The sequence below is a fragment of the Pholcus phalangioides genome, unplaced genomic scaffold, assembly GCF_987345545.1.
Source record: "Pholcus phalangioides strain wild (caught in Gottingen) unplaced genomic scaffold, Ppha-v1.0 ptg000018l_1, whole genome shotgun sequence".
Classification (NCBI taxonomy): domain Eukaryota; kingdom Metazoa; phylum Arthropoda; class Arachnida; order Araneae; family Pholcidae; genus Pholcus; species Pholcus phalangioides.
Genome location: NW_028301611.1, coordinates 16,725,793 through 17,014,150, shown reverse-complemented (window position 1 = coordinate 17,014,150; position 288,358 = coordinate 16,725,793). Strand labels below are relative to the sequence as shown.

The 288,358-nt window shown below is 35.2% G+C and overlaps 1 protein-coding gene across 1 annotated transcript; it reads left to right on the top strand.

The window, feature by feature from the left end:
• Positions 1 to 50,193: 50,193 nt before the first annotated feature.
• LOC149071777 (zwei Ig domain protein zig-8-like) lies at positions 50,194 to 283,214 on the top strand. Its single transcript, XM_089247846.1, has 6 exons — positions 50,194 to 50,970; positions 177,073 to 177,293; positions 255,094 to 255,304; positions 268,174 to 268,470; positions 282,745 to 282,966; positions 283,160 to 283,214. The coding sequence occupies exons 1-5, from the start codon at positions 50,838 to 50,840 to the stop codon at positions 282,885 to 282,887; spliced, it is 1,005 nt and encodes a 334-aa protein (XP_089103972.1). The 5' UTR covers positions 50,194 to 50,837; the 3' UTR covers positions 282,888 to 282,966; positions 283,160 to 283,214.
• Positions 283,215 to 288,358: the final 5,144 nt, after the last annotated feature.

Here is a 288,358-nt window from a genome sequence, read left to right as displayed (position 1 = left end):
GGTTCGTTCCCTATCATTCCCTGATGTGAAATACAACACAACATATACTCACGAGTAACATATTAATAAGAAAAAATAATAATGTGATTTGTTTCATCACGTTACCGGACAATCTAAAACGTATATTTGGCAGGGACAGTATATATCCACAATCAAAACATTATACCTTATTAAACTGTAGCCTCCGTTATCAAATATGAGGAAATTTTTTTTCTGATCATTCACCTGGCAAGTTCAGTTTTTGTTTTGATTTGACATTTCATAACTCGTCATGCTACTTCCATTTGCTTTGAAAGCTTCCTAGGAAACAGGTTCAGTCACAGTGTGTAGAAATGGCTTTTAGGAAAAAGGATGCATTAGAACAAAATAGTCTAGTTTTATCAGTGCTGAATGATATTTCGGACAAAAAATATGAGGCTGAGCAGACTTAAGATGCAAACTCTGACAACGAAGATAATGATTTTCTGCTACATCTACCTGGAAGAAAAAGTAGTAATTCCGGAAGTGACTGTTCCCTGAATCAGAGGATACTGATGAAAAATTTATGACAAAGATGTATTTTTTTAATTGTATATTTCCATAAGTTAATTTGTAGTATGAAATTTTAATAGTGCCTAGTTTCTGTAAGGTATGCAAATTTACAGTGACATAATAATATATGTTATCCATAGCGTGCACCAACAACTAAATAGTGTGCATAAAAAGACCGTTCTCTGCCCAGTTTGTCTTTACGGGCTTTTGCTTCTCTGAGAAAAATGATACACTCATAGCGAAAATATTTCTTCTTTCTTTCAGTTTCTTCAATTTGAAATTCTCTTACATAACATCAGACACGCGTCTTCGCTCATCAGCATAATACTGTGGGCTTAGTATTGAAATTACCAAATTGCAGAAAATAACTGGAATACCAATTTTTGCGAAAAATCCCCTCATTATCCACGTTCTCTCAGCCAGTAACTTATATAACTTTTGCTTTAATGATCAGGGACGTAATATTGCGTCCAAAGGGTAGTGGGATAGATTCACTCCAGCTGATTGTCTCTTCAACCTCTTTTTTCCTCATCGCAAAGGTTTATTTTAACCCTATGAAACAAAGTTGTGTGCGGTTCTCCTCAGCTTTCCCCTCTTCCTCCATGACATCCCCATCCTTTCTGCTTTTTCTTGACATTCAACTGTAATTTTCAAAAATTTTGTTTCGTAAATAAATGAATACACTGTCAAACGATATTCAACTTCAATAAGCTCAACTTCATGTTGATCCCGTTGCAACGGCACCATCCGTCCCAAATAATTTTGTCGATATAACGAGTTATTGAAGAAAATTCATTCATTTATCGGAAAAATTCATTTACTCATCTGTTAGTTGTTTTTTTTTCTGGAAGCCCGGGACACTCTCCGAACTGTCCCATGACTCATGGCTATTTAGCATGGGGTCTTCAACCCATGACTCGCGGGTCATATGGGGCCCTCCGGGCTTTTTGCCACGCCCACCAACCATTTTGAGAAAATAACTATTTAACATAGACAAAAATTAAATTCGAAAGGAAACAATATCCATAAAAGAGCTCTGCGCCACTTAAATCTGTACTTAGAACTGTGAGATACTTTCCAGATTTATAATATAATAGTAATGCTGTGCATTTTGATACATTAAAAGGGCCGTCGCAACAAGTTCGGGAGACCATGGTGCAAAGCAGTTTTTGAGGAATAATATTTCATATAAGCCACATGTTTCGAGAGACCAAATTCGTCATACAAATGATATACATAATTACAGAAGTTAACAGAAATGCTAAAAAACTCTTAAATGAAAGAAATTTTTGATTTATTGAGAAAAAACAATAATTTTAGATTTACTGAGAAAAACAAATTCATACTGAAAATTTATAATTGATGGAAAAATACTTACAGATTTACTGAAAGAAATAATTGCAGAACTACTGATATTCCAGCATTAGGAAATGCAATTTCAGAATTGCTAAAAGTAATAATTTTAATGAAAAAATTGAGAAATTTTATATTTGATATATTTAAAAATAATGAAAAAATAATTTCAGAATTGTCGATACAACTTTTAGATTTAATTGGAAAGAAATAATTTATTTAAAAAAATGAATTATTTAATTAATAAAGGAATTTACTTAAAAATAAATGAAAATTCAAATTTAATTTAAGAAACAAATTCATAGTTTAAAAAAGTGTTCAATATATTTCGAGAGACCTACTTAATACCCGAGGATACCACGCTGTGAGTTGTTGTCCCGCGGGCTTCGTGGAAAGTTTTACTAAGCCCACGATGGAGCTGGAAGGTTGAAGACCCTCGACTATGTAGTGTAGATAGGGCTGGATGATCTCGAAAATCTACTGAAATTGTTATACACGGACGAGACTTTTCACTTATAGGATACATGAGTCTTCACAATATCCTAGTTACCTAGTCCTACAGATGATTGGATGAGCCATTGCGAGGATCTGGGCCCAAACCCCACCGTCGCAGAAGTCGGTTTTCTGCGTTTCCTAAATTCGAGGCGCGAATGCGAGCCGATCTTCCCGTTAAAAAGTCTCGCCGCAGACAGAAACAGGGGCCTATACAACGGTATAATTATTAATTCATTACACTTCAATCAATATGAGTTGAGAGAAACCCATAGTTTAAAAAAACGAATTGTAGATGGCAGTACTACACATAAGAAACATTACAGAACAAACTTCATGAAACGTTCACTGTACTTACACACACATTCCAACATGTACCAATTCGTTAGAAGTTCCGGAGAGGAATATGGACGAGGTGTGCACATGTCTGTTTAGTAGAAATAGTAGATGATCGGAAGGGGAGAAAAAGGAATACAAACACTCTTCGCAGCACATAAAAAACAAAACCCCATAAAAATCTGTTATTACGGCATTAGCAGTGCGTTAAACACGAATGTGAAGAAATATCACCCATGTTCAGAAGAGTAACTAGAACCACTCACACACAGAATGTCAAACGAGCTTCATGTTGTCGGAAGATTCTGGATCAGTCACTGCAAATAACAGAGATACTGCTCATTTACATCATTAGAAATACCCAATTCGATGCTACAAATGACTGACATATTTCACCCTCTTCTAAGGAAAAAACGTTAATAAAATATTTATGGTGAGTTATATATATATATATATAATAATAATTATTATAATATATAATTATTATATTATTATTTCATTTTATTATTATATAATATTATATAAAAATTATATATAAAATATAAATAAATAAAATATAAAATAAAATTAACGCTCACGTATTCTTGGGCAGATAGGAAAATATAGAGAATGTAGGTAAAATTGGGTAAAACTAACGTCGATAAATTTGATAGCTAGTGAAACAGATTGTAACAGAGAATATAGTGTAACAAAATATCTGAAAGTGCATAGACGTGGCAGTTACTGTCATTTCTATTTTAAAAGTTTCCATCATTTTATATTTAAAATCTAAAATAAATAAAAACATAAATAGAGGAAAGAAAGATTTTTCAGAAAAAATAAAAATAATAATAAGGAAAACATTTTATCGCCAGGAAATTTATTTTCTCCACTAAATGCACAAAACGTGTCGAAAGAAATTTTTACAAGATATAAATTTTTTTCCCTCTCTCCTGCATTTTGATTTCTAGCTCTAGAGAAATGGAATTTATCTTATCGAAATCAAATTATGAGACATTCACAATAATATTTATCCATTGAATTCGATAACCATTTAGCATTTATTTTTGGAAATTATTACTTATTTTGTTATCATGCTGCGTATATCTGAATATTTTCTATAAACGGCGTGATCAAATTACGTGTGGTCGTAAATATAATTCTCAAATTTAATACTCTCAAACAGTATCTATTTAGGGAAATGAATTTTATCGTTTTTAGACCAATGAAATGTGTGTTCATCTATATCCGAGAAGAGAAAAGTGAACACACATACAGACGAATGAATATACAGTGTTAACGAGCCGAACATTGTTTATTTATTTTCACGTTGTCGCAACTGAGCTGATGGTTTTTCGCTTTCGTCCACACACGTGCTGTGAAATTGTACATGATATTCTCCCCTAAAGTCTCCGGTCAGCGTGCTTAACTCGAAAAAATGAACTCCAGTACGAATGTCACTGTTTACGATATGAAACTAGATGTAGCATCGTAACCACGCGTATGTGCACCTAAAGCATTTTTTAATTGTGCTTGGAGAAAACTGTTTGCTGATTGCACTATTCAACGTGACTTTGAGGGGGGAGGGGCTAGCACATGAACAAGGAGAGATTGTGTCCTTCGGGAAGAGCATGGGACTGGAGGTTCATGAGCTCCTCATTCAAGAACTACTGGAAGAACATGGTCGTATCTACAGACGAACTGATGAATCTCCATTGCGTGGCACAGCAAGATTATGCACTGTTTATGCACGGCATCTCGTCTGAGGAAGACGAAGAGAGAAATGAGGAGCTCTTCACTTCAAATGAGATTAAGAGATGTGCTGAACGTGAAATTCTGTGCAAAACTTATTGAATTAGAATGAGAACCGACCCAAATAAAGCTGTAGCAGTTCGAGCAATAAATCTGTCCAACGGTAGGGCGATTTCTCATTTCCGAAATAACCACGGAAGAGAGATATAAGCATGTGACATAGATAGGGTTCCTTTTTAAAGTCACACAAAAAGGATACAGAAGAAGTGAGTCCCTAAGTCACCCTAAACGATAGTCTTTCTCTCTCTGTGTACTCAGAGTAAATTAAATTGCAGACATTATCATGTATGTTTACTTATGGCATTATTATATTTTATTTTGTTTTTTTTTGTATTTTTTATTACATTATTACAATGTTGCATTATTGAACGAATGACGTTTTTATTATTCATTTTCATGCGAATGAATAATTGTGAACGGATTATCCAAATTTCCATTATTTCCAAAGAAGAAGTTTGATTCGAATAGCTAGCCCGTTGGAGAAACGGATAAAGCTCGTTAACCGAAGTTCCACTGTATGTTTGTGTGTATCTGTGGGAGCACTATATATATTTAGTAGGGGGGAAAAGTTTTGTGTGAAAATCTAGAGATATGAAGATAGAGGAGGAAGAGCAACATGTTTTTTGATAAGGCTGGCGTCGGGGAATAAGGGTTGGTATTTTCAGTGCAATTAGGCATATAGCCACCCTTCAGAAACGCCTCTTATCGAACCATGCATAGGGCTTCCTCGATGACGGCCCCTACATAGGTTCTATTTCATTCTTACATAAATTCCATCATAATTATCAATTAATTCAAATAACTATCTTTTATGTGTGTGTGTGTGTGTGTGTGTGTGTGTATTTGTTTATTTATTTATACATTTGTGTGTTTATTACGCATATTGGAGAAATAACGAAAAAAATAATTTAATTTACCAAAAAAATTCAATGTACAGGATGTCCCAAAAGCCAACTAAATTAGTGCAACGGCGAAAAAATCGAACGTACCACAAGGTAATTTAAATAAAATTGCATATGTTGTGACATACTATATGGTGACATACATAAAATATAACTACATTTTGTTATTATTTAGAATTTGTTTTTTATTAGAATGAAAATATCATCGTTCCACAAAAATTACAAGACAGGATAAACTGTGCAAATGTTTTTTACTATATTATTATATACAGAGTGAACGTGACCTGTTCAACCAAACGAAAAGAGGTGATAGGCGAACCCATGTGAAACATGAAACACCGTATCAAGCCCGTCAAAGCTGTCTTATATCGAAACGTTTCCGAGTAATTGTGAATAATCGATTATGGAAAATAAATACATGAAGTCTGAAAATAAAACGCCCAAATTAAATTTAAATTATGCAAGACCTGCACACGAACTGAGCATATCTGAACCTAGTAACATATTTTCCATTAAAATTCCAAATGTTCCGTTCAATAAAAACATTATGTGCATAGTGGTTGATGTGTATTGACAGTTGAAGTGTGAAGCGAAAATATTGGATTTTATGCGGGAAAAAATCGTTGAAAAGGCATTTGGAACCGGAAACTTTAATATTGTCTCCATCGGAGCATTTTTGGTGATGTAGGATTTTATCCATTCAAGCGGAGTATCCGTCTATCCGTTATTAAATTGAGCGTGGTCTAGACTATGCATTTCTCAATCTGCTGTCAAAAAAGAACAGTTAGAATATGAAAGTTAAATTCCACCCTACAAATATGTGATGTCTATATCGACTTATTTCCGACGGTGGCACTTATATTAGTGCACGCTGATTCCAGTTATAAACAACAAGGAAATAATTTCGAAATCAACGAATTTATGAGAAAAATGATATCATATATTTTATATGAATATTCAGAATGTTTGAGTTAAGAATATTTCAATTTGAAAAATATCGATGCATGGATAAAAGAATTAAAACGAATGTGTTTGGGTGAAAAAGAATTTAAGGTTGGAAAACTTTGTGAAAAAATATACACACGAAAATCGAAAAACAAGAAAATCATTTCAAAACCGTGAAGAAAAATAAATATTCGTTTTTATTTCTTCTTCTTCTCAGTATAGTTAGAGAAATATAGATGTACATATATGTACATTTAAAATACGATAAAGGCAGTAAGATACAATTAGGGAAAAAGCGACAAGGAAATGTTGAAAACGAAGAATTACGAAAAGAAACTGCGAAAAATAGGAATAGGTAAAAAGTCGGAAAAACGTGTACAAATGCATACAAAATTAAGGATTAAAAAATATTATATATGTATATAAACATAATTTGGAAAATAAAGAAAATGAACGGAATATAAAGAAAAATATATAATCACGAGGAGTCGCTGCAACTTTAGAATATATTTTGTATGTGACGAAAATAAAATAGACATAACATCAAGTCGCAAACAAGAAGAAAAAGTAGGGAAAACCCGTGTTAGATGGCCAATTCTTCCCATCAGTTTGTTAATGACTGGAGGTCCGCGTTGAGCAGATGCTTTGAGTCCATCTTCTCTACAAAACGTGCGACATGTTAAGTATACAATGGTTTTTTTTGCAGCATTTTCACCGTTTCGTCGTTCGTTATCCCTTCATAACATAAAATTCCAACTTGGTTACATTATTCGCATTATTTTCTCAAGTTAAGGGAGGGCAAATCAGTTTGTGTGAAACAAATCCATTGAGGAATCATCATCTCCCTGTGTGATTTGCAATACGGATATGGTTCTCTCCCCCGAAAAAAAACACACACACATAAACTGATATGTAACTACGCCTTATTTCGAGTTTTAATGCTTCAAATAGTTTTTAAAATTGCACTCAACCGCATTATAATTTTAGAAATGGAAATCACTAAAGTTTGTGCAAAATGACACATCTTTCCCTTGTATTTTTTTTCCCTAGATTTGTGCAGCTGTGAGTCCTTCTGCAACCCCAACTCCTAGAATAATGATAAAAAAGATAGAACGAGCAAGGCAAATACTCTGGCTTTTCCTATGATTCATACTGTAAGCAAATTCCTCTACTACTCCGAAGAAAAAGGTAACAGTCGTCTGAATCCTTCTGCTATTAAACTATGAACAAAAGCTGACACCGCTCACAGGTTGGGGGGCGAGGGGGGCATTGAAAGATGCTTGACTAAAAAAAAAACACGCTCATTACCCAAATAAAGAGAGTTTTAAGAAAGAGAAATATCTCGTAATTGCCGAAATAAAAGGTATCAAGTTAGGCACAATACCTCGTTAATGCCATTGTGATTTTTAAGCTTGAAATCATTTTTTAACAGAGAAAAAATACTTCTTATTTATACTTAATCTCATCCCTGTGTCATTGACACAATGCTTCATGCTTATAAATGCTTATAACATCGATTGTTAGGAATAGGGAATAGGAATGGCCATTCTTACCCCGGGGATAGTTTATTTTGCCATATAAGGTGAATGAAGTTTTTGGTTTATGCTTCTATCGCAGACGCGAAATTTATACATTAACAAGCGTGGTGACAACCGTGAAGTGTGTACGCACGGTGATTTAGGAGAAGCAATGCAAGCATTGGCCTGATCCATGAAATAAATTGGGAGATACATCGGTATATAAGACTTCCAGCAGCATCTCTTAAGAGATCAAGATTATGATCATTTTGATCTTTGCTTATGGGGGGATCACTCTAATGAATGTGCAGGATGCGAAATGATTATAGCAGTGCAAAGATTAGTGTTTCTATTGCCATCACTCGTCGCATGAGACTTAATCTAACAAATGATGAAATATTTTCAGAAGAATAATATAAATATCTACAATATAATATATATATAAATAATATTCCAATATATTTTCATTAATTATTTATTATTAGGAAGTTTTTGGTGCACTTCAAACATTTTCTGGTAGCTGTATTTTCACTGTATATTATTATAAAATACAAATCCTTTTAGAAAAGAGTAAAATTATTACATGCAGTCAATAAAAAATTAGTTTTCAGTTAAACCTAATCTTATACCCAAGGTAATTCATAATTAATATACATATGACAATTCATCGCGAATATAAAGGAATAGAGAGATGGTCAACTTTATATTTTGTAAGTTTTGTAATTATTTGACATTCCATCACCAAAGTTTAAATGGACATAAAATAGCACTGTCTTGGAGACTACAATGTCTCTAACATTATCAGCGGCAACTACGGGTATTTCGCCTCCTTAAAATCATTTGACTCCGACAATGATGAGAGAGAGCCCAGATACTTTGCATAGCTGCTTCTCCTAAAAAACATATTTTTCATCCCCGACTTGTCTGTCAGATGAAATGCCAAGAGCGGAGTCACCTTATTTACAACACAACACAATTTGAATTTAAGAAAATTAAAAATTATCTGATTGTTGCTTTGAATTATCTGTTATTCAGTATTAAAAGAAATATCACCATTCTTTTTTATATATTTATTCATCATTTTCTCATTGCAGACACCCTCTAATAGTACTCTTTTTGTGGGAAGTTACTCTCACAGCTTTATTTTCACAAAGAACTCATTTTTCATTTAACACTAGAAAGACGAAGGGGGGTCTGTGTGACCTTGTGCGTCATTTCTGCTTCTATATCTCAAGTAAGAATGAATCAAAAGCTTAAAAATTTCTGAAATTTTCCTGAACTATTATATTCTTAGCGTGCACTAAAGTTGTTTTCATTATCTTTCTTAACAACGAAGATACGAATGGATATATATCTAAAAATATAGAAGGGGGTCACATTGACCTCTTACCATATATTAGAACACATTTTCCATATAATGCTACCGATATTGTTATAATTAATTTTGTAAGGTCGAAATTCTCTCCCTTTTTTAACCTCCATTCTTATCTGCAGATGCCGGCTAGCAGGTGTCTCAGATTTTGTTCTCAAGTATTCTTCTCATTTTGTCCAATAAATTGTTTGTTCTGGAAAGTAAGAATATTCACTTCCTATGATTCTTGTATAGATGACAAAAAAAATATACAGATTCACCGAAGATAAAATTTTGCAGAAGTGCGCAAACATTGTGTGCGAAAAAGCAGTAGTGCTGATGAGAATTCGGAGGAGAGAACTACCCGATGCATACCTGTGCGAAGTAAGCAACAGCATTAATGATAGATGTGCGAATCAGAATGAAATTACACCTGCAAAAATGCCTCAGCTGGTGCAAAATGAAATAATACTAGAAACAATTATTGCAAACCAGTGAAGCCACCAATTAAAACCTAGAACTACAACAAAATCTGAACTTAATCCCATAAATATCAGAGATCTCGAAAACTATCCAGTTTGTCGGTAGTGAAGAAACTTCTGCAGATGAAAGTGTAAAGAATGTCGTGGGAACTTCCTCGTCGATAGAAAACGTCAAGAAATCCAAAATATTTTACGAGAAACTCATTGCATCCAGATACTGATTCCACATCACTGGAAATATGTGCGTATTTTCAAATCTAAATCACAAAGCTTAGTTGAAACTCTTCGGAAAGATCATTTTCAGGTGATTTCAACCACGAAAAAATATAGCACAGACATTCGTTGATCATATTCACAACTATACAAGCGATGTTACACTGAAATCCTATCGGGAATATTATACAGATTCCCCAATTTCGAGTTTCCTCCACACTGACGCTCAAAACATTTAAATTTTTTCTAGCTGATTTTAGACGCTCATTTTTTTCTTTCAGCATTTTGGATTGCATGGTATAGTTGTTTAAAAAGAATTGAATTCAATGTTATGCATTTTTTTTCAAATATCGTGAAATTTTACCTATATTTCATGCCATTAAATTGCTTGAGAATTTTTAGAGGCAAATCCCGTGTTAGGGTATCCATTTGAAACCTAATTTTTGTAAGAAAATATCGATTGTATACTTTTTTATTTTTTATGAAAGTCCAATTCTTTGTAATTCCAAAACAGATCTTTTTTTGACCAAAATCTAAGGTCTATCACATATATTTCTTCGAATTACAGTGTTTTATAGACGAAATGTAGGATAAAATTGCAAAACATGCACGCGGACATTTTCATATTTCGGTGTAACTTAGGAGTATATCAACCAATCCTTTAATTTTTGGTACATAACTAGCAACATCACTATCTAAATGCACTGTGAAATTCACAAATAATTTCATTTACAAAAGTTTTTGCAATAATGTTTCGAATATTAGGAATTTTTTTCGAATTTTGCCTGAAATTCGACGTATATGTATAGAAATGACCTTTTCCTAGAAAATAACATAGGTAGACGATACTTTGATACTGTTTTCACCATTTCGAGACACTTTATATCAAAAAATGCTATTCAAGTTCACTTCCTGTACCATTTTTATAGAAAAGTGCTCTCGAACGTACTCGGATACCTTAAAGTATGTAATACTATATGGTCATGAGACATAAAAAATTTCAAAACATTTGAATAAGAAGTTTCTGAGAATAAAAAAACATACTTTTGAGAAAACTGCGTTTTTATGAAAACCTGGAAAATATTATTAATGCATGCCAGCACCATAGCTCAGGTCATCTGAATTATCTGCAAATTTATCGTGTAGTCTACGGTTTTCTTATCTTTTTTTAGCACTACCATCCTCAGTTTTTTTGCAAAATGGCATATTAAGCTTGCCCCTTTCTCGTCTGATCAGAGTAGGAAGTATAGAAACCAGGATTAATGGCTAAACCTGAAAGTACTTTGTCGGATTCTAACCGCACGAGCTTGAGTCATCTTTTAGGCATACGCCATGCCGTGGGTTTGCATCCATGGAAGCTTTGTGGAAATATGTCGCCCATACTGTTTTTTTTCATGAAATTTAAGTCCTTTGTGTTCTTTTAATTGAATTGCTAAGCTATAATAATGTTGCAGATTACCAATCTCTGCGTCAATTAGCCTTCCACGTCCACCTGGAGATTTGTTGTCAGACTTTCCCCCCTCATATTTTTTTTTTGAAAGCTCGAAGTTGAGTTCCCATTCTTTTTTCGACACGTCCAATAGATTCAACTTCTTCTATGCTCACATCACCATACGGTTTCACTTCCACTATGAATTTATCTGACCTTGAATCCCCATTACCCAGTAGTTTGGCGTATCGTAAACGGTGAAGGGATTGGGATCATCGAAAAATGTTTACTGCACCAGTCACTTCCATGTCAACACTGTTGCCAGAGTAGTTCACACTCCAATTCACAGAGTGACTCTGTGTGTTTTGCATTATGTTCTGTGTTTTCGAACACCTGCAATACCTGGATAAAATTTCTACTTCCAAAATCTTACCACTAGTAACACTTGTGAGCAGCAACAGCACCATTCAATTTGACATGACCACGTCTTTGAAATGTGTCATCAACAGTTGCAAGTACATCACGTGAACCATCATTCAAGAGCGTGGCTTCATCCTCAGCTGAACGCAATAGATTTAGCCACATGGTCAATTGCATCATTCATACCACTGAATGTTTTTTTTTTAATCTGCGTAGAGTTATGGTAGGTTCACTAAACCACGGAAGACGTGCTGATGTTTTGATCCTGCCAATGCATCTCAATGTTACTGAATCTAGTGTTTATATCATAAATATTGATATTCTGCCCATTGCAAACATTTTGGGAATACTTTGTGTTCAAAAGTGACTGGAAAAATGTACATGAATCACAGGATAAGGAAAATGCTGTTGCTAAACCCTGCACTAGAACTTGAATGAAATGCTTCCACGTTTGCAAATTTTGCAAACAACACTCTCTGAGGTTTTCAGCCAGCACACATCTACATCTATAATTTCGTTGCAAACACTACTACTGTTCAAAAATTCATCATAATCATGAGCATGAACACGAAATTTCATCTTCAATGCAGATGAATCTGGAACATTGATTTCAATTGATTCATCAATTTTATTTTCAGACACAGTTCGTTTGATGACCCGTTTCAGTCTTTTGAAGACACGCTTGTTGAAACGCGGCATGCATTTCGAAAAGAGATTCTATAAAGGATCGGACATTTGAAGTTTGTTTACAATTACTTAAAAATATATTAAAAATACTTCCAGCACACTTAACACAAAAATTTGAACGCAGTTAGACGAAGAAAAGTTCAAAGTATTCAAAAATATAAAAAATCGAAAAATGCGTTTGCTGATCAATTTGCGTGCACCAACCCCCTTAAATAATGATAAAATATATTAAAATGTCAATGGTTTACACACTAATTCTTTTTGGTGTAAATCTATTCTGCCATGGGAAATATTATACCCTGCTGTAAAATATTAAAATGTTCAAAAACATCCGGGAAAAACAATGGGGTCAAACGAAACCCTGCCTGTTTTTCTAGGTATAGTCCCTCGACCATAATTTAATAACATATATGTTAATATGAATAAAAAGTAATTTCAACGATTTTCTTTAAAGAAAGAATGAAAAAAACAAAATTTGTGTGTGTGTGAATTTAGAGGAATTAAAAATTCTTTGATTCTTGCTTTGAATTATTTGTTATGCAATAATAAAAGAAAGTTCATTATTTTTTTTAATATATATTTGTTTATCTTTATCTCATTACGGTCACCTTCTAACAGTATTCCTTGAAAAGTTACTCCCATGGCTTTGTTTTCACAAACAACTCACTTTTCATTTAAATTAATGAGATAACATTATCTTTCTCAAGCTCCTATATGATTTTTCACCAACATCTATTCATTTTTCTTTTCCTATTTTTTCAAAATTTATTTTCGTACACCTTGTTATATTCCCTGTTGCGCACAGTTGCATCTTTAACACTTTAATCTCTTTGGTGTTGCACCGGAATGACGTTAGTTATGCATATATCATGAATATAAATGTTTTAAATTAAACTTCTCTCATTCTGAATATCTTGTCTTTTTCGAATTGCATATCCATTATTCTAAGTTAATTATGTCCCATGCTCTGGGATTCAGGGAGGGTTCCAGTCACGTAAATATCATCGGGTTTGGAACATTTCTGCAGAACAAAGAAACAGAGGGCGGGCTTCGTGCTTTACCTTTTCGAATATCTCAGGCATGAATTAAAATCATTTTACGCATATTAAAGGCGTAAAAACCTCGTTAGGTTAAACGAGCTACTGTACTTCTACCAAGAAATGATGTATTTATTGATCTCTGCCCGTACGTGCTTTCCCACACATTTCTCTTTGGAATGCGCTGGATATTAAAACTGATTTAGATATCAATAGTAGGTGGATTCAGAATGTTGTTTTATGCATATTTTCATAGTACTTTTATGATTGCCCTACACGGCAAAAAAAATTAAATTTGCAAAAGTCATGTGGGGATATAATTACGTTATGTGAAATATTTTCTGTCGCGAATATATTAAATTATCTAGCATTTATCAAGTTGGCAACATCAACTTTGTCTGATATATTTTCATAATTAACAGTCTTAGAATGATATTCTGCCATTTCTATACCCCTCCGTATGTAAAGGGCATATCAATGTTAATATATGCTGCTGATGATATAAGCAATTATAACTTCGCCATATAGTAGTAGTCGAGGAATATTCATTTGCTTTGACACGTGAGTTTGAATACACACAGCTTAGCTAATGTGAACAAGCAGAGTGAGTTATAACATAAGCTAAATACTGCCAAACAAGCGGCTAGTTCATTACCGCAGTCGCTCAGTTCGATGTTTGTCCGATGACATCACGGAAAAATCATTAAAGGAACATCAACAAAGATCCAAATTCTACGACTCGGTTATGCTGCACTTGAACCATTCAATGTCTTTCGAATGCTGAATTTCATGGAAATGTAGAATAACACAAGTTTTGTTGAGTCCAAGTCATCCAAACGCAGCCGAGATCCATTTGCATTGGATTGGATGAAAGGCTTTCGACGTGTTACGGAACGCGTTTTGTGACAACTTACAGAATGAAAATAATGTGTGAATGCTTTACACACAGCAGACTAGTCATTATTACAGAATTATTACCTCCAGTGGAAGTGAATGCATTCAGAACTAGGTGGTTGAATAGACACTCGAATAAAGATGCAACTCAACACAATACAACCCGACAGCACGAACGTTGAAAGTCCCAACTCCAAGACACGCGATGGGCATATAAGACCCTCCAATGTAAAATTTGATGATGTTGAGTACAGGGGCATTGCCGTTACTATTGTTATTATTATTCAATTCAAAAGGTACTTATTTATTCAAAGTTTTCTTCGTTTACGATGAGTTCTTCGCTTTCTTCAGCTGCAATCAAAAACCCAATTTCTATGCATCGTAATGCATGGGGGATTTGGCGAATTTTATGCGCCAAAACGGGGGTCTGATTGGTCTGCGTGAAAGCCCGCACGGGAATATTTCGCAATGAAATGGCCGACAAACTTGCCAAACAAACTACAAAACTTCCACCTCAAGACGACCAACTTTGGCGAGGAGTTTGGTCCATCGGGTACTTAAAGAGGAATATATGTGCAGCAAAGAATGTCTAAAGTTACAACGACAACTCCAACGACATTTGAACGTAAGACTTAGAGAGAAAACAATCGCTATCACCGTGTATCTTCTGCGTTTTATACGTTCTAGTAACAGCGTACGCGTCTGCGATTCAAATGGTTCCTTGTGGCATTACATGACTACGTGTCTCCAGACGTAAGACTTCCACCATTGTGGCCAGAATGCTGGAATGGAAAATAAGAATCCTAGACAGCCCTCCGAACTTTCGACGTTTGCCGAAGTTGGTTCAATTTCTGGACCGTAACCAACAGGAACAAGTGGTCACTCTCAGAGGACCCGTCCTATGAGCCCACTAGAGAACTAGTACGGATACCTATTAGAAAGTACGGGCAACAAGACAAGCGTTGGCTATTTCCCCCGACACAATATAATTTACACGCATTAAGACAAGTGTCAGCTGCTACATCCACTACTGGTAGGTGTAAATGAATTGAAGGCACCGGCCATACGATTATAGACGACAATTTGTATCTAATTCCGGCGTGATTGCTTATACTGAAACAATGACACTGGTATAATCTAGATTTGTTAAATTCAATTGCAGATACTAGTATATACAAGACAAGATTATTCTGTGATTATCTGAATAAGCACAATTTTACGATTACGGACTGATTAACTGTGAACGATGTTATGGTCAAACAATTTTTACTCTAGATTCTTCATTGGATATATGCATATATGAAATACTGTTGTTTGTTATTTTCATATAAATTAATAAATTTCCCGATACACCCATGCTCCGGGAACTCTTCGATATCCCTCTGAGATAGGAACCAATGTTTTCAGACACAAAGCCAAGATTATTATTATTAAAACCAAGATTTTGCAGAAAAAACACGTAAACCCACCCTTCCCCTGGGAAGAAAAAAAATTTAAACCCTCCCTTGAGAAAATTCTGCGTGCACCTATAGATCATGGTATGTTCCAGAGTTTCCTGAAATAAAAAAAAATTCAATTTGTTCATTGGGGTGCATGTGTGATGTAGCAGTAGTAGGTAGGGCCTCCAGAAAATGACTCGAGGATCCATGATGTTCTTAAGTCAGCCACCTCGTTGGGCAATTTGCCTGTTGTGGCGTTGTATTTGTATTTGTATATGGAACGAAAGGAGTCCGGGATTGTCACTTTCACTCATTGGACTCTCTTCTCAAAGAGCAGGCATATCTTTTGCTCGACATTTGCGTAAAATTAAATTTAAGTCATTTCACATTTGACTTTTAAATATGGAAGGCAGATGGCAGCACAGTTATAACACGAAACCAGCATAATTCAGGCAATATAAATACATGAAGGTCATGAAATATACATACATACACTTAAAAAATACGTTCCTGCACAACGCGGATCCAGAACTGGGGCGATGTTGACGTTCGCCCCTCCCAAGTGCCGAGCAATACGGGAAAATTTGTCTGTCCTCTAGAAAACGGGATGATCCAATGCACTTACACGATAAGTCACTTCTCCGATTCATCACCCTGGATCCGCTTGCCTACGCTTCATTCGGAGCTGAAGTTGTCTGCCTCCGCTCCACTCAAAGCTAACGACGTCTGCCTTCGCTCCACTCAAAGCTAACGACGTCTGCCTTCGCTCCACTCAAAGCTAACGACGTCTGCCTTCGCTCCACTCAAAGCTAACGACGTCTGCCTTCGCTCGATTCGAAGCTAAATATTTCTGCCATCGCGTCAAACAAAGTTTAAGAAGTCTTCCTCCAGTCCATTCATAGCTGCAGATGTCTGCGTCCACTCTATTCATAGCTGCAGATGTCTGCGTCCACTCTATTCATAGCTGCAGATGTCTGCGTCTACTCTATTCATAGCTGCAGATGTCTGCGTCCACTCTATTCATAGCTGCAGATGTCTGCCTCCACTCTATTCATAGCTGCAGATGTCTGCCTACACTCTATTCATAGCTGCAGATGCCTGCTTTCACCCCCCCCCCCCATTTGAATCTGAAGATTGCAGTCTCCCCCCCCCCCCACTCACAGTTGTAGATTCCTGACTTTAATCCGGCACGGATCCAGGGGCGGGGACGATAGGAACGATCGCTCCTCCCAAGTTTCGAGCGATACGGGAAAATTTATCTCCCCCTTACCATGGGATAATCCAATTTACACAATCACCTGACATATCATCCTGATTCCGCGCATGTTCTGACATGTACTATTCGTTAGAAAAAATTCCACCAAGGAATGCATGCACGTGTAAGTAGTAGTAGAACAATAGACAATATCTCCTATGTCCATGTCATGTTAAAAAGCAGCATTTATTTTCATATAAATTCTTGCAGAAAGGAGAGAAAAATGTCTTACTTTGATTACAGAAACTAAACTTCAAAAAAAAGGTACAACTTATTTCTGGCTCAGAATTCATGGTGTGAAGAGTCTTTTATGGTTGAACAAAATATCGAGCAGCAGCTGTTTTCTCGTCTTTTTCGGATATTTCCCCGCGTGTGTTTGTTATGTGTACCATTTTCGTCCTTTTCTTTCCGACTTCTACACGATTTTTCACCGGAGCGGAAGTGACGAAGAAATGTTTTGACGTGTGAAGGCTCGTTCGGTGACGTGTCTTCCGGTTCATCGGTCAATGTCTCTGGCAACAGCCCATGGTTCAAGGCTCGTCCTCTGAAATTTACGCTAACACAAACTAAAGTAACAAAAAATTACTGTTCCGCTCTCGACTGTGTTTTCTTGGATGTTTTATATTTTCTTCTAGTTTTTTTTTTCACCCCGTTGATGACAACTAAAAGAAGTTCCAAATTTCCAGAGAAATAACCAATGTTGGAGAAATCAGGTTTGTGAAAGAATTTGATATTATTGGATGGGTTTCGTGGCAGAAATTTTCGTTTTCTTTTATACCTTTATTAAGTATGTGACATTTAGAGAATTGTTTCAATAGTTTTCTGAAAAGTTTTCATTCTGAAGAATCTTCTGTTTACGACGAAAAGTACGGAAATGAAACAGACATAATCACTTTAAGTTGAATTATATCTAACTATAAACAATTCAATTTTCTCAAAAAAACAACAACTGAATTCCTTAAATTCTTTATATTTTTTATTTTAAACATCCCTTCGATCGTATTTAGTTTGATTATTGTTCTTAAAAAGAATTTGGGTTTTAATGTTTCGAAAATTTTTTCGACATTCTTTTTCCAGCACATTATATGAAATATATATATATATATATATATATATATTTTTTTTTTAAACAATTTTGTTTCAGTATTATATGAAATATTTTTTTAACTATTTGCTTCAATTTATTCCATTAAATTATTTGTAAGTAAATAATTATGTTTTTTATTTGTTTTTTCTATTCCGTTTCGTCTTTTTTTCAGATTTAGCTCTTTTAAAATTAGTCATTTTCATTTTTTTCTTGTTTAGCTTTCAAAACTCTCATGCTATTTTATTTCCGATATTCTGGAAAGATATGTTATTGCTTTCCTTTTCAAAATTTAATTCCAATTTTTAAATATTTTTTTTTAAATTAAATGTAATTTTTTTATCTGTTGAAACTTATTTTCTTTTCAGTTATTTGTTTCAAAGATTCCATTTTATCCAACTTTTTGTGGCACTTGCATTCATTGTGAGGTTATTCGTTTTCACCAAATACGAATTTCGATTCATTCTGATTTTTCCCATCAAGTATTTATTTTCATTAATTTGTTAATTATTTTAGTTAATATCTCTTATAATTATAAAGTTTCATGAATTATTTTTGAACGGATATAAAATTGCTCTTTTCACAATAGTTGAACCATCGAATGAAGTTGTTCGTGCGTTTCTTTCCGTGATTTTCAGCGATTACCGAATTCAAATATTGAGCATTGCAGCAGTGCCGTCTTAAGGCATGGGACTTTCGGGCACGGGCCGGGGCCCTCGAAAGAAAATGGGGCCTCACAAAAATGGGATCTGGTTGAGATTTTCGAAAATTTACCTGGTAGGGGGGTCTCAGAAAAATCATTTGGCCCGCCCATGATGCTCTTAATACGACCCTGCATTGCAGTTAAAGCATGGAGAATTTTTATCTCTATTCATTGGGGGGAGGGGCTAAAAAGTGTCAGAGCAACAAGTTTCTAGTCGGGTTTTTTAGGGCAGGGTGACCAAATTAATTCTTTCAATTCATTTTGATAATTGTACATCCCCTTTGTATGACGTATCTGAGGTCTGCTGGTTATTTGGATATTTTTTGAAATTGGAAGTATGCTTCGGGAATCATAGTGAGTGATTACAGAGAAAAAGGGACTTTTCTATGCACCTTGTGCACACACATTCAACACGTCCTGCACGTACCAAATCATCGGAAATTCACCAGAGGAATATTTAAGAAGTGCATTTATATGTGGTTAAGTAGTGGTAGTAATAAGCAAATCCACGTTGTTTCCTCCTTTCTCCATGTTTAGTTTTATCGAATGTTTTGTTTGTTTCTTAACAAGTATAAACATAGAACAGTGAAACCAATATCGCAGCTGTCGCCCATATAATTATGATATATATTCCTATTGTTCTAAAGGTTATTTAGATTAAATTCACATTTTCTAATTAATAAAGATATTAAAGTGAAGTGGTAGGCCGTGATGAGAAGCGAGGGGGCACCATCAAAACTACCCAGGTTCATTGCAAAAGAAATTAACAAATCATATTAAATAAAAGGATGGCACAATAAGACCATACCAGACAATGGTTATTAAAGTATTTCACGTTAATTTAATCTTTCATACGAATTATTTAATTAAGGGCTCGACTGCTCATATTTTAAAACATATCATTCAAAATGAACATATTTAAAAATCACGTTATATTCGCTTAAATAAGTAAGGTAAAACCAAGGATAGGTAATATTCTAGATTGTATGTATGTTGGGGTTTCTTAGAAGTTCATGATATTCAACAGAGGTCGAGAGTCTTCTCTTTACATCTTTTCCTGCGGCACTTGAGTGCGATCACTTCACGAAAAATCAATATTTTCTACTGAATTTATGAGTAAAAAATTGAGAAAAATATTTTTATCAAAGCCCCCTACCGTTTAAATTTGTATTATTAGCATAGGCGGCAGGGTAGAAGTGGAAAATCCCCCCCCTCTCCGCTCGAACAGATTTATTTGTATAAATATTGGTTGGTTTCATTTTTTTTTTTTTTTTTTACATAAGAAACGTAATTATTGACACACAAAAATACAGCATAAAACATTTGGCACGATAAACTATGAAAATATTAACGGAACGGTACACAGAAAATAAACAAACAAATAAAACTTGTCAATTTTTTCACAGAAACATGCATGATGTTTAATTGAGACTACTCAAATACATTTTCCCACACACGGTGCATGATATATTAACTTAAAACTCAAAATATAAATATTATAAACTCAAAATATAAATATTATAAACTCAAAATATAAATATTATACACTCAAAATATAAATATTATAAACTCAAAACATAAATATTATAAACTCAAAATATAAATGATTTTCTGTTTGGTTAAGCACGTGCGCAGGAAAAAAGTTTGACGGGAAATGTATGAAAGTCATTCGGTACATGTTGTTTCCATTTGATCGTTCACACCATTTTGAAGTACGTGGAGAACTTAACATCAACGATTGTGGTGACATTTTTGACCTCACTACCCTTTTTTAACAACGGAAACAAGCCCTTCGACGACCATCTTGAAGCTGCACACAAGTGAGCAGAGCAGCGAAAACAAAATATTTTGAATTCGCTGCTATTATTGCCTGTCGTGGAATTCCTGCCCTGTTGCGGTGCGCGCCACTATACGCAGGTGTATTGGAATCAGTGTGTTCGATTTCGCTGCTCGGATGCCTTATCTCCTCATTGCTTTGCTCTCGTCTCACTATGTGTTCAGCCTTAGAAGAACACAGAGAGAGAAGAGGTAAGGACAACGCGCGTCAGTTTTTGTCTGCTTGTAGAATACCTCAGAATATATATTCATCTTCGTGAGCCTGAAAAAAGCCATAAAAATATATTTTTTTGTAAAATCATCCAAGTAGAACTCAGTGCTTCTCGTCATTCTGAAAATATCAGCGTTGCATATTGGGAGTACAGTCGAATCCCGTTTTAACGAATATCGTATTGCGGAAATCTCGTTTTAACGAACACTTTTCTAATTCCCCAGATAAGTTTACATAGGAACAATACAAAAAACCTGGAATTCCTTTACAATGAAGTTTCGTTATAACGAAGTGATTGCGGTTTCTTAGAGTTCGCTATAACGGGATTCGATTGTATATAATACAATATGAAAATTTTATGTATCGAACGAACATATATAGGGGAAACAAATGTATACATTCAAAAAAATAAATACTGGAAATAAATTACAGTGTTAATTAAGTTTTGATTTTAGTGGTTTTGGCTCATGAAAGCAGAAGAAACACCGTACTAACCGATATTTCTCTGTATCCGATTCCTTTATAAGTGAGCACAACTTAACAAAATAATGAATTATTTTGTAAATTATTGATACTGGTTTGTCCGATAAAATGAATGATAGAAACTCAAAAAAAAAAAAAAACGTGGAGAAAAATTCAAACGTGCAAAATTAGAAAATGATATTTAAAGTTAAAGATAGATGTCGCTAGAAAATTTATTTTACTTACGCACATAACCGAAACTTAAACTATTTTTGAAGGTTTATTTGCGATAACTAAATAAGATAAAAATAAATTAACTGATATATGATTTCATCAAATTCCGCTATAATTTATCTCAATTAAAATTATTTTTATCAAAATAATGAGTTGTATCATAATTTAACAAAACAATACTTATTTATATGATTTGCATCGATCCAAAAATTATTGCTCCAAATCAACGAAAGATGGCGCTAGTTCATTCTTCTAGTACATTCTTCTCTGACACGCATCAGTGGCTGTCTCTTGATCTCTCTTCCAATTTCATAACAACTTAACTTTAATTCCTCATAGTTTTTACATATGATTACTTCAATAAGGTTTAAGGAGTTTTAACCCCCCCCCCCCCTCATCACCTGAAGCAGGGTGGGGTCTTCAATAAATGCCTACGGACCGCATTTGAACCTCGGAGTTATTCTGTCTTACGGCGTCGTTGATTTTCAGAAAATGTTTGAAAACATTGTAAAACGAAAAATCAATGAAAGATATTATTTCAGAATTAATGAAAAATTTATAATTGAGAATGATTTAAAATGAAAGATATATAAATGAGAATGAAATAATGAAGTAAATAATTTCAGAATTGTGTATTAATTGATTATTTGAATTATAAATGTAATATTAATTAATTTAATTGGAATCTAGAACAATTTCAATATATGCAATTATTGGACCGGTTGAACAATGCAACCGGTGGATGCAACGAAAGACAACACCGGCAGGTGCAGCGTAGTCTTGTCATTCATCCCGGGATCCCGAGTATGAATCCTGGTACGGACAAAAAAAATGTGTATTTAAAAGGGTATCTGTGAAAGCTGTCAATGAAGCGCAGTTTAATGCTGATATTCGGATCGAGGATCCCGCCACCGTCGAAGAAGCGATGGAATCATCCGATGCAGAAATGTGGAAAGCAGCTATGAAGGAAGAAGTAGAACAAGTGGCTGTTGAAGATGCTGGCAAAGTGAGTGACGCTGTCGTTGAAGAGAAACCGGTAACCAGAAAACGTGGTCGGGCAGCTAAATCGGCTAAGAAGACGACTGATAACGACGATAACTCTAGTCGGAAAAGGCGCGAGAGACCCGCTTAAGCAGCTGCCAAGGAAAGCGACCAAGGCGACGACTCCGACAAGGATGGTACCGCCGAAGTGAAAGCCAGTCCGAAAAATCGCGAACGCAAGGCGACGATGACAAAAGCTAAAGATGACGAGCAAGAAGGTTCCGAACACGAGGAGGAGGACAGTTATGACGACACCGACTCAGAATCAGATTACGAATCAAAGTTACCGAAGCGAAAGGCCGTAGGCCGGCAGACAAAAAAGGACGAAGAAATGATATTGTAGAGAAAGAAGAGGATGAAGTTTTGTGCCGTCCAAGAAACACGGTGATGGTCACCAAGGTAAGAAATCGAAGAACTATGAGTCTGACGTCAATAACGGTGCCGAAGAAGACGAGAAGGAAGAGAATGAGCCAAAGACTCGCAAGTCCCGCAGCAGCAAACCAGCTGCAGGCAAGGAGGATGAAGCGCATGAACGTTATTTTTCCTTTCGCCATGCTTTGGCAAGGAGGAGTGTTACGATATAAAAGTGAAGCCTTTATAATGGCTGGTTATGCCAAAAGCATGAAGAGTATTGTGGTTCTTCCTTTGGCAACATGTTAAGTGGAATGTCTCTCGTAAATAAAGTGTGATGATGAAGGACGTGCGTTTCCTTGTGTGATTAGTGTATTTCACTTACACGATGTATCCAGTCCCCGCACCCCGTTGTTTCGCAACACAAACTACATGGCAATATGTAGAATTACTAAAAGAAGAAAATTTTGAAACAAATAATTCCAGAATTAGTGATAAAAATAACTTATAAGTCAATGAGAGAGAAATGATTTCGTAATTTCTGATAGAAATTATTTCACGATCAATGACATTAAAAGATATGATTTCAACATATATATATATATATATATATATATATATATATATATATATATATATATAATGTATCTCGGATGTGCTATCTGTAAAAATATCATATGTAAGCTTTCCGGTACATCTGTAATGGCCTGATATCTGCAAATATCATTTCTATCGAATATCATATCTATCGATCTGCCTATCTATTGAAGCTGTCGTAGGCAACATTATCTGAAGTCATTATTTTATCACGCTATTTTTTTTCATGAATTTATGAATTGAAGAAGATTCATACCAATATATAGTAAAATAGCATTGCATGAGTCACTTTCTTTGGACATTTTCAAACTAATCAACGTTCGGATTTCTATTATAAATATGTAATTCTGTAGTTTTTTGGATAATTATGAACTTGTTGTTTTATTTATTATTATGTATAAGAATAAATTGAAATGATATTATTGAATATCGATTCATAAGTATTTCTAGTATAAGATAATGGATATTCATTAAACATATAAAAATCAAATTGCATAAGTAAATATGATTCATGCAAATAATCTATTAAATATATTTGCCATTCGTGCAATATTTATTTATTTGTAAAAAACAGCTTGTGGAACCCAATTATAGATTGCAGTATCAGTAAAAATTGGCACAGAATACAAATAAACAATAAAATACAAGAATTCTTAAACAAAGATATATACATTGCAAGCACAACAAAAAATTTCTATAGTTGGTAACAGACAAATGAAAAATATCTGGATGTCGAGAAGTTCATTATAAAATTCAGAAAATCTGTTTTAAGCGCAGTATACAGATGCATATACCAATATTAGTATTGAATGACTTGACGGCAAATAAGCAATTTGATCTTGTATTGTGGAATCTAATGTTAAAATGTATTTTGTTAAGGGTGGATATGTAATCAATATGAATATTCGAAGGTTTCTTGAAGAAGAGTAATGAGCAAGTAATCTCTGCGTTTTTGTAAACTAATGTCATGAATCTGGTGCATAGATGAGTGGCAGGAAAAAATATTGTTATAAGAACCATGTTTTTTTGAAGTATAAACACCTTAGAAAATCATTGTGAAATATTTCAAGACTCATCATACGGCAAGTGTGAAATCGATTTCAGATAATTGAAGCGGTTTAGATCTTATAAGTTTATTTAAAAGGGATAATAAAATATAGAAAATATTCACAACGAGGGATGGGGACAAATAACAGTTTATAATGCACCGAGATATGTTTCGACACTCATGGGTGCCGTTATCAAGGTGGAAGACACGTTCTGTCCCAACGAAAAACGTGGCCAGACTGAAAGAGCGTCTGTGGTATATATAGGCATTGTTGTGTATATATCACTTCAATATTTTTATTATCAGTTTTGGCGTCATAGCTGTTGCTGGTTCAACTGCACTACTCAATACACTACGAGCGATATGTTAGGACATCTGTTTGGGAATTTGCTGAAAGGAAGGGAGCCTACTAAGTCTCTTCTTTTACGTGTCATTCTACTGTGCGTATTATAAGGAGAGCAAAGTGCTATACAAATTCACAAATGCTGACTATTTTCAGAACTGTTTTTTATACTGCAGTTGACATAATTCTTGGTGAAGGGTGAACATAAGAAATTACGATTGTGTAATACGATTAAGGATTTTCTCCCGTTGTTTAAACCCTTTAAGCGGTTAATAAAATTTTCCCCGATCCGTATTATAACTACAACAGTGGAAATCGCTAAATCCTCAGCAAAACGCCACTTGTTTTCAAAAAGTATATATTTTTTTTAGATCTAGTGCAGCTGATATAAATGTCTCCCCCACCCACAAACACCGAGAATAATAATAATAATATAAGGAAGACGAAAACTGCATCGTTTTTTTTTAAATTGGACAGAACACGTTACAAAATACAAAACAAAGACAGCTGACGACAAAAATTGCATAATAAATAAACAAAAATCGACATATATATACATCCACTTTGTGATCCGCAAGAGACTCTTTGTCCTTCCAGAAGGTCAAATAATTTGTAATACTATATTTCTATTTTTCAAGCAACCTTCATTATTGTTCTATTATCATAAACAATAAACGGTAATAATTTATGCTCGTGTGCATGCACAATGATTGGATTTTTATAACGTCACAAAAATATGCTGAAAAAGCATTGCAAATTAAACAATAATTATATCTTGTTCATAGTATTATATCTTCGAATTTTTATAAGTGTTCATGCAGATTGTTGAAAACATAGATATTTATGATATATATATCTATGTACAAAAATTAAACACATGTATTGTAAAAGTTGGAAAAAAATATTTTTCAATGTAAATATTACTATTGTGTATTAGTGTTTCAAAGACAATACTCTTCGCAAAATCAAAAAATTATATAATTCATCTTTTATTAGTATGATTAGCAGTTCGGTATTATATATATTATATTTATATAATACCGAATATATTTATATATATATATATATATATATTTCCATCTATTGCATTTTTAAGTCTATATAAAACCGCTGCAAAAGTTCGAATTCTTTTAGTTATTTTTTCACAATGCAAATTCCATTTTAGGTCGTCCTGTATTATTATGCCCAGATAATTGTAGTCGAAATTTATGTTTATTTCTAGGCACTTACAGTATGATATGCTATGACTAGGGGAATGGTTATGAATTTTTATATGTATATTATATTTTCAAAATTATTTGTTTTTTGTCTTTAAGCGAATATATTTAGTTTTTTGAATATTTATCTGCAGTTTGTTTTTACTTAGTCAACTATTTATTTTGAAAAGGTCTCCTACGTGTTTTAATAAATTTTCCATTTCCATCTCTTCTACACACAGAACTGTATCATCGGCAAAATATATTAAGTTTCCATTTAGTTCTAGTTTACAAAATTCGTTTATATATATATGAGGAAAAGTACAGGTCCAAGAACTGATCCTTGAGGTACGCCCTTTTTTACTTATAAAAATGTACTAATTTTTTCATTTATTTTAACTCTTTGTTCTCTATTGTAATAATATGTTTCAAACCATTTCAATATATTGCCACGTATGCCAGCTGAGTAAAGTTTCTTAGTTAGGATATTAAGGTTAACGTAATCAAAGGCTCGTTTAAGATCTAGGAATATGGTTATTGAGTATTTGTTTAAGTTATATTCATTATTTAAACCATTACATTAATCAATTATAGCCATTTTTGTATTTTTTTTTCTTTTGGAATCCGTATTGATTGGTGGCAAAAATTTTTTGTGATTTAAGAAATTTAGAAGTTTTTTTATACATTTTCCCATAACCTTTGAAAAAACAGGTATAATAGACATTGGTCTGTAATTTATTAAATCGGTTGCATCTCCTTTTTTGTAAATTGGATGTACCAGGGAATATTTGAGTTCTGGATAAAAAAAGTTCGTTTGATATTGATCAATTTATGCGATTTTTTACTACTTCTAAATGATATGTTGAAACAAGTTTAATCATTTTAATTATTATTAAATTTATTATTATTTTTTTATTATTTATTAAATTTTATCGTCTCCACTTGATTTGTTTTCTTTTATTTCTTTGATTATATCTTTTATTATTGCATCATCGGTTTCAAAATAAAACTGGGGGATTACTTGCGTTATTATTATTTGTTTGGGCTGTGCAAAAATAATGTTAATTTCCTTCTATATCCTCCAAATTTCTGTTTATGAAATCGTCATTGAATCTTTCAGCCATATCTGAAGTACATTGGAATTCTGGTAATATGTTATTCTTTACATTTTTGTTCAAAATGGTTTTATTTATACATTTCCATTGAAGTCTTTTATTATTCTCACAAGTTGTTAAAATTATTCTTAATGTATTTCAGTTTTATGGTTTTTATGAGTTTTTTTAATTCTTTGTCGTAGTTCTTGTATTCTATATCAAAGGATACTATGTTTGGATATTTTTTTGTATTTTTTGTACAACTTTTCTTTGTAGTTTATTCTGTCTATAATTTCCTTAGTAATCCATTTTTTCTTGGATTTTTTTTAACCGTTTAAGACCATAAACTCGAGTTCAATGTTATCACATCCATGCACCGTTTATATTTATTTTGAGTATTACTCTCTTCAATTACTCTCTCAATGTTTTCTGTCATTAATGCTGTACGCATTTAATTGTATACAACATCGAAGGGAAATGAAACACATCCTCTCTCTCTATCTCTCCCCCCCCCTCCTTCTGTTTTGCTGATTCCTGTCACTGGTAGTTGACCGACTGGTTGGTGAGGGATCGAAACATAGGCAATGACTGTTGTACGTTTCGCACAATAGCTTACCATATCAATAAGCTTGATATGGTAAGCTATACCATATCAAGCCTCACAGGGAACGTGTGTGCGCGCGCACGGTGTGTTTGTGTGTTTCAGAGAAAGAGAGGGGTTAACAGTAATATAACTAAACACTCATATATATAGTAGAAATTGAGCCATCGAATTGACATGTGAGAAACTATAAATTCTAAGATATAACTTTCTTTCAGTAAAAGAGAGATATCGTAGAGAAAGAATGGGTGTACTTGTTTCCTTGCGTTTGGGGAGGGGGTTGTACCAGGTAAGACTTCAAGTAATGTGGTGTTTCATGGAGTGTATTCTTTGGTGCTTCCCTCGTGTAATAAATCTTCTGCTCAATGATAAAAGTAAAACAGAAACGGATTAAATTTCTTCTAGAAAACGTCTGCTTTCATATCAGCGTATACGCCCCTGAAATTGCGTAACTTTTCTTTTTCTTCATATTTCGAACTGAAATGGTTTCCAGTGTCAGGGCAGTGTGATTGAGAGGTTTCATTCTGTGTTGTTTGATTTGAGTTTCTTAAGATTTTTATCCATTTCCAGTTTTGTACTAAGCAATCAAGTAGCTGGAATTTGAGTTTTCTTTTGGAATCTTTATTCTCTTTGACGCCCTTCGTTTTTGACGAACAGGAAGTGAGAATTATTGAACAGCACAATCTTTTTACGTGTAATTTACGGGCACTCAGCGCCATCTCAACACATGAGACTCGTCCAGGCACGGTAGGGGGACTTCAGTTGCATAGCGGCTTCCACGACAAGGTCCGGCACACCATGTTGTGTGTGCGATTTATTATTTTATTTTCATGCCAACAAATATATAAATTAAGAAGTGCAAACCGAGCCTTCTAAATTTTGCCCTGGGGTCATGATGTTGAGACGTCAGTACGGACACACTTATGTTTAGAAATATTCATAATTTTTGTGAGTTCCGTGAAACATCCTCACTATCATCAAGTGTTCCGTGAAACAGCAATATAGCTCTCTCTCTCTCTCTCTCTCTCTCTTGGTTGAATACTGAACTCACCTATCTCTGTCTGTTTCATCTATTGTGGTTTTATTTTCACCATGGCAACGTCCCCTAGAACGGGTGCTACAAAATACTGAGTGTTTAATGTCAATTTAATTATAAATACCTTGTACAATGAGTAATCTGTACCATAAACAGCGTGATGATTTCCACATATTTTTGAAATCTTTGTAGAGGTATTTTATATATAAGCGTATCCCAAATTATAACCTTCAACTAAGAAGCGTTTTGATGAAAAGAAAACAAATCTCCAATGTTTCTAACGTACTGCAGTACCTCAGACTCCCACACGTGATTTTCTAATTCTTCAAACCCGTATGTCCTGCCGGATTCGAACTATGAATTATTGTTCCGTGCTTGGCTTATTTATTAAGACCCACGCAGCATGAAACTCAAAGAGTTTATTATAATGGCATATAATAAAGACATATAATAAAGACATATAAAATGACATAATGACACTGCAGAGAATGAAAGCTGGTCGTGCGGGTAGAGAAAGTCTTTGTTAATCGGAAATTCTCAAAAGTTGTTACAACTCTTGCACAATTACTACCTACAGATATACCATTAGTTTGCCTAATATCTTACGGGATGCGGGGATTAAGTTTTCCCCATTCACAACTCTACTACTTTAAATTTTGGACATGCTGTCTTAATCTATTGGATTAGAGACTTTACGTAAAATTCACAAAAGATAAAAATCGAGGAAATACTTGAAAAATTCAATGTAGTTTAATATTATGATTAGTCTAATAGCACTGAACCTGGAGATAATATGGTCATATACCAAGTTCCCACTCAAGTAGTGTGAAAAATAACATCGTTTGAAACGGCTCGTTTGATTCAGCTTAGTGTGGTATATATATATATATATATGAACTGGAGCTCCAGAAAACCCCACGATGGATCATCCACCATATTTGCTGTGAAGTGTGACGTCAGTGTTATCGCTGCAGCCAATATATGTTCCCTATACCTCTTTCTTTTTAGGTTCAGCCGGGTTCACCTAGGAGCTGGTGTTATACGGTGCGTGCAGCGTTAAAACACTCATTAGTCAAAAAACCTGAATTTCAGGTTTTAACCAATCCGCGTTTTCACGCTGTACACGGTGCAGAAATTCTCCTCCTTGGAGAACCCGGCTTTAGACGGCACTTTGAACAAGAAACTTTATGCCGCTTTAACCCATTTTTGTGACTGATATATACGCACACACACACACGCACGCGTTGCATTCAATTTATTTTTTTTCAAATAGTTTTCATTCAAATTTTTGTATGAAATGAATATTTTTGAGAATAAAAAATAAATAAGTGTCGTAGTTTTTTTTAAATTCTGTTTTTCGAAAAAGAGATTTTCAGCAATTTTATTCCGATTTTCCATCTGAATTTGTTTTCCTGATCATGAACAGAAATAATTTTTTTTTAAATATGAAAAATATAATAATTATCCCCCTAAATATCTAAATAATTTTTTGACACATGGTACATGAGTTTACCCAAAATTATAATAATACGTTATTTTGATTGAACTAAAATAATTAGTTTACATTAATTAGAAAGTTTATTAATTGGAAATTTACAATAAATAAAAAGAAAAACATGATAAATGGATGTCAAATTTCTGAATCTTCGAAAATATTTAAGTTTGCCAGTCATCATATACTTTATATGAGCATATTGTGGGCTTTGGTCACGAATTTTAGGAGCTGTCAAAAATGGGCCAAATCCGGGTCCACACCGGCGGCGCTACTTGATTCGGCACCACGTAAAACCTGTGCTTTGGGGGGGGGGGGAATCTACCATCAAAATAGCCGACACTGTGCTAGCCACACCTCAAACCATCTCTCCCACGCCCCGTGTATTGTAGATGGGGTGCGCTGCGGGTGTGAATCCGGCTTAAGATTCCAAAATATTATTTTCAATGTGAGCTGGGGAAAAAAAGGAATGAAATTAGTTTGTATTACACCGCAGTGCTAGTGGCATTTTTTTACATTTGTGCTCGTCTGAGGCGTACTTAGGATCGTCTTTTTGAAAGGAGTGCATATGTTTTGGTATGGAGGAGAACGAGAACAAAGGAATTTCCTTTCAGAGAAATTGTCAACCGCATTAATTATTAACCATAGCATTTAAATTAACAGTAATCAATTAAAGTTTCATGTAAAAATTACTTTTTCTCTTTCAATATATTTGTTTAAAATTTTTTTGAACAATTAAATTTTTCGTCATCTTGAAAGGGAGATGAGCTCTCTATGGCCCTAGTGTACGTTATGATAATTCAGTTAAGTGACTATAAAAGAAAACAGACTCATCACATCCATAATTGAACAGAAAACTGTTTTTTCTGCTCCAAATGACGTCTAATGATTGAGAAGAAAAAAAAAACCAACAGGACGGGGAACAGATATTGGTATATTGATAATATTAACGTCACATCTGTGGTCAAAGAAGACAATGGGTGAGCCTGAGGTTTCAAGGACCCCTATTTTCTGTAGTGGGCTTTGCGATAGCAATTACTGAAACGTCTCAAAATTATGGAATATTTTTTACGGGCGGTGTCAAAGGAATTTTGCATTGCATAAAGGAATATAGAATTACAGTCGAATCTTCCTATCTAACTAAAGTCTATTCGTTCCCTTGAGGAACTTCGTTATAATGAAGATTTAATAAGTAGCAGTTTGTAGATTTATAAGGTAGTTACAAAAACTTGTAGTTACAAAAAAGGAGGCAATAAAAAAAAAATACTGAAACTTACCCATCCACTGCATCCACACATGCCCCAAATTGTAAAAACTTATGTAATCCTACCTGGTTTATCATTAGACAACAAACTTCACAGAATTCTGAAATTGTTTTCTTTGTATAACACAGAAACTGTAATGAAAAGACAGGAGAAGGAGATAAGGAGCTTTATTTTTTCTCTTTCAGCTTCCTATTAATATGTTACCGTAAATGTGATAAATCTGTTATTATATACATAATAATCCGTTATTATGCATACTTACCAATCGTATTGGCATGCTTGACAAATTTATCACTTTTATCACCGGCGAATATTCATAATACCCAACAGCATCGTTGGTAAGTATGATAAGTACTTGAAATTTCCTGACTTTATCTGTGATTATGCATAATATCCTAGTATAATTGTGAATTTGATAAATACGAGAAAAATGTCCGAATGAGTCTGGTATCTATAATGAGCATAGGGAGACTCCGATATAATGAAATAAATTTTATGATCCTGCCCCGATATAATGATACAATTCATGTATAAACTATCATGTACAGTACATAATATGCAGTAGTGTCTCGCTATTCCGGCACATATTAGACCATAGTGTGCCGGATTATCGAAATCACCGGAATACTGGAAGTCAATTGAAAATTCCCAATTAAATAATATAAACTTCGCATAAACATAAATAACATGTTCTCTCGAAGAAAACCCGTCTAAAAACACCGGATTACTGTATTAACCGGATTAACGAACGGAACCAGATTTATCACATTTTCTGTAACAAATACATTAGCTGGTTATCCAATCTTACTCTACGACTCTGTGGTTTATTTCGTTGAAATTTAATTTTATTGAAATTTATTTAATTTTGACAAATAAGTAGCCACGAAACGTTGCAAAAAAAATAGTCGGAAGAACTTTGTCATATAAAGAAGTTATCTTTCGTAATATAGAGATTGATAAATCAACATGTAAATGCCGTTCTACGTCAAGATTCTGTAGAAAATTTTGTTAATTAGAAAAATCCGATGAATGGGGACTGGATTGTAGCACAATAATGTCTTACACGAACTGAAAGATACACAACGCACAGTAATCTTTAACAAAATTTTTTTATCTGTGTCCCTACGCTCCATTGATCTATAAGAGTCTTGATTTATAAATACACCGAGCTTATTCATTTCAGCGATAGAATGTTTTATGTTTAGAAAAGTTAATAAGTTAAGTGCTTTGAACAATGATGCCATTGTTTTTCTGTTTTCTAATATACTCAAAAAACAATCCATTTCAATTAAATCGGAACAAGGTATCTCTATACCCCTTTTTCCCTCATTTTGACGGGATTTTCCAGCTTCATTTTTCTTGATTTACGATTTGATTCCCACTGCTCAGTGTTTTAAGATGCTTCCCGGATATACTAAATACTCATGAATCATCAAATACTGAAATCATAAATCCTGCTCAAATGTATGCTATCCAACGGAAAAAAAAAGATTCTTTATCAAATATTTATGAAGAAAAACGTTGATATTTTCATTTTTTTCACCATATTCTATTTTCGAAGTATTTTCAACTATATATGTAATTCCTTTTGTTTTCTACTAGTTTCACGATTATTCTAGTACGAATGAATAACTTATAAAACAAAATATTGTCCTCACACGTGCCTCTTCTTAACTGTTGGACATTGACACATACTCGCAATCACAAAAACAAATGATTTAAATGAGATAAATATAAATAGTATGTTAGAAATTTATTTTATATATATATACATATATATATTAATTAAACATAAATAAAAAAAATTGTATATATATATATATATATATATACAAATATATATATATATACAATGTATATACATATTATATTTTTTCGTATTTTCCTTTTTCTTTTAATCGAGCGCAACTCAGGTCTATCGCCATCTATGGGCAATTTGCTGTCTAGTGAATCGTGCCGGAAGTGTGTTGTCCACCTAACTGTCTGAGTGCGTATCTAGTGTTGTTTCTGTTTTTTTCAGTGTCGACATCTATATTTCAGAAGTGAAGTGAGTGAAGTGTAATGATTGAATAACATTTTGTACTGTTTGCAGGCTAGTTGCACTCTGTGGTGAGACATTTTATCGGGGGATGATCAGCTCGCATTCACGCCTCGAAGTTGTAAACCATACAAAACCAACTTCAGCCGACCTCTACTGTGGCGACGGAGGGGTTCAAGCCCGGGACATCGCAGCGATGAGAGTCCGTCACCCGGACCACTTGACCAATGCATAATTATGTGCTTAAGTAAATTCACTAAGAAGTTACCAAGGGTTGCAAAAATACAACCTACTTTGGCCAATCAAAATATTGGTCCAAATTAGGGTATATTTTTGTTAACCAGAGCAGAAGTTACCAGAGCAGAAATGTTCAATTTATGTTCTTGGAAAAAATGAAAGATTGAATATACTTTTCATCGTTCCACAGTTAAAAATATTAAATTGCGTTTTTAATAAGGCATCCAGCTAACTAAACAAAGCTAGATTCAAAGTTCTACAGGTGAAAGCATGAGAAATGAGAAAAAACCACATGCAATCACACTACACAAAACCACCATTGCTGCTGCTTTGAAGGCCATTCATGAACTACCCGATACATTCAGTAGAATAGTTCGGCGCCGCTACTTAGCAGAAACTACAAAAACTTGTTTCGAAAATATTTTATACAGTAATTTAAAAGTGATTTTTATCATTTTATCATTCTCTTTCTCTGTCAAAGAAACATTCCACGGACAAAGTTGCCTGCGTTGTTGACGGCAATTCAAAACATGTATCTTATATTAAAATATATTGAATCAAAGCGAACGAAATATTTAAAACTTAATTTTTCTGAAATGACAAATATTCGAGAATAAATAAATATAAAAATCTTTAAAATTCGAAAACGAAGAAAAAAAATTATCTGATGAAAGAAAACTTCAATATAAATACCCCATATCCAACTTTTATTCATCTTTACACTTTAATTTTCACTTATGTTTCGGTTTTATGCATGACTTCATCACAATTTTTGCGTCTGCCATCATTTTCGGCGATTATAATAGAAACAGGAAAAGAAAGTAAATGTATTCGTTCATCTTTTGGTGCGCGTTTTCCTTTTCTCTCAATCTTTACTCGTTTTTTTGTTTTCTTTCATGTTTTTCTTTTTTTCCCCCGTTGTTTCATCCGATCTTTACTCTCCCTCATGTATAAATATTTTTTTGCAGTTTATTTCATTTTTTTTGTTTTTCCCTTATTTTTCATTCCTACTCGCAACTCGTTCCTTTTCCTCCTTGTGAACCGCCACTTCATGGATCAGAGCAAGAGCTGCGCGAGTCTGCGCGATGAAAATCTTTTCCTCTTTCTCCTCCTCCTCCTCTTTGTACGAGGAAACCCCTTTTTCCCCCCCGATATCTTTCTCCTCTTACTACTGTATATACTCCAGCCTTTTTGCGAAAAATTCGAGCCCTTTTAGTTGTCCTATCGTGGCGACGTTTCATCCTTTTCTTGGCGACGATTGTGTGGAATGTGAAAAATGTGCTTTGGCGTGTATTCGATTTCGTATTTCTTGATTTTCCGAAAATGAATGAAGAATTACACTCGACAACGATTAAATTGCCTCCACCATGAAAATATATAATTCCGAATTATTTTGTCCTGCTGAATACGAATATCATCATGCAAAAAGTTTTTTTGGCTTAAGTTTTTGAGATATTACCATGTAGATTGTGGGAAAATACTGCTTTACGAACGGTATCTGTTGACAACAATGAAATTGCATTCGACTTAAAAATGCATGATTCTGAAAGGTCTTGACCTGCTGAACACGAATATCGCCGTGAAAAGTTATATTATAATTTTTGGAGATATTTTTAAGCAAAATATTGAAAAATTACGTTACGAGCGGTGATTGCGGAAAACAATGAAATTGCCGACATGAAAGTCCAACAATGAATGTCCGGCATGAAAAAAAAACCATGTTTGGCTATATGCAATCCCAAAAGGTTTTGAACTGCTGAACACGAATATCACCGTGAAAACATTTCATCGGATTTTTTATTGCATCACCATCGTCATGAGTAAATAAACATGAAATGAAGTCTTGTAAAATACTGTATTTGTGTTTCTCCGCCCTTGTGTTGTGTTTTTACGGTATTTATTCTATATTTGCGCGGTTTCTATAATATTTATGTAGTTGTTTTTTTTTTCCTGTTTCATTTCAATATATACAGGGTGCATGGGAACAAGGCAGGCCCATCACCTGGCTTTTGAAAATACACTGAAAATGGCATATATATATAGGCTATATGTATACACACATACATTGAGTGCATGTTCTTTGCCCCCCACCCCCGGAAAAAGTTGAAATGACGGCCCTTCTCTCAAAAAGGAAGTATGACATTTTACTGGCGGGCCGTTGATTCTAAAGGCATACTTCCAATTTTTAAAAAAAAATGATTTTTCATATAATATGCAGTACACAGGTATGTAATTCACCTTTTAAGGAGTTTTATGAAAAAAAACACATTAACTTTTTATACATTCCCCGTGTGCCCCAAAGCTCGATTAAAAAGTTGTGTCACTGTCTCTTCTGATGCAAATATCAAAGAAAAAATTATGTTTGAACGTCCAATATTCTATGAGTTATTTGAGTTATTTAAATTCTAAGAATGGAGAAATTTTTTGGGGGAAAAAAACAGCGTTAAATGTCCTTAAAACGGGGTTTCCTCATTTTTAACGCTGTTTTTTCCCCATTTCCCTCCGTTTTTTGAACGACGAGCATATTTATGTGGTGTTTCGTCAGAACATGACATCTCCAAAAAATTCCTTTTTCGATCTAGTAGTAATTCTTGCTAATTATGACTAATTAGAAGTGAGATAAATACACAAATGCGTGCGTACGGCTAAACAACATGCTGACGTATGATATATTCATTTGCGTGTAAGCTTTATTTCGGATTTTTAAATGACAATGAAAATGGTTATATCTCAAAAATGTCATTTTGAAGTTATCATGTGCTGACCAAACACCACAGACTTATAGTTAGCATCTGGAGAGACAAGGCAAAAACTTTCTAACTGTGTTAGTTAATTAGATTTTATTTTAATTACTCTACAACCCCTTTAAACATGAATGACATGTCTGAATACTAAACGCTATTTGAAAACTTTTTCAAATACCGTTGATTATTATCCAATTAATTCCTAATTGGAAGTATAACTCTAGGATGAACGGTTCGACAGTAAAATGTCATACCCTCTGTTTGTAATATAAACTTCACCCATACAAACTTCAGAAAAAATGATATTTCTAAATTGCATTTATGATATTTTTATCGGTACAATATGCTCTTTTTCTCGTCGATTCCTCACTAATGAGGTGTGGTTATTTCAGAAAAATAAAGAAAAAATTATAAACGTTTTCAAGAAAGACTGAATAAATGCTATGCAAAAAAAGAAAATATTTTAATTTTTTGGAAAATTTCCTTTTCCTTCGCGCGATATTTCCCCCAAATAAATATTTTCCTTATATTTATTTTTTTCCCCTTTAATAAAACCATCATTTTCTGGATTTACATTTTTATCCAATTAAATTCTTTCTCTCAAATTTTCAATCAACTTTTTCCTCATTATTTTAAGTTTTGTTCCAATAAGATATTTTTTTTTCAAATTAGTTTCAAGTGAATGTCTTTAAAACTTAATCCCATAATACATTGAAAATGAAATAACGCTGAGGGATACAAAATTACATATTTGTGTCCTGCTGACATAACTTAACGGATAAAATAATTTTTATTAAATAAATTCCTAAAGAATAATTCTCGAAGCTTGGAGTGAATATCAGAAACAATACACGTCATGAGATTCAATAAACAAATTAAAGCACGATGAATGAAAAGAAAATGCCGGAATTATAAATATTAAATGATGTGATGAATATTTTTGATCAATAACTACGAGTTAGAATTGATTTTCAAAATTTCAAGAGGCAAATAAGCATTTGAAACGCTTAATTGCTTGAAGTCATCGCGTATACATCCCATAGACCAGCGGTTCTCAACCTATTCTGACTCGCGGAGCCCTTTCGAACGTTTAATTTTTATGGCGGAGCCCCGAGTTTGGCTCGAGGAGCCTTTTTTAGTATATAACTTATATGGTGGAATCCTTAAGACCTTTTTGTCTATTTATTAATGAAATTTACTGATTTATTTTACCTTCCTCGAGCTGCTGCGGAGCCTCTGGGAAGTGCCCAAGGAGCCCCAATGCTCCACGGAGCACCGGTTGAGAACCGCTGCCGTAGACAATGCATCATTTTTCACATAGCACATCGCTAAACTGATCACTGATTATCCAACAGGTATTCATCATGTCAAGTTATAATGATAAACTGCAGTATGATGAGAGACGGAAGTTTACGCGCTGAAAATTGTGAAAACAGGCAGGAAAATTGCCCAAAAAATGAAAAAAAAAAAAAAAAAAAAAAGGCAGAAAATCGCTAAAAATTGCTAATTGAAATTGCTAAAATACTGCCAAAAATACCTAGAGTAGGTACTAAAAATGCTAAAATAGGCACTAAGAATGCCTAGAATAGGTGCTAAAAATTCTTAAAATCTGCACGAGAAGAATGCTTAAAATAGGTATTAAAAAGACATTTATAGTAATGGAAAAAAGAAAAATAACTAAGAGCTTAACGTTTCATTTATCGAGAACTGGCTAAAAATTGGTTGCACTTACTCCGTCTACTGCTTAAGTTATAGCATAACTTATAATAACTACGTTATTTTGAAATTATAATATTTACATTATACATATATTATTTAATGTATTATAATATTTACATTATACATATATTATTTAATGTATTATAATATTTACATTATACATATATTATTTAATGTATTATAATATTTACATTATACATATATTATTTAATGTATTATAATATTTACATTATACATATATTATTTAATGTATTATAATATTTACATTATACATATATTATTTAATGTATTATAATATTTACATTATACATATATTATTTAATGTATTATAATATTTACATTATACATATATTATTTAATGTATTATGATATTGAAATATTTCAATTTAATATATATAAATTATTCAATTCATGCAAGAAAATGCAGGGTGGGCAAAAAGTCCGTAGAATCTTTAAAAATGAATAAAAATCGGAAAAATAACCGAAATAAAAAAAAAAAACGGTTTGCAGGATTAGCATTGCTAGGTCACGGGAATTTTTTTGACAGGAAAAAAGAACTGACTAAACAGCCGAAAGGTGGCGATGATACGAGCGACCTCGATGGAAATATACAAATAAGACGGTTATAAGAACTTGCGCTGCCAATCCACAACCTGTTCATCGTTTTAAACCGTGTATGTGGACCTGCTGCACTCTGCCGTTGTGTGATTTGTGATTCGCCTGCAATGTGTTGTAACCTGTGGTAGTTGCCATTGGAGGCATTCCGTTCGTTATTTACAAATCTTTTCTTTGACTTGCGTACGTCAGCGCTACCTATCGGCTGTTTTTTTATTTATTTTTTCTTGTCTTAAAAAATTTCACGTGACCTAGCGATGCTAACCTTGCAAACCGTTTTTAATTTCGGTTATTTTTCCGATTTTTGTGGATTTTTAAAGTTTCCACTATTTGCCCACCCTGTAAATTTTCTCTGGTGCCTCAGAAATAGGTCGATTTCAGAGCTAGACGTGAAGCCAGTAAAACTAACTTTTTTTTTTTCATCATCTCACCATATATACGTCAAGATCAAGGTCCGGTGTTTTCGCGCTTGTCAACAATTTTAAGAGCACTTTTGGTCCACTGAATCTGATATTAAATCCATATAATAAATTGTTGTGCGCTGTATTTAAGGCGTCTAAAATTAAATTAAAGCAAAACAAAAGAACAAAAAAAAAAAACAGATCCCAGGGCAGAGCCCTGTGTGAGCAGTCACGTCAACTGATGAACTCTTGGGTCAATGATCGGTCAACTATACATATACAGTGCAGTCGAATGCATGAGAAAGACCTCATCCATATACGGAGAAACAAACTTCTAAGTTGTCTCATTTTACTCGTACATGGGCTGCCTTCACGTCTGAAGGTCCTACACTCTCTACTCTGAGCTGAGTAGTGTGTAGCACCAAGTTCCCTGTCCCCAGGCATTTGAGCCTATGCACGTTTAAATGGGGCTGGAGGAGGGCGGGGTTCTTCCTGAGATAATAATCATTACTAAGACCGGGATTACACTATATAAATAAACGTTTTATAATAGTTATTTTTTAAACAATCAATAAGCGTATCGGTGGTTGCATTCAAGCGAATGTAATCAATAGGATTGGTTGTTATCAATTATATTGGTTGTTTTCTTTTACAAGTTTTGTAAAAGATCGTTTATGAAACTTTTATAGCGTAATCCCGGTTTTAGAGATTTTTAGAGAAGAAATCAAGCCGTTTGAGTTCGTCATGCTCAAAATAAACAAGTTTTACGAAATATATGACTCTGAATTTCACGAACAAACTGTAAACAATGTTAAAATAGGTAATTATGGCTGGGAAAATACAAAAGGGGGGGGGGGTTTACACAGAAGTTCAGAAATCATTGAAAATATGCGGAAATACACATTTATTACATTTTGCCTGAACTTCGCTGCTGTAGTGATGACAATATTCAATAAAAAGATTTAAAAAAAAATTGGAAAAAGTATTGTTTTTCCAATTTTTCAATGCATTTCATATTTCCGCTTTACATGTTAAGTACAGTAGACCTATACAACGTGTCCACAGTACACGACAACCAGGTTTTTGCATCTCAACCATTGGACGTTAACAAAAACTTCCAGTTACAAAAAATTTCAAATAAACTGCACATTAATATTGCAACACTTTCGCATAAACAAATTAATTTGGAAAAATTGCAAAGTTTAACTTCATACTTCTCCATGGGCACTAAAAATCATAGAAACGAAAAGGTTCCCCTTCAAGTTCAATTTATTCCTTTGCGTCACATGCAACCAAACATACATACTCAAATGTGTGAAGGAAACGAACATGTATAACCTTATTGCGGAAAGTGCCCCGAATCTAAGGGTGACCGTTATACAGGTGTTCGAAATACATTATTTCAGTAGGCTTTTGCCGGGATATTTTGTCTAGTTTTTACCTTACATGCTATACGACAAAAATTAAATTGATGTACGACAGAACTTGATTGAGATATTTAATTTTGAAGTTTGCAAACTTTACGGTGTTTAGAAGTAATTTTTTAGCTGTCATTGAAAGGTCGGTGAGAACTTCAGTGGACTTTCGATGTAACGGCCCCTTCATTCCACGGAAAACGTTATATTGGGAGGTCATTATATCGAACCTTTTGGAAAAATCAAAGATTAGCTTCTCTGGAGAATTTTATGTTGAATTGACGAATAAAAAAAAAAATATTTTTAATTTTGTTACACTGTTACGAAGAAAATATATCTGGCTGAAAAAAGAAATGAAATGCATAATACAGTATGTAAATTTGACTTATGAAAATACTGTATATGTGGCCCAAATTTACATTTATTTCTTTACTACATGCAGCGAAATGTTAAGTTCACTTGCCTGTATATTCTACCACAAATTAATTAAAATTAATACCAATGAACAACCACGTGGGAAATCGGAGTTCACCAAAGTGTAAGATTATAGCAGGATGATAAGGGAACGTGGGAGTGGTAGAAACACCAACACCATCTATTCGACTCAAGTGACCGCAGTGCGTGTTTGGTTTGTCCCGTTTCCGGCGATGACACTAGTTAACCACAGTATTTTCTGTAGAAGTGGCAATGCTTTATCTTTTTAAATCATGCATGTTTCACACCCTTTCTTTTCAAGCATCAGAGGCAAAAGTCATCACAATAAACGATGTAGGCTATTTTAATTAATTTCTTGCAAAAAACAGCAGGGTACTGAGCTGCATTCGGTCACTATAATTGGTTTAATCATATTTAAAGGTTGTTACATTGGATATTTTTTTTTAATTTTTTTATTTTATTTTATTTTTTATAAAACAAAGCTACAGGTTTAAACCCAATTACAGCTTGCAGTAAAAATAAAAATTTGCACAGAATAGAAAAAACGACATCATAAAGTACACAAAAGACAAATAAAAAGTAACAAAGAATTACGCAAAATACAAAAATTCTATACAAAGATATATACAACGTAATCACAGCAAAAATCTTCTAAAGTCGGTAACAGACGAATGAAAAATATCCAGATGTTGAGGAAGCGCATTATAAAATTCAGAAAATATATCTGTTTACAGCACAGAAATTACCAACATTAGTATTATATGATTTGATGGCAAATAAACAATTAGATCTTGTATTGTGACACTTGATATTGAAACAGATTTCATTAAGAATTGGTATACAATCAATTTGGTTAATCAACAGTTTCTTGAAAAAAATAACGAGCAAGTACTCTCTGAGTTTTTGTAAGCTATTGACATTGAAACTGTTTCGTAGATGAGTGGCAGATAGAATATTGTAATAAGGACCATATTTTTTGAAATATAAATACCTTAGAAAATTGTTTTGAATAATTTGAAGACTCATAATATGGCAAGCGTGAAATGGGTTCCAGATAATTGAAGCATATTCAAGTTTAGATCTTATAAGCGTATTAAAAAGGGATATTAACGTATTACTATCCTTGAAATCTCTCGACATTCTTTTAAGCAAACCAAGTATTTTATATGACACAGAGCAAAGATTTTTAATGTGATCAGCAAAGTTAAAATTGGTACTATAAATAACTCCCAAATCGGTCGCAGAGGTTCTTCTAAGCAATTGGCTATTATTAATGTTATACGTAAAAAAGATTGGATTCTTTTTGTGAGTGAATGAAAGAACAAAACATTTATCAATATATGTAACATGGTGGAGAAATAGGAAAACATTTGGGACTTAATATACCGGTCGTTATAATGGAATGGTGGCTGTAACGGACGGTCGTTATAACGAGTTTCAACTGCATATAAATGAGAATTATTGGAGGAATTCCCTTTTTTTTCTGCTTCGATGTCACTCGTTGTAAATTGTTTGAAATTTGCACCAGTAAGTGAACAAGTTGGAAGTATGCCTCCAGAATCAATAATTCTCCAGTAATGTTTTAGATGATATGTTAGAACGTGTGTGTGCGTGCGTGTGAAGCATTTTAGCATTTTTAGCATTTATCATCGAAGCATTTTCTGCCATTGGAAATCAACTCAAAAACCAAGAATTTACGAATTTATGTCAGCATAACGGCAAGAGTGAATATGTAACATATGCCAATGCATATATTTGTCATATTATATGTAATAATGTTAATCACAGAAAAGACTTAGAAATTAAGAAAAACGATCTTTCTAAAAGATATTTATGCCGCTTTTAGCAGAAACTTCTTCGGAGATATATTCCACGCAAAACAAGAACTATATATTAGATACTTGTTTATGTTTCATTATTTTATATTTTCCTCCTATCTCCCAAGAAAACGAGGCAGTTTGTCTTCTTATGAGCTGGAGATCTTCCCATTTCCTGGAAAAAAATAAATAAATAAATTTTCTCCGTACAGAAAATCATCTTTCAAATGGCTAATGGCGCACTGGATAATTGGCTTCATGTTGAGTCCGAGGGAATAATAATTGTTTTAGGATAAAGTGTACGGAAGAGCATCGTTTTCTGTACTTTTGCTCTTTCCTTCCTCGATAAAGTCTATACACATTTAACAAACGTCAAATCCATCAAACGATGATGCATTTAATACAATCATAATCGTTAGAATTATATATAATGGTAGTCTGGAGAGTCAACTAAGCCACATTTTAATGGTGAACCGTTGATTCAAGAGGCATACCTCCAGTTAGATAAATCATCAAAATAATGTATAAACTTCAGATACGTCATTAATATTGGAAGAGGTTTTTCTTGTATGAAAACATTTTTATTCTATGAAATACAGGGTGGGCAAGAAGTCAATAGAAACTTTAAAAATGAGTAAAAACCGGAAAAAGAACCGAAATGGAAAACGGTTTGCAGGGTTAACATCGCTAAGCCACAGGAAGTTTTATGACAGGAAAAACTAACTCAAAAAAGCAGTCGACAGGTGGCGCTAGTACGAGTTTTTAAATCCCGGATGTATCGATCTGGTCCATCCAATTTGTCGGAACTGAAAGATGCGATCCATCTAGATGTGTCATGTATACATCCAGACCTGCTGCACTCTGGTCTTGCTGGATTTGTGACTCGCCTGCAATGTGTTAGCTCCTGTGGTGTTGGTCATGTGGAACACATACTGCTGTAATTAACGATTTGGAGGCATTCTGTTCGTTATTTGCGTATCTTTTTTTTTAATTGTCTACGTCAGTGCCATCTATCAGCTGTTTTTATACTTTTATTCTTGTTTTTAAAAAATTCCCGTCACCTAGCGATGCTAACCCTGCAAACCGTTTAATATTTCGGTTATTTTTTCGGTTTCTACGGATTATTTGCCCACCCTGTATACAAAATATGAACATGTAAGGAAAAACACACACACAACCAAGGAGATCAAGGATATCATACTGATTGTTACAAAAGTTTTACAATGTGTATTACATTAACTATTCAAAGTAAAAAATAACACGTCATACAATAACACGTCGTTTCATTTTATTAAAATGAAATGAGATCAAAATCATATATATGGCAGCCTCTAACAATAAATCAGATATTGATGAGGAAAAAAAAATAAAATTGAGATGTCGCCTGGCAGTCCAATGGTTAGGGAGCTACCTTCTGACTGTGCAGGTCTGGGTTCGAATCACGTTTCGGGAATGGATGTCTACTTACACACTAACAAATTCCTTCATAGGAATACGTGATGATCACATTGTTAAAGAAATTAAAAGTAAACACACAAAGAGAGAAATAAATGAAACAATAAGAGAAAAAAATTGCAAAATTTAAATTAAAAAAAAATGCGCGCGCAAGAATGGTAGGGTTGCTTTGGTAAGTAGAACAATTCAGATATAATCCACGGCAGGATAAAAAAATGTACAAGATGAACGTGACATGTTCTGCTAAACGGAAGGGGGTGATAGATGAGCCCAAGTGGAACATGAAGTACCTGATCAACCTTGTCCTATCGTGGTCCAGGAAAATATTACAAGCAAATGACTGCATTCTTTGCTTGTAATATTTTTCTTGACAGCATATATTTTTGGTTTTGATTACATTGGTGCAATAGCAGAACATAGGTTGTTCGAGCGCGTAATCGAAGGTTCGAGGCCTTTAAGGGTAAAATTGATCTCAGAATTTTTCTTCTTTAAGCCAATTTCGGGGTGCCTCACCCCCCCCCCCCCCGATGAGTTTTCTAGACATTGGTTTTGATTAATTTCATTTCTCATGTACTGCTTTCGAACTCCATATCTTCTCATCAACAGTGTTGTAGTTTTGTTTTAGATTTTCAATATATTGTCATAAATTTCAATATCAACAATGAATAATTTAGAATATATGTATATATATTTTTTTCGACAAATATTTTTATGGACAAAAAATGCGTGTCTTTATATATGCCCAGATTTTTGACGTTTCTGAGAGACCTACACACAAGGTAAGCTCATATTTGAAAAGCGCAGAAAACATTCTATGAGGAGACAGCAATTTCGTTGAAATATCTGGATTTGATGGCGAGCTATAGATGCTGAAAAATTGACAAAGTTCAAAATCAAATTGTCACTAAACATTTTAAAGTCAATTCCGCAAACACTCTTCTAGCTACAATCAGTCAAATTTCCCAAAGACTTATCAATTTCAGCAGCTTTCGAAAGAGCCTCAAATAAAACACATTGGTAATCTAGTTCACTAGAAATTCAGGCTTTTGTTTGCAATACATCATTGAAATATGTGTTTATCGCAGTCATTTTAGAAGATTTCACGACAAATTCGATTTTTCACTTCATCGATTTCTCTCAGCAATAGTATCTTACCATTAAATACGGATATACAAATACAAGGGCACAACTCCCAAAATGGCCAACGATGTGGCTGAGAAAAAGATTTCCATACAAGTATGGATGCCGTATATTACTAAAATACAGCATATACATATATACTTTATATACATGACAAAATATTATACAGTACCCATGAAGTGTAAGCTTCTCGATGTACTGCACCATGTTTATGGTATTTCTTTTCAAACGTGTCGATTGTGTTAGAATTTACTGCCTCCAGGGGTAAGGTATTCCATTTATTAACAACGGTATTAGAGGAAAATTCCCTGTTACACAATGACCTAGAATTGTCCCTTACCAATCGATACCGGTGCCCCCTTGTAAAAGCAGTTGATTGATGGTGAATTAATAAATCATGATCCATCCTATCCATGCAATTGGAAATTTTGAACACTTCGATCATATCTCCTCGACACCTGCGTTCATCCAATGTAAACATATACAAAAAATGAAGTATTTCTTCATAACTCAACCCCCTTGTGCCAATAAGGACACGCGTAGCTCTTCTCTGCACCCCTTCAACCAAGTCTATGTCCCTCTGTAGGTATGGTCTCCAAAACCTCACAGCATACTCCAGTCCAGGACGAACTAAGCCTCGAAAAAGCGGAAGAATGACTTTAGGAGAACGCGAAGAGACCTTTTTGAAAATGAGACCAAGCATTCTATTCAATTTTTTGACCACCGCTGAACAATCTTAAGAAAACCTAAACCGCTCGTCAATGAGAATTCCCAAATCGGTGACCCTAGTTGCATCCGGGATAGTGACACCATTCAACTCATAAGAGAGCCGTGGGTTGTTCGAACCAAAATGAGCGATCATGAACTTATCAACGCTAAACGTCATGCTCCATTCATTTGCCCATGCTGCAATCCTGTTTAAGTTGGTCTGGAGCAGCTCCCTATCGTTTTGATTCCCGATTACCCCTATTAGCTTCACATCATCTGTGAATTTGTTAGTAATCCCATCGATACCCTGATCGAGTTTGTCGATAAAAAGTGAAAAAAGTATGGGGCCAAGAACACTTCCTTGAAGAACTCCACTTGTGACGCCTGTCCAACCAGAGAATTCACCATAACTCGTTACGACCTATCTCTTAACCACGATTATATCCAATTCAGCAAGTTGTCCCCAATTCTAGTCTCGTGTAAACGCTTCAAGAGTTTACCATGTTGGACACGATCGAATGCCTTGTGGAAATCAAGGTAAACGCATCTAAATTTTTGTCCTTACCCAAAGCTTTCGTCACGTGATCATAGAAGCAAAGGAGGTTAGTTGCACATGACTTCCTCTTCCTGAACCCATGCTGATTATCCGACAATACATTATTCTCGTCTATGCCTTTTGATGATAATTTCCAAAATTTTCGAGAGCGAGCTCGTGAAACTCATTGGAGGATAATTGGGCACAGCTTCTCTACTACCCTTTTAAAATATCGGAACGACATTAGCAAGTTTCGAATTAAATGGGAGGATTACCTCAGCAACACTGCTCCTATATATCTGCGCGACTGACCTCAACAATTCATTAGAACATTCCCTGGGGACCCAAGGATAGATATTATGAGGTCGTGATGATTTGCTTGCACATGCATTTTTTACAAGATTTAGGACATCCACGTCTTCCACTTGAATATGATCAAGATTTCATTACTTCATGCAACACCCGTATATTGAAGCTCCAAGAACGTGATCCCGAGTGAGGAGCAAATGTCCTTCAGGCCTAAATTGGATTGGTGGATCCCACTCCTATACCCCTTCCTACCCCTTGGCAGTACTGTAATCACACTGACATCTGAACCCCCCCCCCCCCAGCGGATAATATTAAATCCCGGTACTCTGAGAGACTCACTAATATTCGCTCCTACCTGATTCGTTCCCACCCACAAGATTACCCGCAAGGGCAATTTTCGGCGATAAAAAAGTTTCGAACATATAAAATGCACAAAAGGCGTACAAAAATTGCCCTGCAGCAGTTTTGAAAGTAGATATACAGTGTTCCACAAAATAAAAAAAAAATCTAAATTTTTATACGGCCCTCGTGTTTTCAAGAACCCAATTACAAAGCTATTGTCCTGTCTCTCCTGATGACATCCAAAAAATTCCACGTCTCCAAGTTTAATAGTCACATCGATAATCTTATTCGAATAACAAAGGGGTTTGCCGTCAGTCTGACGAATGCAATGACAGATTTGAAATCAGAGCCTTAAAATCACTGTAATATCTGCAGCAATAAAATCGATGTTGAGTAATTCATGATTTCCATAGCAATCTTTTAAGTGAACTGAATGACCAACAAGTAGAAATAAATACATACTTATTCACATTATGTATTCCTTTTCGACATTTTAATGGCAAAGCATTAATTGATAATATTTATTAATTGAATAATAAGAAAAAGTAATTCTTGTAAATATTTTAAAACTATAAATATGTATATTTTTATTTGGTCCATACAGATTATTTGACGTTGCCTTTAAATACACGAAACTCGTGCCGTGATTTGTGATAAAACTGTTCGTGAAGGTATTTTTTAATTATTTTTTTGAATTTATAAGAATTCAAAAAAAAATTAAAAAAACACTAATTACACTAGTGCAGACAACAGTTTACACAAGTTTTCCTAACATGGAAAAATTTAGCTGTTCTTAATTAATTTTCGGGTGCTGATACCAAATCTGATCTCAAAAAATGGCCATCTCGTCTATTTTTTTTTTGTTATATGACATTTAATTTTGAGTAAAATATACATATGTGTACCATGCGTGTGTGTGAGAGAGAAATATAATACTAGAAATCATATTTCTATTCTTTTCTATCTGAAACTTGGAGAATGGAAACACTGATTTCATCTACATTTGTTTTAATTATTTCACAAATACAAACATATAATACAAGAGTGTAAGCATATAAGGCACAAATACCAATATATAGTGAACAAAAAAGCAAAACGCATACTACAAACATTTTGTAGCCAAAGTTGCAACGGGATTCTCAGGTTTCAGAGAAACACATTCTTCATATGTTTTTGTGCAACCCGTTCGCGGAAAGGAATCGCCGGAGGTAAGTCAATGTCGCAATAAATAAATAAGTCAAATAAATTTTGTAATAGGGTTTGCTGAAACCACTTCACAGTAAATTCAGATTGCTCAGAGGTGTACACAGGAAGGGGAAGGGTCCATGAGGTGTTTGTCCCCAATGAACTCGATAAAAAAACTAAAAATATATTTTAATATTTTTGTGAAAAATAAAATATCTAAAGATTAAATACGAAATATTAGTTGAATGCCTTTTAAGGTATTTTAATAAATGTATGTTAATTAAAATGTTTTTGATGGTTAATTATTTATTTGTAAGAAAATCCTTGTGAACCCTGCCCCCCCCCCCCAATTTTTTTATAACCCGCTCCTAATTCGATCTTGTGTACGTCCTCGGGGCTGATGGAAAAAATTATGAAGGCTATGGACAAATCTGTGTCTGTGTGTTTGTTTGTGTGCGCGCGTGCAGGCGTGTGTGACCCAGGTTTTTCGCACCTTCTTACACGGGTAAAGGGCTTACATCCCGTAAAGGAGAGACAGAGCCCGGGTCGTGTCTAATCTGACAGGTTTTCCCACCTAAAAAAAATGTTTTTTCCAATATTAAATGAAACAAAACTTAAAGAAGAAGCATTTGTAAAAAGTCCTCAAAAATAAGAAAACTATCAAGTGATTATGTTTTCACATAGAACTCGCTACATGACAATCATTCACATCTGTAATTAAGGAATTTTAGGGAATCCAGCCAATTAGGATCCTTCATTAATGAGTGATTACGGTTGGTTTTGTAAAAATAAGAAAACACGATGCATAAGAGAACAAAAACGAATTATTTTTATTAAGTACTTGAAAAATTAGTATGAATTTTGTTTTATGTTTGTGCATGTGCACTCTATGAAAATATTATATGTATGTTTAAGAGATGATTTTTTTTTTTTTTTTGCTATTTCATGTACAACGATGTATGAATATGATGAAATAACTATCGTAATGAATGTATCATACTCTGTTATTAATAATATGCCAGTTATATCAATTTTCAGGAAATTTCATCGTATTTTTGTATTTGAAAAAATGATCATGCATACAGAGAACACTGAACATTTTTGCATCCATATTTGAATCCAGAATTCCAAAGTTAGTCTAAACAAATTTATTTCGCTTAATTTATAAAAGAAAACAGTTAAAATTTTTTGACCAGTGCTCATCGCAGACCTAATGTAGAAAATATTTAACGCGAATAAATTTTCACAATTATAATTTCCTTCAAAAATAACGAAAGATCCTGAGAAAAAGAATAAATATTCCGGGGAAAAAAAAAATGGAATCAGCCAATATCCGAAAACGTCAGCGATTGGCGTGAAAAGTTGGCGGTCCATATTGGCGACCGTATGATCACAGTCGGACAGAACTAGAGCAGTAACCCCTGCATTGCTACTGCCCCGTCGGATGCTTGTGTTCAGCGCCGTTTTGACCGTGAATAACTAGCGCCGTATCTGCAGTGTGTGGTAGAAACAACTGCGAAAAAAGTATATTCTTAAAATCTTTATTCCCCCTCTTCGAGGAAACAAAAAACAAAAAGATCTTTCAGACCTTGATAACAATTCGAGCAGAACCCAAGACAAAAATCGGGAATTTTTTTTTTTTGTTTCTTTTCTGTTCATTTCCCTGAAGAAAAACCATTATTAAAATATTACTAATTCCAAAAATATAAAATCAATGTAGAAAAAAAAAATTTCCAACTGTATTAATTAAACTAACAACAAGGATGGAGATGTTTTCTAAACTAGAAAACATCGTAGCATCGATCAAGATCCACACGGTGTTAGAACTTTGCCGATCGCGTATCAATCGCAAGTGTTGAAGATAAAAAAAAACCCGAAAATATATATTATACCACGTTTATATTCTATGTACAAGCTTCGTACAGTGACAAATAACTTGGAATAGACGTTGGTGATATTCAGTGACGAATTCCGGAGAGAGAAAGGAGAATATCTTACGTATTTTATTGCAAGGAATATATACATATTATACTTAGTGAATATTGTGATTACGAAAATACGTACCCTACGCAACATGTATGGACATAACAAGCCGCATGTGTCAAATCTTAGAGTACAACTGCGGACTTTCTGTGTATATCTATTTGTGCTATTCGTCTTAGCTGTTATTATACAACATACCAAAGTAGATGGACAAGGCGAGAAAGGTAGGAAAATTACATAATGTGCAGGAATTATTATCACTTTTGTGGTAATTATTTAAATTATACATAATGGCAATTGAATATAACAGCATAATGTTCTTGAAATCTTGAATACATCTGAATCAGTGTTAAATTGATTTGTATTCGAATATATTTTTCGCCATATATATTGTGTTTTGAATGCATGCATTTCACTTTCAGAAGAGGCACCAGTAACAAAGTTAGGTATTGCATGCATGGAATTTTTGATTGAAAATATAATTTTTGATATAAAATTAATGTATTTTTCCATTATTTAGAAAAAAATAATCCGCGGAAATGAAATTATTTTGAATGTTTCTAATTCTAAAAATTCTCTGTATTTTTTCAATTTTTTTTTGAAATACTTATTTTATGTTTGAAATATAATATGAATTTTATGTTATAAGGGGTGTCCCGACCAACCACTGAAGTCAAAATGCTATAAAAAATAAAATTTTCATAATACTATAAGAAAAATATTTCTTTCAATCTCGAATAAAATGCAAAAACTTTCGTGTCAATCGACAGATTTTTTATTTAAAATTAAAAGGTAGAAATAGTAAATTATAGTGCAAAATGTATAAAAAGCGGAAAAAACACTAAACGCGATTTTTTCAGCTTTTTAGCTCATCCGTAAGATTGAAGAAACAAACTGCACACGATCAAAAATTTTGCAATTTTGCATAAATGCTTATTCGACATGTGTTAGTAAAACGAACCTCTGATTTTTTGCAATTGGCCAAAAATTATTCAAAAGAAAAACAGTTATTTCAGATTTTTGAAATTTGCGCATTGTCTTCAGTATTTGAATATTCATAAAAATCTAATGGATAGTTAGATACGTTAGCTCTCGAAGCTCATTTGTTTAAAATATGCCGAAAAAACATTTCTGTAAAATTTAAGAATTTTTGGTGCAGTTACTTTCTGTTAAATCTTACGGGTGAGCTCAAAAACTGAAATCTGAGAAAATCGAGTTCAAAGTGTTTTTATTTTATTTATTTATCTTTTTGTAACATATATTAAAGTAAAAGTGATAAAACGCTTATTATGATTACTGTTCTTCTCTGTAAGTTTGATAAATTTTGTTTATATTTATCATTTTTAGCGGTGATTGCTTACAATATATATAGTCTACGTTAATGTAAATGCGATAAATCAGTTATACTATGCATTCGTTTATTACGCATACTAGACAATCGTCTCGGTTTTTTTGATAAATACTAATAAAAATATCACATTTGCTGGTGAATATGCATAATACCCAAGTGTCGTTGACGAATTTGGTAAATGTTGAAAAAATTATACGTAGTGGTAATTTGAAAAATGATATGTAGAATCGTGGTACAATTAGGAAATTTGTTTAATAAGAGTTCGTTGCATCGGGGTGCGATCGCGAAATATGTTTAACCCTTTAAATGGCAAACATTGAAGTATACAGAAAAATTTTGAGCGTTTACATTAGACGAGGTAACCTGAATGATATTACGTGACAAAAAACCAATACTGTTACTATTACAAATTATGGGATGTTGAACATCGTGAAACACCCGCATTTATATGATTAACATAGATTTGAATAATTTGTAAATGCCATTTATTATTTGCCACCTTACTTTTCTATCATTGTTGAAGTACGCACAACAATATGACTACTCCACGTACATGATAGTTCCCTCCAAAATACAAGAGTCAAAAATCGTTCTTGCATGGCTTGTCAAGAAATACGAGACGTGTACCTGTGAGGCATTCTGCTGGTGATTATAGAGACTTCATGAACTGCTCACAAGTAAAAATCGAATGTTTAGAACTTGCTAAGAAGCATAAATATCGAAGCGAGCTCAACATATAAAATACCTTTATTTCAAAAATATAAGAAAACTGAGAGAAACATTGCCAAATATACGTTTGATAGCAGTTCGTTTTATCAGGGTCCGATTTTGGAATTCGTTAAATAGGAATTTGTTACACTGGGGTTTGTATATGCACAAAAACTTTAAAAAAAAAACACATCCGTAAAATCAGAGAATTTGTTAAATGAGAGTTCATTGTATCAGGTTGCGATCATAAAATTTGTTAAATAGGTGTTCGTTATATCAAAATACGATTTCTGAATTCATAAAATCGAATATATATGAGGCTATTCGTAAACATTCGTCAAATCAGAGTTCACTTTATCCGGTTTAAACTCTGCCTCACATGTGCGGTCATCCAAACAATAAATTTTATCACAGCATATAAGACCGATTTAACATAATTGCATTATGTTAAATCGGTCTAATTGTGATTCTAAATTGTGATGATGCACAATAATCATCAAACGTGATAAATTTAGTACGCTATATCAAGTTCATCCACGACGCTTGGGCATTATGAACAATCACCGGCAAAATTGATAAATTCAGAGAAATTTATCAAGCTTATTAAAATGGCCGGCGATTATACATATACATAATAACCTGACATATCACATTTACCGTAGCATATTTTATTCTATTCGTTCTTCTCTTCCATTCTGAATATCCGCGTCTGAAACCAACCAAATCGAAATAAACCACCTCAATCAGGGACTAAATGATTTATATTTTCTTCACGACCCCCAAAATTAATTGATATTTCATCAATGATTTTAGTAAGTTCGATCATTGTGACTCGATGTATTTTAATTTTTTTTAATAATTTCAATATTGTTATGAATGATAAACCTCCATCGAGTGTGGATGTCTGTTGTCAAATTCTGATCAGTCGGATATAAGAAAAAAATATTGAAAAAAAAATTAATGTAAATACGGTCAAAAATAATTCATTTGAATGAAGTTGTAGCTCGACTATAACGCCACCGCGAAATACGCGATTTTCATCTCGTTTCTGACTTTCGCTAAAAATCATGGGATTATTGCTGAAATAGTAGAGATTATTAACTGATAATCAAGTAAGGCATAATTTTATTCGATCGCAGGAATGAAACTGCACTCATTCTTGAGGGGTGATGATTCAGCATTGCGGCTCCCTCCTAATCAGATAACAGATAATAAACGGGTAAACTCCTCTTGGACGGATAAAATCCTCTGGCACCAAAATTTCTCCGATAGGGACAATGTTAAAGTTCGCCGATTATGATGATAATTTCAACGACTTTCCCAGCTTAATCCAATATTAAGCTTCACACGTTAACTGTTGATACAAATCAACCACTACACACATGATTCCTTTTATTGAACAGCATTTATAATTAATTGAAAGAATTAGAAAAAATGTATTTGGGCATAGGCATTGGCCTCCAAGTATTCGAGTTTTTTTACAAAACACAAATTTAATTATTTTATTTTTGTTGTCCACTGAGTCAATAGAGGGCGCTAACTTTCGTAATAAAAACTAAAGATCTCAAATATTGCGATCATTGTAATGAAATATGATTTTCATTTTTCATTTTTTCTTTACGTCTGATTTATTCGAGAAGTTTATTAATATTGTGCTCCTTCATTAATTTTCAATATCTGAAAATATTCTAACGTTGTAAAATGGCAATTCAATTGTTCCCCGCATAATTGGATACCCCATTTAATCGGATATTGTGTGCTGGAATAGTTGATATCTGAAAAGACGGGGCCGACAACATCTGTCATATTTGCGAAGAAGGCTACAATATAATACGTGAATTCCAACGCCAACTTTGATAACAGAAATAAGAATAAAAATATATTATTATTATTTTATTTTTTTTGTGGTATATTCATTGATGACAATCAACTTGGTCTGAAACTCTTCATTAATTCCCACCCACGGTGAAAGTTGTTTTCTTGCCTCCAAACACAAACAACTTATTTCTTTCTATGTTGGTATCACAACACGAATTCCAAATGCGATTTTACGGAATACGGCCGTATTTAAGAACCGGAAAGCAATCAAATGTGAAGATAAATTTTATGGAGTCATAGAAAAGTGCTAAGTGGCCCGGTACACCCATAATAAGAAGTTGGAGTGGGCTTGTCATCGACACGGCCGCAAGATTTGACGTGAATATAATATCTGTGCACTGAATCGCGAACATTATTAAATGGATATAATCGGATTTGTCTTTGGAATAGTTACCGTTGGTTTATATTTGCGTTGCGAATTTCCCGATATACAGCATAAAACAATTTCATTACGAATGCGGGCCGCGAGCCCGGTGCCCTCACCGGTAAAAGTATAAGCATCTGTAGTGTGTCAAACTGGGCTTGTCTCAAGAATATCTATCAGTCGACACAATTGCATTTTTATTTGCTTTGCGAACCTCTCGAAATATAATGTGAAACCATTCCCTTATGGATACGACCCACGGATCTGGTGCACAGACGAGACGAGAAATCAAAATTAAAGTGGTGTCATTAGAGGTATGTCTTATAGATGATATCATTGGCGTCTATTTGCGTCGCGAATCTCTTGAGATATAGCTTAAAACAATTCCGTTACGAATGCAACCCGCGAGCTTGGTCTCCAGAACAGAAGAGGTATCAACATTAGTGGGATGTCATTAGAGTAGTTGTAACGAGATGTTCTCGCGACAACATAAAAATACACTCTTGTATACTCGGAATATTCGTTACGAAACTTTTTCAGGATGCATCTAGTATTGTCCGATGATTTAAAAGACGTGTTTGTTCTTAATTTTAGTGCCGATTAACTAATATTCACTTGCAAAACCATGCTCTGACTAACGCGGTTATCGTCCGCTCCATCTATCGCTCAATGCGAGAATATTACTGCATAATAAAATCAATGTTATCCCGAACGTTAATATATTTCTACTAATATCTTGAATATTATCCGTGCTGAAATTGCAATAGACTAGAAAAGTGCAAGAAATTAAAGTTTTTTTTCAAGTACATTGATCAAAAGTTATTCACATTTTATATACTCGAATGCGATAATCGTAGAAGTGGCACATCCGGACGAATACCGAACATGCAAAGGTGCATTGCAACAAACATACAAGATGGACAACTTCCGTAATCGGGAATGTTCACTTTGAGCACTGGTTATGAATAGAAGTAAATTATGAAAATGGAAGCAAAACGTGTTGCGTTCTATAATTCTATAATCATTCGCTTCGAGGATCGAACTAACATACATACAAGAAGAGATATGTATATTTGGTGATTTCTAGTTCCCGTTGCCGTATTTTACTGGTGGACTGTTGATCCTAGATGCATATTTCGAATAAACTGTCCAAATAATGTGATTCGAATGATGAACTCAGATACGTCATTCATGTTGCAAGAAGTTTTAAAGTTATTAAAATAAAAATATAAAATTGTTTGTACGTACCCTGCTCTCAAAATCACACTCAGAAACTTCTCGCCCGACCACTGCTGAAGACAACAATACCAAGAAAAAAAATCCACGCTTTTAGTGTAATAACCGCTGCGATATTTGAGTTCAAAATTCTGAGGAAAAAATGGGGAAAAAAACAGATAAACTAACGCACAGTTAGTTGAGGTTTTTAGCACAGGGCATCCGTATGAAAAGTTAATTTTAATGTTTAAATAATCATAGCAACCTTTGCAACATAAATGGCGTATCTGAGCTCTAAACGTTATTTAGATACGTTTTCTAATTGGAGAAGAATGCCTCTAAGGCCAAGATCGCACTATAAAATTTTCATAAAGGTTCTTTTACAAAACTTGAAAAATTCCACCAATAAGCTTATTTGTTACATTTGAGCGAATGAATGTAATTGGTACGATTGTAGGTCGTTTTCCCTAAGTCTTATAAAAGGAACTTTATCGAACTATTAAAATGTAACCTCAGCCTAGGACTCGTGGTTCGCCAGTAAAATGCGGCAAACGGGATTAGAGAATCAACCTGCATGTAAAATTTCAGAAATCTAAATGTATATTTTTCAATTAACGAATACATAAATTTACGTATTTAACTGAAGAATTAGTTCTATTCCCTCGCTAGAAATTGACATATTGGATTGATCTTCATTCATTCCATTTTTAGTACAGACGTTCCGTGAATCCAATGACAACGTCGAATCAAAAATTAAAATTCGCATTTCAATTGGATCAAATTTAATTGGGAAATCATGAAAATAATAAGATATGTGGCCAACCCAATTTGGATATCTAAACCGTTGTATAAGAAAATCCTTTTTCACGAAATCCTGACCGACATAAAATAGCATTTCCTCGAAGAATTATACATTTAAAACTCAATTTTAAAAGAATGATATATTTCCGTGGGAAGGAAATAATACCGCAAATTTGATAACTCATTAAAAACTTTAGAAAAAAATCCATTTTTATTGAAAAATAAATGCGAAAAAACCCAAAAATTCATTTCAAGAATTTAAAAAAGATTAATGTCCGTGTTTTGTTAACAAACCGAGGAAAATAATCTCTCTTTTCATTTTTAAATTTATTCAAAAATATCATTAAATTCTTTGTAGGAAATGATAGATAGAATGAAGATCTCATTTTTTTTTCCCGGAGAACGTCATTCTCATAGGAGACAAAAAAAATAGAACAATTGCATTAAAAAAAAAGGAGTTAAAAGAACAATTGCTTTCTTCTTAAAAGACAGAAATAAGGATCAGAACAATGCAAAAAAAATTGGGAAAAAAAAACTAGAATATATGTTCCTAAGTCGATTCATCACATTCGTTTTCAGAGAAATGAAAAAAATGAAATATTTTTTGCATAAAAATTTACTGAAATATTTTTTAAAAACGGTTGTTTTTCTGCGAAGAAAAATAGAATATATATGTATGGTTTCTTTTATGATTGCTATCTGTAGAATGAAATAAATTATCGTGTTCTCAACACTGAAAATATATATTTTGTCCCGTTATTTCGTAAAATTGGTTCCCCTTTTTTTTCCGAAATGAAATAACGAATAAATTGTTGAATTTTCATGGAAATAATAAAGTAATTATATATCTTTCGAGGAAAATTAAATGAATAACTCGTCATTGTTCGTTGAGGAATGCGTTCGTCATTTTCCGTGTGGAATATGTGTGTGTATTCATGCATATTCCATTCGAAATTACCAAGTCGTTATAATTGGAAGAATGGAATGAATAATCATTTTCTTATTAAGGGAATGAAATGAATGATCGCATTCTTATTAAAAGGATAAGATGAATTATCGAATTTTTATTTAAAAAAATTAAATAATCGCAGTGTGTAAAATAATAATCGCAGTAATAGTCGTAATATCTCATTCATAGCCAGAAGATTTAAACGAGTGATCGTATTATTTGACTGAGAAACAAAATTGATAATAACCATATTCTGAGCGACAGAATATGCCGACAGTCATCCGTAGCATTCTTACCACTACTTAACCGAACTCGCACCTCGAACACATTGCAATACACGGCCCGACCTATTTATGTTATAATATATAAATTGTATGATTGCAATTATACACAAAAGTATTATATAATTACTATTATATATTACTTTTTTATCATCATTTTCCGTTGTTAAATTAATAAAAATCGCATAAACCACAAGATCTATTTAGGCGTACATGAAATTCGCATACATTCCTCTACGGAATACCTAATATTTTTGTATATTTGTGCATATTTTTCATTTTTGGGGAACTTTGACATTTTTGAATGCATATTTTTTAATTTCACGTATTAAAATATGTTTCAATTTTCATAGTATATCGGTATCATGTTGAAGGCATGTCTGCTCTTGTGTATGTTGAGAGATTTTTTTTTTTCAAATCGAGACCAGCTCACATTAATGAAACGAATTGTTTCGGAATCTCGAAAACCAAAATAAAAATTCTGAAAATCATTGTTGGGGCTTACGAATCATTGTTAACCTAGAGTTGTTTTTTTTTTTTGAAAATTTGGGGTATTTTTCAAGTTGCCTATCGTTCGAGTCGGGTCCTGTTTGCTATATATGCAAAATTGAGTGACAATCATTCTGAAATTGTAGATATGTATGAACATAGGCGTACGCAGAATTTCCTCAAGAGGGGGGTTTTAATTTTTTTCTTCTCAATGGGGGTTTACGTATTTTCCTGCAAAATAACACTATAATCTCGGCTTGGGGGGGGGGGGTTAAAGCCTCCCCCGTGTTCGCCAACGTGTATGAAGAACAGATATACAGACTGGCACACAGACACAAAATCAATTTTACAAATATAGATTATTTATCCTTCTAATTGAATACAAAACAGGAGCTAAGCTCACCTGATTAACTGTCTCATTAATTATTCATACTTCTTTTTATCACTCTTCATCTTCTCTTTTTCGAATAACCTACAAAATCGTGATAAATAAAATTATATTTTGCTCTTCATCATCAATATTTAAACACGGACTATTCGCAAGTCTTCTAACCTTATGAAATTATGTGCATTCCTGAGAAGAAGACCATCGTGGAAAGAGCGTTATAGATCCACCGTCCATTACCTTATTTCATCGTGAATTGCCCTCACGGCTCTTATAACAAATGGCGACGAGAACGTAATTCTGTTCAAACAGATGCCATCCATAGGCTTCGGTACAAACTTTCGACTCCGAGGAAGTGAAGCCACTTTATGCTAATCACAGCTCGTACTGGCTAAAAACAAAGACGGGAAAAATTAGTTTGCTTTAACTTCTCTTTAATAAACGGATTAATTGCCAACATTAATCAAGGCTTTCTTTTTCCCTGTTCCCCCTCCCTCCCTCCAGCCTTATCCTGATTCTTGTTTGCTTTCCCTTCTCGATCCAACATAATTAACTCTCCTCAATTCTCATCATCTGTAGAGCCAGCCTTCAAATATATGTTCTTGGTCTTCTTTTGTTTGGCGTCAATTTCCCGTGATAGACCAATCTTGTTGCTTATTGATGAATTTAACTTTGGTACATTAAGAGTATAATTAATTATCACTTTTTTTAATTGTCCGTATCCGTTGTTAGATTTACAACGATCAGATGAACCACAACAACTTCTTAACCGTACATACATACGCACACCTCGTACACATTACCCTACGGAATTTCTAACGAATTGATACATGTCGTAATGTTTGCTCTTTGCGCATGCGTGGCTTTCATGTATTTATATTGCCAGAATTGTGATTCTTTCGTGTTCTTGCTGGTGCTACAGTGTGGTTATCTATTCGTCTACCGATAGACGAGCACTATGTGTGAGATTTCTAGATTAATGAATGTTATTGGGCTCCGTTGCCCTAAATTTAGATTTAAATTTGGAAGTTTATGATATTGCTATACATATGGATGATTTTTGAAGCCAATATCAATTTATTTTTGCCTTTTTCGAAAGCCGTGCGTATTTTACTTGAATTTAATACAGTTTATAATAAATTTTGTTAATAAAATGTCTGTGATATTTTATTTAATGAAATTTCCGGACACACCCATCCTTCGGGCACAATTCAATATCTGTCTGAGAGATTTGAAGCTGTGGGTAGGGGTCCAATGTCAGATCTGTGGTGTCAACAACTCCTGCAATAATTACCCTTCGTCTACTTTCTGGCATTGAACTGTGCTGCACAGGCTGCATTTTAATCATGCTGTCACGTAAATGTTTTTTCCTTTTTTTTTTTTTTACTTATTTTCTACTGTACTGTATTTTGCAGTTACTGTATTTTGTACACCACAGGCTGTTTTGTGATCATGTTGTCAAATAATCGACTTAATATTGACCTTTTCGTGTCTACTCGACGCCATCCCCTTCCTTTAAACGTATTTTCGCTATTTTCCCCCACTAAGCATGGTTTGCGATATCATGTTCTATGGTAATTTTTATAATTAAGTAAATTCCACTTGACGCCTTATATTGCCCATCTGAGTATATCGCCACTTCAAGGCAACATGCTGCATATTGTAGTAGGAATCATTTTATTTGACTTGTGAAATTTAATCAAATCAAAAAAAAAATATTTTAATTACAAACACTACCAAGCCAGATAAAAACCTATGTTTGGATTCTGGTTTCCCGTTCCAAGTATGGAACCGGATCCGCTTTTCAACACGTGTAGCGTCCTGAAATTAGACTTTCTCATCTGAAAGGGCTCTGGAAGGTGTTCTAATTGTCACAATGACCAAATTGAGGCAATGGACATTTCGAATCACTTGCTTGTTACGTATTGAATAAATTGAACAAAAATTATCCAATAGGTTTCATGATTGCTTCAGAAATCTTTCGAATTTCGAATATTCTCCGGTGGTTTTAAATGGTTTTAAACAATGAATTTCCCTCAACCCTGCATACTTAAAATGAAATATTTATCATCACATTTCTTTCAACATAAAATTTACAACGAAAAATGTAAATCCAGTGAAAAGGTTTAGTGATATTTTTCTGGAATATGATACTGTATATACTGATTCGGGTAATGCATTATTCAAAGTCACGTGCCCGAAAGGGCATATAACTTTCTGGCGACTTGTCCAGCCCTGGTCTAATCATTAAAAATTAAAAGAACAGATGGGACAGCTCTTAGGTTGTGGCGATAATGCAGGCGTCGCAGTGCGCATTAATGATAAGTCAGCCTAGATTTATCCAGAGGTTATAGCTGTGATAAGTCACTGGTGGGGAAAGAATGTATTTAAATACGATATATAATCCGGAGTTAACAAAAGTAATTAATGACGCAAAAGAGTTTAGAAGTTTTCAATGAAGAATAATGGTGATATATGCCATTATATGTACATTCTTATAATTGGAATCACGAAGAATGTTCCGAATAGAACAATTTCTCTTTCCATCTAACATTTACCTGAGCAAAGTTCTCGTTAATACAACTCGTATTTCGATTACTCTCACTGAATACTAATGTGTGTGCAACAACGAAATAAAATAAAACTTTCTAATATTTCTTACAAATAGCGGATGTTCTCTCTCTACCTTGTCTTAACGTAAAAATGGCGCTTTTATACTAGACGAAAAGCGAATGTGATTTCCACCGTTTCTGTAGCATGGCACATGTTTCAGGATTGCATGCCTAACGCGCGCTATACGAAGAAAGCTGCAACCGCTACGAAATTCTCGCGTGTCTCGTTATCATTAAGAAGCACCATTTTGAAGAAGCGTTTCTTTATTTCTCCTCCTCCTCCTTCTCCTTTTTTCTCCCTTTATCCGATTTTTTTACGGTCAGTCACTCATGGAAAGGACGAGATTTTCTGAAACTAAGAAACATTACTCCGACATTAAACTTGGATGGGTGTCAAAAGTCACTTGGACACACTGTAATTTTTTTCTTACCCTCCTTCGAGAAATATCCTTTGGAATGGGAGTAAAGAGTTCCCGTACGTAGAATATAAATATAGGCATACATATATACGGGCTGTTCCTTAATCTCTATAGTAAATGTGTCTCCCGTTTTTCAAGCATTAGGGGTATTAGGTCCATAAGGCTATTAACTGAGACTTAGACAGACCAGAAGAGGTTTTATGCTGTAATTACACATTGAGAATTGATAGTAGGTCTGCGTACCGATTGAAATGCGTAGAAGACGTGGGTACCCCGGAAAAAACAGAGTAGAATGAATACTTACCTGTATTTATGCGTTGGAAGCTTGCGTATTTTTATCGTTATTTAATTTTTTTTCGGCATTTTTTTTACATTTTTTATCTTGATATCCAGAAGATATTCGATCGAGCCCAACGCTTAAAGCTTAAAGCGCTGTGGATCGGTATCATAATTATTGGTTTTTGGTCGTCTTGTAGTAAGCACGGACCTTACATGCTCCTACTGTGTACGCCTCTGCGATAACCTTTATTTCCAATTTACACTATTCGTGCAATTCTGTTTCACAGTTACAATTGGATACTCGAGCATCTTGAAACATTCGCGATTAACTTCATGGTTTGTTCCAGAAAAATAAAAACAAAACTTTCTTATACACATCGTCACTATGATTTCTAGGGAACTTCACTTCCTCTATAGTCATTCAATCACGAATTAACTGATGATACTGTAAGTCGCCCAAGCGTTTTCATTGACATACGCCTGGTTAGCTCCTAGTTTCATTGTCTATCGAACAAGAATGGTGTTTTCAGTCAACCATCTTGCCACAATGCGTTAGTGAGTGCATCGAGCTGGACTCTCATCATGAGGATCCAGTTTCAATCCCCGTTGGTGGCTCAGTCGTGGTTGACTGAAGTAGTTCTTCTGCTGTTTTCCAACTTTGAGGCGCGTATGCGAACCGGTCTCACATTTGAAAAAGTATCTTCGCATAGACTTGGCAGACCATCAACATGATACTTATATAACATGAATGTTCGAGTATTTACCATATTCACTTCAAAATATTTAAAAATTGCTATCATCACCACACCAGCAAGAACACAACATACACAGCTCTGACAACATAAATATGCTAGAACCACACAGGAAAATATTAGTGCATGTTAGCTAATAGTTGAGTTAGGTCAGACTGTCCATGCACGGCGTCGTTCACCTTTCTAGCATCACTTAGGTCTTCTTCTACTATCTGCTTATATTTCTGCCTTGAGACAGGGAGGTGGGCCATGACCTGGTAAGGAGGAGGAGATCTCATTCACGTCATTTAAGCTACAAGGGAATAAGCCCATTATTTCTGTAGCGTAGTTGTCTAACGCACTCAACCAGCATGCAGAGGACGTCTGTTTGATCCCTCGTAGAGGCAGACAAACATGACCGCTGACCATTCAGAGGGGCCATCTTGAATTAATTTGCGTTCTCATACAAAAGGGCAGTTGAATTTCCTCCTTGGATTAATCTTCGCATCAGCCAGCTATCAAAATCTTCGCTTGAATATCGGAAACTGATATCACATCTTCAGACAATTGCCGAATTGTTACAAAACATTAGTGCTTGGCAGACTCCACACTCTGGTCCTTGAAAATAAATTTCAACTTAGACAATGTCGGGTTGATTGGCTTTAAACGTGAGCCGCGCTGGATAGAGGCCGGATTCGCAACATATAAAATGTAATAATAAAAGGGCATATTGCTCCAAAATAAAAGAAAAAAAATTATACTCCAATGTGACGCTTTAATTTAAGGTCTAAATTCATTTACGGTTTTTCTGAACGTTTACATCTTACAATTTTCCCATTTACAAACATGATCTCGGCTCAAACATGACTACAATTTCTCAACTTATACTAATACTGAATAAAAATGTAAATAATAAATTATTGACCGTCACCATCAAGACCGTAGCCTTTTTAGGATTATATTTCAGAAATCTGCTCTATTAAGAGCCGGGGGAAGCCTTCTCCCCCGACTTTTGTTAAACAACCCACATGATGCTTACAAATAAATGGCCCAACGTGCCAAACACGACTAATTAGCCCCTATCTCACCCTAAACGCCTTAGTACGTTTTCTAAAGAATATTAAATTCTCATATTTTTGAAGAGGAGGACCCTCGAAGTGCCTTATCACTCTGATCTACACTCTACACACGACCACGTAATTGGAGTGACAGAGCGTTCACCAGGAAATCAAGAGAGTTAACCACTCTCCCCCTTTTTTGTCGAAAACCAGTGTGATTGGTTGAACAAAATCAACTGACGACCAGCAAACGGTTTCCATTGGTTCTAACAGGCACGTGTAGAGTGGCGTGATGTTCTTTTGTCTGTGTAAGGTGATGACAAAAAAATATATTGCAACAAACTGTACGCATCTATTAAGAAAACACAAAATGGTGAGCGTCTTATACACGATTCCTAAGAGTGGAAAAAGAAAGAAACCTAGACGTTTTATATCTGATTCTATATGTATGTAGTGGGATTTTTAGAATAATACTTCGGGATGAGGATGGAATTGCGATCATGGCAAAATCATCCTAGTCCCACTATTGGTTGCAATGAAATTGCTGCCGCTAAATGGACGGATAAAAAAAAAGACTCGCATAGAAGCAACACTCTCCGGAGAGTATCTGGCTTCCCGCTTGTGATCAATATAATTGTAGCTAGCGAGAAGGCTCTTTGGTAATTGATATATATACACACATACATATCATTCCTCCTCGATCCTCTATAATAAGTCCAAATGATAAGATGTGAAATGCCCCCGAAGCTCCGAGTGATGCGATCTGGGTTCCAAGGAGGAGGAATACGTAATAAAATCCGGCAATGGCCTCGCGATGGTCCAGTATTTATTAAGATACTAATGTCGATCCTATTTTAGGAGAAGTAACGTTGGTTTATCTTCATTGGACAGTAATTTGATTAGAAGCATCCGTCTCTCTCTCCTATATATATTTTTTGCCTGTAGGTATACCGATAAAAACTGTTACTCGCTGTAAAACTTCTACGATTCGACGGGTGCTTAATGGAAGGATACCGAAAAAAATAGCAACTGAAGTGAAACAGATGTTCCTATGAGACTGGTATGTTTCAGTTTAATCCAAATACCGAGTCCGAACTTTATTTTATTTGTGTTTCCTTTTTTCTTAGTGTTTTTTCCTTAACTTCATGCTTGCTAGAGGTTAATGAAACCTTGTCAAAATAAAACAACCGACAGCCAGATATATATACACAACGGTTGACGAAGGGCAAACATGGAGGCTTTGCCTCAAAGGCAAACATGTTGACATTTAGGTTATTGACAGAAAGGAAAAAAAAATTGAGTCATACTATGCAATTTACAGAGTATGTAGGATTGAGTTTGTGTGTGTTAGTGAAGTTCATATAGAAAGAAATATTAAAAAAATGATCATTTTTGTGTATTTGTATTGTCTAACAAAATTAGAACTGTTTGTTGGAGAATACCGTTTGTTTTACTGGAATTGGACGTGCCAAATAAGATGCGTTATTCAAACGATAGGCCTATATCCCATTCACACCTGAGCCGAAACTGACAATTAAAAAATGTTTTTTTTTGATTGAATTATGTTTATTGTGTGTTGAAATTCCATTAAAAAACTGATAATAATATCTTTACTAGGAGACCATTCAAGTTAGATACACATATGCAAGTCTCATATCTTAACTTGAAAGAAAAAAATCGGTCAAAACCATTTAAAACCTTTAAAAATTAGATAGACATATGCACCTCTTTTGAAGCTGATAGGTTATTAAAATATGAAATCAGGGACCCGGTATTTTTTACAATATTTCTACAGAAATATTCGTATAAATACGAATTCGATGTTATTTCAAATTCAGTTCCATTAAAGAAATATTTTTGTTTGTGTTCCATTAAAGAACAATTTTTCAAATTTCATCCAAAATCGCCTAGAAGCTAATATGCGTGGTTTAATACTTTTCATAGGATAATATTCGGCCAGTAGTTTTCAAAAAAAGTAACATTTCCAGCTATTTTTTTCATGGTTTCTTATTTCTGATGAAACTGAGTCATCGGAAAAGTTTTTTTTTTTAAACTTATTTGACACTATTTCAAAACAGAAATGAAATAATAAGCCTCAATTTTATCTCTATGCAGTGAACACTCCCCGTTAACGGACACCTTCCAATTCCCGGTCCCGTAGAATAGCGTTTTATGCACGTATTTGACTCCCCGTTAGCGGACACTCTCGATAGCTGACAGTGAAAGCAGGCAAACTAATTTTCCATATTCTAATTTATTAATTTTTGGTAATAAACCGATAATTTATCATATTTAACAAGCTTATGTCAAAAATTCGTGTTGGTAAATATGATAAATCGTCAATTAATTACTTAATTAACTGAGCATGTCTATAGTCTAGGATGGTGAATTCGAATTGTAATGTGTTGCGTTTGTTTGTTGATACAACGTGAAGATTAACGTTACAAGAGGATGCAACATAATAAGATTGATGATATTATTATCAATGTTTATACCTTATTCACATATTTTTTTTAATTTGGTTTTTGTTTCAAAATATGCGTGGTGCAATTATCATGTAATTGGTTTAGAGATGAAAGGTTTTAATAACATGCAAAGGTTAATTTTTTTTTCAATATTTAACAGACTTTCCAATTTTATTTGGGAATTATGCATAATCGCCGGTAAAAGTGATACATGTAGTGAAATTTAATCAAAAATTTTAGATGGAGACGATTGATGATTCTGCATAATCGCTTTGACAATAATTAAAATGTATAGGTACCAATTGTGACCGATGTCAAATGTCATATAAATGCAAAAGTCGTATAAACGAGATCACGGAGTGTGTAATACAAGTTTATCTTGCACTTTTAAGATTCACTAATTTCATCTACTGCTAACTTCAGAGACACAACAAACCATTCACGTATTTTAGAAGGAAAAAAACAAAAAAAAACACTAACGTACGCATTTCTGACTTCACTAATTTCTAAGGAAATACAAGCCACTGAATCTTAGTCGTTTTTTGGAGTACATACACGGAGTGAACACTTTATTATGACCACCTCGTCAGTATTCCATCGGGCTCTCTTTTGCCTTGAATACAGCGTTCATTCTTTTTGGTATGAACTTTACGAGATATTCGCATGTATTCTACGATGCACCCGGCTGAACTGTCATCGTTCCGTTGTCTTCCACAAGTCTGGAGCCGATCCATTCACCAGTCAGTGGCGACCACGACATGCACGTCGAGACCCGACAAACCAGTCGCGGCCCAGGCTCCGTCCCTCCAGGGATATAAGCCTTTTACCCTTGCGGGTTGGGTCGCGCTGGTGCACGTCGAGACCCAGTTTTTGCCGACAGTTCAGTGTTTTTCATTTTACATGCAGCTGTGTGTTTAGAACATTTTCGCAAATGTGGCGGCTTTGCTGATAGTTGTACCACGGCTCCGAGCTTCCACTTTCTCACGAACCATCTCACGTTCAATATGCGTGAAATGACGTTTTATCCTCAGCTCTTCACTATAAATTCACCTTAATTGACAGGTATAGTCTGGGGAACTATACCTTCTTTAATGCAAGCCTAGCCCTCTAGCGGCAACAGTGTGACACGACATCTAAAACTGTCAGGTGGTCATACTCACGATGTGGATATTAATATTCGTTTTTTTTTTTTTTTTTTTTTTTTTTCACTGTTGGGAAATACGATAAACATGTTGGGATAAATCGGGAAGCTATCCATACTTAGAATAAGACAATCATAAGTATTCTTTATGGGCATTGTATAATATTTTATCATGTGTATATATTGTTTATAATTTGTGTTAATTGCATTTTTAATTGGGTTGCTGTTTTTTTGAAATGTATGACATCCATATTTTCATGGGCATCTTTTTCTCAGCCACCTCGTTGGGCATTTTGCCTGTTGTGGCGTTGTATTTGTATTTGTATAATTTTTTTTGGTATTTTCAGGATGTTTTCACCATTTCAAATTTTTTGATAATGGGAAAGACTAAAAAAACTATATGTGTGTGCGAATACTGATTGCATTGAGTACTTATAAAAAAATGCTTGGATATTTCTTGGAAAATAAATAACAGATGCATTTTGTCTTCCTAATCTTAGATACATATAGGAATTTCCCGGGAGGGGGGGGGGGGGTTCATTTTTCGTTTTTTTTTACTGCAAAAAAAACCTACCTTTCTATAGTAGTTAAGTAACCCCCGTAATGCTGAAAGAGGGGTTAAATGGTTAAATGTGTTCCCTATTTCGAACTCCGCCCAGGGCACCAGACCTACTTGCTCTTCCTTAGTTGCGGCCTTGTTCACAGTTTATTGTATGGAATTCCAATGTCGATATAACATTTATAGCGGGCGCAACTTAAAATAAATAGATTGGTGCGATGAATTGGCCCTATCTCGAAAACGGCGTAACTCTGACGAGTGGTTTCACTGACATTTTTACTAGAAACGACAAGACTTTACCAATGATATTACTTTTGCCAAAATCAGCAACTGACACATCGCTCATTTCCCTAGGGGTTATTCAAGTATTACGTCAGCATCAAGGGGGGGGGTGGTTTCGGTATTTGCTGACTTTTGATGACGGTGGAGGGGGATTCGAAGGTTGCTTACGTCATCAACCACCCATTTTTGAAGATATGAAATATTCTAAGCTGCTGACGAAATTTTGCTGACTGGGGGAGCGGGGTCAGTCTTTTGCTGACAAGGAATGGGGTCAAAAGTGGCTGAAAAACTGCTTACGTAATACTTATTGACATGAATGGTTCAGACAGAGATATTGTAGTAAACAGTGATAAAGTGAGTGATGGGGGTTGATTTTCAATGACCAAGGTATTCGCTTACTCCATTTTACAAGGTTGCAGCTCCAGGGAAGAGAGTAAGGAAACAGTTTGAACGAAGGGAATATGTTCGATAAGGTGACCTAAAAAATAAAATAATTTTCTTATACTAGGAAAAGGACGACGGGAATTTCGGACAACCTAGAGCGACGAAAGCGGTCATTTTAAACGCAATAGGTTAAAAAAAATGAATATTTAGATTATTTTTCTTTACCGAGACTTAAAAACTGTAAGGATTCAGTCTCTTTGGCTATTTTTTTTGCAATAAACCCTTGTTATGAAAAAGAGTAACCCGTGTTTTGTTACTTTGAATGGAGGTTTGATTATGAATATTTTAGCTCTTGTAATTTGCTGCTTCAATCTCACTTTCAGTCCACTGACAAGATCCGAAGTATTGCAAGCTTGACAAATTTATGAAGAGATTTCATGTGCAGAATGAAAAACCGTGAATAAAATCACCAAATCCTGAGCAATGTGAAATGCATATGCAAAACTGCTATTCCATGTCGATCAGATTGTTCACTGAATGAGTTAATTTTGTCGAAAACCTCAACGACACTCATTAGTAGACCAAAAAAAATTCATAATTTTTGACAGAAATTTTCATTGTCCACTGTTTCAATTTTGCGTGTGCTTGGTGCTCAAAACCTAGATTTTCTCTGCTTACCAAATGTAGAATTATTCTTTTACTCAGTCGAAAGCCTGGCATGTGGTAAAATAATAGTTTCCCACATCATCCAGCAGGGACCCTAGTCTGGAATATTTGGTAAGGTCCCCGGGGCTCCCTTCTATAAGGAATTGATGGTGTGAAGAAACGGAAAATGATAAGAATTGCCTCAGCCTCTAGGCTGGAGCCGCGCCTATGAGTAGAATCATGCAAAATGAATATTATTTTCGTTGCGCAACATTTCACCAATGAATGCAATGCAGTAAAAGCGCAAAGCACCATATAAACCCTAAATGAACGGTACGCGTACGACGACGAACTTTTTTAAAATGTGTACCTTTGAAAGATACAGAATGGGAACTGGAGAAAAGCAAACACCATGATACAATATTTATTCACCCAATGTTAATGTTTGTATTGAAAGACTGTACATTTCAGCATGTTTGGCAATCACTTTCGTCAAATATATCTATTGCTACCGTTCTAGGTAGATTTTGTTTTAGCATCAACTAAGAAACATAAAACATTTATATTTTAGGAATTTAAGAGCCTTAATAAGATTAAAAAAGTCGTGCAATTTCAACAACACGAGATAAACCGTTCGAGTGTAATCGCAGATCGAAATGACTTTGCGGTAAAAATCACCGCTTCCGTCGTTCTAAATGAAATTAATATAATCGATATTAATATTAATTGGTGTTGCATGATATCACTAAAAACGAACATTAGGGTCCTTTTATAGCCACCACTTGCATAATTGAGTCTGGACTTTACTGCACGCACTGTTGGGCCATTATTTTAATAAGATAACATTTTCTGGACAATGAGAGTGCCGACTGAAAGTAATCGGGGAAAATTAAACACGACATTTTCATTTGTTTTTTTCCCGGAAGAACATGTCGAAAGCATTCATGCGAATTTACCTATAAATTGAGCAAACTTAATTCATCATCTCATTAGTGCGCGCTACTACTCGTTTTCTTGTTCTATCGCATCTGTCATTGTCATACCTAATTCTTTCAAATTGATTTATTTCGATCTGAAATGACGTCCTCACGCTTTTCATTCATTTCCCTAAGCTGCACGTCGTCTCTCCGATGTATAAGTGAAGGGTGCTCACATTTACTGAATAATCAGTTTTAACATCCAATATATATATATACATATTAATAAACGTTGAATATTTAATGATTCCAAATTTGGACGCCGAACATGTCAAAATGAAATTTACAAACCAACCAAAATATATATGTATATAACATGCGCTTTTCAAATTTACCGAAGCAAATTTGCCGTCGTTTTGACAAATCGAGACTAATATCCTATTCCATGCTCGTATTGTTAATATATTAAGTGGAACTAATTCCATAATATCGATCCATCTTAACATCGCCTTGCCGTGGGCGTGTTTCTGAAGCTATGAAATGGAGCCATTACTTATTTAATCACCAGAATTAAGTGTGCTGAAACAGAAACTGAAACCTTTTTTTGGCAGGAAAAGTCATATATATGATTTTTTTTTCTCCCCTTTCCGCTCGTTTTTCTTCTTGTTTCCATGTTTTCATGTCCAGGTTAATGGTTTGTGCAATTTCCGGATTTTATGTATTATGTGTTCGAATATCTTTTTTTTTTTTGTATGTGGTTTAGTTTGCCTTAATGTGGAAAACCAAGAACATAAATATGTTGACCTATTTTTAAAGATTACGTGGATATATATATTGTGCGTATAGGCCAATTAAAAATCAATTTTTGTTGGATACGGTATTACAGTTCTGGTGAACCCTGGGAATAAATTGGGAAAGAAGGAAAATAATTTTTAGAAAACCTCGCAAACTTGCATCTCCAAATAGAAAATATTCAATAAATATGGGTATATAAGTTGTGAATTTATTAACCAGCCACCACCGCGTTGAATGCATGCATCCTCCGTATTTCCAACGTACATAAATCGTACGGTAATTTCAGTCCGAGAACTTGCCAAAGTGTGAATCGCGGTTTTTTTCAACCACATAATTACGTGATTCGTAGTTTCGGGAGTCATAGTTATTGAAAAGTAAGCGTGTGCCACTTATTAGTATTAAACTATTTTTGTACATGAACTTCCCGATCAGGACAAGCATTATACGGCAAATTCAATCTCATACGCCAAATCCTTGATTTTGTATCAATTGTTTGACTATTCCGATAACTTCAGGCTCACCCTGTATTATTGAAAAATTTGCTTAACTAATATGTTATTTTTCACACAAAACTGTATTGAATAAATTTCTCAACAACGTGGATGCTTAGCTGTAGGAAATTTAATAAGTCTTCACGCGCACAAGCTCCAGGGCCGTCCATACAAGCGTCGATAACAATTCGTCGATACAAATTCACAGCGGTGATAGTCACAGTAAAAAAGTGAGTGTTGTCAGTTAATTTTACATTTGATGGATTCTCTGTCTATGAATCTTCCGTCGATAAATTCTGAAAGCGAATTGTTGGTGGTGAATTTTCTGTGAATCTCGATTGCAATCATTCTCGAACATCCACTTCACATTCTTCATCTATTTTATGTTAATAACTCAACAGATTTCTTCTCAGTATTTTTTTCATCAGAAGAAAGTGGATCGAGAGAAACTTTCACACTAGAGAAAAGTGAAAAAGGTGAAGAATTTGTGACAAGCTTTGGAAATAAAAGTTAGTGGTCTCTTCTGGGGGGGGGGATTTGAAGTTTTAAAGAAAGTAGAGAAGGTTTTATTTTCCTGGAAGCTGCCTCAGTGAACCCCGTACAGCTGAAATCACGTCAGCATCTTCAATGAATTTTTGCCACGGAATTTCACCTTCAACATCGGAAACAGTCAGGAATCACAATTTTCTGTAGTTCCAAAATTCGAGGCTTGAGAACAAGCCGATCTCCCCGTTAAAAAGTCTCGCCACAAAAAACAACATGCCCACGACGATACAATTATTCACTCATAGTTATAAAAAATGATGACCCACCAAGCCGCCGATGTTTGGCGAGAAACACACAATTTCGCTGGCAGTCACCGCGGAATTAGCACGCAATGACAACCGTCCTGAAAATTTTAAGTTTATAAATTTTATAGAAATAAATATATTATTTTAACTGGCATATAACCATGATTTTTCTCAACTCCTCCATTACTCACCATCAGAATAGAAGTGCCGCAGAGGAACGCGGACGAGGTGCAATTGTGGTTTAGTAGCAGTAGTAGTAGTCAGAAATCGCATGGTGCAGACTGTAAAAGGGTTGTGGCATGATTAAAATTGCATTTACTAAGTAGTTGCGGCATGTTGCCAGGTGTTATCGTGATGTAATATACAATTTCCTACCAGTTTCTAAAAAATTCTCAATAAGTGTCTACCGCAATTTTTTCAGTAGAATTTCGAACTTTTCTAATGAAATTTAATATTGTAAATAAAGTGATTGTAAAGTGATTGTAAAATAAAGATATGAGCCCGGAGCCCGAACGATGTGATTTCTGGCTCTTTTCGACGTTGAAGGAAAAGCTCCGAAGGCACAAAATTTAATGAAGATGCTGACGTTATTTCAGCTGTGTCTGAGTGCATGATGATGCCGATGAAGACGGATCTATAGGAATGATGGGAAACGGGCTCGAGGGTGTTCTGGCTGAGGGAAGAAGGGTCTCTATCGATTCAGTGAGTTTGAATATCGTTTCAATATTTCCTTTTCAATATAAATATTGTAAAGGTACTTTTCCGCAATATAGATCATATTCAGTCAGTAAAATTTCTTTCTTCAATGAAATGATATATGAAATTTTGAGATTATGGGTAAATAATTCCGATAGAGAGCTGCAATATGTATGGAATCTTAGAGCTTCTGTACTGAGATCAGCGGGAGGAAAGACGAAAAAAATTGCAAAACTCTCAGATATGAACATTTTGAAAATAACAGCTAAAATTATCTATCGTTTCTACGATCGAATAGAAATTAGCACCAGAAAATAAAGCAACCAGTTCTCTCAGGAAATGCGCGATTTGAATAAACAAAGAACTATTCAATGAAATAACTTTAGTCTTCCGAAAACGGGATACGTTTGTTTAAATCGGGATGTATAGTCACGATATACATATTGAACGTTAATGCTCCACGATGGTCTTTGCTTCTAAAAAGTGCTCAGTGACTTGAAAAGTTTGGAAACCACTGTTTTAGTGCATGGAAATAAATTGGGTTCGTGTTAGAATTCTCAAATTTCAAACTAGAAAAACTCGAGATAATTTCGACCTGTGAACAAACGTTATGCATTATCAAATTCTGACAACAGCCAAGCTATTTTTGTTACTTAATCTCTATTTCCAACAATGTAAGTAAATTTGGACTTAAATGCAAATACAAAGGCCACAACAGGCAAAATGAATAAGTGAGATGGCTGGAACAATATGCCCATAAGAAATATGAATGCCCAGGGTAAAAAATTACAGTAACTTAAAGTAAGAGCAATTAATACGGAAAAAAAAATTATGCGAATGCATAATAAACTGTTCATATAAAATGTTATGGCTGTTTGTCTAAGTATGGATAGTAGAATAGATCCAATAGTGTTAGAATTCACGACCCCCGGAGATGAATTATTCTATTTATTAACAACCTTATTAGTTAAAAATTCCCTACCCCACTACAACCTAGAGTTGCCTCTTACCAAACAATGCTGGTGTCTCTCCTGTCGAAGTTGTTGATTGTCGGTATATTAATAACTCACGTAATCCGTCCTGTCCAGCCCGTTGTAAATTTTAAACACTTTGATCATATCTCTCTAACACACGTATTCCTCTAATGTAAACATATTACAGAAATCCAATCTTTCTTCAACCAAATCGATGTATTTCTGTGGCAATGGTCTCTAAAACATAATTGTATCCAGGACAAACTAAGCCCGGGAAAACTGGAAGGGCCACTTTGAGCAACCAGGAAGAAAAGTTTTTAACGGTGAAACGCACCATTGGAGTTTTTGACTGTCGCTTAACAATGCTCAGAGAACTCAAGCTGCTCTTCAATGAGAATTCCCATGTCAATGATCCTAGTTACAACCGGAATAGTAATTCCTTTTAACTCGTATGTGAACCGGGGGGGTTGTTCGAACCAAAATGAACAATCATGCAGTTGTCAACGCTAAAAGCCATTCTCCATTCATTATCCCTGCTGCAATTATATTCAAGTTCATCTGGATCATCTCCCTATCACTTTGATTCCCAACTACCCCCATTAGCTTCACGTCATCTGCGAATTTGCCAACAATCCCATCTATACTCTGATCGAGTTTATCTAAAAAGTGAAAATGTATGAGACCAAGAAAGCTTCCTTGAGGGACTCCATTTGTCAAACCAATCTAATCAGAAATCTCCCCGTTCACCACAATTTGCTGTGACCTATCTCGCAACCACAATTGTATCCAGTTCAACAGGTTTCCCTTAATGCGAATCTCATGTAATCGTTTCAAGAGTTTACCATATTTGGAGGAACACACCCACGACAACAGATACGTCCGTACGTACTATAATAATTGTTTGATTTTATAGTATGCTAGCTGTGCACCATGCGCTACCTGTGTTTTCTCCATATAATTGGAGCACTGAATTAGGGGTAAATTATTGTAAATGTATAAACAAGCCTGAAAACGAATTTGTGAACCATCGTAACAAAAGTAAACATTCCAAAACTCATTTTTAACGCTTGCATACCACCATTGCCCGGCAGGCCTTTGCCATTTCGGGCATTTGCCCAACTCTGACGCAATTTTAAAGTAGCATACTGTTTAAGTCGGGCCTTGTTTGTGTATTTATGCAGAATTTGGCAGTGTTTGCACTGAATTTCCACTAATTCAGAATTTATGAACTGTTTGTCTTGCTTCATTTTCGAATTCTGAATTTTCCTGAATTCTGGATTTCTGAACGTTCATCACTTTCAGAATTGATAACATAAACCGTCGTAATAACTACAAACGAATTTCCCAACATCTTATGATATTAGTCCGTTCCATACTTTGCGAAGGTGATAACAATACTCGATTGATAACATTATCAATGATTCGAATAAATTGGTTATTGAAATATTATATTTGCATAGAAAGCATACGCAGACACACACAAGCAGGAAAATCAATTTCATATAGTGAGATAAAATTAAGGCTTGTGTTATTTCACTTTTGTGGAGAAGTAGCATCAAATAACTTTAAAAAAAATATATTTTTCAGATGAATCAGTTTCATCAGAAATATAATGGCCTCAGAAATAAGAAACCCTGAAAAAAAAAATAGCTCGAAATGTTAACATTTTGAATACTGCTGACCGAACATTTATCCTCTAAAGAGAATCCAGGTTCTGCTCAGATTCTCTAGAATCATGTCTGATAGAAACACACACATTACAAACACGAAAAAAAAGAAGATTGTCCAGCAGAGAAAAGCCATAATAAAATTATGCATCCGGACCTTATAATATGCTCCATGAAATTACATTAATAATCTCATATATATGCAATGTACTTCCATAATTATCTTCCACATAAGCATTCATTTCTTTTTTGTTACTTTACGCCATTTCTTTTCTGTTCCACTTTAATTTACACATGAGCGTCACGTCGCTGGAATAATTATGGAAATGACCCTATTTTTTTTCCTCCCCTTTACTAGTACCTTGCTCATCAGCAAACATTAAAGAAGAGGATTGCTCTAGCTGGATATAGAGCGGTATTGCTCCTGGACCTATTTCCATGTGTTAATGGGCTATGGGTCACAGATTAAAAATAAATATAGGGCTTTTACTTTTTATGAATTTTCTCACTTATAGCTTTGATAGAAACCATTATTTTTAATAAATTTTCTGAAACCAATTTAAACCCATGTGTGGGTGAACTCAAACAAAATAACATTTGGAGGGAAAGAGATGACCATTTGGGTGAAATAATTAACATAGGTGAAGAAAAGGGGATGTGTCACGGTAAAAGCCCGGAGATTAGTACCACCTAGCAAGTTTGCAATAGTACGAAAAACGCTTGTATACGTTTTCGTTTCGGACTTTTACCAACGGAAAGCCCGTCAGTAAACCATCATTTATAAGTTTACTACAATTGCCGTTAATTTTTTAAATTCTGGTGCGTATATATAAATTTATGTTCAATTTTTACTCAAGGCCGATACTTAGCGTCACGACAAAGTAAAAATCGCACCTAAATACTTACAATTATTGATAAATTAATAGCAGCAATTCATTAGTTTTTTTAACTAATTCTAAGAATTTATTTCTTTCATAAATACTGAATTTCCGCCAATTTAGAATTTATGAACTGTTTGAATTGCTTCATTTTCTCAAATTATGAATTTTCCTGAATTCTGGATTTCTGAACTTTCATCACTTTGAAAATCGATTACATAAACCATCGTGATAAATACAAACTAATTTCACATCATTCTATGATATTGGTCCGTTCCGTACATTACGAAGGTGGTAACAATACTCGATTGATAACATTATCAATGATTCGAATAAACGGCATATACTGTATTTTTCTCTTTTATAGTTTAGATATAAGAGAATATATCCTCTCAGAAAACAAAATTCTAGCATAAAACCCAATTGGACTTCGGTGAATCCTTGCTCATAAGTATAAATCAAGTTTAAGTAATCTGTAATCCCGCACTTACGATAATAATAGTCTGTTACTTTAAATATACGCTCTAGCGAAGGAAAATCTCTATCTCCTCTGTAGCTTAGTGGTCAGAGCACTCGTCCGGCAATCGAGGGACCCGGGTTCGACTCCCGATAGAGGTAGAGATGAGTTTTTTCCTTCCTTAAAAAAAAAAAAATAACACCTCAAATAATAAATATCTTCACAACATCCAGTCTTCCGTATATCTTGTATTAACAAGTGGAGAGCGACATTCATGTCAAATAGTCTGTTTGATAAATTCTGAATTTTCATCGATTCGGAAATTCTGAACTTTTCATCTGGAAATAAGTAATTCTGGAAGTGTTTCTCTATAATAAATTCCGAATTCTCACCAATTCTAGAATTATTCCTTTAATGAATTCTGAATTTCCACTAGTTCTGAAAGAGTTGTTTCTTCAATAAATTCCTAACTTCCACTGATTCCGGAATTGTTTATTCAATAAATTATGAATTTCCTCCAATTTTGGAAGTTTCCTTAAGGGTTTCCGAATTTTCCAGAATTACGGACTTCCATCACTTCGAATAACATAAACCACCATCCACTTTTAATAACATAAACCATCGATGTAACTACAAACGAATTTATCCCCCATGTTATGATATTGGTCCGTTTTGTACATTGCGAAAGTGATAACGACACCCCGAATGATAACATTATCTATGGTGTTTTGTAATAAGCGGCGTGTATTGTATTTTTCGAAGCATATTATTTCGGAATGTGCATCAAATTAATGAAATTATTTTCGGTCCAACATGTACACCGCACAAAAAAAAATGTAGGTGTCGGCTGTTTTGAATTTCCCCGGATCCAAGTAAATAATTCAAAAAACAAAATTTCTCTCAGAGAAAAGTCAAGCTTAAAACTCGATTGGACCTCAGCAAATTCTTGCTCACAAGCATAAATCATCGATCCTCTTTTGCGTTGCTCCTACTAGTGTAAAGGAAAGAGGCTTCCGCGAGAGAGAGGATATATATTCCGCGAGCACAGCTTCTCGAAAATCGCATTTTCGCGAATTGCACAGGAGGGGAAAATAAGTTCAGATGTTAGGCTTGTGGAATTCTTATGGCGCCTGCCGGATGCAGATAACGAGAGGCTACTTTTCCTGGCTATACCCGTGAGTGTGTGTGCGTGTGTGTGTGCTCACCTTATATATATATGTATAATACCTTTTCTTATATGGAATACGAATAGCTTATGGTCGTAATACCTTGATAGAAAATCCGTGTATAACGCATAACCGTATTATTTATGGTCGGTTATATGTAAAAAAGGAGGGTCTGTTTCGTTGCACGGGTTGGTATTATTTCGTGTGAATTGATTTATATATTTTTTTTTGCATTCAATATCGGTGATGATATGGTCAGAAATGCTCGTTTGGATCCACAGGTCCTGGATTTGTGCCATTTCTTTAGATATTTCGGAATGGGTTCTAAAGTCATTGAGGAATGATTCTGTATAGACCATTGTTTTGAATGGAAATATGCATCGATGATTGAATTTTTCTTTTAGGCATTTATCATAGTTTATATAACAGGGGATTTTGAATTTTCAGATCAAAGTACCCGCTGGAAATACATAGAATGAGTACAAGGCTTGGTACTACTTAAATGTGTATAAGAGGCTTGTGCAGCAAAAGTAATTCTTGGGAAGAGTGCATACTACCGATATTCGTTGCCCTAGAAATGAGCAAAAAGCGCGCCTACAATTGATCGATACCAGATACTTCTCACATGAATCATATGAATCGTATTTTCTCGAAACATTAATATTGGCCTTTCAGCCATTTTTAACACTATAACGACGAATATCCATAACTTTGACCGAAACAGAAAAAATTGACATGAGTTATATTTTTCTTTGCCGAAACTTTAAAACTAACTATTCAGTCTCTTCTTTTTTTGACAAATGGGTTTGTTATGACAAAGACTAATCCCGTGTTTCGTTAATTGGAAAATAAGTTTGATTATGTATGGCTTTTTTTAAGCCCTTGTAATCCGTCGCTTCATTTCCACTTGGCAGTCCACTGATAAGGTTTGAAGAGTAATGCGCTTTAGAAATTCGCGAAGAGATTGCATGTGCGGAATGGAAAAATCGTGAATATCGCCAAATCCCGAGCAATGTTACAACCATACGTAACTCAGTTTCTCGATGCCGACCGTATTGTAACCTGAGCAAATTCATTTTCTCTAAAACATCATCGACTCTCATTAGTAGAGCAATAAAATATAATAATTTCTGGCAAAAGTTTCCTTTGCCAATTTTGTGTGTATGGTTCTCAAGACCTAGATTTTCTCTGCTTACCAATTGTAGAGTTATGTTTTTGCTCGGACGAAAGCATGATATGCAATAAAATAATGGCAACCCACATCGTCAAGCAGAGCCCACTAATAGATTACTGTAGAGGCCTCCTCTATAGTGAATTTACAGTCCCTCCTCTATAGGGAATAGATAAAAAATGCTGATATCGTCTTGGCAGTCGGGCTGAGGACCCTGCCCATGAGTAAAATCGTAAAAAAATGAAGATTCGTTTCGTCGAGCAACATTGTACCAGCGAATGCAATGCAGTAAAAGCGTCCAGGTCCATAGAAACTCTAAATGAATTGAATAACCTACGGTGACGAGCTTCTTCAAAAGTGCACCTTTGAATGGTACAAAATGGGTACTAGATGCAAACACCATGACAGAATATGTGTCTTCTCTTTTAATAATAATGTTCGCGTGAGGAGACTGGTCATTTCAGCGTGATATGGAATGATATTAGTTAAATATATCGATAGCACTAAAAACAACCTAACAACGTCTTCCATCGTTGTAATGTTAACGTCCCGTTTTTTTCTTATTTTTTCTTAATTACGGAACCTAATTTTCTTTCTTGAAACCAAGGATAAGAGTTATTTTTATAACCTATATGCATTGTATTACGATAATTAATTGACTGTGACTACAATTACAATAATCACAATTATAGTCTCATTTACTTATTTCACACATTCATCGAGCAAAACATATAGTAAGGAAATTTCATTTCTATCGTGTTGTGAAAAAGCACCCAGTTTTCCCACCATTGACGATTATTCAGTGATAAATGACAATCTTCGACAACTTTTTATGGTGATAGTTGGTGATGTCCTGTCAGTTCCCATAAAGATCCCAATATATCGTATTTTTATTAAGGAAATATGACCCAGAACTCCTTCAAAAAGCCTATTTAATTTTGACACCATATTATCATCAGCATAAGTATACTATATCGTATTGTGTGAATTGATACATTTTTCCAGCGGAACACATTTCTCGGGCTGGATGGAAATCCTTTGCAGGCCGAATTAAACTTGTAGGTTTCATGCGATTAATATTAGCTTATTCTGCGTGTGAGTTTGATCGTGTGCGTTGCATCTACGAAATTCAAGATCTACTGCAGCGAAATGGTAAAAACAAAAACGAAAAATGATCGTAAGGCTACGAACATAGTGCATGCGGGTTTCTGATTCTGAGCTGGCGCCATTGCTGGTCCGTTAAAAAACCGCATTTTTCAGTTTCTTCAACCAATCCATAAAGGCACCGACTCGCAGAATCGACAACCCACGTGCACTATGTTTGCACGCTAAAGTGGGGGTGAGGGTGCACACGCATTTTAATCCACGGGGCAGGTATGATGTATTTCCCACTCACAAGCCAGATGTTTGAATGAATAGAGTGACCGTATTTTACGGGCTGTAACTCTGGCCCCGGCCAGCATATATTATAAAAAATGGCCCATTTTTTCAGTATTTTCAACGAAGCTGGAATTTTTATGCTTAGCTGAAATGACAAATGAATATAGAGACTATTTTCATAGCATATAAGTTATTTTACGATAATTATTATTCTGATTATCATAATTGATTATAGATTCTCTTTCTCCCCGTCGGCGATTTTTCCAGAATTTTTAGCGAAAGTTGGCAACTCTACTTGCGCTTGCCAGGTTGTTTTTTTTGTTTTTTTTTTGCAGTAATTGGTGATGTCGCATATGGATCCCGATTTTAGTATGAATGGTCAGTCTTTTACGTATTATATTATCCAATAAATTAATATTTTTCTACGGTAGCCCCTTTCGCGGGCCGCATGTGGCATGCCCGCAGGAAGTTGCACACCCCTGTTGTAAAGGGTCACATGTCTAACTTTTACCAAATCATTCCCCACCACTAAAAAATATAATTTGTTTCTATCAACCGATGACACTAACCAATTATTAAAACCATCAATTTAAATTATGATCAACTAATATTATTAATCATGTAACAAATTATAATTATATAATTCCTATTTAATGATAAATCTCGTGTACGATACATAGTTTCCATTTTACTCCGCAATTTATTATTAGCAATGCTCATTAAGTGTTTTTTTTCGCTCCATTAGATGAATCTTGTGCCTTACTAGTTCTCCTCAACATATGCAGTCGATTAATGAATGAAATTTGGAAAAAATATTGATTAAAAATCTTACTATATCTAATTATTGAAAGTAACGAGTTACGACTCCAAATGTACGATCATTTTCAATGACTGTTATTCCAGTGTTTTTGTTTCCTTAAAGTTTTCATCGAGATAGTGTTATCATATATAAATAAGGAGGATAATATCACCTATACCATGATTACAACCATCCCTTTTCATCAATTTAAGTTAAAATAAAAGCCATTAATGATTTTTCATTCGGTAATAATTGAAAATATTATCGCTCGCTCATCTCGATGTTTATTATTTATTCATTTTTATCTTCATATTAAATTCCATTACGATATAAAAGCTTCTGAAAATTAGATTGTATTACATTGAAAAAATATAATTAATATTCCTGTCGTCATTAGTTCGTATATAATCCTGAAAAAGCTTATCGTAATTAATACATACGTAAGCTGCAGATTATGAGTTCGATACGAAAAAATGGTTTTTTACTTATTCCGAATGTGAATGAACCGAATGCCCATAATTTAAAAAGATTTAATGATGTTAATGTATGGACTTGAATATTTTTTTTGCTTCGTTAATGATTGAAGAATGAGTCCCATCTCTAACTAATTAAAATTTGATATGTTTGTTTGTTTTGATTTTATCAATGTACAGAAAAGAACGGACATTGAGCACGACCTGGATCCATCGCTTTCTCGATATAAGCTCATTGCCCGGAAGGCTATGGTTATACCGGAGAAAATTCTAGGTCACAAGGATATAAAAAAATAATTGGGTCCCCTATCGTGAGCCCGAAAGGACCCCTAGCCATGTATGTGCATTCAGACACAATTAGAAAAAAAAACCATGTGGGAGATCAGACTTATATGTAAAGAATTAAGGGGACCTAGCGGATCCTTTGACAATATGCATTCAAACACGAGATTTAAAGCAACGTATAGAAGTATACATATATGAAAAAAGGTGCAAGATTATACAATAAAATCCTGGGGACCCGGCGTTGAACCTAAAGCAATGCGAGTAATGAAATAAACGCGAGATAAAATGAGATATCTAGACGTTTTGTTTTCACGTCCGATACATTATTCAAATTCCGAAAAATTATGAACTCAGTGAAACCTCGCTACAACTCGAGAAAACGATAAACGACCCTCTACAACGATATTTCTCTTGGTACGCAGAGCTCCGTTGTATGGAGGTTTCACTGCATTCTGAAATTAACCGTATCGTCAGTTACAAAAATTAGTCATAATGTTGATCTCTGCAAAATGTGTGAAGTGGTTGTTTCGCATTTGTTTTGTTTCGCACTTTTATTAGTTTCCTTGTTTTTATCAGCTATCGATAATAATTTATAGCATGCGGCTCCTGCATGGCATGTTACGTGACCACAGAAATGCGCAAATCACGGGTTCCGAGCTGCTGTTCTAAGGTAAAGATCATGCACGAAACATGTAATCTGAACATCCACAGCAATGTTAGAAATCCAATGTGACCTGATTACATGAACACGTACAAATACAGGTATACTTCATTCCAACGACTAATATCTTGCAGACATAAAAAATTCACGAGAAAATGTATAAATTATTAGGTGCGGTACAAAAAATATCGACTATTAATTATCGCAAAACAATGATGATAAAAAGATGAAACGAAAACATCAATCTAATATTTCTCGGAGTCATGATGCTAATTAAGAAGAGATAAAACTCCCAACATTCCACTTTATTACATGATATATTTCTTACATAATAAATATTTCCTCAACTCATGACCTCTATCCTCGAAAAACAAACATAATAACCAAGAGATAAACAAAACGTGACCTAAAACCAAGCAACGAGATAGATTAGGGCACGTCTTCGAAATATTTACATATCTAAATAAATCTAATTCCAGCAACACCCGCTTTTTTTTCGCCTTTAAGATGTTTACGTGCCAATTCTCGTAATTATCACATCAAATACATCTACATTTTTTTTTCCTCATCAAATGAGCAAGAACAAACTTCATACATGAAATTCTTTTGATATATAGTCTCATACACACACACATATATATAGTGCACATTTTTTCTTAATTTCTCGCGTTATAAGTACGAGGTGTGTAAGAATTCTTCTAACTTATTTCTTTTTCCACAAGTTGATGAGTTTCCCAATAAAAACCGGAAAAAAAGGAGTACTTTTTTTTTTTCCTCCGAGGAGTAGGAATTACCGATTCCACAGTATTAGTACACGTTACGTGTTATTTCTCCTTATTGCTCGAAGCAACAGCCTCATCTCATTAAAAGACCATGAAAATTTACTCCGAGAGGAAAAACTCATTCCAAAAGAAAAAAACAAACATAGAATGCGCTTAACAAGAAGAGAGTTGTTATTATGTGTGTTTTATTTTTCTCACTTTTGCATAAAATTCATTTTTTTTTCCTTGGAATGATTCGAAAAAATGAACCTGTATCGTATTTTAATTTAATAACTTTTTTCTCTAAAAAATTAAAGGAATAATGATATAATTTTTTTCCTCCACTCCGGGCGTATAATTAGTGAAACGACATCACGTCGTTCTCTTAAGGTATAATAATGATTGTTATAATGATTTTGGATGTCTTGGATGTTTCTGGAATCATCATTTCCCATGAAGTGGTTTATGGAATGTATCATTGTTTTAATGAGGAAATAATATTTTTAGGCAAATAGCTACGATAATTAATACCAATGTGCATGCATGTAGGGAATGTGAAAAGTTTGTTTGTAACAGATGAAATTGGATCGAATCATTTTTATTGTATTCAGTTGTTTTGAGAGTTTTAAAATCATTTATATTGGTTTTTTTTTCCGTAAAAGACTTGATGACAAACCTACATGAGAAATTTATTAAAATGTTCTAAACTTTTATTAAATATGTATGTTTGTTTTGGTAAAATATTCGTGTTGATTGGAATGGGTAGAAATCCATTATACTAATAAGAAAATTGTGATAATTATGAAAATTGTGTTGGAACTGCGCGAGAGATAGTGTTAGTGTATTATGATTTGAATTTAAATAAAAGATAAATTGTTCGCACGTACACTACACATGATTTTGAGAGATGTGACAGACACAAGCAGTATAATGCGAGTAATTCAAACACATTCTTTTTTGGCTCATTTCAATTTTCAGAACATCAGCATATATATAAATAATTTTGCGGAATTATTAGACTTGGATCTAATTATGAGGTCTATGAATTTCGAACCATCTTTATCCAGATTCTAGTAAACTGATCGCCACTCTGAATGCCTGTTTTCAAGTTCACGGATTTTTAACTATGTGTATATGAATTTAAGTAAACTGATCCTAACCATGCATGTCTAGATTCCTTCAGAAACGAATGTTTAGATCAAAATCTCTAGTTTGTATGTCTGGACCTTCAGCTATGTATGTGTGAAGATTCAGATCGGTATTTCTGGATTCTTGTATATCGTTTTCTAGTTCTATGCATGCCTTTATTTCTCCAGCTAAGTATGTCTTTCCACCATATAAAGGTTACAGTCGATCCGTGGAAAAAACACACATATTAAACATTTTCTACACCTATATATTTTCAATACCGAGTCTGGTGTGACCACCGATAGATGGCACCTTCATTTTCCACCAAATAGGAAATTTTATTAACCACTTCACGTAAAATTTGGGGGAAGGAATTTGGATTATCTCTATTTGATAAATCGGCGATAGATTCGGTAACCTTGTTCTAATCTAACTGCACGTTTGAAAAAGGAAGACTGGAGAAAGGAAAAAAAAATAGAAAAGGATAAATTATAGTAGATGTAGTAGGTAGAGAAGAAAATATCTTTACTCTCACCCTACGTGTCCTCTTTCGTTCTTACATGTATACAGTATAAAAAGACACATTATATGAGTAGAAAAAAAGTCAGAGGTGAAGGGAGGGGAAGAAAAAGTAAGGGTAACTATGAAGCTTCACGATGTTGAATAGAGAGAGAGAAGAAAACACAGAGAACTTGTTTGAGTTTATACAACAGGTGTTTGGAAGTAATATTATGCTGGTGATCGTAAAGATATTGAGGCGATATGACCGGAGTTGATGTGCGGTAAAAGAGTAGCTATGTATTTCTGGATTCCTCTTGGGATCCATGCCTGTATTTAAGTAAATTGATCTGTTGCTATAAATGTCTCGATTCAAGATCAAGTAAACTGATTTGCAGCTATGCATGTCTAGCTTCCTTTAACTAGAAATGTCTGGATTCCTACACATATGCATGCTTACTCCTGAGTGATGCAGTGCTAAGATGCTCGTTTCGTGTTCATGCTGCCATCTGACTTCTATTTTTTGAAGTAAAGATGGAAATGCTTGAATATTCATGTTTTCTCAGTATGAGTATCGCGTTGTAGGTCTGCCTGCTCTCTGCGGAGAGACTTTTTTCAAATCCGGCTCACATTCGTGCTCCGACGCGCAACTCGACAACATAAAGGACCACACATACACTCAGAACACACATTCCGGCATGTGCAGATTCATTTGAAATTCCGTAGAGGAATGTGTACGAGGTGCATGCTCGGTGAAGTAGTATTAGTAGTGCCAAGATGCTTGTGTACCAGTCTACAATTTGAAAAAGTCTTTCTGAAGAGAGCAGGTAGACCTTTAACATACCTGGTAGGGGAATTCAAGCACTTACAATCTCTACTTTAAAATATGGAAGCAAGATGGCGGCACTAGCAAGAACACAGGACAATCACAACTGACAACATAAATATGTTAGGACCATGCTTATAGTAGTTACACTTATACAATACGTTCCAACATGTAACACTTCGTTAGAAATTCCGCAGTGGAAAGTGTACGATGTGCATGTACGGTTTAGTAGTAGCGGTAAGGTGTTCGTTTTCTACCATGAATGATCTCATCAGGGCCACAAGGTCTTTGATCCGGGATAAGAACATATCAGACAAATTCTCTACTACCGGGCCTGGGACGATAATCGATAGATCGCGCCTTCATTTAAGGACCAACTCCATCTGCAGAACATAGTCGTATGGCGAAATGACCGGAATTGATATGCGGTAAAGTAGTACCTTTGCATGTCTGATTCAAGTAAAGTGATCTCCTGCTGTGCAAGCCCAAAGGTCTCAGCCTGTGAATAGCTGGATTCACGTAAACGATCTCCATCCACATAATTCTGGATTCAAATGAACTTACCGTCATATATAGCTTTGTTCAAATAACTATGAGTCAACACTTTTCCTCATCTAAGTTCAATCATACCAGTATTTAAATATTTACATTTGTCTTGATCCTTTTCTTCTTTAATTATATTTTACTTTGATTCAAAATTGGAATCCATTCACCCAGGTTCGAATAAGTGTTACAGGATCAAGACAAGGGGTTAAGCAATCCATAAGATGAAAGAAAACAACACAACACTTTCATGAACAAGTAAATCAGAGTCAAATTTTAAGGAAAAAGAAAATATTTAATTTTAACAATTAAAAAAATAATAGGAGTAGGTAGCTACCTTTCAACAATTAAAAGGATTATACAGATAAATGTAAACATCTACCAAATGAAGGTTAGATTTTCCGAGACAAAAAAAACACATCGCTTTACAATTATTTAAATAAAAAAACTTACATATTATCGTTCTATCTATTTATGCAGACTACGGTTGAAGCTCGAAGGAGGTAACATGGAGGTTTGTCCATAATGAAGACGGTGACCAGTCGATAGACGAATTTGGAGTGAATGTAGGATGAGATGGCAGCTGAGCGAGAATGAATTGCACATTTGTATGAAGCCCTCTGTCTTTACTCCGGTGATCGTTCACAGCGAATTCGTGGCGGGTCTCTATTAGAAGCCAGGGTGCTGGCCCGTGGACGAGCCCTCGGGAAGCTGTCAGCTGTCATGCGGTCGCCCCGCAACGTACACACTTCACCACTTTACGACATTTCACATCATATTTTTTTTCGCGACACCGGAGAGCGAAAACGTGTACATCGTACATTTCCGGTAGGCAAAAATAATCAACTAGCACATTTATAATTCGAATTATCAGCGAGCAAACATACAACTCGCTCATAGTATGAAAAGTAGTTCACATCAGTGATTACAAGCGAGAGCAAAAACTCTCCTCCGACAGTAGCGTAGAAATTATCTCAAGAGACTGCGAGCGAATTTTCCCAGAGGGTATGTAAAAAAGGCCCCTTGGCGATCCAAAACTATATGAAAATGTACTGAGTACAGGTCCTGAAGGGAATTATTCGGCGTTTTAATTTAGCGTTGGCGGAGAAGGGAGAGAGAGAGGGGGAATTGAGGTACAACAGATAAAGGGGAAAATCTTAAGGGGACCGTTAAGACCTTCGGAGAAATTCTTCTCGCCAAGGACCCTTAATCACACCCCCTGAAAAATAAACATTACCTTATATGGCTCGATGACCATCTCCTTCACTCTCTTACAACCCTTTGTAATTCGATCCGTGTTTCTCATCTGGGGCCCCAAGGCAGCAGTACCGTGTATAACTGTATCTTAAGGCCTAAACTTTTTATTGAGTAGATTTTGCTTTACACTATTATTATTATTATATGTACCATAATATATACAATTAAATATAGGTATAATCAAGTGATTAATTATGCAAGATTCCGTTGAACAAATAAAATATAAGGCAAAAATCTATTCAATATAATAATCTTTTCTTTTCTCTACAATTAAAACTATTTTAAGATTAAGTTGATGTAATGTTATGATGAATTTTGACAATTCAACATAACACATTCAATCCACTTCAATAGGTTTGTAAAGATCAATTCAAAGGTCAAATCATCTTAGAATGAAAAATATTTGGTAGATTCTGGTCAAAAGGCAGATGAGAAATCATAGAAATCTGAAATTCTAAACAAGAATCACACAAATTCCATATTTGATGATGGAATGGTAGTCCAACGCTTTTTCGCCTCTGCAAGTTTCAATTAACTGGGTAATCTGGATAAAACTGGTTTACGCAGTTAAGGAAAGTTATGCGTACGTAATATCCACATCCGTGTTTGAGCATACAAACTCACAACTATGTGCATGTCTATCTCATTAACCTCTCATGTAACGATAATTTTGTTTTTCTATTTGAAGTTGACTTGGGACGTTCAGACTTAATTAAACGTGTTTAAATGGCATAAAATAATGATGTGGCCACAGAAACTAATGAATTAGATGAATCAATATTGGTTGAAAAATTAGTTTTTTTTATCATTGACATTTACAAATGATCTAATTAGGTTCAGCGACTGAATATCAAAATAATTACAAATATTTGCTCCATTTTATGAAATGACATTCGATTAATAATTGATATTTGCTTTGGATAAAACCCTCACTACCACGATACCCGATACAACGATAAATTATTCTACAGCGATATTTTTATTTAATCTTGTTTGGAATTCGATATATTCTAGTGTGAACGTTCTTGATACAACGATATCCCTTACAGCAATAAACAACTCTGTACGGATTTTTATAGAAATCGCTCTGAAACAATATTATTTATACTATTTTACTCAAAATCGCATTCGATGCATTTTTAAATTTCTTATCAGCTTTTCAGCTGAAAAGGGTGTTTGTTAACATCGGAATATCGCGCTATCTACCATCCGAAAGTGGAAATGAAGTTGCCGTGAACTACAGAAAAATTTCTGTGTAAAACAGATAAGTAGTGCACAATAAATAACTTTACAGTGCGGAATAATTAAATGAATTTCATTAAATGAATCAAACAAATATTACTTTTGCTGCGAACAAATGCGGAACGAAATACTTTTTGGTTCGTAAATGCGGATTAGATGGCAACAACAGTACAAATTTGTTGGTGACTAATCATAATGCTACCTCTTGATATAACGCTTCGTGTGCCAGTCGGTGTAATGGTTAGAGTACGGGGTTTGTGTGTTGAAGGTTGTGGGTTCGGCTACACATAACAAGCATTACAGAGAAACAAAAAACTTCACGTCAGGTTTCACTACACGTACACGCACATTCCCGCATGTACCGATTCGTTGGGGGTTCCACGGGGGGGGGGGTTGTGGTGTAGCAGTAGTAGATAGGGCCTCCAAAAAATGCCTCGGGGATCCATGATGTTCTTAAGTCAGCCACCTCGTTGGGCAATTTGACTGTTGTGGCGTTGTATTTGCATTTGTATAATTTCTCTAGAACGATATTTTCTCTCGGCCCGCGGATTACCGTTATAGCGAGGTGTTTCACTACTGCAAAATATTGTCGATTGATCATCATATTACACTTTAAAAATTAGGAAATACGGGGGATAAAACGGAATAACGTTCGTCAACAAAGTAACATAATGTTTTCTTTCATATTATTTGGCATGTATTACAGCGTTTAACCCGTTGTTAAAACGGTTTGCTCGTTCTTCTTTTGTTCACGAGCAGTCAGTAGCTGTACTACAGCTACAACTACAACTATCGGAACAAAGCACGGAAAACTTCGCTCTCACGCAATCAGATCAGGTCAATTTAGAGGCATTAGTTGTGAGAAATGGCATCAACTTCTAACAGGGAAGAAAAAAGAAAATAGGAAAATTTACAGATGAAAATATAAAAACAGGAAAAAAAAATTGCATTCGTAAAGTAATCTAGTTAAAAGCATGTCTAAAAACAAAAGCCTCCGTATTTTAGCCACTTCTTTTTTATGTTTTATTTTCCTCCTTCATTCATTCCTATGTGTATGTCTTCAATTCTCACAAAGCCCTTGTGTGTATTTATATTTTATTCCTGTTTTTGAAACTCTTGTTTCCTCGTATGTTCTCGTCCATTAGGTTTGTTCTTCTTCTTATTCAACGGGAGTTCCAGTTCCGAGCCACGGGAAAAAAAACAACATAAAATAAAAAGGAAAACTAAAAGAGCCAACAACTTGACTCAACGAATTAGTTGCACCAAATTGTCTTATTTATGGGTCGTTATTGTGACGCTTAACAAAACCTGAGGGCGGGTAATAAACGATATCTGCTCCGAAATTGTATTGCGGCAGCTTGTACCAGATAATTACTGGTGAGGGGTAATTTCGCTGAAATTTCCGTCGACGGCTTGTGTGTGTGTGTGTTTTCTCTAGAACTTTCGAGAGACGTGTTTGCGTGTCCAACTCCTGCTCTAGGGATAAATACTTCTTTTCCCGTGTGTATGACGTTTTCTTGTTGTCGCTTAGTAAAATCCGGCGTTCTACCCTGTTTTCCCTCCATCCAGATGACATAAAACCGTTCATTTTACTTAATTGGTTACATCATACGTCCCTACAAGTTAGAAGAAAGCCAAGTCGCGTAGAATTCCGGTTGGCATCTTTCTTCTACGAAACAATTTGCATCGAATGTGACCGCATTTCTTGACATTTGTGAGTCGCTGACGGACCACCGGAAATATGGCCATTATTCAACCGCAAATTGTAATAAAGGACGTGAAACCATCATTACTGAATATATAGGCTTATGTCTCATGTTAGAAGAGGCATGTTACGGATGAAAACATTGGCAGCAGTTATATATGCCACTGTTCTACTATACAATATCCTACGTATATGGTATTAGTAACATTAGACAACAAATTTAGAACTTTTTCTGTGCGATGAATAAAAACAGCCCACAATTCCTATGTAATCCAGTGTGCTGAATACGAATCTGACCATAAGCTGGTTTGGCTTTTTTTTTTTTTTTGTAATTGCACATTATATGCATATATAGCAGTACGATACAAATACATCGTAAACGCAATACAAAATAATATATATGTTACAAAACAACTAACTATTGTAGAAACCTCGCAAATATATAGACACAATATTAATGCACAGCGCTATAGTTCATACATTCTTAACATGTGTTATCCCAAACGGAAAGGCCGATAGAATTTTTCAATGGTGACATTTGCAGCAGATCGAAACCATTCGGAATAGTGTATTTTCATGTCGGATTTCAATGTTACTTTTTCATGTCTACAACTAAATTGTTATCCACAGACACCATTCGTAAAGCACTTTAATACTTTGCATGGTAATATACATAATAGAAATACGGTAGAAATTTTTATGGTTATAAGCGTGTTCAGCACAGGTCAGCTTCTAGATCTGAATCCTACAGATTCGTGTATAGCATCTTTAAGATACACCTCCGAGACTGCAACAATAATTAATCGACATCATTCACATAAATTATAATTTATCTGATTGCTTAGAAAGCATACACGTTCGTTAAAAAAACTAGAAACCTCAGAAACTTGCTAGAGCAGCTCATAGAATGCCCAAATTAGGAAAGCTTAATTTTTCTATATGACTGCTTTTTTAGCTTATTCATGGTTCTTCTTAGGTAGAATGATAAAAAAAATGAATGGAACGAATGAAATTCTTCGCTCTTCACAATAAAAAAGAAAAAAAAAACCAAAATAAAATGATTCTGTAACTCGAATTGTCAAATTTCTGATAACAAATTAAATTGTCGTATCCAAGCATGTCTTAAATTTCCAGAATCGCAAACTCAAAATCAACATTCAGAGTAGTCCTTTGATTTTAATGAATATTTCTTTATGTTTTGGCTCCAGCAGTTCAAATGTTTGAATAGATATGACAAATGTGAATTTTCCCGTTGATAAAATTCGGTTTTCCCAGAGAGTACCACAGAGGGTTTCAACTTCCAGTGGTTCCTGATATCTGATGCTTGTCGATACGCATATCGAGGTATGATGGTGACATGCTAAAAAAGACGCCAGCGAAAGGCATGTCGGTCTGCTATATAGGATTTGCAAATGCGCAACTAAGAGTGTCATGGTGAAAGTTCGATAGCGTTTCAGTGAAAATCGTATATAACGATTCTCTGTGGACTGGAGGAAGAAACAAGAAACGTATCGTTACATAGGAGTTATCGTTACACGAGAGGAGAGATTACATTAACACTGTAAAAAATGCATTGAGACCAGCTAGTAGTATCTTTATGTAGGAAATTATCGTTATATTGGACGGCGTTGCATAGGATTTTCATTGTATATACCGGGTATACCCGGGAGGGACAGAGCCTAGGTCGTGTCTGGTCTGTCGGGAACCGGTATGGGAAGATCTACGATAAAAACCGAATGCGACCATATTATAGGATATTCTAAAGATATCAGCACTTTTTACCCATACTGTCACGTGTAGATGAATTTTTTATATCACAAGTAATGTAAATAACAAATATAAAAAATTAACACATTTCAAATATTTTAATAATGATAACAAAATATCACTAAACAAGCCTTCCTGTAAGCAAAACGTTTTCATGTTTTCATCCAACGCAGCGTTTGCCTTCGACATCCATCCACAGACGATAGCGTCTGCAATGGTGTAGAGTGCCCACACGGTAGTGCTTCCGCTACGCTACAGTGTGGGCATCCTGTTGAACTCTCATCGTGAGGATCCTGATTTGAGTCCCGTTCGCAGCACATTGATGGTCAGACTGACGAACCGACGGACCTGACGATTCAACATTGACCTTACACATTCCACTTTGCATCTATTAGAAGGATATCGAAGTGTTCCTTAAGGATGGATGTGTCCGGAAATTTTATTAAATAACAAGTAATATAGAACTGCTTTGGGGGTGGGGGTCAAAAGCAAAAAATTCAGACATTTCGGCTGACCGCCCAGAGAGACCATCTTGGGAATGGTTTACATTACTTGGAAAAGGTGACATCTGTGAGAAGACTAGGGAGGTGAAGATCCGGATCGGTGATACTAAGAAAATTCCAGTGGGACGGATGACTCCAGGCACGTCATACTTTTTCAGGAAGAAACCATGTACAGAGAGGCTCTTGTAGATCGTGGTCGAACCGTTGGGACATCATCTGCTCGGAAACAGTGGACGTACCGCATGGGTGCAGTCATCTCCTTCCATCGTGTCGGCGATGGGTTCTTCGTTCCACTCAACTTTATTTAGTCCATTAGGATCGGATGTTCACTACTTCCCATATCTTATTTCCTTCGTTTAAGGTAGCATTATCTTTGTTTTTACATTTTTATACTACAGTGTGGGATTCCCTTATCACTACATCATCTCCATTACCAGAGCCGAGGTAAAGACGACCTCGCTCGATCGGTGTTGGAACCAGAAGACCAAAAAACTTGTATTTTTCTCTTTTTCTTCCTGCTCGTTCTTCAGTACAAGTTTTTCTTTACGCCAAAACAGCCTCTTGGCGACGGCTGCAGGTTTGTTGGCGGAAAAGTTGTGTGACTTCACAAAAATATTCGATTTAAAGTTTAATATTACCTTTGAGCTTTGTGTTATTTATTTCTATGTAATATTTCGCAGCGGTACCTTTGATTTTGCATATTATTATTACTTATTTAGTGTGATTTTGTGATTTAGGTTTTGTTTATTTCTTTGCTAACTGTCTCACACACGAGTAATGATTTTTCCCCTCGTTTTCAAACGGCTTTATATTTTATTTTTTTGCTATCACACTGCATATGTCCATCACAGTTTCTCAGCGCGTAGTTTCTATTCAATTGCTTGTGTGTTTGCATTATTCTTTCTACTTCTATGTTCTACATTTTTCTTGCACTTGTTTTTTGGGGTTTTTCTTGTGGTTTCCTTCATTTTAGTGAGCGATCGGCCATTTGATGTCTTGAAGACGAACACCCAAATTGTGCATTTATATTTTGCTATACAACCCTTGAAGGCAGCGTATATAGTCTGAATAAAGATATGTTTTATGACTTTCTGCGGTTTACTAAAACTTCTAAGTTCATGTTGTTGTGATCTGACAACATCAACTGACTGTATGTGCAAATTTTTTCGATGCATTCGTTCCCTTGTCATGTGTCATGTAACCTTTAATCTCTTTTGTTAATGTAACTTGTTATGTTTCTATCGGTAGTTGTTTTTTGCGTCCTATATTCATAAACCCACCATTAAACACACAGGCTAGCCCATCTTCCATTCCAGAGAGTCTGGCAGCACCAATTGAACGCGAAATACGCACAACTCCAACAATGTAAATATGTTGGAGCTAATCATACTTACACACACAGATAACATGTTCCGGTATGTAGCAATTCGTTCGTGAGATTACCCAGAAAAAAAAATCTATACGTAGTGCATGTAATAATGAGCTGGTGCAAGATTGGATATCCAACACTTGAAAGATGTCTTTCGTAACACATGTTACTTTTGCCTGTGTCTGAATGATAATAGGCAGATGGTACGATAACTCTACGGGGAAAAAAATGACTGCACAACACTGTTTACGCTATCGGCATACGGGCCTACCACAATATTATGCTCATGTGAACATGCTCACTTGCTGCATATTTACATCTAATTAGTTTCCGCACGACATACTTGGCCTCTCTCGGCCTTGGATGATACATAACGACAGGAACATGAGCGCGAATTATCGGTAATGCTTGCATGTTGCAAGGTTTCAATCACGGGCACCCCAGCACGCACTGCACCCGGCAAAGTCTGCATATTCCATACGACGCTATGCTCGTATCACGTGAAAAACGAATGTCAATTTTATAGCAGAATTGATCATAAACTAATCGAATATCTGATTGATTGTACGAACTATACATAACAGTATCAGGCTGACATTTCGGCAGTAATACGTTGTTACCTGGAAATTAGCTCCTGTCTCTAATAGAAGTGTCATGCATGCTCGAGGTATTTGACATATTACAACGGGGAACGTTGGTAAGGTAGGTGGGATATCAGCACTTGATTGCGAGATCCCCTCAATCAAATCGACCGTGTGTGTGGAGACCGCTTTTCACGTTTGCATCCCGGCAACAGAGAACGATTCCCTTATGTATGTGCGGGATTCAGCGAAGCACTCGCGTGCAGTATGAGAATATGCGTTTATATTGTTTATACGCACCGTGACCATTTCCAGTGTAGCCCTTCCACGCACCTGCACCGCTAGAATTAACTGGGAAACTCGACAAACCAACCCTCTCAGAGGTTTATAGGCTCGTAATATCAAGCATTATAAGCTGTTGGTAATTGATGTATAGTATCGCCGTCCTCTATCTCGATATGGATTACGATATTCCACGATTTCCGTACTGCTCATCAGATATTTCACAGCCGCGTTGTGTGTAGTACAGAGGGGTATTCACCCCATGGAGCACATGCCAAATGTGCCTCCGGAGCATTTTGCCGTAGTCCACCGAACATTTTGAGAAAATCGATACTTTACATATAGTAAAACGATTAAATTACAAGAAAATAAATCGTTGAAGAGTGCTGGGCACTGAAATCTGAGAAGCTGTATTTAGAACTGTTGCATACTCTCCAGATTCAATAGTAATTTTGCGCTTTTGATCCATAAATTCGCAGTGCAACGAATTGAGGGGGGGGGGTGAAGTCAAAACCTTTTCTAAACCTATGATTTCATATAATGTTTCTGAAAGGCAAAGTTCCAAAATGAAAAGGTGCTCAGTGGTGCTCGCCTTACCCACCCGAAGGGTATAGAGGTTTCACATCGAAAATGTATACATAATTACAGAATTTACAGAAATACTGAAAAACAATCAGGTAGCCAAAATATATTTTTACCGCCTCATTCGTCTTCATAGAGGGGCTGTGAGCTAAACTTTTGCCCACATTCTGGAAATCATGTGAGATCTTGCATTGCGTTTTTTAGATACCAAATTTTTACCTTTACCGAGTCAAGAATTTTTGACCAAAATCTTCCGTATTTTTCATCATCACCACGAAGATAACGACCTTGAATTCAGCTACTGATGGAATGAAGAAGCTCACGTGCTTGATTCGAGAAGACGGGTTCCGTTTTTAATGAATGAGGCCAAACTAACTTCACACACACACACATCTATATAATATAGTCAAATTTCAAGGAAATCATATACTTTCAAATTACAGTAAATTTTCTCGATAACGGACACTCATGGGACCAAACCTTTTGTCCGCTAACGGGCAGTGTCCGCTATTGGGGAGGCACGATGAACAAAAACCTGCTTATGGAATTGGTTCCTATATGGTACGGTGTGTAAAAGTGATTGACTGGTAGTTATGCATAATCATCAACCATCTCGATCAAAAGAAGAAAAAGTTTGATTAAATCTCACTAAATTTATCACTTTTGCCGGTGGTTATGCATAATTACCAAGTAAAGTCTGATAAATATGGAAAATTTTATAACCTTTCTTCTCTTCATTAAACCCATTAATTATTTTTATACGTACATGGTACGTGCACTACACATATTTTGTAATAAAAAGTGTATTAAAATAAGTGTGAAGCAGAAAAAATTAACGTTCTTAACATTATCAATTATGTTGGGTTTCTCTTCACACGTATCAACATGCGCAAACTAAACCGACATTACCATTCGGAATCAGCAACCTGGACCATGGTAGTCACGTCAGTAAATCAAGTAATTAATTGACGGATTGTCATGTTTACCAATACGAGCTGTAGATTATAAATTATCACCATTGAGTATGATAAATTCTCAATTTATGAACAAAAATTCACAAATTAGAGTTTTGAAAAAAAAATGGTTAGTCTCATTTTACTGTCTGCTAAGGGGGAGTAGAATACATTAAAGCCTTTTTCCACGGGACAAGGTATTCAAAAAGTGTCCGTTAATGGGAGGTGTCCGCTAACGGGGAGTGCCCGTTAACGGAGGTTCTGCTGTAGTTTCATTCATATTACACATAATTCTGACAGTTTCCCACCATTCTTTATTACAAATGTTTTCCAATATAATCCAATCGGTGTTTCTCTCTCATTAGCGATAAATCAATATCGACATGAGAAAGTCAATGCCAAAATATACCTCGTCGCTATCAATTTTCTGTCATCTCCGCGTGTGTAAGTAATTTTCATTTATCACATATTATACAGGCTTTATTTATAAACATGACAGTTTTAAATTTATAGATATTGTCTTACCAACTACATGAATTTATTTGAGGAAACTTGAATGTTTTGTACATTTTTTCCTTGGGCTCCCTTCATGCTTCTCTGCCATAATAATCTTCAAACTCGGCGTAAATGGTACGTTATACCTCTTAGGTTTCCGGTATTTTGAGAGACTTATTACAATATTCCATCTCGAGCTGTCAACTGAATTTCCAAATTTCCGACTTACGTAATTTGTAATTGTCTCAGGGGAGTTTAGATGTCAAAATGCAAAGTGTACCCTCGTACGCATGGCATGGCCCTCATATCTAACTCACACGTAGTTGTTTCGAAGTTTGGTGTTTTCATTAAACTGGCTCAAACATTGCCGAAGCAAACCTTGGGATGCTATTTATGCACACACATACACAATTCACAACAAAACACACAAATTTCCATTTTCTCTCTCTTCATGGTGACATACACTCGCACGTAGTCCAAAGGGATATAAATTCAGAGCTTCTAAGTAACATTTATAGAAAAGATATGCTAATTCGCCCTTTTCACAGATGCTTTTACCTACTTAATACCGAACTCCGGAGTTTCGATGCTTTGGGAATAAAATGGAATCCCCGTTAAAATAACAGACAACGACGTCGAAAATTTAGGTTCCGTATACACTTGGATTATTCAAGGAAAAGTCATAGAAATCGTACATTAAATGAATTCCTCCTCCATTTTGGAAAATTTTTGAAATACCAGTTTTCGTTAAACATAAATTCATGCTGAATAGATGTCTTTGTGTGTGTACTCGTGGCATTTCAAGTAATACCGTTTGAGTTGCGTGTGATTAATTTCGAGGAAGATAATTGGAAATGACTATCTCGAAATATTTGAGAGAATGTGGTCGTATAAATATTTCGTCAACTTGATCTGATATTACTTTCCGATAAGGAGCTGAAAATAATGAATAATGAATTAAAAAATATTGTCGTTTGGAAAATTCTTGCGAAATAAATAAATTTGTTCTGAATATTTTTCCGAGGTGTACATGGAAAATTACGTTTGCTCTACACTGGGAATCAAACCACTGTAACTATGCAATCAGGGCAAGAGCTTCATCTACATACACATCGGGCGACACGCAGCCTTGCTTTCGTTATACATGGCACTGCGCTAAAGACAGTAAACTTAGTGAACATAGCCTCTTTGAACATCAGAAAATGACCCCAAAATAAAGATGCTAGTTACGCAAAAATCAAACTCATGTGAAGCTGTCAGTTATAAGCAATATATATATACATATATATGTATATCTATATATTATATATATTGTCAAAGACATGTAAAGTTGTTAGGGTTTGAACCCCAATGGCACCGCAGTGGTGGTCGGCTGAAGTTGGATTTTTGAAATTGCCATCTTCGAGGCGCGAATGCGAGCCGATCTCATAGTTAAATAAATGTCTCTTGCCACAAATATCAAGAAATAGCAACAAGAGCAACAACAACGGTGCAATTATTCAATCATCACACTTCACTCACAGTTTGAGTATTGAGTACTGTAGCACTGTATTACACAACAAAGGTTATTCACTAGTAATATTTTTCACTTTCGTCGACATTTGGCAACGTTTGGTGATCATCGTGATGTCTCGTAATAATTAACCTAATTTACCGTATTTTGCGCTCAAATATGACCAGCCTAAAGATAAAGAAATATAAACTCCTCATGCAAATTATCTGATTGATTCTGATCACGTACTTCGGGAAAAATGTCTCAAAAACGTCAACCTAGGATGTGAACGGCAAAATATTTCGTGGAATCGTGAAAACGAAAGTATCGTGGGTGTATATGAATACGAAAAGAATCGTCTTTTCCCTTCACATTACCTGTAGAAGTAACTCTATCCAATGCAAATTAATATTGAAAAGCTCGTAAGTGTCTCCTCCAATATTTCATATTGCATCTTCAGTGTAGTCGACATGTTATTGAACGAGAAAAATTCTCTCCGCCGAAAAATGATACGAAGTTATGAAAGACTCGCGTAATGTAAGATGAAACTAAGAAATACAATATTTTTCGACGAAAAACCTTAAAATATTTACAGAGATGTGCAGGGGACTTGGAAGTGAGAATGCGTTCAGAATATTCTATGGAATGCTTCTTATTCTCATTTCTAATACATGAGAAATTCAAAACAGTTTCCTCCCATTTCCTATTAACGTATGTGAAAAAGTACAATACGCATACGTGTATGTTTTTTTTCTTCTTTCATATGTATATAGAAGGAACAACGCAGGCAATAAGTGAGAACTTTCTAAAAGGCAAACATGGAAAAAAAACATATATGGAACGTTCGAGGGGAAGAAAAGCAAAAATGGTGCCAAAGCATTCTCACCTTATTCAGTAGGGAGCAAAACAGTAGTAGTAGTGTGTGTGTGTGGGAGTAAATAACAAAAAAACATTTTTTTTTTCGGGAGATATAAGAAAAGTAAACATACATAAAATCCCTTGTGGAATCAGAATATGGAACGGAGAAATATGTTTTCCTCTCTTACCCAAGAAATACATTAGCTAGAGTATGTGTCTCTCTGTATATGTTTTTAGTATTACAGAAGAAACAAAAACAGATATTGCTATATTTATTATTAATGTTACTTCAGTGGATACACAAAAGTAATAAGTTTTCTCTATTCTTCTCTCACAATATATCAATTCATCACATTTATGGAAAATTAAATCAAGATATATATATATATATATATCGTACTCTATCATATATTTGCACGAAAATATCTTCCTAATTTATTATTATCATGTTATTTCCTACAATGCCTGAATGTTGAATACATTTGCGTTCTTTTCTCTTGAATTGCAAATATTTCAAAACCGTCGAGGGCAGGAAATATGCAGCCTTACTCCAAGTAATCAAGGGTTTAAATGTATAGCCACAGAGAGCAACACCGCTGCAACGATACTATTATTCAATCATTACACTTTACTTATACTTAGGCAAATTGATGGCAGATGGCAGAACTACACATATCAAACGATAAACTGATACGGACTTCACGTTAGGTTCACAACTCGCACACGTCCATTCCGGCATGTATCAATTCGTTAGAAATTCTTGTAAAAGATACATGCTCGGTTAAGTAGTAGTAACGAATGGTACGTTTAGTAATATATACCTCCTTCAATGCGCAGGATGTTTTTGCATATTTTTGGAATTTGCAAGACACCTCGGAGATGTGCGTACTTCTGGAGAGCTTGCTAGTTTTGCACTTTTATACCGATTACACTCGTTTCAAGTAGTAAAATGATACTTTTTTTTCAGCCGTCAGTTCTGATGATTTTTCACGTACCACCGAATGGGATGTCATGTATTCCAAGAAATATAAGTACCTAAGGCCGGGGATCACTGCAATAGTTCAAACTCCAAATTACATTTTTACTGCCGATTTTTTGCTTAACAATCCACTGCAATGTTAGAAATTTGGAGCAAAGTTTGGAGCTGTGTGGTGAAATCTGTTAAGTGGTAAGGTTGAATTAAAATGAATTTGTCACCAGAGTGAAGAATATCTGAAAAAGGGCAAGAGTTGAAAATGGCAAGACAAAAAAATACCAACAAAAATTTCTGGCCGGAAACTCGGTGGGGTTAACGAAACGTAGAGAAAAACATTTATTTTAGCATTGCATAAGGGAGATTCTCGACACCTCTAAATATTCTTTGGTACTTCTGGCGAGTATCTTATAGATCTGGGCTGCCACGCCTGATTGTTGATGAGTTCAAAAAGGGGCGTATTAAATAGTAATAATTGCAATGATGAGCAATTCTATACCATGCACTTTAATAATGTCACTATAATCAACATATCAGTCCGATAGATTCCACGCGCGTCTGTGGGTCCGAATTTTATCTCGCCGAGTTGATTACAGACACCTGGTACTATGATTGCAGAATTATCTGAAAAAACATCGTATAATACTTCTACACATGAACGCTAAGCTCCATTCATCCTCATTCAAAATAATTTAAATTGCAAACCCTCTATTTTTTCTCATAGGCCCCGAAGCAAAACAAATAGTAATCTTCATCTTTTACGGCGCCCTTCCTTCTCTTTCTCATCAATTCATCTTATTAGAGTACTATACAGAGACAGAGAGAAACCGAGTAATTTATATTTAATAGTATTCACATACAGAGTATTTAAAGGATTTTTTTTCTGTGCTTTGGTGTGGTATCCTTGTATCCTTGTATTCATGCGCATCTGTATCAACATGCTTCTCCAGAAAATTGAATTGGCAACATTCCAAGAGCTGGTATAGGAAAAAGAAGAGAAAGGTAAAACCCTTAATTGGTTTGCAGCAATTTTTATGGTCAGGGATGAGCTTAATTACATGGCAGTACAATTCTTCAATGTCGATGCTAGAAGGACCTGACATGATTTCAGAAATAGTGGATAAACTTGGGAGAAAAAGCGAAAAAATACTGCATAAGATTGGGGGGGGGGGGAGGAAAAAAAGAGAGATTCCAGAATGATCCAGAAATTTCTACCGTGGATGGTTACTAATTGCAGCAATATATAAATACCGTGTAATCCCTCTAGTATAATTAAACAACATACGGTAATTTAATACTCTAACTATCCTCTTTTTTTTTCTTCTATGGAATGTCGAAGAGAAGATAGAAACAGTTACATGCTTGATAGAAATTAGTAATTAGATCAAGTCGATGCGTGTTCGCCTGATTTTATTTGCCTCTATTATGCATGTAACTGCATATATTAAATTAGTTTTACCCAATGCATAAATAAGTATGTGGTTGGTTTTTTTTTTACATTGTGAATGTCTGTAGTGCTTTACTTTCTTTTTTCGGGGTTCGGATTATATAGTTAATAGATTGGGTGACAGTATGAAATTAACTGATTTCAGCGTACTTAAACATAATCTTTAAACTTTATAAGTTAAATGCCTTATATAAACTATGCATTTGGTAAGTTATAGCGAAAAAAAATATATGATGTATGTAACGACATTAAGCAACGAAAAAGATTTCTGTCAGCCACCCCAATGTTTTTGGTTTCGCTCCTTCTTTCACTAAAATGTATTTTCCTCACTCTAATGCCAGAATCCATCGAAACTGAAAACCTGGGGTTATTTTGTGAAAAAACAGGGGAGAAAGAGATGTTATTCTAGTTAGATTATATTTTTATATATTGCAAAGTACGCAGCATTAGTTCCACAAACAGATTTTAGTGATTTAATAACAATAGACGATGTGGTGCACATTGAGATTGGGAGACTGATTGAGAGATTTGTTGATTGAATATTAGTTATTGCAGTAGGTAGCGATTTTCGGCAGAGGAACAATTGTTTATTATGATTTGTTTCTCGTTTTTAAACGAGCTCCGTTTTTTTTTTAATGAAGGATTTTAACGGAAGTTTAAATTTATTAAAACTTCCTCATTAGGGACTGTATATATAACTTCTTAGGACAACTATTGAGTCGAAACCATGGATGTTCAAGCACCGCAGTATTTTTTGCATGCTATCGAGTACACCAGAATTTATTCGAAATTCAAAATTTTTAATGAAGCTCAAGCATCATTATTCTTGGGCCGGGATCACACTATAAAAGTTTTATAAAATATTAATGTTTACAAGATGCATGAGTGGTTTAGTAGTATTATTTCCACCAGCAAAAGCTGATGTGTTTTTCCATCTGTAGGAGAAAAGAAACCAAAAAAGTTGGATGAGAAAAAATAAAGCATATTTCTTTTGTCTTTTTCCCCCTCTCTCTCTCCCCTTCTCTCCCTCCCTCCCCCCCTCTCTCTCCCCCTCTCCTCTCTCTCTCTCTCTCCCCGTCTCCTCTCTCTCTCTCTCTCTCCTCTCAAACCAAATCATGCTAATCTCCACATTCTACATTTTTACGGGGAAAAATGTTGAAAATGTAATTCTTAATGAAACAAAATGTGTCTGGAATGTCACAAATTGGCACGAGCAACTGAAACACAATTTTCTATTAGAATTTTCGTAATGGATCATGATTTTGCCCGTTATAGCGAAAATCCTGTTTGTAACAAATAATTATGATACGGGTGTAATGAAATAATTAAATCCAGTGAAAATATCTAGTTATACAGGGTGGGCAAAAAAGGCTTAGAAACTTTAAAAATTCGTAAGAAAAGTAGAGATAACCGAAATAAAATACGGTTTGCAGGGTTAGCACCGCTAGGTCGCCCGAAGTTTTTTAAGAGAGGAAAAAACTCAAATAACAGCCAATAGGTGGCACTGACGTACACAAATCCAACGAAAGATAAGCAAATAACGAACAGAATGCCTTCAAATCGTTTATTACACCAGTATGTGTGTTCCACGTGACTCCCACCACAGGGAATAACACATTGCAGGCGAGTCACAAATCCAGCAACAGCAAGTGCAGCAGATCCACATACACGGTTTACAACGGTGAACTGCTTGTGGATTAGGAACGCAAGTTTCTATGACTGTCTCATTTGCACGCTTCCACTGGAGTCTATCGTACCAGCGCCACCTATCGGCTGTTTTGTATGTTTTTTCTCCTGTCTTCAAAAAAATTCCCGCGACGTAGCGATGCTAACACTGCAAAAACCGTTTTCTATTTCGGTTATTTTTCCAGTTTTTATTCACTTTTAAAGTTTCTACGGACTATTTGCCCACCCTGTACTTTGATGACCCTTTTATTGATTCGGACGTGTATTATTTTATATCACATGCCTGGCAGGACATACATATTTTTAGGGGATTTGTTCAGATCTGGTGCGTGGGCCTTCTTGGTGTCCTCAAGGTTGGATGAAGAACAAAAATTATTATTCTCATATTCTTATGCGTTGAACATTATTTGGTAAATGGGTTCACGATCTTTACTTCTTGGCAAAAAGGATCTCCATTCCTCGTCTTATTGGCAGAAAAAAGTCTCCAGCCTTCGTCTTATTGGCACAAAGAGTCGGTAGAATGCAGAATGTTAAGAACCTCTATACGCATATACGTCTCTAAATGTATATATTTCATCTTTTTTATCACATAAAAAAGATTAAATATATACAGTTTTTTTATATTTTTAGTCCCTAGCAAATTCGTTCATTCAAATATAAAATCCAACACGTATAAAATAATTAGTTTTCCCACAATGTTCTCAATGCACAAACAAAATTGAATAGAAACGAATTTCACATAAAACCAGAATTTTTCCATCCGCACTGAATTTCACTGTAAACATAAAATATCTTCATATGATATATCTTCATATTACATCTCATATTCCACCAAATTCTATCAAATATCAGGTATGAATAAAAAATATATGTATATATATATACATAAGCAATTTCAATGATGTGAATCCTCATATTAAAAATACCATAAATTTCCATGAACATTTTTTTTCTCAATTGTTTCATATACTGTCTCCAATATATATGAAATAAAATTTCTCAACGTACATTCTCGAGGTGAAACACGTTCATAAATATGCAAATAATTCATCCCTTCATAGAAATTTCATACACACACAGAGAGTAATGAAAGGAAACGATATCTCGTGTCCTCCATTTCTCCAGTAAACGACACGTACATTTACGTAACACATCTGGGATGTTCTATTATAATAGTAAAATAAAATGAAAAAATTCTCGTATAAATGGGTTTAAGTTTCCTTTTATGCTTAGAAAATGGATGCTCCATCTTCATCAAGTTCATTCCGTTGCACAGGAGCCAGTATCAAAAGAATTCCACGTCTCCTTACCAAAGGATATTTCACAAGATTATTATTTAGTTATTCTTCATCAGCGTCGTGAAATAAATGCACGCATATTTCTCTCGGGAAAGATGAGTTCAAGGCATATTCCTATGCTTTATAAATTACTTCCTGAGAAACGAGAGAAATTGGTGTCTTTTTTATTTCCTTTCCCCTTCCCATTGTTATACTGAAAACATTTCAATTCAAAGTAATTTATTTTATAGCTCTAATGTTTTTCCTTGAAGTTTATTCATTATGATTTCTGATTTGCTGGGGATTTTACGTTCTATTCCTGTATCCATCCAACTGAATGGGAATTTATGCATTTATTCCTAAATGATTTTTGTCCGTATTTTGAATATTGGGAAGCTCGACTTTTGTTATTATTTTAATGATAAAATTTTAAACATTCGGTGTCTGTTTCATAAAATACTCATGACGTTCTGTATAATATGGATGTTTTTTCTCTCTCTCTAAATTTTCCGTATTTGAATTTAGTTTGAGACATACATTCGGTACAAATCGATTCAAAACTCAGTCCTTATCGATTTAAGAGGTGTAGTTTTTTCTACGTTCAACTGCAATAAATTTTCTATAACGATATTTCTGGATTTAAAAAGAGCCTTTGACTACGTAGATTTAGAGATACTCACAGGAAAATTGTCAACAGCTGGTATACGTGGAAACATATTGAGCTGGTTTAAATCATACTATTCTAATAAGAAACAATCAGTTAAAATAGGTGAAGAAATGAGTACATTCGTAGAAGTAAAAAAAGGTGTCCCCCAGGGATCTGTGCTTGGCCCGATATTGTTTCTCATTTACATAAATGATATATTCAAACTCAACATAAATTGTAAATTAATCTCATTCGGAGACGATACAGTACTGTATGTTGAAGACACTGAAATTACAAATTTAATAAAAAAAGTTGAAGAGGACCTATTTAAAATCAGTAACTGGCTCAAGAAAAATAAACTAAAACTAAACATACAGAAAACTAAATACATATGCTTAAAAACAAGAAACATAAATAGTTTGACAAATTTAAGTATAAAAATTCATGATCATTGTCCGTGTCAACATACTGTATATTACAATGTAACTGTCAAGAAATTGAAAGCGTACATGAATACAACTACCTAGGAATAATAATACAAGATGATTTAAAATGGAAATCGCAGTGTGAAAAAATAATAAAAAAATTAAGAATATATGCAGCAATTCTTTATAGACTAAGAGACACAGTAGACAATAACTTTCTAAAAGATTTATTTTATGCTTGGATATATTCAATAGTAACATATGGAATCACTGCTTGGGGAGGTGCATATCAAATAGATATACAAAAACTAGATAATATATATAACAAGATAATATCCCAAATAACAAGCACCACAATAAACACCAACAAAACAGAATGCCATAAGCTAACTATAAGACAAAACTATGTTTATAGACTAATAAAATTTTCATTCTTAAACAATAATTAGTTAGAAATGAAACAAAATATAACGTCATCTAGATAAAATAACATATATAAAGTGCCAAAAACAAATAAAACGTTATTTCAAAAGAGTTATAGATACACCGCTCCAAAAATAATGAATCTATACCATAAAATCAATCATACAAATAATTACATAAGATCTAATAACAATATATTCACGTTTTCTATGAATACCAGTCTAGAATATATATTACAATAATAATACAACCACATGATACAATCAATCAGTATGTAAAATTTCTTTGTAACATAAATACAAAAAAACCCAAAAAAACTGTATATTGAACAATTATAAACCGACCTAAACCATAATAGGCTGTTGCTAAGAAAAATAATCTACGGAAAAACCCTGTAGACCTACTGGAAGGACAGGCATGTCCCTTGAGGTCAAAAGTGTATGTTGAATGTGTTTCTGTATATGTTTGTATAAGATATACAGAAGACTGGATGTTGTGAAGATATTTATTATTTGAGATGTTAATTTTTTAAGGAAGGAAAAAACTCATCTCTGCCTCTACCGGGAGTCGAACCCGGGTCCCTCGATTGCCGGACGAGTGCTCTGACCACGAGTATATACGCTCTAGTGAAGTAAAATCTCTATCTCCTCTGTAGCTTAGTGGTCAGAGCACTCGTCCGGCAATCGAGGGACCCGGGTTCGACTCCCGGTAGAGGCAGAGATGAGTTTTTTCCTTCCTTAAAAAATTAACATCTCAAATAATAAATATCTTCACAACATCCAGTCTTCTGTATATCTTGTATTAACAAGTGTAGAGCGGCATTCATGTCATATGTTTGTATGTTATAATAAAAAAAATGGCTAATGACTTGGCTTCCTATTTTGGTGTGCTCATGTTAGATCCCAATAATTTCACAGAAGCAGTTGGAAAAATTCGGTTTTCCACGTCCCGGTGCAAATTTGATTCGACCACTCTATTAGGAAAATCTGCGTTTGTAATAGCGTACTTTCAATATAACAAGAAATGAGAAGTTCAAATTACTGAATACTAAGCGAGGATAAATTCCGGACTGCAAATTCGCATTCCTCTGGTGAAAATCATACCACCAATCTTTACCAGTGCGGGCATGTGCTCTACTATCAAGCTACAGAGGGCAGACATTGGCATTACCTTGGAGCCTGTGTTACGAGCAATTAGTTGAGTTAGGAGGCTGCCCACTGCGCAGTCTCGATCATTGTAAACATATGCTCTGAGGAGCGAAAATTTATGTCCACTGTAGGTTAATGATAGAACACTGACCCGGGCTGTCAGAGGTTGGTCGTTCGTTTTTCCCCACAGAGAATTTTGTTAAGTTGTGAAGAGTGGAGTTCTTCAAGGAAATGTCCTTGGGCCTATCCTTTTTCACCTTTTACCGGTAAACTCGATCAGGGTGCCGACGGGAGTGTGATCAAATTTGAAGATGGCGTGAAGATAAGGGGAGTAGTCCAATCCAAGTGAAAGGGAGATGCTCCAATCAAACTTGAATATGATTGCAGCATAGCCTAATGAATGGAGCCTGGCGTTTTGCGTTGATAACTGCATGATCACCCAGGGCTGTCATTTCAACTTTTACATTTACTCAATGTATGCATATATATACCATTTTTAGTGTATTTTCAAAAGCCGGGCCCTGCCCTCCCCCCAAATGACGGGCATGTGATCACCCATTTTTGATTGTACAACCCACGTTTCACTTACGAGTTGAATGGTATTACTGTCCCGGATGCAACTAGAGTGACCGATTTGAGAATTCTCATTGACGAGCGGCTTAGGTTTTCTGAACATTTTTCAGCGGTTGTCAAAAAATCGAATTAAATGTTTGGCTTCATTCTCAAAAAGGTATCCTCACGTTCTTCTAAAGTCATTCTTTCGCTTTTCCCAGGCTTGATTCGTCCTGAACATAAGTATGACGTGAGGTTTGGAAGACCATGCCTTCAGAGGGACATAGACCTTGTTGAAGGGGGTGCAAAGAACAGCTGCGCGTACTCTTGTTGCCACATAAAGTTTGAGCTATGTATAGGATTCAACAATGACTTTAAATTTATCCACTCCCACATTCAGAGAAATTTTCCAGAAAAGGGGAGCTCAAACAAAGCAAAAAATGCAGTTTAGAAAAAAATATCTATCTATCCATGCATCAAAATTCGAAAGAAAAATAATAAGTAAAGACGGATATAGAGGTTATTTTAAATATAAAAATGTCATCAAGGATGATTGAATTATCACTACGAGATGATAATCAAATTCCTTATGGAAATTGGTCTGAATTCACCGTCATCCAAACTGAAGCCAACTCGATTAGCCATCGTTAATGACTTTCCAGCCATTAGTTATTGGTGCAAATATTCAACCATCCTGTTAATTGGAACACAGCTTATCCATGAAAATTATTATTTTATATATATAAGGTACAACAATTATCTGATGCTATTTTACTTCTTTTCCCCCTAGATATAGTTTTAGTCATTATATTTCGCTTTCATTTTTCTTCTCAAAGCTTTTTTTCTTCTCTTCGCTTTCATTATTTTAATGGTGAAATATTTTACAAGGAGCAGGTGCTTTGGTTGTGTTCTATCAATAAAACGTTGTTTGATGCATGGGTTTTTCGAACGGTCGATGGCACACGAATATAGTCTAGAGCAGAGTCTGGACGATTTCATGGTTGGCAAAACATCCAAGTCTTTTTTTTTTCTCCCTCCCGATTAAAAGCAAGAAAAGGGACGAAATTGATCCATCTCTTCTCCTCCTCCTGTGGAAAGTATTAAATTGATATTACGCTAGATGCAAATTACCCGGAAATTGAACAATCGTGTTACACCATCTGAGCCCATTGAGACGTCTGAGACATACGCTTATGCTTGTGGAAAAAAGAAGAACCTACCATTTAAAAGGGGGTCTATCATTCATAGGGAGATGAAAAATCGTCAATTACTTTTGAGCCGGTATTAAATAAATTATATTTTCGCCTCATTTATTTTGATCTGGTCTTGGTTTTTATTTCTGATAAGGGTCACACCTGATACACATTATATATATGCTATTAATTACCATACTAGTTGATTCATATGCATTGTGCAGAAAAAGACCGTTGTGAGACAAAAACGATCAAATGATCAACCACAGGTTTATTCATTCAAATAGCGACCTCCGTTCCCCCTCAGCTGCTCTGTCAAGTTTTGAGCTGCGACTTAATGTCATGGCAGCTGATAAATACCTCATTGATTACATTACCGTTATTTTCTAGGAACTCTTCATCTGCATTAGCAGTCAAACTGATTATTCACCGCCACATTTCATCTTCAAGAGTACCAGGGATTGAAGTGAATCATTCGAAACACATTTTTAAATTCACTCGAAAACGTGCGTTGGATAACTAGACACCAGATCCATTATCAAAAATGATTTTATGACCAAAATGACACGGGCTCCTCAACAACAATATGAAGATGAGAATTTTAACTCAATACTTACTGAAAACATGTTGAAACACTTTTGCGTGGGTTGAGAGAACGAGTTCATTTTGTAAGAAATTGGGTCTGAATGACCCCTTTAACTCCTCGAAAGAAACGTGTGTTCCAATGCGCGTTAATTACCTTCAGGAAATCTCAATGAAGTGATGAGGATAACTTTCGAAGCCACTACCCCCGGAAAATACCTTTACAGCTTTTTTGTTGAGGAATCACAGTGTTCGTAAAAGAGTTTGAACCAGCAAAATAAGCTTTGGCAGTATGTTCACATGTCTACTACAGTTTCCATAACACCCTCTAGTGGTGAATGTCAGAACATGTTATAGTCTTTGCAATCGTTATCATCGTGGTCGGTGACAATCATTTTGTATTTTTGAGTTTGTTCGAACCATCAGGTAAAAATTTCTAAAGTAAATTTTATTAATGTGAGAGAAATGTTATTCTTCTGGATTAAATAACATCATTGTTACAGTTCTTCTAGTTCTCGTTCGTATAATTTCAAAGGGCCATCTAAAGTTCAATCATGTAAAACTATATATAAGTTATATATATTTTTCTTCAGAGATTTGACTAGGTCTAGATCTATATTGATGCCAAGCATGTGTGTGCAGTTTCTTATTATTCCCATTTACCTCTAATGGAATATGAACCCCCTCTTTTCATCATGAAGGTCGTTCAAGGTCACAGACTATCTTTCCGCGGACACACTATACTAATATTTAGTGTGAATTATTATAATAATAAAATTATATAATGGGGATAATTATTATCAAACATTATTAATTTAAAAATACTGAATTTTCGAAGGGGAAAAAACCGTTTATTTGATTTAGGCTCAAACTTTTTTTCAAGTTAACATTTTTCTTTTGTTGGGGAAAAAATTCCTAGTCTGATTTTTTTTTTTGCACGGAAATTAATAATCAATTAATCAATAACTTGCGAAAGTTTAAAAAATTTACTTTCAACAACACACACACACACACACTTCATGACAATGAACGAGTCGAGAGGAAAATGTGATTATGTGCCGTAAAAAGATTAAACGAGGAAAAAAAGGGTGGAATTAATTGAATATTTATTCAACGAATATTTCTCAAAATGAAAATTTAGTAATTTAAAAATTTCAGATAAAAAGAATAAATTTCATTAAAGTTTTTTTTTTTTGAAGTTTAAAATAAAATTGATGTGTTCGTAGTTCTAAAATAGAAAAAGAATTGGGTGTAATAGAAATGTGTATTAATTTATTCTTGTTTCGAAAGTATTTTTTGAAAGTATATCCTAGAAATCATTAGATATTTGATTAGATTATTAGTTTTTTTTCAGGGGAAAATATGAAAATCCAATTTTTTATACGGTTCTTTACCATCAAAAATTGTCAGGTAGTATAAATTTGACAATAAATTTCTCTACAATACGGAAAGGGATTTTTTTGCAATGTTAATGTCCTTTCGAAATTCTGAAAGTTTTTGTGACAGTATTTTTAGCATTCGAATAATAATTAATTTCCCCATTTTGAACGTTGACCCCCCCCCCGACTTTTGAAAATACACTAAAAATGGTTTATACATATATATATATATATATACATACATTGAGTACATGTGTTCCCCCCCCCCCCCGAAAAAGTTGAATGACGACGCTGGATATCGGTGATGGAAATTGGTGATTTTTATTCACATTTTACGTCACGGAATGTTTTGCGACGTATTTGAGCATGTGAAAAAGGCAAACGTCAATAACTTTAAGAACTTCAATCACTGGTATGTTTCTGAATTTTTATTCAACTTGTATGGGATAATAACAGGATCGTACAGCCAGGTGAGTAGTCCGAATACAATTTGTATCTCGTTGAATAGTTACAGTATGTTAATCGTTCAATGAATAAGTATAATTGAATTAGTTAGTACGTAGATATATATTGATTTAAATACATTACTTCAAAGTGGGTAAAATATTTTTATGCCATGAAAATGAGACACTTTAAAAAGTAAAGATATATTCGTCTGGATTTTCAAGTACAGGGTGAGCCTCCGTAGAAAGTTTAAAAATTAATAAAAACCGGAAAAATGACCGAAATATGAAGCGGTTTGCAGGGTTAGCATCACTAGGTCACGGGAATGTTTTAAGACAAAAAAAAACAAAAAAAAAAGAGCCGATAGGCGTGGCTGGTAGGAGCGACTTCGGTGGAAATATGCACATGAGAGGGTTATAAGAACTTGCTCTCCTAATCCACAATAAGCTCACCGTTGTATACCGTGTATGGGGACCTGCTGCACTCTGCCGTTGCTATACTTTTGACTCGCCGGCAATGTGCAATCCCCTTTGGTAGTGGTCATGCGAAACACATACTGCTGTAATAAACGATTTGGAGACATTCCGTTCGTTGTTTGCGTATCTTTTCTTTGACTTGTGTACGTCAGTGCCACCTATCGGTTGTTTTTTAGTTATTTTTTTTTTTCATCTCAAAAAAATTCCCGTGACATAGCGATGTAACAACCCTGTGAACGTTTTTATTTAGGTTATTTTTCCGGTTTTTATGAAGTTTTAAAGTTTCGACGGACTTTTTCCCCCCACCCTGTATATTGAAAACTATTAAGGACAAATGCGATTAACTCTTTCAGCGGCATTCCCGTTATAACTCGTCATAACTGATCTGCTTTATTTCAGCCACCCCAAAATATCTCGTCTTCTAAAAATGATTGTTGAAGCTGATTTAAAGAACACATGCTTTTCATTCTACCTGATCTGGAGGGAAGCAGTTTATCAACTCTCAATGGGGGGGGGGGAAAGAATAAAATTCTTTAAACAATTAATACACACTGACCCTAGTTTTTCTTCAAAAACTACGTCTCCGAAAAATCAGCCATAATTTTGGGATATCTTAATGAGACCAATGGGAAGAGAGATTTATGCAATAAAATAGTTCAATTTTCGACCACAATGTGAAAACGTTCGGATTTTTTTTCTTTTTTTTTGCACTTTCCCTCCTCCGCCCCATAGTCCGTATAACGCATATTCCAAGTTTCAATGTAGTGAGTCTACCAGAACGGGCGTTACATAAGTCTGAGTAGTGTTAGTATAATCATAACCACCCCAGGGTCTAGAACTATACTGCTATTACTGGCACACAAATTTATGCAACTGGTTGTTTTAATTATGTTTAATTGCAACACACAGAGTGTAAATAATTACACTGCCACTACTGAGACCTATGTAGCACCAGTTCTGGTAGACGTACCCTATGGTATAGCCTATGGTCACTGGAAGAACTACATTTTATAGATCAAGGGGAAAATGAAAATGCAATAAAAACGTCACTTTTACCACCTGGTAGATATTCTGAAAATTTTTGTGTATTCGGATTTTCCATTTTTTCAGAGAATATATTACTTAGACATGTGGAATTTCTTTTGTTGATCTCAGGCCTCAGGCAGGGTAACAACTTTCTATAATTGGGTTTTGAAAACAAAAAGTTATATTATTTTAATTTCAATTACTATGCAACCTCATACAATATGAATGGTGCATCTGACGTCCACACGTTATTTGGATACTTTTCTAATTGTAGGTATGTTTCTAGGATCAACAGTTCACTAATAATTTGCGGTTCGAGGAGTTAGCAATGCACCCTGTATATACACATACATGTAATAATGATAAAAACAAATAAATGAAAACCAAACAGGGCAATTTTTTTTTTTAAATAACTAACCCAACTTATGTCTCTAGTGCGAAAGCCGAAAAACACCATCTTTATGCCAATTTTCTCGTCTTCAAGTTTTCAAAATTTCCGAGGCGAAAATATTTCTGAGGTTAACGAACCATTTCTCCCATCCTAATAATATATTACATGCAAAAAAAAAAAGAAACGAGGTAACTTTATCGTTCAGCACATGCTCCAAATTGTAACCATATTTCATAAAACTTCAACGAAAATTTCACGATCGAGGAAAAGAGCAAAACGAGTGCAAAATTTATTGATCATCGTCGAAGCTGCCTTCTATATCCCAATTCTCAATTAACGAAAGAACGCCATTACCTCGGTATAACAACCCTAAAACGGGAAACCCACTCCTCATTTTCATGCCCGCGATCAACTCTTCATTCTCTCCCACTCCCTCCTTTAATTAAAGATTCCCCCTCACTCCACTCTACCAAACATATATGTACGTTCTTCAGAATGCACGAGTATGAGTTCTTACTGGACGCACCCGTGGTTCATGGAAATTCCAGATGCCGTAGCTCGTTTGTCTTCTACGAGAGAGAGAAAGAGAGAGAGAGAGAGAGCTATGAAGAGAGTTTCATCGAGAGAAGCAAGATCGCGATAACCACGAAAAGCCCTCAAGATTAATAAGACACTTCTAGAGAAGATGCATGAAGCAAGAGAGAAGAGAGAAATTTGCTCGCAATAAATAAGAACCTGTTCACTTTGGAGCCGAACCCTGCCCATGGGGAATTTTACGCAGGAACCGCTCTTCATTTACCTCGTAGCCATACGTGGACCGACATAGAGAGAACAAACGGTCTTCAGAAATACTGTCAACGTTTCAGAAGACTCTTTGGATACATTAGTCCTTTTTGAAGTGGGTCTTTACTTCAACGAGCATGCATACGATGAATCACCGTGTAACACGAAACGGCTATTCGGAAATTCATATTTATGCACGTACTAAACCACGTATTACTCTGGCCCCGCCCCCCCTTTCGGATATTTATCCCAGTTAGGTCGTATATAATTCATGGGCTATTTGATTGCGATTTGCAATTTGAATGGGATCCGTAAATCTTGTGAAAGAAAATAGGTAGAACTATATCAGAAATGGAAAGAATGGGAAATATCTCGTAACGAGTAAGAAGTTGGAATATTTTGAACATGTACTTCACATCATTGTAATCACCATTACCTGATATTTATTATAATTAGAGTCCGGATTATATGCAAAAGTGGCGAAATGTGTAAATATGCACTTAAAAATTCCAAAATTTGAATTAAAAACGAGTTCGATACCCGGATCGTTCTTGTCAGAAAACTTTCTTGACACAGGGTTACAACAAAAATTGTGGCACGACCACATAAGAAATTGCTACCGCAGGGAGTCCTCCCATCGTGGGGTTAGCGCACCAACCTCTCGATGAGTATGAAAAACAAGTTCGGAATCGGCAATAAATTGTAGGTCCCGGTCTAATTAGCCCTCGTGTGCAGAAAATGACCGTGGAACGAAAAAATTATTAATGATCAATGAATTAAAAAACACAAAAAATAAATTATACACCAAAAAATCCTCAAAAAGTTGAAAATTTCGTAATGTGCACCAAAAATGAATAAATATGGGTTAAGAAATCCCCACGGAATAAAAAAAGCAGATATGTTTGTAAAATGGATATTTTATATTCTCTTAGTGCATATTCATTTACAAAAAAATATCTCCACATATGTATATACTGTATATATGCACAAGTAACATCTACATATCTTTTTATTTATTTAGGGGTTCTCAATATCTAGTTTGTTGCAGCTGTTCAGTAACGAAGTACCAGTAACGAAAGAATTTCGACACTGAACAACAACAAATTGAACACCTTTGATATATCTTTAGAAATAGCGTTACAATAAAACGGTTGATATTTGCAACATACTGTATTACAAACATCTGTATTCACTAAATCTCATCTGCGGGAAAAAAATGATGTTATGAAAATGTACTATGAGTAATATTATATTTAAAAGGTTATAAAAAAAATTATTGATCCCTTGAACAAACCTTAAAAAATGTGCACTTATTCTTAAATTATTTGACCTTCATGTATTCATATGCATTAATGCTAAAGAAGGGTAAACTACGCAAATGCATATACAAATACAACGCCACAACAAGCAAATTGCCCAACGAGGTGGCTGACTTAAGAACATCATGGATCCCCGAGCCATTTTTTCGAGGTCCTACCTAGTACTGCTACACCACATATGAACCCCGCCCACACCCTCCCCCCGCGGAACCCCCCAACGAATCGGTACATGCGGGAATGTGCGTGTAGTGAAACCTGACGTGAAGATTTTTTTTTGTTGTTTTCTGTAATGCTTGTTGTGTGTAGTGCTGCCATCTGCCACCAGTTTTTCTAACTATGAGTGAAGTGTTATGCTTGAATGATTTATCGTTGTAGGACTGTTGCTCTCTGTGGCGAGACTTTTTAACGGGGAGATCGGCTCGCATTTGCGCCTTGAAGTTGGGAACCACAGAAAACCAACTTCAGCCGACTACCACTGTGGGGTTCGAACCCGGATCCTCGCATCGCGAGCCCGTCACTATAACCACTCGACCACCACAGCGACATATAATAAGGATTTTAATTACAACTGCCACAATATGCTGACTGAATCCGTCGTGACTATCAAAATAGCCGGGCACGGTAGCCCAGGTCGATAAGATACTCGCTTAACTCATTTCTACATATTCTACTCATTTCAGTATAGCGAGGATTTGGCTTTGTGTAAGGTTTTAGCCTTGCAGCTAGATTGTGTATGTGTTAGCACGTGGGGATGACAACCTTATTCAGAGATTGGCGTCGAAAAAAATTCTCGGAAAGCCATTTCTGCTTTAGAAATGTTGATGCATTTTTTACTCAGTGGACGGGTACTTTTGTGAGTACTTTTCGAAATTAAATTCAAAGTGCATCAAGGTGCGGGAATGAGCGGGTTAAAGTACTAACGGATTTTTAAAGGTGTTGCGAGTCGATGAGTTTGCACGGGCTCCTCCAATTGCTTCTCAAATGTACATTCATTCTTCTTAACGAAACCTCGGAATATTTTCTGCCAGCAACTCCCAACCCCATCTCGTCCGTTATAACAACAAAATATGTTAATCGCTACGTCAATACCCAACTGTCCGGGTAAAAATATATTGCAAAATTTTGTATGCTTGTTACTTTCATATTTTTGACACAAAATAAAGTGTTCCGGACTTCGACACGAAGTTGGGTTGGTAACGGGATCTCGGCAGCGGGATAACTCCAGTGGCAGAGCTATTTTAGGTTGCCGTCAGGCCCCATGCTCAAAGAGGGAGGGAGGGATGTAAATAACTAGAGCTTGGATTTTTATGCCCCTAAAGATGAAACGTCGTTGCTCATCGGGGTAAATTACCGATCACCGGTAGTTGGCACCTTCATTTCCAAACCTGACTAACGACAGTAAATTGCTTATAGTATATAGGCTGGAATTGGCGTGTGGAGAAATAGTGGCAGAGTTCTGGCGTTCATTCAGGTGGCGCGAGCTCGATACCCGATTCTTTCTCGTCAGAAACTTTCGTGACACGGAGATACAGCATGATCACAGAAAAAGGAGGGATCATAGGGAGTCCCACCCCGAAGAGTTAGCACACCAGCTTTATGGTGTGAGTGTAAAAATAATGAATTAATATAATAATTAAATAATGTTGAACGCTGCCGTTCGGAAAAGACGGTAACGCGTACGTACCGGTTTGTGGACGTACGTAACGGTTGCGACAAAAACGATCAAAATAGATGGTGGTAATTGGACAATGTCAAATAGTTCTCTGCATTTATAGTAGTTTTACCCAAACGGATATATGGCGTTTTGTTGATAAATGGCCTGGAATAACGTCGAATCCTTCGAACAGCTTGAACGGGGCTTGAAACTTGAAAATGAAGTATCGCTGTAACCATAGAGTATGATCTGAGACTATTATTCATCTTGAACTAACACAATTTCCGGATTCTTCGGTGATCTTTCCGAGTGAGAACTTTGAACTTGAGTGGATCTTAATTATAAGGGAATTTATTGATTACCCTTCATTCTGCTCTATACAGACACTCCAGCGTACATGAGCTATTGAATAACATCCAGACTTACGGTATATTTTCTACTAAGAATTATGTAAACCTTTGTCCAAATGCTCGTAATTGACTACTGTTGAACTTGGATAATACGGATATGTACGTAATTCGGATTTCAGTGATTTCCCCTTCAGTATCGCAATCAGTTCAATGTTGAGATTAGCTCTATAATTTGATTTTTCTCCTAATGTTTTAGATATTTCGAAGTTTGATTCAGAAATGGCATTTGTAAATTTTTTCTCTGAATTCCTGGCTAATTTTTAGTCATCTTATGCTTTATTCCGTGGTTTACTAACTTTTACCAGAGTTCAGCATGTAATAAACAACACAAAATGTGAATTTGTTTTGGCTGTAAGCAACAAGCAATGATTTCATTAGCAGTTCCACACACTGGCTTTTTGTCTTCATCTTTTACTGGGTCTCAGATGACTCGTTTAGAACCTGCCTATGGCAGATGCAATGAAGAAACACTACTCAGGAAATACGAAAGTCATTGGTGTATGTAATAATCCACTCCTCTACATACGGAATTTTTAGAAGTTGGAATACCAAAATCCTAGTTTAATGTCTAATTAAATACATTGAAGATTCTGTCTGTTTAACATTTTTAGTCTCGTTTATTTTGGAATATCAATATAGCCTAGAAGCATTTTTCACCATGTCCAAAAGAGGTTCATAGGCTTCTTCACCTCCATGAAAAAGAATTTTGTGGTTGACTTACGGATGCGAACATTGATGAAGAGTTTGAGAATAATGTCACATTGAAACTTCTCATGAAGATGAAGAAAATAAATTTAAGAAAGCAACAGAGATCTTGCAGAGGCAACGGGTATGTTAGAAAAATTAAGGCTGTTAATGCAATAACGAGGGAATGTGCACAGAAAATAGTAGCATTCAATACATTTTTATAATTATCAACGTTTCTGACTTTTCGCGAAAGTTTTCTTCTCCGACATTCATGTATCTGATAATTCGCACTTTTTACTGTCCTTCTGAGCTTTGGATTATCCAAATTCGACTGCACCATACAGAAAGTCAGATTTGTGTAATAACGTCTAATTTCCTACGGATAATTTAGTCAGAATTTGTTTCCTATAAATATAAAAAAGTCTAAAGGTAGAAAGTACTGGGGTTGGAGGGAAAGTCTCACACCGAATGCGCGGCTGTGGCCGAATATTTCATATTTTTGGAATATTGCCGTGCATTCATGCAATTTTTAAGCAATACATGCGTGATCAAGTGTTTTCATCTGTTTTTTTTCTAAATGATAAAATTACGCACACCAATTCTGGTCATTTCGCATACGGCGATTTTTACCACCACTGTCATTGGGTGGAAAATGAAGGTCCGTGGTCACCCTAGACTCGGTAGGTAAATAACTTGTTTTCAACGTTCTTTCTCCGGATACCAATCCGAGGATATTGACAGTAACCTCTGGCATCTTATGGTGGAATCTCATGGTGGAATGGCATCTTACCAATTCACCTCTCTGGTGCTAATGGCAAAACTGGCAATCACTTTACGATCTTATGAGTAGAACTTAAATGTTGTAAGGTGTGTTACTTGTTGTGGCAAAATTTTCGTAAAGTGGCTATCAGCTAGAACTTGTGGTGCGTCAAAGACTAAGATGGAAGTGTAGATCAACTTTGAACAAAAATATTAAGCAGTCACTAAATAAATTATTATTCATTGGTGACTTCTTAACAAAGACTGACATTTCACGGATTTGTTTTTAACAGTTTCAATCAGGAGACGTTTTGTTGAGGTGGATCTCCCCGTTAAAATGTCTAGCTACAGAGAGCAACAAGCTTACAACCGTACAAATGTGCAATTATTACACTTCACTCATAGTTAGAAAAATTGATGGTAGATGGCAACACTATAACAAGCATTACACAGAAAAAATCACTTATCATAGCATATGCGAGCAAGATTTCCAGCATGGCCTAGATGTTTTTCGACCACCTTCTAAAATTCATTCATTGACATAGAGCGGCGGGTCATGATCTGGTCAGAAGGAGAAGGTGTTCCAGATGAACTTTGTCTTCCGGTATGCTTACCGTCCTTTCCCCCAGCTTTTTTTTCTCCCCAGCTCGACCCAACCCGCAAGGGTAAAAGGCTTATATCCCTGGAGGGACAGAGCCTGGGCCGTGACTGGTTTGTCGGTATGCTTACCGTCATCTAGCATATCTCTTCCGTGTTTCTTATATCTTATCACCCGTCTTATCTCTTGCATCTAAAAAAATGTTTGTGCCACAGGTAACTTAACTCTTTCCTGCGCGTTGTCTGAAACAGAACTCGCCGTAAATTCATTTCATCAATTGGTACGTTTTCCAAGCACTTTTACCAAGTTTTCCGCCAAATTTTCAAAACAGTTCTTTGTGTTATCTTGATAGTCGAACATAAAAAAAATTACTTTTCTCTAATGAAAGTCCGTATCGTTTGAGTTATTTTAGAAAAACCGCAGAACTTCTGAGAGTGCTCTACCAGACTGTCAAGGTTTATCACACATGCGCGATTACACTGATGTCGCTAGTGTTGGCTAGGATCTAGCACACTAGTCTTAATACTTCTTTGACAACACAAACACACGCTGCGTATACTAAAACATCTTCATGTTTGGTCAGTGAAAAAATAGTGTCCTGTAGAACCTGATCGTCATGTAGGTCCTGTTGGCCTTTATCTCATCAATCGTTCGTCGTAGAGGTATTGTTTCAGTTTAAAAAATGCTCAAAATGTGTTCGAGAGTCACTCTGTACCAGTTTGTAAAATGAAAATACAGTGCGTCATAAAATAAAAAATTCAATTTTTCATACGGTAACCCTGTACTTTAACTTTCAGCTAGAAACATGCTGCATTGTCCGTCCTGAGGCCAACAAAAAGGTTCCGGGTTTCTAACGGGAGATTTTTTTAAACATAAAAATCTGAGAAAAGTTGGAGAAAAAACAGCATAAATGAGAGAAAGAAGCGTCACCCGTTAGCTTATGCTGTTCTCTCCCAAATTTTCTCCGAGTTTTTAATTCATATATCTCACAAAATATTGCACTTGGAAACATTTTGTTTTCTTGACCTCAGAAGAGACAGTGCAGCTTCTGCCTAACTGAGAGTTAGAGAACAGGGACCGTATAAAAATTTACATTTGTTTTATTCTGTGACTGTATTTTCACTCTCAAAACCGGTTCAGGGTAATTTCCGAACACATTTTGAGCATGTTTTAAGCTCGAACCACGCCCCTACGATGGCTGATGAGATATATGCAGAATTAAAACTTACAGGACACCCTGTATAAATTTTATAATGAAGCTCTCTCTTGTAGTGAATGAACCTATGAATAGATCAGACTATGATGTGGAGAATTCGCTCACGAACACATTTGGAAAACATTTTATAAATCATGGCATTTCTATGAAACGTGCATTTTTTTTATGCGTCGTATAAATTTAACAATGAATTTAGAGCAAGTAAATGAAGACGCATTGGAATCGGCCCTACCAATCAGAAATGGATGAGCGCGGGTACATACATTCCCTTGCTTCATTCCTCTTCTTTGACCAGTCATTCTTTCTTCATGGTTTTCCGATCCATCTAAGAGAGTTGGATCTTTTCCGGATATTGTATATATACTTATATTTAAGACAAGTCATCGATCTCCTTGCAGCTTTACTCAATTGAGGAAAAAGTCCGAGTCATTTCTGTCGCACACCCTCCTCCTTCTGTTCTCATCATTCACACACACGGGCACGTACATATCGGTTAAAGCATTTCGACCAGCCGTCTTTTTATGCAGTTCTTTCATCCTCTTGGGTTGAGTAAAAGTAAAGGAAGCATAAGGAGCGAAGACTTCTCTCTCTCTCTCTCTCCGGCAGCGATTACCGTCTCCCGGACAAAGAACTGCAGTCTTCTGCAGCTGTTGCATGAACTAACTTAGATGGACGATCAACGGATATATTGTGAAAGGCTCGAGTCCTTTTTTCCACTCATTTCCTTCCATCCACCCGAACACTTTTATGCTCAATTCACACACACACGCAGACTCTCCTATCTAAATCAATTCCGCCCTTTTCTCATATATATTACCCTCTGTGTAAAATATTTCCTTGGGCTATTAAGTATTGGGGGGGGGGGGCGATCGCGTCATTGTATGTTTGCTCAGCGAAAATTACACATGGATATATAAATTTGATAATGGAGTTCACTCGGGTAGTCTACAGACTATGATGTGGAATTCAGTCACGAACACTTGTGGGGAGAATTACGACAAGTTCTTTTTCCCCCTTGCATGGTAATTGCGATGTTGAATGTCTGTTTTGAAATTCGCCGAAACAAACAGAAATGAATTTGATGTATTCATTCGTATACAGTGCACCGCAAATGTATCGACACTTATGAAATGAATCTTGAAAATCGAAAAAATAAATTGAATAATAATGTGATTAATGGATTTTTTTTTTCTGTCTAAAAATATTGTTCGAACATTGTTAAAACCCTTTCAGACCAGAAAACTCGTTTTTGAATTTTCAAATTGTTTGCACATTTTTGCAAAATGTCCGAGACATTTTTTTTCGATTTTTCAGTTTTATTTTGTGAAGAAACAATTATTTCCTTTCAATTTCCTTGAGCCAAGATGATGCCGGGTATATCCATATTGAACTAAATTTTTCTCCAGAATTATGTTGCTAAATTTTATGTGATAAATCACACTTTTTCCGTAGAGAATTTTCCTAGACGCCATCTTAAAACACACACACACACACCGTGGAATTTAAACTCTCAATGCTGCTCTCAGATGAAAAGTTCATATTTGCCATGTTTCTAACTCATACCTGAAACAATCCTTCAAGTCAGGGATTAACTCCTTAAGGTCAAAAAGAAAAAAAAATCTAAAGTGAGAAAAAGCAACCCACACATTTTTGGCACCAGGGTCTAAAAGGGTTAATAAGCAATAAAAATAAGTTTTTCCCAAAAACAGTGAAATTCGTGTTTGCCAAAGTTTAGTTAGTGTTTGCCAAAAACACAATTAAGTATTTTCACGATTCGTTTGTCGAAATATGTAAAGTCGCCACCAATGACATCACCGCTGTTCACTATGCATTTATGTTCTCCATGTGATAGCATCAGTTATTTGAGATGCCGCGAGCTATAGCGAGCAGTTCTGAAATAGTAAACAGATTATTAAAGTTGAAATTGGAAGGGTTGGATGTTTTGGAAATTGCATTCTGTGGCAAAGTTCTAAAATGTTTAACTATCGAATATTATTTGGAGGTGATATATACATAGAGTGCCCAAAACCGACTAGGAAGGCCAATCGTTATAGGTAGAATAATCCAAAGAGACTGGTATCTACGCAAAAGATGACTGCACGGACAATCAAACGCCCCTCTGGACTCTTTGTAAATGGATACGAGTATCAAGTACGGTACAACTTCGAAAAATCATAAGAAAATCATCTTTTTGGTACTCTTATTACAACTTCAGCGCACAACACAAAGATGAAAGTGTGTGTGGGCTAGCAAATACTGTGCAGTTATTTTCAGCGAGGATAAGAAGTGGACCCTATATGGTTTAGATAGATGAGGGTAATATTTGCACAATCTGCGCAAGTACCATGGGCTCATTGCATTCATAGACAAGTTGGTGATGGTTTTCCCTGCATTCTGCTGCAATGGACAGATATAACAATTTTAGAAACCTTGATCAATACCCTATCTTAGATATCTCCGAGTCTGTTTGTGATACGTATTATCTGGTGAGCCCCTAACTAGTTTCCAATGTGAGTTTCAAAAGGTAATGAATGCAGGTTGTAGTAGCATCCGGCCGGGCACAAGGCAAGTCGTGCGAAAGCTTAGTTTAGCGCGTAAAATATTGAAGCTGGAGTGGAGTGGAAGCTTGTTTATAGGTTTGCGAAAATAATCGTAATATATATTCGTCTGCAAACGTACTTGGAGTCACCATTAAGAGTTATTGACATAATTTTGAGCCTCAAATAATGCAAGACCCAATTTCTTAGATGGAAACCTCTATTAACTTACTTATTGAGAAAAAGGAACAGCCAATCAGATTTTATAGTTCTTTTTTATTTCGCTGGAAATTTGACTTGGTCTAAACTTTTCCGTCGATTGTTTATATAATGTTCTGTGTAATTTGTCGCTACGTTGTCTATATAAAGTATACAGTCTAATGCTATTACTTTGAAAATATAGTACATGTTCACTCTATTAAGTGGCCATCAATTTGTCATTTCGCAACTAGTAGTTTCCAGATGCTGTGCAATCCTAAATTCTAACTAGTGTCTAAGCTTTTGCGGTGAACTGCATACATTCATGAGAGATTCACGTTATTTGAATACATTTGAGGCATTTGAGGTTTTATTTTTAAAAGAAATTAGAATGTGTGAGTTTGAGAACCTGTGCGACGTAATTTTATATTATTTATTTACGTCCCATTGCTTTTTTTAAAAAGTAAATTTAGTTAATTTTTCACGTTGTTTTTATTGCATTGAATTGCATTTCTAACAAGGTTCCCTCTGTTAGCCTGCATTACTAAATTTGATTGAATTTGATTTTTATCTCTCATGACAATATTTATCAATGTACTCACGTCGTCTCATACCTTCTAGCATCCTCAAAACGCATCAAATTTTCTACTCTAGCATAGCAGGAGTATCATAAAAAAAATCAAAATTATTTGACGATTGGAATTATTGTTAAATTTCATTTAAATTTAATATTTATTCTTTGTTAAAAATTTGATTCTCATATTTTGCTTTTTATGTACTGTGTGTGCATATGTTTAATATTTATATTTATTCCTTTTTTTTTCAAACATTAAGAAACAAATATTACTTTAAAACCGTGTTTAGTTCATTAGATGATGTGTAGGTGAAATATCTGAGAACCCTTACATAAATATTTCGTTTTTGGAATAAAAATAAATTTAATTATTAATTTTTAATTTGAATTTTTTCAAATAAGTGAGTGAATGAGATCTCATTATTTGATGAACTGAACACTTTAGTTTGAATCAATTAGTGTTGAATTGTATTCATCTTATGCTATTATATCTGCGAGCGATGTTATCAATATTACATTTGTTTACCGTTTCAAAATTCGCAAAAAAACATCAGAGATATGTGATATATTGTATCGACATAGCATCCAAAATCAAAAACGTGTTTACTAAATTTGAAATAAATTTAGAAATATGATGATATATGATATGATGATATATGATGAAATATGAGGATATATGATATATGATTCTAATAATCATTTTAAGGATTTTCACTAGAGCATAGTTTTGCTTTTTTGAACATGTTAAAACGTATAAAACGCCGTGATATTGACCTAAACTCTAAGATGCCAACTTGCGGTACAGTGTTTATCATCATCAACTATTTTCAATCTACTGCTAGATGAAGGTCTCCTCTAAAAAATTTTCCATTTTGCTCTGTCTCATGTTTTATCCATCCAGGTTACTCCAGCCACTATTCTGATCTCGTCGATCCATCAGTGGGGACGCCTTATACGTTTAACACGACGGGGGTACCAATCTAAAATACTCGTGGTCCTTCTATTGTCCTGTCTTTTTTCCAATATGCCCAGCCCATTTCCATTTTAGACTTTTAATTATTTCCATGATACCATATACCTTTGTGTGGTTACTTATCCAAGTGATTCGTTTTCTGTCTCTCCTTGTGATGCCTAGCATACATCTTTCCTTGCTCCTTTGTATTGTTCGCAGTCTATATATCGTCTTGCTTGCGAGTGTCCATGTTTCAGCTCCATAAGTCAGTGCTGGTAACCCACACTGGTTAAAAACATTTCTTTTCAGCATAATGGCATGTGGCTCTACATAATTATATAGTTTTTGACAAAAGTGCTCCATCCGCTCCTGATTTTTCTGTCTAATTTCATTGATGATTCGTTTGGCCACCTAAATATTTGCCTTCGCCAGTTCTTGTATCATTTCCTTCTAGTTCATGTATGATACTGCTGCCGTTCGCAAAACACAAATGGATGAGAAATTCTCTATTTATTTTAATTCTTTGGAGTGTTTGCATTACACATTTTTTTTTTATGTTTTCTCTTTCTGCAAGTTGTCTGAATATCAGTTAGCTTAGTTGCATAGATTTGTTTAAAACGTTAGTCAGTTTGTAATTTGAAAGGTATATTTTTCATAATATTTATCGTAAGAAAAAATTCTACTTTTAAAGATTTATGATGTGCTTTTTAAACCGAATGATTTCCATTTTGAAACTTTAGCATAAGGAAAAATATTTTATTATTTTCTACCAATTTCAGAAATGCTTCTTCAACAAACCAATCAAACAATTTCTATTTACTTTGAATTTCTAATTTTCTTTCCTTTTTTCAATAAGTTCCAAATATTATCTTACCTTTTCGAGTTATCAATTTCAAAACTCCACAGGTATTTCATCAAAATAATAATGTGCATATTAAAGTTTTCTTTCTTTCATCAAATTCTTTTCATCAAATTACGAAATTTAAACACAAAAGTAAGCCTAATCCAAGAAATGTATTAAAAAAAAAGAATATATTTGGATATTTTCAAAGTTAATTGAATTCTATGAAATCCACGTTTCCTTTTCAATATGCATTTATTTTATCCCGTGGCTATGTTTTTATTGCTGAATTATTTTCTTCTCATCCCTACTTTATTACAATACGATCCAGTCGGTATTTTCTTTTCTTCATCGACTCGAGATATGAAGAATTTATCATTTATTTAAAGTAACGGAACAAAAACCAATTTATCAAATCCAGAACTAGGAGCAATAATTAATTTTCTGGGAAAAAACTGAGATAATTGAAAATTTGAGAAAGATTATTAGGAAAAATGTTCACTTTCCTCATACGCGGTATGATTTGTAAGAAATTTCGTTGTTGACTCTTTATACTTTATTCTCCCGTGATAATTATGCTAAGTAGACTGGAGCTTAATTAATAATACTAGCATAAAAGTAATTGAAACGCTATATCCATTATCATTGCATTAAGATTATTTTTTTAATAGCGAATAATTCAATATTAGACTGAATTTAAAATTGTACAGGGTGTGGTTATAATAAAAACGACATACTTACTCATATATAGCGCCCATTCTGATGGATGTATTCCGTTGAATATTGATATATGGGTTATATAGACCAGCGATCCCCGAAAGTTTTTATTCGTAGAAAGCAACCCTCCCTCGGAAATTTTGTTGTCCGCAACTGGCCCCCAATTAAAGCAGCAGTAACTACAGCCATCTTATTAGAGAGAATTCCCGAAGGATGGAGGACGCTCTATCCAATACAACTATGATGTGATAGCACTGCCATCTATCGAACTGCAAAAGAACCAGAGGATCTAAAAGAATGTTTCATACTCCTATCGAGAGATGCCACCACAAGTAAAAGTTTTGTTGAATTATAATAATATTACTACTGCAGTCTACCAACGTTACAGCACTGTTTTGACACGTTAATCCAATTAAAACTTTTGTCTTTTAGTTATTTGCTTTTTTTTCAACACATCATTTTTCTTTTTAATTTTTCAAATATTAGATTGTGGGCCCCTAATAACTAGGCCGTAAAATTCTGTGAGTCCAGCAATCTCCCATTTGCGAGCCGCTAATATAGACCACGGGGGAAAAAACTGCAATTTAAAAAGCGTCACATTTTCACTAGGTGGTCGAAAATTTAACTATTTTTTATTGATGTTTCCCTCTTTTGCTTAGATGGCCCTTACAACCTATATACCAAGTTTCAACGTATGTCAATCAGAGCAGTCGCTACGTCGATCTTGAATAGCAATCCTGCATTTGGGTAAGGAGGTTTGGATGGACGGAATTCTTATAACACCTGATGCCTAGGAAGGGAACCATAGGAGTTGGCTTCATCATCCCAGTGTGGACTTGTTCCAGAATCAAATTCCGCTGCCTGGTGCGGAACAATGCTCATCGAATGAAGCTATTAGTATATTCACGGACGGCTCAAAAACAGAGACATCCACGGCCTGTGCATACGTAGTTATGAATGCAGAAGGATCTGTTGAAGATGCTTGGAGTCGACGGTTGCGTCAAGGGAACAGCATCTTCCAGGCAGAGGTTCTGGCCATACTAGCTGCAGTAGAATGGGCGATTAAGCAACATCAGCAGACGACGATATATACTGACAGCGCGTCTAGTATTAATGCGATTCGTGATCATGAAAATACTCGGTGAATACGCAAGCATTTATACAACCATCCGTCTGCCAGTATCAAATGGGTCATAAGCCATGCAGGAATAGCGGGGAATGAAATTGCGGACAGATTGACCAAAGATGCTCTTAATCTCCCAACGGAAGAACAACTCTTGCTACCACGCAGTCACATCAAACAGGCACTAAAAAGTGACCTGTTACAAAAGTGGCAACAGCTATGGGACAACAATGCACATAAACATGCCTATAAGATACCGAAACGCGTCCGCTGGAATAGTAAACTTGGTCTAGAGAGAAAGTGATTATGATAACTGAGCACAGCCCATTACCGACTTATCTAGAACGTTTCAAGAAGTCGGACAACGTCATGTGTGTTTGTGGTGAGATTGGATCTTTATGGTATTACCTGACATCTTGACAAAAAAACAATCATTTTGGTTCTATTCCCGAAAACGGGCGACTGTGTTTCAAAAAAAGCGTTTTCAAGAGCCCTATGAGCCTTGCTCGGAAGCGGTGGATTATATTGTTCCTCGATAACAACATACACCGCATACATACTAAGAAGACTGGAAGTGTGCGTATGAGCGTTGGGAGCGATAACGAGTTCGAACCGGCAAGAGCCCCAGTGATGGATCTTAAGAGGAAATATGATCTTCGACCACGTCGGTGTCAACAAAAGTAACCGATAAATGCAAAACAGAAGCAAGTTCACCTGCAATGAGATGAATCAAGTCATTGATGGCAAGGACGAATTAAGTGTTATTGGCTATATAGTGAATTGTGCTGATCCTAGTTCACCCGATGACGATTCCGGTAGCGACTTGCGGCCTAGACGATGATGATCTGCGACTAATTCACCGTGATTCGAAATTTTATATTTCAAGATTATCGACAATCATTCGATCAATTGACGATTACTATATTCTTATGGGATGAACGGCTATACACCACCATCTTATAATCCCCATTTATAATTTTGATTGCTCATTGGCGTTGATTGTTTAGATTTTATTTATTTGTTATATGACTTCAAGGAGTTGACGATCAATTTCTATGTAAATTATTTTATTTTGCTGCCTTCGTCTGAGGTGGTCATGTTATGTTGTTTTTAATGAAACTTTCCAGATACACCCATCCTTCGGGAATGCTTCGATATCTCTCTGAGATGGGAAGCGAGGTGTGCCCGGTCCCCTAAGGTCTTGACTAGCGTCAGTACCCAACGTGTCCGTAGGAAGAAAGGGGTATAGGAATCTCCTGCTCCCCTCCCCCCCAAAAAAAGACTATGAATGAACTAAAATTATTTCTTAAGTGCTGTAACGTTGGTAGACTGCAATAGTAATACTATTATAATTCGACAAAACTTTTACTTGCGGTGACATCTCTCGATAGGAGTATGAAACGTTCTTTTAGATCCTCTGGTTCTTTTGTAGTTTGATAGATGGCAGTGCTATTACATCATGGTTGTACCTGATAGAACGTCCTACATCCTACATTTAACATCAGCGTATTAGAAGAAAATCCTTTAGATACTACTATCTTATTCACTTTTTGTAAATTTAAAGTGCTTTTGATTTTTATCAACTCAAAATTACTGTGGAAGAAATTAACCTCTACCGAAGCGTCGTTCTTTTCTTTGTTCTTTTATATACAATGAATAATAGTAATTATAAAAATTGTTGCACTTTTATTTTAACACAAACGCCAAAACTGGAAGATTTTCCAACGGGCTGTGAATGAAATTTTAATACAGCATTTTCGAAACTAAACATGATTATTAAATAATTCTGTTAATAATTTTTTGTTTGTTTACAATCTTGGAAAGGCATTATAACCTTTAGATTGAAACAATGTCGCTTTCCACAGTTCATTCAAGATACGAAAGACTGGGTGTATTTGAAATATACGAATATGATGTTTGCAAAGAAATTTCGCAAGCTTCTGTGGGGAATCAAACCACCAAAATCTCACAGTCCGAGCGCACAATACTCTTCCATTAAAGTAGAGAGGACCGCTATTTTCGTTCCTTAGGAACGCTGAACGTGACCGCACATACACCGCCTCCTGGCTCAACGAATAAAGTATATAAAGACAATAGACTCAAGATAGCGACGTAAAGAACACTTAAACGGATTCGGTTTCAGCTGCCCATATACTGTATACGCTGCTCGAAAGGAATAAACTGTTTGTTCTCTGAAATAGTAGTAAACTGGCCTCATCTATATATATATATAATTGATTTTCTGTCTTGCGCGTTCTCTATACAAATCTACAATTTCAGATCGATCGTCACGAAATTTTTCATATATACCAAATGGGACTCGACTTGAACGATAGACTACTTTAAAATTTCATCAGAGCAGGGAAAATGCCCTAAATGGGCAAAAAAAAACTGTAGGGCAACAATGGTTTTTGGGCCTCAACAATCACTTTCGAAACAGTTACTTTAGTTACCGGTTCCTTAGCAACGCGTTTAAATGTGTGCTTTTACAATGGTTTGTCACTGCTTTAACGCTGCCAGTGCATGTATAATAGTTTATGCCTTTATAATGATTTTCTACTTTTTTCAGTCCTCCCAGTAATGAGAATTTTTTGAATAGACACCGTCATCAGGATCACATTGCAGGCAAAGGATGATCCCCATGAGAGTCAAAAATGTGAAATCAGTGTCAAAATTGCGGATTTTACTGTAGAGATGCAGAAGTTTTTTTTTTTTTTTTGACACATCAATAATTTTAAAAACTGTATTAAATTCTCGATTTTTGAAATATTGAGTTCGCTTAGAGATACTAATCCCAGAAAATTAAACATGAAGTAATTAGCCGGACCTATTTTTGAGTTGGATATCAATGCAATAACAGTGATTTTAAATTTCTTATTTTATATCCTCTCAATCATGAAAATTAATGTCTCCGCATTGTTTTAAATATTCAACTTCATCAGTTGATATAGTTTAGGTTGTTTTTAAATTAATTATGGACCCGTAAAGTACAACGAAGAAATTCCACAGCTTTAATTAAGCATTTTTGGAAGCAGAAATAGGCAGGAATGGATAACTTGAAGTTCAAAGGAGGCAATCGAAATACGTAGCGTCCTTAAAAATGGGAAAAATATTCATTTCTATGGTTCTTTAATCTAGATTTATTTCTTTCATGAGTCGCGCAGGATGTCTTATATTGGTTACCTTAGACACGGTTGATATGTCTCTCAAAGAAAGAGGGTGATATCACGTGTTCAAACCAATCTGACATAATCCCAGCCCCGTGGTAGGGTGCATTGTCCTGTTGGAAATAACCATCATCAGGAAACATTATGCCGAAGTTTGAGTGAGGAGTGTACCTAAATTTTTGGGCACTGAGTGTATAATTTTACATAAATGTTATTTCAACTATGATTCCACAATGACGAATGTGTCTTGCAAGCACATTGTTTATTTTCCTCGAGAGGAGAAATTGACCATTACGTGACGAAAATGTTCATTATCAAACGCTACTTCTACTACTTGACCGTATATGTACCTCGTAAACATTCCTCTGCGCAATTTAGAATAACAAATTGGTACATACAGAGAGTGGTGCTGACTTTTTCATGTTGTCAGAGTTGTGCTTGTTTTGTGTTCTTCCGGTGCTTTCATCTGCTTTCCATATTTCGAAATGAAAATGATTGATACTTGAATTTTTCCCGTTATGTAAGTATCGATTAAAAGTGAATTCGTGAAGTATCGATTGAAAATGAATTCGTGAAGTATCGATTAAAAAGTGAATTCGTGAAGTATCGATTGAAAGGCAATTCGTGAAGTATCGATTGAAAGTCAATTCGTGAAGTATCGATTGAAAGTCAATTCGTGAAGTATCGATTGAAAGTCAATTCGTGAAGTATCGATTGAAAGTCAATTCGTGAAGTATCGATTGAAAGTCAATTCGTGAAGTTTCGTTTGAATTAAATTGAATATATGACTGCTCTCTGCGCTGAGACTATTTTGCATTATAAATGGGATGCATGCAGGAACCTGCTGTGTGTGTAAAAGCGTGGTACTCGCGTGGTCATGTGGGCGGAGTTGCGTTTTTTCCGTGTTTTACAAGTGCTGTCATCTGGTTTCTATATTTTGAAGTGAAGGTGGCAAATTCTGGGATTTCATGTTATGTAAATATTACGTTGAAGGTCTGCCTGCTCTTTGCGAAAAGACATTTTTAAATGATAGACCGGCTTGCATGGGCACTTCGAAGCTAGGAAACCGCAGAAAACCAACTTCAGGTATTTTTCCACTACTGCGTCTCGTCAACAGAGATCAAACCTAGATCCTCGTGATGAGAGATCAGCACAATGTCCATAATACGGCTGTAAGCACCAACGATCAAACATTGCAGATTTATTCCTGACATACTTCGTGGAGTTCCTCAGGGAAGTGTCCTTGGCCGCATACTTTTTTCACTTTTTATAGATAAACTCGATCAGGGTATCGATGGAATTACTAGCAAATTCGCACATGATGCAAAGCTAATGCGGGTAATCGGGAATCAAAGCGATAGGGAGTTGCTCCAGACCAACTTAAACAGGATTGCAGCATGGGCAAATGAATGGAGCATGACGTTTAGCGTAGATAAGTGCATGGTCGCTCATTTTGGTTCGAACAACCCACGGTTCTCTTATGAGTTGAATGGTGTCACTATCCCGGATGCAACTAGGGTCACCGATTTGGGAATTCTCATTGACGAGCGACTTAGTTTTTCTGAACATTGTTAAGCGATGGTCAAAAAATCGAATAGAATGCTTGGTCTCATTTTCAAAAAGGTCTCTTCGCGTTCTCCTAAAGTCATTCTTCCGCTTTTTCGAGGCTTAGTTCGTCCTGGACTGGAGTACGCTGTAAGGTTTTGGACACCATACCTGCAGAGGGACATAGCCTTGGTTGAAGGGGTGCAGAGAAGAGCTACGCGTGTCCTTATTGACACACAGGGCTTGAGTTATGAAGAGAGACTTCATTTTTTGAATATGTTGACATTGGATGACCGCAGGTGTCTAGGAGATATGATCGAAGTGTTAAAATTTTTCAATGGGATGGATAGGATGGACCATGAACTTTTAGTACACCGCCAATCGACTGCTTTTACAAGGGGACACCAGTATCGATTGGTGAGGGACAATGCAAGGTTATGGTGTCGCAGGGAATTTTTCTCTAATAAGGTTGTTAATAAATGGAACAGCTTACCCCCGGAGGTAGTAAATTGTAACACGATTGACACGTTTAAAAAGAAATACGATAAACATGTTGGGGTAAATCGAGAAGCTATCGATTCTTAGAATAAGACAACCATAATTACTCTTTATGGGCGTTGTATAACATTTCATCATGTGTATATATTGTTTATAATTTGTGTTAATTGCATTTTTAATTGGGTTTCTCTATTTTTGAAATATATGACATCCATATTTTTATGGACATCTTTTCCTCAGTCGCCTCGTTGGGCATTTTGCCTGTTGTGGCGTTGTATTTGTATTTGTATACTGTCGAAGATTATAGACGTAAAAATGACCGCTGTCGTTATAGAAAATTATACTATGGTCGAAGGAACAAACGTTCAGAAATGCTAAACTAGGGTTGAATGAAACTTGAATCACCGATTTGGGAATTCTCATTTACGAGCAACTTAGGTTTTCTTGAACATTGTCCAGGGGTGATCAATAAACAAAATAGAAGTGTAGTATGCATTCTTAAAATCGTCTCATCACGTTTAGGGAACGTGACTCCCTTCACTCTTTGCTCCCAGAACGTTTAATTTACTTAATCAGTTAATAGTTGAGCAATCTTCATTCACATCTTTTTCTTTCCTTTTTTTACAAATTTATAACCATGGTTGTTAACTCAAGCGAATTTCAGTTATTAATTTGATATCGTAATGCGATCTCGTTTCATCTTGCGTACACCACTAAATGCCGGTAACTTTTAAATCTATATAGTGCATTCCTGTTGTCAATCACTTCCTTTTAATATTATATATGCAGTCAAACCTTTCTATCTCAAATCTGACGGGACGGAAAAAAAATTTAGATAGAGAGTTTTCGAGAAATATAGCGTTTTTTTTTTTATTAAGAAAGTGGAATGGTAAATATCCGTTTGATAAAAACTAAAAAAGAATGCCCTATTACAGTTTACTACATACAGTACTAATGGAATTTTCGGTTAGACAATCAATGTTCAATCACACTGCGCATGTAAATACACTAAAATACGTTTGGATGGGTTTTTTTTGTTCAATTCGATTTTATTTGTGTACATAATTTAAAATAATCATTAAGCTTAGATTGATGCATATTTTTTGCGCTTTGAGCTTCACAATTTTATTCATACTAACTAGTGCTGCAAATATTTCGGGACTCACCTTCTCAGTTTGCTACAGAAAATGGTGCTGTGATTTTACCGCATCGTTACGCATTTTTCACTATTATATCTTTCTGATTCCTCTGGAGCATCTGCTGTATTTCCGTCGACCATTACATTCAGAAATAATTTCGGCATCAATCAAAGTGGTATCTACCTATGTTTGGCAAGATCCATCAATATAATGGACAGTAATAAAAATAATATTTTCTTACCAGTTTCTTTTACCTCCTAAGAAAGGCCAGATTTGCGCGAAAGAAAAGGGATTTATGTGGGTTTTTTTTACTATCATTGGGCCCTGCCGTCGGAATAGAAAGTTTTAAAAAATTCCTTTTTTTTTTTGGGACATCGAAGTGAAAATGCTTGTCTTAGTATAGTAAATGCAAGGATTTTTTTTTAATTTTTCGAGGTACAGAGTTTTTAAGAAATAGAGTTCTCGAGAAAGAGAGGTTTATGTGTCTATGTATGTGAATTTCATTTCCTCCCCCCTCTTGTTATTGTTCCGAATAATTTCTCAAGTCTCTGAAATGATCAGAGGATGAAGTAGTTTTTCAGGACATCGCAGATTTATTCACCGAAAACCAGGGTCGTCTTAAGAGCATCATAGGACCCCGGACCAAGTGGTGTTTCTGAGGCCCTACCTTGTAAATTCTAGAGAATTTCAACCGGATCTCATTTCTGTGAGGCCCCCGGGCCGTGCCCGGGAGGGCCCATGCGTTAAAACGGTATTGCCGAAAACGGCAATTATTCACAATCTCGCATTGAAGATAGTCTCAACAACAAGGGAGGATATAGATAAGATATTTTCCCTAACGAATTCGAGGCGACCACCGATAGACAGCGTCTTCGCTTCCAACCCATCTCACTAATGACAGTAAATTGCAATATAGCGATATGGCCGGAGTTGGTGTTTGGTAGTCTCAACAACACTCTGACTCATCTTTTGATCGTATCATTTTTACAGACTCGTCGAACACTCGAGAAATAGAAGACTCCAGTATCGCTCGTAGTTCTCAAAGAGTGGCGCTTCATGACTGGGGCAGACATTTGCCGGAATGTCCTCGACCAATAGAATGATCTCTGTCTTTTTTCCCTCATGGTCTTGTTAACTTGAGGGGTCATCAACAAATTACGCTACCGATATTGTTCGTAACATTATCATTAGTACTGACAAACATGCGGCAATTATTATTTTTCGGAACTCACAAGCTAGCTTAGCCCTAAAATATTTTGTGTCTGTGTTATTAAATACAATTATCTATTTAAATAAATAAATATATATATATATGTTGTAACCTATGCATTTGTATTTGAGATTTTCTTTTAATACAGAAAGTAAATTTTTTCTAATAGATCTGTATTTAAAAATTTAGATCATCACTTTTTAATTCTATACTATTCTATTCTGCAACATATAAGTTGCTTTTCGATGAGCTACAGCTTCACTTGACTGATAAAAATCTGCTAACTTTGCTGAGGATGTGCAAATATAAGTGACATCTCTGACAAGATAAAAGCTTCTTGTGTGTTCAGCAGTCACGTTCCATCCGAAACACGAATCTTCAAAAAAAGAGTAAATATTCTGAAATGGATGGTCAGAACAGTGAGTGTGATGACCATATAAAGGTAGCACTAAATAAGTGCTACAATGGAGAGAAACGAAAAAATAAAGTAAATATCGTAAGTGTGATGATTAAATACTGTAAGGTGCCAGATGGTCAGGTCAGCAGTTTTACGAATTCTTTTAAGAGCCACGTGGATAGTTATTATATTTTGATATGTGATTTCGGTTGAAAGGATACGCAATCTGGCACTAGCTCACCAAATAGCTTTGTACCCAATGAATCGTATAATTTTCATATTGTATCGTATCCTTGAAAAAAAATCAAGTTGTTATCTTTTTGCTTTTCCCCAGTAATTCAACCAACTGGTTCGATTAATTGTTACATGGAGAGTTTTTTTTTTTTTCTTTTGCACATCGTCGTTCTTTTATACAGCGAAAGCTATTTATATAACGATACTACATCGAGAACCAAGGAAAATTATCGCTGTATAGAGACTATCGTTATATCGATAGTCAACGTTATCTTGGCGCGTCACAAAATGATACAATAGATCATAGTTTCCCAACCTTTTTTGTCCCATCGCCCCCTTCCTCAGAATTTTTTTTTCTCCCAGCGCCCCGCAACGCAATCTCACCCTTAGAATCCTATGCTAAACCCGTAGCTTCTACCGCCCCCCCCAGGGGGCGTTAACACCCACGTTGGGGGGAATCACTGCTATAGATGATATCTCTTCTTATTCGATGTAATTGATACTTCCAAAAAATTCACGAAAAAATTCGTATTCACCGACAAAAAAAAAAAATGTAACTGACTAGCTGATTGACGAAATTCAGTTTATTAATATGTGCTATAGTAAATGTCACAAATCCAGCGATACGATTACGTATAATTGTCGGTTGTTATGCATAATAACCGAGGTTTTCATTTAGAAATTGAGAGCCAAGGGTAAGAGGACATAATTTTTCGGGGGGGGGGATTAAGAAACGTAATATAAGAGCATTTCGTTAGGGCGGCAAAATTAGTAGTGCCTAAAACGACGGGTGCCTGAAGTCCGTCTTCACTAAGGGGCCTAGGGCAAACACCCGCTTATAAATACGCTCCTGAATGATGCTTCATCTGAGGAAGATGTTCTGCTCGAACTATGTAGGCTAAGATAAATTTCGAACTCCTGAAGATATTTCTTTGAAAACAGGAAAGTCAAATTATCTTATTAAAGACAGCACGGGTTCACAAAAGACGAAACTTCAGCGTGATTAAAATCAATTGTGTAACTCTTTAACTGATTTTTATCACGCTAAAATTTTCACTTTTGTGAGAAAATGAACAATCTTTGTTGCAACATGTAGAATTGGGTATCAAAATGTGACTGGATGAATAATCAATAGCAAGAATTCGAAACCACTAATTAGTTTGATTATGTCAATTCTCACATAAAGCAATTAGTTTGATTAAAATTTTCTGATTGAATCGTTGCTATTATTTTATGGGTCGTTTAAGTATTACGTCAGTATCGATTGGGGGCTTCGGATTTGCTGACATTTGATGACGGGGGGGGAGGGTTGATGATGCTTACGTTATCAACCACCCTTGTTTATGTGGTTTTTATGACCCAGCCTTGTTTACGTGGTTTTTATGACCCAGCCTTGTTTATGTGGTTTTTATGACCCACCCTTGGAATATTCTTATTGACATCTTATTCGGTGCGCCAGAAACGGAAAAAAAATATAGTACTTGGGCACCTGAACTAACATTCTCGCTATAAGTCCCCTATAGAGCCACTTTCAGGATCTCTAAATGTTTCAACGGTCCTTCAAGTGCTTTGGAAATGTGTCCAGGGTGCTTAAGTGCTCTGCAGCTGTGCCACACATCACTCAAGTGATCCGTGGCATAATTCCGGATCACTTGAGTGATGTGTGGAATCTGGGAATGTTGCGCGGGTAACTTAAGTGATGTAAAGTAGAACCGCACTGGGGGCCGCTGAAGTGTTCTCATGTGACGGAACCACGTGCCACTCAAGGTATCTCTAAATGTGCCACGGATCGTTTAAGTGTTCTGGAACTGTGTTGCGGGTTACTTAAGTGATGTTTGAATGTGAAAGTGATCTTTGAGGCTTACTTCAGTGATCTGAAAATCCGTCACGGACCACTTAAATGCTCTGGAATTGTTCCACGGGTCATTTAAGCGATTTTTAAATGTGCCGCTTAGTGCGCTTTTACAAAATTAGGTTTGAAGGGGAAAGCCACATCAGATAACCCCGAGGGCCACATTTGGTCTGCGGTTAAGTGTTTACCATCTATGGCTTAAAGGGTGGGTCGTAATGAATTTCTTATTAAATTTGAGTCCTTACACTTCAGATAGCATTGAAATCAACAGAAATTGATTATAATAACATATATATTTCTTCGGAAATTTCATTCATTCATTTTTTATTATTTTCTGCATTAAAAACATAACTGAGAGAAAAATAACTTTTTTCGTGTGGGGGGGGGGGGAGGTGCACTAGCCCTCTATGCCCCCTGATACCACCAATATGAGTTAGGAGGTGGTGGGCAGTGCTGACGAAATTTTGCTGATAAGAGGGGGTTGCCAGAGTTTTGCTGACCTTTGCTGACAAGGGGGTCAAAAATGGGTAAAAATTTGCTGAAGTAATACTTGAATGGTCGCTTACTTTTTCCACTAGAAACACCTTCATCACAAGCTACTATTTTCACACTTACTCTTCATCGTAGCTTCTTGCGCGTAACCAATTTTAAAATTGCTAGGAAAAATGCTGCTTTTTTTATTGGTCAACACGGGATCTAACTTAAACCACAGTGATTAAAAACGATCATGCAGTGTACACGTATGCACTTTACCTCGACAATTTTGACTTGACAATTGAAGAGAAGAAATCACATTTTGGGGGGGGGGGTTGAGTTTGGCCAAACAATTTCACAATACACGCCATTTTTAGATAACAGTTGACGAATTTACCACCCGATTTCTAAACATAGCCGGCGAAGGTAATACGTAATAACAAGGTTATAACATCAGTCTACGCAAAGTGGAAAAAGCATTTCTTGAAAAAATAAGACCGTACTTAGTTAGCTTCTTACGAGCATGTGCTTCGGCCTCTTATTTGAAAAAGTCTCTCCGCAGAGAGCAGTCAGGCCAACAATATGATGCTAAGAAAATTCGAGCATTTCCATCTTTACTTCAGTAAATGGAAGGCAGATGGCAGCACGAACACAAAACAAGCGTAAATCGACAGCATAAATACATTAGGGCCACACATACTCTCAGAACACTCAGTCCGGCATGTGCCGATTCGTTAGAAATTGCGTAGAGGCATGTGTACGATGTTCATGTACGGTTAAGTAGTAGCTTCTATCGGAATTGAAATGTTATAACTCCCGATACATTCGCCAGATGCTGAAAACGGAAAATACTTTTCAGTATTAGTTTACCGCAAGAAATCACGCGAATAATTATTGGGTAATCAACAGTACCCCCCCCCCCCATATTCAAATAAATCACATTGATTGTATTCATCACCGGAAAAATTGTCTGGCTATTTTACACATTTAATGGACATTGAATTCCAAAGGTTTTGCGAATATTCTTTATCATACATACATAATTGTAATTTCATGGAAATTTGAAACTTATTCAGTGAAAAAAATCGAAGTGCAAATCGAAGACGATAAATTATAAAGAGAAAGGGGATCCCTTGAGAAGCGTCATATGTTTTAACATTGTTAAAATCTTCAAATACCATGCTCTAGTAGAAATATCATTAAAAATCTGACTTAAAAATTAAAAAGAAATGAAGTCAAGTATCGAGTGGATATCAAATTGCTAGATTGAGCAGGTTCTTTTGTTTTGAATCAATTTCTATTCAATTACATTGTTATCATGCTAAGCCATTTTGTGCGTGAGGTGGTAATAAAACATTTTTTTTCCTTAATGTTTTTGAAAATATGCGAAAAATAAAATGTTGAAGATATGAAACTTTCTATTCCTTTACTATGTCTAGATAATTCAAAATAAACGTGAAAAATGCAAAACAAATCAGTGGTTAAATAAGATTCATCAATGTCATTTCTACTAGAGCAAAGCATTAGGTTGTTTTACAATGCAAAAGGTATACTACTCCTTACATTGCGATTCAAATCATTGATTTATTCGAAGAATGGTAGTTTGATCAATTAATCATTCGCTGCTCATTTTTGATTTCCAATTCAATTTTCATTCCGCAGATGTGCACTCGAATCGTCATTTGACAGAAAGGATATGGCGCTTATGTTATAGCTTGTGGATAGTCGTTGATCCTGTGCATATTCATTTTTTTCAAAGATAACTAATAGGTCAAGTAAATCATTCATTATCCTATGTAAGAGATCACATAGAAATAGGGATGTTCAATATTTACATGTTACTCGCTGTTTAACTGATGATTTTCCCCTACTTTCCTGACGTCCACTCAAAACAATCCTGTACATCATCTATCAAACTTTGCAATGAATAATCGTTTCTCCTCCAGTTTTGCAATCTCTAGTAAGATTATCACTCACGTATCAGGAAGCAACTGTTTTTTTATTTTCTCTCATGGCTTCCATCAAGATCAGTTTTAGTTGCATCAGATGTGGATTCCCAACGGTGTTCGTGTTACCCATTTGGATATACAGAAACAAGCCGCAAGTAAGAAATTGTTGAACGTTTCTTATTAACTGCAAAGTTCTTAAATAATCGTACGATATCGTTACATGTCTTCAAAATAAAATAACCATGAAAAATTATTAATCGATTCGAGAATGTCGGAAATCGTTGTATCTAGCACATTAATTTTTCCGCAATTGTGATTGTACCATTTTAAAATTTTTAATATATATTTTGTTTTATTATTTTCATTAATAATGGTTAGAGGACGCTCAGACATTTAGGACAAAACATTTAAGACAGACATTTTCATGAGAAAAGGCAATTTTTTATGTTAAACATTTATCTCTCGCATGAGTAAATGAAAATATGAAACTACATGTGTTGAGCTTGAAAACAAGAAGTGTCATATTGAAAGAGTTTGCTAACCCACCGAATCGGGATTCAAACTGCATCTCCAAGCTTCATGATGATGAAATTTGCTACATGGGCATATGTAACAGGGTTGTCATGTTAGAGAACTTCAATTATCCGGGTATCGATCGGGCAATCGGCTAGCAATCAATATCTTAAATTCGTTCTTGATATTTTTTTTTTGTTTTAGCAGTTATCACAATCTACTAATGGCGCATATACTTTCGATTTGATTCTTACTTGTAGAACATTCTTCGGTTGGCGACATTTTTTGTGCACGTGACCATTGGGTTTTGTCGCTACTTCACTGGTAAATCTAATAACGGAGAAAAATATTCTCTCTATTTTCGAAGAATAAATTTTGAATTTTTGAGTGAAATGTTAGTGGGGATTTTTTAAGACCGGTTGGAACCATTGGATGTGGTAAGTCGAGGGAGGAATTTAGTATATAACTATCTGATGTTAGGCATGCCGTCACAAACTCTGAACGTAAAAAGCACGTTTGTTCATTCTACCGATTCTGGTTCACCGACAAGCGTGTGTAATAGTTTCTTGAAAAGTAAAAATACATTCTCTCTCTCTGGGAGTCTAAATATGAATAAGGTAACCTGTTATCATTTGCTGGAAAAAAGAAGGACATTGAGGAAAGTGTTAAGTGATGGTAAAGAACGTTAATTTTTGGTTGGCAGATAATAATAACATGGACCCGAAGCGATTTTTCATGTATGTCGGTAGTAGATGTAAGGGGACAGTTGGCTCCCACGTGATAAAAAGTGTGTCTTGAGTATACAGCAACTTCAACGTATGCAGTGCATTCAAAGACATTTTGCATCAGTTTTCTATATATATAGCGATATCCAAAGTATGGGTGTACCATGGGGTGTTAAAGTCTTCAACGATATTTACGTGGAGAATGTGGCAGTCCTAAAACTCATTAAAAAATATATGAGTTAACAAACCACCTAGACCTGATGATATTTATCCTGGAGACCTTAGAGATTGTGTTAAGTAATTGTTGGTGTTAGTTGCGCAGATTAACGGTAGCAGTGTTACTTAGGGTATCGTCCAGCGGGATTGGGAGCTTGCTTATATTTTTTTGATATTCAAAGTGTGGTAGCGAAACCGAGGTTGAATTAGGGTTAGTTTAACGAGTTTCCCTGTCGATTTGGAAATTAATATCAAAATGCAACTGGCGAAGCGGATGGACGAGAGTAACGCATTTTCGGAAAACCAGCATGCTTTTGTGGAGGAAAAGTCGTGCATAGCCAATCTTTCATTCTGTGATCATGTGACTAGGGATTTGGGAAAGGGCAGAAATGTCGATACTGTATATCTTGATTTCCAAAAAGCATTCCGTCAAGTACAGAAAGGGGAACACATGTCGCGTTTATAAGAGGTTGGCATTGGGATTAACTTGTTGAATTAGATAGAATCATGGTTGGACGTAAACCATATTAGGTGAACGGGGAATTTTTCTATCTGACAAGTGTCTCAAGAATTTTTTCTGATAAATTAAAAAGGGATTAAAATAAATTGAAATACATTTGAAAGGGATGAAAACAAATATAAATAAATTTGAAAGGGATGAAAATAAATGGAAATAAATTTGAAAGGGATGAAAATAAATAAAAACACGAATTGAAAATAAATGAATATAAAGGAAAATGCATAAAGGAAATGCATGAAAATATGTCCAAAATAAGTTAAAAATATATATATTAAAATAAATTGCAATAAATTGAAAATTTATGAAAACAAATTGAAATAAATGGAAATTTATCGAGAATGAATGAATTTATGAAAATAAGTTGATTGATTCAAACATTTAGCGAATTGAAGGATGAAAAAGTTGAGGACCATACATATTTACTAAGAGTGTATAAAAATTACATTTCTTTCACGATTCATTTTAATCAATGGTTAAGTGAATTAGTTTAAAACGTATTTTTTTTTAAATTAATTTTATGGATAAGTGAAATTACTATCAAAATCTAAAATTCTCTATAAGCACAGAAAATGTATGTACAGAACATAATTATTTTGGTGTAATTATTTTATGATGTAATTCAAAGTTTCGGAATTAATATCAACCTATTTATTTCTATTCAAAGCAATATTGACTGCAATATCTACAGGAAAAGAATGGATATACTTATGAATAGGACGTGAGTTTAAGCGTTGACAAGTGCATGGCTGATTTTGGTTCGAACAAACCACGTTTCAGTCATGATTTAAATTGTAATATTATTCCGGATTCAACTAGGATTTCCGATTTGGTAATTTTCATTGACAAGCGCCTTAGGTTTTCTGAACGGTTTCAATCTTAAAAAGGTGTCTTCTCATTCTCTTAAAGAATGTCACAGCACCTTATATTGTCGGCTGAAGTTGGTTTTCTGTGGTTTCCAACTTCAAGGCACGAATGGGAGCCGAACTCCCCGTTAAAAAGTCTCGCCACAGAGAGCAGCAGGCCTACAACGTTACAAATATTCAATCATTACACTTCACTCACAATTTGAAGTATAGATGGCAGCACTGAAATATCATACACAACGCTAGCTACACACTCAGACTGTTAGGTGCACTCACTTTGTTCCAGACTCTGCCACGAATCTGGGCTGGAAGAGATCTCGGAAACGGGATAAGTCCGGTGGCAGAGACCCTGGCGTTCATTCATTCAGCACCTTATATTGAAAAGCATGTGCAGGTACAATGAAAATTCGAAGCCAGTTAGAGAGTGAAAAGTCTAAAATATTGAAAAAAATCGATTGGTCCGAAATTTTCATAATATACGAATACTTGAAGACCGTAACATATCCTCAATTCACAAAATTATCGTATTTATCAAATAATAAATATCGATAAACAACGGGTATAGTGAAATTCCACATTTTATATAAAAAAAATTCAATTTCTATTAACACCAGATGGCAATTAAATAGTCTGAGATTCCCCAATTGGAAATCGAAATAATACTATTAATCTAATTTTTGAAGAGAAAAAAAAATACCACAGTAACTAGTTCTCTTCAGTCACCAGCAGCTGAATGATTTATTTTTCTGACAATTCCCCTTTTAACTAAACACGTATCAAGTTTAGCATACGTAGCACACACACACACACAGCAGTTTTTTTGTTTTGTTTTTTAATTTAAAATTTTTAAAAGTCACGTAAACTTCTGAATACAAAATAACTATAATTTGGCTTTTCTAAAAATATTTGAAAATACTTCGAGATTACGCAAGATGTAGAATGTTGAATGTGTGTGAAGCGACTTCAATTCACGGGTCCCATCTCGAATTGCAATCTTAAGTTCTTTCCTAGAAGAGGGATTCCGGGAAATGTTTTCGAGAGAATTAAAGAGAGACTTTATATAAATTTAAAAAAAAGGACATGTTTTAGAGGAATTAAAATTCCTTTTCAAGATTTCAAACATATTTTAAAAATACAGCTTCTCTTCTCTATATTTCATTCCTTTTCTTTCCTCTGTTTTGAAGCAAAGTAAATATTTTCTCGTCAAATATCCTCAATTTTTATCTTGATTAAATGCTTCGAGAGAAATCTAAATGAAATTTGAGACTTCTATTTCGAAGCAGAACATTGTTTTATTTGAAAACAAAAAAAGAATCATGTTTCAAACTGGAACCGTGACCATACCTTATCTCAGCAATTCATTCAGCTCATTTAATTAACGAAGCTTACAATTCTGAAAAAAAATATATATATATTTTATAAACTGAAGTTTGAATTTTCACTTCACGAAAATGTATTGTTATTTTGAGAACGAGGGAATTTTTTTGAGACGTTCAAAAGTGCGGGTGAAACAATTTGCAATCCAACAATCTCATCTTAATTTGCAATCCTTTTTCAGGCTTTTTGTTTCACTTAAACAAAAGAACGGTTACGTATTTTGAAAGATTTGAAATCAATTTAAAGCTTCTCCCTAAGATTGACAATATTTTTAATATGTAATTTAAGAGTTTAATATATAAATTTTCTCTGTACGAAAAAAAAAAACCCCAAACAAATACAGTCATTCTCGCTCCCTCCTCTAATTGCTAACGCTCCGCTTACGGATTTTTCGAGTTACAAATCGGAATTTCTGTCAGTCTTTGTCATGAATATTAGATTGACTTCGATAATATTACCAGGATTTCTTTTTTCAACGATCCTCCTAGTAATGTTTTCGTTGCAGCCCCGATTGGGACTCGTGTTACATTAAATTTTATTTATTTGTTCATGCATGCAATGGACAAATTACTGTGAACATTTATGAGTGAATTATGCACGATTTTTGAATCGTAATGCTGTACGATGATTGATTTGATCTATTGATTCTAGTCTTGAAAAAAAAAGTAGTACATGTTTGACGCTCAGACTTACTGATTGAAACGGCCAGCATACGTGACATTCCCTGAGATTTCACGCCTGGTTTCTTAATATCCCGTTTTGTCCAACAAAAATAATATTTTAATAATTTTAGTTTGAATATTCAATAAAGATAACTCACATAATTTATAAATTGCGTTTTTATACTGTAGATTGGATATTGGTATTCATCTCTCATGTTTGCCATGAAGCTCAATTTTTTTTCTTGCGATCTATACTTAAAATCACTGCAGACTCATTGTAGCATCGCATTTCTTGACAACGATTGATTATAAGAAATATTCGGCAATTTCGCCAACAATTAGCATCAGTTTTGAGAAAATTTTCGATGTTTCCCGTAGTTGAATCAATTTTAATTTTCCGTTATCTCAATCTGATATGCTCTCTCAATTATTTCGAAAAATAACAACTTCATGCAGAGAAGTTTATTGCATCTGGTTATATATTTTCGTCAAAAAAAGGTCTTGAAAACGTCAAACTCGGTTATAGAGAGAAACATCAGTTATAACGACAGAATGTTGTGAAATCCTCGATGTCGTTATATCTGAGTTTCATCATATCCAGTTTGAAGAAAAAAATCATAAAATTTGCGTCCAATCTTGAGATTAACAAGATTTTCGGTTTTTTTTTATTCCATGCCACAAATAGAAGCAAGTTAGACATGTTCTTGATCATTTCTTACCTCTTTATTCAATTTGAAATAAGAAGATATCGAAGATTTTGAAAAAAAAATATGTGTAAAACACTTTTTTTGGATGTAATGTAATTATGAAATTTCGCTGGATCAGGTATTCAAATTTGGCTTTTCCTCACAGATGTTATAAATGCACTTCTTCATGAAACTTCTATTCAAAAATGCATTTATTCAACTTTTTAAATACATTCTTTTCTTATAAATACGTTATGAAAAAGAAAACTTACACAAATTCCAAATAATATAGAAAGAAATTCTATATCATTTACAAATAAATATTGCACATAATATAGAAAAATAATATAAAAGAAGAAATAGAATTACTCAATTGCAAATAATATAGAAAAATTCGATATAGAAATTCTTTTCTTTATCGAATTGACTATAGATAATTCAATTCGATATAGAAAATAATATCGAATTTCCTCATAGAGAAGTTTTTAATTTTTACATTTCCTCGTAATAAAAAATCCAAATTACAGCTTTAATGGAAATATACACATATTCAGGGTGAACTGCACCTAATCCGCCAAGTGAAAGGGGTTGACAGATGATCCAATGTGGAACATAAAGAAACATCGCAACCCTGTGTCTATCTGTAACCGTTTTCTAGTTATAGTGGTTCATGCATTTTTCATCAGAATATATGGATTTATATGTGATCTAAAAGCGTTGAACGATTGTGAAAGTGAAAAATCGAATTGTCCCCAAAATCCGTAATCGCTGATTCTGAAAACACCTTTGTAGCTTCCAATGGGTATAATTCACCAAAAAACTTGTCTATTCCATCAGCTTTCGAAAAATCCTACAAGGAAATATATTGGTGTTATGTTTGCAGTAAAAATTTAGCCTTTTGTTCGCAATACATCAATTAAGTCTGCGCTCGTCGAAGTAGGTATATCACGAAAATTCGAGATTGCCGGTTAGATTTTGGCGGCAATTTGATGTTGTAGAAAAAATCCTGTAAGTTGACACCACCTCTATCATGATACCTTTATATGTATTCTAATGACGAGCTACAAAAAAAAAAGTGCTGCGAAATTGGCGAAATGTAAAATCGAATTGTCGCTGAAATCTATTAAAATTTACATTTCGACAAACGCTGATTTCATTGATGTATTGTAAACAAAAGGGCTAGATTTCTCCTGAACTATTACACTGTGTGAAATGCTTTATATAGTAGGCACTTTCAATTTGTAGTATTACGGATTTGGGCGACAATTCGATTTTGTACTTCGCCAATCTTTCAGCCCTTGTAACTTGCAATTAAATCTAGATATCCTGATGAAAATGGTGCCACTTTATAGTATTTTTGCTGGTCTTTACAAGTATTTGCTCAGTTTGTGTGTAGGTTTCCCATGTGTCTTAGAAACTCCAATAATTTGAGTGTTTCAAGATATAATGCATTTTCTTTCTATAATCCTTTATCAATGATAAGTCGAAAATGGTTAGAGATGGGACAAGGTTTCTACAGTTTTTTTTCAAACTCAACTTGAGTTCGTCTATCATCGTGCAGTTCACGTACATTTTTGTTTGATTGTCAATGACACAATATTTTTTGACGGTGAATGTGATTATCATGTTCATTCATTGTTGAAAGTGTTGATTATTCATTGAAAGCAAACGCACGAAATTCTTTGATCACCAAATGTTTCATTTCAATTTGAAATTCTATCAGATTATAATATAGTATATATATATATATATATATATATATTTCACACTATATACATATATTTTATCTCACACTATATACATATATTATATCTCACACTATATACATATATTATGTCTCACACTATATTATCATCTGATAGAATTTCCCATTGAAATGAAACATTTGGTGATCAAAGAATTTCGTGCGTTCACATTTGATGACTAATCAATACTTTCAATTATGAATCAAAATGATAATCACATTATCATTTGACATAATTTTGTCGATTTTTCACATTATAAATTTGTCGAGAGATCATCGCCAAATTCCGCATATATAACAAACGGGACCCGACTTGAATGATAGGCTACTTTAAAAGTTCTTCACAGATACTGGGCAAATTCCCGAAATGAGCGCCTGGTATTATAGCTATTATTAATATAAAAACATAATTAGAAATGTCTATTACCACAACTATGTTATTTGTTTTCACGATACCACTATATTTTCGTGAAAATTCTGGAACGTAATTTCAGTGAAATGAACGTACTCTTACACATTATTCGTGGAAATTCCGCAATGATTCTATCGATTGGTTACGCCACTGGTGATGTTAGCGCATCCACTCATGAAACTATCAATATCTTTCTTTGGCCGTCACATTATATGTGTTTACATAGAAGCGTTTGAAGTGGCAGCTGTCGACATCGCTATCTTCCACCTGTCACGCATATTTGAATTGGTATAGGTATTGGGAGAAGAGTTAATATTGTACAGCGCATGTATGTGTTTGTGTTCGTTCGTATTGGATTTCCTGTTCATCTTGAATGATCTCGAAAAAGCTTTCGTTTCCCATGCAATAACAGTTTTAAATTCAACATTCGAACGGCGGATTTGACTATTTGTCTTTGGAACTTTGCTCAGCAGAGTGAGAGAAAAGAAAGTGTTAACCGATATTTAAAGGTCAAATGTTTAGGAGAGTTGTGAATGTTCTGTTCCTTATGCGTGTAAATTTCCATTGTAGACAAAACGTGCGCATGAAAATAATCTTTTCCTGAAACGAATATGCTGAGTGAAATCCAGTCTCTTTGAGAAGTATTAGCGAATCACCGATCAAAAATACAAAAATATGATAAATCGAATGAATGAATGGAAATAAATTGTAAATAAATTAAAGAAATTAAAATTAATTAAAATATGTCCTAAATGAATGAAAATAAATTGAGAAGAAATGAAAAGTAATCAAAATATGTCCTAAATGAATGGAAATAAATTGAGAATAAATGAAAATAAATTGAGAATAAATGGAAATAAATTGAGAATAAATGGAAATAAATTGAGAATAAATGGAAATAAATTGAGAATAAATGGAAATAAATTGAGAATAAATGGAAATAAATTGAGAATAAATGGAAATAAATTGAGAATAAATGGAAATAAATTGAGAATAAATGGAAATAAATTGAGAATAAATGGAAATAAATTGAGAATAAATGGAAATAAATTGAGAATAAAGGAAAATAAATTCATAATGATTGAAATAAATAAAAACGAATTGAAAATAAATAAAATAAAATAAAATACAATTACAATGCATGGAAATATGTTTAAAATAAGTAACAGATATATTAAAATAAATTACAATAAATTGAAAATGAATGAAAAAAAATGGAAATAAATGAAAAAAAATGAAAATAAATTGAAAATGAATGAAAAGAAATTGAAGTAAATTGAAAATGAATGAAAAGAAATTGAAGTAAATTGAAAATGAATGAAAACAAATTGAAATAAATTGAAAATGAATCAAAACAAATTGAAATAAATTGAAAATGAATCAAAACAAATTGAAATAAATGGAAATTTATCGAGAATGAATGAATTTATGAAAATAAATTGATTGATTAAAACTTTGAGCAAATTGAAGGATGAAAAAATTGAGGATCATGCATATTTACTAAGAGTGTAAAAAAATTGCATTTCTTTCATGATTAATTTTAATCAATCGCTAAGTGAATTGGTGCAAAATGTAAATTTTAAATTACTTTTTTTCGGATAACTCAAAAATCAAAACTACAAAAATTTAGAATTCTCTAAAAGCACGGAAAATGTATGTAAACGTAATTTTGTTGGTGCAATTAATTATTTTATTATGTAATTCAGTCTCGGAATTAATATCAACTTTTGTTTGTATTTCTATTCAAAGCAATACTGCATGCAATATCTACAGGAACAATACCGATTAATGATTAACGGCATGTCCGTTATGACTTTAATGGCATAATTGGCCTAGCATCCTTTTTCCAGGCATTTTCAGAAATGCTCAACTCGAAGAAAGAAGGGGAAAAAAAAGAAACCTGGAATTTTCAACGTTTTGAGGAAAAAACAACACAAAATCAAGGAAAATAGAATAATTTTATGAATTATAATAAAACAATAATTTTTATTAAAAATACGGTTTAGACTTATCTAATTTTTCGACGTCGCTTGGGTCATACGAGTAATCACCGGTAAAAGAGTAAATTTATCAAACTTGCTTAATAATTGGCAATTATGATAGAAGATTTATGGCATTTACTGTAATATATGATTGAAGTGTTTACAATTTTCAACGGGATTCATAAAATGGACCATGAGTGATACTGACACATCGTCAATCAACTGCTTCGACAAGGGGTCACCGGTCCAGTAACGTTTAATAAGGGACAATTCCAAGTTGTGGTGTCACAGGGAGTTTTCCCTCTAATAGGGTTGTGAATAAATGAAATAGCTTACCTCATGGGGTCGTGAAATAACATTGACATGTTTAAAAAGGAAATACGATAAACATATTATGATAAGTCGAGAAGTTATCCATATAAGATGTATTTTTTGGTTATACAATATCCAACATCTCTATTTTTTATGGGCATATTTTTCAGCCACATCGTGAGGAATTTTGTCTGTTGTGTCCTTTGTATATGTATTTGTATGTGCTGGGTGTCCTGCAAGTCCTAATTCGGCGTTTATCTCATCAACCGTTCATCATAGAGATATGGTTCCAGTTTTAAAAATACTCAAATTTGTGTTCAGAAATCACCATGCACCAGTTTTGACAGTAATAATACAGTGTGTCACAAAATAATAAATTTATCTTTTATACGGTCTCCCCCTGTCCTATAGCTTCGAATTAGAAGTGACAGGGCAATGTCTCTTCCGAGACCAACAAAAAAAATTCTACATTTCCACGTGCAATATTCGCTATGATGTTGGAAGAAATATGTTTTGATTCATAAAAAAAATCGGAGAAAAGGTGGGAAAGAACAGCATAATAATCTTTCTGATTAATCGATGTTACAAACAATACAAACTGAATACAAATACAACGCCACAACAGGCAAATTGCCCAACGAGGTGGCTGACTTAAGAACATCATGGATCCCCGAGCCCCTACCTACTACTGCTACACCACACATGCACCCCCCCCCGCCGCGGAACCCCCCAACGAATCTGTACATGCGGGAATGTGCGTGTACGTGTAGTGAAACCTGACGTAAAGTTTTTTTGTTTCTGTGTAATGCTTGTTATGTGTAGTGCTGTCATCTGCCCCCAGTTTTACTAACTATGAGTGAAGTGTTATGATTGAATGATTTACCGTTGTAGGACTGATGCTCTCTGTGGCGAGACTTTTTAACGGGGAGATCGGCTCGCATTTGCGCCTTGAAGTTGGGAACCACAGAAAACCAACTTCAGCCGACCACCACTGTGGGGTTCGAACCCGGATTCTCGCATCACGAGTCCGGCACTATAACCACTCGACCACCACAGCGGCTTCATGTTATTTCAAGCATTTTCTCCGATTTTGGAATTCAAACATCTCATCGAATATTGCAGTTAAAAACATTAACTTTTTTTGTTGTGCAGATAAGAGACAACATAATTCTAATTATAAATTGAAGAACACGGGGACCGTATAGGAATTTAGAATTTTTATTTTGCGACACACTGTACTTTCAATCCCAATAGTTATACAGTGGGATTTCTTAATAAGTTTTGAGCCTTTTTTTAAAAATTAAAACCCTACCTCTACGACATACTTTTAATGAAATAAAGACCAAATTAGGAGCTACAGGACACCCCGTATAATGATTCAAAAATGAAGGATATTAACCATTTTCCTTGTTTTATCTATCGCCATAAACATAACTGGTCCATTGATTTAGACTCAGTTTGGTGGACATGCATTTTTGAGAAACGGACTGCAGCGTACGAATCCACTTAGTACAGGCAGCCAATCTCATCCACTGATGTTGGGGTGGGGGGGTTGAGGGTAGTACATTCTAGTTCTTTCTCAGCAGAAATATTTTACCCTAGTCCTTCTCTCCTCTTTTCCTCTTACTCCCGGCAATGGTGGACCTGGCAAACGTCCATGTCTCCGACAACGTTCAATTCTGCAAAGATTCATGCGTAGAAAATAAAGCTTCCGCTAGAATAATTTATTCCGAGCTCGCAGCAAGGATATTAAACGTGGAGATCGGGACAACTGAGGATCATATGCGTCTCTCTCTCTCTCTCTCTCTCTGGAGTTTTTCCCACCCAACCCACCATCCCCTACATTCCCAACCCAAGAATAACTAGAGCTGAACTATCGTTTAATTTTCAACTAAAATTCCGTTTTCTGGATGGATGGGGGGGGGGGGGGGGGCTGGAGTCTTGGTTGGTGGGAGGGTGCGTGCCAAGTGGAGAATAACACGATGGAAAAGCTGTTCGGGAGGCCCGATGAGTGTAGAAGGTGATGACGTTCGAATCGATTTCCAGGGGCTTTTGAAGGACGGAAATATTTGAAATATTTCCGAGATTTTGATGACAAGTGCTTATGACGAGAGAACATGAACCCGCTGGAAGAAAAATACCCCTAGGCATATAAAAATCCGTCAAGTACTCGTGTCCCTGACAAAAAACTATAAAACATTTTAGCAATAATGGCTTTGCATTCTGGTTTAGAAAATCTCAGTTGTGTGTTGTATATGATGATATTGGGATAAAAACACATTTGATGGGCTTTTTTCTCTCAAAAACAATGTTTAGAAAGAACGAAATCACATTACCCTCTTTTGAACCTTCTGTTTTTAATTGTTTTTGAGATGACATTACACTTTAACAGTATTCCTACTCTATTAAGTGGTTTAAGTGGTGAATTTTATGTAAGATAGTGATGGACAAACTACTGCCCGCTGGCCAGATGCGGCCCCCATTCAGACATTCCATCGACTTAGACCATCACTTACATACTCAATGCTTTGAGAAGACTTCAGTATTGCGATAAACAAAATGTTTACAATATGAAGAGTATTAACCATTGTATGCTTTTAGCATGTATTCTTTTAGCAAATGAGCTCCGGCTGGTCCATCTCTAGAAAGGCTATAAAGCGTGGTGGATATGCACTTTTTTTTAGTTTGATGTAAGATTTGAGTGGAGCAAAAGAGGCAAGAACTAAAATTAGAGAAATTCTATTTGAGAGAGCTCGGGTAAGATCATAGTGTTGTAGAAGCAAAGCTAACCATTATATATATATAGTTTGAATGTTATTTATTCTATACTAGCAAAAATCCTTGGAGCTGCCCGGGTTTTTTCCCGTATGAAAAAGTCACAATACAAATGATTTGATATCCTCTTAGATATAAATCCAATGTTGCAAGAGGATAAACATGTCTGAAACACATTGTTTCGGAACAACGGTAATCGGCGGTTTAACGAAGTTTGTGATATGGTTTCTAAAACTATCTTCATTGCAGACCAAAATTTGTGACTATTTCACAATTTTGAAACACTTTCTATGGGCGGGGGGCGGGGTGCATGTGTAGTGTAGCAGTAGTAGGTAGGGCCTCCAAAAATGGCTCGGGGATCCATGATGTTCTTAAGTCAGCCACCTCGTTGGGCAATTTGCCTGTTGTGGCGTTGTATTTGTATTTGTAAAGTGCTCTCAAATACCTTAAGTGCAAATTTCTCAGGAAGAAAAATTTGGCCCCACATCTCCAAGGTCGATCTTGCGTTCTGCCCATCTACGAATGCAGAAAAAACATTTTTGTGATTGGATATAAATAAAGTGACTAAAGCATTTCGAAAATTTTGATTCATTCTGTAAAACTTACCAGAGAGTACAAAACGGTTTTAAATATTTTTCTACATCGTTACAAAATCCAAGCTATTTTTTTAAAAGTTCCTTCTTTCTACTGAATTTAAATTAACCACAGAAACAAAAGACAGCTTGAGGAGTTCCAAAAAATAAAAATAAATACAAAATTGTCTCTAACTAAAGCTTTTCTTCTCCTTGATGTCCTGGCATCGAAGCTGTTCACTTCAAAACTTTTTTTCGCAGAGTAGCCAAGATTCGTTAGCTTGTAAATCTTTTCTAGTAAACACGCATTCGGATTCAATGAGTTTTTCCACCCAAACAGTTCAATGCCAGCCACAAAAGTGTTTCCTTTCAACACTTCACTTTGTACATATATCTCGATTCGAGTTTCTTCGAGACCAACAAACACTATTCAAGAGAGAGAGAGAGAAAGAGAAGGCTCTTATATGAATGCCACTCAATGAAACTTCGAGGAGGTTAGTATACAGATAGGAAAAAAGGATGTGTAAAGGAAAAAAATATATATATAAATGTGTATACAGACACACACACACATCTAGGAAATAAATTTCTTCGGAGCTATTCCAGGATCTCGTCTCCTGAAAGGCCACATCCTTTCCATAAAATTGAATGCTGAGGAAACGATGGGAAAAAAAAATCGACAAGACTATCCTTTACTATGTCTAAGAGAAGCCAATCACGGGACCTTCTGTCGTTGGTACAAAGCTTTCCATCAGACGTAGTAACTTTTTTTTTTCCAATGAACATTCGTGTGTTTTTGTTTTTTTTTGCTGGATATATATATAGATTTTGCTTCTTCCTCGGGTTAGATTTTGCTATATACCACACCTGTATCTCCTATTTCGGTTTCCACATCCGAAGAGGTTTTATTTGTCCACATAAATTCTATGGTAACACGCAAAGGAGTCTGTCTCCTTTAGAAGGGGGGAAAAACGCATATACACATGGATTTTTTTTTTTTTTTTTCAGTGTTCGGGAATAGAATCGGAGCCTAGAATATCGAAGGAACAGTTGATTGTGATTCAACGGCCCAGTCTTTTTCCGATCTCGTCTGTGAACTTCTCGAACTTTATTGTAATACGAAGTTGTAGTGGATTCATTTTTTTCCAATAGAAGTTCAGTAGAAACTGCTTATATAAGAATCACTGATTGCAATAATTAACCACCTATGATACATCAGATCGGCAAAACGAAAATCAAACTCTGTTTTAATATAGGAAATTATCGGTTATGAGAATCAGATTTCCGCTTATAAGAATCAAACATTTTTTTTCTCCCAAAAACTATTATGGAAACTATATTCATCTCAGTGGTGGGAAACTGTAGAATATTTTTGATTATTCACAAGGTTATTTGAAGGATTGTCTATTGTCACGTTTACCTGTGTAATAAAACCATCCTATATTGACTCTTGCCATTCTCTCCCTGCTTTGTAATAAAATGAGCTTGAAAGTGAGCAGTGAAAAATATACTGTGGTCTTTTGTTAAAGAAGTTACTGATAATCGAATTTATCTAAAGCAGCGTTTCTCAAAGTGGGCAAAGATGCGAACGGGATGGTAGCTACAAATATAACCCCGTATTTGGTGGGATTATATAAGTATATTGTACTGAATGAATGGACGCCAGAACTCGGCCACTGGACTTATCCTGTTGCCGAGATCTCTTCCAGTCCAGCTTCGTTGCAGAGTCTGGATTACTTTATTTTGTGTCAAAAAAGAAAAAATTAATAAAAAAAACAAAAACACAATTCTTTACAACATATTTTCTCCGGACAATTGGGTACTGTCGCGATTAACAAATTTTGTGGTGATCACAGACGAGATGAGGTTGGGAGTTCGAGAAACGTTTCGGGGTTTCGTTTATTGTACTGAAAAAAGGAGCAGAAGTCCAAATGACTGTCATTGGCCTTTATAGGTATAACGTATAGTCCAGCACTTCTAGTTCAAAAGTTGTTTTGTATTTGCTCCATTGTTCCAAAGTCGTTTTAAATTCTTGGTCAACGGTACAATATGCAAATACAAATACAGATACAAGACCACAACAAGCAAAATGTCCAACGACAAATGCCTATAACAAATTTGTATGTCATATTTACTAAAATACAGTAACCCAATTAAAAATGCAATTACAAAAACAATAAACAATATATATACATGATTTATACAATGCCCATAAAATGTATTTACGTTTGTCTTAAAATAGTTTTCCTGTGGTTGGGTTTCAACCTACGCACACTGAACTCTTCCCATCTCTGACTTCATGTCTTACTAACCCACCACAGTAGAACTGAAACCCCAGCATCAAATATGATACATTGATGGCTTTTGTCATCATTAAGCTCCATATACTGCACAAGGACACCAAACCTTCCCATCGAGTTGGAGGAGAAAAATGGCACGACAAACTCTATCTGTGCGTTCAAAATGGCAAAAGCAGTATGATTGGAACATAGAACACAATTTTCGTCACTAGAAATGATGACTGTAAGTAGTGAACCAAATAACAATAAAACATTTTTATGTATAGTGTCTTTACCTTGTCATGGGGCACAAAATCGACTCATGGGCCACATGCCGGCCACCCTTGCTTTAATTAATTTATTTATTGATAACCTCACACAACAGACATATGCCAAATTACAGAGTTGAGTGAAAAGAAAAAGAACATAAGTAGCACGTCACAATACAGAAAGGCAAAGAATAATACAAATAATAACAATAAAGTTCTACAAATAAATATAATGCAAATAATGCGTGCAATCATGAAAGAAGTAAAATAACATGTCAAAAAAGCACATGGGAACTTCTAAACTTGAGGAAGCGAAAAAGAGGAAAATAAATTGAAAAAAAAATTCAGTGTGAAATTAAAATGCATGGATAATATCCCATATGTAATATTTGTTCCATGCGAACCATCACCATTATTCATATTTCTAACTGTTGAATAACACTTCCTTATACATCAATAACGTCTTCGACAATGCCGAAAATAAGACATCCTTTGATTGCGTACGTGAGTTTATACGGTATTTATGAGTATGGGCGTACATCTAACTTCCTTTCAGACTTATATATTTGCGTCTGAGGATTTGTTCTCATGCTTGGTGCAAGTTACAAGCCGGAGATGAAAGTAGATCATATCAGGTATAACTAATGACCATCGCGTGACCTTCAGTTATTCATCGGAGCACACATACAGCTTCTCGGTGTCATTAGTTTCATTGGAACCTTTGGATTCCGATTTTCTCTCGAATGACGATCAAAGAAATAAGAGTAACCCGAAAAGGAGCACAATAAGTTCAATCGAATCCTTTTCCGTGCTTCTGTGATCATCTGCGACTAATGTGTATCTAGTTATTGGCTTTACTTGCTGTCCAATATGGCAGGGAATCCAGGACGTGTATAGTATGTAACTGGTCTTTTATTGATATTTTCTTCTTTGGTAATTTCATTTATCTACCTTCTTGTTCTATCATTCGAGGTGTTGACTTATTACCGTGTCTATAGAAGTCATTATATTAATCGAACAAAGTCAATATACCATCTGAAATGATGATAAATATAGGTAGACGAATACGAGAAGTTTGTATCGTTGAAGATGAAATAATATAAGATATAGGCATTGTTTGTAGATGCATGATATAAGAAGTATGCATTGTTTGTGGATGCATGATACATAAAGTATTCATCAATCAAGACGAATGACTAAGTATGTATTTCATTGTTGAGGATGAACGATATAAAAGGTATGCATTGTTGAACATTGGGAGAATCGCATTGTTGAATTATATGGGTAATCACCGTGCCGAAAATATCAAGTGTCATAAGAGATTGGATAGTTTCATTGTTGAAGATTAAGAAGTTTGTAAAAGATTAGAAAGTCTCATTGCAAAAATTGAAATGTTTCATTGTAAAAGATTAGAAAGTCTCATTGCAAGTCTCAAAGTCTTATTTTAAAAGTTTGGGAAGTGTCGCGTTGTAAAGGATTGGGAAGTCTTACTATTGAAGTTCAGGAAGTCTCATCCTATTTTTAAATACATAGAACACGTTTACATTGTGTTGATGATTTGCACATTTATTTTCCTCCTGTTTACATTTAAGATGATTTCTAAATTGATCCTTGTCTGTTTACATTGTTAATAATTTCTGCATCGATTTTTGTCTGTTTACATTGTTAATAATTTCTGCATCGATTTTTGTCTGCCAACATTGTTCATGATTTCTATATGATTCGCGTCCGAAGTCGGATTTTCTAGATTGTTCCAGAAGAAAATACATTCCGTTTTTGAATATAGAAAATTCATACATTTTTGATGATAAAGTGCTTAGATAAAAAATGTAGAGGGATAAACCAAACATAAAAAATAATATTTGAGACAAAATAAAAACAAAAAACAACAATAATAATAATATAATGAGATCCATGCACGAGAAACTATGCATGGTAGAAGAAAGCAAAAGAAATATATGATATTTTGTAAAACTATGTTCAAGAAACACGTTAACTTATATTTAGGTATGTATGTATGTCTAATATCATATGTACAGTTAGATCAGGATAAATGCGCAAATCCCGCATAGACATTTTACCTCAAAAATCAAGACTACATAATTCTTTGGCACCATGGTGATCAATACCATCAAATAGTTTCATCAAGTCCAATAATACAATAATTGATTCTCCTACTCAATTATTGAAGCATTAAGTGCTAATAATATGTTTCTATTAGGAAGAAATACATTGTGATTGCAAGAGGAGAATTCATTGTTGTTTAAAAAGAATTAAGCGTAAGTTCTAATACTTATCAGAATCATCAGATGTAGAACATTAAAATGAAATAGAGGGCATTAGTTGCTGAGACCTCTTACCTTTAATAAATATCTAACTATTTACAATTGTGTCAAGTGAAAACAACAACTGAATGAATCGAAATTATTCTGCTGCGAAACATCTTCAAGCCAATAAAACTGGGAATAGAAGAATACTTTTCAGAATTTCCAGATTTATTTCAAAGAATGCCAATATAATTAAAATAATAATAATTGTCATTACAATCTTTGCGAATAAAATTTCAAATCATACCATAAAATTAACTACAATTTACACAGAATCTAATTATGGACATATTAGATGAAGAATGTAATATTCATTAGCGAGCGTTCAATTATAAAGTGGAAATACAGAAATTATATAAAAGAAAAACCATTTATACAACATTAGGAAAAAATAATTAAAATATTCAAATCCCATACGAAAATCGAAACAATTATTTTCCACTGATGAAAATTAATTTATTATTCTTTAAAAATATGTATAATTATATTAAATTAATTTTTCATTTTGAGAGAGTTTGACTTATAATATAAATGTAAATCCTTGTGCGCTTTGAATGTGTCAATGGAAGAAACATGATATTAATGGAAACTATTTGAAATCCTCCCGAATACGCGTATATTTATATTTATAGATTCTCAGCGTCAACCATAAAAGTTTATGTATTATGCATCGTCCGTTATCTTCTAAAAATAGGAAAAAGGATCTAGTTTTTCAAAGATTTCTGGAAATTTCTTCTCAACTTGTTTGCTTTTCAGATAAAGCTTAGGATAGATATTGACTCGTACTGTTTTTTTTCTGCTATATTTCTTCTAGTTCATCAGCCAACTACTTTTTGGGTGGCAAATGTTGTATATGTTTTTCTTGCTCAGTTTTATAACTTAGATCAAGAATGTATGTGATAGCAATGTCACACCGCTGTGGTGGTCGAGTGGTTATAGTGACAGACTCGCGATGTGAGGATCCGGGTTCGAACCCCACAGTGGTGGTGGCTGAAGTTGGTTTTCTGTGGTTCCCAACTTCAAGGCGCAAATGCGTCTCGTCACAGAGAGTAACAGTCCTACAACGATAAATCATTCAATCATAACACTTCACTCATAGTTAGAGAAACTGGTGGCAGATGGCAGCACTACACATAACAAGCATTACAGAGAAACAAAAAAAACTTCACGTCAGGTTTCACTACACGTACACGCACATTCCCGCATGTACCGATTCGTTGGGGGTTCCGCGGAGGGGGGGGGGGTGTAGCAGTAGTAGTTAGGGCCTCCAAAAAATGGCTCAAGGATCCATGATGTTCTTAAGTCAGCCACCTCGTTGGGCAATTTGCCTGTTGTGGCGTTGTATTTGTATAATGTTGTAGCTGCATGAGAAAAAAATCATGTTTTTTTTATTATAATTTTTTTTTCCCCTAAAAACTATTAAAAAGTATCAATAAATGTGGTACATGCTATCAATGTGTGTTTTTCTTGTAGCTTTAATGTAATCTATATGATATCGGTAATGTATGTGATTTGAATGTATGTGAAGCTACCACTTAGACATTGCTATCGCATATATTCTTGATCTACACACAAAGCCGTGCAAGAAAAACATAGTCAACCTTTGCCACCCCAGGTGGTGCCAATTGAGCTCGTTATCGCGAGAAACCTTAAAAATTCAATAACATCTTGGACTACTTCAGATTTTCACGACTTGGTATTATATTTCAAACTGCCTTCCTCTCAACACTAAGAATAATTTTCATTATTTCGATATAGAATGAGAATTATTCTGAAAACATCTAAGTTCCGCTATTGTTTCGATTCGTGTTCGAAGTATTTTACTCATCATGAAAACAATGAATGTGAGGAGTGGTTTTTCTGCGATTTTCTTAATAATAATTAAAAGGATAATGTTAAATAAATCAATCATGCTATTTCTTTTTTTTAATTCGAAGTGTTTCATATTTCCAAATAAAAACTAATAAATGAATATCCTATTTTTAAAATGCGTTTTCAATTTAACAAATGAAATAATGCGTTGTTGATACGATTGCTTTGTGGAAATACAGTGTGATTCTTCATAGAACTGGTTCAATAAATTCTGTAATAATTCTGCAGTTGATGCATGCAATATCAAAAAATTAAAGCATATTAATCTGATGGCTTTGGTGAGTGTAGTAGTCGAATTATTTGCGAATGGCGCAAATAGGTGGCTGTACATACCTTGCTATGTGTTCAAGGATACATAAACCACCAAGGTCCTCAGAAGCTTTGGCCTATTTTTATGGGGGCGGGATTTCCTGAAAAAAAGTAAGTAAGAACATTAAAGCACATTGGACACCCTACTTCACAACTCATATAAGTAACGAAGGGTCCCTGAAACATTGGTATATACAATAATCCACACAAATAAACCTCGCGCTCACATGTTACAAAATTTTGAGGATAACTATCAAGACAATAACTAAAGTAACAACTCAACACCTCACTGAGAATATGAAATATCGTGGGGCAACTTACCTTCAAGAAAACGGCACCCACTTTCATCCCCCTGCTCTAACCACACTGAATTGCGCTCGAACGTACAGTAAGCTGCACAATCCAAGGTCAATTGTATACCAAGCATATAATTATATGAATGAAATCTTTTGTGATGCACCTCATTTCGTGGGGCAGGTTCTATATGAATCACCCTACATTTGATAAGACGTTAGCATTCTAAAATATTTTATAACTAAGTGTAAGAAATGATGTTTTATCAGCTGTTGACAGTTTAGTAATACATATAGTATGGCTTGTGCTTTACTGTTCACCATGACAAGAAGTATGTGTCAGCATGTGCTTTAAATTTAACTCGCATAGGTACCTCGAACATTAAAAATTTTAGAAACATGGTTTGAATGAAGGCGAAATGTTTTCGTTAAACATTAGAGTATTAAGTATACTGGGTAGAGAAAAGAGTGAGACATATTTTCCCAACCTCGGCATCATAACCAGGAAAAGAACTGTTTTTCTAATGTATGTGGGAGCGATGCCATTGGACAGTGACATCATTTCTCCCAATACGTCGCCATCTGGAGGCTATTGTTGTTAAGAGCTATCAGTTCAGTCAAGAGACTGTCTATGTGCAGTCCTATTTAGCGTACGTCCAGACTCTAAGGGAAGATAATGTCAACCCTCTGTAGCTCTATGGTATATCATTCGCCGGACAACTAGAGGTCGATAGTTCGATTCCCCGCAGAGGTATGTGAATGTTTTTCCCGAACTTCATTCATCTCCGCTTAGTATCCAGTCTTTCGCACGTCGTATGAGAAAAAAACCGTCTTACTCCCTCTACCGTTCCACCCGGGGGCTGTTTGCTAAAGTTTTAAGGGAGGCTATTAATGTCTCTACGGCAGCGTCTCACGCCAATGTGCGTTACATAATGAAGACAGGGTCTTGTCTCCAGTGGTAGCGGCCTTACACGATTTGCAAGTGGACCTGAATTCGAACAGTGGTGGATCCCGGGGAGACCAGATGACTTTTCTTTCTTGGTTCACCACGGCACAAAATGCAGGAACGATCGTTCCTCATTCTGTACATAAGTTCGAATTGATGTGCTGCATGTATATCAAATGTGAAATTTTTTAGGTGGGGAATAAGTACTCATCTCGAATTTTATATATTCACCCAGATTTCTATCTGAACCCGAATGAGAATTCCAGCACTCTTTAGTTGCGTTTTGTTCCGGTTATATGTTCTTCCATTACGTAGCTTTAAACATACCGAGAATGTCAAAAAAAAATATTTTATTGCATCTTGCAAAATTAATCGGCAGCGATGTCCTCCCATGCGAAAGAAGGAGCACCAGAAACATTACACCAGGGGAAAGAAGGGGGTCGGAGAAGCCTGCCAGTAGCAATAGATCCTCCTCCATCTTTCACGTCTATCGATCTTTCGAAATAAGCAAATGATATATGAAAGAGATAAGTACCATTATTCATCAAAAAGACACCTGAAACGGGACTCAAGGGAACACAAGGCTATCTCTTCCTCCCATACCCCCCCCCCCCCTCTCCTGCTCTTTGACTGTCGAAAATCCGCATATTTTTCCGTGAGCTAGCAGATATAGAAAAGGCGGAGGTTTAGAATGAAAAAAAGAAATAAAAGAATTACCTAGCAAATTTCGCTTTTCAAAACCTCTTGAACAAATAGCGCACCTCATTCCGTAGAAGCCCTTTTCCACTATCGAGTTTTCAGATCTCGTTTCGGAAATTGCCGCATGGAAGAGAGAGAGAGAGGAAAAGTGAATGCGATCCACTCTGTACTTTTACCCACGCACTGCAACACTCCAGTATCATCAACACAAATGTACGTCCATTTCCACACGATTAGTTTCCACAGCAGAACCTTCATTTCAGGATGAATGTTCTTCAGCACAAAACCCTCATCGAAAAGTTTAAATATATATCAGGGGATATTTGTTTTCTTTATACTTGCATGATATCCGTTTCGACAGTAGTTGCTTTGAATCGACCGATATATTGCATCGTTATCATACATAATACAAGCGTGAGTGTGGATACAGCGTGAAAATGAGTAATTTCACTTAAAAATACAATTTGTGATGTCCTAGGAAGACATTTATGGCAACGGTAATTGGTTTGATTGTAATTAGAAAAATATTGCTTTTACGGAGAGATGATGTGTCGAAGTAGCGAATGTGATAAATTAGTGAGACTGTTTACTTTGCAGTACTAATTACTATTTCTCGATAGCTAACTGGATATAAAAGATTGAAGGACATGGTTGAAGGAAATGATTTTCCGATATTTCATTATTTGATTCCATATCAACCATTATTGATCGCGTATACCACAAGGGTAGGCAGAGTAATATCTATGTGCTTAAACTGATATTTCTCACGAGCATAAACATTGCAGAACTTGGAGTGATGATCCTTTTGCTGAAAATATGTTACGTTAAATGTGATGAATCGGATTATATTCTGCCTAATAACCGGGGTTATTATTCTCTCTCTCTCTCATAATCGCCGAACATTTTCGGAAGGTTTAATAAATAGCCTCAAATTTATTAATTTTACCGGTGACTATTCATGACACCCAAGCGTCCTCGGTGAATTTGTTGGTGCACGGCGCTTAAGCTGCAAAAGATGTAAGGCGGGATGTATCTAGTCTTATCGGTACACGAGGCATGAGCATTGAGGACAGACTTGACTTTCTGGATGCGTTCAAACTGGAGTAACACAGATGTCGGGGGAGGGGGTGATAGTTTGTTAATTTTTGAACCGGATGGATAGGATGGACCATGAGTTGATAACCACTGATACACCTTCAATCGAGTGTTTCGACAAGGGACAGTATCTATTGTAGGTATATCCAGTACTGGATAGCATTTCATTATCCATAATGGACACCCGCATATTTATATGCGCCCGTGTGGTGGAGTTATCACCGATAGATACCACCTTCATTTCCCACAAATCGCCACTGGTTTTAAATCGTCGTATGGCGATATATGCCCGGATTCGGTATGCGGTAAAGTAGAATTGATATAAAGTGATTGATATGAAGTAGAATCTATATGAAAGTAGCATAGATTGGTGAGGAAAAATTCCACGTTATTTTCCTGCCATCACAGGCATGAATTTGCAAATGCATATTTTTATTTTATACTCAAACTCCTCAGGGTTGACACGTATATTTCCTCAAGTGTGTTATGTGTGTATATACAGCCGACAAAGAGATATATATTTTTAGAAACAGCGAAAAATTTCTCAATTGTCAAAAAGCAGAACTTTCGCCAGACAGGAGCGGGGTTGCTTGGGGTCGCTGCTCATGTTATAATTGTTCTTACTTTGGGTTGCTGTACTTTAGTTGTATTTGATATCCGTAGTTTTTATGGACATCTTTTTTCAGTCACCTCGTTGGGTATTTTGCCGGTTGTGGCCATTGTATTTGCATTTCAAAAGTATCAACGCAAGTAATTTTCTCGCATATGCATGTGAGTATGCAACGCTCTCCAGAAGGAAGAAACATATATCGCGACCTTCCGACGTCGGAAGACAGAGTGTCTGTACCTTAAAACCGTAAAGGAAGTAAAATACTGCAGTTCCACTGAATCCGTCGTAATAAAAATTGCCATTAATTTCATTGTAAAACCTATGACTATCCAAAAGATTGCGCAACCATCCTATACTTGCAGTGTTCGTTACATTGAAAAGATCATAAATAGTCTTTATAAATGACGGAAATAGAAGAAATAAACATCTTTGGAACTTGAAGCCAAAAAGAAACATAATAAAGATACCCATTCTTTTTATATGTATTTGTATATATCTATGTTCTCTTTTTTTCCGGGCGCCTAAGAGAATAAAGCCTCCTCCAGATCAGTTGGATTGGCAAGGAATCGGTAAACGAGTTACCAAAAAAAAAAAGTTATGTATTGGAGGAAAAAAATATGTACAGTAACAAATCAAAAACTATGTTCTTGGTCGCCACCATCTTCCGGAAAAGAAAACCCAGAAAAAGTGTCCAAGACACACACACACAAAACTTTAGTTCCTTATAAGTGATGCCTGTGGCGTTTCATGCCAAAAAATATTTTTTTTTGCCTCCTTTTTTTTCTTTTTAGATGAGAGAGAGAGAGTACATAAACCATTTTTTTCTTCTTACTCATACTATTTAAGTACATACCTGCATTTTTCTCCCCCAAAAAAAATTGTTTTTTTTTCCCTATAATACCTCATACATCCATATTCTTGTCGTTCGAAGAGAAAACACTGTAATTTTTTGGCTTACCTACTTCTCGCTCGTTAAGGAAGCATTTTTCTCACGGGCAAAACGTTCGAAGTTATCAAAGTATAACATTTTTATATTTTCAGGGTTTTGTTGTTGTTTCTTTTTAATATCTGAAAATGTTTTTTTTTACTCTCTCTCTCCCTTCAACCCTTAATTTTTTTTTTTTTTTTCATGTCCACGCGCTCTGTTATTTTCGCTAACGATGCTACAAAGTCAGTAATTTTTGCCTGATGGGAAAAAGTGTAAGTCTCTTGGTCGTTAAACGGAGTGTTACACCTGTTCCTGTATAATCTCGTGGAGGAGAAAAATGACGCGACATGCAGCAAGTCTTCAAATAATTTTTGTTTTCCATTTAAAACAAGGCAAAGCAACTCCTGGAAATCCAAGGCCGTCTTCACCAGACGCTACTGTATAACAACGGGGTCCCTTTGCCATGATTTTATATATACAGGGTGGTAACGCGATCGACCTCCCAGTAATTGCACAACGTGATTACTTTTGAAAAACTAATATAGAAAAGTGTTTTCAGTGTTTTGATCTGACCCATAGTTAATGGGTTATAACGCTTTAAAGATCGGTGACGTCATTTCAAAACCCTGCCAAATTCACCGGAAGTACACCTATACTTGGCGTATTTAAAACTAGAGAAAAATAGTATAACCCTAAAGATAAATTGGGACAAAGCAAACCGGGGAGATATTTTTCCAGTTCCAACTTCGAAGTTTCTGAAGATTTGTATTTCTCATCCACGCAGTGGCGTCTTAACGCACGGCCAGGACGGACAAAAATGAGATGTAGTTGCAATTTTTGAAGGGGTATGCATGCAGATTTGCATTTTAGAACCTCAGAAAAATTACTTGGCCCATATGCGTAGGGTGCTCTTAAGACGGTCCTGCATCCATGCATCCCCTACACGGTTGGATCTGTAAGGGCTCTATCCCTGGGGCTCGGGGCAATTATCTTTTTTTTTCATCGTATAAATTCAGTATAGAACGGCCCTTGAAAAGTGTGCAATGCAAATAAAAAATACACAAGAAGTAACGAATATTAAGTGCTGAAAAAAATTTAATTTCAAAAATTAAGGAAATTTTCATGTAACGAACGAGACCAAATGGAAATTTAAAGCATTGGTGAATTAAAACTAACAAAAATAATAAAATAAATGATACCAGAATTCGTGCAACTTTATAATTATAGAAAGAAATAATTCCAGAATCAATGAAAGAAATAATTATCAGAACTGATGCAATTCTAGAATTCGTGCAAATTCAGAATTAATGAAAGCCAGAAATTAATGACATTCCAGAATGTCATATTTTGCTCAGACACCATGTTTGCAAAACAAATCTATTTTATACATATTTTTCCACATCTACCACCGTAAGTGCGACAGGCGCGGTGCGACCGCACGTCGCACTCCGCGCAAAGGTGACTCTACTGAAATATATTGGTTTAGTTTTTATTCTGATATTCGAAATAAAAAGCCGTATTTATAAAAATTTGAACAATTTCCATGCTTAATTCTCGATGGAAAATATACACAGTATATTTTTAATTATTCTGCTTATAGAATCGTAATGTTTTAGAATGTGACAATGGAGTTTCTAATACAATTTTCTCATCCATATTTTTTCCATTTCAAAAAAAGTCCATTTCAGGATTTTTTGTCATCATATGCGGTTAGTGCATAGTGTTAAATATATAGTGTTAAATATATAGTGTTAAATATATAGTGTTAAATATATAGTGTTAAATATATAGTGTTAAATATATAGTGTTATTCATATCTTAAAGTGCTGGCCAATGTGTTTTTTTTTCTTTTCTTTTTTTTGACAAACGAAGTGTTCAATATCAGATTTCTCTTTCATGACAAACATGAAAATTACATACGATACCTACGGAAATTATAAATACTATTATCATATTCGAAAGTTTCTAATCATGTTAAATTTCTTCACAATGATTAAAGTCTAATAATCTATCTTTCATACCATAATAAAATATTAACAACTTTCACGTATTCATTAGAAATTTTAAATTTATTCAAATTATGTATATCTCGATTTTCATGCACGACACGTATTTAATTTTCTGAAATTGTTTCTAATTAAAAATTTCAATCGTGTTCATTTCCTATATTAAAATTGATACTCACGGGAGAAAAAAAGTTTGTGTTGCATACAATTCTTCAATTCATAAGGATATTAGGGGAAAGCACTTCATTTAAAATTAAGATGAGATATAATTACACAATGCGTATCTTAATAACGAAATTTTCTTCCTCATCTTTCATCATTTTCAAATTATCTTAATGTAAAACCCGATTCTTTCTTATTCCATAACTATCATTATCAAAGGTTTAATTTCAAGATCGAGATTTTTTTTCCTCGAAAATGAATCCTTGTAGCGAAAATAACTTTAGAGGGTATAATGTTGAAAGAGTCATATTTCTTCAATTAAATTATTATTTATTTTTCGTTATTCGTACTCGTTTGATTCTAATTCGATGCATTTACATAGGAATGAAAGCATGATTAATATATCTTGGATATCTCTTTATATTATTTGAATAATAAATACAACGTGGCACACAATGACCTTATGAAAAATGGAAATGAAATAATCCTTAGGAAGAATCTCGAAGAATGAAAAACCAATGAAAGCATCAATTTCAGTATTGTCAACAGGACCGTAGAGGAGAGAAATTTTCAAAATCTTAAACAGTGCAAAAGTGTAAATTAGACTGTGTGGATTGAACTTTTCGAGTGGAACGGGGGTGCTCCGCCCTTCTCTGTCATACAATCCTTTTATCGATTAAACTACTGATTGCGCCTTTTGCAATATCATTTTATACAAATTTCTATAATTGCTTATTATCGGTGCCTATGGCACACACACTTTGACTTTCACTTGATTCATTTGATTCTTAGATTTACTTAATTTTAATTACGATGCACTATATATAATCTTTGACGTATCAATAAATTTTGGTTTTGCCGGAGATGCCCAGGGCTGAAGTTCTTAAAGGGTCTGGGTTTCTCGCGTTTTCTTCAGTAATGACAATACGTTTCATGTCGAAAAAAAATAATTTATAAATGGAACTATATACATGATTGAAAGTCAGCGAAACTGAGCCACAAGTTCTTGATTACACTTAATTGGAGAGATCACGTTTTACAATAACGTATATATACAGGGTGAATACAATTGAACTGACGTGAATACGTTCTTTGTGATTCAAATCGCGTGTTAGGTGTCAATTTAGTGAAATCAATATCATCGGATTTGCCTTTGAAATATCTAACAGACGATACCTTTGTCGCAAATGTTCGTTGCGAACCCCTCAAAATATAGTGCAAAGCAATTTCGTTGCTAATGCGGGCCGCGAGCCTTGTACCTAGACTTCAAAAGGCATGAAATTCAGAAAAGCACCATCGGATTTGACCTAGTAATATCTATCAGCAGTATCTACCATTCCCAGTACGACCACGCCCTTCGGGGCAATGCGCTAAAACCACGCAAGTGATAGAGCCTGGTAATACATGGTATTTCTTATCACCCCCATACCATTGGCTTTTGTTTGCATTGTCAACTTCCTGAGATATAGCGGAAAACAATTCCGTTACGAATGCGGGCCACGAGCCCGCAGACCGTACTAACATCCGAATAGAATCATCGGATTTGTCTTTGGAATTTTAAACAGACAATTCCATTGGCTTTTATTTCAGTTGAGAATTTCTCGACCTTCAGCGTAAAAGAATTTCTTTACGCGAAGTGGCCCGTGGGACTGATTCCCAGATCGGAACAGGTATAAAACCAAAGTGGTACTATTGTATTTGTCTCATGAATATCTATCAGACCCACCGACATCAAAACACTAATATATTACGAATATTTCCCGATATAATTATGAACATTTGAAGCACTTCGTCATGCAACTGTTTGCGAAAGCATCCAGTATCTTCAGATGATTTAAGACATTTACGTCGAGAAAATCCCACAAAAAAATGTAGTTCCCAAAGTTGCAGATAGGAGAAAATGTCGCACTATGAGGCAAAGAAGATACGAACACCAGACTAATGAATAAAAATAATTAAATTGCAGTTAATCGTCACGAAATGGCAAGAATACGAGCCTATCTCCCATTTTAAAAACTCTATCGCAGAGAACAGACAGATCTTCAACATGATACTTACATGGCACGAAGACTCAAGCATTTACCATCTATACTTTCAAATTTTGAAAGCAGATGGCAGCAAAATAATATTCCATTTCTTTCTTGAATATTCCAAAACGTAGACCTGATTTGTGTTCGGTTTGAAAGAAAGAAAGAACGTGCCCCTCTGATGCTCTAAAGGAGAAATATTCTATCTGTCAATATAGCTTACAAGAAAAGGGTCCCAAGGTGACGTCTTCAAAAAGTTTAAAAAATCACCACTGATTTTACTCATTCGAATGTGCACAAAAATAATAATAAAAATCCGTCGACATTATTATGGGTCATTGAAAGAGAACGCAAATACTAATATTTTTTAAACGCCAATAGAGGGCAAGATTGAATTTGAAAAATCTCGCAACCCTAGAGTGTTAGAGTGACGTTATTCTAACAATACAGGATCAAGAAAAGCACAGACAAAGAAAGAGACAGGAAAAAATGATAATACTCGAGTTGGAGGAAAGAAAGTTAAAAGACGTTTTTTATAGATATCGCTAAGAATCGCAAGAGGCGATGAGTAGCCGACTTTTATCTTTTTTAACGATTTTTTGAAGCTTTAGTAATTGCATTCCACCTCTAACTTTTTGTTTACATGTGTTTCTGGGAGATGAGATTGTACTCAATTTTTAAATGTATTTGAAGACGACACCTTTGGATTCTTTCCCTGTTTGTTAGTAGAGCACTCTCTTTGTCTCGGTCGGCATCCAAGAGAACCGTATACTGGGAAACCATATATAGGTTTATAATGAAACTTAAATTCTCTCTCTCTGTAAACTATTATATGAGTTATTGTGTTATCCACATTGAGAAAAATATAGGAATTCCGAGAATCAATAAAATTTGAAAATTAAATAATAATTTCAAAATCATTCGAGATGGATAAAAGAAAATCTGACTAAGATTATGTTACGCATCAGTCATCCATGTAGAGAGCTTGTCATATTACCATATTTTCACCTCTGAGCTATGACATTACAGTGGACTGCGCGTCTGTGGAAGCAAAAACCATGCACGTTAATATATGCCTTTGATATTCAAATTTAACTTCAAATTTAACCATTTTCTTTTTTGAACGTTATTAAAAGGAAATATTTCAAAGTATTAACAGTTTAATAAGAGTTACATCGAATTCTATCTCAAATTATTTGAATTCATACCGTAGTATAAAATCCATCTATAATATATTCAAAATTTCATCCATATTTCATGAGCTCAAAAAACATTATGGGAAATATTTCCATTGCATCGCAGTCGCTTTTAATTGGAATATCTGGCCATCATAACTTTATTTTAAAGCGTTAGAATTTTTTTTTTTTAATTATTTAAACTTCGTGCTTATATGTGTTGAGCCGAGTCTTAATATTTTTCTCAAAAATGAAATAATGAAATTCCAGTTTTTCTTTTAAATTCCATATACTTTTTTTCTCTATCTTAGGGCTTATTTTCGTCGAATTGAGCAATTGCGGAAACGCTTTATTTTCTTTTCGCGGAACTTTTCTGTGTTTCTGAATCTCAGGTGGCCAGCTTTGTACTAAAGATTAAGTTCTTAGAGTAACACTTTCTTTCAGGAAGGAAAAAAGTAATTTTTTTTTCTTACATTTCTCATGTTTGAGTATTCAGCAGAAAAAAAAAAAGGGAAGAAATAAGAATGTTCTAAAAAGAATAAAGTAAATCTTGAAAAATGCAGATGAGTAAAAAATTTAATTCTTTTTGAGCTTTTCTTAGGAAACCACGAAACTCTCTTTCTCTGGTGTATTCAGTTCTTTTATCGCATTGCTAATTTTCTTTTATTCTGTCATAGGATTCAACTGAAATTATTTTTTTTATTTTCTTTCTTAAATTACGATTTCGGTCTGTCTCCATTTATATTCTTAGTAAATTCAATGGTTTCCGAGGAATTTGCATTTTTGACATTGAATGCGCATGTGGTGTTACATCTAATGTTATATTTTACTTGAAATGTCAAGTCTAAAACAAGAATAGAAAAAATAAAAAACTTAATTATCATACTTGAGTAGCTAATCTAATAATACTTGGGTGAGAACAGTGTTTATGAGTTTTGAATATAGTACATTCGGGTAATATGGAATATTACTATTATTTTTGGATTATTCCATTTTGAAACATAGTGCAGACACCTAAAACTTGCATTTATATAAAATTTTATTTCTTGTCTTTACATTGACAAGTGTATATCGTATTTAAAAATAAATATTATAACTAAGAAAAAAATTCATTTCCTTATGGTAATGTTGTGAATGGAGTGGGGGAGAAAAATGTAGAAAAATAATCTGAAATGATCAAAAACAAGACTTAATTAGTTATTAATAATTAATTAATTTTTATGATAATAAAAATAAAAATTTGATCGTTTGATTTTATAGTTGATAATTTAGTGTGTGCGTGCGTGTGTGTGTATGTGTGTGTGTGTGTGTGTGTGTGTGTGTGTGTGTGTGTGTGTGTGTGTGTGTGTGTGTGTTTACAAATCTCACAAACACAGTCTTCTAAATAGTGGAGGTGGGCCAACAAAGAACAGGACACACATTTTATTGCTACGCATCTTTTCTGTTCTACCATATACTAAACTTTCCATCTGAAAGAGATATTCTTTCCAAGTCAGGCAATCACTTATGATGCTTACTTTCAAAATCAGTTGATAAATACATTTGAAAACTCGAGATATTTCATTATAAATTTCTGGAAGTGGAAAAAGTAATATTTTTCTATGGAAGCTGTGAAGATGGTCATAACCGAGCGACATCGACACTCACTTCAAATGCCATCAAAGGGGACATTTTAAAGTTTTCGTCACTATTACACTTGAAAGCTATACTTGAAGGCAGGGAAGATCTGGTATTCCACATTACCCGACGATTCCATATTACCCGAATGAACTATATGTATAATATTTTTGGCCACCTCCCTCCAATTCATGACCGCGAATTGCACAATTAAAAAAGAAAGATAAATGTATAGTTAAATATATTTTAGAAGTTTAAAGAAGTGGACACTAATTTAACACGTTTTTCTCCATAATTTACTTATAATTAGTATAAATTAATCAACGTAATTTAATTGAAATAATTCCCAATTATGATATTTGGAGACATCGTGTGCCATGTGGCAAAAGAGAAATCAAGAAAAGAAATTATTTTTCTGTTTTTAAATTAAGAACTCTTTAGATAGAAAATCAAGATAAAATTTCTAAAAATTAAATTTTTGGAAAGTCATAAAAACGTAAAATTTCCTTGTAAAAAACTTGAAAAATAGCATGACGCTCATGGGACCTTTTAATTTTCAAAACTGTTAATTTCATGCAAATATTTGTATGAAAATTAAATGAAACAAAATTTTGAACAAATCGTTGCATAAATGTAACAAAAATCAAAAATGGAAAAACGTTTATTTATTATACGGCTGAAGTCTCGCAGTGTTAAATCCTACGCATTATAAGAACATTTTATAGTCGCTTGTATTGATTGAGGAATTTCTATGAACAACAATTACATATGCTCTTGCATACCTTACGAGAAATGTGATAAATCCGGAGATTTTGCATAATCATCGACCATTTTGATACGTTTGATACATTTTATATGTATATATTGTGAGATTTTTATATTTACCACTGATTATACATAATCCGAGCACGTATTGGTTTGCCGTGAAAAATACATGCACGCATCATGCACCCGCATAACTGTCTATAAGTGATTAAATTGAAGTGATATATGATTTTCCCAAATTTATCCAGCTTACCATTGATTTGGAAATTATGCGTAATCACCGGTGAATATGATAAATGCAGTGGAAATTATCAAACTTACAGAGGTGATTGGTGACTATGCATATTAATATAAATACACTGTAAAAGTTTGATCAAATTCCTAATCCAGCCAATAAAGCTCATAGGTTACATTCGAGCAAATGCAACCCATAATCTCACTGGTTGAATTTTTCAAATTTTATAAAAGAACTTTTAGAAGTAAGAATCCCGGCCTTATATTAAAAGAAAAACAATTTTTTCGTAAAAAATTTGCGCGCGTAGTGATTTATTTTCTCATTTAAAAACATCAATCGATCATATATGAAAAGAAAAAAAAAAGAAACCTTTAATTACACAATTACATGTTCTAATTACAAAGAGAGAGAGAGAGAGAGAGAGAGAGAGAGAGAGAGAGAGAGAGAGAGAGAGAGAGAGAGAGAGAGAGAGAGAGAGAGTGTGTGTGTGTGTGTGTGTGAGTGTCATTCTCCCCCAGATTTCTTTTAAATAAATTTCTTTCGTGAGAGGATTGCAATTAATAACAAATTGATTATGAAATTATTTAATCACAGATTCGCTTGGAATTGCGCGCGCCCATTCAAATGCTGGTAAAAGTCAAAACAGGAAAATTGGGATTATATAACCCTACAGTGCATATGATCTTTTTTTCGAACTAATATGTTATTTTATCATAGTTACTGACACGTGTAGAAAGCAGAATTTTTTTTTTCTATATTTAAATTTATTTCGAATTGAACTACTTACACAGGATGTTAGGGAAGCGTACCAAGCCTTAAAAATCGCATATTTAATACAGTCGGATCGAATATCAACGGTTCCACCACATAATATCCGATTAAGCGGGACATTCGATTAGGCCGGAAACAATTCATTTTACAACTTTAGTATATGTGTATACGTGGTTAGTATTCGGAAAACTGATGAAGAATTGATATTAATAAAGCTCCTTCAATGTTCAATGAATCAGACATAAGAAATTGTTATGAAAATTATATTTCATTACTATGATCACAATACTTAAATTTCTTACCTTTCATTTTGAAAGATAGCGCTTTTTATTGACTCAAAAGAAAAAAGAAATAAATTATTATATGCATGTATTGAAGAAAACTTGAAGGCCAGTAACTACTCTAATTATTATTTTTTTAAATTTTAACTTTAAAAATTATGAAATTAATGAAAAATATGTTACTTTCAATAAAACATCGTGTATAGTGGTTTAGGTGTATTAACAGTTCACGCGTGTAAAGCGTAATATTTAATCTAAATGGGGAAAGTTAATAACATTACCAACTGCCAAACATAACCTATCGTTTTAAGTGAGGAACTTCAGTGCCGACGGAGTTTATCCATTAAGAGGTGTATGCGTTCGTTTGTGGTCCGATTGCAAATGCATTGAGAAGTAATATGTACATAATATTACTTTCCAAATATATCACTACCTACTTTCTGTGTGATTGAAAACAAGGGAAAAAATGGGGGTGGGGGGGAATCCTACAGCAAATTGTACCCGATATAGTTATATTCACGTCGTTTATTTTTCAGACTTTTTTTCCAGTTGGCTGTTGCATATAGGATTGTAAAATGTGAAGTAGTGTAGGCTACTGACAAATTATTCAACTATGCATTGAGGTGCTGCAGATAGCGTTGAATCAAGTATGAAAAAATGATTCCATCATGTCATAAATGGATTTTTTATAAGTACAGAAGACTATATCCGACCTAATGTGGCGGGAGGAATAACAGAAAATGCGGGATAGGCCAGAGAGTTGCGTAAATAATCATTTCCTAACCACCACCAAAAAAATAACCTTTAGTAACAAAACCCGCTCCTATATACCGGCTATACATTTACTATTGTTGGATGAAAAACATTTAGTATTGTGAAATTGTAATTTAATACTTGCTTCAATTTTTTATGACACCCAAATTATAAAAAAGCAACACATTTTGGGTTTCATGGGGAGGCAGTGTGGAAATTGACCTTCACTAAAGGGCGTTCATTGTATCAATAAGGGTGAAAAACGTTGCTGTACCGACACACACAAATTCATATACTTTCAAAATAAACAAAACGTAGGCTAAGTTCGTGCAAAAGTTATATAAACTTATTTTACTGATCATTGATAAATAATTAGGCAAATGGGAAAAGGTATATGTGTAATTCAGTAATGCAAAGGGTGGCTATTATTCAATACTTTCGTACTGTGAATTTTTTTTCCCTCAAAACCTGCTTATGTGAATACAGAAACATTTTTAAGATATCTTGACGATACCATGGGAGATTTATGAAAAAATAAAAATAAAATCTCAATTTTTGACCACCAGGTGAAAAAATGGCGCTTTTTATTGAATTTTTCTTTCCCCCAGATCATTCAGCGTATATATATAAAGTCTCAATTTAATACATCCTCCAGAATGGGCATTACATAGATCGGAGCAGTGTTACTATATTGTCAAGTGTACGTATACTGAAACTTTTCCGACCTATATAGCGCCCGTTCTGGCAGATGTATTCAATTGAAACTTTGTATACGCTATATCAAGCATGCAAAAATATAAAATATCATAAAAAGCTTCCCCCTTTTGCAACTGGTGGTCGAAATTTGAATTTTTTTTTGTCATAAATCTCTCTCTCCCATGGTCTTATTAATCTATCCTGAAACTGGATTAAATCGAATAAGCTGTTTCTGAGAGACAGAGAAAAACTACTCAGATTACGGGAATTATAATCACCCTACGCGGTTTTTTTTAACTAGGCCCGATATTCGTGATTCTACTGTATTTCCTTTCACAAATAGTAGTGAAAATGTTGAAATTTATTCCTATTTGATTTGATATGAATATAAACGTTTCAAGTATTTTTGAGTAAAAATATCGAAATTTTTTCATGTTCGAAATGAATTTGATTTTTTGTTTACTTAAATGTTATTTTAAATGATTTATGATATTCGTTTTATTCTCCAACAGTCACCGAAAGTCCAGTGAAAATGTCTGACACCGAAAGTAGGAAAACAATTAACCGGACCAAGTTCAGAACGAAAAGGTCACCGATCCTCGGCAGCCACGCGCATCTTCTGTCCAAAGTTGACAGGCCAACATTCGACCCAGCTGTGCCAAGAAACGTTACAACTCAGTTAGGACAAACGGTCTACCTGCACTGTAGAGTACACAGCTTAGGCGACAAGACGGTAAGTCGGAAAAGTAATTTTCAACATTATTGTGTGAATGCCTTGGAGAGTTGACACATTCTATACATACAATGTTTTGCGAATACATATCTTTTCTGAAACTCCAAAGGTATGGGATTTGCGATACATTTACAATTTTAAATGCGTTTTGTTTCAAAAGTCATTTTCAAATGCTACTTGATGCTGCCGGCTGAAACTCCGTCATGGTGCATGTCATTTGTATTCAAGTCACTATTTTGCGGATTGCTTTTGTATCAAAGATTTTGAAATGGGCGAGAAAAATCATTCTATTTCTTTGTTATACGCAGACGTCGTGTAACACCATTATGAGACGATTCATGTTTTGGAATCGATCTTGTACAGTAAATTTGAAAAAAAAGAACCACAAAGGGGAAAAAAGTAACCCCATTCTGAAAAATTTTTCATCTGTTAGTCCTCCAATCTGAATACACAGACATAATGTCAATCACCCTAGTGCATATGAACAGTGGTAAGGATAGTTTATGCTCTGTGTTGGAAAAAGTGAGAGGAAATGTTATTGTATGAGGAAAAAATCACCGGCTTATAAAAAGCCATAAAAGAAAAGTCCCACTTCTAGATTTTATATTGGGCTATCACTAACACAGAAGTAACCATCATTTCCGTTTGTTTACCTATGAAAAAATACGCTGATTTCAAGAGTTGGAAAAGCCCGATGTGGGATTTTTTTTCGAATGCTGTAAGTGATTTCAAACGTTGTATCCGGAAAAAGTTAACATTATCAAAATACAGGGGAAAAAAGTAAAATTCATGAATATTATTCGTACTAAGCGAGATTTCTGTTTGATCACTGTTTTGACCACATCACGTGCAAGCGTTGGCATCATATTCTGATTGTCTCTGGTGACAAATCTGGTAACCTCGCCCTAATCTAGCCTCACGTTAGAAAAAGGAAGGGAAAGAGAAAAAGTATATGAAAAGAGGAAGTATAATAGATAATGTGAGAAAGACGGGTTATTTTTCTCAGCCCGAGATATCAAGGAAACAGTTATTTTTCCTGATATTTTGCTGAGGTGAAATCGGAAAGAAAAGTCATTACGTCTCCACCGGGACTCGCACGCAGGCCCTCTCACATACCGGGGAGGCATGCTACCATCTACACCACTAGAGAGATGACCCTGCCTTCCTTATTTCACGCACTGTGGCGTGAGGCGCTGAAGTTAAGGTGCTGAGGCGCTAAGAGAGTTTTCTTTTAGAGTCCTCTTTTCACACTCATCCTACGTGTTCTTTTTTGTCCTAACATTCATATAGTAGAAAGATACAATATATGTGTGTGGGGGAAAAAATCATGAACACAGTAGTATAGAAAGAAAAAACAACTTCAGTTGATAGGGTTACTATAAAGCTTTCCGATGGTGAAGAGAGAGAGGGAAGAAAACAGAGAACTTGCTGGAATTCCACCAGCATTTGGACGCAATATTACGTTCGTGATCTTAAGGGGATTAAACGTCACGTGAGTTGTATTCATCGACGTACAAACCCGAGAAAAACAAACCGTTCACGTTTACATCACGGTCGATAAGATACTCGCCTGACGACCAAACGATGTTTAGAGTTGTCTCGAATTCGATACCAGGTTCGTCCTTTGTCAGAAAACTTTCCTGGTACACCATAAATGGCGACATGACCGCAGAATTTTTTTTTATCTTGCTATCGCAGGGAGTCTCCCATCGAGGGGTTAGCGCCCCAACCTCTGGATGAGCATAAAAAACAAGCCTGCCGTTCGGAATCGGCAATAAATTGTAGGCCCCGGTCTAAAAAATTAACCCTCGTGTGCAGAAAACGACTGTCGTGCAACAAAAAAATTATCAAATAATCGTTTACATCTCGTTTATCTCACCATAACCTTAACTAAACTTCAAACGATTTCACAATACAGCAACACCGACTTAAACGAAAATTTCTCTCTCAAGACACTCGAACGTTCCTCGTAAACCTAATTCCCACTTCAAAAACATCCGAATGGATTCCCGTACTCTCGTTCTCCCCATTAATGCAACAATCAACGCCGGGGAGCGAATTTCAGTAAACTCCACGAAATCATCTAGAGACCTGCCCCATCATCACAGAAAATACTCGCATTGCAGCACCCGTTTCCACTCATAGCAACGCGTGCCGGTATTCCTTGGGTCGCCATTCCAGCCGCGCTGCATAAATACCACGGGTTTACTTGCGGGGGCGAAATTCCACCAGGAGATTTCATTGACAAATGACTTGTCATTTGCTCTGACAGAGATCGCAGTCTCCCTGAAGATATCCTCACCGTAGCAGTATCTTATTGAACTGTAAGAAAATGTTCACCGACGAACGCCCTTTTTTTTACCCCGTACTGGCATGTATCATGCGTACATCCATGCATACGATATATATTATATATTTTTTTTCACTAAGATCTTCTGTCTTCTCTTCTATTTCAGTGCTGAAATAACTGCTTCTCTGAATATAGACCTGTATCTTCCATTTCTCTTGCCTTTTTTTTGTTTCCTTCTCAAATTTTTATCCTTTTCCGTCTTTTCCTGCCATGAGATCGCACTTCCGGGAGTTTCATCCAGTTCCCATTCGTTGGATCTCAATTTTTCATCTGAGGTCGAAGCTCTCTTTTTTTTTTCCTTTTCCTGTATTTTTCCTCCTCCTACATCATGCGACAGAATTCTGGAGAAGGGAAAAAAAATGACTGGAATGGGGAAAAATTGTTCCAAGTCTTGCCGATTTTTTGTTTCTGTTCCAGTTTTTTTTTTTGTCTTTCCTTTTTTATACGTTTTTGTTTTTGTCTTTTCGACAATGTGTTATTTTTTTTACTGATGAAACATTGGTCACTATATACTACTCTGACCATGCTCCCATAAAGGAAAGAAATGATATATGGCTGATTATATTTTCATTTGTACTTTTTATGATTCATTTTTCATGGATATGAATTTCTATTCGTTCTTGAAGTAATTATATTTTAATACTAACGCATCCCGGGTTTTCTGAATATACTGGGGACATTGAAGTAGTGGCAAATCATTGTAAACGAATAAACATGTTTGAAACATATTCTATGGAGTCACGGTAACCAAAGTAAACGTTCTAAAAGTTGTTGTTGAGGCCTATGCATTCAGGCCTATGAACGATTTTTTCCCGACAGCTTTTTCGCCCATTTCGGGCATCTGACCAGCTCAAACGAACTTTTTAAAGTGGCTTATCGTTCAGCCCGGGTGCTGTTTGATATATTCGTGGAACTTGGCAACTATCAGTCCAAAATTGTCGATTTGTAAAGAGAGCATGCGCACAGACGATCAATTTTATATTCAGCGCGTCCATAATTAAAAGACCCCCATTTTAAAGTAGCCTACAGGCGAAACCAGTCATCAGAAAAGTGAAATTAATTTTGTGGAGGACTTCATGAAGTGATAGTAATTTCTTCAGGGGGGAAAATAGTTGCATATGTCGCCACCAGGGGGGCGTTTATATTTGAATACTTGTAGTAAATATGTAGATTTATGTGGTATCACGCAGCAGCTGTTATAAAACCTGTAAACATTCGAGGTGATCTGGTTTCTCAATGTGTTTGCTGCTCACAATGACGATGAGTTTACGAGATCGCACTTTCTTGGTCAAAATGTTTTACCAAAGCAGCAATTTCGCAATAACTGCTCTACGGAAATATCGGACTTGGAAGAGGATTCGAAAAGGTTCAATGAATGTTAGAAACCTTCGGAATATGATAACGAAATTTGAAACCACAGGATCATTGGTTGTTTCGGAAGAACCAGTTTCTATAGACGCAGTACAGCAGGATTCGCTTCACATAAAACAATCATAACAATGGTCATTAGTTTCCCAGGTGTGATCCCTGCTGTAGACAATTGTTACCATCTACAAGAACAGTGGCCCTCATCAAGACACTATGCTACGTTTCATTAAAAACAATGCTATGTTTATAAAGTATCAGTTAAATATATTTGCATAACAAACCATCGCGTAATAAATCATCCCATGAGGTTTTATGAACAATGATGGACTCTGTTATGAACAATGCTGAATTGTTCACTGAGAGGTGACTATTCAATAACCATATAACAAACCTACATATGCGTTAATTATGATGCACAAAATTTTATTATAAACAATACACACACAATATGTTCAATATACTATTTTATAGACAATGGTAAGTTAAACAGCAAAGCCACACTGATTCATTGATATAATATTGTGAAACAATTGTGTACTCTGTTGTAAATGATGTTAGGATGTTAATTACAGCAACGGTTGTATCATCTTCATTTTTAAGATGTTTTGTAACATCCACATGCTTTTGTTTTATAACATTATTAGAGGTGTTTTGTAACATATTTATTCAATTCATGGTAGAGTGTATTGTTAATGAAGAAACTCACCAATGTCACTTTAATTAATTACTATTTGATAAAAATTACGTTAATTTAAAACACAATTTCTCAATATTTAAACAGCGAATGAAATAATTGATTACCATGCAACACACGATTAATCGAATAAATAATTGATTAATCAAATATGATTAACAAACAATTAAATGATTTACAACAAATTTGTCACGAGTGCACCTTACACTCAAATCTCCCCTCTCTCCTTCCATCGAGAAACCACAAACCACACATCATACATACATACATACAGGGATGCAGCACGTGTACTCTATTTTCCCTCGCCAGGGATTTCTGAGACGCACTTCAGCACCTAATAAGCACTTCTTGCATAACACAATCATAACTCTACAGACAGACATTACGCCTCTGGGCCAATGAAAACCCTTACAGAAATCAGGCGGCCGTGATCGTATAGTGGTTAGTACAGTACGTTGTAGCCCGAATAACCCAGGTTTGGATCCTGGTCACGGCACCACTAAAATAATATATCGCGAGCTTACTACGATATTTTACCTATTTCGTGTTATATGATACCTCATGTTTAAAACGCGGCCGGAGATGTAAACGAACTACACTGGTGTAAGAAATTAAGAGAACTTGCAGACTTGGTCGATTATCTCTAGAACTACTGTACTGATTTAAATGAAATTTGATATGTACATACATTGATACAATGGAAAACAAATAACCTTTCATAATTGTAATACACACGCATGATCGTGCGTAACACTCGTTGGATTCGGAAGTTATGAAACAGTGGTTGCAGAATAAACAAAAAAATGGGTTAATAGATGGGTTAATAGGGGGTATGGTCCCCTCTTAGAGATATACAGGTCTCGCAGCGTGATTTCATACTTGAAATAAGGCAGTTTATCATTTCCTGTGGCAATTGGTCCCACTCGTTCAGCAACGCTGTTTTCATTTCCTAGATGGTTCCCGGAGGGGGGTTGCGAGTTGCAATTGCCCTCCCCAGAGCGTCCCAGGCATGCTCTATAGGGTTAAAGTCTGGAGATCTGGCTGGCCAATCCATCCGGCGAATATCCTCACTCTCTAGAAAATCGTCGAGCAGAAGAGCTCTATGTGGCCTCGCGTTATCGTCCATTAAAATTAACTCAGGGCCAACTGCACCCCTGAAAAGCCGAACATAGGGCTCCAAGACCTCATCCCTATACCTCACACCAGTCGCAGTGCCTCTTTCAAAGACATGGAGAGGTGTGCGGCCATCCAACATGATGCCTGCCCAGACCATTAAACCTCCTCCGCCATAATGGTCGATTTCGTGGACATTGGAGAGTAGGTAGCGGGTCCCTGGTTCTCTCCATATGAACGTACGGAGAGAATAGGTGCTTAGGCTGAACCGGGACTCATCAGTGAAGAGAACGGTCGCCCATTGATCCATACTCCAATCTCTAGGCTCTCTGCACCATGATAAACGGATTCTCCTGTCAGTAGAAGTGAGCGGGACGCAAACAGCAGGTCTTCTTGCAAACAACCCTCTCTCATGAAGTCTTTTGGAAACAGTCACCCTTGATACACGGATTCCTGTGGCTGCATACAAGTCACAAGAGAGCTGAGAAGCTGTAGCACTCCTGTTACGCCTCGCTATAATCGACAAATGGCGATCTTCTTTGGCGGTCGTGGCTCTTGGACGACCTTGCCCAGGCTTTCTCTCGATGGATCCGGTATCCTGGAACTGTTTCCATAAGTTACACACGACGCTTGGCGTTAAATTGAACTCTTTATGAATCTGGACTTGAGATTGGCCTGCTTCTATCCTTCTCACAATTCGCCACCTCATTCCATCATCTAAACGTTGGTGGATACTAATTTTTACTGTTACAATTTGAAATTAACCGATTGCTGCAAAATAACACTAAGAAAATCGCCGAGGTGTGCTAGCGAACGAAATGCGTCTTAACTTACGCGCGCTTATAAAGTATGTGTCTCTACTGGCTCCGCCTACACACACGTGTACGCTTACGTATTTGACGTACAAGATTTGCATTTTTGTCTAGAAGCAGTGGGCTTTACATTCAGTCCAGTTCTTTTCATGAAATTCGATAAAATATGCAAATTCTCTTAATTTATTTCACCAATGTAGTTTCATTAGCACGACATATTATATGTTACTAGGAAATTATGAACAGGACATTGCGAAAATAATACCTTTTCAATTAGAGAATTACAATTTAATTTTATTTATTTATTGAAAATTACTTCGACACGGTGCATTACACTGAACTCGATACAATTTATATTCAACATGAACACTCTCACTCCATCAATTATACACAGAAAAAAAAGGTCACACAATAATTATATATATATATAGTTTGAATCACTCACCGTCATCTCAGGGCAAGGTTTCTTTCTTGCGTCACCTACATTTGAGGAATCTCGACCCGGGGTTAGGAGGAGAGAAAGGAAATTAATGAACCTTCAAGCGCGACATGGTGGTCGTCCAAGCAACTCTCTCTGGCGAAAAAGCCTCGTGTGTTCCCAAACCAAGATGGTGAAGACCTCCCCTATTGGACGAAAGCAATCGCCTGATTTCTGTAAGGGTTTTCATTGGCCCAGAGGCCCAATGTCTGTCTGTAGAGTTATCATTGTGTTATGTAAGAAGTACTCATTTGGTGCTCAAGGTCGTCTTAGAAATCCCTGGCGAGGGAAAGGAGAGCACACGTGTTGCATCCCTGTATGTATGTATGTATGATGTATGGTTTGTGGTTTCTCGATGGGAAGGAGAGAGGGGAGATTTGAGTGCAAGGTGCACTCGTGACAAATTACTATTTGATTACTAATTTATCGAATAAATCATCACTTTTTATAATGCCGTTGTTTGCAACAAATCAAATGTCATTATTTTTAACAGAGCGCATCTGTTGGTTGATAATTATTATGTCTAATAATCCAATGTAGTGGTATCCTATTATTCTTTCATTCATAACGTTTGTTTGTTCAATAAGTGTTTTATTATTTAGACACATTATCAATTATTATGAAAATAATCTTGATCAATTATTATAACATAATCATAATTAGTTTGTTGAAGCGCGTATTTTAACGAGCTTCAATATTATGATTTATAGCATGGAAGTTTAGGCACAAAAATGGTCAAAATAGGCAGGCAAAAATGCACAAAAATGTCTATAATAGACACTAAAAATCCTTAATGGAACAAATAAAAGTAATTAAAAAGCTACGGTGTTAATGGTGCGAAAACGGTCCAGAATGCTGGCTACACTCTCTCAATCTACCGTTCCACTAATAGATAATAATGACTGCATTATTTTAGCCAAGTTAATTTCACATTAAAATCTGTGTGATTTTCCAAAAGAAAAAACAATTCTTAAGAGGAATCCAAATATAAATTGGATATAGAATATATTGGAACATAAAGCATACAATGGTTGGATGGTTTCGAGCAGTGCCGTAACTAGGCAAGTGCAACAGGTGCACCCGCACAGGGCCCACTTAGGAGGAGGACCCAGAAAAGGCCTAAATGCAAATTCTTGCACGGGGCACAGGAATGGCTAGTTACGGTACTGGTTCCGAGTGGCAGTTCGCAGAGCTAAACAATGATTGAAATATATTGTCAATCTGATTACTCGAATTCATTCTAAAGATGGAAATTAATAGGCACAATTATTATGAGGAAATCCAAATTCAACAATTTCATTTTGCACGCTCATACAATCTTGTGTGAATGAATTTCGCCAAACTACTTATTGGTCATCAACAGCTGGATTCATTCATTAGTTACCGGAACAAACACATAATCACAAAATTACCAATTTCCGAGATCCAGTTATTCATACATGTTATCATGGTAATGTGTCTGTGTACAGGAAACACAATGTTACATTGCCCTCAGGATGGGTATGCAAATATATATTCATGGTGAAATGAGTTCCAATATTCCGATGAAAGCCTATTCATTGAAATGTGCCAAAGCACAATCTCAGAAATGCAGATGTAATACTCCCGCGTAACATTCGGAGAATTTAGCGCTAGGAAATCATATAGCCGTGATTCATAGAAATGTCGTTTTGTAGCGAGATGTTGAACATCATTATGCAGATGATTTTAAGATTTGGTCTCTCCTTTTTGGCAGGTCAAAAACTAAATATTTGTTTGTGTAATTTTCAGAATGAAGAAAAATCATTAGTCTATCATAGCGATCAACTTTCTTCTAGTCGCGAGCACAACCTGCACCCGATCATCAAAAGAAAACCACCCTTAGGGCATGCTTGACATACAAATGCATAAAACCAGCATTATTTCAATCCTCGAATGATATTTGTTGTTGTTGTTAGGAACCATTGAGTCGATTCCGACTTCTGGTGACTCTATATACAGATCATGGCTCTCCAATCTGGTCTGTCATTCACAGCATTCCTTAGTTGTGCTTGCTTCATTCCGGTGGTTTGCAACACCTCATCTATTCATTAGGTGCTCGGTCTGTTTCTTCTCTGTCTCTTGGTGCTCTTCCTCTCTTTCCTTCCATTCTTCCAAGCATTATCATTTTTTTCTAGTGAGCCTTCTGTACGCATTATGTGACCAAAGTAAGATAGTTTCTGTTTTGTAACTGTTGCTTCCAGAGAATAGTCAGCTTTGACTTCTTCGATTACCGATTTATCTGTTCTTTTAGCTGTCCATGGAATTCTAATCATCCTCCTCCAGCAGCAAAGTTCAAAGGAATCAATTATTTTTTATCTGCTTTCGTTGGTTCCAACTCTCACATCCACACATTAAGACAGGAGAGACCCGCGAATTTATAATCCTAATTTTTGTTTTCATTGAGATATCTTTGTCTTTCATTATTATATTAAGCTTTCTCATGGCTGTTTTACTCAGAACTACTTGTCTTTTTATTTCTTCTTTGCATGTTCCCTCTTTTACAATTCTTGATCCTAGGAAATCAAATCTATCCACAATCTGGTTGAAAACTGTGAATATCTGTTGTGTAACCATGATCTTTGTTACCTTTCTATTTAGATAGAGAGAGAGTCCACTCTTCTCACTTCCTGTTTTTACTCTTGATATAATGTTGTTCAGGTCCTCTTCAGACTACCATCAGAGTTGAGTCATCAGCATATGTAAGGTTGTTGATCACTCTACCTTCAATTTTAACACCTGCTTCCAATTCCTCTAAATCTGATGCTCTCATGATATGTTCTCCATAGAAAGTAAATATGATTGGGAATGCATCCTTGCTGAACTTCTTTTTCAATTCCAAACCATTCAGTTAAGTCATAGTTTGTTCTTAAACTTGCCTCTTGGTTAATATATAAATTTCTGATCAAGCAGACGAGGTGATTAGCCACTGTGATTGTCCCAAGAATATCCCAAAGCTGATCATCATCAACCCTTATCATGATCAACACAGTCAAAGACCCAGTTAAAGTATTATCAATGAAAGACAAATATAACTTCTTTTGATGTTCTTTTGCTGCTGCTGCTGCCACCGTTATTCGTCTTATATTGGCAATTTGGTCTCTAGTTCCCCTATTTTTTCTGAAACCTGCTTGCTCCACTGCAATTCTATTATTTTAATGGTTTCGAGTCTTTTCTGAACATTTTTAAGTAAAATCTTGCTGGCATGTGGTATTAAAGGGATTGTTCTGTAATTGGAGCATTCTCTAAAATCACCTTTTTTGTGAATGGGGGTGAATATAGATCGCTTCCGGTATTTTTTGGGCCACTCTATTTTCTCCCAGATTTGTTGACATAGTGAAGACAGTGCATAGATAATATTTTCATCTGCTTTTCTCTGAAGCTCTGCTGGAATACGTTCGATACCTGGACCTTTGAAATTCTTTAGTTGATTTGTTGCCACTCTGACTTCGTCCTTTGTAACTGGTGGTTCATTATTCATTTCTATATTGCTATTTATTATCTTTCCATCTGATTTCTTATAAAGATTTTCTGTGTGTTCTTTGTATCTGTTTACAATGTCTTTTCCATAGGGGATTTCAAGACATTTTCTTAGTTGTCTTTTATGGTACCGAAACATGGATTAAAATTGTTGATGATTTCATTAATCCTTTGGTTCTCCCTAGTCTATTGTCTTATTCAATTTGTCTGCATTTTCAATGAAGAAAAGTATTTTTATCTTTCCTTGCCTGTCTTTGAAATTGTGCATTGAACTACTTGGTTTCATTTACTTTTCCAGCAGCCTTAACTATTCTTCTTTTATCGGCAATTTCAAGAGCTTTTTCTGATGGCCAGGAAACGGTAACATCACCGTAGAAAAAATTGCTACCGCAGGGATTCCCCCACCTCAACGTCTCGATGAGTATAAAAAACAAGCCTGCCGTTCGCAATCAACAATTAATTGTAGGTCCTGGTCTAATTAGCCCTCGTGTGCAGAAAATGGTGCGACAAAAATGATCAAATGACCGCCAGGTTGTTCATGGAACAACCAAAGCAAACAACAACAAGCAAAGATACATGGAATATGTATCTTTGCTTCTTCCTTTAGTAGATTTTTAATACCATACCAGAGTTTATTTGGTTCTATATCTACTAGATCAAGCTCATATTTGTACAAGGTGTTTAATTGGAACGTTGATCGAGTGCTTGCAAGCACGAAAGCACACGGACATCGGACACTGGTGCTTTTGGGGGAGCACCATGGTGCTCGCGAGCGATGGGTTGAAGCCTGGTCCATCACGTGGTCCGCAAGATATAATTTTCTTAAATTATATGGTGCATTGTGGTGGTAAAAAATCATATTCCTACCTTGAATAACTTATACTAGGGATATTATACTTATGCTGAACAACAAAGCTTACGGTTTGCCAATTGGCAGGCAATTTATCAAACTTAGGCTGACCATGTTTGATCAAGAAAAATACGGTAGATAAGTACCATATACGTGGTGCATAAGAAATATCTTTATGTTAGAATTACTCGCGAACCGTTGATTCTGGAATTATATTTTCAACTGAAGAAAGTATCCAAATAACGTATAGACTTCATACGCAATTATGTAGCAAAAATGCATCCATTTAATGACAAAAATCCATGTCGCAAGGGGATGTGTGGTTATTAAAATACGAAAATAAATTTTTGTTTGGCCACTCGGTTTAAAAATAAACAATTAGAGATAGAGAGGAAGGGACGGAAGGAGGGAGGAAAAAATTGTTGCGCTGTCTGTCCTGAGCTGAACAAAAAAATCATGTTGCTGCGTGCAACATGATTTTTTTGGGGAAAGAACAGCAAAATAAGGGTGGATATTTTTTTAATTTTCAACGATTTTAGAAATATATACAAATACAAATACAAATACAACGCCACAACAGCCAAAATGCCCATAACAAATATGGATGTCATATATTTCAAAAACACAGCAACCCAATTAAAAACACAATCAAAAATTATAAACAATATATGCACATGATGAAATATTGTACAATGCCCATACAAAATATTATGATTGTCTTATTCTGTGCATATATATAATCTAAATATGTATATATAATCGTTATAACTCAATTGAAAATGAACTGCAAAAAAATTGACAATTGGTAGATTGATTCTTTAATTAACAATTCGTAATAAAATAAAATAGAAATGTATGTCATCGTAAATATAGCCAAAATTATTCTTCCAGTATTTCGGAATTCTCATAAATTCCCGAAATGTTTCTTTCGCTAATCCGAGTTTTCATCAATTTTTTCGGAATTATTTCTTTCATTTATTCTAGAAAGTTATTCCTTTCATTTCTCGATTGACATTAAATCACAGGGCAAATTAAAATGCGTGCTAATAAATGCCAGGAGCTTGGGTAATAAGAAAGATTTTTTTAGAAACTATGACAGTTGTGGAGGGCCTGGATCTTATAGCCATAACAGAATCTTGGGCAAACGATGGGGATTAATCTTTCTTACACATCTCAGGATACGATACTTTTTTGAGAAATAGATCTGATAGGAAAGGGAGTGGAGTGTTGATATACGTGAAATCACATTTGAAGGCTAGAGAGTGTAACGTGCAGAGAAGTGATATTGAAACTATATGGGTTGAGCTTGTAAACAAAAGATATCAGAAGCCTATTGTTGGGGTTCGTTACAATTCATTGGAAAGGGATCCAAACTACAACGCCAAACTTCATGTTGAAATTTCCTACATGAGTGAATGTAAGAGGGTTGTAATACTAGGGAAATTCAATTACCCGCGTATAGATTGGGTGAATCCTTCAGCTAGAGATCAATATGGAAAGGGACTTTATTAAGTTTGTGCTCGATAATTTTTTGTATCAGCATGTATCAGAAGCCACTAGGGGTACTGCTATTTTGGATTTAGTTCTCACTCGTTCCGAGGATTTTGTTGAGCATGTTTCGGTGGGGAACGAGTTTGCTTCCAGTGATCATCGTGTCGTCAGTTTTCTCAGCTAGTTTTCTTCGGGTAAGGTTGAGACTTTATTTTTTGAATATGTTTACATATATTGGATGAACGCAGATATCGGAGATATGATCGCAGAGTTAAAATTGTCTAAACCTATGGATAGGATGGATCATGATTTATTAATTCATTGCCAACCAATTGCTTTTACAGGGGGACACCAATATCGATTGGTAAGGGACAATTCTAGGTTTTGGTGTAGCAGGGAATTTTCCTCTAATAGGGCTGTTAATAAATGGAATTGCCCGGAGGGTTGTAAATGTTAACACGATGAGACGTTTAAAAATAAATACTATACACATGTGGGGTTTTATCGAGAAGCCATCCATACTTAGAATAAGACAACTATAAATACATTCTAATGGCATTGTATAATATTTTAACATGTATATATATATATATATATATATATATTGCTTATAATTTTTGTTATTGCATTTCTAATTGGGTTACTGTACTTTAGTAATATATGACATACACACTTGTTCGATCGGGTTCAACATGGCAAACTCTTGAAGCGTTTACACGAGATTGGAATAGGGGGCAACTTGCTGAATTGGATAGAATCGTGGTTAAGAGATAGGACGCAACGAGTTATGGTGAACGGGGAATTCTCTGGTTGGACAGACGTCACAAGTGGAGGTCCTCAGGGAAGTGTCCTTGGCCCAACACTTTTTTCACTTTTTATCGACAAACTCGATCAGGGTATCGATGGAATTACTAGCAAATTCGCAGATGATGTGAAGCTAATGGGGGTAATCGGGAATGAAAGCGAAAGGGAGTTGCTCCAGACCAACTTAAACAGGATTGACTTAAACAGCGTAGATAAGTGCATGGTCGCTCATTTTGGTTCGAACAACCCACGGTTCTCTTACGAGATGAATGGTGTCACTATCCCGGATGCAACTGGGGTCACCGATTTGGGAATTCTCATTGACGAGCGACTTAAGTTTTCTGAGCATTGTTCAGCGGTTGTCAAAAAATCGAATAGAATGCTTGGTCTCATCTTCAAAAAGGTCTCTTCGCGTTCTCCTAAAGTCATTCTTCCGCTTTTTCGAGGCTTAGTTCGTCCTGGACTGGAGTATGCTGTAAGGTTTTGTAGACCATACCTACAGAGGGACATAGACTTGGTTGAAGGGGTGCAGAGAAGAGCTACGCGTGTCCTTATTGGCACACAGGGCTTGAGTTATGAAGAGAGACTTCATTTTTTGAATATGTTTACATTGGATGAACGCAGGTGTCGAGGAGATATGATCGAAGTGTTCAAAATTTTCAATGGGATGGATAGGATGGACCATGAACTTTTAGTACACCGCCAATCGACTGCTTTTACCAGGGGACACCAGTATCGATTGGTGAGGGACAATACAAGGTTATGGTGTCGCAGGGAATTTTTCTCTAATAGGGTTGTTAATAAATGGAATAGCTTACCCCCGGAGGTAGTAAATTGTAACACAATTGACACGTTTAAAAAGAAATACGATAAATATGTTGGGGTAAATCGAGAAGCTATCCATTTTTAGAATAAGACAACCATAAGTATTCTTTATGGGCATTGTATAATATTTTATCATGTGTATATATTGTTTATAATTTGTGTTAATTGCATTTTTAATTGGGTTGCTGTATTTTTGAAACATATGACATCCATATTTTTATGGGCATCCTTTTATCAGCCACCTCGTTGGGCATTTTGCCTGTTGTGGCGTTGTATTTGTATTTGTATTTGTTACGTGCATCTTTTTCTCAGCCGCCTCGTTGGGAGTTTTGCCTGTTGTGGCCTTGTGTTTTATTTGTATTAATTCTAGAAAATTATTTCTTTCATACATTCCGAAATTTTTTATCTCATTAACTAAAGAATCAATCGTTTTTGAATGATTTCAAAAATTTTCTGAAAATAATCGGTGGGCAACAACAAAATGTTCCGAGGGCCAAATGTGGCCCGCGCGTCATGCGTTGAAGAGGCCTAGATTAAGAAATAAGCACTAACGACATTTTATTTTTTTTTCTTTTTAATTTTGTGTTTAGATTTCCTTATTTTGTTATTTCTTTTCAACTATGAAAATTTATAAAATTAAAAAAAGAGAAATGTTGAAATATCCACATTCAAGGATTATTTTACTGGCACATGCATTGAAAATATTCCAACAAATTATCAGCAATTTTTGTGCCATATTTTTTTTCTCCGAATCTTATGGATGGACATGAAAACACCAATTTGGTGCAAAACGTGTCCAAAGTTTTTGTCTTGGATAATTTAACACTATCATTAATTTGTTTTCACTTCTATAATAAAATTACCATTTGACGGATTGAACAATTGGATAAATATTTTACATTTAACTTGCATTAGAGTGGAGTATTTTCCAGTCAATTTTGAAAAAAAATCGATTTTACTCAATTCGATTTTCAGTCGTGACAAAAAACTTTACGAAAAAATAAATTAAGTAACCTTCATTCAAAAACTAAAAAATCTGCACATTCTTATTTTGTACATTCTTTTTCGATTGGCAAAAAAATATATGGAATTACGGGAATGCTCCGGAAAGTACGGGTCATATGGTTATCGAATTGATGTCCAAATCTCGGTAATGCCTACGTGCAGAGATCAGACAGATGCAATGATATTATTCCTCACTGAATAATCTACTAGATACTAATCTAAAATACGGTGTGAAAACATAAGTGACATAATGCAATTTACATATTAATCAATTACTTATACTTTCGAAAAATCACATTCACACGATTTTCTCAAATCCTATATTTGGATGTATGAAGATCATCATTTCAAATGTTTCACACATTTAAAACAAAACGAATTATGAAACACATCCGGAAAACCAAAGAAAGTAAAATTAATTTCAGCAAAGAGGGTGTTTTTATTGCAAATATTATTACCATGAAAATAAATACTTTTCGGAGCTTAGATAAAATTTCAAATTAAGAGATTTTCAGTGCTTTAAACACGGCTCCATATGTCGACGATAAAAAAGAAAATGCATTAAAAAAAAAAAAGAAACAATTTTACTTGACTGGTCTCGGAACAGCCATTCTTCATCAAATTAATGAGAATTACCACAAAATACGGCAGAAACAAAGCACAACTACTTGAATTCTCCTACGTATTGGTAAAGAACTCTGTAACAAACCTTCTCTCGCTCTAATTTTCGTTTTCCATCCCAGGCGTGTTGCTGTAAATTTTCACAATACGTATATATAGTTACAGAATGTTACAATATAAAAACTAGACAATATAAAGCTCCTACAGGGAATATAAAAACTCTTTCATGCTTTTGAGGGTGAACTCGACGAGAAAATTAAAATACGACTGTGACTACATGAACGGACGAGAGGATAGAACTTTGTGAAATTTGCCTTCGGGCTTCAACGAGAGGAGATGGCGCAAACATAAAGAATGGAAGATACGAAACAGCTTTCATAAGAGAAGTAAATTTCCGAGACACAGATCTTTTCCCTCGAAGTTTCTGAAGCTATTTTAACGAGCTTTACTTCTGTACCGGAAATTTCGCCAAATTAAATTACAAGGAAAGGCATACCGTTTCAACGTATAATTCGACCCGGAGATACTACGTCTAGATTTTTCTACTTTTACTTATTTTTTCCCCCGCCGTTGAAATTCATTCCTTTTTCTGGCTGAAAGGGTAAAATATCATTATTTTTTTTCGCCATGTACAGGCAGCTTTGTCCATCACGGTTACGGAAGTTGAGTGTGTTATAATCCTTTCACACAACGCTGAATATATGCTCCAGGTTATTTTCGAGAAAGTTTTAATCTGCTGTAAGATGTTAGAAGAGCTCGTTGTCAGGGAATAAAAAAAAATGGAGAGGAATTCTGTTAATAAGAGAGAAGTTCTTAGAATTTTTAACTTAATATAAAGAATATATTTTTAAGTTATATCGATTATTTATGCAAACTGCCATCGTTAAGAAACTAGAGAGGAATGTAATTATTATAATCACAAATGAGGATTAATATTTTGAAATGTCTGAGTATCTTTTCTAATCGATTGATTGTCTGATTTCTATATAGAGAGCTGCCATATTTCGTACTGATCAAATGTATATAAAAATGTATGTATAACATGCTATATGTATTATATCCTTCATTAATTCGGAATAATACCATATTGATGGACCGTTCGTTTACTAACAATACTTCTGATAACAATTTAATATGAACCTTTACATCACATGATTATTGCAACACTACCGGTAGGTAATCAAGAAGTCATGTAAAATGAATTTTGTGCATTATATCAAAATCACAGGAAATGATTATTATTTTTACTTCGATTTGGAGCATTTTATTTAATATTTTAACAGGTGTGAGAAAATCAAATTAAAGTTTCTTTTGTCTCGCTCGAATTTTTTTGGGTGCTTACTGTTTATTATTAAAACGGTTGAATCAAATGGATAACTAATTTCAAAATATTTTAATTTTTGAATTGAAGAAGCAGAAAAACCCTATTCTGAAGGATATATTTAATAATATGAATAATGATCCGGATTATCACTGTGTAACTGTTCCATGTACTGACAAGGTTTACACTGTTCAAGAAAAATATTTTTTTTCGTCTCCCAATGAAATTTTAACGGTTTTAGGATATATTTGAGCTGCTTATTTTGAAACTGGTGTTGGATTTGCCGAATTGGCAAATTATAGTTTTTGAGATAACGCGTACTCTTAACATTTCAATATACTCAGCCACTAAATTTTTTATCAAAATTATTTTTAATTTTTTGTTTACTTTCCTATTTTATTCAATATATTCATGATATTTATTATTCAATACTTTATGATCACACATCAGTAGTCTTTATTTATTGATGCATGTATTAAGTGTATAATTAATTTACATTTTTTTCGACACTTTGAATCTGATTTGTATGCTGCTTATGTATTTATGTCATCGAAATTTAACTTTCACTTTATCTCAAGAACTAGAGCCTATTTAACAAAACCAATGCCAGATTCATAATCAGAACCCTAAAAGTACCCTAAAATCCTTGAAAAATATTTGAGAACAAAATCAGCGTTGAGCAGTGAATTATCTACGGGAATTTCATTGATGTTTGTTTTTAAGCACTGTTTTTTTTATACTCAAACGCAATAGCGTGAAAAAACTTAATTAAACAAGAAATATGAAGTTAGAACACGTGGAGGGCATTTGCGCGTATACGTTTAGAGTATAAAGGATATAAGTTAGAATTCAGATTGAAAGTCTCACATTGGTTGTTTCAATCGCCAATTCTTGATTTAGTAATGCTACAGGAACATGATTTTGTTTTCTTTTATTCCACCTTCCACCAATTTCAACTTATCGAGGGTTTTCCCCGTTCAACTTTTTCGCTCCCCTCACCTTCTCCGTCACACTAAACTGCGAGTCAATGTCATGGTCACCGACAACCACTTCCTCACTTGTTTCGCCGTTGCTTTTCTTGTATTCCCTCGTATGCACTATTTTTGACTGCCAAAATGACCTTCCAGTAGCCACATTTGCCTTCACATAGGCAAATAACAGATAATCGGTCAATTTTTTAGACACATTTTGAAAATCACGTGAAAACGTGTCAAATTGTCATATGGCCATAAATTTTCATCATAATAAAACCAATGTGAGACCAAATTTGTGAGTGTTTTTCCACAGTACCAAGATCGATGGTGACCTTAAACTCAGCTATTGAAGGACAGAAGAAATGTAAGTGTGTAATTTTATTGAAGACGACTTCACTTTATAAGGAATAGGGTCTGTTAGACCATTCACGTGCCTGATCAGTTGAATAAAAACTCAAAAACCACAACAAGGAAGCTGTCTCACAAGATGATTGAACTCATCTGGCCGTTATCAAGGTGGTAAAACTAAGAGGTTCTATCCCAACGGAGCGTCTGCGGTGATCAGATTTGTTTCCTTCAATTCAGCATTTCTATTCCCAGTTTGACGTCTTAGTTATTTTTATCTGTTGTGAGTGACGTCCTATGCCCAGCATGACCCCTTCGAATATCATTCATGTCATCTTTATGTTCTTTTGCAAATTGAAAATGTGGTAGGACAGTGGAAGAGGGAGTACTGATTTTGTGTCATTTAATAACTGTGCATGAAAAGACGATGTTAAGTACCCTCGAAGGAATCTAAAATAATCTATTAAAAACTGTGTTTTTAAAAAATTTCTTTAGAGTTAGAGAAAATTAATATATCTTCAATTTTCTTCCTGTTAAAAATGACCGCTTCCATCTTTCCAAGTAGTTCGAAAATCCCGTCGTTAATATTATGGAAATGACACGGTATAGGAGTTATGATAGATAAACAAGTTATTGCAATAGATAATTTGTTATCAATAACCCAGCGACAATTTATGTGTATATAACGGATCGTTTATTTGTTTTATCAATATTTTTCACATCATTCAGCAAATGCACATGTACGAAGTTTGTGAATGTTCTTGTGTATCGACTATTGGCAAGACGAATAACGAGCGACGAGAAGTAAAAATAAAAAAAGACGCTTCTGGTTCTACTAACAGCGACATTTCTACGCACCAGTAAATTCTACGTCTCTCGCAATCCCTTCTCTACTTTTTTCTTTTATTTCCTCATTCCTCTTCCGTATCCTCAATCCTTACTATCCAGCCTTGCTCTTCCTTATCCGGGTAGCATTTCTAGGCTATTCCGAAATCCTTCGCCCTTATTTTCCCATCACTCCCTATACGTTTCTCTCCGCCACTCACGCTCCTTTGCGTGCTTTCGTATTTTTTTTTCTTGCTACTAGCGCTATCGATTCCAGTCTCTTTCCACAAGAAAACGGGTAAGACAAGAGGAAATTCGAATGAGACAAGGGACTAGGTAAATATTTTCCACGGGAAAATCTTCCACTTGATTCGCTGACAAACATACCGCGCGCATACACACACACACACACACACGTGGCCCTAGAGATTTCGGTTTCATTCTAGGAAACTCTTGACGTCCAAGAGTCGAGGAGAGGCGGGAGAGCGACGACGCTGCGACGAAAATCGGATTGGGAATCCTCGAAGTCCAATTTAATATTCACAAAGCGTTTCCGTTGAAGCGTTGCTTTTCCCGGTTCCTTCCCTCGTGGGTGAAAACTCGACAAATCCTTCTGTTCAAATTTTAATGCATTTAATAGTATTATCTCGACACATTCTATCATTCACCACTCAAATAAATTGCTGCTACTACAATTACGCAACTACGTGCATTGTGGAATTAGGTATGACTCCTTTCCTCATGTGAAATTCATATTTTTCTAACATTAAATGTACGCAGCGTGATTCAAACAAAAGCCTTGGATGTTCATGAATCCGTTATGTATTCCAGGAACTGGACAGGCAGTACGGTTACTTGACGCTGTTCGTCTTTTGGTATAAGGTGCAGTGAAAATTCGTCCGGAAATATGCTGATTATTAGTATGTACCTTTCCCTGTGAAAGAAATCCCTTCATAAATTGCTTGTACGGTTATGAATTAACAGTGTCAAAACACCGTTTTTGACGTCTTAGTTCACCGTATGAACGTCTTCGTTTTCTATTTCTTTAGGTGTTTCATAAATATTCATTCATGCATGGAACACGATACTATTTCGTACTTTTGGTATGGTTTCTTGCAAAATCGGCTTAATTATAGTAGTCAATTGAGAGTCTTATATATTAGAGTATATTATAAACATGAAGTATTTCATTTCTCCCACTAGGATTTTTACTTTCACCGGGACAGAACAGGAACATTACCTTATATATTCGTATATAGGCCGAGCCTTTTTGTTGAAAATTTTGTTAATTAATCGGGGGATGGGGTGGCTTATACAAAGGTCAGTTTTTTAGGAGAAAATATGCACCTCATTTTACCAAATTATATAGCTGCATGGCCACCGCACAGCTAGCTAGAAAATCCGCGACGTCATTGGACGTCATTAGATACAAACACAAATACAAATACAACGTCACAACAGACGAAATGACCAACGAGGTGGCTGAGAAAAAGATGCCCATAACAAATATAGATGCCATATGTTTTTAAGATGATGTTACTAATCAGCACAGTGATTTTTTTAGCTGCGTTTAAACCCGCAGAACTGATGATGATGATTCAAAGCAATAATATCAAAAACGTCGTTGGCTTTGATACCGCCCGGTGGACTGACGTCGGCTTTACACTTTTAAAAGTGATAATCAATAAGCCTTTTAAAGGATATGTGAGGGATTTATGGACAAGAAGGATGAGTCCCGAAGATGAGGAAACAACAAAAATCGATGCCCGACATTGGCCTCGTGTATCAGTGGGTTCATGTGGCGTGGAATTCCGTTCCCACCGAAATCATCATCAAATCCTTAAAAAAAGTGTAGTACTATCAGTAATGCGATAAACGGAGCTGAAGACATCCTCTTTGAAACGGACGACGGCAATGACAGCACAGCTGAAGATGGAAATAAAGATGCCACCACACCGTATGATGAGTATTTTGGCTCTCGATATAGAGCTCGAAGAATATCAGAAGAAATGGATTAGAAAGTTTGAATCAGATTTCATTGTTACTTTTATTGGATGTAAATATATGATTTTTGCCTCTTTGAAATGCGCTGATTTTTGGGGATCGGCTCATACATGGGTTATTAATATATTGCGGTTTGGTGATCCTGAATTGAGGAGGTAAGGTTATACGCTAGTATATACGGTACATTGATTTTTTCCCGATTAAACATTCATTTCTCGTGCTCTCAGAAATGTTTTTTACACTATAAAAATATATAATAATATATAATATATATAATAATATAGTTTTAATATAAATACTGTAATATAGTTTTTGATTCCTATGAAATTGATTTTTTACGGTTCCCGAAATCTGCACAGGGAAGGGGTTCCTTCCTTGCAAGAATGTTTCGCTACAACAAGTAACAGTCTTAAACTATTTAAAAAATATATTCAACTCGATATCATATTTGTCCCAGCAGATGCTAAAATCATAAGGGAGACCCTACATGGTGCACATGCCATGCACAGGTTGTGTTAATTGCATTTTTAATTGGGTTGCTGTATTTTTGAAATATGTGACATCGATATTTTTATGGGCATCTTTTTATCAGCCACCTCGTTGGGCATTTTGTCTGTTGTGGCGTTGTATTTGTATTTGTATTTGTAATTATTAAACTGACCCCCACAGACCTACGTAGAGCCCGTTATCGTTCGCTCACTCCGTCAAAACTTGCGTAGCATGATATACACGTAGCATAGACCATGTGGAAAAGAAAACTGCTATTAATGATTTAGTTTAAACTCAAACTACCAGGTGGAAGGGAATTCCCAAAAAAAAAAGAAGAAACACAAAGTTTTTTTAAATATAAAACTTTGAATCCCATTTGAGTCAATCAAGTGTTCATACGTGAGTCTTGACTCCTCAATGCAATATAGTGTGTTCCGCCATGACTGCCAGTTACTTCAAACGTCTGCAAAAGCAAGTCATTCCCTGTTTTTGAAGATCGAGAATATTTAGGGACTAATCTGAAGATATGGGACTGTTGTCTTCACAAAACACCCGATATTGGCTGACTAGGGAAGGAACTGCTTCGTGATTACTTTGGAGATATTTGGATAGTTTTGAGTAGAGTAAAGCAAGTAGAGTAGAGCAATGCCCCCCCCCCCATGTCTCCGTCCATAGCTCGATTGACAGTAATTCTGATGATGATTGTGTTGATGTTATGGAATGAAATTTCCATATTGAGCACAGCGCCCCCCATCCGGTGAGGCGGACTACCTGTCAGTTCACATTTGGCCTTCGCACAATTGTATTTTTATATCTTTGACTAAGGCTAGGATTACACTATAAAAGTTTTAGGGAAGTTCTTTTATGAAACTAGAAAAATGCAACCAATAAGCTCATCGGTTACATTCAAGCGAATGCAACCGATAAGCAATATCGGTATAATATAGCAAATAAGTTTGTAAAACATCTTTTATCCAACTTTTATAGTGTAATCCCGGCTTAAGTATTGTAGAAGTTTTCGCAAAGTAGAAGTTGGCGCCTTGCTGGCCGTCGCGAACAGAACGCCAAGCTTGCCAGTTTTGTCCCCTTTTTCCTTCTTCTTGCTGGTGTCGCGACAGGCAGAGGTGGGGCTTCGTTGATAATTACAAGATGAAAAATTATTGCCGAGCCATTAATTAACCACATCTCCAAAATAAAGTCATAATAACTTAATTCTAAGTACTCGGCACCATGTTGTAAAGGCTGTGGATGAAAACCTCTGGACCACGAGGCATCGGTGATGGAAGCAGATTGGAGCAGATGAAAGCACGGGTGTGAGACCCACCCCACGCCATTCCTAGTTAGTGATGGGGCCTAGTGTCCCCCAGTTCTTGCAACAGTATACATCGGACCATGACCTTGTTTCCTCTCCGTAATTTCCGGACAATATGAACTGACATCATGCAATAACACATCGCTCATATGAGTGGCCACTTCTGTCCACACCGACCTCCTCGCACTAGACTTAAAACGATGATCGTCATTCATTCCCACAGCCAGGCCTGGTATGTCTAAATACTAATTCGTGAAAGAGATCTCAATATAATGTAATCTTGTTAAGTATCTCAATGTAACCGAAATTGTGTGTGAAGGATGATGTTCTATAGTGTGTTTCCCAAGTTGCCTTCGACGATCACGAGCCCCCTAACACCACTCAAGTGGAAGGTCTAACCACCCACAACATTAGTTATACATTATTATCCCGCTTTATATTATGTTTGTAGTAAATTTTTCTATTACATAATGTGTCTATGGATTCTTTCCCGGACATGAAAGATTAGAGCCATGATGCACCCCACTATGCACAGAAGCGTATTTACAGGGGGAGTTAGCGGGCTGGTGGCAAATTGCGAAAGACAGCGAATTCGAGTAATGAATAGAATGGGAGAATGACGGTGAAATTTTTGCAGTCACAGGCTGTGCACATTTTTGGCTAAAATAATTGCAAGCTCTAAATGTGCTTTAACCGAATAATTCGTCACCCGAAGCGCTCGTTGGCCGAGGCATCACTGTACAGCTAATCCAATGATTATATGACTAAACGAAATGCATTCCAGATTTTCATTTCAAGTACGATAAGCCTGTTGCCATACCTAAGAATGCGAATTCAATGACGCTTGCCATTTTTCCTTTTCACCTGAATACCATCAATCGAAAGTCATCGGTTCACGGAGACTTACATGAAAAATTACTTCACGATATGATGGATATTATTAAACCTGAAGTGAAATATCTATCATCCGAAAGTCTAGTTATTCTATGAAACACACACACACACACGTGATACTGCCACTAAGACAGTCTTCTCAATCTTCTAAATGACGCATTTGCTTCATCATTGCCTTTTTTTTTCAGGATGATAATACTCTTTCCTCTCCTAAGGGACCTTTTCGATGTCAAGAGTCTCCCCCATTCCACACACAACGTAACTCCATACATATATATATTTTTTGCTCCTCATTTTCGATTTCTACCTATACACCATTTATAATTTCTGGAACGATTCGCGAGTTGTAATTTAGGAGCCGCCCTCAATCATCTAGCTCTTGTGTATTCCGAGAAGGTATCACGCAATACAAATATTAGGTTCGGGAAATGAATGGAGGCACACTCTTGTTCGATATCTTGTCCTTTCTTTCTCATTTTCCTCGTCCTCGTGTTATTCTAATCGTTGTTTTTGAACAAATATAAATTATATGAATGAAACAAGTATTGTCCGATGTATTCAATGTTTATTAGTGGAATATTCCTCATCCTGGAATTGAATACTGGTTCTGCATCTGTATGTGTACCATCATGTCGAATACGAAACGAATTTCATAAATTCATGTAAACATTACCGCTGTGGTGGTCGAGTAATAATCCAAAGATCTTTGTAACACATTATTCCCCGCCATTCACGATTTCTTCGGAATTCAACGGCGATGATTGTCAACTTTATTCACTTTTGGCATCACTAGGTGATAACTGATGATTTTTCTGTATTTTCCCAAAATTTAGAATCACGATGTTTTAGGCACAATTGTTCAGTCTACTATGAGGACGTGTGGGTATCGTAACGGGTTCGCATTTTTAAGGAAGATACACGCCCTATTTATGTATAGCCTATTATGTAAACATAAACAATTTCAAAAATACGAAAATATAGATGTAACATATAATAATGATAGTTTTTGGAAAAACTTGACAAATTAAAAAAAAATCATCCATCTTCTATTTTACAGATAACTTATGATCAGGGCACGGATGTTGATGGCATTTGCATTCTTCTTTTTGCACTTTTCACATTTTGTAATACTTTTTTTCACTTTTAAGGCTTTTTTTTCAAGTTTCAGGTCATTTTTTGGCAGTTTTAGGATATTTTTCACTTTTGCATTTTTTTTAAAAATAAAAAGTTGACTAAATTTTTTTAAACAAAAAAAGGAAGCATTAATTTTATCGCGTAATCTGTATGTTTCTTTATAAATGACAAACAAAGTTTATATAGAATCAATTTTCAAGGTAAATTTAGTTATTAATTAAATATTCCAAGAGCTGGCCGCACTTAATCAAACAATAAATGAAAGTCAACACAAAGAAATTCTAATTCTATATAGGATGTTGAGAGAAAAAAAAATTCATTATATAAAAAGGATGCAGTACGTGCATCTACTACGGAGAGAATTTTGAAATCTGCACAGATTTGTGTTAAATAATTTTGATCCGTAAGAATGCTACATACAGTAAGATTTCTCAATCTTTGTTTCGCCTTGGGGATATTGAACAACTGATGAAGTACATAAGATCAATCTTCAGCATTCTGGAAGATTTCCATCCTCCAGTCCTTGCAGAAAAGTATGTATCTTATTGATGCTATCGATAAAGTCAGTGAGCTAAAAGTGGGCTAGGCAATTTGCTATCATGAAATTTAAAGAAATAGGGGGAATGGACCGGATTTATTGGCTATAGAAAATTGGTTAAGGCCTTGCTGTCTACAGGAACGTCTGGAATTAAAGATAAATTAACACTGTATGTGTGTGTGTGAGCAGTTCAGATCTTCCCTTTCTAATATATCCAATAACATCTGTTGATTTTGAAAGTATTTCATCCTGCATATTCAGAAATTTGATGAAATTTCTAATCTTAAGAATGAATATGATTTTCAATTGATACGATAAGATTTTTTTTTTCGACCTCCAGTTAATGTAATGACTGATTCAGATTCTAAAGAAATTTGTTTTGTTATTTTAATAGCATTTTTTTTTTGTCATTTTTGGGAAATTTTCTATTTTAGTATTTAAGACACTTTTTTGAACATTTACGGCATTTCTTCGTTTTCTTAGAAACGGTCTTGTGCTTCTGAGAGGAAGGTTAGCAGTCATTTTCAATCTCCAGTTGGTGCAGTTAGTCAATGAGAAGAATTTAGAGAGGGAAAAAAACAACTTTTCTTTGTTTTTTGCTGTGTTTTTTGTTTGAATGCTAGCAGAAATGTGACCACTTGATGACTTTTTCAGTTTATGCTAGTACTTGCTAAGAGACTAAGGATGCTCAATACTACCTTTATAGGTATAAAAGACCGAAAAAAGAAAATTTATGCGAAGTTTAAGAAGAAACACTTGTCAGGAACGCGCTTTGATAAAACATAAAGCCGGGTTTTCCTAGGAGCAGGTTTCTACAGCATTTGCAACATGAAAACACTGATTGGTCAAAAAAACCTGAATTTCAGGTTTTTAACCAATCATCATTTTCACGCTGACCACGGCGCAGAAATTCTACTCCTACGAAAACCCGGTTTAAAGGTATTGCATTGCATGTCTTCCAGGCCAAGAAAAAAAAAATGTTTCCGGCACGTTGTAAGCATTGAAAATTTAAAATAAATATATTCTGAAATTAAGAAAACAATTTCCTCAAACCTCTCAAATATATATACATATATTATTGATCAAATGGCTCGAACGTATTCAGTGGGAGTATCGTTCATCTTCTATTGCTTGTTTTCCGCAACATAAGACTTGAAGAAGAACAAGAAGAGAAAACTCGTAATTTTAGTATTGGAAACACACCATAGAATCAACACACACCGAATATTCAGCGCACCAATCTGCCGATGGATCAGCAAAACTTTAGTCCGTACTGTCATACGTTTTCAGTCACACAAATAGCCATGGTGTAAATAATAATCGGATGAAATGATAAGTCACTTATCATTTATGGAACTAAAAAAGAGCAAATCCACTTATCGTAAGTGGATCTGTCCTTCTTAAGTTCGAATAGATATTTATAGAATCTATTTATTTTAAAACTGCATTTACATAAAAACTGTAGAAAAGCGTTGGTTTTTGATGACAGAAAATAAATCAGTTATGCGTGCAATCAATAACTTGCTTGTTATAACTGGGTTCATTCAATATTACAATACGGACTACTTACACGGGCCTGCGATTATTAGGCTAACGTATTACAAATACAAATGCCAAAACAAACGAAATGTCCAACGAGGTGGCTGAAGAAAAGATGGCGATAAAAATATAGATGTCGAATATATATCTAAATTATATTAAAAAAAAAAAATACAGCAAACCAATAAGAGGAATAAGAAGCCAATAATTATGATAAACACCCACCTAACCACTGGACTATGTTTAGGAATTTAGCCTCTGACTGTCTGACTGTGCAGGTCTGGGTTCGAACCCCGGTTCGGGCATGGATGTGTCTATTAACATTAACAAATTCTCTGGACGGATCGTGCTGATCTCTTGGGAATATGTGAGGATCAGGTTAGTAAGAAAATAATATATATATATACACAATAATTAGATGAGGCAACCGTAATTTTTTATGGTTGCCTCATCTAAGTATGGAAAGCTTCTCGATTTATCCGAACATGTTTATCGTATTTCTTTTTAAACGCATAAATTGTGTTAGGATTCACGACCCCCGGATGTAAGCTACTCCATGTATTACCAACCCTAACGACACCACAACCTAGAATTGCCTCTTACAAATTGATACTGGTGTCCCTTTGTCGAAGTAGTTGGTTCACAATGTATTGATGGCATGGTCCGTTTTATCCATCCCGTAAAAACTTTTGAACACTTCAATCATATCTCCCCGACAACTACGCTCGTCAAATGTAAACATCTAATAAAGTCTCTCTACATAGCTTAAGCCCCATGTGCCATCAAGACCACGCGTGGCTCTTTTCTGCACCACCAGTTATAGTTATACATATTGGTAATAGTGATTACCATTTTTAATTATTCAATTTCATTTTAAGGGTATTGAACTTGATGATATTTCCCCTAATGAATATATCCTGAACTTACGACAACTTGTCTTCTATAAGGCAGGGCTGGATAAATCGCAAAATATCTCGGCACCAGAAAAAAATTTCAGGGGCCAACATTTTTTTACCCGAAGAAAAAGGTCCCAAATAATGCTTCTTTTGACTTATTCAGGGCATAGTGTCCCTCTCTCATGTTGGCAGATATACTGTTATAAATTCCAAAAATTTTTTTGTTGCTTTCAGCCTGCAATTTAGTTGCAAAAAGAAAATTTTGGGCACCGATATCAATTTTTAGTTGACGATCGCCATGACGATCTGGCGTTTTGGATTTGTCTTGCCCTGCTGTAATGAAATAATTTCTCTGCACAAAAACGAAAACACCCTCCCATTCAAAATGAATGTTTACTTGAGACTAGCTTGTGAGGTCTCTCAGGCTACCTCACAAACATTTTTTGCAAACTTTTTTTTTTTAGATTTCTCCTAAAACCCATAAAACTCACATTCAATGCAACATAGCACCTTTATTGAACTGTGAAATATAACGCCGTTTCTTGCTTTAAAACAACAACTTCGGTAATACATTGTTAATGTTTCAAATTTGAATCTTATTTTAATACTCAGACATAAATTTCTGCATTTTTCGATTGTGTTCCGCCAACGTGATTTGTTTATTTTCAATTGCAAATAAATAAATGTCTGCCACCTTGAATATTATACGCATGCATTTTCTTTCATTTACTGTTCACATAACATATTTTATTTTACATATATACATATGCGCTTTTTTTTTCACGCATTGCAACACAGTAATACTAATTGTACTTACGATTTCTGATTTTGAATACAATCTATGTTGTCAGTACGGATAGCTTCGTTACCCCTTGTCCACATATATTCAAATCACAGTTTGTCGATATTTACACCAGTATGTAATACGGTATAAGGTTTCTTTTTCTCTTTTATATATTTTGTTGTATAGGTAAATTAATTTATTCTTCTTCTTCAAAAAAAAAACAATGTGATCCGACTCTCAACCGTACCTAAAAATAAGCTAAACATATCTATTTTCCAATAATCCACCACAAGTAAAAAACAACAACAACAACCGAAAAACCATTAAATTCACAGCATCCATAGGTAAACTAAAAATCGGAAAACACATTTAGATTATGAAAGGTTTTCAGTATATAAAGATCAGAAAAACTTCTTATTTTCTTTGTTTTATTTTTTACTTAGAACTAGAAGCATGTGTGTGTGTGTGTGTGTTGTGTAATCTGATCATTTCTTAAAACCAAACAAAATATTTATTATGTTACACGACATCTTTCTAAGCACACGGAAAGACATTCAAATAGCTCTTACGTATGTCAATCCGTGTTTTCAAACGGGAACCAAAACCATTAATGTTATTAAAATACTTTTATTATCGATGATATCTCGGAAAACCATACACTTTCGAAAGATACTTGAAAAGGATACTTCTTTTATTTTGGAAATAACTGGAATTTTTCGAAATAGATATATGATAGCTGGGATTTTTTTCCCCCTTCAAATATACCAGAACAAACATGAAATCCCAGAGTCAAAATCTTTTCCTGCTCATGGTTTATTTTCCCCCCGTATTTTTACTTTTATTTTCCGGTCTGGAATTGGAGGAGGAATGTAATTCCAATCTGTATATGCACTTTTAATGGGAAAGGGGATTCATGCTTTCTTCCACTTTCTTCGTTTTTTTTTTTTTTTTCCCACTACTATGCACAAGATGAGTACAAATGAGATACAAAAGAGAAGAAACAAGTAAATCTTTGATGCACTTCGAATAATGGACTCTTTTCCCCCCTTGATTTTTTTTTTTGGTCTCATTCGACATCAAGGGCAATCTTTATCCTATTTTATCTTATTCCCATTGCACTAGGGTTTAGACGAAAGAGGAAAAAACCGTATGTAATCAAAATAGATCGTATATGTTTCGCAGCTGTGATTCAATTTCGTTTCTTTGTTATATTAATTATTTATAATTAATGTAACGCCCGAAAAAAAATGACTCATGGGGATTTTTTTAAATCTATATTAATTTGGCACTAATTAAAATAAATTATGAATTAATTGCCATGCAAATCAACATCAATTCACTCTTATTTCGTGTTTGTAATTTGCATTTCACTAAGATTTTGGTTTATGAGCGTGTCTAGGGATTTGCTAACTATGCATGAAAGGGCAAATGCTATATCGGTGAATAAGGTTACCCAAAAGTTTATTTAAAATGTTATGCAATTCCCTAATGAAATGTCATGAATGTTAGTATTATAATAAACAGTAAAAGAAAAACACGTTATATATATATATTTATATTTATAAATAACATTTAAACAAGGGAATTGGAGATACATACCTGATGTTTAAAGTTTTATTTATGCTGAATTCAATTATGATTTGAATTAACATATTTTTTAGCGTATTTTTGAATCGAATACATTTTTGTAAACCAAGACTTTTTCAAGTCATAAATAAATTTTGTGCGGCAAGAGTAAAGTACATGTCCCTTCCTTACGGGAATACTGTGGTCTCGAATTTTTTATTAAGTCGGAGAAAGACCACTGCAGTGATTCATGACAACCTCTTAGTGTCACCATGTATGTGACTATGTAGTAAACTAAATTGGTACGAAAAAAAAAAGGAAAGACAATGATAATTTTACAACACATAATTCAAAGCGCCTATCTGTTTGCACTCCAATCATAAAAATAATTACTATTTCAAATGTCATTGAACATCATCCTAGAAATAATTGGAAAGAAAAATTGGTTTAATGTCGAAAACATAATAATATTATACTTTCACAGGTTTCTATAATTCATGTTGAGTAACAAAAAATCAATGCGATTGTATTTTGAATATAAAAAAAAAGATAATAATGACAGAAATAGGACGAATTATCGCTACTTAAATTTTAAAAGTATGGGTAAATGGAGGTCACATGGAGCAATATTTTTCAATCTAATAACTTTGATAAATTAATAATAATAATTCACCCATCAAGTGACCAAAACCACTGCTTGTTATTTCTCATCCCATTGAAAATATTATTTGTAGAGATAGAGATTTTTTTTTCTCTTTCTCTACTTGCCAACACAAGACATACGGGAAACTGGCAGTAGGAATACGGATGTAGGGATACTGATTTTTTTTTTGGAAAGCAGAGATCATTTTTGCTTTCACGGGCGCTCAAAACCGGTCTCTCGTTTGTCAAACGAGTGCTCTGCTAAAAAGCTATGGAAACAGATAAAATATTTCATTCTTGAAGCTTTTATGTGCTGAGCCGCACCATGCTATGGACAATGACACAATCAGCTAATTGCTCCTTTTTACATTGGGGCCAAAAGTTTTTATATCGGGGCCCTATATGTAGAGAACACTCCATGGAAGAAATATACCATCTGTTTTCTTAGCTTCATTGTTAGATCAGTCGTCCGCCATACAAGAGACAGGGGTTCGAGTCCCTGGAGACAGCGATTAATTTTTCATTCCAAAAAATCAGCATATCTACACATATAGCCAGTATTCCTCTACTTTTAAAATTATATTCTTCATTAAATTTGCATATTTATAAGGCCCCTTTTGGCTTGGCTGATATGATTACGTTATCAGAGAATAAATTTGTTTTTTTTATTACACTTTATTTGTTATTCAATAACTTTTACGGTTCACAACTCCATCAATTTTGGTTGTGAAGTATGAAATTTTTTTTTTGTATTTCACCAAAATGTCAGTGCATAAAAGTGTTTTTTTATTTGATATGACATTTTCACCGTGCCTGACCAAAAACTTGAAATTTCTAACTGCTGAAGAAATTTCTGATACGAGCCAACACCTATTTATATACTTATTTTTTATTTGAAACTTTCTTCTAAGACTAACGTAAGGGATTGGCAATGGAACTGTTAAGCCGTTAACGCCCAGCGTCCTAGCGTCCTACATATAGGACTGACCAATTTACCCAGATCATGCTTATGATTACCTTTTTTTATGGATTAATTTGTCTCAACATTCTTTTCATTGTCTTCATTCTGCTATCAAATACTTTGTATCAATTTTTATATCCTTCATGGGAGTTGAAAGTTCGTCATTTTCATTTGTTTCGCATTGGTATTGGTGTTGGAGTTCTGAGTCCTGAGAGCTCTTATTCAGAAATGTTTCCAATTGCGACAAACTATATTATATTGATTAAAAAGTATTTTGAGTTAAATGCATTATTATACCTGATTGCATGGTGTAAAACAAGGAATTTATATGTTGTCTTATTAATAAGACGATAGGTGTTTATGTGTTGATTTTTCTCATTCTCTTTTTTTTACCTAGAAATGCATCAGTAGACATTTCTGAATTTCGAAAACATCTAAATGACAAAACTCACAATATAATTACTGTCTTCACATATCTCTGTGCGCGTCTGGAAGCTTCAGGCAACTTGAGCACCACCCCTCTTTCCAATCACTGTCTTAAAAGTAACACCGGCACTTTTGAATAAAGCGATGTTCTAAGTCTTCCTCAAGATGGAAACGCCTATATTGAAGATTGTCTACCAATTTCCGTACTCACTCTCGAAAGTCATTGTGCCAAATCTCATTATCATGAAGATCCCTCCCCCAAGCACTCGAGGGCTCGAATATGAGCCTGGAAGGGTCTTCAAATGTGCTTGTCTGTAAATATCAGCCTGTCCCTCCCCATATGAAAAGGAGGGGAAGTGGTGCGCCAGTTCCCATGAATATAAAATTTAACTCACGTGTGTGCGTCACCGGCGTCCAAGGATGCAGGGCGTCCTAGGATAGGCACGCGCCACGAATATACTGGTGAATCGTTGATCATAGAAGCATACCTCCAATGTCAAAAAGTATGTTTTTGTTTTAATATCTAAGAAAACCCTAGCAATATAAATGGAGAAAAAATCAACATATTAAGTTCGTTTCAACCGCATTCATGCTGTTCTTTGCCAAACTTTTCTCCATTGTATTAATTCAAATATCTCAGCGAATATTTTACTTCGAAACATGGGATTTTTTTTTTTGTTTTCGTCGAGGTAACAATTTTCTAATTGAGTTTTTTGGGGACGGGGTGTCCGTGTAAAAAGTTTATTTTATTTAATTTTCGCATTTTTCTAGCCACGTGGAAAAAATTTCTTCTCCATGTAAAAAAGGTAGAGAAAAAAAATTCTTACGTAACAATAAGCTGGTTTTGATACGCTGAGAGTGGACTGATATTATATTTCGATGCCGAGGAAAAATTCGTATACGTCGAGTCCATCGTAAAATAATGAAGAAATATATGAAAAGAAACCACGCGCGTATTGAACATCCATCATCATCCTACTCTCCAGCGTTTCTTGCTAACCGTGATGCATCAAGCTATTTCTTCCAAGGTCCGAAGTGATTTATGTGATGCAAAGACTGAATTTTCTTGCTTAAGTATAACACGAATATAACATTTCTTAAAGTAGTGCCGGTGAGTGTGAGATTTCTCACGTCGTTGAAGTTTACGCAGTGGCATGGGCTTCGTAATTCAAGTATCATGGGTGGATTTGTCCTATTCCAGTGAATTCACGGAGCAATATTAATCCGTCGCTGACCGATACATGAATAATAAACGTGAAAACAGTATGGGAGTGAGGAGTGCATTCTCGTAACACTTACGTAGTCTGCAAGCTAATAAAAATAACTTATAATGGAATAAAAGAGCGTAGTTCAACCTCAGCATCAAAAAAGACCCCCACCCCGTGGGAAACTAAAACTGAAAAAAAAGTTTTGCCAGGTTTCTGGCCAATTTTATCAGGGCATTCATCTTTTCAATCTTCGATTGAATGGTTTTTTTTAGATAATCAATGAAATAGGGATTATTATTGTGCATTTGTCAGATGTGTGTGTCCCCACAAGAAAAAATCAGGGGATGACAGATGCAGTGATCTTGGTGGCCACAATCCTTTTGAAATAATGTGATCATCGGAAAGTATGTGGAGTAATCCATTGTCTCATCTAGATGTATGGCAGGTTGCTCTATTCTTTTGAAAAAGCATAAACGTTTATTTCATCTAACCGCCCGTAAGGATAATATATCCTTATATTGTTTCCCATCCACCTTTTCTTTAAAAAAATGGACCTACATTTTTCTACGGCATGAAATTGAGCACCACACACTGATTTTGATCGAATGTAGTGGCTTTTCATGACAGACGTGCACATATTTGGTGCATTAAATTCTGACGTTTAATCTGATCTGAACCTTTCAACAACCCAAACACGACAGGCGCTAAACTAAAATTTCTTTAGGGTTCTGTGAACAGTACAACATCGCAACGTTTTGTCCTTTAGTTCACGTATTCCATGTTGACTCAGTACAGGCGGACGCTCACTTGGCCTACGGTCTTAAACATTTCCAGTTTCTCGAAAATGGGACACCAATCAGAAGATTTTTGTCTTATTGGGCACAGAAGCATTTGGGAATTGATTTTTCATCGCCTCAATAACGGCTTTAAACGAACAGTTGAAAAATATTGTTTAATCATAAAAAATCGTTGCTTTTAGCAAAAAATATCTTGATCATAGAACAAAAAAAGAGCTACAGAGAGTATCACTGAGCATGGTAATAAAAAAATAAAACGTTTTTCAATCCTGGACAGTATAGTGCTGCTGCCTATGACGAAACTTTTAATTTACAATCAGTTGAATTTGAGAAATAATTTTTTTTATAACGGATTGCGTGACTTTTGCATCACGCTGTATTATAAATTCCAGCCGTTAGACCGACCTTCTTCCTTTTCTTGTTTTAATGATTCTTTTTTCCAGTTAAGACCTCGGATACACATATGTACAAGCACGAACGCCAGCAGAAGGCAAATTGCAGAGCGAGGTGGAAAGATGCCCGTAAAAAATGTCAAGTATAGCCGAAAATACAGCAACCTAATGTAAAAGTATATGTAACGAAAGGAAAAAAAAAACAACTTATAATTGATACTACACAAGGAGGATAAAATCGACCGCCTAATTATTACACACGCGATTCCTTGTGCAGAACAAATATTGAAAAGTGTTTTAGTGTTTTTCATTTTAGAATCAGACGAATATTAAGGGAATTATAACGTTTTGAAATTTTGTGACGTGTGTGTTTACTTCCGATCAATTATGCACCAAATGAGAAGAAAAAAAATTACCATGGAACGGGTTGTCTCTAATTGACAATGACCTGAATTATTCCATGATGTTAACCTCGTTATTACGTATTACCTTCGCCCCACTATATCTGCAAATCTATCACTATGTTTGCAAAGAGTGATCCAAGCGAGATCAATTAGAAAAATTATTTTTTTCTCAAACTCAACTTTTTTCCCAAAATGTGGTAGATTTTTAATTCAGAATTATGAGGAATTTTTGAGGGGAAGAAAGGAAAAAACTGGTTTGCACAGCTTTAGCTTTCTTGATTATGCTTAGAGTTGTAGCAGCTCAAAAAAAAATGCCAAGTTATACGTTTGGTGCACGTTCACTGAATTTGGTAGGATTCGAAACTGACGTCATCGATTTTTAATGCGTTATAACTCCATAACTATTGGTCAAATCAAAAAAACTGAAAAAAAACTTTTCCGTATTAGTTTTTCACAAGGAATCACGTGTAATTATTGGGTGTCAATGGCATCCGCCTGCATAATGTCTGCCCATAAAAAATGTTGTTGTTGTCTTTAAGCATAGATAGCTTATCGGCTAATATAAATATGTGTTTATCGTATTTCTTTCTAAACATAACAATTGTGTTGGAATTTATGGCTCCCAGAGGTTAGCTATTTCATTTATCAACAAACCTATAAGGAAAAACTCCTTCAGATAGAGTAGGTAGGGTTGTGGTTTTAGTGACGGACTCGCGATGCGAGGATCCGGGTTCGAACCCCACAGTGGTGGTCGGCTGAATTTGGTTTTCTGTGGTTCCCAACTTCAAGGCGCAAATGCGAGCCGATCTCCCCGTTAAAAAGTCTCGCCAGAGAGCAACAGTCCTACAACGATAAATCATTCAATCATAACACTTCACTCATAGTTAGAAAAACTGGTGGCAGATGGCAGCACTACGCATAACAAGCATTACAGAGAAACAAAAAAACTTCACGTCAGGTTTCACTACACGTACACGACATTCCCGCATGTACCGATTTGTTGGGGGTTCCGCGGGGGGAGGGTGTGGGCGGGGTTCATATGTGGTGTAGCAGTAGTAGGTAGGGCCTCCAAAAAATGGTTCGGGGATCCATGATGTTCTTAAGTCAGCCACCTCGTTGGGCAATTTGCCTGTTGTGGCGTTGTATTTGTATACTACAACCTGGAGTTGTTCCAGACTAAACGATAGTAGTGTTCCTTTTCGAAGCAGTTGATTGACAGTGGATTAGTAGCTCATGTTCCATCCTACCAATCCCGTTGAAAAATTTTAAACTTCGATCATATTTCCAGACACCTGCGTACTCCAATGTAAACATATTCAAGAAATCAGGTCTTTCTTCATAGCTCGTCTTGTATGCCAACAAGAGCACGCGTAGCTCTTTTCTGCTCTCCCTCAAACAAGTCAATGCCCATCTATAGGTATGTGTACCTAACTGAAATGGTCCTCGTAAAATTATCAACTTAAATTCATTAATTGATTAAATAAACATGTGTTTTTAAATAACATTTTGACAATACAATAAACACAGATCAATCATATTTATTTTCCTATATTCACTTTTGACTCAGGTTTGAATATGATAAAAATCATTTATTGTAATGGTGAGCAAACGAAGACGGTAAATCGTTAATGTTTTACATAATTCTCGCAAGCCAGGGGCATTGCCGTACTGGTCTAACGCAGTACAAATATATAATTCAATAGCTACCTAAAAATACACACACACACACACACAGACATGTGCTATCGATCATGTATTGACATCTAAAACACGACTGGGGACTAAAGGTTATTGAAATATCCTTACGCACACAGACCTAAAAAAATTGAGACTGTCAGAACCACGCGCTGTAGAAAGTCAGCTTTTATTCGATTGGTCTGTCAAACGAGTGGCATGAACACACGCTTGCACTGATGAGTGGATTTAATGCTTTCAGAGCTGTCTGTTCGTGTCATTCAATGCAGGTAATAGATGTTAGAAAAGGAAAACACAATGAGAAACGCATTCCAATTTCTTCCAAATGCGTTATAAATGTTTTCCAAAATCCAAATCCGCATGCTCTAGACTCTAGAGCTTTGTTTATTCATTTTTTTGTATGTTTTTTGCACTTCTTTTTCCATCTATTTACTTCGAAGAATCCTCTTTTATCAGTACTTCCACCTGTTTGTTTCCATAAAATTTGTTTTCCCCTGTTGTTTTCATCTTTTTTTCCCCCTTACATCAATGCATATTTCTGTACGTTTTCTCCCGTGTGTTCCCGTTTTATCCGCTTTTACTTATACTTACTGTTTTCCTCTGTGTTTGCGCGAAGAGCGATTCATTTTCATGTCCTCCGCCAGCTCACGCTCTTGAACCTTAAGGCCTCGAGTTGATCGCGTAATACGTAAATCGATTGGATATTACTTATGCGTTTATTTACTGTTGCGTTTACCAAAGTTTGCGTTTTATAGATTGCTACGCTGAAGATGAAATGTTGTGCGAGGTGATGATGAAGGTTCCGGAGAAAGAAGGGCGGGGGGAAGGTGCACTGTTCGCAAATTAATGTTGAAAATTTTTGGTAGTTTTAGGTGTTACTTGGCAGTTTGTCCTCCGGAAAGTAAAGTTGTACTTCATCATTTCCCGTTGAGACAAATTATAAATCCGATAATAGCACGTGTGCGTCTGTAATAAATGGACTGTGGGGAAAGTCCGATATGTGATGAAAGTCTCGTAATTTAACAAAAAATATTGAAAACTCTTTCGTTATTGAGGAATAGGTAGGATGCCTTCGTAATGAGTCTCATAACCCTTTAATATTGAATTTTCTTCTCGATGTCCTGCTCGAGTTGCTCCATTTTAGTCGCTGATAAACATTTTATTATATTCGATAGAGAATAGAACTTGCGAAAATGTGGAAAAAAATATGTCCTGTAGCTGTTCTTGAACGCAATCATCTCGCTGCTAAAAATGAATTCATTCAGGAAAAACCTATACCTAAAAAGGGAACGTTTACGTGGAGCTCGTCTTTCCTAATCTCTCAGTTTTTAAATTGTAAATACACGGTGTATTTATTCAGTATGTACATCAGGAAGGAAAAAAATTCCTATCTAATATATACTGATATTTTCTGGTTCACAAAAGAATGGTGAATATATAAGAGTGATCCATTCTTTATTCCGAAACTCTACTCTATGCCTTGCCTATTATCTAACGCAAACCGCACGCTATTTATCAAGGGTTCGCAGAATGTTTATAACCCGAAACGGTTTGTGTGTGCTCAAACTCACATACATAGTACGCCCATTGCCACGCTCCAATAATAAAAGAAAGAAATACATAGTACATATCTATATATACCTATGTATATACGCCTATGAATTATGGAACAAAAAGCGAATCACCAAAGGCATTCCTATTTGACTAAAGGTCTCTTTTTCCTCCTTATAAGAAAGAAAACCTTACGATATAACTGTTCCCCTGAGCTCAAAATACATGAATAATGTATAGCTAGGAGGAGTGAGTGTCAATAGTGTACAAAATTTTAAACTATGCATTACAATTCCTCGTTTTTTTTCCCACAATTTCAAAATTTTCCATTCATATTTATTTTTTTCCTATTCTGTACATAAGTGGTAAGAAATGGGAAAACGGTATACGATGGTCTATAGAGGATTATTTCTTTCTTTTTCTTTCGATATGCATTTATATATGTACCTTTTATTTTTCTGCTCGTCTTCTATCAGAAATATGATTTTGTACTTTATTATTTTCCATATCTTTTTTTATGGATTTCTTCCTTTTGTGTATGTTTTGATGTATACATTTTTATTTTTTGGTTGATCTGTTTACTTTCCTGATGGAATCTTCTAGAGATTGTATGATGGTTGAAAAGTCGATTCGACGGTTTGTATTGAGTGATAGGGATTAGGCATTCGGAATAGACGGAAAGTATTATTTGGATGTTTTGTTCTGAAGCTTAATGTAAGAATAAATGGTTTTATCCTTTGGGACGAGCTCATGTATATTCCGAACTATTGTGCATGTTTTTTGTTTTTTTTTAATGTAAAGAAATGAGATTTTTGAAGAGTATGAATCTTATGAAAAGGGAAAACCACTTTTCTCTTTATTTTTACATGTTTTTTGAGCAAATAGGAATGGACATCTAAGATCCTTTCTCTTAACTCGGTGAAAGTTCCCCCATTTCCTTGAATTTCGTTATGAGTTTCTACTTTTGAGTGGGATGATCGATGATAGCATTTCATAGACGAGAGTGAAGACATTCACATTACATGTAATTATATATTTTTTTAATTATTATTAGCTTAATATTATTATTAATATAATTCTTTTTCGCGTTTGAAATTAACTCCACGGTAATAATATTCACTAGTATCGGTAGACAACAATCCCTTGGATGGATTTTTTTTTTGTTTTGTGTAATGTACGTTTTGTTAAGTGATTAATAAAATTGAAAATTTATATCAAAATTGCATGAATTCACTAACGATGTTCTGAATCAGAACCGTATTAAAGATATTTTTCGCCAAAATGAACTGGTAATTTTCCGTTTTTATTCGAATATTCAGCGCGTTTTTACTTGCTCGGATCCAATTTGTTTTTCTTAATAAACATCTATTTTGATTTCATTTTTCATTTTTTCCCAATGCAGCGGCATACTTGCTTAATATTCAAATAATATCACCGTGTTTGACACTTGTGGTGATTTTTCTTTAAATTTTTTCATGTTCGACACGTTTATGGCATGGAGATAAATTTGACGAACATGTTTTTCTGTAAAATTTTTTTTATTCAGGTCTCCTGTGATTTGGCTTTAATGATTATATCTTGATTTTCTTTTCATTGCAGCTTTGCTATTCTTGTTTCATGCTAAGCTCTGGCTTATTTTTCTTAACATTTTACCACAGCTGTATATAAATTATATTTTTTTTTTCTTGCCACAACTTTTTGAGTGTTAGAGAAAAAGCGGATCGCAGAATCTAATCAAAACACGAAATAGATTAGTATTAAGTGTTCAATAAATAAGCGAATCAGAATAAATTAATATTGTTTCCCTGCCACAAACTTGTTTTGCCAAGGGATTTGATGTTGATATCAAAAATCACTCCATTTTTGGTCGCGATATATCCGCTATTCATTACGCACCAATTAAATTTCGCAAGCTTTCTACAGTCCAAATTTCCTAAAAGCTTCACATAGTAAAAACAAAATATAATATTTGTATTCATATTTTGATCAAAATATTTCATTAAAAGATAAATCATGTATATATGAATATTTTCAATGAGTTTAAAAAAATAATTTTACTTATTATCTTAATATATATTTTTTTATCTTTCTTATAATTATTTTATTTGTTTATTTTTACTATATATATATATATGCAATATTTGTATAATTGTTTTTTTTTTGTTTTTTTTTTTACTTAATTTCTTTATATTTATTATATTTTATTGAAACTATTTTTGGTGCTTTTTTTGTTTTACTTATTTTTAATGTTCCATTTTTAACATTTTTAATTGGGGATTTCCTCTGAAAATTATGACCAACACCCTTTAAACGGAAATGACAAAGTATCTCGCCTCCATAAAAGCCCCTAATTTTAGCACCGACAAGCACAGATATTTTGTAAAATTTATTCTTCAATGGGAAATATTTTCCTACACCCGTTAGTTTGCGCGTATTGCAAATCAAGAGAAATCCTACTTCATTGAAAGAGATATGGCATTTTGGTGTGCGGGGGGGTTGAGTGATTTAAAAATGGCGCTTAAAGGGTTAAGAATTTGGCCGTTTTACTATAATAAGAATGTTTAAAATACGGCAAATACATTGAGTATTAATAAGAATATAGTAGAATTCCGTTGTAATCAACTCTGAAAGACCGGAGAAATCACTTCGTTATAACGGACTTCCATCATAAAGAAATTAGGTTTTTGCATTATTGCTATGTAAACGTGTCTAAGAGATTAGAAATGTCCTGGTTATAACGAGATTTCTGCTATAACGGTATTCGTCAAAACGGATTCGACTGCATACAACATCATACTCTCTCAATATACTTACATTCCATTGTATATCAGTCAGAAACAATATATAAAGTCATCAAAACTACACTCGCCCTTTATTTCTAAAGGAAAGACATTCATTACTAAAATAGTAAAATATTTTAATATAGGTTGAGGCTTTGCATTTTTCTTTTGAGTACTATAACTTTCCAAGTCTTAAAAATGGACTTCTCATGAATTAAAATATGACAATAACATTTTAATCCATTCATTCAAATGCATTGAAAATAACATTAATACAAATGTATTAATCGTAACGAAAAATCAGTTTTTTTCCCTATTTACTTGATAAATATACAAACTAAAAATGTTTTTATATAATTTAAAAAAATATATATTTGTTTTAATTCATCTATCACGAACAAAGTCACGGTTGAAGTAGAAAAAAAAATTGAAATATAAATAAATTTTTATTATACAATTCCTTTTTTTCCATCTTTGCTGGTATTCATTTTAATTTATTTGATAAATGAGTAAAGAAAAATACTAATAAAGTATCATAAATCGTTTTTATTACCATCAACTTGGAAACTTTTTCCCTATCGTCGTATTATCTTGTGTTCATTCCAATTTCTTATATTCTTTACTCGTTATTTCTAATTATTACTCCGAAGAAAGAAAAACTTACGTAAGTTTTTGAATTAATTTTTACTGGGAATTTGGATGGATTTTGCTTCTTTTTATATTAATTCTTAATTGAGTATTTGTTAACGGAAAGTATATGTATACTTGAAAAAAAAATCAAGCAACATTTTTTTTTTCTGTGGAATTAATCTTACGTTGAGCGAAACATTGTTTTTAATTAATGATAAAGTCAAATGCACGTTCTTAGAAAAAACAAGGATTGATTAAGCATTGTTGAAATTATTTATTTTACAAGCTATCGATACTTATTTTGCATTAAATATTGATAGAAATGGAAGAAAAAACAATTATGTATTGATTTGTTTGTAATTCGTAAAAAAATGTTGGCAATGATGTTAGGGCTTTGACTATGAAAATATAAAAATTAATATTTACCCTTTGGGGAATAAGGGACATACGTATCCCGGTGTAATATATATTGAGAAAACACATGAACGAAGGTGATTTTTTTTTAATATTATTTTTCAAGTTATAAATTTTCATCAGTTCAAAATTTTCATCAATTTGTTTGCCGATTCAATTGTTTCTGTATGTATTTTGTGTGGAATTTATAATTTAATACCTAGAGTTCTGCCGGAACTGTAAGTGTTTGTACCTAAAAGTCTGAGTGCGTATCTAGTGTTGTGTCTGATTTTTCAGTGCTGTAATCTATATTTCAGAAATGAAGTGAATGAAGTGTAACGATTGAATATTTGTACTGTTTGTAGGCCTGTTTTTCTCTGTAGTAAGACTTCATTCATGTACTAGGATCCAAAACTGTCTGAATATTTTCATCGGATATAATCGTTGTATGTATTACGAAAAATGTCTGGATAAGATTTACACAACGCCCCATAGGATTGTTTCAAGAAATATATTTATGAAAAAATGGAAAATAATGCAATTTATGTGTATTTGTTCCCGAATCACCAGCAATATCTGAACCGTGAGGGAAATCCGACATCCAAACCAATATAACACATAAACTGTCATCACGGTGGTTCTCAAGTAGAGATTTATTTTCGGTGGTTTGTCTCCCCGGGGAAAATAAGATAAAGTTTGTATTTTTTTTTCTTCTTCTTTTTTGAGATCAGACATTTGTCTTTTATCTACGATTTATTTCGTTCCATGGAAAGAGTTGAGGAACAAATGTTTGTTTCTTTACATTATTTGGAAAGATACAGGGAAGAATTCCGCGACGACAAACACTCAAATACCCAACAAGGAACAAATATCCTATTCAAATTTTTGATCATTTTTCAGTACAGAAGTCTTGCTTATTGGAATCATTTATAATGTTATCATTCGGGTATTATTATTAACTTTCTAAAGTACAGAATTGACTAATATCGTAACATAAGGGACGTGGTTTATAGTTATCCGGACTTCGCTTTGTTATCAACTTTTGTATTCGTCAAAGTTTTTTCTGTGCATTTTGAGCGGACGGAGGGCAATCAATACAGAAGTGTATTGTAGCTATTTGGACCATGCTCATGAAAATTTGAAGCAGGAAAGGGTATCGCTCGTGAACCGCAAGGACGTTCCTTACCTGCAAGATAACAAGCCGCACACCACGAAAGCCACGAAGTCAAATATTCAGGAACTGAGTTGTGAACTTCTGGACTTTCCTATCTCTACAGAATCACTTGAACAAGAGAAAACCTGAAGAGATCAAAAATGAGGTTGTCAGTTTTCTCAACTCGAAAACTTCTGATTTTTTTGAACGAGCTTGTGCTTTGAAAAATTGAAACAGAGATGTGGTTGAATGTTATAGATAACGATATGGATTATTTCTGAGAAGATATTTCTACTTTTTTTTGTATCCATTTCTCCATCCCACCTTATATTTCACTTGGAAAAAAAGCGAAATCGAGGCACCGAAAAAATGAAAAATAGCACTGGATATGAAATTTGATTTATTTTTGCAATATTACAATTACGATACTTATTTTTATCGAATCCATGAGTATAATAAGCGGTGTCCATCGTACTTGTGGGTATTAAAGTGTTTATCATCAAATTTTTCCCTTGTGTCTTTCAGAATAATGTAAAGAAACAAACATTTGTTCCTCAACTCTTTCACATGGAATGAAATAAATTGTAGATAAGAGACAAATGTCTGATCTCAAAGAAGAAGAAGGAAAAACAAACTTTATCTTATTTTCTCCGGCGAGACAAACCACCGAAAATAAATCTCCACTTGAAAACCATCGTGATGACAGTTTATATGTAAGATTGGTTTCGATGTCGGATTCCCCTCATGGTTCAGATATTGCTGGTGATTCGGGTAGAAATACATATGAATTGCTTTTTTCTGCCCCTTTTTTTTTCCTATTTTTAAAAATATTTCTTGAAACAGTCTCATGTGGCGTTGTGTAAATCTTATGCCAGTCATTTTTTTTTTCAGAATAACTCCGAATATAGCGATTATTTTCAATGAAAATATTCGAGCAATTTCGGTTCCGAGTACATGAATGAATGGACGCGAGGACTCTGCTACCGGACTTATCCCGTTGCCGATATATCTTCCATCCCAACATCATGGCACTTTCTCGAACAAATTGCGTGGATACCTAACATTCTGGAAGTGTATCTATAGTGTTGTGTTTCATTTTTCAGTGTTGCCATCTATTTGCTTGGAAGCCGCTGCAATATGTCTTTCCACGAATTTGAGCTTCCTGAAATTTTATCTTCATTTTTACGAGTTAGTGCTATTTTCTTCACCCGTTTTCTACATCCAAATGAAAGCAGGTGTTATCAGAAATGCATTATTTGCACAAATGCATTGTACAGAATTATGGAAAACAAATTAAGTCTTGAAATATTTCTCGTGTTCTTTATTCCAAGTCGGGAAGAAAATTTGCTCAAGACAGTGAAGAAAAAAATGTTCAGCCAGCTAAATTTACATACTTATTCCGAAAACATTAAGATTTTTGGGTATCGAAATGTAGTTTTATATAAAAATTATTTAAATGGAGCGGCTGTATTCTTCTCAGCTTTACGTATATATAAATTTGATGCATATAGGCCTATATATCGGAGCAGAATAATAACTTAACAGAGTGAATAAGATTTTACAGTTCAAATAACAAACCAATATCAGCGCCAAAGGCAGCTTGAATATATAGTGTGATAAAAATTATAATAAAGATTTAATAAAATCGAAACAACAAATTTAAATTGTACACTAAAATCATCATTCAGCAGAAATAGAAACTCCAAGAGGAACTTTTGAAATTCAAAAGTAAATTAGATTGACGGAATTGTTGATTTGTAAAAAAGACAAAGCTATCTCTTGATTCTTCTTCAGTTCTTCTACACCACAGAGAATAGCCTAAATTATGCAAACGTTTCTAATAGTGAAATCAACAATTCCGTCAATCTATTTACTTATTTGAAATATTTTATATTGTGTATATTTTTCCATCAGCTATTTTAATTGAAAATTACGTAATTGTGAACACAACGAGAGAGAGAGAGAGAGATTTAACACGATAAAATTCCAAATTTATACCCAGATGGTTAGACTCTCATATCTTGCATTTCTGTTGTTAAACCGCAATTGTTTCTACGCGTGTACGAGGCTCTTTTTCACTATACGTTTTACATCGGGATTCCAGCCTTTGCGTGCGTAACTGAACAAGACAATTGAAATTGAAAGTCACGCGAGGATTTTTATCTTAAAGAAAGTGGGTGAGGGGAAGAAACAAAATACATGTGCCATCACCACCGCTTCCGAAACTATTTGGAAAACATCTTTTTTTGGATGTAAACATGATAAGATTCAAAAGATACACGAGAGAAGTTTGAAGCGTACGATTTGAAGGTTACCATTGTTATCATACATTGGATGAATAGATGAGAGTGTTATTTCATTTTTTTACTTGCATAAAACGGTGATGGAGTATTTTTTGGAATAATAAGTATGGTTATCAAATGCCAGTATTTAGTCCAGGGTAGCCCATATTTGAATGATAATGTAAATTAGTGTTGCCCTTGTCCGTGTCGTAATTTCATAAAGTGAAGCTTCTTTATCCGAGGATGTGATGTAACGCCTCGCTATATAGGTTTCGACCGAGATGGTCGAGCGCGTTCACCCATCAAGTGAGAGGACGTGAGTTCGATTCCCCGCAGAGTCAGTTGAAAATTTTCTTTCCTAAATTCAGCTTCACATCAGTTAACTTTCGAAAACTCGAAAACTTCTTGACTTTGCAAAAGATTATATGCGTCAAACAATTTCGAACTCAAGAGAGAACTTGCATGGGTAGGAGAGACTTCCACCACCAGGAGATCATTTGCTGAAATTAAGGAATGCTGTAGAAGTCTCGTATATATATATATATATATATATCGGATTTCACATTTTAACATTGCATGGCAGCAAGCGAAACCAGACGAATGCGTAACGGTGATTATACTGAGGCTGATGTTGCGTTTCTTTTTAGCCTCTAATTGGCGACTTTCCAAAAGGTGTGATTTTATTTTGAAAGTTTTGTGACAGATAGTCTCATCTATAGGTCAGGAGCCAATTCGCGATAACAGTTGGATGTCCAGTTTTCCTCTTAATGAACTATGACTAGAGATAGGTCGAGTTAAAAACACAAGATGAGATGAAAAAATGGTAACCATAAAATATGTAGATTTTTGTGTTGGGTGACCACCGGTGGTATCGAACACTAGATATATAACCTATTTGAAGTCATTACTACGCCTATGACTACGGTGTCCTTGACAATGATTATGTTGTGGCAACATATTAAAGATCAAGTGCCTTTCTCAAAATATTAAAAACGCAGTTGAACATGTCTACTGTCTACAAAAAAGATTTCCACCATCGAGCCATATGACCTCTTGGAAGTCCTAGAATATCCTAAGGGGATCATGAGCAAAAATAAAGTTGAACGGAAACCATTGAGGAGTAGTCAACAAGCGGATCACAAAGAGTTGTGAAAAAATGATAATATGATAATGATGTGAAAGAATGAAGTGTTTACGTGAAATATGGTATACTTGTATATCGTATGTGATTATGGTATTACTTGTATACAATATTACAAATTATAAAGACATATAGACCCAGGAGTAATGCTCGCTCTGGGCTCGCAGAATCAAAAATTGACGATTACTGGATACGACACATCAAGTCATCATATTGTCACCATAGAAGAATAAGATCCGTACATGCAAAAAAAAAAGGTAACGGAAACGTTTTCCACCCTAATATCCATGATGGTAATATGAATTTCGAGAATAAATATTTAAGATGTTACTTATAACAAATTTCGGGGTGCCAGAACATTATTTCACCCGGATGCACATACTGTTTAGACGACCAAGCATCGGACCTTCGCAAGAAAGGGGGGAGGGTCACCTAACCCGGGGGTCCGGAAGTCGCGTTTATTTATAAAATAATGTTCATTATAGATTCAATATACTCAAAAAATGATTCAGAAAATATAAAAGATCTTTGCTTGATAAGGTTGTTGAATTTTGGATGGAGACGTATTTAGGAAATTTGGTATGCATATAAAGTTCCATTTATGTTTTTTTTTCTTGTTTCCTTGATTGTTTTTGCCAATCCTTCTTATCAGCCACGGAGCTCGTCAAGACATTTATATGCACTTTTCGACAGTAAGCGTAAAATTTATATTATATTTGACATGAATGTCGCTCTCCACTTGTTAATACAAGATATACGGAAGACTGGATGTTGTGAAGATATTTATTATTTGAGATGTTAATTTTTTAAGGAAGGAAAATAAACTCATCTCTGCCTCTACCGGGAGTCGAACCCGGGTCCTTCGACTGCCGGACGAGCGCTCTGACCACTAAGCTATAGAGGAGATAGAGATTTTCCTTCGCTAGAGCGTATATATGCCGAACGGAACCGTGCAATGGACGGTGAAACGGATCAGCTAATAGCTCATGGACGACGAGCCACCAGAGGGCTATCGAGGGACCCGGGTTCGACTCCCGGTAGAGGCAGAGATGAGTTTTTTCCTTCCTTAAAAAAATTAACATCTCAAATAATAAATATCTTCACAACATCCAGTCTTCTGTATATCTTGCATTAACAAGTGGAGAGCGACATTCATATCATATACATAGCCCTCTGGTGGCTCGTCGTCCATGAGCTATTAGCTGATCGGTTTCACCGTCCATTGCACGGTTCCGTTCGGCATATATACGCTCTAGCGAAGGAAAATCTCTATCTCCTCTGTAGCTTAGTGGTCAGAGCACTCGCCCGGCAATTGAGGGACCCGGGTTCGACTCCCGGTAGAGGCAGAGATGAGTTTTTTCCTTCCTTAAAAAATTAACATCTCAAATAATAAATATCTTCACAACATCCAGTCTTCTGTATATCTTGTATTATATTATATTGTTTAATGCTCTTATTTGTATCAAGAATCATATCAGTTTTTTCTGGTCCGAATTTTTTTATTTGAATTGACCGACGGAAATTAAATTGAATTGACCGAAGGGAAACGCGAAGAACACATGGTTCAAGAGGGGGGGGGGGCGTCATTGATGGAAAAATGTCAAAAACACTTAATTGATATATAAGAGCAAGTCGCTTCAGAATACTCAATATCGAAGCCTAACAACGTGGATGTGTCTCATACTGCACGTCGTGCGTGTTGGCAAAGTAGGTGCTGCCACCTATTTTATGCGTTGCTATCATCATTCGTCCCAATTAAAACTTCGGGTGGTCATTCATGTGACTAAATTTTTTTAGAAAAAAACCCTTGGAATATTGAAAACCACGCACACCCATGAACACTCGACCACCACTGAGATCGATCCAATCCATATAACCCGTTATCGATTCCACCATCGAATGAAAATACTGTATTCGATACAGGAATATAAAGATATTATATATATATAAGGAAACTTCAAGGAAAAAATATTTTGCTTTTTGTTTGGGGGGTTAGACTATAAAATACCTATTTTACACGTGGTACCTTCAAACTCCTCGTTTTTTTTTTTTTTTTAATATCGTTTTTATTTTGTTCAGCTCTTCATCTTTCTTCAGTAGAAGAAGCGCAAATTTATTGTTCACTATAAACTTGACAGAACGTCTTACACCATAAAAATTTGTTGCCGCTGTCCCGGATAGGAGGGAAAAAAATTTTTTTTTGCAATATTTTTTGTTATTCTGTCGTAAAATAGTAAGAACTGGGTCCAATGGACAGCAGAGTTTAGCTAGAAACAGAATACAAAAAATACATATAGATACATATTTGAAAAAAATAGAGTACAAACAGGAATAGTAAACAATTGGATTCAGCTGCTCCAGTACCAAAAAAAAAAAAACAGAGAAGTATAAAACCTGTGCACTAAAATAAGCAATTTCTCACAGTTCGCGTGTGTATAATGCCACTTTTTTTTTTTCAATGCGTGATATCTGGAAAGTACTTGCGGGGGGAAAAATAGGTATTTACGAGCCTAAAAATATATACGCCTTAATACCGATCCGTGCTGGAATGCGAGGAAAAAAAGGATGTGCAAAGAATAAAATGCACTTTTCATAACTCGGAAGAATTTAATAGACGATACGAAACAGTTTTTAAAGCATTTTTTTTTTTAAATGGGAGTTAAAAATGTCCAATGGTAAGAGATAAAATATTATTATTTTCAGGAAGGGCCGTAAGTGGTTGAATAAATCTGTATTATGATATATAGACGATATTTTTCCTGCAAAAATTGTGGTGTAGGAATTAATACTAGAGCGGCGGATGAGGTCATTTTAGCGCTAAGATATTTTAAGATACGAATAAAGGTGAACGTTTAAGCTCAAAGTATTGAAATTTCATTACTTCAGTTTAAGATTCCCTAAAATATATAAATATTTTAGACTTCTTAGATAAATTTATTGTGTCAAAATGAAGCTCGACCTACAACAGCGGTAAATACTTTACACTAACATGATTTCAAAAATTCTGAAATCGTTTTTGTTAAATTTATGTGAACACATACAGTGAAAGCATAACTATTTTATCGTGTTGTTTGCTGACATTTTAATATGCGGGGTGATTATTAAATTTCTCTTGCTGCATTTTACTTGCGAACCGATGATCCTACAGCATACTTCCAATTAGAAAAAATTATCCAAATAACGTGTAAATCTCAGACACGTTGTAACGCGGGTTTTGCAACGGGTTGTATAGTTGAGTGGTTCTCAACCTGGTGCCCTATTACCTCCTTGAGGTCCTGGGATATTCCAAGTGGGGGTACATGATTGAAAATCAAATGAAGGTGGGAGTCCCAATGAGTGGTGAAGGGGCCAAGAGCACGGCGAAGAGATAGAGCTTTCGAAGGAAAATATTGTGGAAAGAAGTGAATATGTGTGTACTTCCAGAATCCAACTTCATTAGTTAGTCCATGTGGGCAGAATCCGGGGCCTCATAGTCATAGGGGCATACAGAGCATACAGGGATGCAGGGGCATACAAAGAACACCCTCTCTTTGGGGTCCTAGTTATCGAGCTGTCACGGAAATGCCGCAAAATGAGCCTTTTCCCGACGATCCCGAATCCTGCGTGACACTCTCTCACGAAGCGGGCATGAAGCATTCCTGGCGCATGTATCGATTGTTATTTATTTTTCGTATTATTTCTGTTTCGCTTTTTTTTGGAATGGCGATGTGACCCTTCAAAAGTAACCTCAACGTGAAGAGAGAAAAAAAAAAGGCAGCATATACGCCACTGTGATACGATCCACCCATTTATGAGACCCTTATACGCAATGAGATTTGGGACAATGATTTTCAAATGTAAGTATGTAAATGTATGAACTGTTACTTCAGATAGGTATGCCCCAAAAAATTTATTTGCCCAGGGACCAAAGGCCGCTTCTAAATGAAATTCGCTGGGTTTATTTAATTCAGAAATAAGAAAAAAAATTAGGACAGAACAGCAAAAACTAACGTAAAAGCGATTCTTTCCCTTTGTGAAATAACCACCACCCCATAGTTGAGGTGGTGGTTATTAATTAATCATAAATACATTGTGAGTTGCTTATGTATTTAGGCAGAGGCGGTAAAGGGGGCACCCATCCCACACCAAGCTGTGCCAAAAATTAAAATGACAATAATAACAATGTACATTTTGAAAAATAAATTAATGTATCGGAAGTAAATATATTTTATACGTTATTTTAATAAATTTCTGTTAATTTACAAATCTCAATAGCAAAAATCGTTTTTCCCGGCGTGTCGGGATTACGAGATTTGCTATTAGTTATATATTTTTTTTGCTATTTGCGTGCTATTGCGGCGCCTTCAATGTCCTTATTTTGAGACGGCCCTGGCATGGATTCAGTTGATCTGCTCCCCACCAACTCCCATCTCATGGTCAATATGGTCAATGTTTCCTAAAGCAGCACTTACTAAAATATTTTCTTGTTACACATTTGAGGAAGTAGGGGGCTTCGGCTCTATATAATACGCAGTTTGAATAAGGAAAAGTTTCAGCACAAATCATTGATACGTTCTTGTTCGAATAAAAATGGTAATCAAATCGTTAAATAAGAATCATCTGAAATCATAGATAAAACTCATCTAAAAACACAATTAAAAGTAATGTAAAAACACAATAAAAAGTAATGTAAAAACACAATAAAAAGTAATGTAAAAACACAATAAAAAGTAATGTAAAAACACAATAAAAAGTAATGTAAAAACACAATTAAAAGTGATGTAAAAACACAATTAAAAGTAATGTAAAAACACAATTAAAAGTAATGTAAAAAACAATTAAAAGTAATGTAAAACACAATTAAAAGTAATGTAAAAATATAAGTAAACGCCCCGTCTCTAAAAGCATGAATGAATTTTATCCAAAACGATAAATAACAGTCCACTAAAATGATAAATATATGTATTCTGGGATAATGAATAAAAGTCACCTAAAAACATAAATAAAGGTCAACTAAAAGAATAAATAAAGGCTAATCTGAAAGCATAAATAATGATAAATAAAAAGCAATTTAAAATCATAAATATAGGTCATACAAAAGTTCAATAAAAGTTCATCATAAACTATAAATAGCAACTCACTGAGACAAAATAAAGGCCCACTGAAACTATAAATAGAAGCCATCCAAAACATAAATGAGAATATTACAAACATAGGTTATGAATGAATCATTATGAAGTATTCAGTGGGCTAGATTTTTCAGGGTGAAATGATCAATTAACTATATATTTATAATTTTGTCATTCATGTTTGGGATAACGTATTTACGGTTCTAATGGGTGTTTATTTTCGGGACTGTTTTATTTATGAGACTCTTTGAGAAGAAGTCTCAACTATCAAAAAATTTGGAGACTTTCCCACATAACATCACTTTTACACACATCAGTCATTTTTCCACTTTTTCCAAGGACGACCAAAATATTCAGTTCTGCCTAGCTTATCAGGTTATTTATAACCGTTGCATTTTCTTAAATGCCTTTCTAGTGTTCCATATACCATCTAACACCAATGACAGACATCTAATACTAACAGAGAAATGACATCGGAATTTCCTAATTTCGGTCAACTGATCGATCAATCGATTGATACCCCATTGCATTTGCTTGACAGCTAACGCGCTTACAATAGGTTATTAAACAAGGCTAATGGTAGTTCAGAAATAAAACAAAACTTTTTTTCAGCGTGAAGATGATTTCTATTCTCAATTTTTCTTTTCAAATATTTTTTCCTTATCTATGGATAAATTTTTATGAAAAATCCAGAAATTTTTCTTGTCTTAATTTTTTCTGGATTTTCATTCTTCCTGTTTTTTTCAACTAAAGAATTCCGTCCCAAGTTAGAAAATAATAAAAAAACAAAGGGGGGGGGGAAGATACGGATTTCTAATTTCTAGACAATGTAGCTTTAAGGACAAAAGAATTGGCTTTATATTACATCGAACAGTAAAGAGACATGCTGCAGGAGGAAAAGAAGGGGCCGGACGGACGGACAGGCGGCCGAAGATGGGAATGATGCCAGGACAGAGGTTGAAGAAGGAATTTCGTGCAATCTCGCTTTCTTGGTCCCCCCTTCTACCTCCAGTTACGTTACGTATCCTTTTTTTTTTGGTCCAGAAACCTCCGCCCTCTCTTTGGGGTCCTAGTTATCGAGCTGTCACGGAAATGCCGCGAAATGAGCCTTTTCCCGACGATCCTGAATCCTGCGTGACACTCTCTCACGAAGCGGGCCTGAAGCATTCCTGGCGCCTGTATCGATTGTTATTTATTTTTCGTATTATTTCTGTTTCGCTTCTATTTTTATTTGGAATGGTGATGTGACCCTTCAAAAGTAACCTGAACGTGAAAAGAGAAAAAAAAAGTCAGCATATACACCACTGTGATACGATCCGAAGACGTTATTGCCCTTGGACATTTTCTAATGCTGACCTATTTGTTTTCCCCTTTCAGTTCGGAGGAAGTAAAAATGTTTAAAAATATACAGGGTGATTCTCATTGTCGCACTATGCTGTGTGTGGGAATATCGGCTCAGATTCGTGCAAAGTATCGTTCGGCTGTCTTCTTATTCCTGTATAAATATTCAGTTTTTCATTCTTTTGATCTCTAAATTGTTTTCATTTTTGAGTCATAAATTACATTATCCTAATACAGATTATGTATATCGGTAGACGTTCATGTTACCTACACCATGTTTGGCACAGACCCCGGAACCTGAGGGCTCAGGATGCTTTGACAACGCCCCCCCCCCCAATAAATTTGTAAGAGGACTTGGCTCCTCCCTTAAAAGTTTACGAATATACGATTTAATTGTAATATACAATCCATGTCACAATGTGGACGGTCCTGAATCTCGTACACATGGGACGCCCAGTAACTTTGCCCAAAGATAAAAAAATCAAACTGAAACGCTTTGAACAGAAAGTCATTTCACATAATTGTTATTTTAAGAGTACCTACCACAATAAATGCAGATTTGGCAGCCTACGAGACGATCATTCATGGAACAAAAAGATAGTTTAAAAGTTGGAGAGAACTTCTTTGACTGAAAAATGGAATAGAATTTGCTTATTTTTTGGAAAGTTTTCGTGTGCTGCTCCTGGTATCTTGGCGTGCCACTTGCCACTTGTCGCACGCATGCCGCGGGTTGGCGAGCCCTGCTATAGGCGATTCTAAACAAAATTTAAAATGTGTGTATATATATATATATATATATATATATATATATCGTTGCAGAAGGATTTGTCGTTTCATCAATAGAGATTTCACTGAAGACATGCAATTTGACATGGGGGAACACTTAAGTTCTTGTTGCATCTGGAACCATAATGAAAATAATAATTCCAGGCCAATTTCGTGAGGCCATCTGTTGAAAAGATGATAACAGGCATCTGATATATACACATATATATATACATACATGCAGTTTTGCATTATGAAAAAAAATATTGAATATGCACACTCTTTTTTTTTCTTCTCATTGCTACCCCGATCATGATGATGAACCTATAATAGAAGTCGACAATGTCAATGAGGTCTTCAATTATGCATTTTCTAGCCAACGAAGAAGTATCCCCACTTCCCGTTCCTATACTCTCTTTATCGTGAAATGAAATAGGGGAAGAAGGAGAAGTAGGGGGGTTCTCTTCATCCATAACTAGAAGGATGAAGATGCTTCGTTTATCGAGAAGGACAGCAGTGAGAGACGCTGTGGCACCAGATGCCATAGATCGATGAAGGTTTCATTGTCGTCTCTTTCTGGTAGTTTCCACCCTTGACAACCGTGGAGAGATATGTATGTGTGTATAAACACACACACACATCCTCATTCACATACGCCAAAGGAAGAGTGAGAGCCAGAATGTGCGTCTGTGTGGGGCATTGAGCTCCTCACTGTCGCTCTCCCCAGCTATTATCTCCTTCTCTTCAGTATTTCCATGTCCACTGCCACAAAAGATTGATTGAGTATGGTCGCCAATAGCGGTTGCCATTCTCAGCTTGGATAAGCACACACATACTCTGTCGTTTTCTCTCTCTCTCTCTCCTTCAGATTCCCGTTTTCTTCCGTTTTAGTTCCCCTATCTTTCCTATTCTTCCTCCACACTGATATATCGGTTTGCCACGGCTTTGTGGCACTCTTGATCCTGGCTATTGCCCTTTTACGGATGGATTGGAAAAAAAAAATCCGCCGTATAAAAACTGCTTCACAAGCAGTTCTTAATCAATAATTTCCATTATATCGATCATTATGTAATTCGAGAGATTTTTCCTCGTTTATCCAATATATATGTATGTATATGTCGTACGGAAATGATTGACCCAAAACGCAGTAACATGGTGGAAAATATTTTATATTTAGAAAAACTGAATATTACATTAATTACACATGCTCCGTCATTCAAGTTTATGCACTTCTGCCATTTGGCTGGGAGTTTCCGAATCACTTTGGCGAATCATTCTGTGTAATCATCTACACGCAATATACCCTGCAATTCCACTAGACTTCTTGGGACGTGGGCTTGATTTATGTTTACGTTCCACGGACAAGCGTTAAATGTTGGCTGTCTCATGAGAGAACCACCACTCGTCACCTGTAACCAGTCTCGCGAAGAAGTTGTCTGGTTCTTCATCTGGCAGTGCACGCAGTTCTCTGCATACGGTAACAAGTTTCTGCTGAGGTGTCAATTCCTGTGGCAGCCACTGCGTGCACACTTTCTCAAACTTCGATCTGTTGTGAACAGTAATTCACTGCAATGTTCCTCCGGCAACGCTTGTTTCGTTCTGCAGGATAATCACATGTTTTGCGTCTGTTCACCATAATCAAACTCGACCCGCATCCACATTTGTTGTTACTGTACGCGATGCTGAAGGTCGCCCTGTGCTAAAATTCCTGGCTGCATTTTCTTGCCCATTATTGAACTTGGCCAATCAGCTGGGCACAGTTCGTCTTGACAGTGCTCCGTGTCCGCACATAGATGTTGTACGATGATGACTATCACCTCCTTAAACCCCCTCCCCCTCCTTTCACAAAAACCATACTGTCCATAAGGTCCATGATGACCACATTCCATCTTTCCATCTTTGCTGTCTACGATTTCCGTCACTGCCACGGTAAGAACAACTACTCTTTTTAATCGTTCACTAGCTGGTAGCGCCATCTGTGCATTCTACGTAGCAAATGACCCCCCTGGTGTCTCTTTTTTGGTGACGTGATGGTATTTAAGTTGTGCGCGTCACTACAGATGTGTTCTGGACGGAATTGTATTTGTATTTTTTGTATGTAATATTATCCAACGTGGACATTGATGTTTCCAGATTCCCTATGACACGCTGTTTATATGGTTGTATATATACTTAAAATAACTTGTATAACTGTTTTTCGTGGGCCCCATTCGTGGCCTGCAGGCGATGTGCGTCTGTGCACCTGCCCATGTTCCCTCCATATCTTTGTATTTAATGTCATTTTTTGTAAGGTGAGTGGAGAAATTGTGGAAGGAGTCCTGCTGTTGGTTGGCTTGGGGCTGTCCGGCCGGCTGCGGGTGGTTTGCCGGTCTTGGATGTCGGATTTTCCACCATGGCCCACGTCTCCTGAGACGAACCAGCTTATATCTCCTAGGGGGACAGAGCGGGGGTCATGGTTGGTCTGGAGGTTTATGACGTGAGCGGGCTTATGTCACTCATTTCTGTACGACCCAAGTGAATACCATGTTCCATCTTTTCACCACTTTATATTTTCAACATCGAGTGAGTTCTTTATGTTGGTCATCGCACCCATGCATCGAGCATTAGCCATATCGCGACTGTTTATTACATCAGATTCTGAACTATTTTTCACACAGCCAAGTAAATAATGTTCTTACTGCATGACTTTCTTGGACTAATTTTCTTAATTTATCTTACTGCTCGGAGGGAGGAATATCACGGGGGGGGGGGGGCGCATATTTTTTTTCATTCCTATTCGCACCATGTCTTCCACATACGAAAGTACTCTAGTAAGCAGGCGTGGATCCAGGATGTGATGGGCGTTTGGGTGAGCGGTGAATGAAGTCAATGCAGATATCTTCAACTGTGAATGAAGCCGAAAAAATTATTTTCAGCAGCGAATTGAATGGAGGTGGGCACATATCTCCAGCTGCAAATGGAGGCGGGGGGGGCACACATCTTCAGATTCGAATGGAGTAAAGGTAGATACCTTCCGCTGCAGAAGGAGTAGAGGCAGACATCTTTAGTTACGAATGAACCCGAGGCAGGCATCTCTAGCTGCAAATGGAGCGCCGGAAGACAACTCTAGCTACGAACGGGCTGATGCAAATATATTCATCTGCGAATGAAAACGAAGTATACATTTTCAGCTGCGAATAGAGTGGAGCAATCATCTCTATTTACGAATGAATCCGAGGCAGATATCTTGAGCTGCTCATCGATATCGGTCAAGTGTATAAGTAGCCTTTGTGTTTAGGTGTATCAGATGATCCTATATTTTATGGGACAGACAAAAGCATTCGCAAATATTTGCTTCCAATTTTTGTGTCCCCTTTATCCGCAGAAATGAAGCACCGGTGTCATCGTCTTCAGGACGGACAGCCTATCCGGAATAATGACCATCCTGGACAAGATTACGAGGCATCAGACGACCCAAAAGATTCGGCAATTGCTCCTCAGGCACCTCAAAGTCAAGATCTCGTTGGCCAAATATCACGAGGGCCTGTGGGCAAAGAAGAAACTGATCGCTGTGCAAAAGAGGTCACCAAAGGTGGGAACCCCCTCGAATTACATGAAGGCCCATGCATCCGCTACAAAATCAAGACTCTGGTGGGAGATGCTTTTCGATTGGCAAGCTAAGATGAATCACCCAGAGGACTCTGGCAGATCTACCAACAAGGTGATTCCTCGGATCAAGACCATAAACAGAAATTAGTCCAAAGAGTTCATTGTGTTTGTAACGTGGCATGACCCATTCTCCGCCATTTCGAGAAGGTTTAAATCGATCCCCAACAACCGTTGCAGCTGTAGAGGGATCGGAACTAAGCTGCGTTATGCCACCTCCATACAAAGGAATTACGAAAATGTGGAGCGCATGCGACAGATTTTCGACATAATTCACACATATCAACTCACAGTGGATGCAAACATGCTCGTAAATGTTAAGGACGAATTTTACCACAGTATAGACGTATGCCGTGCATCTCAAGGTGGACAGATTGAGCACCTTTAATTTGGTCTGTAAAATAAGTCTTTATGATCTGGCATCTATGTATGAGGGATTCATAATCATAGTAGACCAAGTCCATTTATCTTCATTATGGGTAATAATGCCTTAAATGTTTTGATAGATAATCAATTTACTTCAAGTGATGTAAAGGATTTAAATATGTCAAAGTTTAGTTTAAAATCAAATTTTTAGTGTCCTGATTTTACAAATAATAAATCAGCATTTTTGTTTAAATTTACAAAAATACAAATACAAAGCCACAACAGGCAAATTGCCCAACGAGGTAGCTGACTTAAGAACATCATGGATCCCCGAACCATTTTTTGGAGGCCCCACCTACTACTACTACACCCCCCCCCGCGGAACCCCCCAACGAATCGGTACATACGGGAATGTGCGTGTACGTGTAGTGAAACCTGACGTGAAGTTTTTTTTGTTTTTTCTCTGTAATGCTTGTTATGTGTAGTGCTGCCATCTGCCACTAGTTTTTCTAACTATGAGTGAAGTGCTATGACTGTTGTGAAGGACTGTTGCTCTCTGTGACGAGACTTTTTAACGGGGAGATTGGCTCGCATTTGCGCCTTGAAGTTGGGAACCACAAAAAACCAACTTCAGCCGACCACCACTTTGGGGTTCGAACCCGGATCCTCGCATCGCGAGTCCGTCACTATAACCACTCGACCACCACAGTGGCATATTCTTTCTTTATAATTATTAGCAATGCCTCATCGCGTATTGCTGTTGGTACATCCGCTGTGCTAAGCGCCCATTGCCATCTGCTCGACCGTAAGTCAGATGCATATCAGCGTATTCCTCATTCGTGTAGTCAGCCATCACAATACCCATTGAAACAGACCTCTAACTGCTACATGTGCTTACTACCGCAATAGCACTAATTTACGTCGTCCGCAGTGCGTGATCCTACCCCACCGCATGCGTTTCGTGGCGCTGCTTATGTCAGATATAGTGAGCTAACCCACGAACGCGATCAACTGACATTCACCCTCTCAACGTGGTTTGCGACAACAGGTTACATTGTAATTTTTGTTCCTCTTAATGGCTACCAACTGAGTTTGTCAGTCCATTAACAGAACACTCCGTATTCAAAATGATGTTATTAAGGTATATATGTTTACGGGATAAATCTGTTATTATACATAATCACGGGTTATTATGCACTTACTAATCGTCTTGGTGAGTTTCAGTAAATTAAATAAATATTACCACTTTTACCGGTCATTATGCGTAATAACCAAAAGACTCGTTGAAAAATTTGATAAATACGTGAAACCTATCGCATTTATCTGTGGTTACACATAATAATCTAGTGTGATTGGTAAATTTGATAAATATGAAAAAAAAAATTCTAAGTGAGTCTAGTATGTATAGTCGGACCCCCAATATGATGATAACAAATTTTATGATTTTACCCCGATATAATGATACAATACATAAATAAATTATGTATTGTATGTCATAGAGTACGATTTATCATGTCATGTATAGTATGCCATATACTACGATGTATCATGTCATGTATAGTATGCAATATACTACGATTTATCATGTATAGTATGCCATATACTACGATTTATCATGTTTACCAATGACACAATGCTTGGTTAATATGTATAATAGCTATTAAAAGTGATCTTATTTTAGTGCCTATTAGTTTACCAACAACGCTTGGATACTATGCATAATCACCGGTGAAAATGATTAATTTAGGGGAATGTATCCAATTTTTCAGAATTGCTCGGCGATTTTGCATAATAACCAGTTGTTATGTTTAATTATCGGATTGATGACATTTACTGTAGCATTTACACTGTGATAACATCATTTTAAAAAGTAAAGATTCTCACTTTTTTCACCAAAACCTCATTTTTATTAGAAATTTAACGCGAATTCAGCGCATAAAAGACTGGAATAAGAAAAATAAAAGTATGAGAGGTAACTGCTTTTTCCATTTGCACGGAAAGTATTTTCCGGTTTGATCTATCCAATTCATAACAAAAAAAAATAATACCATTTAAAAATATTCTTTTCAATGTCCTCTTTAGTTTTCACTTTCCCCGTGTTTTTCAAGTATTTTCTATTGAAGATTTATTGTGTAGACGGGGCTAGATTGGATAAAATTTGAATTCAATGAAAAAAAAAAAAAAAAAAACTTTATTCTCGTTGTTGGGAAGCGATTCTTCAGTGAATTGAAACAAAGTTTGAAAAAAAAAAAAAAAAACTTTCTTTTCATTTAACAATGGAAAATAAAACAGTTTAATTAAAAAAGAAAAACAGACTTTTCCAACAATTGGTGGAACGATTTTTATTTTAACATAAAAGAAGCAGGAAACTGGTGATAAATTATACACTACGTGCTAGTAACAATTGATTATGATTGGTTTCTATTCTTTTTCACGAGCAGCAGAGAACACTCTGTGAAGTGGTGAAATACAGAATATCAGTGAAATACAGAATTCCAGTATTAGTTTTATTCTCGGTAAATATTAGCAGTTATCGAATAATGAGTAAATTGTGAGAAATGGGAAAAAAATACAAATTGCAGGATAATAAATCATGAAGCATTTATAAATCTTGTTAAGATTTGTTTGTTTCTCCATTTTAGATTTAATCTGCCGAATTTTCAGTAATTACACTGGTCTGCGATGGAAAAGCTTTCTAAAAAATAACTGTTTTTTTTTAGTTTTTTAAATTGTAATTACTGGGAAAATTTTTTTAAATTTCATCTCGTATACGTTTTTAGTTAAAATCAAAATTGAAATTTTCATTTGTCGTTTATAGGCTGCATTCAAACCACACTGATACTAATTCGAATTTTCCACAAGTCTGACAATCCCCACCTCGTTTGACGGCACATCTTATCGATTCCATGAAATTCAGCTGAGATATCGGAGATTGAAATTATCGATTTCCTTGTTAACGCCTGAAACTTTTCAAAAAGCAATATCAACGCGTAAAAGAAACAAACAAACAAAAAGTTTGTTCTATATATGGTTAAGCAGCACTGTCTATTTGGTTGTCGAGTGATCAGTGACAGACTCGCATCGCGAGAGCCCAGTTCAATCCCCATTGTTGCTATGGTGGTGGTCGGCTGAAGCTGGTTCTCTATAGTTTCCAACTTCGAGGTGCAGTTGCAAGCCGATCTCCCCGTTAAAAATTTTCGCCACTGAGAGTCACAGGCCTCCAAGTGTACAATTAATCAATCATTACACTCATAGTTAGAAATATTTATGGCAAATGGCAGCGCTAAGTACAACAGGCATCTCACACAAACATCTTCACGCACATTCACAACACGTAAACGAACATTCCGGCATGTACTGATTCGTTAGTCTCATATACCGTAGGGGAATGTGCACGAGGAACATGTACGGTTAAGTAGTAATAGTAAAATTAAAAGCACCGCCTATTTAACGAGAGATAAATCATAATAAATGGACATCATAAAATTAACATTCAAGAATGATGTATCCGAGAGCGGTTGGGATAAACATTTAAGTGTAAAAATATTTTTCTCTGATTGGTGTGCGAAAGTTAATTGTTGTCGAGAAATGCCGAGGGGGTTTTCATTTTTGATTTTTGACACGCGGTGTACATTTTACAAGTAAACAAAATTTCAAAATTCGGTTAAAAGAAGGAAAAAAAAAGAAATAGCTAACATTAATCGAAGTTTGAGAAATACAATAAGAATTTAGTTTCAAATACTTTTTTCAGGTTAAAGGAAAGAAAAAAAACATAGATAAAAATATTAAACAGGAAAAAAAAAAGAAACCAAATACGAAGCAATCTCGTTTGATGTGCCTTCATTTAAAATTCCATTATCGTATACTACGATAGGAAAAAAAAAACTGTGGGAAAAAGAAAGATAGGAGTGATGAAAGTAAATGTAGAAAATTTAAGAAAAGATAGAAGGGGAAATGGGAAAAAAAATAAAATATATATATAAATATATAAAAGATTTGATGTCACGTGAACACCACGTTCCGATAACTTCGACGCTATGTTCGTCAAATCGTTCGGAAATATTTCGTTCATGGAAAAGAAAGTTCGAATATTTGCCAGGAAATATCACATCTATGGATTTTTCTTTTTCTTTTCGTGCTGACCTAGAGTCATTTCAATTCGATATCATGGAACAGGTCTATGATTGGTGTGAGGGAGAGCCACTGGTGGTAAATGATGTTCGAAGATATTGATGAGTCGGTGTTCTTTTTTGTTATTACTTATCTGCAGAGATATTCACTCGTTGTCCAATAGATAATTTCTTAGCCACTAATCTCAAATGAAAGTTCTAAAAAAAATAAAAATGTTTCAGATGTTGTCATCCATCATCCTACATGGTTTTTTCAAGTCAAGAATGTATTTAGTACAACTAAAAAAATTATACCGTCTTGGAGACCTAGAAAAATCGCCATGTGCTAACATGTTGAGCAGAAAAAAATTGGCGTAAGGTGTATCGTGGACCCGGTCGCAAGTTTTGACATGAATACGTTCTTTATACACTGGATCGCGTGGTAGATACTAAATTAGAAAAAAACGAATCGAGTACGAACAGGCTCTGTTGCACCAACGATATAAGTTCTGCACCCAGGAGGGTAAACGAGGAAACAAGAAGAGAAGAAGAAAGAAAAAAAAATATGTATAATAATAGAAAGTAATATAGAGATTAATAATAAGAAAATAATAATGTAGGGCTAGCAGTGGGCTCTTGTTCAGCTAGTGGGCTTTTAGTATCTTTTCCCCTACCGCTATACGTTATAATCGGATCATGGGCTCTCGGCAACTTCTGTTGATTTGTCGTGTGGGCTCCTTGCCTCTTTTGTTAGGCTAACTGGTGAGCACAGTGCCTCTTTTCACATTTTCTAGATTTTCTCTTCACGTGGATAGTCGTATGCGGATTCGCTGATCCGGCGACAGATGGTTCATTATCTTCTGACTCCGACGAGATACAGATCTCCACTTATCGGTGCCTGGTAGATAGTCTCGTCGAGCACCTAAATTGTGCCGGTTCATGTTGCGTCTTCTATACTCCCTGTATCTCTGGACAGACGCACCTGTCTTTTTCTGTTTTGTTTTCCAGGAATGCAACAAGATCTACCAATTTTTCCGTCAGCTCAGGTCTGTCCAGAATATTCTTCGTCAACGCTGTGGTGGGAAATGTCATAATGAAATGTCATCGGATTTGTCTTCGGAATAGCTAACGAATGATATCAATGTCATTCATTTACGTTGGAGACATCTTGAAATATCACGTAAAACACAATTTTGTCACGAAAGCGGGCCGCTATCCTGGTGGCCGGACCGGAGAAGGCATTAAAACCAGATTAGCATCCTTGGATTTGTCTCAGAAATGAATAGAGATTGATATTTCTGTTAATTCAAGGATGCGTTTATGGATATTTCAGTCTAGAATGCGATAAACTACATTTGGAAATCAAAAGTGATCTGTAGGGTCAAGTAGGAGGTTTTAATCAATATGCAGATGCTACGAACTATAATTATAGAATGTTCAGGAACGTTTAGAAAGTAGGAATTATTCTTATAGAATTGTCAGGAAACGAATTGTTTAGGAACAATCATGAAAGTTAGTGAATTCCTCAAACATCAATGTTGTGGTAAGGGGATCGCGATATTTGTGAATTGGGCATTTACCATTGACTGGTTAGGTGACGGGAATATTCAAAATGGCAAGAAAATAATTTTGCGGCCTGATGAAATCTTTAAAAACTGTAAATAGCTTTTAGAATGTTAGTCACGTATCTAGACGTTTCAGAGAAAATTAAATTGCAGCCAAAATAATGTATTAATCTTGTCGTTTCAGCTCCTAAATGTAATTGCAATGGTAAATACCAAACGTTTTCGTTATATAGAAAGCACCCAAGCCAATTCTTTGGATTTTTCGAGATGAGCAAGGATATGTGATGTGCTATTTTAGGAAGCATTGGATGTTTCATTTACGCACAGATTTTTATACAGGGTGTTTCAAAAAGAATCACCCGATTTGAAATGTGTATATTACAAAAACAATATTGAACATTAGACACTTAAGATTAATTTTATATTACGTGGGTAATAATAAAGTTTTTTTTTTCAAACCAAATTAAAGGTGCGCAATTTGTCCACCTTGGGATGCACGGCATGTCTATACGGTGGCCAAATTCACCGCAAACTTTTGCGAGCATGTTTTTATCCATTGCTGCTGTTATGCATATCTTCAGTGTTTGGCTAATGTAGCTGCGGGGGGGGGGGCACATAAACGTACTATTTCGTAAACCCCCACAAAAAGAAATCGCACATTTTAAGGGGTCCGGTGATCTTTGACGCCAGTTATGTTTAACTGAACCGTCAGGTGTCGTACGGCCGATCCATCGTTTAGGAATGCGATTGTTCAAAAATTCTCGAAGTGTGGTGGTACCCCGTCCTGCTGGAAAATAAAGTCATCTGGATCGGTTTATAACTCTGGAAAAAGCCAATCTTGACAAACACTGAAGTATGTTTTAAGTGCATTTTCATGTTGCTGATTTTTTATCTAGGACTGTGATTAACTATTTATTGTGACCAAATTTTATTATGTATAATGGTGATATTAGCATGCCCGTCATTTCGGGGTGCAGGGGGAGGCAACGCTTTTGAAAATATACTAAAAATGATATATATATATATATATATATATATACATACATTGAGTCTATGTGCTTTGCCCCCCCCCCCTGGAAAAAGTTGAAAAGACGGCCCTGGGGACATTAGTACTTTTTGAAAATCACTGATGTGAAATGGTCAACATGTTAGTATCCTGCGCAAATTTTAATGTTCATGACACAATGTCAAATAAAGAACGGCTGCGACTTCTATTATATCACTGTATGTGCAATTTGCATTGTATGTGCATGTATATACACGCATTTTTTGTCTCGAAATAACCAGCTATATTTCCTTTGGCGCCCCTTTGTTTTCGTAACGGGAGACAATTCGTCCTATTTGATTATAGATATGTGGCGATTGGTCATATCCTCGCTATACCAGTAGTATTAACCCTTTAAAAACCAGTGTCTATCTCAATGGGCTTAACCTTCAAATGTGACACAGAAACTTGTGAATTCACAGAAAACTTGTTTATTGTGTGATGAGGTTCATTATTGGCATTTTGGTATTGACAACAATCCCTTTACTGAAACCGATTTATATTTCTACGTTAGTAACACTAAGGTGGCAACGTTTCCACGATTTATGTCATTAATTGTGCTTCTAGCATTATACAAAAATGTTAGTTTTTTTTTTTTTTTTTTCTCAAAAAAAATATTTTACAGGGGAGTTTTCTTCATTGCTTTTTCACAGCGTCTCTATACCTTCTACTTCGTATACCACAGAATAAAGAATAATTTTGTATTTCGTTTGCACTCGCATTTAAGCATTTACATGAAGATGAAACGATGTTCATTGAGATGGACATGGGGTCTTAAAGGTAGCAAAACTTCTTCCTTTTAGCATTTTGTTGTGATGTTCTTATGCTTGAAATTTTGATTATATCTTCATTGGAAACATATTCTGTGACAAAGATTTTCAAAAAAATATGACTGGAAGATCAGGAAGACATATCATCGGCTATATGTAATGCACAGGGTGCACCTAAAATTCAGGGCTTATCTAAAAAAACAATATAAATTCCGCAAACTGACATCTTACAGTGATGTCTCAGTGTCATGGTTAAGCATTATCTCTGGGGTATTAAAAGAAATTGTACAAAATTTCACACATTGCTTGTATTTTATCTTAAAGCATGTAAACAACAAAAGTAAAATTTTGAAAATTAAACAAAAGCAAGTAGTAACATGTAGTTTATGGTCCTTTTGTGTATCAATGATTTATGAGATCAACAACTGGGAATTCTGCGAAAAAAAGTCCTTTATCGTATAATATTTTCATGATATTTCCTACCTCACGTAGTCCTGTTTTCAGTTATATCAGAACAAGAGGATAAGAAACATCCCGCTCTCCTGATCACAAAAGCAAAGTTTAAAGCACAAAAATTCTGTATTCAGTATTGTTTAGTAGTAAGCCATTGGGAAATGTGGTCTTTTAACCAAGGACAAAAGTTTTATTATATGGAGTGATTAACTACTAAAAGTCATTGAATTCATTTCATCGCGATCTTTAATTAATTAAGTTCAATGTACTTTGCAGTCTCTTATGAAACGTGTTTGTTTTTTTTCTTACAAAATGCTCGACGTGCGTGTTTTGAAATTAGCACAATAAGAAAACGTTCCTATGAAATATAAATTAATTATTTAAGCTGTCAAATTTAATTAAAATTCGTAAAGTTTGGTATAAATTCCCACCGTTTCCAAAAAAAGGGAAAAAAAATTATGTACCGGGTCAATAACCTTTGTAAATATCAGGGCAATCACAACGATCCCAATTGCTAATGCAAAATTCAAATTTATAATACAAGCATTCAAATTGATTCGAAATTCATTTCAGAATTTTTCAACAGAATGAAAACGCATACTTTGGAAGCGTGAAATATAATTTAAAACGGATTAAAATTTGGCAGTCATTAGACTTTGACGTGAAAAAAGGGATTAATAATTTCTTTGGAAATGCATGCGATATTTTTTACTGAACTCTCGAGAGAGATTAGATTATGTTCACGTGTATGTGTGTGTATATTGTTTTTACATACATGTCACACGGATTATCTTTTGAATATTATTTTCGTCATACGGGGGTGTTGTTATTAAAATGGAAAAACAAGGGTAAAAATAATACCCATGAGAAAAGACATGATGAAGTTGTTTTTGCTTTCAAATATCATCATTTATTGGATGAAAAAATGTCTAAAATCTGGGGGGGAAGTTTCCTTTCTATAATTACATTTTACATTTTAAAAATGAAATCACCATTTTAGGCATGGAATAATAAGAGGGAAATATATTTCTAATACGTAATTATTTTATTTTTAGAAATTAAAATATTGCATGTTTTTATCAACGTACTCGATTTGAAAGTCCTTCTAAAACATGTAAATATGCAGTAAGTATAACGTGTTATGTATATTTTAATAGCAAAAAAAAATCACACGCACAACGTGTTATTACACTTTTTTATGTCGACACAAGGGGCACCAAATCCGTCCAGGAAAGCTAAAAAAATTAATTAATTTAATTTCTTTATTTATATTAATTTACTGTTTTTTTATATGTATCAATTATTTATTTATATATTTTTATTATATTATCAATAATTCCAGTATTCATTGTCATAACCATTTTTTTAAGATCACATATAGTCATTGCTACGCAGAATAGCAGCACACAATAATATCTTACTCTGAATGTGATTTTAATGATTATATGTATTTATGAAATAATATTTTTTATTTTTCATTATGTTTTGTTCATTACTTGTCTTATATCGTATAAGCTAATATCAAAATGAGGTTTACAAAAGTACAGAGTGTTTTAAAATTTTAAGTTACCTTAGTGTGAATAGGTTTTCTCTAAACAAACTCAACTGAATACAGCCTAATTTTCAGGATACCTTAGTGAGAGCATGGGAAAGAGTTTATACATCTGATAGTCAAAAGTTTTTGAGCACCAGGTGAAAAAGTAGTGATTTGTTATTGCATATTTTTCCCGTGGCCCATAGAGTGTATATACCAAGTTTCAAAAGAGCACGCCCACTAGAACGAACGATAAGTAGTTCCATTCAGACCATTGGGGGCATATTCACGAATCGAGTGTTTTGATTGTAACACTGAAAATAAGTCGTACCTGGCGGGAAAACATACCGCGAGAACGCTATAAGTTGAATCCACTGAATACAATGTAAAAAAAAAACAAAAACAAACAATAACAACAAACACACAGCAACACCGATAGGAAGTCCCTTTGGAAAATCCTCTTACTGAAAATATGTATATATATTCCCGGTCAAAATTTTTACATGCCCTGGGGAATTTCTGCAGTCCACATTCTTGTATTCAAGACATATAACTTGGCACTAGAAATTTGTTTTTTAATGTTTCGGTCCAATGAAAGCAGAAGGAATATCGTATTAACCGATGTTTCCTAGTATCTGATTATTTTATAAGTAGGCAAAACTAATCAAAATAATCACTTATTCTATAAATTATTGAGCAATTGATTTCTCCGGTAAGTAAAAAACGGTAGAAGGCGAAAAAATATCAACAAAATTTATATCGCATCAAATTAAAAAGTAATATTGATATTCAATGATAGATGACGCTAAAAACTGAAACTAATTTACTCAAGTGCGCACAAAAGCGAAACTTAAACTGACTCAAAACAAAACGAAACTGACTTAAAATGAAACCAAACTTATCATTTGAACAATTTTAAACTTAAAAATTATATTAACCGATATTTTTTTTTTTGACTGCCACTAATTTCTTTATAATTGAGTATATTTGTAATGTATATTTTTCAAAACAGTAATGTCTAAGATAAATGTTAGTAAAAAGTATGATAAACTATTCGTATAACATTCATCAATTCGGAAATTAATGTTTTAAGTCAACAACAGAGGGCGCTAATCAAAATTTTTAAGGAAACGTAATTCTGTGGTGTTTGGTCAGAACATGATAACTCCAAAATCACACATTTTTGAGATATTACACTTTCATTGTTATTTAAAAATCAGAAAAAAATCATACACACAAATGCAAATGAAAATATCATACGTCAGAATATTGTTTAGCCGTACGCACGTGTTTGGGCATTTATCTCGCTTCTAATTAGTTATAAATAACAAGACCTACTACTAGATCAAAAAGACATTTGTTGGAGATATCATGTTCTGACCAAACGCCACAGAATTTTTTTGTGGATATTATATGCTGAAGTGAACTAGGAAAGAAAAAGCACCTTGTCTCTTCCGGGACTCGAACCCAGACTCTCTTGCAGTGGGCTCGAGTCCCGGCAGAGACAAGATGACTTTTCTTTCCGAATTTACCTCAGGATAATATCCAGAAAATATTTGTATCCTTGATATCTGGAGCCAAGAAAAGCCACCTGTCTCTGTCTCTCTAAAAACATTTTTGTTTTTTCGTGGCTGATGAATCAACAAGTTTTTCATTGCTCTTTGGATTTCTTAACCATGTTCCACACAATTTTTAAACATGATTCTGATTATTTAAATAACATCTTCGAGAAGTTTCAAAATCATCACTCCCCTCTTCCATCATATACAATGAAGATAATCAGAATGGAGGCAATCAGCTTGTTACGGGAACAAGCTGATAAATTCCAAACCTTACCATCTGCTGGATAGTCCCTTGATGCTCAGTGTTGAAAATTCAAATAAAAAAATATTTTTGGAATGTCCAATGCTAAAAACATTTAATAACTACAGAATATGGCCTCTGAAATTCACGAATGAACATAAAATAATATCGATATAGGAATTTACTGTGGGAAAACTTCAAAAAATACATTTTTGCAAACAAATGTTTGGAAACAGGCAAAAAAAAGGCGTTTATGTCATTTTGCCTGAACTTCTGGACTGTAATTATAATCATCACCAGTAGAAAAGCTTATATGCTTTAACTGAAATAATCATGAAGGTAATCATTGAATCATAGGAAAACATCTGTGTTGTCGTTAAATATCGTATGACAACGAAATCAAGCATCTATCCTCGATGGTTTGAGTGAGCACCAGGCCCCTACAAGGGTTGGACCGGCAGAGCTCTAGCATGATGGCCGGGACAAATCTCATTATTATTATTTTTTTTAATTTACACTGCAAATTCAATATAGATCAAGCACCAGTAACGATCCCTGATTGGGGGGGGGGGGCACTGATGGCCACCGAGATGCTAGCGTGAAGGAGGGAAAATCTACTCCAACATGAAATGTGGAGTAGTTTTGTGTAAATGTGGTTTATTTTTGTAGATGGGGGCAAGTAGTCCGCACAACATGTGAATGTCTGTTACATCTGCTCAGTCGTGTTCGAGTACAGAATTTAGCTATCTATGCGGAATGACAAAATTAAATGCTACCTTATAGAATATGAGGATCTTTTTTTCCTTAGCAGCAAAAATCTCTATGTACACGGATACCTGCTCAGTCATTCTCCGAATCTAAACGTCTATATTTTATAAAATTATTTACCATGAAAAAATTATGTTATTGTCAATTTGATCCATGACTAATAAATGGGTAAAAATGCAAATTTGTAAGAATAAATATTCCATCTGGAAAATATTGAAAATAGCTATACCTTTCAGTGTAATAATATTACATATAAGAATTATCATTTAACTGGAGCTCCTGCTGTTACCTATGAAATTGAGAACACAGATGTTATAATTCTTCGATTAAAATTGCTGACCGGTTTTTGATTTACGTACCGCATAAGAAAAGAATGTGGTATGATAATAATAAATAGTTTAGGAGCAATAATATTAGTTAATTTATTGAGTTTGATTTAAAATGTTTGTTGTAAAAAAAACAGGAGTAATATCTGCATAGGAGTGATATACCTCCTTGGCTTTTTGTAAATGCGATCAATGAAGATCTCGACCAATGTTACTGCTCTGGATACTCTTTGACAGCAATTTGCCTACTGTATTTCGAACGGTATTTGTAAGCAAAATCAAAACAAAATAGAATGATCGTTCATTGTGTAGAATTTCTAGCCTTTGCACAAACAAAAACAATAGTAAATACGATGATTTGTGACGAGACGGACTTTTAACATTGGCGGCGTCACCTACATCATGCACTATACATTCATCTCATTGAAGCTATGCGTGAAGCAATTGCAGTAGAGACAGAGAGAGAGAGATGAGCTCTCTACACGCGGGACCGCAAAAGCCCTAAATTAATGTCTCTGCTAATTTGACGCGCCGTATATGACAAACGACATTGCGGCCAAGACCAATCAAAATTTGAATTCCCTCTTTGTGCAAGCGAGATGCGTACTCTACTGCCACTGCAACAACTACTACCACCACCACCTCCAGCGCTACACCGGAGACTGTGTTCCCTCTGTCATATGCATAATTGGCACAGAATATATATGTGTGTCATCCGTAGTACAATAGCGAGAGGAGTTCTCAGAGCACAAATTATGCCGGTATAGATATATGTGTCCCAGTCGTATTAGCTCTCGTTAACCATAGAGCGAAAAAAGTGTTTATTAATCAAGATGTCATGGATGTATTCTTGAGAAAAACAGTTATACGACGACATAAACATATTTTCTATGCAGGATAATTGACGAATATTATCAGAACAAAAACCTGTTTTTTTGTGCGTTAAAATATTGGAAACCAGCACGAGCCAATTATTTAAACCCCTTACGATCACGGACCAAATATTTCATCCAAACGCCACTAGTGGAATAAATAATTTTCAACCCAGTTCTTTGTTTCCTTTCCTATCTTCTCACCATCGCTAAAATTATTGTAACCCTGTGAAGCGAAGTTGATTTTACCTATCCCGTTTTTTTCCATACTCCTGTTAGTGATATTTTTTCCTCGCATGTAATGTTTATTTCTACTTTTCACATGTAAGAGCAAAAAGAACACGGTGGGTGTGTGTGAGAATGAATAAAGACTAAAAAAATACTTTCTTACAATATTTATCTAAAATTATACTGTTTTGCCCATTTTGTGTTCACTTCCTATTATTCTTATTTTTTTCCCCCTTTCTTTCTTTTTCTAACGTGTGGTGTTGTGAAGGGTTAAGCCATCCATTAAAAGGGGTAAGGGTGATTCGTGATCATATTGTTTACCAAAGAAAAATCTACTTAAAACATCATTGAGACATTCAATAATAGAGTCAGGAGAGAAAGTAGTTTTAACACGCTGTATTACGCCACATAATTATAATCAATATTAAATGCGTATTATGGTTATCGACGTGGAATTAAGAGCTCTATGAAGTAGTTTACTATGTCACATACCAGGCCTGGTAACGGAGGTGGTGGATTATCCGGTTGAATATATCATAGTTCAGGAAGTGGAGGGTCATCCAGTTGAAGATACCATATATTAATGACTTTCCATGACTATTTATTATCCGTGCCCGTTGCACTTTACTTTAACTTGATTAATTTGATTCTTCGATTTACATAATTTTTGATTTCCTTTCACTATATGTAATCTTTGACGAATCAATAAATTTTGGTTTTACCGGAGATGCCCTGTTCCCCCCCTCGGGGGGGGGGGGCAAAGTGCTTGCGTTGCTTCTTGCGACAGAGCCTGGGTGTCTCGCGGTTTCTCCAGTTTCTCCAGGTTTGCCATCTTTCCCGTCATCTCATAGAAATTGACGATGAAGTCATATAGGAAGAGGTTAGAATTTTCGACAGAGCCTAGCCCTCCTTGAAGATCGTAGTTGAACGGCCGGGCGGTACAATTATTTCTTTCCGTCTTGACGACACGCCATCCTTCGTTCTCCTCCATTATGCAGGGTCCATGTGGATCGTGCGGTCGCTCACTTTCTCCTTTTTTCTTTTTACATTCACTTTAGTTTATACTTCTTTTAGCTTTTACATGATGTAGATTGTCGGAGTCGAGGTTAAACAGATCTCCCTCGATCGCTACTAGAAGAGGGGAAAAAAAGGGAAGAGAGAAAAAACAGGAGCGAGCTTGGCTTGTGTTGCCACGGCCTCAGGTGCAAACGACCATTTGGCGCAACGCTCTACAACAGCGGTTACGTTAAAACAAGATTACCAGATTTATCGCTGATTTGTCAGTTAGGGATAATCTAAATTTGTTACCAAAATATTATGCGTGAAATGTTTAAATACTGCGGAAATAATTTACTCTGGTTTATACATATACTACTAGTATTAAGAAATATTTAAATGAGTAAGTCATTAAGTAGAGAGAAAACACAGATCTGCGTTGTTTGAAAAAAATATTGTTTAGAAAAAACTTGTGACAATCACACTGTCAGCGATTTCAAGTTTTCTGAACATTGTTTAGCGGTGATCGAATAGGATGCTCGGTTTCATTCTTAAATAGGTCTCATCACGTTCTCTGAAAGTCATCCTTCCGTCTCTCCGGCGTTTAGTCCAACCTAGCCTGGAATATGCTGTAAGGTTTTGGAGACCTGCGTACAGAGGGACGTAGACTTGGTTGAGGGTGTGGAGAGAAGAGCTGTGTGCTCTTATTGGCCCACAATGCATTAGCTATGAAAACTTGGGAACTTGGGCAGATTTCGGGGGATACGATCACAGTGTTCAAAATTTTCAACGGGTCGGATGGATGCGTTGGACCATGAGTTATTAATACACCATCTACCAACTGCTTCGACGTATGGATGCAATACACATACTCTCTAATATATTTAATTATTATTCCTCTATTCTCTAACAGGTTTGTTGGTACTATACGGGATGATTGTACACTGTGGAGTAGTGGTAGGACGGCTCCACAATCACTCTTTCGTTGATGATTGTTGGTGAACCCAGATTTTTTTGTAACACATCTTTCTTTTTATTGTATTGTGCAATGAAATCTGTACGAAACGGAACGTCAAGAGGCTGAAACAACATTACATTTTAGACCAGTTTCCATTTCATAAAGGTGTACATACACATATAAGCATTAATTAATGAAGAGGGTATTTTTTGATTTTGTCGAAGACAGGTTTTTGGCATATGAAGTGTACATCTTAGCAGTGAAACCTTGGCATACGGAGACACTGTAATTCCAAATTTCCAATAACTCATTTTTTGTTCAAAGGAAAAATTATCATTATACTCTCTGTAGTATCATCACGAACGTGATTCTTTAACGCGTTATCTTCATTAATCGAGGTACCACTGTATCTGCAATACATGAGCACCATCTATCTTGCGCAAACGACAACTGAAAAAACCGTTCTTCTTTCACAGCTGTTTTAAGAGCAGCTTTTATCCGAGCATTTCTGCAACTTAGTGGTTAAAGAGTGATTTTGAGGCCATCTACGAGGTTTTTTTTTTTAAAGTCATGTTTTGAATAACAGAAATATGGGTTTCGGTTCGAAAATTTTATAAAAGTAAGAGAATAAGTGCTGTTCAATTAATATTTTGTCAAAAAAATATGTATATATATATATATATATATTGCGATTTTGTATTTAGAATTGGTATATTTTCAGTGTTTCTGCTAGTGATTATACACTAAAAACTACTACTTTTGCATCCACATATTATTGATAAAATAATATTGCTTCGCCATCGTTCTGCATAATGGCCTAAAATTTTTAGAAAGGAATCAAAACATTTTAAGATATGACTGTTTACGTGAAAAACGTACAAATATTTTTCGTGAAAAATATTCAATATTTGCAATACAAAATCATGTAAATAAAAAAGTTTCAGAGACATCATCTAGTTCTTTGCGCGTTGCACAGCAAGATGCTTTTAAAACACAACAGAATAGTTTCATAGCGATGTTTTGAAAAATGTCGGAGGAATCATGTTTTCCGTAAAGGAAAAAAAAACACATTTCTTCTCAGAAAACGCATTCAAAGATTTTATTTTCAGACTAAGAGTATTAAATTAGTTTTACTTAATTTGCAATAACTTTCCTTCTAGTTACTCTAGGGAAGGAAATAAAACAATTTGGATTCTAGAATAACTGCACTTTCAAATTAACACATAAAAACGATTTATTGTTTATTGTGAAATTTGCTATTTGAAGGTAGGAAGTCATCTTAACTTACCAACAGTGCATATGTTAATGCCAAAGCCGGAAGTTGGCCACTTCGAGGAGTGGCGAGCCCAGTTAATCCAGCCAATGTCCGAAATTCAGGCTTTCGCCGTGCTATGGCCGGCCTCTATATGGCGTTTCCTATGCATGCGTATATATGAATCACACATATATTAATATTCAGATTCCTTTGATCATTAGGGTTGTCATAGCTAACCATAATAATTATGGTTAATTACAAATGGCCATTATTATCACAAAAAATACGCCAACGTGGAGATGATACCGAATCATAGGGATCGATATATAGGGGGCCTGCTAAAGCCCGTAATTCGGGCACTGTCCGGATCAACTGGGCTGGGCACTTTACGAAGTAGACAACTTCGGGCTTTGGCAGTACCATGTACCCATATCATTCCACCATATGAGCATTAACATCAGTAGGTAAAACGAAATAAAAATGTTAGTAACTGTTTAATACCGATTAAAAAAAATAATAAGAAAACTGTTACAAGTCTTTTCTTCCGAACATACTAATGATGTTAAGAATTCAATGGGTTTCCGAAAAACGCAAACTTCTTAAACCTCGTACGGAATGGATAAGAAAAATAAAAAAACCATGAAGAGATCCTTTTACAAGGAGAGAAAAATTACAGTGAATATTGACTCAAATTCATTCCCGTTCATCGGTCACTTAAAAAAAGAAAATCCTGGATGAAGGTATAACTCTCACAGAAAACCATGATTTTTAAATCTCTGGGAATTATCGAAATTGATCTAAATTCGATTTCTCATCACATTTCCATTATATATCCATTACTAGTGGAGGATCTCTCGAAGAGAGGGAATTTTCTCCAGTCTTTTGACTCTGGTTTTTCTTTCTTCTGCTCGTAGTGCCATAGAAAAACCCTCTTGAGTCCAGATTTTGACGTTAGAACGCATTATCGGAATTCCAATGGGGATTTTTGAATGAAAAACAGAAAGAAAATGGTGGAGAGGTTGAAGACATGAAGTGGACCCTTTAGCCACACTATCATTACTCTCCTGTTTCGAAAGGTTCTCGTGAAGTAATTTATGGATTGTTAAGTATATTTTTTTTTCTCCCAGGTGGTGAAAGAAATAACAATAAAATTATAAATATCGAATTTTTCTGAATTTTTCTCTTTGGTTTCCGAAAATCATTGTAATGCTTGGCTTTTTTCCCCTGTAATATTCGTAATAGTTAAATGCAAGTTTGTCGGATGAAATTCTAGAGCTTTTTGTTTCTATTGTTATTCTGCTCAACCCTGAGGTTTCACGAGAGCTTTTCTAGATTCTTGCCAGTATAGAAAATAAATGTTGTAAAACTTCGATTTGTGAATTCTAAAACTGCAGTATTTTCCATTTGGAAAATTCTCTCAAATATTGAAGCCAGACCTTCAATACGATACGTACATGAAACAAAAATTCAGGTGCTTTTAATTTTAGCTCAAAATACGGGAGACAGATGACAGTACCAGCAGAGCATTTTATTGATAATCCAAATAAATATCTGTATTGCAAAATATGAGAGTACCCGTGTTTTTCTTTTTTAGTTCCGTGACAGTCTCCAGACCATCAATGACTGAACAAACATCTTTCTCATGGAGAATTTTAGTTTATGTTATGAAGAAAATATTGGTAAATGAAGATAAATTTGAAGCAATAGAAAGTTTCAATGAAGAGACTTTTCAGTAGTCAACAGGCTTATTTTCCCACCAAAATAGCTGAGATGCTTCTTCTATATCCTCTTATTGAAGAATTGGGAAAAAAGTGAATCAAAAATTCAGTTCTAATAAAAGTTCAGGGGATATTCTAATGCGAATTGTGCTGCGCACGCTAATCTGGCACAAAAATATAGGAAGCCTGCTCGAGCTTTTTATTGCAGGGTTATACAAACATGTCTTGTAGAACCATTTTTGCGTTCTTGTTTTTCCGCTAAAGAAGTTGAGTATGAAATTACGTCTTCTGCAGGTCAAACTCTTCTATGAGCACAGTGATTTTGCGTCAAAAGTTATTCCGAGTTTTTTAATATTTTTAAATCTCTCTCTACCGCTTTTTTTAAGATGTTCCCATAAAAAAAAAGTTTCATGATTTCCTCATGGTTTGTTGGAATTTTCGACAGTTCAATACTCGATATCCAATCATAGGTATCCAGTAAATATCAGTATTTCTTTCTGAACATGTACAGTCTATTGATATATCGACCGAGTGGCGTGGTGTTAAGATATCACCGTGCCGTTGGATCTATCACAGTAAAGGTTGCCACCGGGTCCCAGGGTCGAACCGAGGAAATAATATAGATAAGAAGATATTTTCCCATAACGAGCTTGGTGATAGATGGTGCATTCATTTCCAACACAACTTGTTAGCGGCAGTAAATTGCAGCATAACGATATGGCCGGAGTTTCTATGCGGTGAAGTGGTCTATTAATGTTCGCTCAAAACGGCTGCTCATTTCAGAAACCTTGATCCTCCCACCGTGTTTCAAGCCCTTTCGATTCTGGCATATTTTCTTCATCTTCTTCGGAGAAAAAGTATGGACGTCTACAGGTCCTCTGACTCTAAAGAGGATAGGTGCCGGGACTTGGTAGGTGACGCCATTTGAGCGCATCATTCTCAATGAACATTGTATGGAGACTGAGCCCCAAACCATAAATACAGAAACCACGCATATAATTAACGCATTGTAATTAATACAAAAAGCTTGTGCATTAATCATTTGGCTGCCTCGAGAATTTGCTGCTCACGAATGCCCTGAGAAATCAAACAGAACTTCAGATATTACCCGGTATGGGCCGAGATTTCATTAAATGATTTCAAGTATCATTATTGCTTCAAAATTTCATAATCTGTGGTTTGTCTTTCAGGTATCCTGGATAAGGAGAAGGGATTTCCATGTCTTGACAGTGGGTCTCGTGACGTATACAGCCGATGACAGGTTCGTAGCTGTAAACATGGAACGATCAGACGACTGGATGTTGCAAATAAAGTTGGCGCAGTTGGCTGACGAAGGGCTTTACGAGTGCCAAGTCAACACGCATCCACTCATAAGTTTCTTCGTGCACCTCACTGTACTAGGTAGGTAGGACGGATCATTTCGAATATACTTTGTGTCTTGAAGATTAAAATTTCTATTAGTACTAAAAGGGGGTTTTCCATGACCATCGAGTGGACGAGAACGATCGTTAATCATGGAAAATCGTCTTTATGAACTTTATACAGACCGAGAAAAAAGGGAAATGCGATTTTTAACAAATTGGACGTTTCGCAATTTATAATGTATGAATTCATAAGTTACTATACTTCAATCACTGGGTAACTGATCATTTCTTTCAGCAATATGTTTTTGAGATCAAACAACAAAAAGTTTGGAAGCCAAACTCTTAAAAACCCAAAATAAAGAACAACTTTTGCGAGTATCTAACACATGTAAGTTTTTCTTCTTTAAGGGATTACGTGTTACGGGATTAATAAGAGTTCCGTGACGTTTGATCACGCGGAACACCAAAAGAATCTATCACGGAAATTCAGGATTCCGTGGGAACACCAGTTGGAAAGTCATGAAGTCCAATATATTTCATAATTTAAATGTTGAAAAAGTGTTCTTTTTATGGTAAAGTTTCGCATTTAATGATTTCAATATTATCGGTGGTGTTCAACTCAACCTGACTATGTTACGATAAATGTGATAAACATGAGTATTTTTGGTAAATTTGAAAAATATCTCTAAATTAATCACTTTTACCGGTGATTATGCAGAATGCCCAGACGTTGCGTCGTCCATAAACAAGATAAATCGTACTTGTATGATATTCTGTACATGATAATTCATGCATGTACTGTATCATCATGTCGGGGCGCGATCGTAAATTTCTTATTATCGTATAGGGGTCCGACTATATTCATCACGCATCCTAGACTAATTTGAAATTTTTTTGTTCATATTTATCAAATTCATCAATTACACTGCATATATTGTTATTATGGAATTACATCTATAGTAACAGATAAAGGCTATAAATTTCAAGTATTTATCAAATATATCACCGACACTTGTAGCCATAATGCATAATCGCCGGTAAAAGTGACAATAAGTGACAATATACGCATATAAATATTGGAAATTTCAGTAAACTGAAGATGTAAAGAAGAGTAAATATTATGCATATTACTTCGGCTTCAAAAACCGAACCTAACCCCGACGCGCCACTGAAGACTGATGTTTGCCGTATATATGTTGGGGCGGAATTTTATTATTTTTCTCTAAATATTACCTACTAGCTATAAATTAAATTATTTATAATCCTCGGATAAGTCGCAATCTGGTGTCAGTGTCAGCAAATATGATCTTTGGTTTGAGTTAGGTCCAACCGTCCATGAACGGTCCCGTTCAGCACACACGAGTTCTACAGAAACATAGAGAGTCATTGCTTTCGTAGTCTAGGGATCTAGGGGAATCACATAAAAGCTAGAAGACGTGGGTTCGATTCCCCGCAAGTGCAGTTGGATTTTCTGTCTTTTCTAAATTCATCTTCGCATAAGATAGCTGTTGGAATATTCGTAAATGATGGATGTACTGCAAAACTTCGATTAACCGTCACCCTCCGGACCAAGGCTGTGACGAATAACAGAAATCTCTTGTACAGTAACGAGGTTTCACTGTGGTCTTGCGACGAAAACGGAAATACATACAATACTTTAAAAGTGAATTATGCATACATATTGCATTTAATTATGTACACAAACAAAATTATCAATATAAATTGCAATATACGGTCAGCCCACCAATGGCGATATTAAAAATAGCGTGTTTTATGTTGTATCTCTTCCGAAATTCTCTGACAGTCAATGCATCAGATATAAGCGAGCCTTCGATAAAAGCTTTTCTGTAACGTCACTTCATATTTTCAATAGGCTATTTCCAGACTATGAACCAGGGCATAATTATTATGCCCTGGTCCATAGCCTGGATAAGTGGCATTTTATTCGCTGGCAGAAAGACGCATTTATTCTGCCATCATCACTTTTGAGTTCACAAGAGTGGTCACAGGGCCATCATTTCAACTTTTCCCGGGGGGGGGGGGGGCAAAGCACATGTACTCAATGTATGTATATACCTTTATATGCGAATTTTAGTGTATTTTCAAAAGCCGAGGGGGCAACGCCCCCCCCCCCCTAAATGACAGCCCTGTCAGGCCATTGTTCATTAACAGCAGTGCTTCCTGCGGCAACTGATTTTTTTGGCCGTATAAGCTCTAACTTGAGGCAAGAAAACGTTGGGGAACCATTCTGAAAATAAATTTTGGTCCATCCTAGTATTTTTTTGGGCATAATAATAAACAGGAAATGTCTTCATGCTTACATTTTTGCCGGTGACATTTGCACAGCCCATAGCAATGATCCGATCTTTTTGGACCTTAAAACCTGAGGCTATTTTTTCCGTATATTTTTTTCAGACGATGGCCGATAACAAAAACTGACAGTTAAATGTTTAACGTTTAAAGAAGTTGTAATGTACTACATTATTCGATATACAATATTATAGATCAAAAATTCCATACAGGCTAACTCGAACAAGCATTATATACATCGTTATACAGCAGCATTACAATAATGATCGTGGCTTTGTTTATCCTAGATTTTTATTATGAAGCGTAGCTATTTTTTTTCCAGGAACTGCATCAATGTCTGTAGTCCCTTTGATGCGTTTTTATTGTAAAGTGGATATCTCCACCACAATGTCTCCATATTCACTTCGTTCGATGTGTGGAAACGTGATTGCTTAGTAAATTTGCAATCTGCGGGGTAGTGATGAGAAGGACCAATCTTACCTCATATGCGTAGTTAGTTAAATTTTGAATCCATGAAAACATGTGAGTAATGGCCCCTGTTCCGTCAAGAGCAGAACCTGTTCCCTGAATGATTCATGAGGTTTTGTGTTTGCATTCATTGGGTTGAATTATTAGGTGAGATTGAACTCCAGGTTTAGTTACGCACATTACGCCAGTAAAAGTGAAAAAAAAAACCACTTATCAAACTTATCAAGACGATTCGTAAGTAAGCATGATGATCGGGAATCATGTATAGTGACCGTGTTTATATCACATTTACCATATTACATATATCTTAAAATTTGAAGTAATATCCACTATTCCATGTATTAAATAAATCACGTCGCAATCCATCTTATGCAATACTTCGCAGACATGGTGTTTGAAGAGCCAGAGCTTGAGGGAAAAAAATAGAAGAAAAATAAAATTCTCTAAATATTTTAGTGCTATGAATGATCCTATTTTCGCCATATCTTCCATAAAGAGATGAGCAAGATGGGAGGTTTGTAGGAGGATGAAAAAAAGAAAGACAATTTTTTTTCCTTGTTCCTTAAACTGTGTGAAGAGAAAGGAAAAAGAGGTGTTTCTCCATTCTCAATATGGCGCTTAGCGGCATATTCTATGGCTTTTTCACTCCAAAAAAGATGGGATTCTGAAAATTGCATTTCCATAAGAAGGGATATATATCTCCCTCCCTCTATCCCTTTTCCAAGATGGGTACCATGCAAAAAGCGGTACTGGTATAAAAAATAAAACCCAAGTTATCCCCATACCAGTGAAAGTGCCGAGATATAGATGCCACTATACGCAAGCGTATTAGAACGTTCAAGGGGGGGGGGAAATGCGGCTTTAGAATAAAATACTTTTTTTTGTATACTTTGCAAACTCTCCGGAAAATATCGTGTTGTAAACTGAGCAAAGGCGATGAAAAAGGATCAAATTTTCCTCCTATATTGACGTGAAATATTCGAAAGAATCTAAATTCAAATTTTTGGAAATATAGACGCAATCGACTGCATGTGTTTTCTCATTTCAAAGATTGTATGTCATCCGAGAAAGTTTCCCATTCTGTGTTTTTTATTGTGAATCACACATTTGTTTCGTTTTGATCTGAGTAGCTGTATATAAAGCAGAGGTCCTTGACATTTTCAACTTTGACCCAAAATCAACAAGAACAGCTTTCCGACAAATGGGACTATTTGTTATTCGATGTAAGTGGAATAAGTGTCGCAATAAGTGCATTTATACCTGGGCTGTAAGTGGTACGACACATTTCGGAACGCTCGTCTTTGAAAATCAAGTTTCAGTCTTGACTCATAACTCAAGATCCCTTGGCTATAAGTGGATTTGTGCGACCAATCTCTTAAGCCCGTGCGAATCAAGTTTTGGTCACGACTTATGGCTCAATAACTCCTTGCTTTTAAATGAGTTTTTGCGAACCATTTCGTACGAACTATCTCAGAAGACCCCTGTGAACCAAGTTTGGTGTGTGGCCTATAGCTCAAGAATCCCTAGCTGCAAGTGAAGTTGTTCGACCCATCTCGGAAACCGCTGTGAATCCAGTTTGGGTTGTGACTGATTGCTGAAGAACTTCTAGCATCTGCTAGTGGATTTTCACGATCCTTCTTGGAAGCTGCTGCGTGCTAATCCCGTTTCGGTCGTGTATGTATAATTTATTTTTCCCCGTTTTCCGCTCAGGATAATGTTTTCACTTTTTTTCGAATTTCTGAATTAGGGAAGCAGAAATTTATTTCATTGAAAGAAGGAGAGAGAAAAAGAAACATTAGGCCGGTAAAAAGTGCAAACTTTTTCCAGGGTTCGCACACATAAAAATTTACAGAAATTAACTTTTTATACAGTTTCGTGGGCTGAAAGTTAAAATTATTGTTTGGGCATATTATTACTTCGATGGTGAGTTTTCATTGGCCATAAAGTCGCAATTTTTAGAGACTACACAAATAGAGTAAATAGATTGTCAACAAGTAAATTTTGACAATTAATTTTGCAATTACAGAATTTTTACGATTTTCAATTTATTTTACGTTTTGAATTTTGTAAACACTTTTCAGTCACTGGCTGAAAATGTGCAAACGTCAAAATCGAATTTTCCCCATTAATATTGTATTCATCATCATGCACTTTTTCGTAAATAACTTCTCAGAACGACTTTTACATTTCACTAATAGAATGTTTCAATACACAGAATCTAAAAAGTTGATTATCTTCGTATATTTTTTTAAGTACACTGCTGGCCACCGTAAATGCAACACACTGAAGGAAGCATGCAAATAATATGAAATTTACAACATGCATTAGCGGAGGTGAGATATTCAAATTATTAGAATTTCAGCGCAGACACACATCACGCGCGCCTGTGGCGCTACTTCAAAGCGCTATTTAAGGCTTGGAGATTTCGACGATTTGAAGTACGGCAATTGTGTTTTTCTTGTGTTTTTTTCAAAAAAACGATCAATTATGCCTCGTAGAAAACAGCGATCATCTTTTGATCAAGTATCCGAGTTCGACAGAGGAAGGATAGTGGCCTACCGAGATTGTGGATTATCTTTCAGGGAAATCGGTAGTCGTGTTGGACGAAACCAAACAACTGTAATGCGGATATGTGATCGTTGGATGCAGGAGGGTACGACGGACCGACGTGTTCGATCGCATCCACCTCAGTGCACCACTTAACGTGATGACTGGCGTATTGTGCGTATGGCAGTGACGGATCGCTCAGCCACATCACGAACCATAGCACAGCACATTCAGTCTGTACCGCATCATCCAGTGTCTGCGCGTACCATTCGACGCCGTTTACAGCAGAATGGTCTGTCCGCAAGACGTCCATTGCTTCGTCTACCCTTGACGCAGAACCACAGACGTCTCCACCGCCAATGGTGCGATGAAAGAAGGATGTGGACGGCACAAAGGAATGAAATTGTCTTTACTGACGAGTCACGCTTCTGTCTGCAACACCACGATGGTCGGATTCGAGTCTGGAGACACCGTGGAGAGAGGATGCTGAACAGCTGCGTTATGCACCGCCACACTGGTCCTGCACCGGGTATTATGGTATGGGGCGGTATTGGATATCACTCTCGCACTCCTCTAGTACGCATTGCCGGTACTTTAAAAAGCCAGCGCTATATCTCCGAGGTGTTGGAGCCAGTTGTCCTTCCTTGCCTTCAAGGCTTGCCCACAGCCATATTTCAAAAGGATAATGCGCGACCACACGCGGCACGCATTGTCCAAAGGTTCTTCGTCTATCGCCAGATTGAATTGCTTCCCTGGCCAGCTCGCTCTCCGGATCTTTCGCCGATAGAAAACATGTGGTCCATGGTTGCTCAACGATTGACCCAGATTACATCCCCAGGTGCCACACCAGATCAACTTTGGCAACGCGTGGAAGCTGCTTGGTCTGCTGTACCCCGAGAACACATCCAAAGTCTCTTTGAATCAATGCCGAGGCGTGTGGCAGCGGTGATCTCCAACAATGGCGGCTGCTCTGGCTACTGATTTTGGCAGAAACCACACTTCACAGAAGTCTATAAATTTAATCATTTGATGCTTGGTCAACATGTTATCTACAAAATAAATATTGTTGCGATATCTCTTGTCTTTCTTGGTGTTGCAATTTGGGTGGCCAGCAGTGTATACGGACACTAAGAAAATTTAATAATAACCTCAGCTCATTTGGATACTTTTTTTGTCACTAAAAGTACAGGGTGGACAAAAACTCCGTAGAAACTTTGAAAATGAATAAAAACCGGAAAAAAACCGAAAAAAAAAACGGTTTGCAGGGTTAGCATCGTATGTCACCGAAATTTTTAAAACAGGTAAAAAATAACAAAAACAGCCGATAGGTGGCACTGACATGCACAAGTCAAAGAAAAGATACGCAAATAAAGAACAGAATGCCTCCAAATCGTTTATTACAGTAGTATGTGTTCCACATGACCAACCCCACAGGGGATAACGCATTGCAGGCGAGTCAAAAATCCGGCAACGGCAGAGTGCAGCAGGTCCACATACACGGTGTACAACGGTGAACTGGTTGTGTATTAGGAGCACAAGTTCTTATAATCGTCTCATTTGCATATTTCCACCGAAGTAATTCGTACCAGTGACACATATCGGCTGTTTTTTTTTTAGTTATTTTTTCCTGTCACAAACTCCCCGTGGCCTAGTGATGCTAACGCTGTAAACCGTTTTTTTATTTCTGTTACTTTTCCGGTTTTTATTCATTTTTTAAAGTTTCTAAGGACTTTTTGCACACCCTGTATGTTTCTGAGGTCAACGGTTGCAGATATATCCCCGTGAAAAGAATTTTGAGCATCCCATATACGAAGCATTTATTATTGAAGACAAAATTATCATTCACTATTCCATATATCTCTATGGAGTTTTGAGAAAAGAACTTGTGTGAACATTATTTCTCAGTTTTTTACTCACATCATGAGTATTAATTCATTCTCGTATGAAAATGATCAAAGAATGTTTCCGTAGAAACGCTAATTAAATTTGCATATAGGAACTGAAACCTTTACCGATGTAGTTTATATACATTGCATAAATATTACTCATGCTCCTAATCACCAAAGATGTATCGCAACAAGTTTGATGCCAAAAAATTATAACTTGTAACCAAACTTATACATGATGACAACTTCTGTTACTTATAGAATGTGTTACAATGTTTCGATAGGATATAAACTAATTTCTTCTCAAAGAGCAGCAATCATGAATATGCAGGAATTATGATGATGGGACTTTAGATATTTATATAAATAAATGAAAATATTATCGCCATTCTGAAGAAATAACTATTCGTTGCTTTATATTAAATAGGTGGAATGGTACTTAGAGTTTTCCAAATATGAGTCGAAAATACTTTCTGCTGAATATGCATTCATCACTCCAGTATTTAAGATACGGGACTGTTGGGCGATCAAAAAATCGAATATTTTTTTATTGTTTTAAAAAGATCTACAGATCTTCGTAGTGAGTTACTTGGACGAATCGTCATGGAAGCTGGGAAGGAAAAAACTATCCTGACAAAAATATAGCGTGGGACCAACAGAGGAGAAAAAAGGAATACGGTATTAGCCCTAGAAATTGCTTACTCTTTATACTTTTGCACATTACCAGCCAATCACAGTCAAGCAACTGTAACATCATAGAAACGTCACAGTGGACCGCAACTTTTGATCCATTTTGGCGCTATCATATTTGCTGACAATATCTAATAATGGATATACAAAAATTCCACTATAATCCGGCAACAATGATTGGTACAGTGGGAAGCTCACGGGGCATACAAAACGAAGGCTGTGAGTTCGAACACATCCATAGGCGGAGATATAGACTTGAGTGTCTGGTGGTATTATTGCTGGGAGGGGGGACACGATGATGTCAATTCACATATACATATATACATTACATCAGTCGACTCCACCTTTGACGCTGAGCCGCCCATACATTTTTTTTCCAATTTGCTATCTTCGTTTGAAAAATTTAATTTATTATTATATTTAATTTATTTAACACACACATACAGTTTCACAGATTATGGTTTATTGTATTATATTATAATTCACCACCAATTGTCAGATGCACCGGAAAGAGGTTGGGCTGTTCCCAAACAGCGAATGTGGCGAGACAGGTGAATGGAGGGCCGACCCCGTATACGTTATCGTTTATTGAATCAATAAAAATTGTTTCCATTATTTTCCGATTTAATCCAAATATGGTTCAATTGCATGAAGTTGGCAGTTATAACGTCGCCCAGCGAAGCTGTTATTGATTACAGGGTGCCGACCCTTTCCTTTGTTACTGGTTCATAATGAAAATAGATTCATTAGGAAACGAAACATATTTGCGGCAAGCTGCTGTATCTATCGCATGTCGATATCATTATTATTATATAATATATCATTATTACTATTATATAATTTATCATTATTATTATTATCATATAATGTAGCATTATTAGTATTATTATTATCATATAATGTAGCATTATTAGTATTATTATTATCATATAATGTAGCATTATTAGTATTATTATTATCATATAATGTAGCATTATTAGTATTATGATATTTATATTATAGCATTATTAAATTACATGTCATTGTAATATAATCGTGTGAGCCACGAGACGTTATGACAAAATGAAAGCGAAAACGTTAATAGACTCTGGTGTTTGGCGATAACATATCAGCTGGATTTTTTGCAAGAAATCGCCTCCTATCATATTACGCATACAGTAATGTTTCTATGACGTCGTAGTAGCTCGATTCTGATTTGCTGATAATGTGCTCAAGTATAAAGAGTACCCAATTTCTAAGCGCTAGGAATAACGTTTATCGTAGGGATATTTCTTTGTATTATTGCATTGTAGGCATTATGATCACTACGTAGCGACTGAATGCTGGTAATTGCTCTAACCTCGTTAGCTAAATAAATGTTATTATAGTTTTGAAAGCAACGGCTCATCAATGAGTACCTGTGCACTTACTACGCTACAGGGTGGAGGAACATTTCTTTCCGGAACATTTTGTTCCTCACTTTTTGTTCTGCGAGTGGTAAAAATAGAGATATATGGAAATATGTGTGACATGAAAAATTCAAATTTCACAAGTTTAAAGGAGCTTTGAGCCACGTGGCTGCATGTTTACCTCATATGTTTTGCGTCCACCCAAGTAGTCGCCTGACGTCAAATATGACGTGAAAATTTGGTCATTTTCTCTGAATGACGTCAGTCAAAAAAAAAATCATGACATTTCAAAGGCATTTAATGACCTCGAACAATAAAGGTCAGGAAATAACGTGATACTTGATGACCTTAATGAAATATCAGGTCATTTCATGACCTTCCTCAGCCATGAAAGTCTTGAAATGACGTGATATTAAATGGCGTAAATGATTTAGCGTCATGAAAATTACAAATTTCTTTCGAACTGAAAAACTCTGTTCCGGATGAAAATATCGGAATTATTCGAAATGTTTGTTAATAAACCTTCAGAGGGTGTTTCAAAATTACCGTAGGACTATTCGTTACTGGTTGTAACAAGATAAATGAATGAAGTACCCAAGTAGTCGCCTGACGTCAAATATGACGTGAAAATTTGGTCATTTTCTCTGAATGACGTCAGTCAAAGAAAAATTCACATCATTTCAAAGTCATTAAATGACCACGAACAATAAAGGTTAGGAAATAACGTGATTCTTGATGACCTTAATGAAATATCAGGTCATTTCATGACCTTATTGGCTATGAAGGTCATGAAATGACGTGATTTTTTATGGCGTAAATGATTTTGCGTCATAAAAATCACGAATTTATTTCGAACTGAAAAATTCTGTTCCGGATGAAAATATCAAAATTATCCAACATGTTTGTTAAGGAACCTTCAGAGGGTGTTTCAAAACTACCTTAGGCCTATTCGTTACTGGTTGTCACAAGATAAATAAAGTACTTTTAATTGCGATTTTGTTTAAATGGAAATATAAAACTTTTCAATGAGAAATTGTTCGTATAAATATATCAACACGTTATATGAATTATAATTGCATTCATATCATGTTTTCTTACGGAATATCAGATCTGTGAAATCTGTCAACAATTGAAAAAGATGCAACGAGCTCTTAGACGTGTACATTAAACTGAAGAATGAATTTTTTAAAATCTTTTTCTTTTCGATAATTATAAATAACGCAAATAATTGTATTTATAATTACATTGCTATATTTTTCAAGGATAAAAATATAAAAGAAAACGAAAAAAAATAACTACCATCGGCTAAACTCAGCAGATTACTTAACGGAAATTACATAACTAATCAATATTTTTGAAGTTTTCATAAAATGAAATGTGCTGGTCACTGCGAAGATAGCGCCGTCGGTAGAAGCATGGTGTAAAATACGTAGGGGCAATCCTCGAACGGACTGGGTTCGGTTCCGACCTGCACCAGAAGGCCGTAGTGTGTTCCTTTCTGTCTCTTCGAATAGCGCCATCTATCTTCTGAAAGTCGAAGATAATGTTTGAGACATTTCACGACTTCCAAAAAACGTTTTTATTGACGTCAGACGACAACTTGGGCACATACATATGTTGTTAAAGGTTTTTTGTATCCCATCTACATTCAAATTCAATCTTGTGAGTCTATTTTTTTTTTCTTTGTTGAGTGTTGAATAAAAAAAATGTCTTACTCCCACACATCACAATTTTTTTTAGAATTATCTCACAATTATTTCTTTATGAGTGGTTATTTGTTTGTGCAGTTATTGTTCAGGGAAATCACCCTTTAATTAATCATATTACAAACATATATAAGTTACATAAACCTAGATTGTGCGATGTGTGGTGGTAAACGAAAAATATCAAAGCTGTGAATGCATTGAACATACTAAAAGATTTCAAGTTCTGTGCATGCAAGAGCTCATATCTTTAGTGGATATTATCAGTGTGATTACAATCTCGACACAATGATTATAAAATCATTTCCATGAAATGGGGGAAATCCCATGGAAATATCACTGAAAACTATAGAGGAAATGCAAAATTCATATTTACTTATAGTGTTGTTGCATGTGATTTGTTGTGAATTCCTGTGTTGTGGTGACGTGCATCAGAAATACGTTTACACCCAGTGAATGAGAAGAACCTGATTTTCACAAAAGATTGTTCTTCCCATCATAATAATGTTGCATTTCTATGCAATGCGATTTGTTGATGATGGTTGTCGTCTACTCAAACTTTTGCCCACTTCGGACACATTAGTGCTTATTTTCGAAAATAAATTGTAATAAGTTTTTTGTATTGCACTTACCACAAATTCTCGCTAATGCCACTACTTGAAAAAGAAAAAAAACCCAACACATTGAGAATTATGTTTTACCACAAAATCAAGTCCGCGACAATTACATCAACTAATTTTTTTTGTCAGTTTCCTTGGGTTAGTGGCTAATTTTTCCCGAATACTACTCACAGAACATTCTATATAATACAGACTCCACATTAAATTCAAGTGAATTTTTCCCTCATTAGTTCTCCAATCCGTGGCTTTTTTCAACTTGCTGCGTGTCGAGCGTTTGAAGCGGCAGGCATCTCAAAGCATTAAAATGGCATATTAAAGTATGGAAACATGATGACAATGCTATAAACCGATTATGTTATTGAGCATTAAGGCTATTCTTATGAATCTGTATGTGGCATTGGGTTTGAGAAAAAACCCAATATCTCCTCACTCAGCCAGTCTTCCATATCTGTGGTAAGTCACGCATGCAGATGCGAATTGCCGAATATTTCGTACGACATGAAAGAAAGTGCGAACAGCTCTTTCCACCATCTGGGACGAAAGTTCAATCGACAGCACCATCTATGATGTTGAATCGTTACAACAGCTTTGGAAAACAAGACAACAACGGGACGACATTGAGATAGGAGTTGGCGCGGCACCTCTCCACACACACGTTTAGATGCAGAAAAGCTTTATCCCCAATGACAACCAAGGTCGTGCTTCCCGTTGTTAATAGCGCATTAACGACATTTACCCAACACTTACCGGAATTTTTTTCAAAAAGCATATTTTTTTATTCAGGTTGACAAATCCTTTCATGTTAAGCAATTTTTCCATTTAAAAGATTCATGTAAAGGTACGCCGATCTTGCAACGCACGACCCTTTGCAGCGGTTCTGATCCGTTCAGGGGTACACGATCTTCCTTTGTGTTACTTTTGTTTCTTTTGTGGTCGTTGAAAAAACAGATTAAAGTTGGATCCAGTTCAAAGAGGCCAAGAATCCTCCTCAACACCGTACATATTATTGGACATCCAAATGCGGTATTCTTGCTTTACTTCATATGCGCTAATGTATACGCTCTTTTAAGCGCATTTTTTAACATTATGTCACCATAGATAATAACTGGACCGATAATTCCTTTCACGCTAGCCGGAGTAGTTTCAAGTTGAGCGGGTTCGCGTTAACGAGGTCCGACTGTATAGCAGGTTATGGTGTAGCATGTTGTTAGAACTGTAGAGAACCAAACCTTTTAATCCTTTCAATTGTTATTATTTATTCAAATATATACACGTTTTTATTTTATTTTTTCAGTTCCTAAGTCGTCGATCCGAGAGGCGCCAGACCTCTATGTAAAGACGGGGAGCTCCATAAACTTGACTTGCGTAATAAGTCAGAGCCCAGAGCCACCAGTTTTCGTCTTCTGGTATCACAACGACCGGATGATAAATTACGACTCTTCCAGTGGCGAGATCACAGTGCACAAGGCCGGCGAAGACACGGCAATCTCTCGCCTATTCATTCGAAATGCTCAGCCTCAAGATTCCGGAAACTACACTTGTGGACCTTCGAACGCCGACGCTTCAAGTATCAGTGTCCACGTGCTTAACGGTGAGTGCAGCAAAGACTAAAAACTTCGGAAATTTTTTTTTTAAGTCTGACAATTATGTACGCTATGCGACTTCTTTTTTTAATTTATAATTTCCTTTCCCTAATTTATAACGCACACAGCAACACTGTCTCATTGCATTGATTTTTGAAACTTCTAGCTAGAATTGCTGAGCGGTCATTATGAACACAGTTGAGAATTTCGTCGCTAAATTAAGCTTCACCAGATTTTAAACATATAATTAAATGCGTATTTTAAAAAATGTGCAATTACACACGTTTGCAATGAAAAAACTTTCTTGAAAAGAATTGAAGTTTCTCGTAGATTTTTGAATGCTAATTACTAGAAAAATAATGAAAAACATTTATCACGTCATATTTTTTCAGAAAAAGTGAAAATTAAATTTCAATAGTAATACTTACGCAGCATACAAACCGCATTGAAACTGTGCGTTGTCGTGGTTGAACACATTGAAACTGTGAACTGTTGCGATATGTATAGTAAATCATTGCCAAATGCATTTCATTGATTTTCAGGGGAATTTTAAGACCTATAGTCTATCATTATAATGACATAGCTATCAGACCAGACAAGGCCAGGGTTTTGTTCCTTAAGGGATATTAGCCGTTTACACGTGTGAAAAAAAATGAAACAGCTAGGATATAAATGTGAAGTATGCATTTATGAGGTGAAATATGAAAATAAAAATTACAAAATAGGTGTATTTGAGTTGTTTTCCCAAAGATTTTAGATTGTTTTGTGTGTGTGTGGGGAGGGGGGGGGGGGTCTTTACGTGGTAGAAAAAATGAATTGTATTTTTGGAATTGGCACTGAAAGTATGAAAGTGTAGTATAAAACCAGTTATGTCAATACTCCAAAATCGCGCGTTTGGACGTAATGTTACGCCCGTGATCGTAAAGAGGTAAAACTCCCTCATATGACAAAAGCGGAAGTATTAAGGTTGAAGACAACAATTTCTTCGATAAAATGACGCTTGCAACGCATTTCGTATTAACGCTGAATATAATGGAACAGATTACATTTTTTTATCCCATTCTCAATCGGAAAAATAATTAGTCAGTAGTAATATCTAAACCAATATTGCACAAACAAGAAAACACAACGTTACGCATGATTCCGGCAATTTGCATACCGACCAATTTACACGGGTTTTCTTTCCATAAACATAGGCAACGGTTTCTCCAAGAATACCCTCAGAGCTGTAAGTACAAAGCTTTTTGACTAATGGTTCGGTTTGTGTTCGCAGCATTAAGTATTTGGTATTTAATTACTTTAAATTGCATTTTTGGACCGCGTCCAGGTTTTAAGTAGTCCACTGTACCTTGGCTAAAAAGGGCAGCTATTTCCTCCTCCTACAAGGATTTTGGAAGGAGGACGAAAAATAAAAAGGCAACATTAACGCGATGTTGTGGAGAAAACTTATTACGTTTCGAAATTTTTAGAAACGAGGAGAAGAGAAATGCTTCTCTAAATTGCGCATTAAAATTTATAGTGTGTTTTTTTTCTTTCATTGTTATTCTCAAAAACGCCATCACTATGCATCAACGAACATTTTCTTGCTATTTTTTTCACGAATTATGTATTAATAGTCACTTGGGATTAAGAAAATAACGTTCTGCATTTCCCACTGCGTACGAGGGTGGCGCGAAATTCGAAGAAAATGTGAATGGGACATAAAAATGAACAATATTCACATTGTAAAGAATGATCGGGAACGATTCACAAGTGAACGAAATACTTCCTTGTGCAGAGGTCTTAACATTTCGTGTTTCACTGACTCCCTATGCGAGTGGTACCCAAAGTGCTGATCGCAACCCACTGGGGGAGTCACATTAATGAGGGAGGGGGAGCTGCGAGAAATTTTCCAAAATGAAAACGTCCGAATAAGAAATTTATTTTTTGTTTTCCGCAACGTAAGTAAAAATATGTCAAAACTAAAAAAATGCTCCAACTACATTATAATACAAATTATAATGTGATTTTATCAGATTCTACAAGAATAATATTCAATGTGAGGCAAATTAATACTTGAACGACGTGATTCAAAAATAATCAAACGGTTTCAAAATACATTTATATATTTTTAAAAATTAAGAACACATAATGGTGTGCAGTTACGCTACTGGTGTCGTTTTTGAAGCAATTTTGATGAGGGGAAATAAAGTTACTAAATTATTTGGAGGGCTTAAAGATATCGGAATCGGAAACAGGAAGAGCCCTTACCAAAGCCGCGCATCGATACATTGGTTAAGACGCTTTCGTTGTCATAGCAACGAGTGATGCGGTTCCCTCGTAGCTTCCCCTTAACTGCAAAGTTAACCTGAAAACGGACTATAAGATATATCTTATTATTTTGTGCTGCCATCTATATGTCAGAAGTTAAGTGAATGAAGTGTGATAATTGAACAATTGTACTGTTTGTAGGCCTCTCTCTATCTGTGGCGAGATTTATTAACGGGGAAGTCGGATCCAATTAACGCCATGAAGTTGGGAACCACAGAAAGCCAACTTCATTCGACTACCACTGTGGCGATTGTGAGGGGTACGAACATGGTTTTAGGCCTGGTGAACTTGTTTCTGGTTTTAGGCTCAATTCACATGTTTGTTTTTTATGGATTTGGGCCTCAATGCCCCTTGTTTTTGGCTCGATTCTCTTTTTTTGGTTTCTTGACCGATGCGACCGTTTTTTGTTTTGTGTTCGACTGAATTTATTATTATTTTTTTTTGTTTTGTTTTGGCCCTACGCACTTCTTTTTTAGTTTTTGGTCCTGATCCACGTGTTTTTATTTTCGGTTCCGATGTAGTTGTTTTTGGTCCCGATGGACTTCGCGTAGGGCATATATATCCCATCAAAACCGATAGCGATACATTTCTCAGGTCCTTTGCAGTATCGTTATATAGGTTTTTTTACCTGTAAATAATTTCGAATACCTTAAGTAAATATGTATATATATTTTCCTCTATAGAATAAATTCCCGGCAAAGAGTACTCTGTAGACCAGGAAAACATATCGTTGTAGAGGGATTATCGTTTCTTCGACGCGGGCACCAGTTTAATATATTAGACTATAGATACTTCCTAAAAAGACCGCTGTAGAGGGATTTATCGTTGCAGTGAGTTGTCGTTTAAAAACGAACTATTAAAACAAGAAGAACCATCCTGCATATAGAAACCAGAGAAATATAAAACATGATAAATGAGAAGAAACGTAAGTTAATGATATAACTAGTGAACAGAAAATTTATTTTATCCATGAAATACGTCCTCGGAAGAAAAAGAAAATCGATTCAATTTCCACGGCCCTAAAGAAAGTGCCCACGAGGGCATAAAGTTCCTGGATATAATTCGCAAGAAAACAACAGATAAAGTAAATTTTATGTTTGTTCAAATATTATTAAAGTAAGTTAAGCATTTTCCACGATGTTCTCTCGCATGTTCTGTTTCATGTCTTACGAAAGATTACAGCCCTTCCAAAACAGAAGATGAGAAGTTACAGCCTGAATATAACGTTCAAATATACCTTAATAACATAAAAGTTAAGCGATTTTCTCTCATATAAAGAATATCAGAAACAAGGAAAGAAACCTTGAACGTTAACATTTCAAAGATGCTTCTGCTGAATGTCTGATCATTCTGTCGCCTTGATCTTTTCTGAAAGATAATCTCATCAAATGAGATTACATGAGAAAATGGAAGATGTGGAACTTGATGGGGAAATGGTAAGAAAAAAAGAAATCGTGAATGTTCTCAGATCGATTAAGAGAGGGACATTCGCAGCGTTGAATATCATTGCGTTTTAGGCTGTTTCCTTTTTCAATGCAGGAGATAATCGATTATGAATTATTGATCATCGAAATCGTTAACTGCTAATTTTTGCTCAATATCCAACACACAAGGACTGCATCGTACATTTTCAGACATATGGAAAATATATATCTAGTGACACTATCAAATTAAAATTGATATTGCCAATATTATCTTATCGTGGTACAAATAATAATGTAGAAATGTAAATTCTACAGAAGACAACATATCCGATAGAGAATCTGAAAGATAAACAAAAACAAAATATGTCCATTGAAATTGGATAATTTTTACATCCATGTATACATATAGTTCAAATTTAAGAGTACAGTTTATCAAACTGAAGAAAAGGAAATATAAGAAAATGATATGAACAAAAAGAAACAACTGCCGCCTAAAAATGTATGTCTGTTTAGGTAGCTTTCCAAAATTTCGAGCCATCAATATCTAATTTATTTCTATATGTATGCAGTATGTTCCAGAACTCTACCGCCAAAATGAGAAGGGTGATACTACACCTGAATATGAAAATTTTTCATATTATTACCTAATGTCACAAATTTTATATTACCCATTATCTTTCCATATTGCCTGTATACATGGAATTTGAGTATTTAGCTCCGAAAAAGGAAGGAAAACATGATGCGAACGAAAGTGTCGTATTTCAATGGCTTCTGAAGTAGGACAATGCTCGTATTCATCGAATAAGTGAACTTTGAACATCAATTCCCTCACAAAAAGTATCAGTTACTATCCGTGTATACGGTGTTACGTCATCGTGAGGATCATCATCATCAACGCTTTTGCACCGCTGGATGAAGGTCTATAAGTTTTTTTTTCCATTTTACTCTGTCACATTTTTTGTCATCCATTTGACTTCGGCCACATTTAGGATGTCATCGATTTGTTTCGGTAAATGTGATAAATCGATTATTATACATAATAACCAGTTATTATACATACTTAGCAATCGTCTTGGTAAGTTTGATAAATTTATCGCTTTTACCGGCAAGTGTCGCCAGCACACAAGCGTCGTTTGCAAATTGGAGAAATACTAACTTTTACTAGAGTGATTATGCATTATCACCAGTATGCACATTCACCAAGAGTAATTGATGAATTTGATGAATGAAGAGGACGAACCCGTATGTGTCTGACGTGTGTGATGAATTTTATGGAACACTGATATAATGAAACAATACACGTATAGTATGTCATATAGTACGATTTATCATGTTTACAGACGACGCGACGCTTGGGTGTTTGCATAATCACCGGTAAAAGGGATAAATTTAGGGAAATTTACCAAATTTAAAAAAATGCTTGATAAATATGCATAATGAACGGTTATTTATCACATTTACTGTAATAGCTCGGACTACTAACACCACGGGCTAAAAATCTAGATTACTTGTGGTCTTTTCTTCTGACCACTACTTAAACACATATGTCCAGCCCGTACGCGTTTAAGAAGTTTAATTCTATCCATGATGTCATATACTTTTGTGTGGCTCCTTATCCACGTAATTCCTTTTCTGTCTGTCTATGTAATGCCTAGCATACATCTTTCCATGATCCTTTGTATAAGCTGTAGTCTTTGTATAGTTGTATAGTTTTGGCTCACACCCCCCCCCCCCCCTCGATTCTATCCATTAATATTTTTTGTACTTTCATATTTTTCAGAGTTCATATATCTTGTTCAAATATGCTCTTGTAGGCACATAAATCTTGAGTTATGAAGAGAGACTTTTGAATATGTACACATTGGAGGAATGCAGGTGTTGAGGGAAGGGTATGATCAAAGTGTTGAAAATTTTCGAATGTATGGATAGAATGGACCATGACTTATGGATACATCGTCAATCCATTGCTTCGACTACAGGACACCACTCCGTTTAGTAAGGGGTCATTCCAGGTTGTGGTGTCACAGAGAGGTTTTCCTCTAATAGGGTTGTCAATAGATGGAATAGCTTACCTCTGTAGGTCGTAAATTATAACACAATCAGAATGTTTATAAAATAATTACGATAAACTTAATGGATTAGATCGAGAAGCTATCCATACTTAGAATGAAGAAACCATAATCAGTAATATGGGTAGTATATTATTTATTATCAGCTTTTGATATATACTCTTATATTGTCTAATGATATATACTCTTACGTTGGGTTGCTGGATCTTAGTTATATTTGACATCCACGATATTTTAAGGACATCTTTTTACTCACGTTATTTTGTCAAGAGAAGTAAGAGAATTGCAAGGTAAATACTGCGATTGGTAAATGAAATGAAATATATCCTTTCTGTTTCAGTGGCACTAACTTGGAAATCAAAAAATTGATGGAATCTTCAAAGAATATCTTTAAATAAGTACTCCTATCTTATCATATTCTCAACGTCCGCGAACGCTTTTTAATTTGAGATCCTGATTGTAAGAAACATAAAGATCAAATGAAATTTGCTTCCTTCAGCTTTTTGAACGCTGAAGATGTTCAAAAATCCGCATCATCAGCTCCTTTCCCGGTATTTTGGGGAAAATAAACTTATAAATCGGCTAACGAGTCTCTTTCCTCTCATTCATCCCGCACGTTATGCTAAACACATCATTTGATATACATAGTAAACAACCTCCTCTTCCTCTCGTTTTAGAGGGAGGGAAAAAATGTGGAGAGAGAGAGAGAAAAGAGGGTCTTTTCTCCTTGGCTTAGAAAATTTTTACCGTATAACCATATACAAAGTTTACCTCGCGTTCACAGTATCTTAACGAACGGAGAAGGGAGTGTGGTGACGATGGTGTTGTCTCCTCTAGGCCTAATCACAAAATCAATAACACCGAGAGGACTAAGAAGCTACGGTTGATGTAAATTGATGATGATGGCAAGGGATGAAGAAGAGGGAGGTAGCATAGAAAGTATGGAAAAAAGAAACGCGAGTATAGGATAAGTATTGGGAAGGAATAGCCATATACTAAGAACACAAAAAAAAAGTGTATATGCAACGTATATGAGCTTCAGGTTATTCCATTATTCATAAACAATTAGAAAAGCCTACGTCCCTTATTCGGCAAATAAGCAGTTTCCTGTAATATTGACCTGGAAGAGAAAAGACCATTAACAATATTATTATTATTATTATTATTACGTGAAACCATTTAGGCCACCTTATTTTTGTCCATTTATCACCTACATTCTTCGCATGCTAAGGTAGGTCAATGACGCGAGCTCCCAGAGAAATCTGATAGTTCTTGTGTGTATAGGTGGAGAAGGTTAATTAATATCCATCCCCCCCACACTGCTGATGATACGAGTTCCGATCGTCTTTGCTTATCGGCAACGTAGATTAAAAGTGAGTACATACAGCCTATACTCTGGAATAGTATTCTACTCACCCTCGCCCGGAGTACAGAGAAAACACTTAACTGATTAATTAAATCGCGTTGTTATTGCGGTGCTCTGTGGTTAATTACGTGGAACGTAACATGGACTGGAAGGTTCGATGAACCTCCCATTATCAGTATAACTTACACCGTTTCCTTTTCCACAACGTATGTGCAAATATTTAATCCTCATAGACCGACTCGTTCACAAAATCATAACTTTTTTTAAATTGTGATCATAATTGTAATTTTCTTTTTGCTATGATTAGATATATTTTCGGGGATTTCCACTGTGATTGGTGTGAAATCATTGGTTAAATGTGTCAAAATTTTGACACGAAAACGGGGTTAAATTGAGGAAAAACTGACAAGGAAACCGTTACTGCACAAAATTAATCAGAGTCTAAGAGTTCAGGAAAAATTATATTTAATGTAAACAGATGTAGGTGCTATTAAATGTAAAACGTTATGGGGGTAGCTACCAAACGTCATATCTATTATTTTCAAACTTGAAACGTTCCATAAATTGAAAGTGAAGACTTACATAGCAGCAGATTCTACGCAACTGTTTTTCTATTTAGTTTTTTTCGGAAATTAAAGAGCATGATGTAAAAGTATATGGTAAGTCACAGTAAGTAATGTCTGAAGATTATGAAGAGGAATAGCTGACAAATTCAAGTGTCGAGTGATGAGGAAAGCAGCTGAACCTCGGTGAGGTGTATATGTTACGGAAAATGTGATAAATCGGTTAACACTAGAACCGTGGCACTTTCGGTATACCTAGAACCGCGGACTGGGTCAAATTGACCCCAACTGTGAAAAAACGGTATTTCATAGCGAAAAAACAGGAATTTATTTTTGGTTCCTGAGTTTTTGCTTACTCTTATTCAATGTTGTTTAATTGCGTATTCATAATGGAAAATTATATTTGTTTATGAATATGAAATGAACTTCGAAATTAGCTAAAAAAATGATGTAATTCAGTAAAAATTAGATTTAATATACATTATTTACTAAATATATTCAGTCCAAAAACATTTTTCAGTAATCTTATAACAGGACAAAGATGTAAAATAAGTGTGTCAAAGCGCATATGAGAATGTCTATAATATGATTCTGTCAAATAAGTATTGATTTCTTACTGATACGTGGGATTTATGATGAACAGTTGAGCAAATTTTTTTTTGTTATTCTTGCACATTCATCGCATGTTGAAGTTGTATATTCCATGCAAAAATTAACAGTTTTTTTTTCCACATTTTTATGTCACCTGACACATCAGATCGTTTATTTTTATTTATTACTATTATTATTTTGATCGCTCATGAACAGATACATGATCAAGAGCACACGAACGTTTTATTTTGCGCAAGGGCAACACATATGATGAACGCAGTTCTTCAATAAGATTTTAGAGGAACTGTTTTCCAAAAACTAATTCTGGCCTTCTGTACTGCTCTATACAAAATACAGGAATATTTTTATAGTGAGGTCCAGGATGTTGTAGAAAACGTCTGTGATGCACCTTCACCGAATATTTTCTGGATAAGTGCTTATAGCTCTGGAACACGGAATTGGAAGATAATAAAATTTTCGTGAATTAATACTCATATGATGTCATGAAAAGTCACGAAATTTGTTTAACATCTGAATGTATGTTTTCGAGATAAATGAAAACGAAGTGGGATTTGGGTCAAATTGACCCACTCCGCGGTTCTAGTGTTAATATGTATACTTACAAATCGTCTTGGTAAGTTTGATGAATCTATGACCTTTACCGATGAATATGCATAATTTCCAAACGCCGTTGGTGAATTTGATGCATATGAAAACTATGAAAAAAATAATAGTTCGTTAAAAAGTATGTTACATTTTTTACGATCAACAACAGGATACTGACGTAACATAAAAACTCAAGCATTTATTATCTTTTCTTGAAAATATGAAACACAGATGGCAGCACTAGCACAAGTCGGACAATATGCATATAAGTATATCGATTCGTAAACGATTCCGCAGAGGAATGTATACGAGATTCATGTTCAGTTCAGTATAGTAGTAGCACTCTATTCCACTTCTCTTGCTATTAGCAATGTTTTCTAAATGGTGGTTTTCCCTCCATATTGAAATGAAAATTCGGCTAATGTTTTGCTCCTTTTGCTAAGATATGTCTACCATTTTATTGTCTTGTCCAGAGTTACCTCGTCTATTATCTTTAGTTAATTGCAAGATATCTTATTAGTTTGGTATTAAATCTTATCTAATGAATTTAATTATTTGTCGTTGCATCAATTTTGCCATTAGATCAGTCGATTGGTTGTCCATGTAATTGAAGTTCTGCATACAGAGCCAATTTAATCATCGATGCATTCCAATTACCATTTCGCCAGGATAGGGTCAGTCAGCAAGTAGTCATCGAATTGACACGGATGCTCGTTTCAATAAATATACGATTATACTCATGAATACACATGGACATGCTGAACTCGTATATTAACCATTTGAATTTTACTGAAAGGCCATCTATTACGTTCCTTCGTTGATGGTAATCAATCGCAGATATGAATTTTGAGAAATACGAGGAAGATACAAATTTTCCGAGATTTAATCCGTGAGATTCGACATTAGGGGGATTGAATAAGCACGAGAAGAATTTTCTTTCCCTTTTAGATTATTTTTAAATACATTGAAACGAGAAAAAAAAGTAAACATTCAAAAGAATAGGAAATGAAATACGAAATAAATGCATATCATCCCAATCATTTCTTGCTGGATTTGCAAGAAAAGAAATGCATTCATATATCTTTTTCTTGTCATCTCGGATTCCCAAGATGTACATATGAATAATACATGTACTAATACGTACTCTACATTTTTATTATTCTTTCTTTGTACTCAAATTTAAAATTGGGAGGCAAAAAATGCATTTGCGATCGCGTTTCTTTTTTTTTTCTTCTATTTTTTTCCCCTCCGAATAAAATCGAAAAGAAAAGCTCTTTTGCCCCATTATCATTTGCTGCTGTTGGAAAGAGACCAGTGTCTCTTGTGCTGAGCCAGAGAGAAGGTTCAATGCTGCTGTAAACTTTCCATTTTGCATATGAAATCTTCAATCATTTCGAAGCACTTCTTTATCTATCCCCATTCAAGAGAAGAAAAATATTATTTCATTCTTTTAGGTATTTGGAAGTAAATTCCCATTTTTGTATTCGAAATATATATTTTTCTTCCTATATTGTTTATGCATGCATTCCATATGGGATTGGCAATGGTGGCAGCCTTTATATGAGTCTTTTTAGAGTGCGTTTTTAACTCACCAAAGAAATAGACATACGACGCTTTTCTGAAATATTCTAGTATTTTTGCAGGCTTAGCAGAATGATGTTTCTTGTCGTATGCTATTTTATCGGAATTTTTTTACGTGGTAAATGGATTATGCGAACAAATTTCATCAGTTATCAGTTGTGTTCATAATGAATCGAATCAAGTAATCACGAAAACAATATTTTTTTCCTTACAATGTGATAATTCCTACTCAGTAAGCTTCAGATACGTGTCATTCATGCTCTGAACCATGTTTCAACGTGGTAGCACGTGCTGGGGGAGGGGATGGAGGAGGATCTAAGAGTCCCCATTCCTTAGGCTAATAATATAAGTATAGTGATTTTTCAGGAATGCGTCGGTGCAAGGGAAAAAAGTAAAAAGCCCTATACGTGTGCTATATAATTTTATATTACATCTTAAAAAAAATGCATCTTATAACTTACTATTCTCATGGATGTCCTTATAGCCATCTTATAAGTGATAGGGTATATAATCGAAAAATCACTGTATATTCTTCGTCTTAGGGCCACACTTGATAAAGTGAGCTCACTCTCCCTGCTCACACACGTGCGCTGAGCTTCTATATTCCTTTTGTATCTGAGCTTGGGGTCGTTATCTTCCTAATGTTGTTGAGAAACATGCGTAATTGAAGTCAAATTAGTTCATTAATAATTTATTTATTTTTATTTATTTATTTATTTAATACCACGCTACAGAAAACAATCCAATTACAGCAAGGCATGACCGAAACATTGTAAATATAATAAAATCAAACAGAATAGAATGCAATACACAGCTATGAAACATATAAAATAAAAACAAACACTAGTTAATACCAAATAAGTAAAATAAAGGTCTGTATAAAATCACCGGATCAATTAAAAACTAAAATAAATAAAAACGTACGAGACGATTAAAAAAAATGAAAAATGAATAACTAAATATTTAACAGTCAAATACAAGAAATCACCATTTAAATATTAAAAAAAATCGCTGATCAATCGGAGAGAAGAAGATCTTTAAATTTACCAATAGGTGTCGCAAGTATATCAAATTCATCAGGTAAACTATTATACAAAATACAAAATCTGTTAATAGCACCAGACAGACCAATCAATGTTCTAAAGTGAGCTACATAGAATAATTTATTTGACCTTATGTTATACCGTGTGACCAAGAATCCAATTTTTGATAAAAGAAAAGAACAATCGATATTACCATTAACCAACTTCCAGAAAAATTTCAAAAGAATGAACTTTCTTCTCTCTCGGAGACTAGTAATTAAAAAAATTTGTCGGAGAAAAGTTGTCGAAATTGTAATGTCATATGCTCTAAATTTCTTAAAATACAAATATCGCATAAATGAGTTTGTATAATTTCAATATCATCAATAGGATTATTGTAATGAGGATTCCAAACAACAGATGCATATTCAAGTTTAGATCGTATTATACAATTGAAAAGAACAATCATTGTATCCAAACTGGTGAAATCTTTAGTTATTCTTCTAAGGCAACCGAGTTTGCGATACGAATTACTACAAATATCGTTAATATGGTCACGAAAGGAAAAATTTGACGTGTGAATTACACCCAAGTCAGTAGCAGAATATCTTCTCTGTAAAATATAACTTCCAATATAATAAGAGTATGTGATAGGATTTTTCCTACGGGTGTAAGACATAACAAAGCATTTACTAATATTCAAGTGTAGATGATTTTCGATACACCAGTGGTAAATGTGGGTTAATTTATCTTGAACAATAAAACAAGATTCAAAATTTACAATAAAGTCAAATATTTTAAAATCATCAGCAAATAATAAGCAATTATGAATAGCAGCGGCAAGGTCATTAATAAAAAAAAGAAACAATAGCGGTCCAAGGACAGACTCCCGAGGGACTCCAGATGTTGCACAAAATCCATCACTAAGAGACAAGCCAAATGATACAAAAACCAATCTGTTTTTTTAGATACGAAGCAAAAATATTTACATGTATCATCGCAGAAACCAATTTTTTTTAATTTGTACATTAATATAGAGTGGTTAACACAATCAAATGCTTTAGCGAAATCTGTGTAAATTACATCGAGCTGGATTTTATTAGCTATGGCTTGAACAATATGGGTATTGAGGGAAAGAAGATTGGTAACCGTAGATCTATTTCTAACAAAACCATGCTGATTAGGGGAGATACAGGTCTTAATTTGAGCATAGATTTTATCATATAAAATAGACTCAAATATTTTAGCGAAAGGTGACAGAATGGCCACACCTCTATAATTTTCAATTTTATGTCTATCACCTTTTTTAAGAATTGGAACGATTCTTGCTTTCTTCAATTCATCCGGAAAGATCCCATTTTTAACAGACATATTAAAAATTAATAAAAGTGTATACAGAAAATGCTCAGCACACGCCTTGACAAAATATGCAGGTATACCATCAATACTTCTGGAGCCACTCCCCTTCAAACTTTTTATACTACATTTGATGTCATTTACGGAGATATAAGGAATAAATAAGAAATATAAAGAAGAAATAATGAGAAATATCGGGTGTCTAGTAACCCAATTTGTACGTTTTCACACGAGTTTCATAAAACACCTTGAAAGGTTGGTTCAGAACCATTTATTGGTATTAGAAGGCAAAATGTAACGGTTAAAGACCATTTTTGGCTGTTAAAGTGCAGACGAATAAATTCTGTAGACAACGAGAAAGTGAATGTTGAAGTATTTATCAGTGATGATGACACTCACTCGGAATTTAGAAAGTGATAGAGAGCGAAGCAGCCGAAGAGAACGAAGAATGCATTTTGAGAAAGACAAAATCCCGATTAACTAGGGGTCTGTGAAATCAAAAAAAAAAATTATTTCCTTATTTTTCAACCCTCGCAGTAACATCGGAGAGATATCTCGCATCGTTAAAAGTCTTATTTTTCTAGCATTGCTAAGCTATTCTGTAAAGTGGGTTTCTCAATGAAACACTTTTCCTTATAACTTCTACTTTTCACTTTCTGAAAATCGAAGAATGCCTACTTCATGAAAAAGGAAAAAAAAAGGATGACATTTTACAGAGGGTTTAATGATTGCTATTGTACCGCACACAGAAAGGGTAAATAAAATTACTAAATAGACATTGGGAGTCTCATAAAACCCATGCGCATCCTCGTGTTCGAATTTCAACGCATGCCCTCTGTCGGATGGGGCTTAATTTAGCATTCAAACGATCCCTCCTCAATAGTCTGGAGATTTCCAGAATTTATATTCCAGAATTTAGATTCGAAGACACGTAGGCAATTCATATCATCACTGAGTTTAAGTGCATAGTTACTCATAATGGTTCCCATAGCCCATTAGCCACTTTTATTGTCACTTACACTACTTAACTGAATTATGTTTGTAATATACAAGTAATGAAGAAAGTCTTTGGAGACTCATTTTACTGGGAAATCATTGATCTTAGCGCCATACTTTCAATTAAAAAAAAAAGTGTATAAATGGCGTGTAAACATCAGATACGCCATTCGTGTGGAAAAATTGGAAAATAATGTAAAGTGTTAAACAGGCTTCTAATATTAGCTAATAACAGGTTTGTCAATAAAATGCATCCAAGGAACTTTCTTTACTGCTGTACAATACAACACATTTATTGGAAGCGGGGGGTGGGGGATAACACATTTATGCATGATATTTGTTTACTAAATATGTATATTTGTACATTTATAAGAATAGTGTCACAAACTATGTTTTAGGAGAGAAACGTGCCGCTATGCAGCATGACCTTAACCCATCACCAAAGAGCTCCATAGCGTCTACCCTACATCTTGACCGAACATGCCAACTTTTGGCCATCATTTGGTTTCTTCTGTCCACCTCGTCAGTGATGTCATCCTGACCTCACTGACCTTGCCTTCCCGCCACAAGAAAAGGGAAATTTCAATTACCACGTCCGTCCGCTGCAATGCCAAACTTTTGTGAGTATGGTCTTTGTATTAGGAATTTCAGATTTGAACTTAAAATTCAAGTTGCGATCTTATATAATATGGGATCTAGGAATCAATCAAAATAAACCAATATGATTTTTAGGAATGATAACAGTTTGACGCAAAATGACTACTTACAAGCACGGACCCTATTGATGTGCGTATTTTCTTGCTTTTTTTTCAGAATACATGTAGATGGGAACTTTTTATTTGTTGCAGAAGTATCGCATTCCATGCAAGTCCCGAAGGATATCCATGATCAAAAGGTATGGACGGAACACTCACTTAGTGATTTAACACAATCACTTGAAATAAAAACTTAAATTTTTCTGTTATAGCAAGATTTTGAAATATTACCGTTACTTATTTTCCGGGAATTTTTTGTACCTGAAATCGGAACTGTCCTGTACGAAAACCGGCAAAAGAAATCTATCATGAAAACTCACCATGTGTTTCTGATTCTCTCCTGATTAGCAGACGTCAAAGTACATTTTCTTACTTACGCAAGTATTATTGAAATAGTTAAGCTGTGGCTAATGTTAAACGTTACGGTAAATGCGATTAATTGGTTGTTATACATAATAGCCCGTTATTATACATGTTTACCAATCGTCTCGATAAATTTATCACTTTAACCGGTGAATATGCATAATAACCAACTGTCGTTGGTAAATTTGTTAAATACTTGAAAATTATTGTCATTATTTGTGATCATACCTTAGTTTAATTGGTAAACTTCATAAATATGAAAAAAAAAATCAAAATCAGTCTAGCTTGTGTGATGAATACCATATACACTAGGATTGATCGAAAATTATGGGAAATTTGGTTTTAGTTATTTTTTGCGTGGGTATATTAGTTTGCATAATTTTTTTTATTGAAATCTATTCTTATCTTCCGGTGCCCCAAGCGCCCCAAAAATAGTTACAAATTCAAATTTTTATGAAAATGTACTAAAAATTGTAAATTAATGAACACTGTTTTGGGAGTATTCAGGTATTAAATTATGTACTTTTCAATAATACATGAAGTATAAATTTAAAAATCAAAACAATAAATCATAAAACGTATAAAAATTGAACTTATAAAATGACTTTTTAAATTGCGTTAATATGTTTATTTACATATTTCTAAATGTTGTAATGTTTTTTTGTATTAAAAAGTTTGATATGGCTTCTTGATTTTATCCTATTTAATATGAAGTCGTGTCTCTTCTCTCCTCCACACACATTTTTCGACGCCTCAGATACTTGGCGAATGCATCTTTCAACTCCTTGGATATGGCATGAATATTTTGACCATTCCTTCACACTTTTACTATACTAAACAATTTTAAACATTCAATAATGAACAATAAATGATTTTTCATTCTCTGCATGAATTATTTTCCCTGTAAAAACGATTCTTTAACTTATTTTTTTATACTCAAATTTACTCAAAATTTGCATAAAAATCTATTTGTGGCAAATATTTAAGTCAAGATATACAGAAGACTGGATGTTGTGAAGATATTTATTATTTGAGATGTTAATTTTTTAAGGAAGGAAAAAAACTCATCTCCGCCTCTACCGGGAGTTGAACCCGGGTCCCTCGATTGCCGGACGAGTGCTCTGACCACTAAGCTACAGAGGAGATAGAGATTTTCCTTCGCTAGAGCGTATATATGCCGAACGGAACCGTGCAATGGACGGTGAAACCGATCAGCTAATAGCTCATGGACGACGAGCCACCACAGGGCTATATATATGACATGGATGTCGCTCTCCACTTGTTAATACAAGATATACAGAAGACTGGATGTTGTGAAGATATTTATTATTTGAGATGTTAATTTTTTAAGGAAGGAAAAAACTCATCTCTGCCTCTACCGGGAGTCGAACCCGGGTCCCTCGATTGCCGGACGAGTGCTCTGACCACTAAGCTACAGAGGAAAATTAACATCGCAAATGATAAATATCTTCACAACATCCAGTCTTCTGTATATCTTGTATTAACAAGTGGAGAGTGACATTCATGTCATAAATATTTAAGTGCCTTAGGTCAACGGAAGAAATTTATCGAAGTTGAAAAAATTTTTTGCATTTATGCTTATATGCTTAAAAGACAACTTTTGTAACCCACGCTGATTCTTTCATCCACATTTTGATTTTTCGATCCACCCTAGTATACACCCCACTGACTGTCACAGCCTTCGTTTCTTTGTGTTATTGGGACTCCTGATAAGAAAGGCTGTGGGTGGGGGAGTTATCTTATGGTTGTCGACAGAGGAGAAACTTACATTCTGAAATCAATGAATAATACTCCACATAAAATTTCAAAAAATATAAACATAATATTTCTGGGATGTTTGGTCAGAACATGATAACTCCAAAATCACATTTTTGAGATATAAGCTTGTCAATGTCATTTAAAAATCAAAAATAAAGCATACACACAAATACAAATGGAAATATCACACATCAGCATGTTGTTTAGCGTTTGGATTTGTGCAGTTATCTCACTTCTAATTAGTTATAATTAGCAAGACTTACTACTAGATCGATAAGCGATTTTTGGAGATACCGCGTTCTGACCAAACACTACAGATTTCTTCACGATGTGGGGCCCCTTCAGAGCTGCGTTCATAAAAAATTACATACATCAATATTTCAATGGAGGCAACCCTAGTTCTTTTAATTTCCTTTTAATCCAAAAATAAATCTACATTCGCAGCTGTATTATGTATTTTTACAATAGCGGTCGCAATCACCGCAACACTTTAAGAAGGGATGGAAATTCCGGTATTTCTAGTGTTGAGGTTTAGCCCAGGAGTTTTGAATCACCCTGTACACAAAAATATTACTCATAAATATAAAACATTAGAAATTATTGATAATCATGAAAAATAATTTACTTTTTTTTTTCTCTTCTATTTCGTTATAGAGTATTGAAAGGTCATCGACGTGATGATATCGATTCGAGATGGAGGATCGTCCAGATTTGTTGAGACTCAACACAAAGATTGTGAACCGCGGTCATTCTCAACGAGGTTTTGGTGATAATGGATACCGAGCAGCATTTCTAGTCATAAAATACCTTTAAAGAAGAAAAAGTCAATCTTCGTGTCGTCGTCGTCGTGTTCATTTGCATGTACTGTCATATACGTGTCATTCCTGAAAATATGTGTGTGATTCCCTCGATGCCAAAAAAAAAAATATATATATATATATACGAATAAATATAAATATATAAATATACGTATTATATGTTTATGTACAGGTGTATGATAGTGAGATACGTGAATTATAAAAACTATATAACTGAACAGGAAAAAATACGAAATCGAATCAAATTCACTTTTCAACCAGGGTTTTGAAGACCAAAATACAGAAATGAATTATTATTATTATCATCATTATCACTGTTTTTAATGATAATTATAATTAACAAAAAAAAAAAAGAAAGGTGCTCCAGCTTGCGGAATAGATTGATTCATGCATTTCTTGTTTCTTTTTTTAAATATATAGGTGACGTTTTTTGAAGAAAAATGTCGTGCCGTCGTACATTATACCTACGTACAACCGATTAGTGGAACTATAACGAAATATACATACCCTCTATCTATAAATATATTATATATATATATATACAAAAGAGATAAGCAACAGGGTGGTTAACCATTGCTTATGAAATGATCTTGTCTCCCGCGACTTTCTTTTATATTATAAAGGGAAGTTTCGAAAATGGAATTTATATGTATATTATGGAATGGAGGATTCTCACGTCTGAGTGCGGGATCGAAGTGAACTTTCGATTTTCTACAGCAGAGAGTTTAGTTCTCCTGGTGTGAGCATCATTACGAAATGTGTGTGCGTGCGTTTGTGTGTGTGTGTGTTGAATAAATATAATCAGAAAATTAAAAAAAATAATAATTAAATGAAACAACAAATTTTCGCGAGAGAAATTGTTTCCTGCGCGAAGGATGAAAGGCTCAAGATATATGATATAATGTAAAATAATTCATTGAAATAAATAAAGTTTTTCTTTCATATAAATGGTCTCTGTGGATATTTATTTTTTGGTCCATTATTATTTGTTTGGTGCATCAAAATTCCTGCACCCTGGCATTATAAACTGGACTCGTCCTTTCAATCAACGCTGATGAGCTTCTCCATTTCTTCAGTAACCGAAACTAAAAGGCCGATGTCCCAATAACGCTGTTAAAAACATTATCTTAGGTCATAAATTATTTTTTTCTTTGGCGTCTAAAAAATGATGTACTTCGTTTTCAAGCATTATCAGTGTATATCTGAGTTCCCACCTTCAAGGCGCGAATGCGAGCCGATCTCCCCTCTAAGTCTCGCCACAGAAAGCAACAGACATGCCAACAGTACAAATACGTAATTCAACCATAACACATCACTCACTTCACTTCTGAGATATACATGGCAGCACTGAAAAATCAAACACAACACTACATACGCGTTCAGATTTTAAGCACACACACAGTTATACTTCCGGCACAAATAACTAGGTAGTAAATCACCCATAGATGGTGATAGACCTGAGTTGTGCTCGGTTTGAAAGAAAAGGGTATACCTCAGAACATACGAAAATAAATTCATCTAAAACTATCGAAATTTGAACAGTTATGTCACCTCGTCAAATGTAATATGTTTACATTTTATCAGGTAAAAAAATTACTTAATTACATACAGAATTAATTCAAACAGTAATTTAATAATTATAAATACAATAATTACTTTTTGTTTTTATATGACGTACGATTTCGTCTAACCATAGTTTTTAGAGGTTCCATGAAGTTATGATAATCAATAAATAGAAGAAACAGGGGGGCACCAATAACCAGAAGAACCCCCCAGGATATATTTAAACGCTTAAGCGCATTCGTTGGGAACAATTCTACATCAAGAACGTAACGATAGCAGGAAAACTCAGCCCAGGACATAATTGCAACTATGAAATTACAGTAATCGATATACGAAGTTGTGCGACGAAATAATTTAAATGCTAATATCTGAGATAGTATACAGAATTTATCAGTGCTTTTGATGCCTGCGGGTAGATCTCGTTAAGACAAATCCAACTATACCACTTTTGCTTTCACATCTAGTCCGGTCTAGGCACCAGGTTCGTTGCCCGTTTTTAAAACGAAATTGTTTTATGTTTCACCTCGAGAGGTTCTCAACGGAAATGAAAGAAAATACTGTAGCATCGCTTGATAGGCATTTATAAGCCAAATCCAATGATACCCTTCTTCTTTAATCCGACTTCCAGTCTGGGCACCAAGCAAGTGACCCGCTCTTTCAATACCATATACACACGCTATATAATATATACCACACACGCTATATCGTTAGTGGTTCGCAATGCAGATAGAAAT

What these genes read in the sequence shown, in the direction of transcription:
- LOC149071777 (XM_089247846.1), top strand. Translation starts at nt 50,838, where the DNA reads ATGTATGGACATAACAAGCCGCATGTGTCAAATCTTAGAGTACAACTG. An exon ending in ACAGCTTAGGCGACAAGACG is followed by an intron (nt 177,294 to 255,093) that starts GTAAGTCGGAAA and finishes TTTGTCTTTCAG; the next exon opens with GTATCCTGGATAAGGAGAAG. An exon ending in CGTGCACCTCACTGTACTAG is followed by an intron (nt 255,305 to 268,173) that starts GTAGGTAGGACG and finishes TTATTTTTTCAG; the next exon opens with TTCCTAAGTCGTCGATCCGA.